Source organism: Podarcis cretensis, assembly GCF_951804945.1.
Source record: "Podarcis cretensis genome assembly, chromosome: 1".
In the NCBI taxonomy this organism is placed as follows: domain Eukaryota; kingdom Metazoa; phylum Chordata; class Lepidosauria; order Squamata; family Lacertidae; genus Podarcis; species Podarcis cretensis.
In genome coordinates this window covers 3,967,944-4,190,757 of record NC_137170.1, presented here as the reverse complement: position 1 = coordinate 4,190,757, position 222,814 = coordinate 3,967,944, and the positions used below count along the sequence as shown (strand labels likewise).

The following is a 222,814-nucleotide window of genomic DNA, read 5'->3' as shown; positions in this document are numbered from 1 at the left end:
CAGAGCTCAGGCGATGCTGGATTTCGGCATCAGTGTTGGCCCTTGTGGAAAGATAACTGCCCAGGTAGGAGAAGTGATCGACACTTTCCAACGTTACACCATTGAGTTGGATTTGTGGCGCTGCAGAGGGGTTATTTTGTACTTGTTGGGCAGCACTTTGGTTCTTTGGAGGTTGAGCGATAGGCCAACGGCAGTGGGTACAATGTGGTGGTTAGAGATAAGTACTGGAGATGCAAAGAGGTGGAAGGAAGTTCTTTCACATGTGGTGGACTTGTAAAAGGGTAAAAGAGTATTGGGAAATAATCCATAATGAATTGAAAAAAAATGTTTAAAAGTACATTTCCAAAAAACAACAACCCACAGAGTCATTTGAGTTGGGAATAATTCAGATGGAAATTCCCAGGTGTCAAAGAGGGTTATTTATGTATGCCACTACTGCTGCCCGTGTTTTGTTAGCTCAAAAATGGAAAACGAGTGAGGTCCCAACCAAAGAAGAACGGCAACTTAAACTGATGGAATATGCGCAGCTTGTGGACTTAACATATAGAATAAGAGAACAAGAAGAACATACGTTTAAAGAAGATTGGAAAATGTTTATTGAATATATGGAGGGAAATTGTGTAGACTTGAAAACATGGGCAGCATTAAGATAAATTCAACAGTGTGAATAAGTTTTGATGGATGTAATAATGGAATACTGAATGGTTTAGTTTATATAAACTAGGCAAGGATTTATGTTATGCAAAATGAACCACAGAAAGAGAAGAAAGGAAGCCTCTGATAGTTTAAGGTTGTTTAAATGAATATTCTAAAATGTAAAACAGAAAAATTAATAAAAATTATGGAGGGGGGAATGGGCTTTAGATCATAAGTTAAGGACAACTCTGGCTGGAAGCAAGATGACTGGTGTAGCACAATAGACAAGCAGGTGAGCCAGAGAACATAAGAACATAATTGGAGCATGCTGGATCAGGCCAAGGGGGGTCCATTTGGTCCAGCATCCTGTTCTCACAGGGGCCGACCAGAGCAACCTGCAAGCAGGACCCGGCATTCAGGAGCATCTCTGGCTCCAGCTGTATGGGGAACCAGGCAGAGGGCCTTCTCGTGGTGGCACCCGCCCTGTGGAATGCCCTCCCACCAGATGTCAAAGAGAAAAACAACTACCAGACTTTTAGAAGACATCTGAAGGCAGCCCTGTTTAGGGAAGCTTTTAATGTTTAACAGACTATTGTATTTTAATATTCTGTTGGAAGTCGCCCAGAGTGGCTGGGGAAATCCAGCCAGATGGGTGGGGTATAAATAACTGTTGTTGTTGTTTAGTCGACTCTTTGTGACCCCCTGGACCAGAGCACGCCAGGCCCTCCTGTCTTCCACTGCCTCCCGCAGTTTGGTCAGACTCATGCTGGTAGCTTCGAGAACACTGTCCGACCATCTCGTCCTCTGTCGTCCCCTTCTCCTTGTGCCCTCCATCTTTCCCAACATCAGGGTCTTTGCCAGGGAGTCTTCTCTTCTCATGAGGTGGCCAAAGTCTTGGAGCCTCAGCTTCAGGATCTGTCCTTCCAGTGAGCATTCAGGGCTGATTTCCTTAAGAATGGAGAGGTTTAATCTTCTTGCAGTTCATGGGACTCTCCAGAGTCTCCTCCAGCACCAGAATTCAAAAGCATCCATTCTTCTGCGATCAGTCTTCTTTATGGTCCAGCTCTCACTTCCATACATCACTACTGGGAAAACCATAGCTTGAACTATACAGACCTTTGTTGGCAAGGTGATGTCTCTGCTTTTTAAGATGCTGTCTAGGTTTGTCATTGCTATTATTATTATTATTATTATTATTATTATTATTATCAGGGCAGGGCAGAGCCATCCTGTATTGTAGCCATCAAAAAGTTTCTCCTCCATGAAGTCACTCAGAGGACCTCCATGTACATACCTCACATTCAAAGCACGTTCGGCCACCCCCTCCCTTTTCGCAGTTTAACTTCACCCCCAGAGGCACACTCCATTGCAACAACAGCACTGAGCAGGTGAGATTCCCAGCAAGCACTTCCAATTGCCACCCACAGGGGGCGGCATTGTATAACACCCTCTTCATTTATCTAACAACGGTGATTTTATTTTAGGAAGGATGCCTTCAGTTGTAGTAATTTGAAGGAGAAAACAGTGTTGTTGTTGTTTTTAAAGGATAAAACAGATGACAAAGCAGCACACAGAATGCAAAGCTAGACAACCACCCAAAATATATAGCACTCTCTGAATGCAGTTTGGGCAGCTGAAAACCCCTGGCTGATTTCTCACTGATTTAGAATCATAGAATCATAGAATCCTAGAGTTGGAAGAGACCACAAGGGCCATCGAGTCCAACCCCCTGCCAAGCAGGAAACACCATCAGAGCACTCCTGACATATGGTTGTCAAGCCTCTGCTTAAAGACCTCCAAAGAAGGAGACTCCACCACACTCCTTGGCAGCAAATTCCACTGTCAAACAGCTCTTACTGTCAGGAAGTTCTTCCTAATGTTTAGGTGGAATCTTCTTTCTTGTAGTTTGGAACCATTGCTCCGTGTCCGCTTCTCTGGAGCAGCAGAAAACAGCCTTTCTCCCTCCTCTATGTGACATCCTTTTATATATTTGAACATGGCTATCATATCACCCCTTAACCTCCTCTTCTCCAGGCTAAACATGCCCAGCTCCCTTAGCCGTTCCTCATAAGGCATCGTTTCCAGGCCTTTGACCATTTTGGTTGCCCTCCTCTGGACACGTTCCAGTTTGTCAGTGTCCTTCTTGAACTGTGGTGCCCAGAACTGGACACAGTACTCCAGGTGAGGTCTGACCAGAGCAGAATACAGTGGCACTATTACTTCCCTTGATCTCAATGATTTGAAAGCTGAAGATTGCAGTTGATGAAGGATAGATCCCAACACTGTGTGAGCAGACTTCCGCTTGTATTGGGGGGTTTTTTGTTGAGAAAAGTGTAAATCCCGGGAGATACCTTGAAGGCGGGCGGAGGAAGGAGTGGAAAAAGGCTTTGAACAGGGGTAAGCAACCTAAGGCTTGGGGGCCAGATCCGGCCCAATCATCTTCTCAATCTGGCCTGCGGATGGTCTGGGAATCAGCGTGTTTTTACATGAGTAGGATGTGTGCTTTTATTTAAAACACATATCTGGATTATTTGTGGGGCATAGGAATTCGTTCATTCCCCCCCCCCCAAAAATAGTCCGGCCCCCACATGGTCTGAGGGACGGTGGACTGATCATTAGGTCCAGTCGTGGCTGACTCTGGGGTTGTGGCACTCATCTCACTTTACTGGCCGAGGGAGCTGGAGTACAGCTTCTGGGTCATGTGGCCAGCATGACTAAGCCGCTTCTGGCGAACCAGAGCAGCGCACGGAAAAGCCGTTTACCTTCCCACCAGAGTGGTACCTATTTATCTACTTGCACTTTGACGTGCTTTCGAACTGCTAGGTGGACAGGAGCAGGGACTGAGCAACGGGAGCTCACCCTGTCGTGGGGATTCGAGCCGCCGATCTTCTGATCGGCAAGCCCTAGGTTCTGTGGTTTAACCCACAGTGCCACCCACGTCTCATCTATTTTTGTTAGGGTTGCCATATTTCAAAAAGTGAAAATCCGGGGACACAAAAGTTGTAGTTTTAGAACTACAGTGGTACCTCCCTTTAAGAACAGTCTTGTTTGTGAATGATTCGGTTTACGAATTCTGCAAAACCGGAGATAGTGTCTTGGTTTGCAAACTTTACCTCGGTCTACGAACGGAAGCCGAACGGTGGAAGGGCACCGGCAACAGGCCTCTTTAGGGAAAGCGTGCCTCAGTTTAAGAACGGTTTTGGTCAGTGGCGTAGCGTGGGGGGTGCAGGGGGGCCGGCCGCACCGGGCGCAACATCTGGGGGTTAGGGTTAGGGGGCGCAAATCCACGGGTTAGGGGGCGCAAATTACTTGCCTTGCCCCGGGTGCTGACAACCCACGCTACGCCACTGGTTTTGGTTTAAGAACGGACTTCCAGGACGGATTAAGTTCGTAAACTGAGGTACCACTGTATTTCGAAGTAGTTTTAGAACTTCCAACATGGGTTGCCATACATCCAGATTTCCCAGTACATTTCAATGGTAACCATAGTGTAGGGAGAAGAAATGTATCAACAGTGAAACTGTTGCTTAATTAAATAATTGTGGGAGGGAATCCAAATCTCTCTCTCTCTCTCTCTCTATATATATATATATTCTGGTTGTCAACTACAACTGAAGGCATTAACAATGCTTCTGGGATTTGTAAAACATCAGCCACACAGTAGAGTATAGATTTCAGCTATTCATATGGCGTAGCAGCTTGTATATTGATTGCAAAGACGTGGAAAATGCATAAGTCACCTTCAACCAACCAATGGAAGAGGAAAATTTGGGACTTAATGGTGCTGAACAAAGTAACATGATACAAATGATTACAGGGTGGAAGATTGAATTCAACAGAAAAAAATCAGGAAAGTGGATTTATTCTGTTCTTTACCGGACTTGACATCATACAAGGGAATCAGGTTTGTTGAATATCTCTAAGCAGAGCATGAATGTATTTTGTTATAAATAGAATCCTAGTCATTCAAATAAAACAATTCTAAAAGGACTCTATGCTATTTTTGCTGCAACAGACCAATGCCCAAGTCTTCAGAGCAAGTCAGAAGTGGTGGCCAAAGTATTGGAGCCTCAGCTTCAGGATCTGTCCTCCCAGTGAGCACTCAGGGCTGATTTCCTTAAGAATGGATAGGTTTGATCTTCTTGCAGTCCATGGGACTCTCAAGAGTCTCCTCCAGCACCAGAATTCAAAAGCATCCATTCTTCTGCGATCAGCCTTCTTGATGGTCCAGCTCTCACTTCCATACATCACTACTGGGAAAACCATAGCTTGAACTATATGGGCCTTTGTTGGCAAAGTGTCTTCATAGAGTCCAACAATCCACACGAAAGGTTGTTACAGTGCCACAGAATCCTTTCACAGAGTCTAAGACAAGGATTTCTAGAATATTAGCCTGTTACAGCAGCTAGTCCTTGAATTTCTTCCAGTCTTCCTCCACCAGTTCTTCTCCCAGGTCTCGGATTCTGCCCGTCATCTCCGCCAGTTCCATATAGTCTATCAGTTGCATCTGCCATTCTTCCAGTGTGGGTAGTTCTTGAGTTTTCCAGCTTTTAGCGATGAGTATCCTTGCTGCTGTTGTAGCGTACATAAAAAAGGTTCAATCCTTCTTTTGCACACTCTGACCAACAATGCCCAAGAGAAAGGCCTCTGGTTTCTTAAGGAATGTATACTTAAATACCTTTTTCAGTTCATTATAAATCATTTCCCAGAAAACCTTCACTCTAGGGCAAGTCCACCAGAGGTGAAAGAATGTTCCTTCAGCTTCTTTACACCTCCAACATTTATTATCAGACACATGGTATATCTTTGCAAGCTTGACTGGGGTCATGTACCACCTGTAAATCATTTTCATAATATTTTCTTTCAAGGCATTACATGCCGTAAATCTCAAACCTATGGTCCATAACTTTTCCCAGTCAGCAAACATGATGTTGTACCCTATGTCCTGTGCCCATTTTATCATGGCTGATTTGACCGTTTCATCCTGTGTATTCCATTTTAACAGCAAATTATACATTCTTGAAAGTATCTTAGAGCTGGGTTCTAACAGTTCAGTTTCTAACTTTGATTTTTCCACCTGGAATCCTACCTTTTTATCCAACTTAAAAACTTCTTTAATCTGAACATAATGTAGCCAATCTCGCATTTTATCTTTTATTTTGTCCATACTCTGCAACCTCCAGTTATCTCCATCTTTTTCTATTATTTCCCAATATTTCGGCCATTTGGCCTCCATATTGAGTTTTTTCACGGCCTTAGCCTCCATTGGTGATAACCACCTTGGGCTCTTGTTTTCCAATAAGTCTTTATATTTCAACCAGACATTAAATACTGCTTTTCTGACAACTTGGTTCTTGAAATTCTTATGTATTTTAGCCTTGTCATACCACAGATATGCATGCCACCCAAACGCATTGTTGAATCCTTCCAAATCTAAAACATCAGTGTTCTCAAGAAGTAGCCAGTCTTTCAACCAGCAGAAAGCTGCTGATTCATAATACAACTTTAGGTCTGGCAGGGCAAATCCCCCTCTTTCTTTAGCGTCAGTTAATATCTTAAACTTAATTCTGGGCTTTTTGCCCTGCCAGACAAATCTTGAAATATCTCTCTGCCACCTCCCAAAACACTCCATTTTGTCCACAATCTGCAAAGTTTGAAACAAAAATAACATTTTTGGCAATAGTAAAGGTAAAGGTAAAGGTACCCCTGCCCGTACAGGCCAGTCTTGACAGACTCTGGGGTTGTGCGCCCATCTCACTCAAGAGGCCGGGGGCCAGCGCTGTCCGGAGACACTTCCGGGTCACGTGGCCAGCGTGACATCGCTGCTCTGGCGAGCCAGAGCCGCACACGGAAACGCCGTTTACCTTCCCGCTGGTAAGCGGTCCCTATTTATCTACTTGCACCCGGAGGTGCTTTCGAACTGCTAGGTTGGCAGGCGCTGGGACCGAGCAGCGGGAGCGCACCCCGCCGCAGGGATTCGAACCGCTGACCTTTCGATCGGCAAGCCCTAGGCGCTGAGGCTTTAACCCACAGCGCCACCTGCGTCAATGTATTTTTGGCAATACATTCATCTTAATTGCAGCAATACGTCCTGTCAAAGAAAGTTTCAGTCTTGACCAAGCATCTAAATCCCTTTTAATTTCAGACCAACATTTTTCATAATTGTCTTTAAATAAGTTCCTGTTCTTCGCTGTTATATTTACCCCTAGGTATCTCACTTTTTTAACCACATTTAATTCTGTCTCTTTCTGAAACCTTTCTGATTCTAAAGAAGTCAATTTTTTTCCCAAAACCTTAGTTTTTTGCTTATTAAGTTTAAATCCCGCCACTCGACCAAACTCATAAATCAGTTGTAATACCCTTTTAGTACTGGGCTCTGGCTCCTGTAGGGTCAAAACTAGGTCATCTGCAAATGCTTTCAGGGTGTCACCCATCTTGTATTTGTGCCTCTCATTTTTTTTTGCCCAAGTGCAATACTTTACATTTCTCCCTAAAATTTAAGGAAGTAGCAAATTAAGATAAAGAAAAAATTTAAGGAAGTAGCAAATTTTCATATAAAGAACCAGAAGGGGAAGTTGAGGGAAGTCATGGGTTGTGGGAAGTTCTGTTTTATTTTATTCTCTTATATATGATAATGATAATAATAATAATAATAATAATAATAATAATAATAATAATAATTTTTATTTATATCCCGCCCTCCCCAGCCGAAGCCGTTGAAAGTTAAATTGTAAAATTCAATTAAAAATTATTGCGAAAAAAAAGAGAAAATACCTCTACCACAGTAAACCCATTCCTCCAAAACAAACTAAGGAAAATTCCCACAACACTAAACAGGTTCACACACACCATGCTCAAAGCATGGAAGGAAGAAGCAGGCAAACTGTCCTTAACCCCTTCCCCACTAAACCCCCTGGCTTACCACCCACTATTCCACCATGCAGCACAAAATCTCCAGATTAAAACCTGGCAAGCCAAAGGCCTACAAAAATAACAAACCTATATTGACACAAGAAATACAAAACAAACTTTACTGGCCAAGGGAGCTAGTGTTTGTCCGCAGACAGTTTTTCCGGGTCATGTGGCCAGCAGGACTAAGCCGCTTCTGGCAAAACCAGAGCAGCGCATGGAAACGACGTTTACCTTCCCTCCGGAGCGGTACCTATTTATCTACTTGCACTTTTTGGCATGCTTTCGAAATGCAGGTGGCCCTGCGGTCTAAACCATTGAGCCTCTTGGTCTTGCCAATCAGAAGGTCAGTGGTTCGAATCCCCGCGAAGAGGTGAGCTCCCGTTGCTTGGTCCCTGCTCCTGCCAACCTAGCAGTTCGAAAGCACGTCAAAGTGCAAGTAGATAAATAGGTACCACTCCGGCGGGAAGGTAAACGGCATTTCCGTGTGCTGCTCTGGTTTCAGTGTTCCATTGTGCCATATATATATATATATATATATATATATATATAGTGGTACCTCGGGTTACAGACGCTTCAGGTTACAGACTCTGCTAACCCAGAAATAGTACCTTGGGTTAAGAACTTTGCTTCAGAATGAGAACAGAAATTGCGCAGTGGCAGCAGGAGGCCCCATTAGCTAAAGTGGTGCTTCAGGTTAAGAACAGTTTCAGGTTAAGAACGGACCTCCAGAACGAAGTTCTTAACCCTAGGTACCACTGTATGGGACAGTTGCATGTTCCATCGTTGCCATGGGTTGGACTAGATGATCCTTGGGGTCCCTTCTAACTTTTCAATTCTATTATTATTATTATTATTATTATTATTATTATTATTATTCTAAAGCTCCATGTTTCAAGGCCCCTGCCTGGGTGGGCACGCCCCCAGAAAACGAGTGATATGCTTTTCAATAAGTAATTAAATTTGCATTTTTAATAGCCAAATACTAATTAAAAAATTGGGACGCAGGTGGCGCTGTGGGTTAAAGCCTCAGCGCCTAGGACTTGCCGATCGAAAGGTCGGCGGTTCGAATCCCTGCGGCGGGGTGCGCTCCCGCTGCTCGGTCCCAGCGCCTGCCAACCTAGCAGTTCGAAAGCACCTCCGGGTGCAAGTAGATAAATAGGGACCGCTTACCAGCGGGAAGGTAAACGGCGTTTCCGTGTGCGGCTCTGGCTCGCCAGAGCAGCGATGTCACGCTGGCCACGTGACCCGGAAGTGTCTCCGGACAGCGCTGGCCCCTGGCCTCTTAAGTGAGATGGGCGCACAACCCCAGAGTCTGTCAAGACTGGCCCGTACGGGCAGGGGTACCTTTACCTTTACCTTACTAATTAAAAATAAATAAATTTATTTTAATTAATTAATTAATTTTTAAAAAATTAATTTAAAAATACTGATTCAACCAAACCTAAAACCTATTCCGCCCCCGCCCCCCCCTAAAGATATAGAATTAAGTCGGTGGCAGCGGAGGATGGCGGCGCGTTGCTGCCGGCCGGGACCCTCCCCGAGCGGCCGCCTGAGGCCGCTGCCTCCCTCTGCCTGCCAGCAGGGCCGGCCCGCTGCTCTGCCGGCTCCGGGGTCGAGGGGGGCGGGCTCTCCTCCTCCTCCTCCTTCCCGGCCTGCTTCTGGCGCTCCGCCTCCTTCTCCCTGCGCCGTTGCTCGGCTCCGGCCATGGCGGGGGAACAGCGGCGGCGGCGGCGGCAGCAGCCGGGCTAAGCGATGCTCGGGACCTTGACGCAGGTAAGGCCGACTCCGGAACGCTGCGCTGCGCTGCCCGGCCGCTAGAGGGGGCTGGAGAGCAGGGGGGCAGAAGCGGGGCGCAAAGCGGGAGGGGGCGCTAGGGCTGGCGGGGCTCTTTTGAAGCCCCCCCATAGCCTGTCTTGTCTTTCAGGCAAAGTGGGGCGGGGATATTTGGAGAAGGGGGGGGGCTCTTGCTGTCGTGCATGCTCCGGGGGCGCTCCGGAGGGCAGGATCTACGGGGGTGGGGAGGCTGCTTGCTTGCAGAATAGTGGGATTCGGGGGGGGCACTAGCAAAACAGGGGTGCGTACCGGGGATGCTGAGATGCTCCGGGAGCCGGAGAGGGGAGGGGGTGCAGATCAGGAGAGCGGGGGGGGGGGTGTTTTCCACCCTGGAGGAAGCTGTTGTGGGGGGGGTGCTGATTTGGGGGGGGGGTGTCTTTCCAGAGATGGGGCTAGTCTGATGCAGTAGGGAGGGAAGGAAAGCCCTCCGGGTCAGTCGCGTTCTCACGGGCGGTATACACGTTTCATAAATCTCGCTGGGCATCAATGGGAGGGGGTTCCTCTGGGGGGGGGCTGTTTGAGGAGGGGGAAGTCCTTCCGAGGGGGAGGGGCTGGAGGCGGGGCCGGGGAGGGGGAGGGGCGGCCCCTCCGCCATGCAAACGCCGCGCGCGCTCCTCTTCCCCCCGCCGAAGACCCCGGAGCGCATCTGGGGTTGCTAACAAAAGCCGCTTTTGGGGGGCTTCGCTTGCAGGCTTGCAGAAAGCGGCGGCGGAAGAAGAGGGTGGCGAGCCGTGCCGTGCCGTGCCGTGCCGTGCCGTGCCGTGCCGTGCCGTGCCGAGCTATTCCCTGGGCAGGTGAGTTGCTGTCTATCTGTCTGTCTGATGGGTGGCTGGCGTGGCTGGTCTTCCTTTGCAGCCAGGTCATTTGGGGTCACCGCCCCCCCCCCTTGGGGGAAAACTCTGGCCGGGGGGAGCCCCTCTCTCTCTCTCTCCCCGGGAATGGGGGGCTCCTCCGGGGCTGGGAGCCACTTTCCCTTAGCGGCGGACTTTCGCTTTCTCCAGCCGGCTTTTGCATCCATCCCCCCCCCCGCAAGGACGTCTTCCCAGCACCTGCCTCCCACTTTCCCTTTCACGCGCTCCCCCGCCTGCCTTTCACTCGCCTTGGACAATGGAGAGAGGGAGGGAAGAGGGGGGGGGGTCTCGCCGGCTTCATTGTTTCTTGGCGAGCCAAAGGCTGCTCGCCTCCCCCCCCCCCCGGCCTTGAAGGCAGAGAGAGGGAAGAGCTGAGACCGGGAAATCCGTTCCCTTGCAAAGCCTGGTTTTCGTTTTGGGTCTGGTTTTTGCAGAAAAAAAAAAGTTTCTTGGCGCCCGGCGTTGGTTTGCATGCGCGGGGCTTAGAGGCGGTGCAGGATTCCTGGAAACTCGCGGATCCTGTCGCTGAGGAAGGGGTTTCAGGCGGGCAGGAGAATCTGGGATACTTCTCGCTTTAAGTAAGTCGGGAGGGAGCATCATCTGTTGTCTGGCAGTTCAGAAAAGGGGGGGGGGGGGGACTTGAATTCCTCCCAGGTTTAGAAGTGGCCAGGAAGACACTTGCTTCCAAGAGCTGAGGGGGGACTATTAAGGCAAAGGTGCTGGCTATTAAGGTTTATCTTCTTTTGCCTGGTGGTCCCCCAAAGTTTGAGCTACTGTGATTTATTTTAATTTTAACTGCCTGGAGCTGGAGTTGCTAAGAGGAGCGACTTAAAGGAGACCGACTGGCTGCAGAAATGTGTACTGGTGTGAATTTGCTTTTCCGGTATCCCAAGCTTCCTTGACAAACTAAATTTTTTAAAGGTTGCAACTTGAAGCAGATGTTTGCAGCTTCCTCATTCGATGGTCAATGTTTTCTCCATCTCTTCCGTGCTGGTAGGCTGGAGAACAAAAGATTTTTCAGAAGGTACACGGTGGCAGGCTCGCCAATTACGTAATTGCTGTCCCTGGACAAAAGTGGAGCTTGCAGGACAGCCGGGCTTGCTGTTTATTATGAACGGCCCCCTCACCGGCTGCTCCCTCCCCCCCCCCCAACCATGATGCTCACCTTCACAATTCAGGGACAGGGAGCCTTTATGAGGCCTTCCAGCCGGTGATTCGGTGAGTTATTGCCCCACGCAACCCATTTGTAATTTCCTTTCTCTTTTTGCAAAATAAAAACTGATGGGCACATTGTCTCTCCACCCCCACCCAGCTTCCTGATTAGCGGGAGGGCTTGTTATTGAAAGACCCCTATTACAATGCTGGAGTGCCTTGAATATTCAAGACACTCAGTTGTGTTTGGAGGCTATGACCATAAATTTCTGATGCTTTCCATGCAACTTTTTCCCCCAGTTTTTTTTTTGTTAGTTTTCCAAATTTATAACAAACAAATAGAAAAAGAACATCAAAAACAGACAAACAAACAAGCATTTATCTTGACTGTAATAATTCCACTTTTGTTAACATTCTGGCTGAGTTTCCATATAAATCATTGTAGCAGTTTTCCGAAACTATTTTCACATAAAATTTACTTAGTCCATTAACATCTTTCTTTCTTTTCATTTTAACTTTAAACATATTATTCTGCAACATCACATATTGAAATCCTAGGCCTATCTGATATTCGCAAGTATTTCTATTTAAATTATCTTAACATGTTGTGTTGACCTGATTTGCGTTTGTTTGTTTGTTTGTTTTCTATGTGTGTTGTTTTCGTTTCCTTTGTGTGTATTTTTTCCCCAATGTCTTTATGTTTTTTGTTTCAAAGAACTCAATAAAAGAACTCAGTTGTAAAAAAATAAATTAAATAAATTATCTTAACACGTTTAGCTAAATAGTATTTAAATTTCTTCCATTCCTCTTGGTACTCCTCCTCCTCCTTCTGGTTGCGGACTCTTCCGGTCAGGTCGGCCAGCTCCCCAAAGTCCATCATCTTCATCTGCCAATCCTCCACTGTTGGTACTTCTTGTGATTTCCAATTTTTGGCCAACAAAATTCAGTTGTGGCCTGCTTTCCACGCAACTTTGTCCTTGGCTAATCTTCGGAGGAGCCCAGCCTGCTTCACAAATTCCCTTTGCCAATGGGAAAGGGTTTTTTTTTAAGGCTGGGATCCTAAACCTTGCGTGTCTGGGAGTAAGACCCATTGAATTCAGCAGCGCTTAACTGGAAACTCCCCCTTGGAACTGGGGGAGGCCGGTGGAGGGGGGCAGTTGCCGGCTGCAAGACTGACTTCCTCAGTCCCCCTTGAAGAGAGAGAGGTTTGAGTGGGCTGCAGAGCAATGGCCGGTTGTCACGGGCGCCTTTTCCTTTTGTGTCCCGGTCTCCCATCAAGGGGCGTCCTCTGCCCCTCTTGCGATGAAGCGCTGTCTGCTCCACACTGCATTTGATTTATGAGACAAGAGGCTCAGCACACGGACCATTAAATTGACACCTCCTGGAAATGGATGGGAGCCAAAGTCAAGATTGCCCCCTCTTAGTCTTTATTTGTTTAGTGACCCCAGAGCCTAATGCTTTAAACTGCACAGAAATTTAGCCTCTGAGACTGTCCCCTTACCATCCAGATTGGGACTCTGATGCGCAACCAAGCCAGTCACTTGCGCTCAGCCTAACCTACCTCACAGGGTTGTTGTGACGTTAAAGGGGAGGAGAGCTTACGGAGAGCCCCACTTTTGGGCTCCTTAGAGCAGGGATTCCCAAACTTGAGTCTCCAGCTGTTTTTGGACTACAGTTCCCATCAGAGTCCTGACTCCTGGCCCTGCTAGCTAGGGATGATGGGATTTGTAGTCCAACAACAGCTGGAGGTCCACGTTTGGGGACGTTAGAGGAAAAGTGGGATGTGATTGTAATAGGACAGATTTCTAAAAAGAACCAAGGAGCATCTTCAGTGCTGCTATGTTCAAATCTGAGCACCAGTGGAAGGAAGTTTACATGTGCTGCCTATAGGACAAACAAGGTCTGCTGATGATTCCTACTTCAAAATGTTGTGTTTGATTACTATTTGGGGTCTTCAAGGTCTCCCCTTATGTGGGTGAAGCTGTTGTTGTTTAGTCGTGTCCGACTCTTCATGACCCCCTGGACCAGAGCACACCAGGCACTCCTGTCTTCCACTGCCTCCCGCAGTTTGGTCAAACTCATGCTGGTAGCTTCGAGAACACTGTCCAACCATCTCGTCCTCCGTCGTCCCCTTCTCCTTGTGCCCTCCATCTTTCCCAACATCAGGGTCTTTTCCAAGGAGTCTTCTCTTCTCATGAGGAGGCCAAAGTATTGGAGCCTCAGCTTCAGGATCTGTCCTTCCAGTGGGCACTTAGGGCTGATTTCCTTCAGAATGGAGAGGTTGGATCTTCTTGCAGTCCATGGGATTCTCAAGAGTCTCCTCCAGCACTATAATTCAAAAGCATCCATTCTTCGGCGATCAGCCTTCTTTATGGTCCAGCTCTCACTTCCATACATCACTACTGGGGAAACCATAGCTTGAACTATACAGACTTTTGTTGGGAAGGTGATGTCTCTAGGGGCATAGCAAGTCAGAGCAAGAGCCCATTTAGCTCAGTATAGCCCACCAGGCAAGTCCATCTACCAAGAGACTGCGATCTACTCCCACTATAAAAAAACTGGCAGTGATTTACCCCTTGTCATTGCCAAGAGTTGTTGATCTTTTGGGGAGGGTGACCCAGAGTTGTTGAGCTTTTCTGGGGGGTCGATCAGGAGCACCCTGGAGATCCAGCGATCTACCTGGAACACCCCCGCAATCTACTGGTAGATCACAATCTACCTGTTGTAAATGCCTGCACTAACTGGCAGCAGCTCTCCAAGGTTTCAGACAGAGGGTATTTCCCCTCCCCAGCCATTCCTACCTGGAAATGCTGGGAGTTCATTCTCTCCCCCCTCCCCCCCAGCTGTTTCCTCCCATGTGAGTAGGATGTAAGGTTATCAACTGACCGGAATAATCATAATAAAAAACCTTGGCCCAACTTGCCCCTGTGATTTTAACAGCAGCTTGATCTGTCGAGACTGACAGCTTTTCACAGCCCAGGAGAGGCAATCTAGCCGCTGCTTGTCGGACAGGTGTGGCAGTTCATAGAAGGGTGGCAGCTTTTGCAAGGCAGGTGAGGAGGTGTTTGGTTTCTGAACTGAGTCCTATGCCAAAAGAAGCGAGGGGACCTTTTCCTTATTCCAAGTAAGACCATGGCTCCATCTGGCTCAATATTGCCTACACTGGCTGGCAGAGGCTCTCCAGGGTTTCAGGCAGGGGGCCTTCCTAGCCCTTCTTGGAGATGCCAGGTAGATCTAACCACTGAACAACGTCCTTGTAGGGCAGGCATAGGCAAACTCGGCCCTCCAGATGTTTTGGGACTACAACTCCCATCATCCCTAGCTAACAGGACCAGTGGTCAGGCATGGTGGGAACTGTAGTCTCAAAAACATCTGGAGGGCCGATTTGCCTATGCCTGTGGTAGGGCATATAAAATTTATTTATCTGCCACCGTGCCATAAAATATATGAGCAGTTTACAGCAGTGAAACATAAAAACCATAAAGAAATTTTAAAAAATTCAATTAACAATTGTGGAAAGATTTATTCTCCCAATGGTCTGCGTAGGCCTGGTGGAATGGAAATGTTTTCAGCAAGTTTAGACCCGCTGACTGTCTAGTGCCAGAGTGTTATGGGCCAACGCAGAGCCTATGAACCTCGAAAGCTGCCATGGGGGCTCTGATCTGCCTCCCCAGTTGAAGGCAGCGATGCTTTTGAATACCAGTTGCTGGAAACCACAGGAAGGGCGTGTTGCTCTTGTGATCGGATCCTGGTTTCGTACAGGCATCTAGCTGGCCAGTGTGAGAACAGTATGCTGGACTAGATGGGCCACTGGCCTGATCCTGAAGGTTCTACTTAGGTTCTTATAGTCGGACCATAAGGGGCCCATATAGCTAAGTGTTGTTGTTGTTGAGTCGTTTAGTTGTGTCCGACCCCCTGGACCAGAGCACGCCAGGCACTCCTGTCTTCCACTGCCTCCCGCAGTTGGGTCAAACTCATGCTGGTAGCTTCGAGAACACTGTCCCACCATCTCGTCCTCTGTCGTCCCCTTCTCCTTGTGCCCTCCATCTTTCCCAACATCAGGGTCTTCTCCAGGGAGTCTTCTCTTCTCATGAGGTGGCCAAAGTCTTGGAGCCTCAGCTTCACGATCTGTCCTTCCAGTGAGCATTCAGGGCTGATTTCCTTCAGAATGGAGAGGTTGGATCTTCTTGCAGTCCATGGGACTCTCAAGAGTCTCCTCCAGCACCATAATTCAAAAGCATCAATTCTTCGGCAATCAGCCTTCTTGATGGTCCAGCTCTCACTTCCATACATCACTACTGGGAAAACCATGGCTTTAACTCTATGGACCTTTGTTGGCAAGGTGATGTCTCTGCTTTTTAAGATGCTGTCTAGGTTTATCATTGCTTTTCTCCCAAGAAGCAGGCGTCTTTTAATTTTGTGGCTGCTGTCACCATCTGCAGTGATCATGGAGCCCAAGAAGCTCTCTGTGGTAGCTTATCTTAAAGTTTTAAGTCTGTACACTTATCGCATTTATAAATTTCAAATTTATTGTTGTACATTGTTTTAAATGTTTGTTTTCCTTCTGGGATTGTACCCCCAAGTGTGTTTTATAAGCTGGTCTCCTACCGTAATAAATTATCTAGCCATCTATCTATCTACCTACTCTCACTGGCAGCAGCTGTTCAGGGTTTCAGATGGGGACATTCCCAGCCCTGCCTGGAGAAGGCAGGAATCGAATGCAGGACTTTCTAATAGAGCTGACACTGCTGTTAATTCTGTGTGACATTTGCATGTGTATCTTGGAAGGTTGGCAGAGTCTTGTCCAAATGCATGACTTCAGAGTAGACCTATATGCAAGCCAGCCCCGGAAGTGATTTGGGGTCCTCCCCTCCCCCCCAAAAAAAGCCATCGGCACAAAAGACTGCAGCCTTGATACCTGCTTCCTGAGAGGAGTGCTTCCTAGCTCTGATGTGGTGACACCCGACTGCTCAATTAAGAGGTTGTTAATTGCCTGACTACTTGACGATTAATCAATCCCTAACACCTGCAGCCTGGGAAGTAATTGAGAGCGGTGGGAAAGACGAGGGAGCTCCTTGTCTCCGTCTTCGCTCTGGGCTCCAGTTCCTTTGAAGAACTGCTCCCTTCCAGAGTCATCATTCAGTCCCAGCATGGCCTGGGCGCCCCGTAGAAAGAGTCTGCATTAAATAATGTTTAAATTTGTAGTCTGGGGACGTGGGCTTTGGGAAAGCCAAGCCACTGCTAAGTGCTGGATGGACGGAATGATTTGTTCCAAGTTCAGCGAAGGTGCTTTGGGGTGGCTTGCATGGAAGCATCCCTTTGTGATAATCCCCCTGCATGCGAAGAGCTAGCAAGTCAGGGATGGACCTGATGTTCTAGCTTTCTGCATGCAGGGATGTTCAGAAGCTGGAATGTGTGCAGAGGAGGGCAGCCAAGATGATCACAGGCAGTGTCAGATTTACGTATAAGCTAAACAAGCTATAGCTTAGGGCTCCACTCTCTTGCGGCCCCCCAAAAATATACTTCTTCTTAATTGTATTTCACTATTAATGTACATCTTCTTAATTGTATTTCAGTTCAACAATTACTTTGATAAAATACATATTTTGTTATGTGTAAATGGCTTTAGATACACATCAGGTCCATAAATTACCATATAGCATATATTCAACACAAAAAACAGCGACCATTTGTTGTTGACAAAGGACAGCTGGACATAGAAAGGGCCCCATCACTTTCAGGAGCTTAGGGCCTTGTTGTTGTTTAGTCGTGTCCGACTCTTCGTGACCCCCTGGACCAGAGCACGCCAGGCACTCCTGTCTTCCACTGCCTCCCGCAGTTTGGTCAAACTCATACTGGTAGCTTCAAGAGCACTGTCCCACCATCTCGTCCTCTGTCGTACCCTTCTCCTTGTGCCCTCCATCTTTCCCAACACCAGGGTCTTTTCCAGGGAGTTTTCTCTTCTCATGAGGTGGCCAAAGTCTTGGAGCCTCAGCTTCAGGATCTGTCCTTCCAGTGAGCACTCAGGGCTGATTTCCTTAAGAATGGAGAGGTTGGATCTTCATGCAGTCCATGGGACTCTCAAGAGTCTCCTCCAGCACCATAATTCAAAAGCATCCATTCTTCGACGATCAGCCTTCTTTATGCTCCAGCTCTCACTTCCATACATTACTACTGGGAAAACCATGGCTTGAACTATACGGATCTTTGTTGGCAAGGTGATGTCTCTGCTTTTTAAGATGCTGTCTAGGTTTGTCATTGCTTTTCGCTTAGGGCCTTATCAAACCTAAATCTGGCCCTGATCATGGGTCTGGAAACCAAGGAAGGGTTGAGGAAAAGAGCAGACTGAGACAGGATAGACATCTTCAAAAAAATCTGAAGGACTACTACATGGAAGGTGGAACAAGCTTGTATTCTGCGTCTCCAGAGGGTAGGACCCGAACCAGTGGGTCCAAATGAAAAGAAAAGAAATGCTGACCAAATATTAGGATGAACTTCCTGATAGTAAGAGTTCTGTACCTGTCTTGGTCACAAGCCCTGAAATGTTCTAGATCTAGAGGATGAAAGGGGAAGAGCCGTAACTCAGTGGTCCAGCTTTTGCTACGTATAAAGAAGGTCAGTCCAATATTGCATCTTCATATAGGGAATATCGCCTGGAGAGCTGCTGCCAGCCAGTGTTGGCCATACTGAGCTTGAGGGACGCCAGCGGTTCAGTGCTGCAAAAGGCAGCTTCCTGTGTTCCTATAAAAGCAGCACCAGGAGCCTGCATAGCTCAGCTGGTTGGAGCATGGTGCTGATCATGCCAAGGTTATAGGTTTGATCTCTGCGTATTCCTGCATTTCAGCGGTTTGGACTAGATGACCCTCGGGGTCCCTTCCAAGACTTCAGTTCTATGGTTCTGTGAACTGGGCCTGGAAGCAAGCCAGGTGAAATTTTCCAATCTAATCTCTTAGTATGCATTTCTTATTTTCCCTGTTACATTTAAAACTCATAACTAATATCTCTATTTTTTATCTACTTTGTAGCACTTCATATAGGGACGCAGGTGGCGCTGTGGGTTAAAGCCTCAGCGCCTAGGGCTTGCCGATCGAAAGGTCGGCGGTTCGAATCCCTGCGGCGGGGTGCGCTCCCGCTGCTCGGTCCCAGCGCCTGCCAACCTAGCAGTTCAAAAGCACCTCCGGGTGCAAGTAGATAAATAGGGACCGCTTACCAGCGGGAAGGTAAACGGCGTTTCCGTGTGCGGCTCTGGCTCGCCAGAGCAGCGATGTCACGCTGGCCACGTGACCCGGAAGTGTCTCCGGACAGCGCTGGCCCCTGGCCTCTTAAGTGAGATGGGCGCACAACCCCAGAGTCTGTCAAGACTGGCCCGTACGGGCAGGGGTACCTTTACCTTTACCTTTTAGCACTTCGTATATTTCTCCTTATGAAACTTCTTGTAGTCCTACTAGCGTAATTTGTTGATTACAGTTGCTCTTCAAATAATTCATATACTTCTTCCAATCTTCGGTAAATCTCTGGTCCCGCAGGTTTCGAATCCTTCCTGTCATTTTGTCCAATTCTGCATAGTCCATTATTTTCGTCTGCCATTCTTCTTTCGTCTGAATTTCTTCTTGTTTCCATTTCTGGGCTAACAATACTCTTGCCGCAGTTGTTGCATATAAAAACAATTTAACATCTTGCCTATTCATGTCCTGACCTATAATACCAAGTAAAAACGCTTCTTTTTTTAAAAAAAGAATGTATATATCAACATCTCTTTCATCTCATTATATATCATTTCCCAGAAGTTCTTTACTTTTTTACATTCCCATCTTCTGGGCATCTCAATCACTTATTTATGACTGAACAGACTAGAAATGCCTTCCTTGCTTTGCGTTTAACATTTTACCGCTCTTACCCCTATTTCACGTGAGTTTGTATTTACGATTCTGAGCCGCCGCAAGTCATAAAATAGCCACTTATTAATAATAGCTGCTATCGCTGGATCAAGCTCAACATCAGTGTTGTCGAATTAATTAAACTACATAGTCTCAATTGGATTTTGAAGAAATGTGCAGTAAATGGTGACTGTTTTCAATTTTGTTGTGCTATTATCTTCCGTAGTGGAGTGTGCAAAACACTATTCCGAATCACGCTTTTTATAGGGTAGACGCCCCATATCATCTAGGAAGTGGGGTGCCATTTTCTTTCTGAGTAAAACGCAGGGGGCCGTGTTCCAGAAGCTAGTCCTCATTAATAATAATAATGTAATAATAATTTATTACTTATACCCCGCCCATCTGGCTGGGTCTCCCCAGCCACTCTGGGCAGCTTCCAACAGGAGATTAAAAATACATTAAAACGTCAGTCATTAAAAAAACTTCCCTAAACATTAAGCTGTTTCTTCCTTGCTTCACCTGAATCTATGCCCACCCACTAACCCCTGTGCTCAGTTCCACATATGGGATGAATTGGGCTCTTGCCCAGGAAAATGTCCAATGTCAGTGCTGTTTTGTACCCTTGAAACTATCTGATAGTCCCTTGAACAAAAGCCGGCATGTCGGCCTCAGCTCTCTGTCCCTCTCCTCCTCCTCCTCCTCCTCCTCCTCCTCCTCTTCCCACCCGCTGCGATAACCATGTTTTGTTTGCAAGCGTCCTCTCTAAAGGATTGGTTTGTGATGAGCTAATGCCATTATTCTTAGGAGGCCTCATTAAGTTCACCTGTACATGGAGCTTGAGTCCGCGGCCCAAAGGTGCAAGAACTGTAGAACACGGGGTCCCTCGTCCAGTTTGAAACCAGACCAGACCCTGCTTAGCTTTGCAATGTGCTAGCAGTTCTATTGCTGCAAGAGGACATGTGCTTTGGAAGCTGCCTTCATCTCAGATCATTTACAGTCTCAAAGCACCAACACTGTATCATAACAGATAGTGTAGGCCAGGGGTCTGCATACTTTTCCAGCAGGGGGCCAGTCCACTGTCCCTCAGACTTTGTGGGTGGGCCAGACTTTATATATATTTTTTTAATGAACAAATTCCTATGCCTCACAAATAAGCCAGAGATGCATTTTAAATAAAAGCACATACAGTGGTACCTTGGGTTAAGTACTTAATTCATTCCAGAGGTCTGTTCTTAACCTGAAACTGTTCTTAACCTGAAGTACCACTTTAGCTAATGGGGTCTCCTGCTGCCGTTGTGCCGCCGGAGAACGATTTCTGTTCTCATCCTGAAGCAAAGTTCTTAACCTGAGGTAATATTTCTGGGTTAGCGGAGTCTGTAACCTGAAGCGTATGTAACCTGAAGTGTATGTAACCTGAGGTACCACTGTATTCCACTCATGTAAAAACACCAGGCAGGCCCCACAAATAACTCAGAGATGCATTTTAAATAAAAGGACACATTCTACTCATGTAAAAACATGCTGGTTCCCAGACTGTCCGCGGGCCGGATTGAGAAGGCGATTGGGCTGGATCCGGCCCCCAGGCCTTAGTTTGCCTACCCATGGTGTAGGCCTTGGAATATTAATTGTCATTGCCGTTGGACTCTATAGCCTACCATGGTATCTCAACTAGCAAACCAAGATTTGCAGCCCAAAGGCACTAAAGGCAGCCCTGTTTAGGGGAGCTTTTAATGTTTAATAGGTTATCGTATTTTAGTGTTTTGCTGGAAGCCGCCCGGAGTGGCTGGGGGGACCCAGCCAGATGGGCGTGGTTAAATTAATAATAATAATAATAATAATAATAATAATAATAATAATTTGGTGGGTTTCACAACTGGAGTGTTTCATTACACATCCGACACCTGTTACGTTTTTCCACCTCAAGTTAAGACTTGAGACAAACTTCATTCTCACCTGTCAAAACTATTCCTCCCCCCTCCCTGATCAGAGTTTATAAGAGAGGGAAGGAGCTTGGCCTCAGGTAGATTATTATTCTTATATTTATTTATATTCCACTTTCCCCCCCTGACAGATCAGCAAATAAGTAAATGATGAGAGCCAAACTAGGCAGTGATAGTCTGTGGTCCAGAAGTGCTCAAATGCTGGCTGCTGTGCCAGTTCAGGTTGGCCACTCATGCCCTAAGACATGGGTGGAGAACCTTGTGCCCAGGGCCCAAATGTGCCCCTCCATGCCTCTTTTCCTGGCCCTTGAGGCTCTCCTTAGGCAACATGTCTCGCCCATCTCGCTTCACATGTTGGGTGCTTTTGCCTGGTTCAGGAGTGTCCTTGAACTCTGCCTTATGATAGAGTTACAAGCTTGGTGGATCAGGGGAATGCTGTGGACATAGTGTATCTTGATTTCAGTAGGGCTTTTGACAAAGTCCCCCTTGAAACTATTGCAAGGAAGCTGGTAAAATGTGGGTTGGACGTGTGTGTGGTTTGGAAGCTGCACGGTCAGGGAAAAAACAATGCTGTCCAGGGTTGTAAAGACTGCGGAGAGAATAATTGGTTGCACTCTTCCCACCTTGGATCAAATCTACGCTTCCAGGTGTCATAAGAAAGCTGCAGAGATAGCGCAGGATAGTGCGCACCCCAGAAATGATCTCTTTCAGCTTCTGCCTTCTGGAAGAAGGTGCAGGGTTATAAAGGCTAGGATTAGCCGCCTGAGAAACAGTTTCTATCCAAATATGTTTTTGGTTTTAAACGCAGTGTAAGGTAGTCTCTATGGGAGTATATTGTATTTAATTATGGGATATCAGAGTTTTTAGGGGGCTAACCAGCCTGGGATAGTAGGCTTGTTGGTTTCTGAATGTCTGATGTAGATTTTTTCAATTTTGTTGTTCTGTATGGGACAATGACAATAAAGATTATTGTATCGTATCGTAACTGTAAGGTGGATTTGTAGCTGGTTGATTGACCGAACCCAAAGAGTACTCATTCATGGTTCTTCATCATCCTGGAAAAAAGCGACAAGTGGGGTGCCACAGGGTTCTGTCCTGGGCCCCTTGTTGTTCATTGTCTTTATAAATGTTGTCGTTGTTTAGTCGTTTAGTGGTGTCCGACTCTTCGTGACCCCCTGGACCAGAGCCCGCCAGGCCCTCCTGTCTTCCACTGCCTCCCGCAGTTTGGTCAGACTCATGTTTGTAGCTTCGAGAACACTGTCCCACCATCTCGTCCTCCGTCGTCCCCTTCTTCTTGTGCCCTCAATCTTTCCCAACATCCTTTATAAATGACAGATGAAGGAATTGAGGGGACGCTCATCCAATTTGCTGATGACACCAAATTGGGAGAGGTAGCCAGTGCTGCAGAAGACAGAATAGGGATTCAATATGACCTTAACAGATTTGAAAACTGGTCCCTTCCAACTCTCCAGGTCTAGGAATATGTTTGCTCCCTTTTCTTAATGAAGCAAAGCGCCGCATCTCGTTCTTCCGTCTCCTAGAAACCTGGTGTTTCCTTAATACCTTTCCACCGGAGCGTGGGAGTAAGAGGCAGTCTTAAAATAGCCATCAGCCTTACGGTCAAGCGAGCAGATCTTGCAAGGCTTTCCTTGCTGAGCCATCTGTTCCAACATTAAAAAAAAAAGAGACCAACTTGGGGAGAATTAAAGTCACGACACGGACACCCAGGTTGTGCATGAATGGAAGGGGGGTGGCACTGAGTTAGCGGGGTCTGGGAGGTCCGAACGAATTTCTCTCCCAGATATCCGTGACTCTCTTTTTGAAGATCCAGCAGTGCAGGCCAGCAGGAGCAAGCCTTGAAAGGGACCGGATCTGTGCAAGAGCACCTGGTGCAGATTTGACCGGACTCAGCTGCTCCCCGCTCTGCCAGCTGTGGCCGAGGGCTGGTCAAGCCTGGCCTATTATTGCATCTCTGGGTGGGGAGCAATTGAGCAAACGGCAAAGCAGTCCAGGCATTCCAGCCGCGCTCTCAGCTGCCCGGCCATCTGGAGGGGAGATGAAAAGGCCCACGTCGAAACGCTGCCTTTTGTTTTGGTGATTTGGAGCCCCCTCCCTTCCCCCCCCCCCCCGGCTCTTTGACATCTCTTCCTCAACCTCCTCCAAATCTCCCAGGTGCGTTTTTCAAAAGCTAAGTCGAAACGTGGTTTATATTATTATTGTGATTACAGAAGTCGCAGGTCCAGCTCAAGGGAAGTAACCAAGGGAGACGGAGGACTCGCCTTCTGTGGAGGATTTTAAGATGCTTGGATGGCCATCTGTCATGGATGCTTGAGCTGAGATGCCTGCATGGCAGGGGGTTGGACTAGATGACCCCCAGGGTTCCCTTCCAACTCTACAATTCTATGATTTGATAGTCCCACTCGATTCTGCCTTGGTCAGACCACACCTGGAGTCGTGTGTCCGGTTCTGGGTGCCGTAGTTTAGGAAGGATATTGACAAGTTGTAAGGTGTGCAGAGGAGGGCAACCAAGATGATCAAGGGTCTGGAAACCAAGCCTTATGTGGGAATGTTCAGGGATGCAGGAGAGGATATATTGTTTGATTATAGCCTTTCCAACTTGTGTTAACAAGTTCACAATTTTAGCAGAGTAACATTCTCCCTTTTTAAACTCACAGTGGATGCGTTTGCTTAGGCTCGCTAAAGCCTCTATGATAACTGTTCTGGTAAAGGTAAAGGGACCCCTGACCATTAGGTTCAGTCATGACCGACTCTGGGGTTGCGGTGCTCATCTTGCTTTACTGGCCGAGGGAGCCGGCGTACAGCTTCCGGGTCATGACTAAGCGCTTCTGGTGAACCAGAGCAGCACACGGAAACGCCGTTTACCTTCCCACCGGATCGGTACCTATTTATCTACTTGCACTTTGACGTGCTTTCAAACTGCTAGGTGGGCAGGAGCAGGGACCGAGCGACGGGAGCTCACCCCGTTGCGGGGATTCGAACCACTGACCTTCTGATTGGCAAGTCCTAGGCTCTGTGGTTTAACCCACAGCGCCACCTGCGTCCAACTGTTCTGGTATTTTCCCCTTATTCCCTCATAAAATATAAGACATGACACAGTCTTCTATAAAAGTATAAAAAAGAGTTTACTCAACTCACATTCTGTTCACAATCAGATCCCAGAAGGCAGACTTAGCTTAGAAAAGTTACATACACCTGGAAACTATCTCATAAGGAGACAGTCCCTTTGTCCTCTCTTGGCTGGAGGCCAAGAGAGCATCTTTGGCTAAGCAGATGTTGCTTCTTTGATGCAGGTAGTCAAAGAGAGAGAGATGGCTGCCCTGCCCTGTGCTTTTGTCGTTACCTGCACAGGTGAGGCCACACCCACCTCTAGTCACATGCTGAGATAGTCTGTCCCAGCCCAGAAGGAAACAGGAAGTTGACCTGCTGGCTGGACAAACATTCCTCCCCGTGTGTAAACATGTTCACTCTAGGAATGTTGTACTTGGCTGCTCTTGTGTTTCACATCCCACACCTTATGAGGAATGGTTGAAGGAGCTGGGCATGTTTAGCCTGGGAAAGAGGAGACTGAGAGGAGATAGGATAGCCATTTTCAAATACCTCAAGGGTTGCCCCATGGAAGAGGGAGCAAGCTTGTTTTTTCCTGCTCCAGAGGTGAGGACCCAAACCAACAGATTCAAATGGCAAGAAAGGAGGTTCTGACAAAACATTAGGAAGAGCTTTCTGGGGCGAGGGCTGTGCAACGGTGGAACAGATTCTTTTGCAAGGTGGTGGCCTCTCCTTCACTGGAGGTTATCGAACAAAGGTTCAATGGCCACCTGTCCGGGTTTCTTTAGCTGTGATTCCTGCGTTTCAGGGGGTTGGACTAGATGACCCTTGGGTCCCCTTCCAGCAATACCATTCTATGATTTCTTTCCTGATATCACTGCCTCTTTCCCCTCCTCCTCCAAATCATCCTTAAATACAACTAGGGATGTCTTTATCAAAACTAGCAAAGCTATATCAAACCATGGTTTAGGATTCCAGCTTGCAAATGGATTAGGACATTATACTAAGTTTGAGTGAAGCTTCCCGATCTTGTCCAAATTCACACAGAAGGAAGTGGCTAATAAAGTGAGGAACCTGCATTTAGTCAGAGGTCAACATAGTCTGTTAAATCTAAACTGTAAGTCATCTGGGGGGGGGATTTGGGTCAAAATGGCTCATAAATAACCTTATAAAACAAATTCACCATTCCAGGGTTTGCTGGATGAATCAGTGGGACTTGGGACAAGACCTTAAGCTGCAGAAGACCATCCTTTGTTGCTCAGGCAAAGGGGGAGGACCTGAGTCCTAGTATTTATCCCATTACTTGCAATCCAGAGGCTTCCTGATTGTGTTAATGCCCTGTATATCATTGCATCTCCAGGCGTGGCTGAGAATGATTCGTGTCCAACTTCCTGGAGAGCTGCTGCCAGTCTGTGTAAACTGAGCTAAGTGGACCTTTGGCCTGACTCTGTTCAAGGCAGGTTCCTGCATCCCTAATGTGAACGATGCAAAAACCGCAAGATAGGTCCCTGCCCCAGAGGCGCTTACAGTCTTATTGCAAGGAATGTGGCCTGGGGATTGTGCCAAAGGCTTTGTGGGAAATGGGAAGGGCTCCTTGAGGAGGGGTTTGAAGGAAAGCAGGGAGGTGGCATCACCTAGGTGTACATGGGGGGCAATGCAGACCCCCCTGCCTGTCAGCTATAGTGCTTTCTGTGGCACCTAGTTCAAAAACACAGCGGTCACTATGTTCCAATGAAGGCTTTACATGGCTCTAGTCCTGGTTGAGTAACAGACCAGTACCAGAAAGGCAGCAGGGATCATATCCCTTTGCACTCCTGCTTTGCTTAGAAATAATTAGCTTTGACAAATGCACCTCCTTTTTTCCCTTTTCCTTTCTAAAAATGTTGATCCTGAGCAGGTTTTCCTCCCACGCTCACTCCCCGCTGGTGAAAGTCCTTCTATCTCGTTTTACCTGTTCGTGGATAACCAGAGATTATCTGGGATTTAAAAGGGATAAAGCAAAATAGCATGTTTGGAGGAAGAAGGCAGCAGCAGCGTGGGGCAGGAATACCTACCGTCCCCTGCCTGTGGCATCATTTGCCCATGGTGTTCTTCTGCAAAAGTCTTGGTGCCCAGTGCGAAGGAGGCATTCCCTGCCTCACAGGGTTGGTGTGATGATTAAATGAGGACGGACAATGCCATGCAGGACACTCCCTGAGCTCCTTGGAAGAGAAGGGTGGGCTAAATTAAATGAAATTAAAAGAAAAAACATTGGGGAAAATTTGCACTATTATGATGAAGAATTATTATTTATAACCCGCCCATCTGGCTGGGTTTCCCAAGCCACTCTGGGCGGCTTCCAACAAAGTATTAAAATACAGTGGTCTGTTAAACATTAAAAGCTTCCCTGAACAGGGCTGCCTTCAGATGTCTTCTAAAAGTCTGGTAGTTGTTCTTCTCTTTGACATCTGGTGGGAGGCCGTTCCACAGGGCGGGCGCCACCACCGAGAAGGCCCTCCGCCTGGTTCCGTGTATCTTGGTTTCTTGCAGTGAGGGAACCGCCAGAAGGCCCTCAGCGTTGGACCTCAGTGTCTGGGCAGAATGTTGGGGGTGGAGACGCTCCTTCAGGTATACTGGACCGAGGCTGTTTAGGGCTTTAAAGGTCAGCACCAACACTTTGAATTGTACTCGGAAATGTACTGGGAGCCAGTGTAGGTCTTTCATGACTGGTGTTATGTGGTCTCGGCGGCTGCTCCCAGTCACCAATCTAGCTGCCGCATTCTGGATTAGTTGTAGTTTCCGGGTCATCTTCAAAGGTAGCCCCACATAGAGCACATTGCAGTAGTCCAAGCGGGAGATAACCAGAGCATGCACCACTCTGGCAAGACCGTGCGCAGGCAGGTAGGGTCTCAGCCTGTGTACCAGATAGAGCTGGTAAACAGCTGCCCTGGACACAGAATTGCCCTGTGCTTCCATGGACAGCTGTGAGTCCAAAATGACTCCCAGGCTGCACAACTGGTCCTTCAGGGGCACAGTGACCCCATTCAGGACCAGGGAATCCTCCACACCCGCCCGCCTCCTGTCCCCCCAAAACAGTACTTCTGTTTTGTCAGGATTCAGCCTCAATCTGTTCATGACGACATTACGAAAACAGCATCCTAAATGGATAAACTGAAATTATGATTTTTTTATCCGGGGGGGAGCAGGGGCGCCAACTTGAATAAAATATGGGCGGCGGGTAAGTCCTGCCCTGCATAATCGACTGCAAGACATGGCACGCACAAACCATTTAAATAGCAATGCCCATCATTTTAGGGGAGCCCCCGGCCCCCTCAAATATTTTATTCGGGATGCTGAAAGGACTTCGGCCCCTTAAGGTTGGCTCCTATGGTGGGGAGGAATGAGAAACGGAGAGAATCCGAAATGGACTGATGGTCCCCTCTTTACTCCAGTTGTTGCTGGAGCCATCTTCCTGGAGTAATGGTCCTCTTGGCTGGGCCTGATGGGAGCTGGAACACATCATCCTTTGGAGGACCACAGGCATCCCAAGCCTTGATGTGGTCCAGCATCTTCTTCCCATCCACGCAGATGCCCCAACAAAGCCCAGAAGCAGAGCGCAAAGGTGGCCACACGGTGGGTGCCTCTGCTCTCTTTGTCTCCTGAACCTGCTCTGCATCTGATGAGCTCAGGCTCCTCTCTCTCTCTCTCTCTCTCTCTCTCTCTCTCTCTGTCGTTCTCTCTTGGGGGGGGGGGCAGCAGCCTGGGAGAGCAAGAGTAGCAGCTGCCTTCCTGTGGGTCTGGAGAAAGCCGAGGCAGACAGGCGACTGCTGCTCTCCAAACTCCCGGGTGCTTTTCCTTGTCTTCGGAGTGGTACCTTGAATCCCAGGTGAGATCAGACAGTCCCCACCCCCCCACCCCGCTACTAAGAGGGCTATTCACGGCTACCAGCCAGGATGGGTAGCAATGCTTTTGAATCCCAGTTGCAGGAGGGGAGAGGGGTCTTGTGTTCGAATCCTGCTTGTGGGTTTCCCATCTGGTTGGTGAATATGAGAACAGGATACTGGACTAGATAGGCTACTGGCCTGATCTGCTAAAGACCTGCTTTTAATTCTGCATGCTTGCCCTCTCCCCAACCCTCGATCTTATGGTTAATTTTGACCAGTTTGTCTCCTTATTGTATCCTTTTCATCTTGTTGTGCACTGCTTAATAATAATAATAATATAATAATTATATTATTTATACCCCACCCATCTGGCTGAGATTCCCCAGCCACTCTGGGCGGCTCCCAACAAAATATTAAAAATAGAATGGAACATTAAAAACTTCCCTAAACAGGGCTACCTTCAAATGTGTTCTAAGCGTCAGGTAGTTGTTTATTTCTTTGACATCTGATGGTAGGGCGTTCCACAGGGCGGGCGCCACCACCGAGAAGGCCCTCTGCCTGGTTCCTTGTAACCTCACTTTTAGCAGGGAGGGAACCGCCAAGGTCCTCAGCGCTGGACCTCAGTGTCCAGGCTGAAGAATGGGCTTAGAGGCCAAGGGGTTAAGTGGTACATAAACTGTTGCAATAGGTAGAATGTATAACCTGCATTTTTCCATCCCGGAACCCAAAGCAGCAGTAATGTCCTCTGCAGGAGGAGCTTTCCCTTCCAGGCAGATGCAGACCACCTTAGCTTTAGCAAGAGAGCTGCATCATGAGCCTTTGGACCAGGGGTAGGCAACCTAAGGCCCGTGGGCCGGATGCGGCCCAATCGCCTTCCCAATCTGGCCCGTGGACCGTCCGGGAATCAGCATGTTTTTACATGACTAGTTACAGGTGGTAGCTGTGTTGGTCGAAACAAAATTTCTGGGCACCACAGTTCAAGAAGGACACTGACAAACTGGAACAGGTCCAGAGGAGGGCAACCAAAATGGTCAAAGGCCTGGAAACGATGCCTTATGAGGAACGGCTAAGGGAGCTGGGCATGTTTAGCCTGGAGAAGAGGAGGTTAAGGGGTGATATGATAGCCATCTTCAAATATATAAAAGGATGTCACATAGAGGAGGGAGAAAGGTTGTTTTCTGCTGCTCCAGAGAAGCGGATACGGAGCAATGGCTCCAAACTACAAGAAAGAAGATTCCACCTAAACATTAGGAAGAACTTCCTGACAGTAAGAGCTGTTTGACAGTGGAATTTGCTGCCAAGGAGTGTGGTGGAGTCTCCTTCTTTGGAGGTCTTTAAGCAGAGGCTTGACAACCATATGTCAGGAGTGCTCTGATGGTGTTTCCTGCTTGGCAGGGGGTTGGACTCGATGGCCCTTGTGGTCTCTTCCAACTCTATGATTCTATGAAAATAAAAAAATTCCTTCCAGTAGCACCTTAGGGACCAACTAAGTTTGTACTTGGTATGAGTTTTCGTGTCCATGCTGGGTTATTTGTGGGGCCTGCCTGGTGTTTTTACATGAGTAGAATGTTGTGCTTTTACAGTGGATTCTTGGGTCGCGAACATGATCCGTGCGGGATGCACGTTCGCAACCCGCAGCACCATGTCTGCACATGCGCAGGTCGCGATTCGGTGCTTCTGCGCATGTGCAAAGCGCAACTTAGCGCTTCTGCACATGTGCGAGCACTGAAACCCAGAAGTAACCCGTTCTGGTACTTCCGGGTTTGGTGCAGTTCACAACCCAAAAACGAGTACCTGAAGCGTCTGTAACCCGAGGTATGACTGTATTTAAAATGCATCTCTGAGTTATTTGTGGGGCACAGGAATTCGCTCATATCTTTTTTTCAAAATATAGTCCAGCCCCCCACAAGATCTGAGGGACAGTGGACCGGCCCATGGCTGAAAAAGGTTGCTGACCCCTGCTTTGGGCCACACCCTGATTATACCAGCGATACGGCAGCCACCAAGGACTTGCCATCCTGTTGTGATCCAGGGAATATCAGGGAATGCAGGTAGCTGCTGGTAGTTAGGAGGGGGCTGCTTCTGCTATTGTCGGAGCAGGTCAGGTGGAAAAAGTTTCCTGCCGCTACTCTCAAGCTCTTGCAAATGTAGAATGGGTATTAGGTGGAACCTGTGAGAGTGCCACTTCTTCAGATAGTGGGTAACTTTTGGAAGCAGCCCTGTAAGCATGTTCCTGTTAATTGTTTGAAGCATTTGTGCCTCACCCTTTCGCCCCAAAGGACTCCTAGGGTGCGGCTTGCAAAAGTCAGCAGTAAGACAGCCCCTGCCCTCAGATCTACAGTCGAAGAAGACATGACACAGGGATGCGGGTGGCGCTGTGGGTTAAACCACAGAGCCTTGGGCTTGCTGATCAGAAGGTCGGCGGTTCTAATCCCTGCGACGGGGTGAGCTCCCTTTGCTCGGTCCCTGCTCCTGCCAACCTAGCAGTTCAAAAACACGTCAAAGTGCAAGTAGATAAATAGGTACCACTCCAGTGGGAAGGTAAAAAGCGTTTCTGTGCGCTGCTCTGGTTCGCCAGAAGCAGCTTAGTCCTGCTGGCCACATGACCCGGAAGCTGTACGCTGGCTCCCTCGGCTGATAAAGCGAGATGAGCGCTGCAACCCCAGAGTCGGTCACGACTGGACCTAATGGTCCTTTGCCTTTAAGACATGACACACAAGGCAAAAGAGGTGGGAGGGAGAAGGAAGAAAAAGCACACTCAGTGACCATTCTCTAAGCAAAGATACATAGTTCCATATGTACAGATTTTGGCTGTCTAGAATAGCAACCTATCCACCCATCAGAAGAATCAGATCTGAGAGTGGGTGGCAATCTCTGCCATACATTTTTTTCCCCCAGACAACTGACTAAGAAATGGTGGAAATATACAGGGTAACAGAGCCTGGAACAGCTGGGCTCTTGATATGTTCTTAGTTTATCAGTTTCTTTCTGCTTTTGAGAAAACCATGCTTCTGATCCAGTAAGAAGCTAGGATCCTGGTGCTGGGGGGAAAGTTACTCTCTGGTAATCCATCCTGCCACAATTTCTGCAATACTGAAACGCTGGTGGGAATAGCTAAAGTTCTGGTGCCAACGCCAGTTGTGAGGTTCGGCTTCTCTGTCTCGTCTCTTTAAAAGCGTCTTTCTAAAACTGCCTGGAGCTTGTTTGTTCCTGCAAGTCTGGTTGTTTTTCTCCTTCCTAATACCCTTTGACAAAGCATTACCTCAAGCTCCCGGGGGTTTGGTGGGGCTCTGGGGAGCCTCGCACCTCGCCTGGGCCATTTGTCTGTAGTGAAACTAAGTCGAGCTGCTCCTTGATGAATGGAGGCGGTGTAAGCAAAGGGACTGTTTACGCTGAGGCACGGAAGGCTGGCTTGCATCTCTTCCCCAGTGGCCCCTGCGTGTGTTTGCTGAGCGCTGCTCTAAGAACATGCAAGGAGCTCTGCCGGGTCCAACCGGGGCCTGATCCAGTCTAGCAGCCTCTTCTCTCAACCAGATGCCCAAGGGGAAGCCTAGAAGTGGGACCTGGGCACAAGAGCAACCTTCTCTTCAAACCGGTTTTGGATGATATATCGAAATATCGCCCAGCTGCAAACTTCCTTCCAACTCTGCAGTTATATGATGCATTTGCTGTGTGTCTTGGAATCCTGAGAAGTTTACAGCAAAACAAGTTGCTAACTCTCATAATTGCAGATATTTTTAAAAAATCATTTGGGGAGGCCAGATCAGTGGCGTAGCGTGGGTTGTCAGCACCCGGGGCAAGGCAAGTAATTTGCGCCCCCTAACCCGTGGATTTGCGCCCCCTAACCCTAACCCCCAGATATTGCGCCCGGTGCAGCCGGCCCCCCCTGCACACACACCCCACGCTACGCCACTGGGCCAGATGCAAAGCTGTGGTGCTGATGAGGTTGAGTTTCTGTGCTCTGTAGACTGGCTTTCCTTTCTAGCCAGTTTTAACACATCCATCAGCTCTGCATCCTTTGTTGAATATGGGGGAAACTGAGCCTGGGATGGAAAGCAAAGCCTGGGCCTTTGAGGACCCCACCATCATTATTCCAACAGGTAGTTTAGAGAAATGCTCAAAGGAGGTGAACAGAGGAAGGGGAGGGAGCGGGCACAGAAAGAAAGCTGGAGGCGAGGGAGAGATAAGAGATTTCTTACTGGGCTGTGTGCTATCTGCGGTCCTGGCGCTTACTTTTGATCTGGAAGCTGCTGGGGGACATTATTTCTTCATGGAAACATTTCAGGTTTTGTTGTTGGCAATTAAGATTGTTTTTTTTCTGGAGCCAAACTGCACAATGGAGGGATCCCTTTGCCAGAGGAGGCCAGCCTTTCTGCAATTCAGATAAGCCTGGCAATAGATGGAGGCAGAGTCGGTGCCTGGCTGCAAGGCAATTAAAACTGGACCTGACGTTGAGTGCGGCACTGTAGAATCCTAGAGTTGGAAGGAATAAATGTATATCTGCCAAAACTGCCTCTGGAGGCTATGAGATGGTTTAGATATAATGTGAATCTGGGGTTTGCAAGGACAGTTCCTGGGAGTGGACCGGAAACCATAGTTTGCAAACCTGTTGTTTGGTGTCTCATCTGAACTGGCAAACTACGATCACTGTCAAGGATCTTGTTGTTTAGTCGTTTAGTCATGTCCAATTCTTTGTGACCCCCTGGACCAGAGCACGCCAGGCACTGCTGTCTTCCACTGCCTCCCGCAGTTTGGTCGAACTCATGCTGGTAGCTTCGAGAACACTGTCCCACCATCTCGTCCTCTGTCGTCCCCTTCTCCTTGTGCCCTCCATCTTTCCCAACACCAGGGTCTTTTCCAGGGAGTCTTCTCTTCTCATGAGGTGGCCAAAGTCTTGGAGCCTCAGCTTCAGGATCTGTCCTTCCAGTGAGCACTCAGGGCTGATTTCCTTCAGAATGGAGAGGTTTGATCTTCTTGCAGTCCATGGGACTCTCAAGAGTCTCCTCCAGCACCAGAATTCAAAAGCATCCATTCTTCGCCAGTTAGCCTTCTTTATGGTCCAGCAAGGATAGTTTGCTGGAATTCTTGGCTTCTACACCTGGAACACATGGCTGGGTGCACAAACCACAATTAGGGCAAACCATGGTTTGGTGTTAAAGGTAAAGGTAAAGGGACCCCTGACCATTAGGTCCAGTTGTGACTGACTCTGGGGTTGCGGTGCTCATCTCGCTTTACTGGCCGAGGGAGCCGGCGTACAGCTTCCAGGTCATGTGGCCAGCATGACTAAGCCGCTTCTGGCGAACCAGAGCAGCGCACGGAAACGCCATTTAGCTTTCCAGCTGAGCGATACCTATTTATCTATTTGCACTTTGACGTGCTTTTGAACTGCTAGGTTGGCAGGAGCAGGGACCGAACAATGGGAGCTCACTCCGTCGCAGGGATTCGAACCGCCAACCTTCTGATCGGCAAGTCCTAGGCTCTGTGGTTTAACCCACCGCACCACCTGCGTCCCATTGGTTTGGTGTTACGTCTCAACAAAACTATGGTTGCAAGAGAGAGAAATGCATTATCTTCAACATCTCTGGAGTCCTTGCAAGAGTAACTAACTATTTCTGTTGTTCTTCTCTCTGCCTTCGACAGTTGAGCGCAGTGGGCTATGGGATGGATGAAGCTGAGCAGGACCAGTCTGAAGCCCGCCTCAAAGAGCTCTTCGACAGCTTTGACGTCACCGGCACTGGCTCCCTGGGCCACGAGGAGCTGACCGAGCTCTGCCACGTCCTGCAACTGGAAACGGTGGCCCCGGGGGCGCTGCAGCAGACGCTTCTGCAGGGCGATCTCCTGAGCCGGGTAAGAGTGGCAGATGGTTTGGGTGCTGAGAGAACATGCTCAGGAACAGTGGCATAGCGTGGGGGTGCAGGGGGGGCCGGCCGCACCGGGCACAACATCTGGGGGTTAGGGTTAGGGATAGGGTTAGGGGGCGCAAATCCAGGGTTAGGGGGTGCAAATTACTTGCCTTGCCCCGGGTGCTGACAACCCACGCTACGCCACTGCTCAGGAAAAGGAAACCGTGGGGAGATCAGAAGAAAAGGGTACGGACAGGTGTGGAAGGGTGGGAGCAGGCCAGAGACGACCAGAGAAAGCTGAGGGAGAAGAATCCACGTGGGAGTAAAGAGAGACAGGCAGCTGAGCTATGTCTGAGGGCCCAGAGGACAAAGAAAATCCTAGAATTACAGTTAAGAACTTAATTCGTTCTGGAGCCTGTTCTTAACCTGAAACTGTTCTTAACCTGAGGTACCACTTCAGCTAATGGGGCCTTCTGTTGTCACTGTGCGATTTCTGTTCTCATCCTGAAGCAAAGTACTATTAACCCGATGTACTATTTGTGGGTTAGCGGAGTCTGTAACCTGAAGCATCTGTAACCTGAAGCGTCTGTAACCCGAGGTACCACTGTATAGAGTTAGAAGGGACCTGGGGGGTCATTTTTAAGCAGAGGGCCAGTCCATTGTCCCTCAGACCTTGTGGGGGGGGGGGGTCGGACTGTATTTTGGAAATAAAATGAATGAATTCCTATGCCCCACAAAGAACCCAGAGATGCATTTTAAATAAAAGGACACATTCTACTCATGTAAAAACACGCTGATTCCCAGACTGTCTGTGGGCCAGATTTAGAAGGTGATTGGGCCGGATCCAGCTCTCCAGGGCTTAGGTTGCCTACCCACGATCTATCACAACCCCGCTGCAATGCAATGCAGGAATCTCAACTGGATCATCCATGACAGGTGGCCATTCAACCTCTGCTTAAAAACCTCCAGAGACTTTCTGAGGCAGTCTGAAGGTTGAACAGCTCTTGCCCTCAGAAAGTTCTTCCTAAGGTTTATCCGGAATCTCCTTTCTTGTAACTTGAATCCACGGGTTCAGGTCCTTTTCTCCAGAGCAGGAGAAAACAAGCTCGCTCCATCTTTCACATGACAGTCCTTCGTCTATTCCAAGATGGACCAAAGCGATGAACACAGGTTGGGTTGGAGCTGTTGGACTCCAACTCCCATCAGCCCTGACAAGTGTGGCCAGTGGTCACGGATGGTGGAAGTTGGAGTTGAAGAACACTGGGGGGGGGGAGGAGCACAAGGTTAGCGGTTCCTTGCCTAGCCTGCTGTGGAAAAGGGATGCCTTAGTCAGGCAGGGCAAGAGGTCTCAAAGGTAATTATTACAGTGGTTTGCTACCTTCCTTGAGTCATGGAACAGAAGATTGTAGCATGCATGAGGTTCCCAGGTGGTCCCCTATCCAGACCCAGACCACCATAGTTGCAGCAAGTGCAGATATACCACTGCTCATCTTCCTAGGCCCTTGAGATACATACCCCTTCCATAAACTCCTCCCTTTTTCATTATCTGTATTTTAATAATTCTTTTTATATGTATAGTCTCCTAGTTACAGGTAGGTAGCCGTGTTGGTCTGCCTTAGTCGAAACAAGTAATAATAATTAAATTCCTTCCAGTAGCACCTTAGAGACCAACTAAGTTTGTTATTGGTATGAGCTTTCGTGTGCATGCACACTTCTTCAGATAGTATAGTCTCCTATTAGAGTTAAATTACTTTTAAATTTTAAATTGTTTTTGTTTTTTATTTTGTTTAGGGTTAGGGTTAGGGATAAGGTTTTGTTTAGTTTAATGTGTTTAGTTAGGTTGTGTATTGTATTGCTTTTTTTCCCCCTTTGTTTTTTTCTTCCTTTTGTTTTTCTCTCTCTCTCTCTCTTTTTTCCTATTTTGTAAGCTTTAAAAGTAATAAATATCTTTTTTTTAAAAAAAAAAATACTTTTAAATGATTCTCCTTTATATGTTCTTAGCTCTTCATATTTTATCTGCTTACTTTAGTTTGCATAAGCTGCCTTGAGTCCTGTTCTGGGAAAAAGGCGGGCTATAAATAGCAAATAATAATAATAATAATAATAATAATAATAATAATAATAATACAGTGGTTAAGTACTTAATTCGTTCCGGAGGTCTGTTCTTAACCTGAAACTGTTCTTAACCTGAAGCACCACTTTAGCTAATGGGGCCTCCTGCTGCTGCCGTGCCGCCGGAGTACGATTTCTGTTCTCATCCTGAAGCAAAGTTCTTAACCTGAAGCACTATTTCTGGGTTAGTGGAGTCTGTAACCTGAAGTGTATGTAACCCGAGGTACCACCATAATAATAATAATAAACCGTTACACAGGCACTTCATCCGTCCTAATGATGGTCACTTTTGCTGTCATTAGACGAAAACTATCTTAAAACCAATTCAGATCATGGCCCGTGGAACTTTTGTTATTTGTCCCTCAATATTCCGTGCAAGGTAATTTCTACCTAATACTGGAATTGCAAAAAATGCTCGTACGATTGCAAAGTGCCACAGTGGCAAGCCTATTATCCCCCCCCTCTTGCTATCAATGCAGAACCCCCCAACTTCCCCCAGAACCCCCTTTTCCATCTCTTCCACTGGAATTCTTTTGAAGGTAGCCTCTGCATCTGACACTGTGCGAAGCTCTCCTGGAAGCAGAAATGAGCTTTATTCTGCTTGAAGTGAAGAAAGCCTTCTCTCCCCGCCCCCCCCCCCCCAAACCCAAGGACAGGGAGGGAAGTGTTAGAAGCCAGCTCTTTCTCCCAAGAGAAGAAGATTCCCGCATCTTTAAGGGTGTGTGCTGACTTCCATTGTGCGGGGGGGGGGGGGGAACCTGGTGGAAAATAATGAGCGGCTTGAAACGGGACGCTTTATTGTGCTAATAAGAAGACTCGCTCGCAGAAAACCTTCCTTCTCAAACTGGGTACCTGAGTCTTCTCTGCACAGCATCAAACGGAGCCACCAACCAGAAGTTCAATTAGCCCCTGACTGCGGTGGGGGCAGAACAAGGCAAACTCGCTATGCAGAAGTTGTTCCATTCTGGCTGTGGCTCCTTTTGATTTGCATGTACGGCTGTTCTTTGACTTCTCCAATTATGGCTCCCGGGCTTGATGTTTTCCCAGCACCGCCACGTGACTGTAGCTTACCTACTCAGGTGGGGTGGAAAAGACCTTTTTTAAATAATATTTTTTATTAATTTTAACATATAAATTATAAAATGTACCACAAAACTTATCACTTATACAGTCTTTTTAGACTTCCGTCAGGACCTCGGATGAGCCACCATTTTAACCACTTCTTATGCATTTCTTAATTTTATATTGCCTTTACATCTCTTAACAAACCATCCTCCCCCTTGTCCATTTTTACAATACTTCTAATAATACTCTTCACAACACTTCTTGCAACCCTACAAACATCATCTGTTCTTCACAATTACTTTTCAAATAGCCTGTAAATTTACTCCAGTCTTCCATGAATTTCTGGTCTCGCCGGTTTCAAATCCTTCCTGTTAGTTTATCTAATTCTGCATAGTCTATTACCTTCATCCTCCATTCTTCAATTGTCAGTAACTCTTCTTGCTTCCATTTTTGGGCCGAAAAAAGGGGTGGAAAAGACCTTAATGTGGCTTTTCTTCCGTCTCTCTTATATGCCCCCTTGCCATGCAGCCCCATGGCTCTATAGGGAAGGGCCTTAGTTGGGTTGGGAGAGCAGGCGCTTTGCATGCCGAAGGCCCCTGGTTCAAATCCTGCTTCACCAAAGGCTGCTGCCAGTCAGCGCTGATGAAATAATAATAAAATAATAATAATAATAATAATAATAATAATAATAATAATTTTTTATTTACACCCTGCCTTTCCTGGTTCAGAAAACCAGGCTCAGGGCGGCTAACAACAAATTTAAAACACTTAATTGTAGAAGCAGCATAAAATACAGTATAAAAACATGAATAACAATAAAATTCAAAGTTCAGAAATCAATTTGGGGGAAATCCATCCAATAAGCATTAGATAATCCCCAGGGCTAGCTGGCTTGAATTGGTTCTACTTGTGCCAGGCAGGAGGCCAGGGGAGAATTAGCTGTGGGGTCTCAGAGCAGGTAAACTTCATAAAAGGGAAGGGGGAGGGAAGAAATGGCTGAATTCAAATTAAAGGCCAGGTGGAATAGTTCTGTCTTACAGGCCCTGCGGAAGGAAGTTAAATCCTGCAGGGCTCTGGTCTCATGGGACAGAGCATTCCACCAGGTCGGAGCCATCACTGAAAAGGCCCTGGCCCTGGTGGAGGATAGTCTGACTTCCTTAGGGCCCGGGACCTCTAAACTATGCTTATTCATGGACCTTAAGGTCCTCTGCGGGGCTTACCAGGAGAGGCGGTCCCGTAAATACGATGGCCCTGAGGAGAATTGCTCAGCTAAACATCACAATATTGTTATATCATGATGTCTGAAATGAGGATGTAACCCTGGAGAGGCAAACAGGGTAACGTCCTGGCAACTGTTACTACTTAGGGGTCGAAAACTTACACATTTTACTTACCTTTAACACATTGTTACAACTGTTATTTTATAGTACAGTGGTACCTTTGATTACGAACGGGATCTGTTCTGGAGGCCCAGCCGCGTCCCGCAAACCTCAAAACTGGAGGCGCCCTTCTGCACATGTGCGCAGAGCGCTTCTGAGCATGCATGCGCAGTGAAACCCAGAAGTATACACTTCCGGGTTTGCCGTGTTCACAACCCGAAGTTTACGTATCCAGAGGGATACGTAAGCAGAGGTACGACTGTACAGAGCATCAGGGGCTGCAGGAATAATGAGAAATGATGACCAGCTCCACAGTTTCTCCCATATCACAATTTTTTACATAACACACACAAACATACATTTTGATTCACAATATATTGCCCTGACAAATATTATGAAACATTATCACAGTGTGTGGACTTGGTGGAGGATAGTCTGGTGGAGTCCAAACCGATTTTGGACTATGGATCGATAGATCGCCCGGCCCTAGATCCTCATTATATTTACTCAGAGGTTGGTCTGCTGAATTCAGTGGGGCTTACTCCAAAGTAGGGGGTCAGCTACACTTCCAGCCTCTTTTCCCCAGGCGAAACCCACTTTTTTCCTCTGAATTGGAGCAAATGTCAATTGGGTTTTCTGCAGACTGGTGCTTGCTCTGATTCAGCGGTAAAAAGCAGGTTTCCCCAAGGATAGATTTGGGACAAACTGAAAACCTCTTGGCCCCATGCGTTCTAGGCACAGGACAGACAAGCCCTAAGTGGGTTTAGGATCGCAGCCTCTGTTGGGAGTAGATTGGGCACCCTTGAATTTACTTTCTCCTGCTTTGCAACCTAAACATCCCCTTCTGCGTTATCAATTTTTAAAAACCACGAGACTTGCAGAGTAGAGTTCTCTGTAGGTTCAGAAGCTGAGCGCGACATCAAAAGCACTTTGAAAAGAACATTAAAAATGTAACTTGACGAGGAGGGTTTCAGGTTTCTTCACTCTCATCTCGGTTTTCCCTACCACACAGCACCTGAAATCCTAATCCAGCCAGTGTGGTCTGCTGTTGACCGTCCTGCCCGGCCAAATCTGGCAGGCAGATAGTTGTTTACTCACTGGACATAGCAGACTGTTGTCTGGCGAGTGTCAGCTGACCTGTGGGTCACGTGACCTCCTTTGGTTGAAGCTTAGAGTTTAGACCACTAGAAGGTCCTCTAGTCCATGGGTAGGCAACCTAAGACCCGGAGGCTGGATCCTGCCCAATTGCCTTCTAAATCTATCCCGCGGACGGTCTGGGAATCAGCGTGTTTTTACATGAGTAGAATGTGTCCTTATATTTAAAATGCATCTCTGGATTATTTGTGGGGCATAGGAATTCGTTCATTTCTCCCCAAAAAATATAGTCCAGCCCCCCACAAGGTCTGAGGGACAGTAGACCGACCCCCTGCTGAAAAAGTTTGTTAGTCTAGTCTGTAGTCTACCATTCTCCAGTAAATCGCAGGTGCTTTACTGTTGGACTACAGTCTTTCCCGTTTGGAAGGACTTAAGAGCAGGAGTCAGCAACCTAAGGCCCGCAGAGGCTGTTTGACCGGTCCACAAGCCACCCCCAAACCGAGCTACCCGCTCACATGCTGCACTAAACTGGCACGGCACGGGGACTCACTTCCGCGGCGTCAGAAATCGCGTCTGCACAGACACAGACACCGAAAACCACAGACGTGCATGCTCACGCAAGCGATCCAGCCCAGGCAAGATAAACCTTTGCCAACCCATGACTTAAGAGTTGTTGTTGTTTAGTCGTTTAGTCGTGTCCGACTCTTCGTGACCCCCTGGACCAGAGCATGCCAGGCCCTCCTGTCTTTCACTGCCTCCCGCAGTTTGGTCAAACTCATGCTGGTAGCTTCGAGAACACTGTCCAACCATCTCGTCCTCTGTCGTCCCCTTCTCCTTGTGCCCTCCATCTTTCCCAACATCAGGGTCTTTTCCAGGGAGTCTTCTCTTCTCATGAGGTGGCCAAAGTCTTGGAGCCTCAGCTTCAGGATCTGTCCTTCCAGTGAGCACTCAGGGCTGATTTCCTTCAGAATGGAGAGGTTGGATCTTCTTGCAGTCCATGGGACTCTCAAGAGTCTCCTCCAGCACCATAATTCAAAAGCATCCATTCTTTGGCGATCAGCCTTCTTTATGGTCCAGCTCTCACTTCCATACATCACTACTGGGAAAACCAGACTTAAGAGTCTAGCTTTCCAAATAAACTTTTGGCGAGTATTGCTTCAGACTGACCACAAATGAGGGCGCTTTCATGCGGTACGGCCAAGCTAGCAGGCCGATCATATACATCCAAGTTGTGCCACTGAAGACAAACACAGAATCTTTTTGCATTTCTGAGCAGTGGATCCCAACAGCACATGTTTCCCCTGGGGAGTAGCGATGCTATTGCGCCATCGTTCATCCGACCTTGCCTTGCTGAATTGTGGCATTCATTCATTCTCTCTCTCTCTCTCTCTCTCTCTTTCCCTTTCCGAACTTGATTTAAACTCACTGCTCCTAATCTCCCTTTTCAGCGCCGGTCACGGTAAAATTGCTTTGTGCGACGCAAACCCTGGCCATCTGTTCTGGCTGCAGCTGCTGTTCCAAGACTGTAGTTAAAACCCTAAAGCAGAAATCATCACTTTCTCCACCTCCTCCTCCTTCCCATCGCCGCCTCCAAAATGAGGAACCTTCTGCATCCTCTTTCCGTTCTCTTTGTCAACACAACTTGTACAACTTCAGTCCGGGTTGCACAATCAACAGTGACTTGGCAAAAGTGGGGGCACTTATGGGGCAGGGAGGGGGGAGGAAATGAATCAACCTGCCTCCGAGGCTTCTGGGAGAAGGTTCCTGCTGCAGCCTCCTTTGAAGACAATGAGCGTTTTGTTGAATACAGATCTGAGCATTTCTCATTGATTGACAGGATGCAATGCTATTAGGATCTTAAGGTTCCCCTTGATGAATACTGGGGGAGTTAAATGCACGGCGCTTGTTTGCTTCCTGCCTTCGGTGGTCGATTAAATCAATCTCTTCTTGTTGATTAAAATGTTCCAGCAGATGAAAGGGGATCAGACCTCAATAGCAGAGCTCGCAATTCGCATCTAGAAGGCTCCATGGTCAATCATTGTCATCTTCAGTTGTTGTTGTTGTTTAAAGGGATTTTGGGGTAGCTGAGTTGGAAAGTTGTTGCCAGTCAAAGTGGGCATTCTAGGCTTGATGGGGCAGAGGTCAGACTCTGCAACAAGACAGCTTTGTATGGCTCATATGAACCTGGGGTTCTAACATCCCAAGCCTACAGGTGATGGAAGGGCAGTCCTGACCCAGGGCACTCTGGATGTTGTTGAATATCAATGGACAATGGCTAGGAATGATGCGAGTTTGTCTAGCAATGTGTTTAGGTGCTGCAGGCTATTGGTATTTTGTATTTTGATTAAAGGGGGAAATACTAGATGTTGTTGTTGTTATTATCTAGTCAATTAGTCGTGTCCGACTCTTCGTGACCCCCTGGACCAGAGCACGCCAGGCCCTCCTGTCTTCCACTGCCTCCCGCAGTTGGGTCAAACTCATGCTGGTAGCTTCCAGAACACTGTCGAACCATCTCGTCCTCTGTCGTCCCCTTCTTCTTGTGCCCTCCATCTTTCCCAACATCAGGGTCTTTTCCAGGGAGTCTTCTCTTCTCATGAGGTGGCCAAAGTCTTGGAGCCTCAGCTTCAGGATCTGTCCTTCCAGTGAGCACTCAGGGCTGATTTCCTTCAGAATGGAGAGGTTGGATCTTCTTGCAGTCCATGGGACTCTCAAGAGTCTCCTCCAGCACCACAATTCAAAAGCATCCATTCTTCGGCAATCAGCCTCCTTTATGGTCCAGCTCTCCCTTCCATACATCACTACTGGGAAAACCAGTAGTGTTTCCTTTACCGCCAATCCATTGGCATGTTAGCTGCGATTCCTGCTTTTCAGGGGGTTGGACTAGATGACCCTCAGGGTCCCTTGCAACTCTACCATTCTATGATTCTATGATCTTCCAAGCATAAGAAGCATGTCTGCTTATAGAGGGAGAGGGCCTCTCCCTAGTCAGCTCCTAAAACTGATCTGTGCCCCTGTGCTATCAAAATAAAGCAATAGTAGTAATGCTGGCCTACTTTGCAGGTTTGTTGTGATGGGTTAATAAGATAACCTGTTGAAGTTCTGTAGATCCCTGGTAGCGCTTTATGCCCGGAGTGCGCAGGCTGCATTCTTAAGTATTCGGTGTTTTATTAGCTGTGACAGTTGGTTTTATTGCTGATTGGATTTCTGAAATATTGTCGGCGCTCTGAGTGGGCCTTTTTGATTAAATGGCACGTAAATCGCAGAGCAGCTAAATCGCGGGTGTACCTGATTTCTGCCGTCAAACATTGGGTGGTGTGCTGCCGTGATATATTTTGAAGAGCCGGTGCATTGTGGGGGGGGGGATGGGGGGATGGATGGCCTCATGATAATTGCAATGCGCTCATCTCTCTCTCTCCCTCCTCTGCCAGTCGCACTCCTTTAGCTTAAATGTCAAGGCGTGTTTTTTTTAATCAGGGGGAAATTTCCTCCTCGCTGCAAACTGCCCTTTTTGTGGAGAGCGGGGAGCGCTTTGCAATATTTGTAGGATGAATGGCAGCAATTAATGTGCAAATGAGACCCTCTGTCTAAAGTTTCCTGGCTGAGCAGGTTTTCCGAGGCTGCTTTTAATTACTCCTTGTGATAACGGCCAGCGAGGTCTCTGTTGCTAGATGGCAACAGCCTGATACAGAAAAAACAATGATGGGCTCTGGGGTGGGGTGGGGAGCAAGAGCGAGTGAGCAAAGAAATGCTTAAGTACTTTCGGGGCTTTACCCCCCCCCTCCGTCCCCTGTGTAGGTGGGAAGACCACTAACAGAGGCAATGAGGTCACTTGCAACACCTTAAGAAAAAAAAATACTGTATTTTTCGCTCTATAAGACGCACGCTCTATAAGACGCATCAGACCATAAGACACACCTAGTTTTTGGAGGAGGAAAACAAGAAATAAAATATTCTGAATCCCAGAAGCCAGACCATAAGACACACCTAGTTTTTGGAGGAGGAAAACAAGAAAAAAAAATATTCTGAATCCCAGAAGCCAGAACAGCAAGAGGGATCGCTGCGCAGCGAAAGCAGCAATCCCTCTTGCTGTTCTGGCTTCTGGGATAGCTGCGCAGCCTGCATTCGCTCCATAAGACGCACACACATTTCCCCTTACTTTTTAGGAGGGAAAAAGTGAGTCTTATAGAGCAAAAAATACAGTAATTATTATGGCATAAGAGCTTCCACAAAGTAGAACCCACTTCCATCAGTTGAGTGCTGCTTGGAGCACCCCCCACCCCCCCTTGAGTTAATAGACTTTTCCCAGAGAATCTCTATATTCTAAAAAAGTCTCTCAAACCTTTCAATTAATAACTGGCTGCCACGTACCTATGGGACCGCCTCTCCTGGTATGCCCCGTTAAGGACCTTAAGGTCCACAAACGATAACACCTTGGAGGTCCCAAGTCACAAAGTGGTTAGATTGGGCTCAACTAGGGTCAGGGCCTTTTCAGTACTGGCCCCGATTTGGTGGAACACTCTGTCACAAGAGACCAGGGCCCTGCAGGACTGGACATCTTTCCGCAGGGCCTGCAAGACAGAGCTGTTCCACCTGGCCTTGGGTTTGGACTCAGTCTGACCCTTATCCCTCCCTCCCCTTATGGTCTTGATCCATGGGCTACTTTTAAAATGAGGCTGCATTTTAACTTGCATTTTAACCTGTATTTTAAATTGTTTTCTTTTTCTTTTTCTTTTTCCTCTATTATGTTTTTACTGTGATTTTATTGGTGTTAGCTGCCTCTGGCCGGGGAGGGCGGGGTATAAATAAAATTCATTATTATTATTATTATTATTATTATTATTATTACTGTATATAACTCACTGGAAGGACAGATTGTGAAGCTGAGGCTCCATGACTTTGGCCACCTCATGAGAAGAGAAGACTCCCTGGAAAAGACCCTGATGTTGGGAAAGATGGAGGGCACAAGGAGAAGGGGGCGACAGAGGACGAGATGGTTGGATAGTGTTTTCGAGGTTACCAGCATGAGTCTGACCAAGCTGCGGGGGGCAGTGGAGGACAGGAGTGCCTGGCGTTCTCTGGTCCAGGGGGTCATGAAGAGTCGGACACGACTAAACGACTAAACAACAACAACCTCCAAATGGGCTTTGATTGTGGGATTGGGGTTTTTCATGCATATGGGCTTTTCACAGCAACCACATGACCATTGTTAGCTTCAGGATGCCAGCCTGTATCATAGAATCATAGAATATTAGAGTTGGATGAGACCCCCAGTTGTATCTAGCCCACCCCTGCAAAGCAGGAATCTCAGCTATGGAATCCATGACAGATAGCCACCCAACTTCTGCTTAAAAACCTCCAAGGAAGAAGAGTCCCACTCTGCCTAATTTAATCCAGATTTATTCTTCCTGAGGAAATTTTTCATAAGTTTTTTTTTAAAAAAACCTGTTGCCATCAACCCATTTGTCAAAATGGCCTGTTTTGCAGCATTAAGCCCCCATCTTGAAGACCTATTGCACATCTTGTTGTTGTTTTTAAATTAAATTTAATTTAATTTAACATAATTATTACAAAATACAAGCAAAATACTACAAATACATGCATACGTATACATTTCAGATAAGCACACATATATAAAAAAGAACAAAAAAGAAAAAAAGCATCTGTAGAAAATCTGTAGAAAAAGAAAAAGAAAAATAAGAAGAAAAATTGGAAGAAGAAGAAATGTTGGAAGAATTTCTTCCAAATTTATTCTACAAATATCTCGATAATAAAATTTCATTGATTGACTTCCATCGCTTACACTGCACTTACTATTATACATTATATGTACGGAAAAACAGATACAATTTTGCTTAATCGGTTTGTCAGTTCACAATATCTTATATCAGCAAGGAGATTCCTTCCTGCCAGAATGAATGCAAAGACATAATAATAATAATAATAATAATAATAATAATAATAATAATAATAATAATTTATTATTTATACCCCGCCCATCTGGCTGGGTTCCCCCTCCCCACTCTGGGCGGCTCCCAGCAGAATATTAAAAGACGACAAAATATCAGACATTAAAAACATCAAACATCAAACATTTCCTAAAAAAGACTGCCTAGAGAAAGCTTGTACAGCTTTCTACAGGACTAAATCACTTCCAGCAGCCAAGCTGAGCTTTCTGGATAATTCCTAATTTCTGGGCGTCTCCAAAATCTAATCTAGGGGCTAATTTAATGTGACACTATTAGCAGACCTCTCCATCTCTATGAATTTTGTTTGACGCCACGGACAGAACTCATCCCCCTCCATCCCATAAACTTGTCCAGTCCCCTCTTAAAGCTGCCCAGGACCGTGACCTCCAGTGCTGCGAATTCCATAAATTAACTCTGCATTGTGTGTATAAGGGCTCCCTTTTGTCTGCCCTGAATAGGCTGTTAATCAATTTCATTTAGCCTCTCTATCTAGTATATGGAGCATAACAGAGCATAACAGTGTAGAATTCTGCTTCATTTTTAACAAGTTACAATGGAAGTGGAGCGAGATCTAATTATTTCAGGAGGAAAAGGGGAAAGTATGAACGGATTATTAGTAATTTATTTCAAGTATTTTTATTCCACGCTTCAGCCAAAAAAAGGGAGGGAAGGCTTCCAGAATGCATAACAGATATCAGTAATGAGACACTTGCTGCCATTGGGCGAATAATCTAAAAGACATGGCACCAAAGGAAAAGGTTTTAGGAGGGAGAAGGAAAACACAGGCACTTGCCCTTAATCTTGCAATCACCAGAAGGACTGGAAACAGCTCCAGGAGTGGAAGAGCCAAAGGTTGCTGGTTTCTCAGCAGAGCTGATGGAGAAACCCATCTCTCCATCTGCTATAAAAAGGTAAAGGGACCCCTGACCATTAGGTCCAGTCATGGCCGACTCTGGGGTTGCGTGCTCATCTCGCTTTACTGGCCGAGGGAGCCAGCATACAACTTTCGGGTCATGTGGCCAGTATGACTAAGCCGCTTCTGGCGAACCAGAGCAGCGCACGGAAACGCCGTTTACCTTCCCGCCGGAGCTGTACCTACCGTATTTTCCGCTCCATAAGATGCACTTTTTTCCTCCTAAAAAGTAAGGGGAAATATATGTGCGTCTTATGAAGCAAATGTGTGGTCCCTGGAGCCGAATTGCCCGGGGTGAAAAGCAGATAATGCTTTCTTTTCTTTTTTTTAGAAAGAGGGAAGGGGGTGTTGAAAGGAAGCTGCTGAGCAGCTGATCGGCAAGCGATCGGGAGGGAGATAAGGGACACTAGCAATAAAGGAGGCTGCCTGGAAAGGGGGGGTAAAAGCACATGGATCCTCAGGATTTTTGCATTGGGTCACCCCAAATTCACCATCAGATCACATAGCATGTCCATGGCTATAGCCTGCACCAAAAAAACATACATCCACTGTTTCGTGGGGCCGCAATGGCGCAAAGACGTGGTTACAAAGCACAGATCCACATGGATTCTCAGGATTTTTGCATTGGGCTACCCCAAATTCACCGCCAAATCACATATCATGTCTGCGGCCACAGAATGAACCACGCAAAAATCACACATCCACTGTTTCATTCAGAATATTTTTCTTGTTTTCCTCCTCTAAAAATTAGGTGCATCTTATGGTCAGGTGCGTCTTATGGAGCGAAAAATATGGTATTTATCTAATTGCACTTGACATGCTTTCAAACTGCTAGGTTGGCAGGAGGAGGGACCGAGCAACGGGAGCTCACCCCGTCGCAGGGATTCGAACCGCCGACCTTCTGATCAGCAAGTCCTAAGCTCTGTGGTTTAACCCCCATCTGCTATAGCCTATATGAAATAAATACAGCCGTACCTTGGATTCCGAAAACCTTGGTACTCTGATGCTTTGGCTCCCAAACGATGCAAACCCGGAAGTGAGTGTTCTGGTTAGCAAAAGTCCTTTGGTACCTGAACCTCCAACGGGGCTTCTGATTGGCTGCAGGAGCTTCCTGCAGTCTATCAGAAGCCATGCTTTGGTTTCCAGATGTTTTTGAAGTCGAACGGACTTCCGGAACGGATTCCGCTCAATTTCCAAGGTATGACTGTATAGTAAACGAACAGAGTAGTTCAGTCTTCTCTAAAGCGTGTGCCAGAAACAAGCCCCAGAGCATGTCGGAAGTCAGGACTGGATTTAGGTTTGATGAGGCCCTAAGCTATTGAAAGTAATGGAGCCCTTTATATGTCCAGCTGTCCTTTGTCAACCACAAATTGTTGCTGTTTTTTGTGTTGAATATATGCTATATGGTCATTTATGGACCTGATAGGTATCTAAAGCCATTTGAACATTTCCATGCAACCAGTCCATGCAGAATGTAAATTATTATTATTATTATTATTATTATTATTATTATTATTCATACCCCGCCCTCCCCAGAGATGGAGGGCTCAGGGGGGTAACACCCGATATAAAAACAAATTAATTGAAATACAACTTAAAAACAAGATTAAAATACAACATTAAAACATTAACACATTAAAATGCAGCCTCAGTGTGAGTTTCAGTGGAAACTCAAATCAAAAACTTTTTAGGGGATGAAAACGTCAAGTCTTCATCAAGGCTAACTATCCAGACTGGTCCTACGTGGGCCAGAAAAAAGCCAGGGAAGACCCCAAATAGGAGTTCCATCACAGGAGGAGAAAGGGAAAAAAGAAAGAGGCACCCTATATATAGATATATAGGCACCCTATATATAGATAGGAGCAAACCAGTGATATTTGAGGGAGCAGGCTAGCAGGCGGGGCCCATGACTTACATCACAGGAGCCTACACAACACAAAACACTGTTGCTGGATGTAGGTTTTATTTTGTTTTTTATCTTATATTTTGGAAATGTACATCCAGTTTTTTTCCTTTAAATTTTTTTGGGGGGAGCCCCAAGAGAGTGGGGGCCCTAAGCTATAGCTTGCTTAGCTTATACGTAAATCTGGCACTGGCACTTGTACTGGGTGCTAGACTTCACAGTCATGGTGGAGGCATCTTCCAGGTGACATCTTTGGCAACCCTTTTGTTTAGAAACAAAGTGGTGAATTTGAACATAAAAAGAGCTTGTTGGATCTGGCCTGTGGGCCGTCTAGTCTGGCATCTTGCCCTCACAGTGGCCAACCATGGAAACATATTAATAGAATTTTAAAAAATTCCTTCCGGTAGCACCGTAGAGACCAACTAAGTTTGTTATTGGTATGAGCTTTTGTGTACCTGAAGAAGTGTGCATGCACACGAAAGCTCATACCAGTAACAAACTTAGTTGGTCTCTAAGTTGCTACTGGAAGGAATTTTATTCTTATTATTATTTTGTTTCGACTAGGGCAGACCAACACGGCTACCTACCTGTAACTACTACTGAATTGTAGAGTTGGAAGGAATCGCCGGGATCATCAAATCTTTTGCCCAACTTGGGGCTCGAATAATAATAATAATAATCATCATCATCATCATCATCATAATTTATTATTTATACCCCGCCCATCTGGCTGGGTTTCCCCAGCCACTCTGGGCGGCTTCCAACAAAACACTAAAATACAATAACCTATTAAACAGTAAAAGCTTCCCTAAACAGGGCTGCCTTCAGATGTCTTCTAAAAGTTTGGTAGTTTTGTTTCTCTTTTACATCTTGTGGGAGGGCGTTCCACAGGGCGGGTGCCACCACCAAGAAAGCCCTCTGCCCGGTTCCCTGTAACTTGGCTTCTCGCAGTGAGGGAACTGCCAGAAGGCTCTCGGAGCTGGACCTCAGTGTCCAGGTAGAACGATGGGGGTGGAGGTGCTCCTTCAGATATACTGGACCGAGGCTGTTTAGGGCTTTAAAGGTCAGAACCAATACTTTGAATTGTGCTCGGAAACGTCCCGGAAGCCAGTGTAGGTCTTTCAAGACTGGTGTTATATGGTCTCAGCAGCCGCTTCCAGTCACCAGTCTGGCTGCCGCATTCTGGATTAGTTGTAGTTTCCAAGACAACTTCAAAGGTAGCCTCACGTAGAGCACATTGCAGTAATCCAAGCGAGAGATGACTAGAGTATGCACCACTCTGGCGAGACAGTCTGTGGGCAGGTAGGGTCTCAGCCTGCGTACCCATGACCCTGAGATCAAGAGTCTGCGGATCAGTATGCGGATGATACCCAGCTCTACCTCTCTTTCAAATCAGAACCAGTGAAGGCGGTGAAGGTCCTGTGTGAGTGTCTGGAGGCGGTTGGAGGATGGATGGCGGCTAACAGATTGAGATTGAATCCTGACAAGACAGAAGTACTGTTTCTGGGGGACAGGAGGCGGGCAGGTGTGGAGGACTCCCTGGTCCTGAATGGGGTAACTGTGCCCCTGAAGGACCAGGTGCGCAGCCTGGGAGTCATTTTGGACTCACAGCTGTCCATGGAGGCACAGGTTAAATCCGTGTCCAGGGCAGCTGTGTACCAGCTCCATCTGGTACGCAGGCTGAGACCCTATCTGCCTGTGGACTGCCTCGCCAGAGCGGTGCATGCTCTGGTTATCTCCCGCTTGGATTACTGCAATGCACTCTACGTGGGGCTACCTTTGAAGGTGACCCGGAAACTACAACTAATCCAGAACGCAGCAGCCAGACTGGTGACAGGGAGCGGCCACCGAGACCATATAACACCGGTCTTGAAAGACCTACATTGGCTCCCAGTACGTTTCCGAGCACAATTCAAAGTGTTGGTACTGACCTTTAAAGCCCTAAACGGCCTCGGTCCAGTATACCTGAAGGAGCATCTCCACCCCCATCGTTCTACCCGGACACTGAGGTCCAGCACCAAGGGCCTTCTGGCGGTTCCCTCACTGCGAGAAGCCAAGTTACAGGGAACCAGGCAGAGGGCCTTTTCGGTAGTGGCGCCCTCCTTGTGGAATGCCCTCCCACCAGATGTCAAAGTGAACAACAACTACCAGACTTTTAGAAGACATCTGAAGGCAGCCCTGTTCAGGGATGCTTTTAATGTTTGATGTATCATAGTATTTTAATATTCTTTTGGAAGCGGCCCAGAGTGGCTGGGGAGGCCCAGCCAGATGGGCGGGGTATAAATAATAATTATTATTATTATTATTATTATTATTATTATTATTATTATTATTATTATTATTATTACTATTATTATTATTATTATAGTCTCATTCTCTCCTGACCCAAGCCATCTCTTGGCCCACTATGAGCCCTCTCATAAGCTGAGTGCAACTCCCCCCACCTGCAATTCCCACCCAGTGGTATTCAGAAACCTAATGTGTAGGAAGAACATCAGCATCTGGATGAGTAGCAGGAGTATGCCCCGTGGAGGACCTTAAGGTCCACAAATGACACCACCTTGGAGGTCCCAAGTCGCAAGGTGGTTAGATTTGTCTCAACTAGGGCCAGGGCCTTTTCAGTACTGGCCCCAACTTGGTGGAACACTTTGTCACAAGAGACTAGGGCCCTGCGGGACTTGACATCTTTCTGCATGGCCTGCAAGACAGAGCTGTTCCTCCTGGCCTTTGGTTTGAAGTCAGTCTGACCCTTATGTCTTTCCTCCCCTTATGGTTTTGATCTGTGGGCTACTATAATAGGATGCGGGTGGCGCTGTGGGTTAAACCACAGAGCCTAGGACTTGCCGATCAGAAGGTTGGCGGTTCAAATCCCCGCGACGGGGTGAGCTCCTGTTGCTCAGTCCCTGCTCCTGCCAACCTAGCATTTCGAAAGCACGTCAAAGTGCAAGTAGATAAATAGGTATCGCTCCAGCGGGAAGGTAAACAGTGTTTCCGTGTGCTGCTCTGGTTCGCCAGAAGCAGCTTAGTCATGCTGGCCACATGACCCGGAAGCTGTACGCCGGCTCCCTCGGCCAATAAAGCGAGATAAACGCTGCAACCCCAGAGTCGGCCACGACTGGACCTAATGGCCAGGGGTCCCTTTACCTTTATAAATGAGGCTGCATTTTAACTTGTATTTTAACCTGTACAGTGGTGCCTCGCAAGACGAAAATAATCCGTTCCGCGAGTCTCTTCGTCTAGCGGTTTTTTCGTCTTGCGAAGCATCCCTATTAGCGGTTTAGCGGATTAGCGGTATTAGCGGCTAAGCGGCTATTAGCGGCTTAGAAAAGGGGGGGGAGGGAAAAAACTCGCAAGACTCGCAAGACGTTTTTGTCTTGCAAAGCAAGCCCATAGGGAAATTCGTCTTGCGAAGCGCCTCGAAAAATGCGAAACCCTTTCGTCTAGCAGGTTTTTCGTCTTGCGAGGCATTCGTCTTGCGGGGCACCACTGTATTTTAAATTGGTCCCCCCCCCCCTTTTCCTCCTATTATGTTTTTACTGTGATTTTATTGGTGTTAGCCGCCCTGAGCCCAGCTCTGGCCAGGGAGGGTGGGGTATAAATAATAATAATAATAATAATAATAATAATAATAATAATAATAAGTCTTGGTGACTGTGGGGCATTGCAAATTGCTCCAGCCAGAGGAATATAAGAGGACATCCGCTGGATCAGGCCAGTGTCCCTTCCAACTATAATATTCTATTATTTTATTACTGCAATGGTTGTTTCCATGTTGCTCATGGAGAGATTGCTAGGGCACCAGTCTCCATAGCGCCCCGGGGCTCAACAGGGCAGCAGAGCTTTCAGCTGCCGCTATGCTAGAGCTGGCAATCTCCAGCGAGCGAAGTGATTCATTCATTCGGAATAAACTTGGAGCTTGCCTGGGCAGAGCTTTTGATAACTCTTTGAAGAAGAAGAAGCGGAACTCAGGGAGGGGTGGGGAGGAAAGTGCTTGGGGAAAAGCACATAAAAAATGTAACCCGAGCAAGAGGATTTCAGGTTGCTTCAACCCCGTCTTGCTTTCCGCCCCTCCAGAACCTGAAATTCTAAGCTGGACAGCGTGGTTTGCAAAATAATAATAATGGTGTTAGTTAAAGCAGGGGAGGGAGAGAAGGTGAAGAAATTAGAGGTTTGGGAACGTGGGGTGCTGGAACTGTGAGAGCTAAACTACAGTTTCCGGAATTCTTTGGGGGGAAAATGTCCTTTAAAGGTTTGATGTGGAGGCAACCACACTTGTTTCAGCTGCAGGAGGCTATCATAGTTGCAAATCTGGAACAGAAGGAAACCATTGTTTTAGACAACTTAGTCAGTGTGCATCGTGCCGTACAGAGTACGAGAGAGCAAATCCCTGCCCCAATGAGGTTACAATTCAAAATTTGACGCAGATGAAACAGTGGAAGAAGGGGAGGCCGATGCAACCAGGGGAGCATGGTCTAGCAGTGGTTTAGTTGCATATGTTTAGGCCCCATCTGCTTGTTGCTGTTGTTTAGTCATTTAGTTGTCTCCAACTCTTCCTGACCCCGTGGACCAGAGCACGCCAGGCACTCCTGTCTTCCACTGTCTCCCTCAGTTTGAACACTGTCCAACCCTCTCATCCTCTGTCGTCCCCTTCTCTTTGTGCCTTCCATCTTTCCCAAAATCAGGGTCTTTTCTAGGGAGTCTTCTCTTCTCATGAGGTGGCCAAAGTCTTGGAGTCTCAGCTTCAGGATCTGTCCTTCCAGTGAGCACTCAGGGCTGATTTCCTTCAGAATGGAGAGGTTTGATCTTCTTGCAGTCCATGGGACTCTCAAGAGTCTCCTCCAGCACCAGAATTCAAAAGCATCCATTCTTCGGCGATCAGCCGCCTTTATGATCACTGCCTTGCCGTGGCGAAGGGGCTTGAATAACTCAGAGAAGCTATGAGCTATGCCGTGCAGGGCCACCCAAGATGGACAGGTCATAGTGGAGAGTTTTGACCAAACATGATCCACTGGAGCAGGAACCAGCAAGCCACTTGGCAGGGCATATCCCTGCCAAGAAAGCTCCATGGACAAAGACAACAGGCCCCATCTGCACTAGCCATTTAAAGCAGTATCATACCGCTTTGAGCATTCAGGACTTCTCCCAAAGAATCCTGGGACCTGTAGTTTGTTGCAGGTGCTGAGAGTTGCTAGGAGAGCCCTTTTCTCCCTGAAGTGCTTGAGCTCCATGACAGCGTGGCACAGTGGTGCCTTTGCAGTGGACATCCTTTGGCTGGCTCAGGGTGGTGGAGCTGGGAAGTATTGGGATATAAGCATGGGGAGGTAATGGGGGGGAAAGGCCACAGGATGCCTTGAAGGTCAGGCCAGGGCGCTTTTTGCTAGATCTGGGTGCACGTTGTTGTTTAGTCGTTTAGTCGTGTCCGACTCTTCATGACCCCCTGGACCAGAGCACGCCAGGCACTCCTCTCTTCCACTGCCTCCCGCAGTTTGGTCAAACTCATGCTGGTAGCTTCGAGAACACTGTCCCACCATCTCGTCCTCTGCCGTCCCCTTCTCCTTCTTCTCCTCTTTCCCAACATCAGGGTCTTTTCCAGGGAGTCTTCTCTTCTCATGAGGTAGCCAAAGTCTTGGAGCTTCAGCTTCAGGATCTGTCCTTCCAGTGAGCACTCAGGGCTGATTTCCTTCAGAATGGAGAGGTTTGATCTTCTTGCAGTCCATGGGACTCTCAAGCGTCTCCTCCAGCACCAGAATTCAAAAGCATCAATTCTTCAGCGATCAGCCTTCTTTATGGTCCAGCTCTCACTTCCATGCATCACTACTGGGAAAACCATAGCTTTTACTATACGGACCTTTGTTGGCAAGGTGATGTCTCTGCAAGGTGATGTCTTTGTTGGCAAGGTGATGTCTCTGGGTGCATATTGCACTTCAAAGGTTTGTCCAGACTGAGTTTGCTGAAAACATTGTGTGTTTTTCCTGTCTTTTTTTTTTTTAAGGTCCACTTTGACCAGTTTAAAGAAGCCCTCATCCTCATCTTGTCCAGGACATTAACGAATGAAGAGTCCTTCCAAGAACCAGGTAAGCCAGATCACGGATAGGCTTGGATTCTGGCAACAGTAAGGGAAGTGGATTGGGGGAAGCATGACAGAGCTCGGATCCATTTCTGAAGGTGTTCCAGAGCTTCTCGGTTTACACTGCTTTGCTCTGAATTCAGGGCCCTAGCTTTAGGCAGCTTCCTGCCCCAGCAGCAGTGCAGCTGGGCAATCTTTAACCCTGGCCTTGACAACCTGAGGAGATCCACCTTGAGCCGCAGCAAAGGTCCATCTAGTCCAGAATCCCATTCTCACAGGGGCTCACCAGGTTCCTGAATGGGAAGCCTGCAAACAGGATCTGAACATGACAGCCTGCTCTCCACATCTGATCCTCAGAAAACTGATATTCAGAGGCTTACCAATTCAGACTCTGGAGATAACACATCAGGAAAAGCAGCTGGTGGCCACTGATAATCTTCCAAGAATTTGTCTAACTCCCTTTAACTCCTGAAAGACCTACATTGGCTCCTAGTACAGTGGCGCCTCGCAAGACGAAATTAATTTGTTCCGCGAGTTTTTTCGTCTTGCGATTTTTTTTCGTCTTGCGAAGCACGGACTTTGGAAAAGCTTCAAAAATCACCAAAGTCTTCAAAAACCTCAAAAAAGGCTACCACACCGCGTGCTATGAGTTGCTCCTCGAAGTGAATGCACGGTTTTAAGAAAAAGGAAACAAACTTGCAAGACAAAGGAAACAAACTTGCAAGACGTTTTCGTCTTGCGAAGCAAGCCCATAGGGAAATCCGTCTTGCGAAGCAACTCAAAAAACAAAAAACTCTTTCGTTTTGCGAGTTTTTCGTCTTACGAGGCATTCGTCTTGCGAGGTACCACTGTACATTTCCAGGCACAATTCAAAATGTTGGTGCTGACCTTTAAAGCCCTAAACCAGGGACCAGCAACCTTTTTCAGCAGGGGGCCGGTCCACCGTCCCTTAGACCATGCGGTGGGCTGGACTATATTTTGGGAGAAAAAAAGGAACAATTTCCTATGCCCCACAAATAAACCAGTGATGCATTTTAAATAAAAGCACACATTCTACTCATGTAAAAACACCAGTCAGGCCCCACAAATGACCCAGAGATGCATTTTAAATAAAAGGATGCATTCTACTCATGGAAAAACATGCTGATTCCCAGACCATCCGCAGGCCGGATTGAGAAGGCAATTGGGCCGCATCCGGCCCACGGGCCTTAGGTTGCCAACCTCTGCCCTAAACAGGTTCAACCCTGTATACCTGAAGGAGCATCTCCACCTCCATCGTTCTGCCCAGACACTGAGATCCAGCTCCAAGGGCCTTCTGGTGGTTCCCTCACTGTGAGAAGCAAAGTTACAGGGAACCAGGCAGAGGGCCTTCTCGGTGGTGGCGCGCGCCCTGTGGAATGCCCTGCCATCAGATGTCAAAGAAATAAACAACTATCTGGCTTTTAGAAGACATCTGAAGGCAGCCCTGTTTAGGGAAGCTTTTAACATTTGGGGAATCATTGCATTTTAATATTCTGCTGGAAGCTGCCCAGAGTGGCTGGGGAAGCCCAGCCAGATGGGTGGGGTATAAATTATCTATCTATCTATCCATCCATCTATCTATCTATCTATCTATCTATCTATCTATCTATCTAATAGATATAAAGCATTTTTTTTATAAAAAAACAACAACAACCTCAAAGTTGGTGACCATCACTGCAACCACTGCCCACTTTCCAGTCAAATGATTGATCAGGTAGGGGGTGATTTGCATCCCTATAATTATTATTATTATTAGTAGTAGTAGTAGTAGTATTTTGGGGAGTCCATAAAAATGTGCTTTTGAGGCTGGATCAGGCACCCAAACTGTGGGTCAGCCCCCCCTGCCTGATCCAAAACACCCACCCACCTCACTCACGCACGAAAACAAAGATCACCACAGCCAACCACAAACAAACAATCACACCCTAGGACAACCCCAACCTCTCTCACCACCAAAGGAACACAAGTGAACAACACAAGTGACGCTGACACCAAACTCTACATACATTAAGCATAATAGAAACACCGCCACCCGACCCCACCCCCATCCATCTCCCCTCCCTCCACCCCCTTTCTTTTTTTCTTTTCTTTTTTTTTTCTTCTCCCCCTAATGCCTCAACAAATGAAACAGATTTGTAAAAATGTTACATGGAGGGGGGGGGGAATACGAGGCATTACACTCACACTGTAAAACAAGAAAACCCTAAATAAAATATTTTTTTAAAAAATTTTTTCAAGAAGAACCATAATTGGAAGAGGCCTTTAAAAGGGCTGCCCAGTCTCACACCTTTCACTCCAAAATCTGCACTGCAGGTCAACTACAGCATCCCTGACAGGTAGACCATCCAGCCACAAGTCAGATAACTCCAGTGGAGAAGGGCCCACCACTTCTCATGGCAGTCAGTTCCACTGTCACACAGTTCAGCTTACTTCTGAACAGACGTGAATGAGTTAGCACTGTGTAAAGATACAAAAACCGCTTGCCTTTCTTTGGGAACCAGATGAACCAGCCGGCTTGGCTGTTTGAGGCTCCCGAGCAGAGCTTCCTAAACTTGGGTCCCCAGCTGTTGTTGGACTACAACCCCCATCATCCCTAACTGGAAGGACCTGTGGTCAGGGATGATGGGAATTGTAGTCTGAAAACAGCTGGGAAATGCTGCTCTTGAGTTATTTTTGCAGCATAACAAAGGGCACATCTTGAGCTAGGCTCTCAATCCGTCTAGTTCAGGGTTACCTAACAGATTGAGGCTGAATCCTGACAAGACAGAAGTACTGTTTTGGGGGGACAGAAGGCGGGTGGGTGTGGAGGATTCCCTGGTCCTGAATGGGGTAACTGTTCCCCTGAAGGACCAGGTGTGCAGCCTGGGAGTCATTCTGGACTCACAGTTGTCCATGGAGGCACAGGTCCATTCTGTGTCCAGGGCAGCTGTTTACCAGCTCCATTTGGTACGAAGGCTGAGATCCTCCCTGCCCGCGGACTGTCTTGCCAGAGTGGTGCGTGCTCTGCTTATCTCCCGCTTGGACTACTGCAATGCGCTCTACGTGGGGCTACCTTTGAAGGTGAACCAGAAACTACAGCTAATCCAGAATGCGGCAGCTAGATTGGTGACTTGGAGTGGCCGCCGGGACCACATAACACCGGTCCTGAGAGATCTGCACTGGCTCCCAGTACGTTTCCGAGCACAATTCAAAGTGTTGGTGCTGACCTTTAAAGCCCTAAACGGCCTCGGCTCAGTATACCTGAAGGAGCATCTCCACCCCCATCGTTCTGCCCAGACACTGAGATCCAGCGCCTAGGGCCTTCTGGCGGTTCCCTCACTGCGAGAAGTAAGGTTACAGGGAACCAGACACAGGGCCTTCTCGGTAGTGGTGCCCACCCTGTGGAACGCCCTCCCTTCAGATGTGAAGGCAATAAGCAGCTATCCTATCTTTAAAAGACATCTGAAGGCAGCCCTGTTCAGGGAAGTTTTTAATATTTAACGTTGTATTGTTTTTAATACTTGATTGGGAGCTGCCCAGAGTGGCTGGGGAGACTCAGCCAGATGGGTAGGGTATAAATAATAATTAATAATAATAATAATAATAATAATAATAATAATATACCTACACTGGCAGGCAGCAGCTCTCCAGGGTTTCAGACCAAGCCCTACCTGGACATGCTACCAGGGATTGAATACTTCTGCATGCAAAGCAGGTGATTTACCTATTGAGCCCCGCCCTTCCTCCAAGCAGCATACCTGGGACAGTGCTCTCTTGCTACTAAAATAGCTACCCAGGTGTACCAGCCCTGGCCACGGCTCACCATGACAGGAATGTGCACAGAGGATTTTCTTCTGCCCAGTTCCCAGGCGCATGTCTGTGCTTGCAAAGCAAACATTTTTTAAAACCAACTTGGTTTAGTCACGCAAAACAAATACTTCACTGCAGGGTAACTAAAGGAGACAGTGCCGGTGAGAGCCACTGAGGCACAAAATGCAGAGCCTCTGCAGCTTCTGTTTCTCTTCTATTTTCCATCTAACTTGCTGATGCATTTAGGAAAAAAAGAGTTGGAACTTCTGCAACTTTAAGTGAATACATGCAGAGATGGGCAGCCTGTTTGGCAAGGCTTGGGGGGGGGGTGATGCCAAACTCTCGTGGTGAGTGATTTGTCTATCCATTGAGGTTCTGATCATACTACCAGTTAGAGCAGAGATCAGCAAACTTTTTCAGCAAGGGGCCAGTCCACTGTCCCTCAGACCTTGTGGGGGCCGGACTATCTTTAGGGGGGGGGGATGAACAAATTCCTATGCCCTCCAAATAACCCAGAGATGCATTTTAAATAAAAGCACACATTCTACTCATGTAAAAACACCAGGCAGGCCCCACAAATAGCCCAGAGATGCACTTTAAATAAAAGGACACATTGTACTCACGTAAAAAAACGCTGATTCCTGGAACGTCCGTGGGCCAGATTGAGAAGGCGATTGGGCCGGATCCAGGCCCTGGGCCTTAGTTTGCCTACCCATGAGCTAGAGCAACGATAGGAAGTCTCTGGCCCACGGTCCTAATTTGCATCTCAAGGTTGTTTTCTTCAAGGTGCACCCTCCTGCCCTACAATTGGTGACCCTATAAGATGTGAGCTGTGGGGCAGGTGTGGTGGCACCTACATAGCCCCAAGTCCTTTCCCTGAGTGGTTCGATTTCAGGGGGTGCGGTTGGCAGTTGGCCAATGTGCCTCTGGTTACCAGTATCTGGGTGATGGCTGTCTAAGGACATCTTGGCCACAGTGATCCATGCGATGGTCACCTCCAGGCTTGACTACTGTAATTCGCTCTACGCGGGGCTGCCCTTGAAGCTGTCCCAGAAACTCCAGCGGGTACAGAATGCTGCAGCGAGGCTCTTCACGGGGTCTCTGCCATGGGAGCATATTCACCCGGTGCTTTTTCAGTTGCACTGGCTCCCGGTGGAGTACAGGGTCAGATTTAAGGTGCTGCTTTTGACCTTTAAAGCCGTTCACGGCCTAGGACCCTCGTACCTACGGGACCGCCTCTCCTGGTATGCCCCACGGAGAGCCTCAAGGTCCATAAATAACAACACTCTAGTGGTCCCAGGCCCTAAGGAAGTTAGATTGGCTTCAACCAGAGCCCAGGGCCTTTTCAGCACTGGCCCCGGCCTGGTGGAACGCTCTGCCTCATGAGACCAGGGCCCTGCAGGATCTGATTTCTTTCCGCAGGGCCTGTAAGACAGAGTTGTTCCGCCTGGCCTTTGGCTTGGAGCCAATTTGATTCCCTCCCGCCCTCTCTCTTTTTTTTCTTTTCTTTTTTCTTTTCCTTCTCCTCCTGCGATGAGGCTACATTTTAATATTTTAATGTTCCATTATTTTAATGTTGTATTTTATTTTTGTTTTTAAGTTGTAATCATTCTTCTTGTTTTTATTATTGTTTGTAAGCCGCTCTGAGCCCGGCCTTGGCTGGGGAGGGCGGGGTATAAATAAAAAATTATTATTATTATTATTATTATTATTATTATTATTATTATTATCTTGGAGGCATTTGGTTGGTCACTATGGGAAATGGGTTGCCAGCCTAGAGACATGTTCCATGACTGTGGCAAATGATTTCCATCATTTTCCTGTCTTGTTGTTTTTTGACAATGTGATTTTATTTAAGGATTTAAGGCTGCAGTCCTAACTCCATTTACCCTGGCGCAAACCCCATTTAAGTCAATAGGGCTGACTCCCGAGTAGACGTGGTTCAGATTGCGCCGCAATTGTCTGTTTGTTTGTGTGCGTTTATGTGTTGCCCTGGGAGAAGCCATTACTGTGGTTTTTTGAATGAAACGATTGAAGAATAATGAAACACAAAGCTGGTCTCTGGCTTCCTGCCTTGGAACAAAAACCCCAGAATTGTTTACATCTTGCTGGTGTAATTGGTTCTTAAAAGTTTGTAAACCACTTGGAAGCCTATTTGGACATTAAATTGTGTATATTTATTTTATTGCTATCATTTAGTATTACGTTAATATCCCACCTCTTCTCAAAGTGAACCTTGCCCTCCCAGCTCCCAGTCCAGCACTTTAACCAATGCTGTTGTTGTTTAGTCGTGTCCGACTCTTCATGATCCCATGGACCAGAGCACGCCAGGCACTTCTGTCTTCCACTGCCTCCGGCAGTTTGGTCAAACTCATGCTGGTAGCTCCGAGAACACTGTCCAACCATCTCATCCTCTGTCGTCCCCTTCTCCTTGTGCCCTCCATCTTTCCCAACATCAGGGTCTTTTCCAGGGAGTCTTCTCTTCTCATGAGGTGGCCAAAGTCTTGGAGCCTCAGCTTCAGGATCTGTCCTTCCAGTGAGCACTCAGGGCTGATTTCCTTCAGAATGGAGAGGTTTGATCTTCTTGCAGTCCATGGGACTCTCAAGAGTCTCCTCCAGCACCAGAATTCAAAAGCATCAATTCTTTGGTGATCAGTCTTCTTTATGGTCCAGCTCTCACTTCCATACATCACGACTGGGAAAACCATAGCTTTAACTATACGGACCTTTGTCAGCATACACCACACTAATATTAGTATAATAAAATAAGTAATAACCGAAGCAAAGGCTTTGGTTCAATAAACAGCCTTCAGGACCTCTGTTATTGAATTTGTCTTGCCTTTCTCTACCTATCCCAGGCCCTTCTTTCTAAATACATACAGTGGTACCTCGGGTTAATTCGTTCTGGAGGTCCGTTCTTAACCTGAAACTGTTCTTAACCTGAAGCACCACTTTAGCTAATGGGGCCTCCTGCTGCCGCCGTGCCGCCGGAGAACAATTTCTGTTCTCATCCTGAAGCAAGGTTCTTAACCTGAGGTACTATTTCTGGGTTAGTGGAGTCTGTAACCTGCAGCAACTGTAACCTGAAGCGTATGTAACCTGAGGTACCACTGTAGTCACATTTTTTTTGTCATGTTTTGAATGATCAGGGCTGCTCCATCGCTTCTGTCTTGACCTGAGTTCCTAGTTTTGTTTGGTTTCTTACCTTTGTTCCTGCCCCCCGGGAATGGGCAAAGAGGCCTCAGTCCAGGCCTAGCTGCTGCCATCCCCGCCAAGGAGGGAAATTGAGCCCCTCTTTGTGATGGGACGCCAGACGCAACCACAGACCTCATGGTCCAAAAATAACCCAGATTGACTGGGGTTATCTCTTAACAGTGTGCATCCTGCCAAGCGATCGGTCAAATGGGATTATTTCTGGACCAAACTGAGAGGTGCTCTTATGCCGCTAGTGTGATGTTGTGTTAGCAATAACAATAACAATAATTTATTACAGTGGTGCCCCGCAAGACGAATGCCTCGCAAGACGGAAAACCCGCTAGACGAAAGGGTTTTCCGTTTTGGAGGTGCTTCGCAAAACGAATTTCCTATAGGCTTGCTTTGCAAGACGAAAATGTCTTGCGAGTTCCTGCGGGTTTTTTTCCCTCCCCCCCTTTTTCTAAGCCGCTAAGCCGCTTAACAGCTGATCCGCTAAGCCACTAAACAGCTGATCCGCTAAGCCGCTTATCAGCTGATCCGCTAAGCCCCTAAACTGCTAATAGCGCTAATCTGCTAAGCCGCTAATGGGCTTGCTTCGCAACGAAGAGACTCGCGGAATGGATTCTTTTCGTCTTGCGAGGCGCCACTGTATTTATACCCTCTCATCTGGCTGAGTTTCCCCAGCCACTCTGGGCAGCTCCCAAGCGAGTGTTAAAAACAATACAGGATTGAATATTAAAAACTTGGTATGCAGTTGTGATTCTGGGAGGAACCACGCCTAGGGCTTTTCACATTCCATGCAGTATTGAAGGCCCATCAGTTCCAAATTCTTCAGCGCCACTTGAGGGGCTGTTCTTGGCCTGACTCTGAAGAACAAACAGGAGTTGCATGAATTTCCTTCCAGTACGTTCTGCCCCATACTAGCAGGGTGCAAGCCTTGGGTCCTCAGTGAGCCGACACTCATTCCCCTTGATGGGCCACAGAGCCCTGCCCGGGGTGGGGAACCTGCTAGATTTGAGCGTTGTGCAGCAATCTTGGCAATCTGTTTATTTGTATACCTCTCGATTGTAAAAAAAAACCCACAAAAATTCAAAGAGTTGCTGGATCTGTCTAGCGGGCAAAGCCAGTGCCCAGTGGCGTAGCGTGGGTTGTCAGCACCTGGGGCAAGGCAAGTAATTTGCGCCCCCTAACCTGTGGATTTTAGCACGCCTGGCACCCACCCCCCTCCACAGTGGACGGCGACCCGGCGGCTCGGATCAGATTCGCACAGCCAGCACTGCAGTGAGAGAGAGTGAGTGAGCCAGGTAGGGACAGAGAGCTGCGAGTGCGATCACGCCCCCTCCCAAAATGTTGCGCCCGGTGCGGCCGACCCCCCCCTGCACCCCCCACACTACACCACTGCCAGTGCCAGATTTACATATAAACTAAACAAGCTCTAGCTTATGGCTTCACTCTCTTGGGGCTCCCCCAAAAAAATTTAAAGAGGAAAAAACCTGGCTGTACATTCCAAAATATAAGATAAGAAAACAAATAAAATAAAAACTACATCCAGCAACAGTGTTTTGTGTTGTGTAGGCTCCTATGATGTAAGTCATGGGCCCCACCTGCTAGCCTGCTCCCTGAAATATCACTGGTTTGCTCATTTCTATATACAGTGGTACCTCATGTTACGTCCGCTTCATGTTACATTCTTTCAGGATACATCCTGCAGCGACCTGGAAGTACCGGAAAGGGTTACTTCCAGGTTTCGCCACTCGTGCATGTGCAGAGGTGCAAAATGGCATCATGCACATGCGCAGAAGCGAGGAATCGCAACATGTGCATGCGCAGACGCACTGCTGCGGGTTGTGCTCTTTTCATGTTGCAAACAGGCCTCTGGAACAGATCCTGTTCACAGCCAGAGGTACCACTGTATGGGGTGCCTACATTCTGCATTGACTGTTATGTGCAAATGGCTTGAGATACCTATTAGGTCCATAAATTACCATATAGCATATATTCAACACAAAAAAACAGTGACAATTTGTTGTTGACAAAGGACAGCTGGGCAGATAAAGGGCCCCATAACCTTCAGGAGCTGAGGGCCTCATCAAACCTAAATCTGGCCCTGGGCAAAGCTACCATCTCCTCTTGCCCACAGGGGTCTCATAGAATCATAGAAGTGTAGAGCTGCAAGGGACCCCGAGGGTCATCTAGTCCAACCCAATGCGATGCGGGAATCTCAGCTGAAGCATCCATGACAGAGGGATGTCCAATCTCTGCTTTACAACTGCCAATGAAAGAGAGGCCACAACTTCCTGAGGGAAACTGTTCCACTGTTTAATAGCTTTTACTGTCAAAAAGTTTTTCCTGATATTTAGTCAGAATCCCCTTTCTTGTAACTTGAAGCCATGGGTTCGAGTCCTCCCCTCCAGAGCAGGAGAAAACAAGCTTGTTCCCTCTTCCATGTGACAGCCCTTGAGATATTTGAAGATGGCTCTCATATCTCCTCTCAGTCTCCTCTTTTCCAGGCTAAACATACCCAAGCTCCTTCAACCATTCCTCATCAGGCACACCTTCCAGCTTCTCAACATCCTTCTTAAACTGTGGAGACCAGAATTGGACCCAGTACTCCAGGTGTGGTCTGGCCAAGACAGAATCAAGCAGAACTATGACTTTCGTTGACACTAGACTTGTGTTGATGCAACCTAGAATGGCATTAGCTTTTTTTGCTGCAGCATCACACTCTTGGCTCATGTTAAGCTTGTGGTCCACTAAGTCCCCTAGATCCTTTTCACACGTACAGTGGTACTTCTGGATGCAAATGGGATCTGTTCCGGAGCCCTGTTTGCATCCTGAAGCGAACGTAAAACGTGCCTGTGTGGATCTTGTTTCGTGTTTTGCTGCTTCCACGCATGCACGTGACGTCATTTTGAGCGTCTGCACGAGCGGTGAAACCCGGAAGTAACGCGCAACCCGAAAATATTTAAGCTGAAGCGTATTCATCCCAAGGTATGACTGTACTGCTAGTAAGACAGATGTCCCCTATTCAATATTTGTGCATCTCATTCCTCCAGCCCAAGTGCAGAACCTGACATTTGTCCCTATTGAAATTCATTTTGTTAGCTTGCGCCCAGTTCTCCAAACTGTTAGGGCTGTGCTTTGCAAAAGGGTCTGCAAGGTAGCACTTTGAATGGGGCTTCTCAAATCAATTGGTTTCCAGGTTTTGCAGCGCCCCTTTCAAATTGCTGTCTTGTAGATCACATTGCATAAAGATTTGAAGGTGCTGCCAATCACCTGACCAGCAAGTGCCTCCAAAAAAAAAACATTTTGGCTGAGCCATGTCTTTACCTTTCCTGCACCAGACATTGTATCTGACATCAGGTGTCAGATAGGTCGGCATGACTTGACCAAAATGGCCTCGTGGGCCAACTGGGGAGGCCTGCAGGTCAGAATTTCCCCATTCTGGTTTTAATAGAAGGGGAAGAAATGGAGGCAGTGAGAGATTTTACCTTCTTGGGCTCCATGATCATTGCAGATGGTGACAGCAGTCACAAAAGTAAAAGACTCCTGCTTCTTGGGAGAAAAGCAATGACAAACCTAGACAGCATCTTAAAAAGCAGAGACATCACCTTGCCAACAAAGGTCCGTATGCTAAAAGCTATGGAGGAGACTCTTGAGAGTCCCATGGATTGCAAGAAGATCAAACCTCTCCATTCTTAAGGAAATCAGCCCTAAGTGCTCACTGGAAGGACAGATCCTGAAGCTGAGGCTCCAAGACTTTGGCCACCTCATGAGAAGAGAAGACTCCCTGGAAAAGACCCTGATGTTGGGAAAGATGGAGGGCACAAGGAGAAGGGGGTGACAGAGGACGAGATGGTGGGACAGTGTTCTCGAAGCTACCAGCATGAGTTTGACCAAGCTGTGGGAGGCAGTGGAAGACAGGAGGGCCTGGCGTGCTCTGGTCCAGGGGGTCACGAAGAGTCAGACATGTCTAAACGACAAAACAACAACAACAACAATGAAAGGATAACATGCTATGTTAAAAAAAAGAGAATGAAACACAAACTTGCCCCTTTGTGTCTTTTGACATTACAGTCGTGCCATTTATTTAAAAATAAAGGAAAAAACACCATAGCACCCTAAGGTGGGTGTGTATTTCAGAAGCACACGCTCACAGCCTTCAGAAATAGAGTCACTTTCAGGTTTTATTACAATCCGCCAGTCTACAGGTTTTGTTAAATAAATAATCAGAAATCAAGAGCGTCTCTATTCCACAGACACACATCCCCGCTCAAATCTGAGTTGTGTGTATATGTGCAAAGAAAGTCAATATGAGGTTTCTTTTCCCTCCTTGCAGAGAAGCCTTGCATCTGATGTCGATACATAACAAAGCATAGCCCCTGGCAATGGCTGGTGGGGGGGGGGGCAAGCAGTCGGGATGGCAAGGGGAGGGGGGCAGGTTACAGCTCTCCGCCTGCTGATTCCCTTCATTGAATGGAGTCAGCTGCAACATCTGCGGGATCCACAGCAGCTCAGGGCCTCCGATATCCAGAGCACTCCCCCCATTTTTTAATGGCTGCAGACTTTGGCTTGAACCATAAAAATTGATGCATAGCCAACGGCAAGGAGGTTGTCTTCAATGGACCTCTCTTCTCTTCCTTCCAGACTTGCTCAGGAGGCTGAAGAGGCAAGAGGTTTGTGTGTGTGCAGAAAATTATCTTATTTATTTATTTAGCTGTTCGGTTCCAATTACGCATTGCTTTCCGTAAAATATCTCGAAGCAATCTTGCAGCAAAAAGCAACAGCGAGCACCGTTCCGTACATCAACAAAACCAAAACCGCAATTTTGAAATCCACCCCAGATACAGACTGGAGGAGATAGTTGTTTGTATTTATTGATATCTTCCTAAGGTTTCGTGCCTGTCCCTCACCGACGGACTGCAGCAATTAAAATCGAGGAGAAGAATTCCAAACGAAAGCAGCTCAGTAGATTAAACAAAAGAGAAGAGCTGGGCCCCACAAAAACCCCTTAATAAGGTGTGGGCATGGCTACCAGCTTGGATATTTTTAAAAAAGGGGATCAGGCAAGTTCATGAAGGATAAGGATACTACCGTATTTTTTGCTCAATAAGACACACTTTTTTCCTCCTAAAATCTAAGGGGAAATGTCTGTGCGTCTTATGGAGCGAATGTGTGGGGCGGGGGGGGGGGAACCTCGGCCTCCCCTTCCAGCCCCGACCTGCTCCTTGGGGCTCGGGGTGGGGGAAAGCGCTTCCCCCACTGCCAGCCCCGGGGAGCAGCGGGAAGGCTGCGCACAGCTTTTCCGCTGCTCCCTGTGATGGCCTGGGAATCCGATTCAGAGGCTGAACCGGAGGAATCCCAGCCTGCACAGGAGTCCCCGCCTCCAGGGCCGGCTGAACTGGGGCAGGGCCTTGATTCTGAAGCGCCTGCACCTGTGCCGGATCCTCAGGAGCAGGAAGGAACCAGGTGAATCCACTCTGGCTCCAGAGGTGGTTGAGGACTCAGTGCCTGCAGGTGAGTCTCCCCCTGGGCCCAGTAACCCTTCAGCCTCTCCTGAACTGCAGAGGCGAAGGGCAGAGAGGCGAAGGGAACTGGTTTCTCCCAGGAGGAGTGCTCGCCTCCAGGCCAGGAGAGGCGGGTCTCCTGGGGGCCGGGACCACCCCTGGCCTCAGAGAAGATAAAGGCCAGTCAGCCCGGTCCCAGGTTGCGGGAGCAACGTCGTTGAAGAGCTGTTTCGGCCAGCATCCAGTCCTGTTTTCCCCAGAGTTCCTGTCCTTGCCCGGCTTCCCTCTGTGGACCCCGCTTCGCCCGAGGAGGACTGTCTGCCGACCCTCAACTCAGGTCCTGGACCTCGCCCCACGGTAACCTCTCCCCCTGGACCAGCACACTCCCCAACTGCTCTTTAGGGCTGGCGGTGGGGGACAGCCGGTCTTTCCCGACCTGCTTGCTCCGCGACCTGCTTTTTGGGGCTGGGGGAAACCCGGGCTTCCCCTGCTAGCCCCGACAAGCTCCTGAGCAGCTCTGGGGTAGCCCGCGAAGCCTCCGCAGGGCAGCGGGGAGCCTTCATCCGTCTGCCCTGGGGAGGCTTCGCGCGGCTATCCCTGGCTTGTGGGGGAAGGGACAGAGCGAGGCTCTCTCACTTCCCCCACCTCCTGCAAAAGCCCCCAAGAGCCGCATTTTTTTTTCTTGAATCCCTCCCCCCCCCAAAAAAAAAGTAGATGTGCCTTATGGTCAGGTGCGCCTTATGGAGCGAAAAATACGGTAGCTATAGTGTCTGTGTTAGGAAGCTGCCTCGCATTACGAGTCAGGACATTGGGCATATCTAGCTCAGGGCTGTCTGCACGGACTGGCAGCCTCTCCCAGTGGTACCTGGAGATGTCGGGGATTGAACCTGTGAACTTTTGTATAATAATAATAATAATAATAATAATAATAATTTATTTATTTATTTATTTACTTCCTCAACCTCGGCCCTCCAGATGTTTTGAGACTACAGTTCCCATCATCCCTGACCACTGGTCCTGCTTGCTAGGGATCATGGGAGTTGTAGGCCAAAAACATCTGGAAGGCCAAGGTTGAGGAAGCCTGATTTATACCCCGCCCATCTGGCTGGGTTTCCCCAGCCACTCCAACAAAAGATTAAAAATACATTAAAACACCAGTCATTAAAAACTTCCAAAAACAGGGCTGCCTTCAGATGCCTTCTGAACGTCAGATGGTTGTTTATTTCTTTGACATCTGGTGGGAGGGCGTTCCACAGGGCGGGCACCACCACCAAGAAGGCCCTCTGCCTGGTTCCCTGTAACTTGGCTTCTTGCAGTGAGGGAACCGCCAGAAGGCCCTCAGGACTGGACCTCAGTGTCCGGGCAGAACGATGGGGGTGGAGACACTCCTTCAGGTATCCTGGGCCGAGGCCATTTAGGGCTTTAAAGGTCAGCACCAACACTTTGAATTGTGCTCGGAAACATACTATAAAATATATACGGAAATGTATTAAAAGGGACTGCTCCACCTTTGAGCCACAGCACTTCCCCTGACTGTTCTGCCGCCACTGTCAACTCAAATGACATCATTCTTGCACTAGGTTCCTGTTTTCGGGTTTCACAGAGGTATCTGGCTGGCCACTGGGAGAGCAGGATGCTGGACTACACGGGTCATTGGTCTGATCCAGCGCAAGATTTCTCCTTTTGCAGTTGACCACTTCAAATTGTAGAGCGGGGCTTCTGTGAGTCAGTGCTCTTCTGTGGGGAGCGACAGAGATGAGTGAAAGGAAGCCAGCGTGTCAGGGAGAATATAAGACTAGCAGGATTTTTCTCCCTGATAGATAGATAGATAGGGACGCGGGTGGCGCTGTGGGTTAAACCACAGAGCCTAGGGCTTGCCGATCAGAAGGTCGGCGGTTTGAATCCCCGCGACGGGGTGAGCTCCCGTTGCTCGGTCCCTGCTCCTGCCAACCTAGCAGTTTGAAAGCACGTCAAAGTACAAGTAGATAAATAGGTACCGCTCCGGCGGGAAGGTAAACGGCGTTTCCGTGCGCTGCTCTGGTTCGCCAGAAGCGGCTTAGTCATGCTGGCCACATGACCCGGAAGCTGTATGCTGGCTCCCTCGGCCAATAAAGCGAGATGAGTGCCGCAACCCCAGAGTCTGTCACGACTGGACCTAATGGTCAGGGGTCCCTTTACCTTTACTTTAGATAGATAGATAATTTATTACGGTCGGAGACCAGCTTATAAAACAATCCCTGAAGGAAAACAAACATTTAAAACAATGTACAACAATAAATTTGAAATTTATAAATGTGATAAGCGTATAGACACTTAAACTTTAAGATGAGCTGCCGCAGAGAGATGACCCAGAGTCACCCATGGAAACGAGTTTGGGGATTTTCTTAACGAACTAGTTTGGGTTGGGGGATGGTCTGTGCCTACAAATCTGTACACAGAATCTGGCGACCATCCGGGTCGTCTTCTGATCTTTGCCTAACAGGAAAAGGTCGGATTTTTGCTTTTCCGGGAGGTCAGCGAGCCTCACCAGCAGGGGATCAATGGTCTCACTACGTGCCTCTTCATAAAAGGGACATCTAAAGAACAAGTGCTCTGGGCTTCCTAAATCCCCCAATGAACAGGCGCAAAGTCTCTGAGCACATGGGACTTTTTTAAAGGATCCTTCTAGGACCGGCGAGGGCAGATCCAAGCTTTCTCCCTGTCTTCTAGCGTTATCTGGAAAGGTGCGTGTACAGTGGTGCCCCGCAAGACGAACGCCTCGCAAGACGGAAAACCCGCTAGACGAAAGGGTTTTCTGTTTTGGAGGCGCTTCACAAAACGAATTTCCCTATGGGCTTGCTTCGCAAGACGAAATGTCTTGCGAGTTCCTGCAGGTTCCCCCCCCCTTTTTTCCCCTTTTCCTAAGCCGCTAAGCCGCTTATCAGGTGATCCGCTGATAAGCCGCTTAACAGCTGATTGCTAAAAGCCGCTAAACCGCTAATAGCGCTAATCCGCTAAGCTGTCAATGGGCTTGCTTCGCAAGACGAAAAAACCGCTAGACGAAGAGCCTCACGGAACGGATTAATTTCGTCTTGCGAGGTACCACTGTATGTGTGGACTTTATGGAAGAGCATTCAGTCACCTGGCTTGCTAGTCATATGTGTGGCTTGCTAGCAGTACATGGGTAAAGGGATCTAGGAGTCTTAGTGGATCACAAGCTTGACATGAGTCCACAGTATGATGCAGCAGCAAAAAAAGCTAATGCTATTCTAGGCTGCCTCAACAGAATTCTAGTGTCCAGATCAAGGGAAGTAACAGTCCCACTCTCTTCTGCCTTGGTCAGACCACACCTGGAGTCCTGTATCCAATTCTGGGCGCCACAATTTAAGAAGGATGTTGACAAGCTGGAAGGTGTGTAGAGGAGGGCAGTTAAGATGATCAAGGGTCTAGAAGCCAAGCCTGATGAGGAACAGTTGAAGGAGCTGGGTATGTTTAGCCTGGAGAAGAGAAGACTGAGAGGAGAGATGGTAGCCATCTTCAAATACAGTGGTACCTCAGGTTACATACGCTTCAGGTTACAGACTCCGCTAACCCAGAAATATTACCTCGGGTTAAGAACTTTGCTTCAGGATGAGAACAGAAATCATGCTCCAGCGGTGCGGCGGCAGCAGGAGCCCCTTTAGCTAAAGTGGTGCTTCAGGTTAAGAACAGTTTCAGGTTAAGAACGGACCTCCGGAACGAATTAAGTACTTAACCTGAGGTACCACTGTATCTAGAGGCTGTCACATGGAAGATGGCACAGGCTGGAGGGCAAGACTCGAACCCATGGCTTCAAATTACGAGAAAGGAGATTCCGACTATGACTCTATGTGGACCCCCACTTGTAATCTGAATAGGTGCAGGCAAACTCATTCCTTCAATAGTTTGAGTTGCAGTATCTTTAAAGTTGTTGTCCCAAGGGGATTCTGGCATAGCTGAGCAGCACTTCCTTTGTTGCTTTAGCTGAAGAAAACCTGGGCTAGGTCTCGCGAGGAGGTCTCTTGTCACAGTGCCCTGGCAATTCCCCCCAGATCTCTCCTGGCTCAGGACACACACACCATGTGGGTTAGCTTCTCTCTGCTTTGGAGAAATCCAATTGCGCTTTGCTGTAATGAAATAACCCCCCAGCCCCACCCCAATTTTTCAAGGCAAAGCAAGAAAATGAACGGGCCATAGAGAATCTACCAGAGCTAACATGGCAGAGAGAGTCTGTAGGCTAGCAACTGCCAGCAGCCCAGCTTTAATGGTGATGATAAGGTTTGCTTTTGTTCTTCTGGGTCTTATTTAATCAGCCTGTCTCGTTTCTGATTTTCCCTATCTGTGCTCTTCATCGTATGGCTTTCATGTCCAGGCTCCAGCTGCAGGAAATCTTGTTAAAATTGCCTTGTTCAAACACCCGCACGCCAGCGTGCCTTCCCCAGGGTTTGCAATATGCATGGATGAGGTGCAAGTCCGGGGAAGTCAGGGAGGGGGAGAGAGAAAGAGGATATCAAAGGGTTCCTGGTCCTGTGTATTTTATAATTCATTGCATAGCTAAGCTGCCGAATACATTTGCACTAACAAGCTCGGAGAGGGAATTTGTATAAATGGGATCGCCACGGCGACACTGGAGGGGCTCTCAGGCTGGGCTTCCAAAGGATTTCTCGGAGTATTCTAATATGTGCCCCGTCTTTCTGTCTCCTCATCTCATGCTGCTGAATCCTTGCAATTTTACGATCGGTTTATTTGTCGCCCTTTTGCTCTTTGAGGAGGCCCCAGAATAAAACCATTCTTAAAAACATCAGATTTCAACAAAAAGCCTAGCAGGGAGGAAAGCAGGTTGTAGCCACAACGGCATGAAAGGCCAATAACAGGGTCCAAGGCCTGGCTAAATAAAAACACCTTCGCTTGATGCCCAAAAGATGTTGGCTCTGGGGAGATGGTCACATTTCTCCCGCAGTTTCTTGCAAGTGAGGTCAGGCATAGGCTGGTGCAGAAAAGTAGCTTAGTTGGTCAAAGGGCTTGTTTGGTAAACAGGAAATCCTGGGTTCAGATCCCGGTGGGGTCTGTTGGTTGGTTTGGGCTCAGCTCAGCTCAGTTTGGAAGCACCTGCTTTGCATTGCAGTGTAGCCTTATTAGACTTTACCGATTGGTGGGCTCTGCGTTGCTCCCGGACGGGAGGAAGGAAGTCAAATGACACCAAGGTCTGGTTCAGAGAAAGAGTTTATTCCGCTCTCCGGATAGCAGAAGGCACTTGCATGGTGAGTCAACAGCAAGTCCAAAGAAATGAGAGATTCCATGCAGTATATATATCCTCCAGGCACCCTCTCCCCCCTTCCCCAGGAATCCAGCCACGTAATAATAATAATAATAATTAATAATAATAATAATTTATTATTTATACCCCGCCCATCTGGCTGGGCCTCCCCAGCCACTCTGGGCGGCTTCCATAGAAACCAAAAATACAGTAAGCTTATACACGTAAGTTGACATCACAGATGTTCCTGTCCCTGTGTTCTTGACCATAAAAGGGTGTTCCTGTTCCTGTATTGCTTATCTTGGGGTAAGAAGGTCACCAATTCTAAGAGGCCTCCTGGCGCCATTCCCGGGGGGCTGACAAGGTCTGTGCGTCAGTGTGGTCAGGATGTAAGATAAGACCCAGGTGTGTCATCCCTGCTCCACTTTGGAACTGACAAGGCCATTCATTAGGAGTCACGGACTGATAAAGGAGAGAGCTTTGTTTATACAGCTGGGTTCCTGTTATACATTTGCTCAAGAGCTCAAGTTAATGTTTTTTAGCTAATGCACCCTTGGAGAAGGAAAAATGGGATTTTGTGGCCCGTTTCAGACTGACTGCACAGTCAGATTTTAGATTTGGGAAACCCATTCCTTCAGCAGAAGTTGCACGATTCAGTTCCTGGCATCTTCAGGTACGACTGGGAATGTCTGCTGCCTGCAGCCCTGGAGAGCAACTGCCAGTCCGTGCCTGCAGTACTGAACTAAGTGGACCCAATGGCTTGACGCAGTATAGGGCAGCTTCCTCTGTTCCCAGAGGAATAAGAAAACTCTTGCATCCCTCCCAGGGCAGGGGCATCTCTTCTTGGAGAGATTACCTAACGTCTCGGATTCCGTTTCTTGCTTGCAGATTCTTCCCCAGAAGCCCAACCCAAATACATCAAAGGTGGGAAGCGCTATGGGAGGCGATCTCTGCCGGAGTTTCAGAAATCCGTGGAGGACTTTGCGGAGGTGACAGTGATCGAGCCTCTGAATGAGGAAGCCCAGCCATCGTGCATCTCCAACAATGACTGCGAGGAGGTAAAGGATTTTAAAAGCAACCTTGGTGGATAAAGAGAGTTGAGATGGGAGCTCAGACTGAAAGAGGGAGTGCGTGCGTGTGTGTGTGTCCGTGTCCCTGTGTGCATTTAAGGTAGTTTATGGTCTCCAATTGTTGTGTCAAGTTTATCACCCTGTTGACAGAACTGTATTTAAACCCCCTGGAGACCTACCTATTTATATGGTGGTTTGCTTGTTCATGACATGATTGGTCTTGAGCAAAAGCATATAGAAGAGGCTGCCTCACTAGGGGGATCATAGAATTGTAGTGTTGGGAGGGACCCTGAGGGCCATCTAGTCCACGCCCCTGTAATGCAGGGAGGACTGAGAATTACTCCTGACAAGCATGTGTGAAACCAGCTGTTTTTGTTCTTATTTATTTATTGAATTTATATACCGTCCTATACCTGGAAGTCTCAAGGCGGTTCACAAAAAAAAATCACAATATATAAAATCAGAATAAAAACAATAACCCAATAATACACCCACACACACCCCACAAAAAAGAGCCACATTTTAAAAGGGTGTAGGATGTACATCAGGTCAACCAAAGGCCTGGTTAAAAAGGAACATTTTTGCCTGACACCTAAAGCTGTATAATGAAGGCGCCAGGCGAACTTCCCTGGGAAGAGCATCCCACAGTTGGGGAGCCACTGCAGAGAAGGCCCCGTTCTCGTGTTGCCACCCTCCGGACCTCTTGAGGAGGAGGCACACGAAGAAGGGCCTCAGGAGATGATCTCAGGGTCCAGGTAGGTTCATATGGAAAGAGTCGGTCCTAGAGTTCCCAAGTTCTGCTTGCCCAGCCCTCTATCAGCAGAAAAATTCCAGTAGCCCTTTTCTGCACGCCAGATATCTGTGTTGGAGAACTGACCTTGCAAAAGTGCTGTCATATTTCAGTCAGTCCTCTCCCCCCCCCCCATTTGCCCCGGTGTTGGTCCTGTAAGGTAGGCTCAGAAATTTCAGAACCATGGAGAGCTCCGACTGAGCAAGTTGCTCCAACAAAGGCCTCTGCTTGTCCCACCTCCTGTCTGTCTGTCAGGCTCCGCGATCCTTGGCTCCAAGGCCTCCCACCCCTGTACTTCTTACGCTGCTACACCAGTGAGATGCTTTGGGAGGCATCTGCTTCCCCAAGATCGGAGGAAGGTGCCCACGAGAGTCCTGGTTCTCACCCTGGCAGTGTGGGAGATGGTTCTGTGGACTCCTGTCTGTCCGCTTCAGGCTCTGTGATCTCCTGATCTCCAAGAGCCTCAGCCTGATTCTTGGCCAGTGACTGCAGCCTCTGACTCTGTGTCCTGCTTGCTGCTGGACTCTGGACTCGCGACACCGTCCCATGTGCCCGCTGCGCCCTCTCTTGATGAGTGACAACCTTGGTTAGTGACTCCACAGCGGGAGGCATCTCTAGGGCAAAGGGGGCACCTTCAGCCCTGGCATGTGAGCAGAATGCTGCGTTCCCCAGAATTGTTACAATATCTCCTCACTGCCAGGAGATACCCTGTGCTCTCGGTTGCTGATTTTGCTTTCCACAGCACAGTCATTTCTGTGTGTGTTCCTTCTTACATGCTGATACCTCATTCCCTTTCCCACCGGTGTGTGGTCCCAAGTCCTTCACCTTGTTGCCATCTTCCAGTCTCCCACAACACAACTTGTGTTGCTCAACCGTTTTGAATCTTGTCTGCAGAGGTCCCTTTTTAACAAAGGGCAGAAATAATAATAATTTATTATTTGTACCCCGCCCATCTGGCTGGGTTTCCCCAGCCACTCTGGGCGGCTTCCATAGAAACCAAAAATACAGTAAAATATCACACGTTAAAAACTTCCCTGAACAGGGCTGCCTAAAGATGTCTTCTGAATGTCAGGTAGTTGTTTATTGCTTTGACATCTGCTGGAAGGGCGTTCCACAGGGCGGGTGCCACTACCAAGAAGGCCCTCTGTCTGGTTCCCTCTAGCTTTGCTTCTCGCAGTGAGGGAACTGCCAGAAGGCCCTCAGCACTGGACCTCAGCATCCGGGCAGAATGATGGGGTTGGGGATGCTCCTTCAGGAATACTGGGCCGAGGCCATTTAGGGCTTTCAAGGTCAACACAGAAAGGTCTGCTGTTGTTGTTGTTGTTTGCAACAAAGCTGGGTCTACCCCATCATGTTACAGTCAGTTTTTCTTCCTAACGCCCAAGTGAAATGCCAGCTGTCATCACAAGTGGCAGGAACACAAGAAAGGCCTGCTGGACCACGCCAATGGCCCACCAAGTCCAGCCTCCTGTTGCCAGGAGTGCCTGCAGGAGCCATGCCCTGTGACCAACAGGACTTTGCAGGAGTGGGGCCTTCTTAAGTTTGTTCAGAAGAGGCAAGGTGAAGCCACACAGGTGAGGCTGATTGGTAACTCACAGCACCTGGTGGCAAGAGCTGGAAGGGATATAAGGTCAGCATTTCCCTTTGGCTCTTTGCCACAGCAACATGCTTCCTGCCATGCGCATTCTGAGCTGAGCAGCAGAGCTACTGTGGGAAGAGCAGAAACGGCTTGAGGATCTGAGAAAGTAGAAATACATTCTCCAGTCTCTGGAGCATTCAGCAGGTATCTCTTCATCATAGCTGTCCATCTTTGGGGCCAGGGGGAACCTTTGCAAACCAGAGGAACTGTGGTGGATGCCACGTGTGAGCTGCAGCCACCCCCTCCACAGATCTAACCCGAACCTGAACCCCTGCCAAAAAATCTCCCCCCACTATGTGAGTAAAGTTGGCAAAAAGAGATTTCTCTTGGATAAAGTTGTTTACTGAGATGCTAGGACAAGAAAGGGGGTGTGATTGCGCCTGGGGGCTGGAGGGTGTTCCGAACAGATTGACACATTTAGACCATGTTGGCTGGGGCTGAGAGTCCCAGCTTCTGAATCAGTAAAAGCTGGTAATTGAGTTGTGGATGGGACTGGCCTTGGTGCCTGGTAAGGTGTCATTTGGATGAGGGGGAGATTTCTTCCAGCTCCCTCAGGATGACCTGATAAGCGCTGGTGCACGAGAGCAATCGCTGGAAATAAATGTGGTGTGAGATCACTGGCCTGGATAGCTTTGCTGGAAAGTGGGGCAGAGGACAGGTGTCCCACAAGCCATGTGCCTTGCTGATGAACATGTGAGCGGAATCGCATTTGCACATGCATGTAACTACTTGATGTTGCAGGCTCCAGGGGATTTGCTTGCAGGTGTGAGCAAGCCTTGAGGATTGCCTGACCTTGAGTTGACACCTCTTTATGACTTTCATTTCATTGGGCTAATTTCATTGGACTGTGAATGCCTCTGCACAAAGGGTGTTGAAGAAACAACACAATCCCTTTTAAAACGGGTGCAGCTGAAAATACAGGGCTGTTAGCATCATGGATGCTTCCAAGGCATTTTCCCTCTCTTTTATGGACTTAAATTCCTATACCACTTAATTGCAACCATCTCTAAGTGGTATAGTTTAGATTTAGGTCAGGGGTGTCCAATTTTTTTTCAAAGAGGGCCAGATTTGATGAAGTCAACATGTGTGTTGACCTTTTTTTAGGATTGAAGTTGTTCAGCTTTTTTAAGGATTTTACCCCAGGAAATAAACTGCCACAGGGGCTGGATCAAACCAACCGGCGGGCCGGATTAGGACCCCGAAACGGACTTTGGACATGCCTGATTTAGGTAGTGGCTTCTCTCCCTCCCTCCCTCTCTCTCCCCCCATCTATCTATCTATTGGGAGACATTCTGCACAGAAACATGTTTGTACCTTTAAGAACAGTTTTCTGTAACACCTGAGCTGATTGGGTACAGCTGGCCATGACTACAAAAGGAGAAAAGCTGCAGTTTGAACTCTGCCTGCAGGAAAAACACCCACAAGCTTTGTTGTGTGTTGTTTTGAAATAAAGTCCTTATTTAATTTGGTTTTACACCGGTCTCATGGTGTCAGTCTTCTGTCATCTGCCACCAGAGGAAAATCCCCCTCTAACACTATTATCTATCATCTATCAATCTCAACTCACCAAAATCCAGTCCTGAACACGGTTGGGTTGTGAGACCCCCATATCTCAGCTAGTCTTTGGGCCTTCAGATGAGAGATGAGTTGTGACCAAGTGGTCTTTGAGTCTTTCCACACTGGGGGGTCTCCATCGCACCCTTTCTGCTTCCATGAAGATTTGTTCTTGCCCAGTGCAAATCTCCCCCTGCATGCACACCCTCCTCAAATCTGACCTGGAAGATTTGGGGAACCCACAGAACAGATTTCAGAGTCGCGTGGGGAGAGGAGAAGGGGAGGAAGTTCTACTGCGCAAGTGTGAATCCTGGCATTGATGGCACGAGTTATTTAGCACTCCATCGGGCGCAGCCCACTGACTCCCCCTCTGCGCCCCTCCAGTTTGGCATATTCCTTCCCCTCCGAAGCTGATCTTGTGTAAGCGGCCTTTACCAACCAGCGGGGTCTCTGAACAAGCCCTTGTGAAACTGGGTGAACAAGCTGGTTCTTACAGCTGTGCCCTCGATAATGGATTTTCTTCCCAACACAGAGAGACTAATCCATCTCCCCGGCAGGCCCTGTGGACTGCGCTGACCTTGGAATTAATGGTGAGACGCCTCCCAGAGGGATGCTCAGGCCGGGAGCCTTGCGCTCTGAATTTTATTCCTCTCTATTAGTTGTAAAAATGGGTGTAAAAGGTTAGTCAATTAACAAGGCCAGTCAATTAAGGGAATTGGTTGGCGGCCCTGTTCCTTCCATAACCCCAGCAGGCTGGTGCCAAGCAATTCCCCCTTTCGCCCGGCGAGGATTTAATAAGTGCCTAATGAGATCTCATCAATACGTCGTCGAAAGGTCCCTCTGTTTCTTTCTCCCCAAATTTCATTTGGCAGTTTTTAGACAAAGCAGCTGAAAATGTGCTGATCCCCCTTCTGTGAGTGATGGAGGATTGACAAAGATAAGCACCCTTTGGAGGAGAGAGTTTGTTGTGAACTGCTTATTATTATTATTATTATTATTATTATTATTATTATTATTTGTACCCTGCCCATCTGAATAGGTTTCCCCAGCCACTCTAGGCAGCTTCCAACAAATATAAAAGCATAACAAAACACAGAACATTTAGAACATTCCTATACAGGGTTGCCTTCCAATGTCTTCTAAAAGTTGTATAGTTATTTATCTCCTTGTCATCTGATGGGAGAGCATTCCATGGGGTTCTAATAATCTATTTAGCAATATGCAGGTAGGTGCTGTCTCCAGAATTTGGGTGGGCAGGTCCTTGGGGAGAGATTTCATTGAGCAGGAAAGGGCCGTATCTCTGTGTTGAAGCTGCTGCTCTGCATGTAGAAGGATATAGACCATCCTTAGCATCTTCAGGTAGGACAGGGAGGGATACCTGCATGAAATCCTGGGAAACTTCTGCCAGTTGGTGTAGACAGTAGTAAGCTACATGGACCAATGATCTGACTTAGTGTGAGGCAACACCAGGGTTTCAAAAAGTGAAAAACTGGATTTTTTGCAAAATCTCAAAAAAAATAATTGACGTTTTTGAGCTATTTTTTAAGAAAATTCACACAAAAATCAACACTGGGTTGCCATATGGCTGAGTTTTCCCAAACATTTTTACTGATTTTTGAAAATTCTGCCCAGATGCTATTTCCGACGGATGAATCTCAGATATGTCCAGGAAATTCTGGACTTATGGCAGTCCTAGGCAACATCCATATTAAGGGACATCATGGACAGGCCAATGTCGATGTAGCTACTTCACAAACAAAGGTCTCCCTTGCCCAACTGGTGTGCAGAAAGAACCACATCACCCACCCTGCCTGTATAGATTCTTCAAACCCATAATGCCGCGCTACCAGGGCTGGCTCAACATATTTTGCTGCCTGAAGCAGAATCAGAAATAGCAGCCCTCGTTCCTCCATCCTGGGGATTAGGATCCAAGGCTGGCCAGGTTAATTTGGCCCCTGAGGCAGGAAATCCCACAAGAACATCTCCTTGTCCCTGAAAGTAAACATGGAATAGAAACAAGTAAGTGTTCGTTCATGACACCAGAAATCTTAGTCTAACGGTAGGGCCGCTCTGCCATGAAAGCAGATCTGACATTACTATGGGAGTTAAGGTTTACCCTAGCTGGAGTAAGTTGGCCTGGGGAGGCTGTCTGGAAAGGGTGCAAGTTGCGAAACTCCTCTACAGTAGGTGTGGGGGACCCTCAGACCATGGGGGGAATGACGATTTCATTCGTCATTCTGGGGCCCCCCAAACACTGCAGTTGTGTGGGGAATAGCCGAGAAGAAAAAAGACCTTGGCGTTGGTCAGTTGCGGGTCCTTCTTCCGTAAGAAGACCAAAGCAGAAAGGGAAGTCTCAGCAGAGAGGTAGAGTTGTATTCCTTGCAAATTGTATGCAGTTTTGAGGAGGCAATTGGACGTTGAAGCTTGAGGTCTAACATTGATGTTGGCCAGTTGGTAGCTTCTGTGAATGACTCCTTGCGAATCCTTCGCGAATGCGATGCTCTTTTGGATATTCACCAGCTATGAAAAATGACTTCATTCATAGGGTGTTTCCAAGTAGACAAGCCCAAAATGCCTTGGGGAATGGATTAATTAAGGAGGCAGGTTTTCCTTTCAGTTGGAAACTCTCCACTTGCCCATCCATTGTAGTATTGTTCAGTTTCTTTCTCAGCGTTTTACTACAGTAGTTGGGTGCCCTAGGAATGATTTAACCATTGGGTATACTCACATTGGGAACATCCCAATATTTCCCCTGTTTTGGGGGGTCTCCATGCTGGGACGTGGGTGGCGCTGTGGTCTATACCACAGAGCCTAGGGCTTGCCGATCAGAAGGTTGGCGGTTCAAATCCCCGCGACGGGGTGAGCCCCCGTTGTTCGGTCCCTACTCCTGCCCACCTAGCAGTTCGAAAGCACACCAGTGCAAGTAGATAAATACGTACCACTCCAGCAGGAAGGTAAATGGCGTTTCTGTTACAAATTAAATAGTTACATTGTTTCAAGTAATGACTTCCTATCTCCACCTTGATTTAAGAACAGCTTAGATTAAGAATGCTGCAAACCCGGAAGGAAGTGTTTTGGTTTGTGAACTTTGCCTTGGAAGCAGAACATGTTGAGTGTGTTCCATTTGTAAATTGAGTCCCCCGCTGCTATGGGAAAGCACGCCTTGGTTTAAGAACGGACTTCTGGGATGGATTAAGTTTGTAAACCAGGGTACCACCGTATTGTTATTATTTAATGTTAATTACTAAGTTAAATAAACTTATATATTTTTTTAAAAGCTAAAGTGGTGTGCAACATAGAATATATGAAACCTAACAAAGATCATAAATCAATATAAAGCCATAAAAAACAGGATACGAAACCCCCAAAGTATGGCACTGGTTCTGTTGCAGTGAAAGAATGTTGTAAGAAATCAATATTTTAGTGTGGCAACACCCAGATTTTGGAGCTCCTTACCTACTGACATAACTATACCCTTTTTCCTGTCTGCTTGAAACTTGCTGTTATTGCAAGCCTTCCACACTTACAGAATTCTGGCATGTCTTCCACTCACTTTTGCTCACTCCTGATTTCAGCTTTTTGCAATGTTTTTACATACTTGCTTTCAGCTTTCTCTTACCGGTCATTTTAACGTCGGCAGGTTTCTTTGTAAGCCACTTAGAGGTTTTATTGCATGCAAGCAGCATCTAAGCACTGCCATGAAAAAAGAAACAAACCAAAGCAAATTTGCACAGTTCAGCAAGAGGAACAGCCCAGCGCACGTGCCTTTGGGCCTGCCACTCGAACCCATAACCGGGCTCTTGATTTATCGCAGGGCCTCCACCCCCCCAAAAAAAATGTGTGTTTGTGCTGTGAGACAAAGCCCTCTGGGGGCAAGCTCCCCAGCCCCACCCCGGCCTCTTTTAATTGACAATATATATTCCTGGAGAGAAGAAAAGGTCCGTCTTCCGGCAGCAGATGGCTGGGTGGGAGCCGGGAGGGCGAGGAGATTTCTCTGGGCGAGAATGCAGATGCTTCCACGGGTCTTGAGCCTGGTCATTGTGCAACTTGGGGGCCATCTGTTCTTCCAGGCAGCGAGGGCTGGGCTGGGCGTCTATCAGAATAATGCGCTCCTGGAATCCAGGGCGGCTGAGCTAGTAATGCGCGTGACCTTCATCCAGCTGCAGAACAATGGCCATCTGGGCCAGGATACCTGGAGTGACAACGGAGCCCCTGGAAGCGCCCCCTTTTGTCTCTTGGCCGACGGCTTGCCTTCTGGGGCGCCATTTTGGGGGTGGCTTGACCTCTCGCCTCATTTGCCTCCTCTTCACAATGGGCTCTTGTCTTGAGCTTGGGCTATGGTAATGAGGAAGTGTGTGTGTGTGTGTGTGTGTGTGTGTGTGTGTGTGTGTGTGTGTTTGTGTGGAGCTAAGCCAGCCGAGGAGGTTGGTGTCTGGATACAATGGGGGGCCCTTAATCTGAGCGGGCTAAGAGGGGATGCTTGCAGAAGCAACTGGATTGCCACTGGGAAAGCTTTGACAGCCAGCTCTGCTCCCGGCAATTGGCCGTCAGAATTAAACCAAAGTTGGCAGGTGCTCACAGAATCTTCCTGCAAGTTCCGGATTTTCGGAATGTTTTTGCGGGGTTTTTTGAGAATGGCCTTTTTGTGGTAGGGGACGGAGAAACGTGCAAAAAGGCCTCACATTTTTTTTTGTATTTCTCCCCTGGTTTCCCCCCCCCCCTCCAATTCTCCTTAAAACTTTTGTGGCTGTTTGTAAGGTGTATTATTATTATTATTATTATTATTATTATTATTATTATTAGTCTCCGCTGTGTTCCCTTTCCCTAAACCTTCAACAGTTGCATCCTCCTAAGGTTAGAGGACAAAGAATCTTATCTAGGGAGGGAATTCTAAGAAACTGGGCTACACCCCACAGGGTTTATTTGGAAAGATACTATAGCATTTGTAATAAAAATGAGACATATACAGTCATACCTCGGGTTAAAGTAGCTTCAGGTTGAGCCTTTTCCGGTTGCACTCTGCGGAGACCCGGAAGTAACGGAACGTGGTACTTCTGGGTTTCGCCGCTCGCGCATGCGCAGATGCTCAAAATGATGTTGCACGCATGTGCAGACACAGCGAATCGCAACCCGCGCACACGCAGAGGCGGGTTGCGTTCGCTTCAGGAAGCGAACAGGGCTTCAGAACAGATCCTGTTCGCATCCAGAGGTACCACTGTATATATGCACACACTGTGATCATACATTTATATGCACACACTTTCAGAAATTGTTGCTTGTGAAACCATTTTAATTGGTTTGCTGAGAGGCACAGCATCTATTTTCCATGCAAAACGTCCCTGCTTCAATTCACATCATTCACAGTGTAGACAGTCCTGAGCTAGATGGACTCCGTGGTCTGACTCTGTGTACGGCAGCTTCCTAAGTTCCTTGTTATACATTGCTACTATTGAAAATCCATATAAACCATACCCAGCCATGTAGATACACATATATTTCAGAGCAGCACCTTAGAAGCAACTGCTGTAGGAGAAAACCAGCTGAATCATCTGCTCTCTTGAGAAGAAGAGGAGTTTGGATTTGATATCCCGCCTTTCACTCCCTTTAAGGAGTCTCAAAGCGGCTAACATTCTCATTTCCCTTCCACCCCCACAACAAACACTCTGTGAGGTGAGTGAGGCTGAAAGACTTCAGAGAAGTGTGACTGGCCTAAGGTCACCCAGCAGCTGCATGTGGAGGAGCGGGGAAGCGAACCCGGTTCACCAGATTACGAGTCTACCGCTCTTAACCACTACAGCACACTGGCTCTTGACACACCCACATATTTTGGCGCATTGTGCGCACCTGTGTGACTTCCAGCCCATACCCTTCGACTGTTCCCATGTGGGTAGATGCAACCATTGCCTGCCATCTCTCTATGCATGCAAGTTGCCATCGCAGGCAGAATTTGAACCTGGTGTCACAGCTCAGGGGCCCAGCTGTGCCGCCCAGGCAGTGCACATATTCTGCAGCTCTTTGCAAACATGCTGCTGCTGTGTTCTGTCTAGGCTGGATAAATGGATGGTTTAATCCAGAGGCCGCCAGTCCCTTTTGGGCTTGTGGAAACCTCTGGATTTTTGAGTGAGTGCTATGGATGCGACTCCACATCTGGCAGCTTCTTTCGCTTCTTTCATGAGCACAGCCAGGATTTTTTAAATTGGGAGATTTCCCCTCCCCCCAAAGAGGACATTACAGGGGGCAGGCTTCAGCTAGGGCAGCAGAACCTCAGTTAATTGAGTATTTTTAACGCTTTTCAATACTTCTTGAGGATTTGAGGGGCAGCTGCCCCCCCCCGGCTACTCCCATGCTCCTTCCCCAGTGAATTCTCCTCCCACCAGAAAAAGTATATACATGTAAGGTAAAGGTAAAGGGACCCTGACCGTTAGGTCCAGTCGTGGCCGACTCTGGGGTTGCGATGCTCATCTCGCTTTATTGGCCGAGGGAGCCGGTGTACAGCTTCCAGGTCATGTGGCCAGCATGACTAAGTCGCTTATGGCGAACCAGAGCAGCGCACGGAAACGCTGTTTACCTTCCTGCCAGAGCGGTACCTATTTATCTACATTCCACTTTGATATGCTTTCGAACTGCTAGGTTCGCAGGAGCAGGGACCGAGCAACGGAAGCTCACCCTGTCGCGGGGATTCGAACCGCCGACCTTCTGATCGGCAAGTCCTAGGCTCAGTGGTTTAACCCACAGCGCCACCCATGTCCCTATATACATGTACATCCCCCTTTTTAAAGCAATCTTGTGAAAGATGGAGCCAGCAGAATTAATTTGAGCCTTTTCCAAGGAGAAAAATGTATCCATGTTTACTGAAGGATGCTATGGGGTCCCAGATACCACGCTGGGCAACCCCATATTAAAGGATTTGTTTGTTCTGAACCACAGTGGACAAGGCCATACGCAAGCTTCTCTCTGTGTGTGATCATTTTTACTCCCAGTTTCACCTTGTTCGTGAAATGCAAAACAAATGTCCCTCTTTCCTTTTTGTCTGGTGCCAGAAAGAGTTGCCTGCATTCTTCCTTTCTGCATTTCTAGCCTTCTCTTTTTTTATCATCACAGGTCATTTGAGGGAAACGAGAAACCACTTCTCCCTAATTCCTTAATTCCGCTGCCTCTAAAGTAGAGCAGGCTGATCGACACAACGTTTAACAAATCTTTAGGCTGGTTAAAAAAATTATTATTAGGATTCTTTGTGAACTCGGTTGTCCAAATCAGCCCACAGTTTCTGCACTCAAATCTGTGACCTTGGAGAGAGCGTGTTTGGTTTTTTTGCAAAACCCTCTGTGCATTCAGGCGTCAGGCTGTCACATGTTGTGTTTACATTTTACTTCCTGGACAGATGAGGGGAGGCTGAGCTATCTCCTGGAAATACACACACACACACACACACACCCCCCGATTTGAAAGCAGTGGAATTTGGTAGGTTTGCTCTGTGTCAGGGCCCAGGTTCCATGCCAGGAATAAATTAATTTAAAAGTTCTGGAAGAACATGGTTAAAAATATACTGCTTCACGAACTGTAATCTTGGTGCATGTTTAAGCGTTTCCAAAATCAGCCCCTCGAGGCAAACCTCAAAGTCACTGGGAAATCATTGTGAAAACCTATTCCCTATGACCTGCCCTCTGGGATTTTCCCTGAGATGAAATCAGGACTGGACCTCAGTCAGGTGCACACCCTCCCTCGATGCAGGTGGGAGTTGGAGCCTGGAGAGCCAGCATTTTGGGAGGAAATTATGCCTGACGGGTTCCCATTGGGGAGTTTGTGGGCTGTGCTATAATCAATTATGGAGTTTTGCGTGTTTCAGGCATCCCTGGTGGTTGGACTGGGAATGTGCTGTCTGAAATGTGCTGCCAATCAGCACAGACAATACTGCTCTTAGAATCTAATAATAATAATAATAATAATAATTAATAATAATAATAAATTTTATTATTTATACCCCGCCCATCTGGCTGGGTTTCCCCAGCCACTCTGGGCGGCTTCCTTCAAATATATATATATATATATATATATATATAGCTTAAACATTAAAAACTTGCCTAAACAAGGCTACCTTCAGATGTCTTTTAAAAGTAAGATAGTTGTTTATTGCCTTGATATCTGATGGGAGGGTGTTGCACAGGGCGGGCGCCACCACCAAGAAGGCCCTCTGCCTGGTTCCCTGTAACTTGGCTTCTCGCAGTGAAGGAAGCGCCAGAAGGCACTCGGAGCTGGACCTCCATGTCTGGGCTGAATGATGGAGGTGGATCTCAGCCCAAGACCTGTGTACTTTCCTGCTTGAGTTTGGAGTCTCCCTCATCCCCCTTCCTAATCTGTCAGATTATGGAGCCCAAGCATGCAACAGGAGTTCTGAAAAGTAGAGTGACCTAATCCAGTTTCCATGGCTACTCCAGTAGATTAATGGCATTTTTAGCCGTAATCTGAATGAGAAGCATTATTATTTTCGTGACGCCAGAGCTTTTACCGGGTGCTCTGTGGCTCTTCTTCCAAATGCATCAGTCACATGAATGCAATTTTTTAAAAAAATGAGCATCTTTTAAACGGCAGAACGTTAACGGCCAATTCTGCCCTTTCAGAAGCTTGAGCCTGGGTTGTATGTGTGTGTGATTGTTTCGGGGGGGGGGGTTTGCAGCTTTGTATAAATAAGGAGTGAATTGTTCCGTGAGCGGCTGAGGGGGTGGTTCTCCCAGTGGAGGAAAGGGGATGTTGTATCATTTCAAAAACGCGTATGAACTGCTTTGATGCACGTTTTAAAAATAAACCAGCCATTATCGTTGCCTGGTGCTTGGAGAGAGGGGAGGAGCCGCCGCTGCCTGATTCCTACAGTAGCTAAAAGTGTTCTGCGTGGAAAGACAGATGTTTAGCCGGAGGAGAGAGACGCAAGCTGGTGTGTCCTTGGAATGACACCGATTCTGGCTTCCTAGATATTGGCAAGGGGTTCCTCCTCCTCCTCATCCCCCTAGAAGAATCATAGAATCATAGAGCTGCAAAGGGACCCCGAGGGTCATCTAGTCCAACCCCCTGCTGTCACAGCTGAGAAGAGGCTCCAAGTTGCTGCAAACAGTGTGTGATCATGTGGGGAGGGAAGGCTTGTCTCAAGCACTTGGAACTCTGTGATTTCAGTAAATGTTTCAACTCCCCCTGCAAGGTAGACTGGTACATTTGTTCTTTTCCATCATACGGGATGGCAGAGATGGGAAGCTGGTTATTCTGCTGCTTTTGTGTAACAAGGAACTGGGGATCCCTCGGGAACCCCCTCTTCATTGCTATAAATGGCCTCAAGAGTGGAGGGGGGCAATTGACACTGGAGAATAGTGGTTGGGGGGTGGACTTCGTTGGACTGGTCATGTGTGGATGCCCGATGATCGTCTTCGAAAGCAACGACTCTATTCCGAACTTAAAAATGGAAAGCGTAATGCTGGTGGTCAACAAAAGAGGTTCAAAGACTCTCTCAAGGCAAATCTTTTAAAAACGTAGTATAAACACCGACAACTGGGAAACACTGGCCTGCAAGCGCTCCAGTTGGAGAACAGCCTTTACCAAAGGTGTCATGGGCTTTGAAGACACTCGAACTCAGGACGCAAGGGAGAAATGTGCTAAGAGGAAGGCATGCTTGGCAAATCCACACCGTGATCAACTCCTGTCCAGAAACCAATGTCCCCACTGTGGAAGGATGTGTGGATCCAGAATTGGCCTCCTCAGTCACTTACAGACTCATCGCTAAAACTGTGTTTATGGAAGACAATCTTACTCGGCTACGAGGGATCGCCAAAGAAGAAGGCGGCATAATCCTTCCCCTGCCCGGACCACAAAAAAGGGTAGTCGCTCCCAGCACTGGGGTGGAATTTTTTTGTGGTCTGGAGCTGTCAAATACATGGAGTCAGTCACCTAAGCACATATTACCTGTCTGCAGGGCCAGATTTAGGTTTGATGCAGCCCTAAGCTACTGAAGGTAATAGGTAAAGGTAAAGGGACCCCTGAGTATTAGGTCCAGTCATGACCGGCTCTGGGGTTGCAGCGCTCATCTCGCTTTATTGGCCGAGGGAACCGGCATTTGTCCGCAGACAGCTTCCGGGTCATGTGGCCAGCATGACCAAGCTGCTTCTGGCGAACCAGAGCAGCGCACGGAAACGCCGTTTGCCTTCCCGCCGGAGTGGTACCTATTTATCTACTTGCACTTTGACATGCTTTCAAACTGCTAGGTTGGCAAGAGCAGGGACAGAGCAATAGAAGCTCATCCCGTCGTGGGGATTTGAACCGCCGACATTCTGATCGGCAAGTCCTAGGCTCTGTGGTTTAACCCACAGCGCCACCTGCGTCCCTACTGAAGGTAATGGGGCCCTTTATATGTCCAGCTGTCCTTTGTCAACAACAAATGGTCACTGTTTTTTGTGTTGAATATATGCTATATGGTAATTTATTTGCATTACTTTCTATGGGAAAGCGCACCTTGGTTTTGGAGCAGACTTCTGGAATGGATTAAGTTTGAGAACCAAGGTACCACTGTATATAGAAATGAGCAAACCAGTGATGTTTTAGGGAGCAGGCTAGCAGGCGGGGCCCATGACTTACATCATAGGAGCCTACACAACACAAAACACTGTTGCTGTATGTAGGTTTTATTTTATTTGTTTTTTATCTTATATTTTGGAAATGCACATCCAGTTATTTTTTCCTTTTAATTTTTTGGGGACCCCCAAGAGAGTGGGCCCCAAAGCTATAGCTTGTTTAGCTTATACATAAATCCGGCACTGCCTGTCTGGCTTCTAAAACATCTTCTGCAATAAAGCTACTAGTCCCTAAGGTGCCAAAATCAGACTCTTGATTGGTTTTGTTGTTCTGGGCTAACAATGGGGTTTCCCTGTCCTTCAGACTGTCCATACCTGCATTTGAAAGAGGAAGCTGATTTCTGTTTTTCTCTCTCTCTCTCTCTCTCTCTCTCTCTCTCTCTCTCTCTCAGCACTGGAGATCCCAAGACAGCGAAGAGTATGAGGCGGAAGGTAAGAGAGTAAGGCAGCAGCCCCTCTGTGGATCTTGTCTTAATTCATGGAGTTAGAGAGAAGGTGTTTCCCTCCTCCTAAGTTGATAAATACAAATAAATGTTTTAAGTATAATGGGCTCTAGCGAGGGCAGCTATAAAGTGAGAAATGAATGCTTTTTTTTTTTTTTTAGTGTTCTTGCGCTTTCAAATCAGAGTTGCAAAACGGGCAGCTAGCACACTCTCGCTGTTTCAAAATGTGGGGTTTCGGATGAGAATGCCAACGTTTCTGCTGGGTTTGCCATTTAAATTGGGTTCCAGCATTTCCACAGGGATAGGAACCAACCCAGAAGTCGCCCTGCCTTCAAATTGTATTTATTCATTCATGTGCCTTCTTTCTGCCCCCCCCCCTCTCTCTCTCTCTCACACACACACACACACGCATCATGCTTTATTTCCCAACATGCTCTTGGGTTGCTTCCACATACTAACGCTTGCTATATAGATTTTTATGGAGAGGTCTGATCTGTCCCAAGACATTAGCTGCCTTGAGCAGTTTCACCACGTGGTCTCCAGAATTTCTTTTGCAAACTCGCAAGGGAGGCTGGAGTGCAAAGCTCAGAATCAGGCTCCAGTGCACAGTTCAGCCCCAGGTTCCTCTCTCTGAGCAAGGGAGGGTGGAGAGAAATATATTAGAATCAATTCCGTTGTTGCTAGACAAACAGATATTTTCTTTTCTTTCATATCAAGGCAGTGATGTTAATCTCTTTGGGGAGGGGTGAAATTCACACTAAAACTATAAAACCGTACAGGCTGTGAGTGAGCTTTCACGTTCTCCAGAACTCTCCGAAAAGAAAGAAGAAAAATAAAGCATGTTTTTGGGAGAGGACACGACAGAGCTTCAGTCTGCACTTCATTATAGTCTCAGGGTGATGGCAGAAGTACCGTATTTTTCGCCCTATAGGACACACTTTTTACCCTCCAAAAATGAAGGGGAAATGTGTGTGCGTCCTATGGGGCGAATGCAGGCTTTCGCTGAAGCCTGGAGAGCGAGAGGCGTCGGTGCGCACCAACACCTCTCGATCTCCAGGCTCAAGGAAGCTATCCACAAGCCTTGCGTGCCCGGGGGAACTCCCCCCAGCGCACAGTGCTGGCAGGCGGCAGCGCGGAGCACGGGGCGCCCTTTGGAGGACGCCCCGTGATTCGCGCAGGTGTCCGCAAGCCTTGCGCACCCGGGGGGAACTCCCCCCGGGCACACACGGCTTGCGGGCGGCAGCCAGCAGCGCGGAGCACGGGGCGCCCTTTGGAGGATGCCCCCTGCTTCGCGCAGGTGTCTGCAGCCTGCCGCCCGGCGGGCGGGGCGCCCTGAACAGACATCCGCAGCGTGGGGAGCCCTGCAGGAGTTCCCCGCAGGGCTCCCCACCCTGCGGATAGCAGCCTGCCGCCCAGCGCGCATGGCGCCCTGAAGCAGAGCACCCCGCACGCCGGACAGACATCGGCCAGCCCCACAAGCTCGGGGGACAGCGGGAGGCGCAGCGCCGCCATCCCACTGTTCCCCGACCTGGTTTTGGGGGGGAAATAAAGGGAAATTTTTTTTCCTTTATTCCCCCCCCCCCCAAAAAAAAGTAGGTGCGTCCTATGGGACGAAAAATACGGTACTTTGCAAACTAATTAAATTAGTGCAAGCTTCTCCAACCTGGTCCAGATGTTTTGGACTACAAATCTCAGCTGGCTGGGGCTGATGGGATTTGTAGTCCAGGACATCTGGAGAGCACCAGATTTGCAAAACTGAGTTAGAGTAGACAGGAGTAAATGACCTCCGTTTGCAAGGAGGCCTACTGAGGGGAAAAAAGCAGCAGCCACGCTTCTGAAGATATAAAAATATTTGGATTAGTCAGAACTTGAACATCCTGCTTATGGGATGCCCTCCCCAAAGATGTTCTATGGGCACCAACGATGCTTTCATTTAGGCTCCCGACAAAACATGCTTTTCTTCATCCGGCAACGTTGATTTCAGTAGATCAAGCAGTTATAATAATAATAATAAATAGTAAATTTATATCCCGCCCTCCCCAGCCGAAGCCGGGCTCAGAGCGGCTAACAAGAGTAAAATAATACAACATTCTAAAATCAATTCATTATAAAATCAATTCAAATCAAATTGATGGCAACCATTGGGCTAGAGTTCTGTGAAGAATTACCAAAGGAGGGAGTCAGGCTGCGCCCTGGCCAAAGGCCTAGTGGAACAGCTCCGTCTTGCAGGTCCTGCAGAAAGATGTCAAGTCCCGCAGGGCCCTGGTCTCTTGTGTCAGAACATTCCACCAGAGTGGGGCCACGGCCGAAAAGGCCCTGGCTCTGGTTGAGGCCAGCCTAACCTCCCTGTGGCCTGGGACCTCCAAGATGTTTTTGTTGGAAGACCGTAACGTCCTCCATGGGACATACCGGGAGAGGCGGTCCTGTAGGTACAAGGGTCCTAGGCCGCATAGGGCTTTAAAGGTTAAAACCAGCACATTAAACCTGATCCTGTACTCCACCGGGAGCCGGTGCAGTTGGTAAAGCACTGGGTGAATGTGATCCTGTGGCGAAGACCCTGTAAGGAGTCTCGCCGCAGCATTCTGCACCCGCTGGAGTTTCTGGGTCAGTCTCAAAGGCAGCCCCACGTAGAGCAAGTTACAATAATCCAGCGAGTTATGAATCTCCCTCGTGGATTTGCCTTCTGCTTTGAGCGACTAGTGCTCTGCTTTTGGTCTCTTACCTTTCCCGCCCCGACCTGGCCACAGTGATCCATGTGACAGTCACCTCCAGGCTTGACTACTGTAATTTGCTCTACGTGGGGCTGCCCTTGAAGCTGTCCCAGAAACTCCAGCGGGTACAGAATGCTGCAGCGAGGCTCCTCACGGGGTCTCTGCCATGGGAGCATATTCACCCAGTGCTTTTCCAGCTGCACTGGCTCCCGGTGGAGTACAGGGTCAGATTTAAGGTGCTGGTTTTGACCTTTAAAGCCGTTCACAGCCTAGGACCATGGTACATACGGGACCGCCTCTCCTGGTATGCCCCACAGAGAGCCTCAAGGTCCATAAACAGCAACACCCTAGAGGTCCCAGGCCCTAAGGAAGTTAGATTGCCTTCAACCAGAGCCAGGGCCTTTTCAACACTGGCCCCGGCCTGGTGGAACGCTCTGCCTCATGAGACCAGGGCCCTGCAGGATCTGATTTCTTTCCATGGGGCTGTAAGACAGTGTTGTTCCGCCTGGCCTTTGGCTTGGAATCAACTTGATCCACTCCCCCTCTTTCCTTTTTTCTTTCTCCTTCTGTAATGGAACTCATATTTGGGGACTTCCCTGGCTTTTTTCTGGCCCACGTAGGACCAGTCTGGATAGCTGGCCTTGATGAAGATTTGACGTTTTCATCCCCAAAAAGTTTGAGTTTCTACTGAAATGAGGCTGCACTTTAATGTTGTATTTTAATCTTGTTTTTAAGTTGTATTTTAATCAGTTGTTTTTATATCAGTTGTTAGCTGCCCTAAGCCCGGTCTTGGCTGGGGAGGGTGGGGTATAAATAATTTATTATTGTTGTTGTTGTTGTTATATTGCAACAATTCTTCTTAAGATATGTTTTGAAAACTTCCCATTATTATTATTATTATTATTATTATTATTATTTTCTTCTTAACCTTGTTTCTTTTTCAAGGCAAGCTTATTCTTCTTTTCCCGCCTTTAAGGTCAGTTGAGATTCTGGAATCCCGACGACCTGAATGCCTCCCCGAACATCTCCCCCACTCAAGACTGGATAGAGGAGAAGCTACACGAGGTCTGCGAAAGCTTAGGCATCTCCAGAGACGGGCATCTCAGCAGGAAGAAGCTGGTCTCCATTTGCAAACAGTACGGCTTGCAGAATGTTGACATGCAGGTACCCATTCTGAGCACTTTCCCCTTCTTCTCAATTCAGGCTGGCTGCCATGGCTGCAGATATAATAGTAATAATAGTAATAATAGTAATTTATTTATACCCCAACCTCCCCGGCCAGAGCCGGGCTCAGGGCGGCTAACAGCAATAAAATCACAGTAAAAACATAATAGGAGGAAAGGGGGGGACAATTTAAAATACAGGTTAAAATGGAATTTAAAATGCAGCCTCATTTATAAAGCTAATGGGACCCCTGACCATTAGGTCCAGTCGTGACCGACTCTGGGGTTGTGGCGCTCATCTCGCTTTATTGGCCGAGGGAGCCAGCGTTACAGCTTCCAGGTCATGTGGCCAGCATGACTAAGCCGCTTCTGGCGAACCAGAGCAGCGCACGGAAACGCCGTTTACCTTCCCGCCAGAGCGGTACCTATTAATCTACTTGCACCTTGACATGCTTTCGAACTGCTAGGTTGGCAGGAGCAGGGACCGAGCAACGGGAGCTCACTCCGTTGCGGGGATTCGAACCGCCGACCTTCTGATCGGCAAGTCCTAGGCTCTGTGGTTTAACCCACAGCGCCACCTGCGTCCCATTATAGTAGCCGATAAATCAAGACCATAAGGGGAGGGAAACATAAGGGTCAGACTGAGTCCAAACCAAAGGCCAGGCGGAACAGCTCTGTCTTGCAGGCCCTGTGGAAAGATGTCCAGTCCTGCAGGGCCCTAGTCTCTTGGGACAAAGCGTTCCACCACGTTGGGGCCAGTTGTGGTTCTCCCCTTTTTCTGCTCTATCTGAGGGTGTATTTTGACCCTTCTCAGGTGGCAGAAGACGTCTTCCGCAACCTCGAGCACGACGGCACGATGAGCATCGAAGACTTTTTCTATGGCTTCTTCAAAATCGGGAAGCCTCTCCCACCTTCGGCTTCGACTCCCTACAGGCAACTCAAGCGCCATCTCTCCATGCAGGTGAGAAACCTCAGGTGTACTCCCCCCCCCTCCCCACCCCCATCTCAATTGTCTAAAATCAGTTGACTTTCACAAGGATGGAAGAAAGAGGAATTGCCAACGAAAGAACAATGGCAAGAAAAACTGATGAGCTATGCGGAGTTGGCAAAGTTAACGTATAAATTACGTGAGAAGTGTAGCTTTCCCAAAGCAAGGAAGGATTAGACTCTGATTAATAGAATACACGCGAGGCTTGACCAGCAAGACTCTGGGAGGAGTGCCAATAATAATTCCTCTCCACCTCTCGGCCCAGGTCGTTTTATTCACAAAAGAACTTTTTACACAGTGTTCGTAAGAACCAATCAGATTTTCTCTGAGCATTTCAAAACCACAACGTGGAACAAAGTCAGATCAGAAGAAATTATTTTAACCACAAAGAAACTATTTCTTACTTGAGCATGCATATGTGTTGTTGTTTAGTCGTTGAGTCGTGTCCGACTCTTCTTGACCCCCCGGACCAGAACACACCAGGCACTCCTGTCTTCCACTGCCTCCCGCAGTTTGGTCAAACTCATGCTGGTAGCTTCGAGAACACTGTCCCACCATCTCGTCCTCTGTCAGCCCCTTCTCCTTGTGCCCTCCATCTTTCCCAACATCAGGGTCTTTTCCAGGAAAGCTTCTCTTCTCATGAGGTGGCCAAAGTATTGGAGCCTCAGCTTCAGGATCTGTCCTTCCAGTGAGCACTCAGAGCCGATTTCCTTAAGAATGGATAGGTTTGATCTTCTTGCAGTCCATGGGACTCTCAAGAATCTCCTCCAGCACCATAATTCAAAAGCATCAATTCTTCGGCAATCAGCCTTCTTGATGGTCCAGCTCTCACTTCCATACATCACTACTGGGAAAACCATAGCTTGAACTATACAGACCTTTGTTGGCAAGGTCCAACTACAAAGAAACTATTTCCTACTTGAGCATGCATAGTAGTCCAGAGTAAATAAAATAGGAATATAATTGTTTGGAAATTGGAATAGGAAATAATTGTTTGGGGTTTTTTTTTAAAAAAAAAACACCCATAATATATGTACTGCTTGATTGCAGTAAAAAATCCAAGTGGTTGTCAGGAAATATTAAAGTTATACCTCTACTACGTCTCCTCCGTCAAAAACAATTCCTTTCATTGAGAAATCTAGCATGTTAGGAAGCAGAATTCCAGACCAGTCTTCTCCCTGACATGCCAGTTTTCTAGGTGGGATGGAATTTGGGGGGGCTGGAATTTCAGCACAGCCGATTATTGCAGGGGGCTGGACTAGATGACTAGAGATCCCTTCCAGCTCTACATTCCTGTGGTTCTCTTTCTCTCTCTCTCCCATTCTCAGTCCTTCGATGAATGCGGAAGGCGGACCACCACGCCTTCGGCTATGACAAGCACCATCGGCTTCCGCGTTTTCTCCAGCCTAGATGATGGAATGGGCTACGCGGACGTAGAGCAGATCCTTGACGCCTGGCATGAAGAAGGAATCGAGAACAGCCATGAGATCCTGAAGGTAAGCGCTTCGACTGCCTCTTGGCCACCGCGGCACGCTGTGCTGGTCCCAGGGGGTTACCGTGTGGCGAGGTCCGAGTCCAGTCCGAGGTCAAGGGTGTGGTATGGAGGCTTTCCATAAAAGTTGAAGCTGGATGCAGGGCAGGTAGTTGGGTGAGGTCAGGAGCTCTGGCAGAAAAGCAGGACAGGGTTCAGGCAGGAACTGACAACCAACTATGTTGCTCCCGCAACTTGGGACTGGGGCTGGCCGGCTTTTATCTGCCCCGAGGCATAGGGTGGCCCCAGTCCACAGGTGACTCTCCTCTCCTGGCCTGGAGGCGAGCACTCCTCCTGCGGGAACTTAGTTCCCTCCACCTCTCTGCCCTGAGCCTCTGCAACTCAGGAGAGGCTGGAGGGTTACTGGACCCAGAGGCAACCTCCTCTTCCCCTGATGGGGCTGAGAGTGGAGCACCTGCAGGCAATGGTTCCTCCATCACCTCAGGAGCCAGAGCAGATTCAGCTGGTGTCTGCTCCTGAGGATCCGGCACAGGTGAGGACCCTTCAGGTTCAAGCCCCAGCCCCAGCTGAGCCGGTCCTGGAGGCGGGGACTCCTGTGCAGGCTGGGATTCCTCAGCTTCAGCCTCTGAATCTGATTCCCAGGTCATCACACATGCCCAAAATGGTGAATTCAATGCAGTGACAGCTGCCTTGGCACTTATGCGTTTTATTGTAGATCACTATATAACACCCAAGATAACTGGGTGGAAACCTGAAAAGTACCGTATTTTTTGCTGTATAGAATCATAGAATCATAGAGTTGGAAGAGACCACAAGGGCCATCGAGTCCAACCCCCTGCCAAGCAGGAAACACCATCAGAGCACTCCTGACATATGGTTGTCAAGCCTCTGCTTAAAGACCTCCAAAGAAGGAGACTCCACCACACTCCTTGGCAGCAAATTCCACTGTCGAACAGCTCTTACTGTCAGGAAGTTCTTCCTAATGTTTAGGTGGAATCTTCTTTCTTGTAGTTTGGAGCCATTGCTCCGTGTCCGCTTCTCTGGAGCAGCAGAAAACAACCTTTCTCCCTCCTCTATGTGACATCCTTTTATATATTTGAACATGGCTATCATATCACCCCTTAACCTCCTCTTCTCCAGGCTAAACATGCCCAGCTCCCTTAGCCGTTCCTCATAAGGCATCGTTTCCAGGCCTTTGACCTTTTGGTTGCCCTCCTCTGGACACGTTCCAGTTTGTCAGTGTCCTTCTTGAACTGTGGTGCCCAGAACTGGACACAGTACTCCAGGTGAGGTCTGACCAGAGCAGAATACAGTGGCACTATTACTTCCCTTGATCTAGATGCTATACTCCTATTGATGCAGCCCAGAATTGCATTGGCTTTTTTAGCTGCCGCGTCACACTGTTGGCTCATGTCAAGTTTGTGGTCAACCAAGACTCCTAGATCCTTTTCACATGTACTGCTCTCAAGCCAGGTGTCACCCATCTTGTATTTGTGCCTCTCATTTTTTTTGCCCAAGTACAATACTTTACATTTCTCAAAAATCATCTTTTCTCAAAATTCATCATTTCTCAAAATTCTCAAAAATCATCATTTCTCAAAATTCTCAAAAATCATCATTTCTCAAAATTCTCAAAAATCATCATTTCTCAAAATTCATCTTGTTTGTTTTGGCCCAGTTGTCTAATCTGTCAAGGTCGTTTTGAAGTGTGATCCTGTCCTCTGGGGTGTTAGCCACCCCTCCCAGTTTGGTGTCATCTGCAAATTTGATCAGGATGCCCTTGAGTCCATCATCCAGTATAAGACACACTTTTCCCCTCCCAAAATGTAAGGGAAATGTCTGTGCGTCTGTGGAACGAATGCAGGCGGGAGGCTCTGCTCAGCGCTCCCTTTAAAGAGCCGTGTGGAGCGTGTGTGTGGCTCTTGGGGGCTTTTTCCCAAGGAGCTGCACCCACACTCCATGCGCTCTTGGGGGAGCCTTAGCCGCATGCAGCCTCTCCTGGGCAGGGGATGAAGGCTCCCCTTGCCTGGGAGAGGCTGTGCACGGCTATCCCAAAAGCCAGGACAGCAAGCGGGATCTCTGCGCAGCGATCCTGCTTGCTGTCCTGGCTTCTGGGATTCAGAATATTTTTTTTCTTGTTTTCCTCTTCCAAAAACTAGGTGCTTCTTATGGTCCGGTGCGTCTTATAGAGTGGAAAATACGGTAATCAGCCAAAAGAAGACACAACTTCTTAATTGATGGGGCATTCTTTCCTCTTGCATTCCGGCAGGCCTTGGACTTCAACCTGGATGGAAGAATTAACCTGACGGAGTTGACTCTTGCCCTGGAAAATGAACTTCTCATAACAAAGAACGGGATATACCAAGCTGTACTGGCCAGCTTCAAAACAGAGATCCGGCATTTAATGTAAGTTTGTAATTTTTGAAGAATATGTCCTTTTATGTTTCTGGACCCACCCAAATTTTCAGATAGAATCAAAGAATTGTAGAGTTGGAAGGGACCTTTTGGTCAATGCAGGAAAATTTTTGCCAAGTGTGGGGCTCAAACCCACAACCCCGCGATTAAGAGACTCACACTCTACTAACCAAGCTATCCAGCAAAGTTGTCCCGTTCATTCAAGGCTTTCCCCCTTGTGCAATGGAACCTATCCTTTCTTTCCTCCTCTCTGTGTCTCCCAAATCTGTCGGGGGTTCCCACAAGTCTCCAGAGCAAAATTTGGGTGGGGGCATATGGGGAGAGGACAAGCATGGGAATTTCTGCTGTGGAAGTGAGATCCCATATGCAAATGGCATGACTAATAATAATAATAATAATAATAATAAATTAATAATATGTTATTCTTTTTTCCATTTGTTACTCAACAACTATATTCCAATTCAACAAAACTAATGACTTCCTACTAGCCCAACGTCGAAATTTATAACTCAAATTACATACAAATTCGGTCCCGCCTTTTCTAACTTCATCCTCTCTAACATGTTTCTTAATATATTCCGCAATTTTCTTACACTTCAAACCCCACTGTGGTCTTTGCAGATGGGAAATAACTTTTTATGTAGACTAGAAATTGCTTCCAGTCTCCTTTAAAAGATTCCAAATTTGTATCTCTTATCAGTGCCGTCAGTTTTGCCATCTCTGCTTATTCCAAGATTTTCACAGCCCAGAGGGAGACTCTTAAAAAGCAAGTGCCTTCGCTCTAGACTGCCTGCACTCAAAGGCAACTTGAGCAAAAGTCTTTAAAAGTTTGCAGAAGCTGCAGTTCCCAGAACCCTTGGCCAACTACAATCCCCAGGTTCCTTTGGGGCAAGCCAGGTGTTCTCCTTTTATTGTGGCTGGGGCAACCCAGTCAGATGTGTGGGGTACAAATAATAAAGTTGTTGTTGTTGTTGTTGTTGTTGTTGTTGTTGTTGTTGTTGTTATACGTCTGTGACTCTTGTGAGTTTGTGAAAGAGACGAGGCTTGAACCCAGAGTTTCCTGATCCACAGCTCTGTCTCTTTGCCACTTTTTCTTTGGCGATCCCTCATAGCCGAGTAAGATTGTCTTCCATGAACATGGTTTTAACAATGAGTCCATAAGTGACTGTGGAGGCCAATTCTGGATCCACACGTCCTTCCACAGTGGGGACATAGATTTCCGGGCAGGAGTTGATCCCGGTGTGGATTTGCCAAGCCTGCCTTCCTCTCAGTATGTTTCTCCCTTGTGTCCTGAGTTCGAGTGTCTTCGAAGCCCATGACACCTTTGGTCAAGGCTGTTCTCCAACTGGAGCACTCGCAGGCCAGTGTTTCCCAATTGTTGGTGTTTATACAGTGGTACCTCGGGTTAAGTACTTAATTCGTTCCGGAGGTCTGTTCTTAACCTGAAACCGTTCTTAACCTGAAGCACCACTTTAGCTAATAGGACCTCCTGCTGCCGCCGCGCCGCCAGAGCACGATTTCTGTTCTCATCCTGAAGCAAAGTTTTTAATCTGAAGCAGTATTTCTGGGTTAACGGAGTCTGTAACCTGAAGCATATGTAACCTGAGGTACCACTGTACTACAATTTTTTAGATTTGCCAGTCTTTGAACTCTTCGCCACTAACGCAGGCCCGGCTGGGGTCAGGCAGGCCAGGATCCCAGTCTGATAATGCAGAACCTCTTTCCCTTTCCTAGGGAGCAAGCGGACCAAGAAGCCCGGGAGAAGGAGAAGCTCCGTTTGGACTTGGAGAAGGCGGAGAAATGGAAACTGTTCATGACCTCCGAGGTGGATGAGAGGCACTCTGCCATCGAGCGCCAAAACGAATACAACCTGAGGTAGCTTGCCCGCTTCTCAGGATTTCCCTTCTCCATTCACAGCATCTCAGTCACTTAAGGGTCCCTAAGACCTACTGGGAACATAGAAGCAGAAACTTCTATGTGTGCCAGTGTGGTGTAGTGGTTAAGAACGGTGGACTCGTAATCTGGTGAACTGGGTTCGCTTCCCCGCTCCTCCACATGTAGCTGCTGGGTGACCTTGGGCTAGTCACACTTCTCTAAAGTCTCTCAGCCTCACTCACCTCACAGAGTGTTTGTTGGGGGGGAGGAAGGGAAAGGAGATTGTGAGCCGCTTTGAGACTCTTTCGGGTAGTGATAAAGCGGGATATCAAAGCCAAACTCCTCCACTCCTCCTCCAAACTGGCCAGGCTGGGCAACTGGACGACCATCAATGGGCAGCTTCATTGAGCTGGTCCCGTTTCTGATCTGCTTTTTGCACATGCTCAGACTATCCATGGGAGTGGGTGGGAACTCGTTGTCTTTAGCCTGAAGAAGAGGAAACAGAGAGGTGACACGAGAGCCATCGTGTTGAATGGGAGGTGTGGAGAGAGCTTGTATCCCGCTGCTCCCGAGGAGTCAAGTGACAGTAAAGGAGATTCCAACTCAACTTCAGGAACCAGGCCACTGGTCCCTGGTGAGCCGAGGGCTTGATCCTGAGCAACCTCTCTCGATCTGTGTGTGCAGCAAGCTGGAAGAGGAGTACAAGGAGAGGGTGGCAGCGCTCAAGAGCGAACTGCAGAGAGAGCGGGAGCAGATCCAGCAGCAGGCCAGCAAGCAGCAGGCCGACCTGGAGGAGGAGATGGCGAAGCTGAGGACCGAGGAGAACGACTTGCGGGACTGCCTGGCTCTGACGCTGAAGGTGAGCGGGGAGGGCGTCAGAGGAGAGGCTTCGCAGGAGACACAGGTGCCTGGCCAACCCACGTTCCTCATTCTCAATAAAGCCAGTGGGTCCTGTGATCCAAGGGCTTTTTTTCAGCTGGGACTCACCAGAAAGCACCTTTGCCATTCTAAGAGAAAGAGGGAGGCATTCACGGTGAGTTCCGGCATATCTCTCTCTCTCTCTCTCTCTCTCTCTCTCTCTCTCTCTCTCTCTCTTTATATAGAAAAATAGCACTGACTATGCCACTCATGCATAGGGACGCGGGTGGCGCTGTGGGTTAAACCACAGAGCCTTGGACTTGCCGATCAGAAGGTCCCACGACGGGGTGAGCAGGTGACCCCTGCTCCTGCCAACCTAGCAGTTTGAAAGCACGTCAAAGTGCAAGTAGATCATAGCTGTCAACCTTCCCTTTTTTTGCGGGAAATTCCCTTATTTCAGCACCGTTTCCCGCTGCTATCCCGGATTGTTAGATATCCCATAGACTGTCTCCAGGACAGGTGAGGCTGCTGATCCCTTATTTTCAAATCTGAAAGTTGACAGCTATGAAGTAGATAAATAGGTACCGCTCCGGCGGGAAGTTAAACAGCGTTTCCGTGCACTGCTCTGGTTTGCCAGAAGCGGCTTAGTCATGCTGGCCACATGACCCGGAAGCTGTAGGCCGGCTCCCTTGGCCAATAAAGCGAGTTGAGCGCCGCAACCCCAGAGTCGGCCACGACTGGACCTAATGGTCAGGGGTCCCTTTACCCTTTACTTTTTATGTACCTCATGCGTTTTTTGCATCTGCATTTATAACCAAGAAGCTGCAAACCTACTCCCAAGACACTGGTTAAAAGTACTGTATTTTTTGCTGTATATAAGACTCACTTTTTCCCTCCTAAAAAGTAAGGGGAAATGTGTGTGCATCTTATGGATCAAATGCCGGCTGCGCAGCTTTCGCTGAAGCCAGCACAGCAAGAGCGAGAGCTGCGCAGTGCATCTGGGTTGCTGGCTTCCCAGTGAAGCGGGATGTGGGATGGAAAGGAGCTCGTATGGAGCCCCTTCCGTCCCTCATCCTTCTTCACTAGGAAGCCAGCAACCCAGAAGCACTGCACAGCTCTTTCTGTGCTGGCTTCAGCGAAAGCTGCACAGCTTGCTCTGGCTTTTCAGGGAGGTGGGAGAAGAGATGGAGGGCAGCCCGTCAGTCCCTTCTCCCATCTCCCAGAAAAGCTAGCAAGAGCCGCTCTATCTTTAAAGAGCCGCACCGAGCGAGTGTGTCTTGCTGGCTTTTCTTGTTTTCCTCCTCTAAAAACTAGGTGCGTCTTATGGTCGGGTGCGACTTACAGAGCGAAAAATACGGTAGGTTCCCAGAGTTAAAGGAGAGTTCAAGAGGTAGTTGGGTGGCAGAGTGTCTGCCGTTATAAGATAACAAGGGAGGCGTTCATGGTGAGTTCCGGCACCTCTTTTTCTAGAAAAATAGCATTAGGTGCAGCTGGGGCTCGTCCACCTGGGAAGGGAGCCCATCTAGGAGATCTCAACCTCTGCTGCCTTGTGGGACATCTTTGGGAGTTGAAAAAGTTAAGGAGTAATGCCCACACAAATCTGGATTGGAGTCCCTAAGACGGTTGGGATGGAGCCTTGCAGGTCTCCTTCCAACAATTCCTGCAGCCAAGCTGGGCCCAAACTTCTTGCTTTGCTTTCCTTTGGACCACATCAGTAAGGTCAAGATGGAGGTCTTGTCATCTGGGCGTCCCAGGACCTCCAGACACACTTGCCCAGGCTGGCACCCCAGGGAGGTCACTTCAGTGCTGCTAACACAGCGATTTAACTTCACCCCCTGGAGGCACATTGTCTCATGGGACAGACGGATGCCAATCATATTTGTTGTATCCTGAAAGACCGAAGTACTGTTTTGGGGGGACAGGGGGCAGGCAGGTTGGTGTGGGGGATGCCCTGGTCCTGAATGGGGTAACTGTGCCCCTGAAGGACCAGGTGCGCAGCCTGGGAGTCATTCTGGACTCACAGCTGTCTGTGGAGGCACAGGTCCATTATGTGTCCAGGGCGGATGTCTACCAGCTCCATCTGGTACGCAGGATGAGACCCTCCCTGCCCCCAGACTGTCTCGCCAGAGTGGTGCATGCTCTGCTTATCTCCTGCTTGGACTACTGCAATGCGCTCTATGTGGGGCTACATTTGAAGGTAACCCAGAAACTGCAATTAATCCAGAATGCGGCAGCTAGACTGGTGACTGGGAGTGGCCGCCGGGACCACATAACACCGGTTCTGAGAGATCTGCATTGGCTCCCAGTACATTTCCGAGCACAATTCAAAGTGTTGGTGTTGACCTTTAAAGCCCTAAACGGCCTCAGCCCAGTATACCTAAAGGAGCGTCTCCACCCCCATCGTTCTGCCCGGACACTGAGATCCAGCGCCAAGGGCCTTCTGGCGGTTCCCTCATTGCAAGAAGCAAAGCTACAGGGAACCAGGCAGAGGGCCTTCTCGGTAGTGGCGCCCGCCCTGTGGAACTTCCTCCCTTCCGATGTGAAGGAAATAAGCAGCTATCCTATCTTTAAAATACATCTGAAGGCAGCCCTGTTTAGGGACGTTTGTACTATTTAATGCTGTATTGTTTTTAACACTCGATTGGGAGCCGCCCAATCGAGTGGGGAAACTCAGCCAGATGGGTGGGATATAAATAATAAATAATAATTTATGATTATTGTTGTTATCCCACCTTTTTTCTCACCAAGGAGCTCACACGGTTCTCTCACACTCCTCATTTTAATCCCCACAACAGCCTCGCAAGGTAGGTTAGGTTGAGAGGCAGCTGCTCACCCAGTGAGCTCTCCTTGATTGATTGATTGATTGATTGATGAACTGCTTACTACCAAAATAACTTTCTAGGTAGTTTACAGGAATAAAAACCAGTTTCGCAAAAAAAAAAAGAACTATAAATGCCAGTAATTAAAACCCGCAACAAAATAATCCCATTTTAAATGGGCACAGTCATTGAATCAGGCGCTTTGGGTTGGTTGCCTTCACCACATATCTAGAAAACCTTCCCTGTTCTGTTTACCGTTTTGCAATACGGCTCTCAGCCTCTTTATTTCCTTTGGCTTTTCCTTAGGAGAACAGCCGCTTGGAGAACGAACTCCAGGAAACTGGAGAGAAGCTACTGAAATGCGAGGGCACCATCAGCAAACTGCAGAAGAACTGGGAGAATGTCCTAGCGGAGAAGGTAGGCTGGGCCTTGCCGACCCAATGGGGCGCTGGCCCGAAAAGGTTTGGGGAGCACTGTTACGGAGGAAGAGGGTGGTGACAAAGTGTTATTTGGCTCTAGTTTTTATTATTATTGATTTTAACATATGAATTATAAAATGTACAGTGGTGCCTCGCAAGACGAAATTAATTCGTTCCGCGAGTTTTTTCGTCTTGCGATTTTTTCGTCTTGCGAAGCACGGACTTTGGAAAAGCTTCAAAAATCACCAAAGTCTTCAAAAACCTCAAAAAAGGCTACTACACCACGTGCTATGAGTTGCTCCTCAAAGTGAATGCACGGTTTTAAGACAAAGGAAACAAACTTGCAAGACGTTTTCATCTTGCGAAGCAAGCCCATAGGGAAATCCGTCTTGCGAAGCAACTCAAAAAACAAAAAACTCTTTTGTTTTGCGAATTTTTCGTCTTACGAGGCATTCGTCTTGCGAGGTACCACTGTACCACAAAACTTATCACTTAAACAATCTTTTTAGACTTCCATCAGCACCTCTGATGATCCACCGGTTTAACCACTTCTTATGCATTTCTTAACTTTATATTGCCTTTACATCTCTTAATAAATCATCCTTCCCCTTCTCGAATTTTGCAATACTTCCAATAATACTCCTCACAAAACTTCTTGCAAACCTACAAACGTCGTCTGATCTTCACAAATACTTTTCAAGTAGTCCGTAAATTTACTCCAGTCTTCCATGAATTTCTGGTCCCACCAGTTTCGAATCCTTCCTGTTAGTTTATCTAATTCTGCATAGTCCATTAACTTCATTCTCCATTCTTCAATCGTCGGTAATTCTTCTTGCTTCCATTTTTGGGCCAGTAATATTCTTGCTGCTGTTATTGCATATAAAAAGAGCTTACATTCCTTTCTATTTATATCACTCCCAACAATGCCCAGTAAAAATGCTTCTGGTTTCTTTATGAATGTATATTTCAGCATTTTTTTCATCTCATTATATATCATCTCCCAGAAGCATTTCACCTTTTTACATTCCCACCACTTGTTCTTTGGCTCCAGTATGGGGATCTCGATCCTGGCAGCGCAGAGTTCTTCCTGCAGGAGGAGCGGCTGATGCAGATGAAGACTACGTACGAACAGCAGTGCAGGGTAAGTGAAGGAGGTCTGGCCCAGGGGGTCCATTGTCAACATGCAGAGGGCCGAGCGGCCAGCTGGTAAGCCCAGCTCAGACGTCTCTTTCCAGTATGTTTCCAAGCACAATTCAAAGTGTTGGTGCTGACCTTTAAAGCCCTAAACGGCCCAGTATACCTGAAGGAGCGTCTCCACCCCCATCGTTCAGCCCAGACACTGAGGTCCAGCACCGAGGGCCTTCTGGCGGTTCCCTCCCTGCAAGATGTGAGGTTGCGGTGGCGGCGCCCGCCCTGTGGAACGCCCTCCCTTCAGATGTGAAGGAAATAAGCAGCTACCTTCTTTTTAAAAGACATCTGAAGGCAGCCCTGTTTAGGGAAGTTTTTAATATTTAATTGCTGTATTGTTTTTAACACTCGATTGGAAGCCGCCCAGAGTGGCTAGGGAAACCCAGCCAGATGGGCGGGGTATAAATAATAAATTATTATTATTATTATTATTATTATTATTATTATTATTATTAATTATTAATTATTGGCCCGTGCTCCAACGTAAATCAGCAACCCAGACTTTAAAAGCCAAGGCATGCAATTAGCAGAGTGTGGTTCGCGCACAGAAGTAGGCGTGAGGCGTAAGTCATGCTACAGCTACAGAGTTATTAAACATAAATCAGAACAAAGAAACATGTCGTCTCTCTCATGTCGTCTCGGAGAGAACAGCGAAAGCAAACGCTATACACAAAGGGAAGTTCCCGGCATGCTGTGCTGGAATGTAAACAGACAGGTGACACACAACAGTCTCATGTCTGTTCCTTAAGGTGGAATGGAATTCTCAACATCCGTAAGTCTGGCTCAGAGGGGGTACATAAATGCCAAGAGATTGCCATTGAAGTCCTGCGTTTGTGTGCCCTGAGTTTGGCTGTAGTGCCACAACGTCTGTTTGCGTCTGTTCTTCTGTGCCCAGGAACTCCAGGACCAAATCGACGAGCTTCAGTCTCAGCTGGAAGAGTACCAGGGTCAAGGCAGAGTCGCCCGGACTCCTCTGAAAGCCTCTCTCTACGAGGAGCTGGACGATAGCGGGGCAGAGGGCGCTCAAGGTAAATCGATGATCAGCTCCAGCATGTGTTTGTGGGGAGAGGAGGAGGGGGGGGACTTTATTTAACTGCCCTCGGGGGCCTCGGAGCCGTCATTCCATAAATGTTCGCAGATGTTCCTTAGATATTCTGAATATTGAATGGTGTGTAAATGCCAGAGATAATCAAAAGCCAGCAAAATAGAAGCCTTGCTAGGAGGGAGAGCAATAAAGGTTGGCTCAGGTTGAGAGGAATCATTGCCCAATCAGAAGCAAGAGAAGAGCTTCCCCCAATGGGAGCCACGATGTGGCGAAGGGTCGTAAATCAGTTTCAGAGCATTGGTTTTGAATGCAGGTCCCAGATTTGATTCCATCATCTTCAGATGGGGCTGGGAATAGATTCTGCAAAAATGGAAAGCTGCTGGAAGTGAACTAGCGGCCTCACTTGTGGGGTGCCTCAGGGTTCTGTCCTCCCCCCCCCCATGCTTTTCAACATCTATATACAGCCGCTGGGAGAGATCGTCAGGGGGTTTGGGCTGGGTGTTCATCAGTATGCGGATGATACCCAGCTCTACCTCTCTTTTAAATCAGAACCAGTGAAGGTCCTGTGTGAGTGTCTGGAGGCGGTTGGAGGATGGATGGCGGCTAACAGAATCCTGACAAGACAGAAGTACTGTTCTTGGAGGACAGGGGGCGGGCGGGTGTGGAGGATTCCCTGGTCCTGAATGGTGTAACTGTCCCCTGAAGGACCAGGTGCGCAGCCTGGGAGTCATTTTGGACTCGCAGCTGTCCATGGAGGCACAGGTCAAATCTGTGTCCAGGGCAGCTGTTTACCAGCTCCATCTGGTACGCAGGATGAGACCCTCCCTGCCTGCAGACTGTCTCGCCAGAGTGGTGCATGCTCTGGTTATCTCCCGCTTGGACTACTGTAATGCGCTCTATGTGGGGCTACCTTTGAAGGTGACCCGGAAATTACAACTAATCCAGAACGCGGCAGCTAGACTGGTGAATGGGAGCGGCCGCCGAGACCATACAACACCGGTCTTGAAAGACCTACATTGGCTACCAGGGAAGTTTCTAATGTTTGATGTATTACAGTATTTTAATATTTTTTTGGAAGCCGCCCAGAGTGGCTGGGGAAGCCCAGACAGATGGGCGGGGTATAAATAATAAATAATAAATAATAAATAATAAATAATAAATAATAAATAATAAATAATAAATAATAAATAATAAAATTATTATTATTATTATTATTATTATTATTATTATTATTATTAAAGGCAAACGTTGCGTAGAAAACCAAGAAGGCCTGCATTTCTCTTGCTGATTTTGCATTTTAGCGCCTGGTTCTGAAGACTGCAACCCACTAAATATGAGCATAGAAGCCGAAATGGCTATCGAGCAATTGAAAGATCAGCACCAACAGGACCTCTGCAGCTTGCAGGAGGAGCTTCAGAACAGAGTAAGCTGACCTCTTCCCCCCCCGCCCCCCATTTGAAGAGCAGGGTCTCCATCAAAGGCCTTCACCGTGTTTGCTCGGGACACTTCTGAGGGGGTTGGTCCGGGTTCATTGTGGTGGGACCCTCGGCTCCCAGCCCTGGAGTGCTGTTTATAGCCATCCCACTTTCACTTTCATTCTGCTGCCTGTCACGATTTGTACAAAGCCTCTTTTTAATTGTCCGTTAACATGGAAACACGCGAGCCAGAACTGCAAACAGTATTCCAGGCTTCCCTCCAGATGAGATCTTTATTGAGCAGCCAACCTGATTTTCTTGCCCAAAGCTGGCCTGGAAATTTAATTTATCTCCTGATTTTGCAGGTTAGTTAAGTGACAATTGAGCAGGCATTTTATTATATCCCTTTGGCTCAATTGAGCCTAACGACTCCCCTCCCTCCCGCCTACCGGTTTACAAAATTAAATTTTGCATCTTTGCATTTCACTTCCGTTCCTGTACTTGTTACATCATAACCTAACGTATTAAATTTCTCATCCTGAATAGGTAGCAATTTCATCTTACAGGTCTTCAGATCACCCTGCTAATGATGTTAATTGCTTACAGTTGTCTTTCAAATATAATATAAATTTATTCCAGTCTTTTTGGAACACTTGATCTTGCTGGTTCCAAATTCTTCCCATCAGTTTTGCCAGTTCTACAAAGTCCGTCATTTTCATCTGCTACTTTTCTTTCGTTGGTACTTCATATTGTTTCCATTTTTGGACTAAGAAAATTCTTGCTGCAGTCATTGCATATAAGAACAATTTTTTATCTTGTCTCGGTAACTCTTTACCCACTATACCCTGTAAAAAAGCTTCTGGATTTTTTTATAGAAGTGTTTTTAAACATCTTTTACTCATTATATATCATTTCCCAGGAAGCTTTTACCTCTTTAAAAAAATTATTTTACTCATTATATTTCATTTCCCAGAAAGCTTTTACCTCTTTTAAAAAAATTCTTTTACTCATTATATATCATTTCCCAGGAAGCTTTTACCTCTTTTAAAAAATTTCTTTTACTCATTATATTTCATTTCCCAGAAAGCTTTTACCTCTTTTAAAAAATTTCTTTTACTCATTATATATCATTTCCCAGAAAGCTTTTATCTCTTTAAAAAAATTTCTTTAACTCATTATATATCATTTCCCAGAAAGCTTTTACCTCTTTGCATGTCCACCACATATGATGAAAAGTACCCTCCTTTTCTTTCAATTTCCAACATTCATTTTTTGATTACAGTGGTGCCTCGCAAGACGAAAAGAATCCGTTCCGCGAGTCTCTTCGTCTAGCGGTTTTTTCGTCTTGCGAAGCAACCCTATTAGCGGCTTAGCGGCTTTTAGCGGCTTAGCGGCTAAGAGGCTATTAGCGGCTTAGCGGCTTAGAAAAAGGGGGGGAGCGAAAAAAATCGCAAGACTCGCAAGACGTTTTCGTCTTGCGAAGCAAGCCCATAGGGAAATTCGTCTTGCGAAGCGCATCAAAAAACAGAAAACCCTTTCGTCTAGCGGGTTTTTCGTCTTGCGAGGCGTTCGTCTTGCGGGGCACCACTGTACGCTTTTTTCTCTCTCTTCTTCCCTCTCCCTTCCTCCAGCTGTGCCATTATCAGAAGCAGCTGGAGGAGAGCAAAACTCGCTGCGGCAAGGAGCAAGAGATTCTCCAGCAACATCATTCCCAGGAAAGGCAAGCCTTGGAAGAGCAGGTTGACCGGCTGCAAGCCCAGGTGTCTGAGCTCCGGGAGGAGCTGGAGAGGCTCAGGCAAGAGTGGCAGGAGGCTGAGTCACAGCAGAAGGTGGAGACTGGCAGCCTGCAGGCATCCCTGGAGGAGAAGGCCAGCCTGGTAGACCAGCTGAAACTCCAGCACCAGGAGGAGCTGCAGGCAGCCCGCGAGGGTTTCGGCCGCGAGCGAGAAGAGCTGGTCCAGGCCAGGGTCCGGCTGGAAGAGAAAATGAGAGCCATGGCACAGACTGTCCAGGAAGAGAAAGCAGAGATGGAGGGCTGTTTCCACGAGCAGCTGCGGAGGCTGGAGGAGAAGCTAGTCGTGGAGAAGGAGGCTCTGCAGCAAGAGCTGGCGCGGAAGTATCGGGAGGAGCTCGAGGAGGAAAGGTGAGGGGGCTGCGTTAGGGCTCTCGTATCTACGGGACCGCCTCTCCTGGTCTGCCCCGCAGAGGACCTTAAGGTCCATGAATAACCAAAATTTAAAGGTCCCGGGTCCTAAGGAAGTCAGACTATCCTCCACCAGGGCCTTCTCAGTGATGGCTCCGACCTGGTGGAGTGCTCTGTCCCATGAGACCAGGGCCCTGCAGGATTTAACTGCCTTCCGCAGGGCCTTTAAGACAGAGCTATTCCGCCTGACTTTTAATTTGAATTCAGCCTGATCTTTTATTTCCCTTTCCTTCCCTCCCCTTTTATGACGATCACCCGCTCTGAGACCCCACAGCTCATTATCCCCTGGCCTCCTCGCTGGCCCAAGTAGAACCAATTCAGCCAGCTAGCCTCGGGGATTATCTAATGCTTATTACCCCTAAATTGATTTCTGAATTTTGAATTTTATTGTTATTCATGTTTTTATACTGTATTTTATGCTGCTTTTATAATTAAGTGTTTTAAATTTGTTGTTAGCCCGGTTTTTGAACCGGGAAGGGCGAGGTATAAATAAATTATTATTATTATTATTATTATTATTATTATTATTATTATTTATTATCATGTGTTCTGCAGCAGCTGCCTGCCCCCCAAGGCTGGCCCAGGGCGGCAAGCTAACACAGGAACATAAGAAGATCCTGCTGGATCAGGCCAGGGGCTCCATCTGGTCCAACATCCCGTGACCAACCAGAAACCAGCAAGCAGCACCCAAAAACAGGAAGAGCTCTCCCTTCCTGTGGCTTTGAGCAACCGAGATTCAGAAGCATGGCAGAGCACGGCCATCCTGGCTAGTAGCCATTGATAGCCCTCTCCTCCATGAACTTGTCCAGTTTTTTTCTAAAGCCGTCTAGGTCGTTGGCCATCCTGTGGCCTCCTGTGGCAGTGAGTTCCATAGTTTAACTCTGCACTGTTTGAAGAAGTTGAACTATGGAACTCACGGCTGAAGGCCACCAACCTCTTAGATGGCTTTAGATGAGGGCTAGAGAAATTCATTGATGACAAGGCCATCAGTGGCCGCCAGCCATGTTGGCTCTGCTGTCTGCCTCCACAGCTGGAGCCAGCGATGCTTCTGAATTCCGGTTGTTGAAACCACAGGAGGGGAGAGTGTTCAAATGCTCCTTGTGGGTTTCCCACGAGCTTCTAGTTGGCCACTGTGAGAACAGGATGCTGGACTAGATGGGCCATTGCATGCATGCAGGACCCAGCAGACTTTTCTTGCAATCTTAAGTTAAATTGCCTCCACTATATTGGACTAAGCTGTAAACAAGTCCCCATCTTGTTACGTTCTTGGTCTTCAGATGTTGTGGGGTGGATTTAAAAGGAGGCGGGAGGGACAATATTCGAAAGGAGAGAGGATTAAAAATGAAGATCCGAGACAAATAAACTGCATTTGGACCTTCGTTGTGACTCCATCTTGGCCTGTGGTCTTCAAAGGCTGAGGCCTAGGGCAGTCATTGTTCTGCCGCCACCTGTCCCTCACTTGGCAGAGACTTCAGTAATGTGTTGTGTTGACCACATCCAGGGCAAAAATGGAAAATGAATTTAACGGAAGAGTTTCTCAGATGGAGGAGCAGTTTGCCGCGGACCGACAGGCGCTGGTGAGCAAGTATGGGGAGGCCCTGAAAGGCCTTGAGGAGCGCTACCAGCAGGAGTTGCGTGAGGCCTCTGAAGAGAAATCCCAGTGCGAGTTTGAGAAGGATGAAATGGCCCAGGAAGATGCCGAGACCCAGGAGAGGTGGAAGGAAATGCTGGCGCAGGAGAAAGAGGCTTTGTCGGCCCTCACGGAAGAGAAGCAGCTTCTGGAGAAGCATTTTGAGGAGTGTGTGAGCTCTCTGGTCCTGGAGAAGGAGCAGTTGCAGAAGCAGCTGGAGGATGTGACGAAAAGGGAGCACGAGCTCCACCAGAGACTCCTGCGAAGGCAAGAGGTCCACCAGCAGGAGTTCCAGAAGAGAGAAGACGAAGGAGAAATGTCCAGAGTCGAGGAAGATCAGGAGCTGCTCCTCCAAAAACTCAGGAGGCTCGAGGCTGAATTCAAGGAGGAGAAAGGCAAGCTGACTTTGAGGCTCACCACCGTGGAACGCCTGAAACAGGAGGCGCTCAGCAGAGCGGCTGAAGAGAAGGAGGAGTTGAGGGCCAAAGTCTTGACTCTTGAAGGCAACATTGAAGAGCTCCAGCAGGAGCTGCAACGTCTGTCCAAACTGCAAAGAAATTTAGCTTTTTTGAACAGAGAAACAGACACGCAGAGGGGCGGTTTCCCAGGGCCAGCGAAGCCCCAGGAGCCAAGAGAACTGACGGACTTTCTTTCAGACCAGAGAAAGGACCAAGAATCCGCAGCAGAAGGTGGCTCAGCAACTGTCTCCACAGAGAGGAAGCTGCTGAGAAGCCCAGCTCGCTCTCCTACTTTTATCACACTGGTTCCAGAATTGCTGGGGGACTCACGGTTGCTGAACGTAAGGGACCAAGACGATGCTCAAGTAAAAACGGACGATGGCGTCGGAGAGTCAGGCAGCCTGGCGATGGAAATTGAAGAGACGATACTGGAAGGACCCATGGAGACGACTCTTGTCTTGGAGAAGGCCTATGAGGAGATCTGGGTGGAGAACGATACTCTAAAGCGCCAGCAGCACCAGCTTCGAGAGCGAATCAGCCTCCTGGAGGCCGAATGTGACCAGGCCACTCTGGACCGGCAAGACATGGCATCCCAGGTGGAGAAGGAGCTGGAGGAGATTCTCAAGACCATCCCACAGCCGAACGCCTTGCCCTGCGGAAGCGAGGAGCACGGGGAAGGTCTCCGCCGGGGACAAGCCAGTGTCGCAAAACTGCATCCAGATTGCATCGGTGGGAACAAAAGGCCCTTGGCTGGGGCCCCAGAGGCTGAACTCCAAGCTGTGGAGATAGCAGACCACAGAGGAGCAATTGGGACTGAGAAGGCAGAGCTGGAAAACCAGGCACCGGAGCTTTGGGGTGCAGCTGCCGAGAGAGACGTGAGCTCCAGGGGGCAGAACAAAGATTTTCCCGCGCTGGAAGAACTTGAGCTGCAGAACCAGGCCTTGAAAGCTGAGGTGGGCAAGTTGCTTGAGCAGAACACCCGGCTGGAAGACCGCTTGCCCCAGCTGCTGAGTCTTCAGAGCAGGCTGGAGGAGAGCGACCGAGAGAGTCTCGCGCTGACGCAGGAGAAGGTGCGGCTGCAGGAGAGGGTGGTGGAGCTGGAAGAGGCCCACGGCCAGATGTCCATGGAGAACGCCGAGCTACTGAATGCCAACCTGGTCCTGCAGAGCCGGCTGGGCAAGATGGAAGCCTTTGTGGCCACCCTGAAGACCCCGAAATCAGGGCGGCGCCACGGCTGGGGCGAGAACGGAGCCCGGGACGTGGAGACAGAGGCGAAGGGGCTCCTTGAGCTGAACAGGAAGCTCAAGGAAAAGGTGTCAGCCCTGTTGAAGCAGAAGGGGAGCCACGCTCAGGAGAGGGAGGACTTGAACGCGGCGCTCTGGGGCTTGCGGAACACCTGCGGCGAGCAGCGGCAGGAGCTGGAGTTCATGAGGTAACCGGGGATCCCGGCCCCCCTCTGCTTTCTGAAACTAACCACCTCTCGCCTCCCTGATTGACCGCCTCCTTGCTGCTTCCACTGACTTCTCTGGGCTACTTGTATTAACCAGTAGATTAACTTTGGCTTAGAAGACCTTGTGTGCCTCCTGGGATTCTAACAGAAACCAATCACTTCTAATGCAGCTTTGAAAAGTGTGTGCATGTGTGTTTTAATGCATATGTCAAGTGGTACAGCCCGGAGTGTGGTTTACTACTTTCACCCATCAAAGGCTGCTCAAATTTTCCTGATGTCGATATCTGAGTCCCACTTAGTCTGATGCTTCTGTATTGTGCCTCTCTGAACACCGTACCTCTTTCCTGTCCTCTTCTTTTGGCTCGTTATCTCTTTTTAACGTGCCTTAATTGCAGTTGGAGGGACGCAGGTGGCGCTGTGGGTTAAAGCCTCAGCGCCTAGGGCTTGCCGATCGAAAGGTCGGCGTTTCGAATCCCTGCGGCGGGGTGCGCTCCCGCTGCTCGGTCCCAGCGCCTGCCAACCTAGCAGTTCGAAAGCACCTCCGGGTGCAAGTAGATAAATAGGGACCGCTTACCAGCGGGAAGGTAAACGGCGTTTCCGTGTGCGGCTCTGGCTCGCCAGAGCAGCGATGTCACGCTGGCCACGTGACCCGGAAGTGTCTCCGGACAGCGCTGGCCCCTGGCCTCTTAAGTGAGATGGGCGCACAACCCCAGAGTCTGTCAAGACTGGCCCGTACGGGCAGGGGTACCTTTACCTTTACCTTTTTTAATTGCAGTTGGTGGAATAATGGCATTTGTTTTATTTTTACCCAATGAGAGCTCACGCATCTAAATGCCAGTTACACTTAATGGATGAGTGAATGGCTCAAGGCTAGATCTATGGGGTTTCTTGTTTCTTCCCTGGGGAAAGCCTGAGCTGGTTGAGGTTTCTTCAAAAGGAAAAGGAAAGTCCACAATGGCATGCAGGCCTCGTTGGAAAGATGTCCTGACCACCATAACTGATCTTCTCCTGCAATCTGCAGGAGCAAAGACTCTTTTTTAAAAATCATTTTTATTGATTTTCCAGTAAAAACAGCCAATCATCATGTCCGCATCGTAATCCAATCCAATTAAAAACAATAAACTAAAATTTAAAAAGCGACCAAATTGTAATCCAAATTGTAATTATTAATTTTTCTGGGCTCCCCTCTGAAGCATATCTCCAAATCTTCGTTCCTGCCTCTTCTCGTTGTTTTCATATTTCCCACCTTCTGATCTTCACTTTAAAGTTCTCCGTCCCTGGCTATGCAATTCTCAGTCATGTCAAAAATCATATATCCTTTCATCCATCGAATACAGCTTTATTTGTAAATATATATTTTTTCAGCTGTCTTTTTTCCAGCGTAGCTTTTCCTGACTTCATTCCAATCTTCCAATCTGGGCTGTTGTCCAAGTTTATCCTTTGAAATTTAGCGACACAGCAACTCCCAAGCTGTTAAATCATTCCAATCCAGGCTGTAGGAGCAAAGACTCTTAGTCCAGATAAGACAGGGGAGACTTGTCAGTTCAAGGTCCACATGCCCTTGTGGGCAACCCTCCCAGCAACAGAGGCAAAAAGGGGGGTGCGCATGGCTGTGAGTCTTAGCCCTGCGCCAGGGCTGCCTTCCAGCCATGCAACAGTCATAGAATTGTACAATTGTAGCATTGGAAAGGACTTTGAGGAACATCTAGTACTGTGTTTCCCAAACTTGGGTCTTCAGCATGTTTGGGACTACAATTCCCATCATCCCTGACCACGGGTCTAGCTAGCTATGGATGCTGGGAATTGTAGTCCCAGAGAGGCTGGAGACGCAACTTTGGGGGACCCTGATCTAGTCCAATGCCCTGCAGTGCAGGAATATGCAGCTGTCCCACACGGGGATCGAACCTGCAGCCTTGGAATTATCGGCACTATGCTTTATCCAACTGAGCTAGTCAGAGGTTTCTTCACATTCACACACACCGCATTATCTCAGTCTGATGACACAGTCCAGCCAGGCGAGAGCAGTTGAGGAGGATGCAGCTTGGGGTGACGAGGAACACTACCTGGGGACAATCCCTGGGGCTGGATAGGACAATAGAGAGACACTTACCGTATTTTTCGCTCTATAAGACGCACCTAGCTTTAGAGGGGGAGAACAAGAAAAAAATATTCTCTCCCTCTCTGTGCAGGGCCCCTTCAGTGAAGCGGCAGGAGAAACGGAGCCCCTTCCATTTCTCCTCCCACTTCGCTGAAGGGGTGCTGCGCAGAGAGGGAAAGCTGCACAGCGCCTCTCCAGCGAAGCGAAGCCAGAAGAGCAAGAGGGATCGGTACGCACTGATCCCTCTTGCTCTCCTGGCTTCAGCGAAAGCAACGTGAAGCCTCTGGAGCGCAGCAGGAGCACTCCCGCTGCGCTACAGAGGCTTCGCGTTGCTTTTGCTGAAGCCATGGAGCCTGCATTCGCTCCATAAGACACACACACATTTCCCCTTACTTTTTAGGAGGGGAAAAGTGTGTCTTATAGAGCGAAAAATGTGGTAATTTTCTGTGGAAGGTACTCGGTTTCCTTGCTTAAGGCGAGTCAATCTGTCAAGAATTCCCCCAATGCAGTTAGGAAAATGCTGGGATGATGCTATAAGCAATGCACACTCCAGCACACAAATCCAGGCCAGAGCAACTCACAGGAACTTCTCTATTTTTGCACCCCAGGTGTGAGATGGATCGCCTCCGAGAGGAAAATGCTCTTTTGCGGAACAAAATCGCCTTTATGAACGAGGAAGGCAGCATTTGCGACCTGCGCTTGAGGGAGCTTAACGGCTCTCGAGAAGAACTCTGGTAAGTCTCTCCAAACTGGAAGCGAGGAACCAGCAGCAAGGGAGGCCATGTGCAGCCCCCAGCTTAATTTTGTGGGAGATGGTGGGGTAAATGGGAGGTGGCAGATGGCGAGAAGAGGGTGGCCCTGCGGTTTTGCCTCTGGCCCCACCTCCCGCCCACATCCAGCCCCAAAGGAGAACAGCCCTGAGGGGAGAAAAATGACCAGGAAGTGGAAGAATGGACTCTGAGCCCGAACAGGTGAAGCTTGCTATTTGTCTTTGGTCTTGTTTAGATGGGTTCTGCATCTTGTTGAATAAATGCAAAAGTGTTGATGGCCTCAGCCAGGAGTCAGCAAACTTACCACGCCTCAGGCCAGTGTCTCCAGCGCCGATCACGCAATGAGTCAGAGGACAGGGGAGCGAGTGCACACACACTGTTTCGGCACACTTCCGGGTCGGAGGAGCACCAGAAATAGCTTGTGCGCATGTGCACGGGCCTCCTCTGACCCAGGTGTGCACTGGAAATAATGCTTGTGCATGCGCAAATTGTTGGAATTCTGCCTCGGTCAGAGGGATGTGCCAGTCTCCAGGCACCGGCTGAATTCCTTTGACCTCCCTCCCACGACTCCCGGCAGGAAAAACAAATGAGGTCCGTATCGGCGATTTTTCCCAGGCTGTGAGAAAAACACACCACTGCTTCTCCTCCTCCCTGCATATCCCCAGGGAGGGGAATCAGACTCAGACAGAAATGTATCTACATGCTTTTATTCCTGTCTTTAGCAGCCATACAGTTAAAGATGTCTGCTCTCTTCGAACAACAGAGAGAAACTCCCAAACTCCACCCATGTACATCCTGTACAGATCATATGACACACACTGAGCTCACATCCTGTGCTCAATAAGGAGAATGGACTGCCCCTTTGTTTCCATGGCAACAGTCACAAACATCCTGTCTGGCTTTGCAGCCACAAGCAGCTGACTGAGCTGCTAGAGCCTTTGCTTGCTGCAGCATTGCTGCTTTATGGTAACACAAATAACACTTGCGCATGTACACAAGGACCTTCTGGCGGTTCCCTCATGGCAAGAAGCAAAGCTACAGGGAACCAGGCAGAGGGCCTTCTCGGTAGTGGCACCCGCCCTGTGGAACACCCTCCCACCAGATGTCAAAGAAAAGAACAACTACCAGACTTTTAGAAGACAACTGAAGGCAGCCCTGTTTAGAAAAGCTTTTAATGTGTGACATCTTAGTGTATTTTTGGTCTTTGTGGAAGCCACCCAGAGTGGCTGGGGAAACCCAACCAGATGGACAGGGTACAAATAAATTATTAGTATTATTATTATTATTATTATTATTATTATTATTAGCGCCGGTACGAGCAGGGGTCACCACGGGCAGAATAAACGAGTCCCTCGGGCCTTATCCAGCCCACGGACCTCAGTTTGGGGACCCCTGGCCTAAGCAGTCAGGATTCAGTTTAGCTGCTATGAGATGCTCCTGCTGTTTTCACTGTTATTCATGCTCCTGCCCAAGGTGACTTTGCATTCATGCTCCCTTGCACATGCATGCATGCTTATTTAAGGCAAATGATGATGTTGCTGCATACTAAGGAGAAACATTTCTGTTCACCTCAGGCAGCAAATGGAGTCTGTGCAGAAAGAAAAAGTTGCGGTGCAAAAAATGGCTGAGAACCTGAAAAAGCAGGTAAGCCCTTAAGCTGAGTTCGTTTTGTATCTTTGGGAGCCCAAAGAGGGTGGTTCCGACCCCCCGGGGAGACGCGCCAGACTATTGCTGGGTCAAGTTCATCAAGTTTGTTGAAACAGATTGAGGTTGAATCCTGACAAGACAGAAGTACTGTTTTGGGGGGACAGGAGGCGGGCGGGTGTGGAGGACTCCCTGGTCCTGAATGGGATCACTATGCCCCTGAAGGACCAGGTGCGCAGCCTGGGAGTCATTTTAGACTCACAGATGTCCATGGAGGCGCAGGTGAATTCTGTGTCCAGGGCGGCTGTCTACCAGCTCCACCTGGTACACAGGCTAAGACCCTCCCTGCCCATAGACTGTATCGCCAGAGTGGTGCATGCTCTGGTTATCTCCCGCTTGGACTACTGCAGTTCACTCTACGTGGGGCTACCTTTGAAGGTGACCCGGAAACTACAACTAATCCAGAATGCGGCAACTAGACTGGTGACTGGGGGCGGCCACCGAGACCACATAACACCTTGAAAGACCTACATTGGCTCCCAGTACGTTTCCGAGCACAATTCAAAGCGTTGGTGCTGACCTTTAAAGCCCCTTAAACAGCTTCGGTCCAGTATATCTGAAGGAGCGTCTCCACCGCCATCGTTCTACCTGGACACTGAGGTCCAGCTCCAAGGGCCTTCTGGCGGTTCCCTCCCTGTGAGAAGCAAAGCTACAGGGAACCAGGCAGAGGGCCTTCTCGGTGGTGGCGCCTGCCCTGTGGAATGCCCTCCCACCAGATGTCAAAGAGAAAAACAACTACCAGACTTTTAGAAGACATCTGAAGGCAGCCCTGTTTAGGGAAGCTTTTAATGTTTAATAGGTTATTGTATTTTGGTGTTCCGTTGGAAGCCGCCCAGAGTGGCTGGGGAAACCCAGCCAGATGGGCGGGGTATAAATAAATTATTATTGTTGTTGTTGCTGCTGTTGTTGTTACTAGTTTGGATTTGATTGAGTATCTTCCTTAGTGAATCATGCAAACAGCTGTTGTGTGTGATTTTTTTTTTTTTTTTTATGGAGTAGGGTTTCCTTAATGTTGATTTCTTTCCTGGGCTCCTGTTTTCTGTTCAGGCCTCTGAACTGAAAGCCCGGAATCAGCAGCTGGAGTTTCAGAACGCAGAGCTTGACCGAAAGACATCTCCCCAGCAGGTGGATGCTCAAGATCTTAACCAACGGCTGCGCAAGGTCCTTCGGCAGAAAGAGGTGGAGATGGGTGTGCCGGAGGAGAGGGAAGGCTCCTGGCTCCGGGAGGAACTGGAAAACTGGAAAATCCAGGTATTTTGGTGATTTATAATGAGGTCCTGCCAGAGGAAACAGCAAGGCAACCTTGTAGAGCTATTGATTGTGAAGCACTCATTTGTAAATTTTATTATCCCCTTCCTTCTTGGTAATCCTGCGGGTAATTCAGCAGGGATTTGATCTTCCAGACCTTTTTCTGTGTTCTCTATGGGATGTCGATTGCTGTTTGAGGAATCTCCTTTTTAGGAGTGATCCAAGGGAGCAGCAACTTTTAACAGTGGATCAGTAGGAGCAGTGAAGGCAGTGAATCCATCATCTCTCTCCGTGTTTTGCTTCATTTGGAACCCTGAAGTCGATAGGCTGCTACTTATTATTATTATTTTATTATTATTTTTAGTTATTAAACCTGTAGATCGCCCTTCATCTGTGGATCTCAGGGTGATTAGCAGTATAAAAACCCAAAATGAACTGGCTAAACTAACATACAAACTGTGAGATAAGGACAAGTGTGACTTCAAAGAAGAATGGGAACTTTTCACAAATTACTTAAAAAGACAACAAAATGAATTGGACTCCTTGGCAGGTTTTCAATAAACATACACAAATTTATTGATTGATAACATGGTAGACAGATAATGTAGGGATTTGTATGATATGTTTTGATATGTTGTTATGTTGAAATCGCTGATAAAAATATTTTAAAGAAAACACAAAATGAAAACACAAACTATGCAATATGAACAAGAGCAAACCAAACCAATAATAATAATAATAATAATAATAATAATAATAATTTTATTATTTATACCCCACCCGTCTGGCTGGGTTTCCCCAGCCACTCTGGGCGGCTTCCCAAAAAACATTAAAATACTATAATACCTATCACACAAACACATTTAAAAGGGCACAGAAAAGGTTATAGGATGTTAATCAGCCCAAGGCCTGGTTGAAGAGGAACGTTTTTTGTCTGGTGACTAAAAGTGTATAATGAAGGCACAAGCTGAACATTCCTGCAGAGAGCATTCCGCAAACAGGGAGCCACTACAGAAAAGGCCCTGTTATCGTGTTGCACCTTCCGGACCTCTCTTGGAGAGGACACACGAAGAAGGGCCTCAGGTGATGAGCGCAGGGTCTGGGGTAGTTCTTCTGGAGAGAGGCAATCCTTGAAGTATTGTGGTCCTTATGATCTGTTTAAGACTTGTGGGATGACACATCTCTCACTTCCTTCTGATTCCACTTCCAAAGCCATGCCTTAGACCCCATTTCCAGCTGGCGACCAAGCTTCAGTTACACATACTGCACATCTTCTTCCCCTGCCGACTCGCTGCTTCTGTCTTTCTTTTTTTAAAATAACTTTTATTAGATTTTACAATTCTATATTCATCACAATAACATTATTCCAAAAAAGGAAGGAAAAACAATTCTCTCCTTCCCCTCCCTTCGACTTCCCTCAACTTCTTTCTCTGGTTTTTTATACATTCGCTTCTCCTGCTTATTTTATTATACCTTAATATTTCAACCTTTAAATTAAATATTATTATATTTCCAGTTGTTTTTATACCATTATTATTTTCAAATTACCTCTTACATTTTAATACTTTCCTGTTATTACCTCTTTGTCTTTCTATTTTGATAATTGTAAGTGCTTAGTCAAACCCTGCTAGTGTCCACTTCTTCACAATCAGGAATCACAAGACAGAGAAACCAGTAGGCGAATGTTTCAATCTCCCAGGACATTCTGTATAAGATCTCAAAGTAGCTGTCATATTACAAAAGAATTTCAGAAATAGACTGGAAAGAGAAGTTGCTGAATTGCAACTTATTACCAAACTTAAAACCATGGAGAGACCTGGTCTGAATAGAGACGTTGGATTCTTATCTCATTATACATGATATAACTATTTTTAGCCATCTCATCCCTCGCTTTTTCCTGTAAGTGTCGGAAATCAAGCCTTTATCTGGAGAAACTGGCAACTCTCCCAGGCACCCGGCTGGTTCTCCTGTTGACCTCCCTGGCTGCATTCCCAGCAAGATCCGGGCTAGGTCACGATAGGCGATTCTTCCCAAACGTGGGAAGAACACACCCACTCCCTCCTGCTCTCCTGGCAGGGAAAGGAGATAGACAGAAATGTATTTGCATGCCTTTATTTCTGTCTTTGCAGCATTACAGAAAACATGTCTGTTCACTTCAGACTCCAGCAGTCAAGTGACAAAGACTTCCTGTACATAACCAAGAGTAAGAGCTCAAATTACACTCTGAGCAAATTCCGGTGCATCGCCCTGTGAACTGACTGTCCCTCTGTTTCCCACAGACAGTCCCAACATTCCCATCATGTTTTGTTTTCAAGCTACAGTGGTGCCCCGCAAGACGAATGCCTCGCAAGACGGAAAACTCGCTAGACGAAAGAGTTTTCCGTTTTGGAGGTGCTTCGGAAAACGAATTTCCTATGGGCTTGCTTCGCAAGACGAAAATGTCTTGCGAGTTCCTGCGGGGTTTTTTTCCTCCCCCCCCCTTTTTCTAAGCCGCTAAACCGCTAATAGCGCTAATCTGCTAAGCCGTCAATGGGCTTGCTTCGCAAGACGAAAAAACCACTAGACGAAGAGACTCGCGGAACGGATTCTTTTCGTCTTGCGAGGCACCACTGTCCAAGTTAGCAGCTGCATTGCATCCATGTTGTAACAGTAAGACCAATTGCAGTCTAACAGTCGTCAACAGGTTTACCACACCTATCAGCCAATTCTCACCACCCTTCTGAGTAATACCCCTCCCCACCCTCTCACTATATAGAAGGGTCTGGTGACTTCTGTTTCAGTGTATCTGAGGAAGTGTGCATGCACACAAAAGCTCATACCAATAACTAACTTAGTTGGTCTCTAAGGGGCTACTGGAAGGAATTTTTTTACAGTGGACGCTCGGGTTGCGAACGTGATCCGCGCGGGATGCACATTCGCAACCCGCAGCGGCGCGTCTGCGCAAGCACAGGTTGCAATTTAGCACTTCTGCGCATGCACAAAGTGCAATTTAGCACTTCTGCACATGCGCGACCGCCAAAACCCAGAAGTAACCCATTCCGGTACTTCCAGGTTTTGGCGGTCCGCAACCCCAAAAAAACACAACCTGAAGCATCTGTAACCCGAGGTATGACTGTATTTTGTTTCTTCACAATGTTTCTGTAAATACAGCATAAATGGTTCCCAGTGTTTTTAAAAGTCTCTATTGTCCTTATCTCAATTAGCTTTCCCATTTCAGCGTAGTCCATCTGTTTTTCTTGCCATTCTTCTTTCGTTGAACATTTTATACGTGTGTCTTTGTGCGCAATGTATATGTAAACGAGTCATGGGCAGGCTAGGACCATCCTAATTTTTCCTGCTGCTTTGCTCCCAGTCCTCGGCGCTGGAGACGGAGCTGTCTCAGCTCAGGGCTCAGGCCCTAGCTCTGGAGCAAGAGAACTATTTCCTCAAGGAAGAGCTGGAAAAGGGAAAGCAGGTAAGCCTTCTCAAGGGTGCGGGAGGGGCAATGGCAGGTGAGGGCATAGACAATAGCTATACACAAACGGAAGTTCCCAGCAAGCTGTGCTGGAGTGTAAAGAGGCATGTGACACACAACAGTCTCATGCCTGTATTTAAGATAGAATGGAATATCCTAACAGTGTCATGAGAAGCTGCACAAATATTTTGTTACCCAGGTAGGAATATTGAATAAAAGCCAAGACCCAGAAATATACAGGTGAAACTCGGAAAATTAGAATATTGTAGAAAAGTTCATTTATTTCAGTAATTCAACTTAAAAGGTGAAACTAATATATGAGATAGACTCATGACATGCAAAGTGAGATATGTCAAGCCTTTATTTGTTATAATTGTGATGATTATGGTGAAAACCCCAAATTAACAATCTCAGAAAATTAGAATATTAAATGAAATCAGCAAAACAAGGACTGCAAATAGAGCAATATGTTCTAATTTTCTGAGTTTCACCTGTAAAACAAAGTGCCCAACAGGAACCCTAGTTTGTTTTCTGCGGGACAGTGACCACAGAGCGAGTCCGAGTGTAGCTAATTTGCACTTCCTGAAACAGGCAGACCGAAACGCCTGAGGAACGGTTAAGGGAGCTGGGCATGTTTAGCCTGGAGAAGAGGAGGTTAAGGGGTGATATGATAGCCATGTTCAAATATATAAAAGGATGTCACATAGAGGAGGGAGAAAGGTTGTTTTCTGCTGCTCCAGAGAAGCGGACACGGAGCAATGGATCCAAACTACAAGAAAGAAGATTCCACCTAAACATTAGGAAGAACTTCCTGACAGTAAGAGCTGTTCGACAGTGGAATTTGCTGCCAAGGAGTGTGGTGGAGTCTCCTTCTTTGGAGGTCTTTAAGCAGAGGCTTGACAACCATATGTCAGGAGTGCTCTGATGGTGTTTCCTGCTTGGCAGGGGGTTGGACTCGATGGCCCTTGTGGTCTCTTCCAACTCTATGATTCCATGAAACACACACATCTTTCAAAATTTGCACTTTTCCAAACTTTGCAGTGCTGCCGAGTAATGTGTACAAAGATGGATATTCCAGGGTGAAGTGGACATAAGATTACATCTATGAGCGACCACAAAATGCAAAAAAATGTGTTTTATTAGGGGAAATTGCCTTGCCAAAATGTGTGTATTGCTCCAACTTGCGTTAAAAAAGTATGTATTGGAAATTCACACTAAAATGTTGTTGAATTTTCGTGAAATTTCTTTTTAACGCAATCCGACACTGAATTGTAGAGGACTAAATTTTAAGCTTGGGAAAATGAGAGACACCAAAACTGACATATTTGCCTGGCTCTAAGGGCAATACTATAAATCTAAGTGATGCAAATCCACCAAGGGATGCCCGTGGGTATACAAACCACCCCTGTGCGTTAGGAATATTTACAAGTATTTTTTTTAATGTATAGATTCCCTTGCTGACTATCCTAGTGGTCTGCCATGGCAGCCCAGCCTGGGGAGGGCACAGAAAAGAACCAGGTGCTCCCAGGTTGAAACATATCTGCTTTCCACAGATTCCCAGATGCCCGGACCTCTCTGACCTCCAGAATGAGATTTCCGGTGTCCTTGTGAAAAACGAGAAGCTTTTGAAAGAGAAGGAAGCCCTCAGTGAAGAGCTGAACAGATGTGCGCAGAAGGTGAGAGTTTACAGCATTGCTACATCAAGAGGCAGTGTTGTGTAGTGGTTAGAGTGCTGGGTTGGGGCCTAGGAGAACCAGGGTTCAAATCCCCGCAAAGCTCTGTGGGTGAGACCTCGGACCAGCTGCTCACTCTCAGCCTCACCTACCTGACAGGGTCGTTGCAGCGGAAACTCTGGAGAGGTGTTGCCAGTCAGTGTAAGACAGCTCTTTATGCTTCCCATGTGCTCTCTTCATATTCTCCTCATCATAACCTTTTATTGGCATCACATACAAACATCCATAGTAAATCAGTACAGAATTACCACCTCCCCAATGTCACAGAACATTTGTCAAATGAAAAGAGGCGAAAAAGTCTAACGTTACATTGTAGCCTTATTGGAGTTCACCGATTGGGTCTGCGTTGCTCCGGGACAGGAGGAAGGAAGTTAAATGACACTGAGGGTTGGTTCAAAGGAAGAGTTTATTCTGCTCTCCAGATAGCAGAAGGCACTTGCGTGGTCAGTCCACAGCAAGTCCCAAGAAATGAGAAATTTCATGCAGTATATATATCCTCCAGGCACCCTCTCCCCCCTTCCCCAGGAATCCAACCACGTCAGCCTATGTACGCAGGTTGACATCACATATGTTTCTGCTCTGGTATTCTTAACCATAAAGGGGTATTCCTTCCTGTACTTCTGACCATAAAAGGATTTTCCTGTTCCTACTCTTATCGTGGAGCAAGAAGTCATCATCTCCGAGAACACACTCTGGCGCTGTTCCCAGACTGGGTCTGTGCATCTTTTGTGGTCAGGACATAAGATAAGGCACAGACGTGTCTTCTCTGTTCTACTGGTACAGTGAAGGCCATACTTGCCGTCACAAACTGATAAAGGAGAGAGCTCCGAGCACAGCTTTATACAGCTGGGTTTTGGCTCAAGAGCTCAAGTTAAAGCATTTTAGCTAAGGAAAAATAGGGATTTGGGTGCAGTTTCAAACTGCCTGCACAGTCAGTTTTGGGGTTTGGGAAACCCATTCCTTCAACATCTCTAGGTCTCCAGGGAGATCAGACATCTGCAATGTGTTTCTGCGACAAAAAAAACCAAATGAAGATATTTAGCCACTAATTTGGTGAGCTCCTGATCATTCCCCAGTAATAGAAAATGTATGACCTCCAACTCTGGTTTCCATTTGGGGATACAGAGTTGATCTAGAAATTGCTGGCGGAGATCAGCATATAGTTTATATTTAAAGACCACATGAGTAAGAGTTTCCAGCAGGTGGTCTTGACATGGGCAAATTCTTTCTCCTTCCACCATTCCCAAGAACCTACCCCAAAGGATGTTTGATGGGTTTGAATGAAACCTGCCCTTCTTTCTTGAGGGATAAGCAGAAATTCAAGATAATTATAATTAGTTTCATGTGCCCAAGAAAGTTGAAAGTAAAGAGGGGAACCTGTTTTCTCTGCTGCTGCTGCTGTTAGTTCCTGGCATTTATATTACAGGTAGCCAAAGTGGCCTTTCTGGAGGATCTCGTCGCTTCCCTGAAGCAGGAGACGTCGTCTCTGGAGCACCAGAATCAGATTCTGAAAACTCAGAAGGCAGCGTCGCAAGACAAGGTGTGTGTTTTGTGGTGTTGGCTTCTCGCCTCTGAAGTCTCTGCACAGTGTTCCTATCGGCCTACACGTCAACAAGAACGCTTCAAAATCTTGAAATGGCTGAGCTGGAATTTACCGGCAAATTTGATTCTGTCCGGTTGGGACTTAATAGGAGTTGTGGGTTTCAGGGTTCCTCCAAACCTGCCCTGTTGTTTCTCCCTTGCTGGTTTGGAGATGCAGTAAGTGCTCTTGTTGACATCACTGTGATCTTCCACTCTGGCCTTCCCCCCCCCCCCCAGATGCAGAATTTTGATGACGCTGTGCAGAATGCCCAGGTATCCAGGCTCAAGTCTGACCTCAGGGTGTCCCAGCAGGAGAAGGAGGTTCTGAAGCAGGAAGTGATGTCCTTACACAAGCAGCTGCAGACCAGCAATGATAAGGTGGGCCCTGACTCAGCCCCAGACACACTGACCAGATGTTTGGAAGCTGTGGCTGGATGGTTACGTGGGAGCCGGTTGAAGCTAAATCCTTCAAAGACAGAGGTCCTGTGGCTGGGACGGGACGATATGGGATGGGGGGGGGCAACTCCCATCTCTTGCGGGGGCGCAATTAGTGCCAGCACCGTCCGTTAAGTGTTTGGGTGTAATCTTCGACACCTCCCTTGCCATGGAGGCGCAGATTGCAGCTATAACAAAGGCGGCATTTTTCCATCTCCGCCAAGCTAAGCAGTTGGCTCCTTACCTCTCTCGCCCTGACCTAGCCACTGTGATCCACGCGACAGTCACCACCAGACTGGATTATTGTAACTCGCTCTACGTGGGGCTGCCCTTGAGACTGACCCAGAAACTCCAGCGGGTGCAGAATGCTGCAGCGAGACTCCTTACGGGGTCTTCGCTGTGAGATCACATTCACCCGGTGCTATACCAGCTGCACTGGCTCCCAGTGGAGTACAGGATCAGGTTTAAGGTGCTGGTTTTAACCTTTAAAGCCCTATACGGCCTAGGACCCTCGTACCTACGGGACCGTCTCTCCTGGTATGCCCCACAGAGGAACTTACGGTCTTCAAATAAAAACATCTTGAAGGTCCCAGGCCACAGAGAAGTTAGGCTGGCCTCAACTAGAGCCAGGGCTTTTTCGGCTGTGGCTCCAACCTGGTGGAGCGCTCTGTCACAAGAGACTAGGGCCCTGCGGGACTTGACATCTTTCCGCAGGGCCTGCAAGACAGAGCTGTTCCACCAGGCCTTTGGTCAGGGCACAGCCTGATTCCCTCCCTTGGCAATCTTCGCGGAGCTCTGGCTGAATGGTGGCCAGGGGCTTGAATTTAATTAATTTTATAATAAATGATTTTAGAGTGTTGTTTGTGCTGTACTTTTGTACTGTTTTATTGTTGTTAGCCGCCCCGAGCCCGGCTTCCGCTGGGGAGGGCGGGATATAAATAAAATGTTTATTATTATTATTATTATTATTATTATTATTATTATTATTATTATTCCTCCTCAAATTCTTCTTTTGCTTGCTTTATTTCTAGCCTGCTTTTGCATTTGCGGAGGTCATTGGGTTTTCGTTCTTTCCTGGTCCTCGTTTGATCAAGGCTTCTGAGCCCAATAAATGTTAGATGGCTTTCAAAGAGGATTAGACAAATTCACGGAGGAGAAGGCTGCCTGGCTGTTGACTCGGGTCCTGTTTATGGGATTCCCAGAAGAGGCAGCTGGTTGCCATTGTGAGAACGCACAAGCAGAATAATAATAATAATAATAATTTATTTATACCCCGCCCATCTGGCTGGGCTTCCCCAGCCACTCTGGGTGGCTTCCAACCAAATATTAAAATACAGTAATACATCAACTACAACTAATCCAGAATGCGGCAGCTAGACTGGTGACTGGGAGCGGCCACCGAGCCCACATAACACCGGTCTTGAAAGACCTGCATTGGCTCCCAGTACGTTTCCAAACACAATTAAAAGTGTTGGTGCTGACCTTGAAAGTCCTAAACGGCCTCGGCCCAGTATACCTGAAGGAGCATCTCCACCCCCATCGTTCTGCCCGGACGCTGAGATCCAGCGCTGAGGGCCTTCTGGCGGTTCCCTCATTGCGAGAAGCAAAGCAGGCAGAGGGCCTTCTCGGTGGTGGCACCCGCCCTGTGGAACGCCCTCCCATCAGATGTCAAAGAGATAAACAACTACCTGACATTCAGAAGACATCTGAAGGCAGCCCTGTTCAGGGAAGTTTTTAACGTGTGACATCTTAGTGTATTTTTGGTCATTGTCGAAGCCACCCAGAGTGGCTGGGGAAACCCAGCCAGATGGGCGGGGTACAAATAATTTATTATTATTATTGTTGTTGTTGTTGTTGTTGTTGTTGTCCCTGGCTACAAGAATGAGCCAGTGCAGAACCCGGGCCCTGCCAGCCCTTCTCTCCCTAGCCGTGTGCCGCAGGCGCTCTGACCCTTTGCCATGTGTGCTCTTTGCCGTCAGAATCGGGCCCTTGAAGCAGCCGTGCATTTGGCGGGGCTGCAGAGCCAGCAGAAGCAGCTGTGCTGGGACGAAGTGGGTCTCCTGGCCAAGCAGGACCAGCAGCAATTGAGGCAGGACAACGAGCGGCTCCAGCAAGAGCTCCAGAGCGCCAGCTCGGATCTCGCTCGTTCCAGAGAGAAGGTAAATGGGGAATTCCTTCCAGGTGTGCATGTCGTGCCCCTCCGTCCTCGTATCTAGCTGGTAAATATCTTGCTCGTGGAGGAATAGAGAACCTTTCTCAGATCTTGTGGGAAACTTTCTGGGGCCGCATGCCAGAGGTGCGCAGGGCCGGAGGCAGAACCTTGATTGGAACCACATGCTGGGGAAACCTGGTGCATAAAGAGCCTTTAAGCTCTCCTGCTTTGCTTGCATTTAACTTGTGGAATTTCAACCAGCTGACCTTCGACCTTTGTACGGGTTGAGATTGTGTGTGTTAAATGTAAGATGCGATTGCTGTGTGTTGAAATTGTATGTGTTAAATGTAAGATGTGATTGTTGTGGGTTGAAATTGTGTGTGTTAAATGTAAGATGCGGTTGTTGTGGGTTGAAATTGTGGGTTGAAATTGTGTGTGTTAAATGTAGATGCGATTGTTGTGGGTTGAAATTGTGTGTGTTAAATGTAAGATGCGGTTGTGCTATGCATGTGGACACTCCCCATAAAGTCGGCTCATGAAAGCTGGCCATCAGACCAGCCTACAATGCTTTCCTGGTGGGTTTGTCTCTCTCTCTCTCTCTCTCTCTCTCACACACACACACACACACACACACACACACTCACACTTACTTCTCCCAACATCCTTATAAACAGAATGTGAATTGGCCTCTTCTCTTGCCAGATCCGTCAGCTGGAATCCACCATCCTGACCCAGAAGCACCTAAAACACCAAAGCCATTTGGGGGTCGTGAACGCCATTGAGCAGGAGAAAGGGAGTCTGAAGAGGGAATGCGAGAGGCTTCAGAAGGAGGTGGCCTCGGCCAACTGGAAGGTCAGTTCCAGGCAGTTCTAATAATAATCATCATAATAATAATTTTATTATTTGTACCCCAGCCCTCTGAGCAGCTTGCAACATATACAAAAAGTTCTGGGGTGGTGAATAAACCCTTACATTGTTCCCAAGGAACACTCAGTTAGTCCGGTCTTCAAATGTATTATCTTGTTCTTTTTTTTCTTCAAAATCTGTGCATGCTAAATCAAGTTTGTACTCTGCTGCTTATGTTAACACAGGCCTGTGGCATTTGGGCCACCTGGGTGACTTCAAAGAAAATAAGCACTCAAGCACACACCCCGTCAAAAACCTATGCATCTCTCTTCCAGTTTCCAATCGTTTTCTAGGCTGGTCACCTGGGGCCGGTCCTTGCTCACCTCAGGCAACTAGTTGCTGTTTACAGATTTGTAGGTAGATTTGCCTGGGATAAGGCCATTGACCCGGGTGGTTGAATGCCACCTGGGTGTTCTGCAGGTCTTAGTAGACCACGTATGTTCAAAGTCCATTTCAGGGGCCTAATCCGGCCCACCAGTCAGTTGAATCCAGCCCCTGTGGCAGTCAACAACTTTGGTCGGCCCTCATGCATGTTCACTTCATCAAATCTGGCCCTCTTTGAAAAAAGTTTGGGCACCCCTGTGTCAACATGCAGAGGGCCGGGAGGCCAGCTGGCTAGCCCCGGCTGGGCCGTCTCCTTCCAGCCGCCCCACTGCGAAGACCCATCGCCTCTGCTCCAACGTAAATCAGCGACTCCAAAAACTAGGTGTGCCTTATGGTCTGGTGCGTCTTATAGAGTGAAACAATACGGTATGTTTTATGAACACTGTTTTTATTGTGTTATGCGAGCTGGTCTTTGACCGTAATAAATTACCTACCTATCAGTCGGAAGCTGCTCCTTGGTTTGCGAACAGTTCTCGGAGTCGAACGGACTCACGGAACAGATTCTGTTTGAGAACCAAGGTACGACTGTACCTCACCCCCCCTCCATCAGATCCGTGCAGAGGATCCACAGTGGAGCAACCAGTTTGCTTCAATAACCTCTCCACTAGAGCACGTGTTGGCTCTTATGGCTGTCTGAATGCAGGGAAATAACCTCCTGTAGGCACTTTGGCTATTTTGACGTAAACCGGTGCTTGGCCACAGCGAAACGAGCTAACCGAACGAAATAATCCCGCTCTGTCCTCATCTTTCCTAAAACGAGCCTTAAATCCCCCGACAGATCAGCCAGATGAGTTCCCTCGAGCGCGAGCTGGAAGCCGTCAGTCTGGAAAACGAAGGCCTACGGAAGAAGCAGGTCAAACGGGACGAACAGGTGATGGAGGTCTGTTTCAGTAGATGGTGCGTTTCTGATGTCACTCCACAGAAAAGAAATGAACTGGGAATCGTTTTGCTTGAGGATTTAGGCCAGGGGTTTGTTTATTTATTTATTTGAGCTTGCAGATCTAAGGGGACTCCAGGGCTGTGTGAGATGACAGTCCTTATGAGATGGATTGTCCCACAACAGAATACATACGGCTAAAGAAGAGTCCTTTGGCTGAGTTTTCCAAAGAGGAATTAATGCACCAGCTTCACATAGACAGAATCAGGGAGGACAGATCTGTCCACAGCTACCAGTGATGATAAATATCTACATTGATTATTACAGTGGTACCTCGGTTGACAAACTTAATCCTTTCTGGAAGTCCATTCTTAAACCGAAACCGTTCTTAAACCGAGGCGTGCTTTCCCTAATGAGGCCTCCTGCCGCCAGTGCCCTTCCACCGTTCGGATTCCATTCTTAGACAAAGGTAAAGTTCGCTAACCGGAACACTACTTCTGGTTTTGCGGAGTTCGTAAACCGAATAGTTTGTAAACAGGACTGTTCTTAAACTGAGGTACCACTGTATTGTAATAACCTGCTGTTTTATAAGAGTATATATTTAAAGAAGATGAATAAATGAGCAAATTAAGTTAATTTGGATATGCAGAAGATATTCAAAACAAATTTAAGGAGCCGCAGAAAAAGAGGAAAGGAAGTAAAGTTTTGAAATGTTAAAATGATTGTAAAATTAGTGAAATAATAATAATAATAATAATAATAATAATAATAAACAATAATGATAATTTTATTATTTATATGCCACCCATCTGACTAGATTGTCCTAGCTGCTCCAGGTGGCTTCCAACAAAATATTAAAACACATAAAACTGCAAACATTAAAAAACTCCCCATACAGGGCTGCCTTTGGGAGTCTTCTAAAAGAAGTCAGATAGATGATTATTTCCTTGACATTGGAGGGGAGGGCATCCCACAGGGAGGGCGCCATCACCGAGAAGGCCCTGTGCCTGGTTCTCTGTGCCTTCATTTCTCAAAGTGGGGGAGCCGCCAGAAGGCCCCCAAAGCTGGATTTCCATGTCTGGGCTGGGTGATGGGGCTGGAGAAGCTCCTTCAGGTGCTACTCTTGATGGCTACACTCCGTCCCAACGTCAAGGCAAAATGCATCTGAATTCCAATTCCTGGAAACGGCAGGATCCGGCTCTGATCTGCGCTCTGCTTCAGCTTCCAGGGTTCCCACCGGCCTCTGGTTGGCTACTGGGCAAGCAGGATTCCACCACTAGGTGGTCCACTGGCCTGATCCTGCTCTTCTTACTTGAGCTGGTTGCCTTTATCTGGGGGAGATGGCAGAACAAGGAAGACACTGAAGTTTTGAAGAAGCCGGATTCTGAGCACAGCATTGCATGTGTAGAGCACAGCCATCGGTGTTGAGCGGTGACAGGGAGGCCTAACTTGTGGTTGCTGTTGGACTTGAGCTTCCACTGTGACCAGCTATTGACTCGAATATCCTTTATTAGGCATAGCAAACCACACATTATCAAACAGACACCGTATACAAATGGTGCAAAATACGAGCTCAACGTAACAAGGTCCTCCCTGGTCCTGAATGGGGTAACTGTGCCCCTGAAGGACCAGGTGCGCAGCCTGGGAGTCATTTTGGACTCACAGCTGTCCATGGAGGTGCAGGTCAATTCTGTGTCCAGGGCAGCTGTTTACCAGCTCCATCTGGTATGCAGGCTGAGACCCTACCTGCCTGCGGACTGTCTCACCAGAGTGGTGCATGCTCTAGTTATCTCCCGCTTGGACTACTGCAATGCGCTCTATGTGGGGCTACCTTTGAAGGTGACCCGGAAACTGCAACTAATCCAGAATGTGGCAGCTAGACTGGTGACTGGGAGCAGCCGTCAAGACCACATAACACCGGTCTTGAAAGACCTACATTGGCTCCCAGTACGTTTCCAAGCACAATTCAAAGTGTTGGTGTTGACCTTTAAAGCCCTAAACGGCCTCGGTACAGTATACCTGAAGGAACATCTCCACCTCCATCGTTTTGCCCAGATGCTGAGGTCCAGCACCAAGGGCCTTCTGGCTGTTCCCTCACTGCGAGAAGCAAAGCTACAGGGAGCCAGGCAGAGGGCCTTCTAGGTGGTGGCGCCCGCCCTGTGGAACGCCCTCCCATCAGATGTCAAAGAGATAAACAACTACCAGACATTCAGAAGACATCTTAAAGCAGCCCTGTTCAGGGAAGTTTTTAATGTGTGACATCTTAGTTTACTTTTGGTCTTTGTGAAAGCCACCCAGAGTGGCTGGGGAAACCCAGCTAGATGGGCAGGGTACAAATAATAAATTATTATTATTATTATTATTATTATTATTATTATTATTATGTTTGTCCCAGTCAGAACTTTAACTCCAGAGAAAATCAATTTGCATCAATAATACAATACAACGAACACCATCAGAGCACTCCTAAATCTCTTTATAATGGCCCAGCCTTTCTACATGGACAGCACTCAAAAATTCAGCCACTATTAAAGTAATTTGATCATTCCTGTCCCAGAGCAGGTCCTGAACCGTTGGTAGTGCAGAATTGAGCCTGTTGAGTTGTAAGGCCTCTAATAATTGTCTTCTGGCATAAATGCCAAAATCACAAGAAAAGAAAATATGCTGCAAAGTATCAGGTTCCTGTTTACTACATTTGCAGAGATGCTCTTGTGAACAGCTATCATGGGAGTTGTAGTTTATCAGGGCTCCTCCATTCCTGACCTGTATGCGATTCTGTTGTGGGCCGTGGACCTGAAAATGATGCTCCATTTGTGTCTCTTCCCCCACCTCAGCTCTTCTGATTTCTGTGCAATATTCCTTGTCCTTTGGTTCGTCTTCTTGTCCCCCCTGTGCAAACTTCTCCCTTGACTCCTCCTTACCTCGGAAGCCCCATAACCTTCTCTTCCCCCTTGTGCTTCTCCCCACTCCTGGCTAACCTGTGCCCAGACCTCGGTGGCTGGAGCTAGCAGAGAGGAGCGCAGTGCTCTGCCTGACGTGGCTGGCGAAGGTAGAGGAAACCTTTTCCCACTGCCATAAGCCCATATGCATGGAGAGAGAGAGAGAGAGAGAATGAGTGTGTGTGAGTGAGAGAAAGCTCTTCAGCACCATGCCTTTAATGCCCCTCCATTTACCGTATTTTTCGCTCTATAAGCCGCACCAGACCATAAGACGCACCTTGTTTTTGGAGGAGGAAAACAAGAAAAAAAATATTCTGAATCTCAGAAGCCGGAACAGCAAGAGGGATCGCTGCGCAGCGAAAGCAGCGGTCCCTCTTGCTGTTCTGGCTTCTGGGATAGCTGCGCAGCCTGCATTCGCTCCATAAGACGCACACATCATTTCCCCTTACTTTTTAGGAGGGGAAAAGTGTGTCTTATAGAGCGAAAAATACGGTATTTCTTTAAAAAATTAATATGAAAGACGATTGGCCTGCCTCTTGTGTGAAAGAGCCGCTCTTCATTTTAATGGGCAAAAAGGGGAAATGGAAGTATATTGGCTATCAGTGTTGATTCTTGTAGGCTCAGAAAGAAAAAGGTTAAGCCTTAGCTTTTAAGTTTGATCTTACAAGGAATACGGGTAAGCTCTCTTAAACTCGAAACCAGTTTTTTTGGGGCGGTGGGAATGAAGAGTGGCTCTGAGATCCCATTTTCTGTCCTTTCATCCTTGGAAATGCCATTTGTGGCAATTGCCGTTGGTCTTGTTTTTTGCATGCCTTTCTTGGAATGAGCACGTTGACGTTTGCATGTCTGGATTTTCTGAGGTCTCTGGGAAATGCAGTTCCCATGGGTTTCTGGGCTTCCACACAGAATGCCAGTGAATGTGTGCTTTCTAACGTTGCTGCGATGGAGAAATGCTTTGTGTTTTTAAGTGCAGCATTATTGCATCTTACCTGCAGGTTTGGTTCCAGGGGTTCTGCATAGGCACAAAAGCCAAACCCTTACAGCCACCCCTGTAGCTAGCAGCAGAAAGGAAATAGAGAGAATCCCCCATTCTTCCAGAGTCCATGCGAAGAGCCAGCCTTGCCCAGCCAGCAAGATGAAACGCTTAAAAGCAGACCAGGTGCAAAAAGAGATAGGACAGAGACAGACAGACAGACAGACACCTGGTCCAAAACCCTGCAGAGCTGCTGGACTCATCCAGACTTCCTTTGTTTCGTTTTTTGCAAAATTGGTTTTATCAATTTTTAACAAATCAACCACAAATTGAAGCAAATTTAATTTAAAAAATCCAAAAACTGCTTTCCCGCACTCCGTTTTTGATATGTCCATAGTTTCCTCTTGTTGCTGCATTATTTTCCCAGTTATTTCTACTTCACATTCCACTCCTTACAATTAGCCTTATATTGCAATAGTTTTTTGTTGTTTTTAACTTACAATCCTTAACCATCAACTATCCACTTGCCAATTCCTGCACGCTATTTTAACATTTCCAGTATGTACAAGGGAGATTACTCAACAAATTATCAATCCACAATAAATCAATAATTACGATTTCTAAAGTAAATTCTCCAGGCTTCCTTTTCTAGCCACAGGCCTGCGCTTTAAAACTTCGTGCCCAAACAGTTTCTTTGTTTTGTTTTTTGCCCTGGTGCTTTCTCTGCAAAAAAAACCAAAACCCGCTCTTTCCTGCTAAATCGGAGCAAACAGCCATCCATGGAATACTCGAATTGCTGTTTCAGCATTAGAAAGTTTTTTTCTGGGGAAAGTGGAGGGGACGGGGGACACAGAGCTTCAAAGAGCAGACCTGTGACCCTAAAGGCTTGGTTACTCGTTGTTGTCAAACCAGTCTCTCACCCAGCGCGAAGAACAGCCAGTGACGCTCCTGCAGATGATCTCGGCAATTGAGCAGGGATATTGGGGTTCTGGGCGATCTTCTGAGGCACTTTCCCTACCTTGGATCAAATCTATGCTTCCAGGTGCCATAAGAAAGCTGCAGAGATAGTACAGGATAGTGCACGCCCCGGAAATGATCTCTTTCAGCTTCTGCCTTCTGGACGAAAGTACAGGCTTATAAAGACTAGGACTAGCCGCCTGAGTAACAGTTTCTATTCAAATGCGATTTTGGCTTTAAACACGTTTAAGGTAGTCTCTATAGGGACGCGGGTGGCGCTGTGGGTTAAACCACAGAGCCTAGGACTTGCCGATCAGAAGGTCGGCGGTTCGAATCCCTGCGACGGGGTGATCTCCCGTTGCTCAGTCCCTGCTCCTGCCCACCTAGCAGTTTGAAAGCACGTCAAAGTGCAAGTAGATAAATAGGTACCGCTCCGGCAGGAAGGTAAACGGCGTTTCCGTGCGCTGCTCTGCTTCGCCAGAAGTGGCTTAGTCATGCTGGCCACATGACCCGGAAGCTGTATGCCGGCTCCCTCGGCCAGTAAAGCGAGATGAGTGCCAGAACCCCAGAGTCGGTCATGACTGGACCTAATGGTCAGGGGTCCCTTTACCTTTTTAAGGTAGTCTCTATGGGAGTATATTGTATTTATTTATGGGGTATCAGAGTTTCTGGGGGCTAACCAGGCTGGGATAGCAGGCTTGCTGGTTTCTGAATGTCTGATGTAGATTTTCGATTTCGTTGTTCCGTATGGGACAATGACAATAAAGATTATCGTATCGTGTCGTGTCCTTGCGAGGCGTCCTTTAACCCCCTCCCTCCTGGCCCTTTCCTCTCGCGCAGCAGCTGCTACACTCGGGCTCCAGCGTGATGCTTAGCCCGTCGCAGCATCCTCGCGACCTCCAGCAGCAAGGCTGCCCTGTGGTCCCCTGGGAAGAGTACCAGCAGCTCCAGCACCAGTTCCTGCAGGAGGAGAGGAGGTGCCAGCGCCTGCAGGAGGAGCTCGAAAACCGTCCCTTGGAGACGAACATGCCCCAGGTATGTCCTCCATGCACACACTCTTTCTCTTTCCCCTTCGTGGTCCTGGGGCATAGAGAGTCTTCACTTACAGTAGGCGCCTCTCCATTTCTCCTCTTCTCATCACGGTGACCCTTTTCTCTGTTTATGCCAGTTGCAAACCCCACCCCAGTCTTCCCTAAAATGCTCCGTAGATACTATCCTTCTCTTTGTTGCACCAAAGCATGACTCTCCTGCATTACTGTGATCAGTGTTTTGTTCGTTTGTTCAATTGCAATATCTGTAGCCGGCTCTGCATTGCCCAAAAGGCACCGCAGAGTCCCGGGCAATCTGCAGGATTTGTATTTCTGCAAAGTAGGGCAAAGTACTTCTTCACGCAGTGCATGGACTGTGGAACTCTCTCCCACATGAGGCAATGGGGGCCACCCACTTGGATGGCTTTAAAAGAGGCCTCCACATGTGGTGGACAACCACCATAGGACAACCACCATAGGAGAAATATGCAAAATAACTAAGCAAGTTTTAGAAGTTACCCTAGAATTGGCCCTACTAAACATCTTCCAAGACAATAATGCCCACTTACATCACAAAGAACTCATAACCCACCTACTTTCAGCAGCCAGAAACAACATAGCCAGACACTGGAGAGACCTGTCAGGAGTAAGCATGGATTAATGGTACCAAATAGTATGGGAAACTAGAAAATTAATCAATAAACTGAAACTGACATAGGGACAAATAGAAGAAGACGCCTTCACCCTGTTATGGCTCCCCTTTATCACACAGCCCAACAATAGTTCTGGTTACAGGTAGGTAGCCATGTCGGTCTGCCGTAGTCGAAACAAAATAAAAATAGAAAAAGTATGCATGCACACGAAAGCTCATACCAATAACAAACTTAGTTGCTCTCTATGGTGCTACTGGAAGGAATTTTTTTTGTTTGTTTCGACAGCCCAACACGACGACAACAAGAATCCACCAACAGCAGACAAATCAATATGGCTAACCTGATCCAAAACACTCACCCCACACACACACAAAAACAAAGTTCACCACAGCCAATCACAAATGAACAACCACACACATTAGCCAACCCTAATCTCTCACCACCAAAGGAACACAAGCAGAAAGCAAAGAGAACCCGCACAAGCGACACTGACACAAAACCCCACACATACATTAAGTAAAATAGAAACATTGCCCCCCGACTCCACCCCCACCCCAAGCCACCATGACCCCCTCCACCTCTTCCCCCCTTTTCTTCCTAATGTAACGCTCATGTCTCAACCAATGAAACTGATCTGTAGAAAATGCAACTTGGAAAAAGAGACATTGCACATACTTTTGTAAATCAAGAAATCTTTAATAAAAAATAGGGTGGGACATTCATGGAAGAAGAGAGGACTAGTCGGCAGAGCATGAGACTCTTGATCTCAGGGTCATGGGTCTGAGCTTTGTGTTGGACAAAGGATTCCTGCACTGCAGGGGGTTGGACTACAACTCCCATCATCCCTGACCACTGGTCCTGTTAGCTAGGGATGATGGGAATTGTAATCCCAAACATCTGGAGGGCTGGAGTTTGCCTATGCCTGGACTAGATGACCCTCGTGGTCCCTTCATGTGCTGGGCCCAGGGGTAACCTGAGTGACGCAGTCCAGGTCCAGTCTCGAATCCAAGGAGTCAGTCCGACAGGGCCAAGGTAGGACACGAGGCAGGCAGATTATGATGCGCAAAAGCGAGACTTTGCTTGAGAAGGGACGTCGGGGGGAGAGTTGGAGCCCACAACAAGAGCGCACAAGCCCAAGGCAGAGGCTCAGTGACCAAACTGGTCTAATGTGTGAATTGGGCATAAGAACCTGTAAATCTAAAGAGGGAAGTTTCTACCACATGTGGTGGAAATGTGAAGAAGTTAAAAAAAATTGGGAATCCATATACAATGAACTGAAAAAAATACTTAAATACACCTTTGTTAAAAAGCCCGAAGCCTTCCTTCTGGGAATGATCGGAGACGAGATTAAGAAAGAAGATCATATAATGTTTCAATACGCAACTGTAGCTGCCAGGATTCTGTTAGCACAAAATTGGAAAACCCCAAATATCCCAACCGTTAAAGATTGGCAAATTAAATTATTTGAATATATGGATTTGGCAAAAATGACACAGAACATCAGACAGCAAAAAGGTACAAAGCTTATTGACGATTGGACCAAATTCATAACATATATGGAAACAAATTCTAGAGATGTAAAAATCACAGTAGGTTTAATATGACCCTTGCGATGTGTAGACGATATAAAATGAAAAACTGCAGAATGGATTTAATATTTACATAACCCAAAACCGAGATGGAGGGAAGTCAACCGTTAGTTGTTGTTAATTAATGTTTGTCTTCTGGTTTGTTCATGTGTTTTGTATTGGTTGGTGTTTTCTGTTTTCTTTGGTGTGTGTTGTTTATTTTTGTTTTTCTTTTTTTGTGATTTGGTTATAGAAAATGAATAAAAAGATGTAAAAAAAAAAAAAAAGAACCTGCAAGCTCTCCAGAAGCATCGCGTAGCTGGCAGGTGTTGCGTGGCGAGTTCTTCCCCCCCCCCCCGGTGGAAATAATGACACGTGACACAATTATTAAGGTTAATAGGCTAAAAAAGGCCACAACTTTTATTGGTTACAGGTGATGAGCGGTATTGGCTTAGGCACTGGTCCTAACCAACTATATCCGACTCCAGCCCGTCCGCTTGAAGTCCGGGAAGGGTTAACCACCAGTAAGGGGAGTCCTGCTGATGCACATCAACTAGGAACTCCCCCGGGGTTACCGATAGGGGGCGTGGCTTAGGCCCCCACCTCCCTAGGCTTCAGACAGAGCCACACACCCCCGGAATCCTTTACTGGACTACCCTTCAATATGTGGGGCAGGTGATGGCATTACCTCCCCTCTTCCAATTACCGAACTATACCAATGCCTAACTGCCAATACCCAGAAAGTTGTGACGATTTGCTATGAGGTAGGCGAAAATCAAGTGGCTGGTGCCAGTTTGCCAAGTGGGGAAATTCCTACCAGGCCCCTCAATGGCGACCAACCGAGGTCCATAGAAAGGTCAAAGAACGGAAACCTTAAAGGGCGGGAGGGTGGGAAACCGGAACAGCTGATGAGCGGCAAAGAGGGAGATGCTTTAAATAGGGCAGGCCACGCCCCCAGAGTCAGCCGATTGGTGACGCAGCCGGGAATCCCCCCAATCCCGTGGGGCTGGGCTGTGAAACCCGCAACCCCACCTCCTCTGAAGTGCGGAAGTGGCTTTGCGTGGCGAGTTCCCCAAATGGAAATAATGGCACAGGTGTCTCCCTGCTTGCCCTTTCGCCACAGCTGAGACTAATCTTTAACCGAATGTTCTTTGCGATTCCGCTGCATGTTAAGCTTGCTATTCCCCAGGAGCTGGGCTTGCTCTTCCGTAAATGTTGGGCTTGCTGTCCTTTCCTCTTTATTCCCCAGCACTCGCTGATGTGTCTGTCTCGCTGTGATGGCTTAAGCGGCGCTGTTTGTCTGCATTACTAACTGTGACGTGCTGTTTTGCAAAAGGCTGTGTGTGAAGCGTGTCCTCCTTGCCTTCTCTCCCTAGGCCTTGCTTCCGGAGCAGAGATCGGTTCACGCAGATACGTACAGACGGATCGGTCACCTCTGACTTCCCTTGGCTGCTAAATCCACCTCATTCCTTACTCACACATACTGGCATAAGCGGAGAAACCCAGGGATCAAATTGCTTTTTCTTTTTCTTTTTCCTTTGTTTTTTTTTTTTTTTAAAGTTACTTTAATTTAAAACCTCTCCAGTATTATGTTTTCTTCCCCCTTATTTATTTTTCCTCATAATCTATTTTTGTTTCTTTTTCTGCGTGGGGAGAAAAAAGAGAATCACACATTGTTGTCTATTTTTTTTTCTTAAATTTCTTATGAATCATTTGTGTTTTTTTTAATTTATTTATGTTATTTAAAAATTGCTTATCCAGGGGAGTTTGGAAAGAGAAAGGTTATTTTTTTGCCCTCAAATTTTATGCTGTAACTATTTTTTGAACGAAAAGGTACAAATTTTTTATATATTGGATTTGAAGGAGAAAATTTGGGTTATTTATACAAAGTTTTGTACAAGATGTATCAATACTTTTTAAGCAGGGAAAGAGCTACACTTTTTTATTTTAATTGGACAAATAAAATACACATTTTAAATATGTGTGTGTCGTCTTCTCTTACTAAACCATGGGGGGGGGGAGGCGTGGGGACCTCCAGGGGCTCAATCTGGCCCTCCAGCGTAGCTGTCAACTTTTCCCTTTTCTTGCGAGGAATCCTATTCGGAATAAGGGGATTTCCCTTTAAAAAAGGGAAAAGTTGACAGCTACGCCCTCCAGGCCCTTGGAATTCTTCTCAGGCCTCCATTTCCAAAATATAAGATAAAAAACAAATAAAATAAAACTTACCGTACATGGAGCAACAGTGTTTTGTGTTGTGTAGGCTGCTCCCTAAAACGTCACTGGTTTGCTCCTTTCTATATACAGTGGTACCTTGGTTCTCAAACTTACCCCGTTCCGGAAGCCTGTTCCAAAACCAAAGCGTTCCAAAACCAAGGTACGCTTTCGCATAGAAAGTAATGCACAACGGATTAATCTGTTACAGACTTTTAAAAGCAACCCCTAAAACAGCAATTTAACATGAATTTTACTATCTTACCGGTAATTGTATTTTTGTGCAAATGGCTTTAGATACCTGTTAGCTCCTTTGTTGGCCAACAATTACTTTGATAAAATACATATTTTGTTATGTGCAAATGGCGTTAGATACCTATTATGTCCTTTGCTGGCCAACAAAGGAAGAATGGCAAGCTAGGCTTATGGACTATGCAGAACTGGCTAAACTGCCAGAGAGGATACATGAGAGAGACAACACTGATTTCATAAAAGAGTGGGAACCATTTATAAACTATATAAAAAGACAGTACAGTCATACTTCGAGTTGAATGTGCTTCAGGTTGAGCGCTTTTGGGTTGTGCTCTGTAGCAACCTGGAAGTAACGGAGTGCGTTACTTCCAGGTTTCACCTCTCGTGCATGCGCAGGTGCTCAAAATGACATGCGCAGAAGCGGCAAAACGCAACCCGCGTAGACGTGCCATCGAGTCTTACATTCCATTCAGAATGCGAATGGGGCTCCGGAACAGATCCCGTTCGCATCCCGAGGTACCACTGTATAAAGATTTTGACTTATTGGCAGATTTTGACTAAACTTTCACAACTGTGTAAGAGGCAAAATCAGCAGGGTACAGAATTTGTTTAATGAATCAGTACGGAAATACGGGGGAAGCCAAAGAGGGAGGAGGGGAGAAATATGGATATATAAATTATTTAATTAAGATTTATGGAAAATTTGTTGTTATAATTTGAAAATTCAATAAAAATTTTATGAAAATATACATATATACCTATTAAGTCCATAAATGACCATATGGCATATATTCAACACAAAAACGGGGACAATTTGTTGTTGACAAAGGACAGCTGGACATAGAAAGGGCCCCATTACCTTCAGTAGCTGAGGGCCGCATCAAACCTAAGTCCGGCCCTGCTCACATGGACAGACGAAATTCAGATATCTGTGGCCTATGAGGAAACGGATCTTGGGGTCGTGGTGGGGGATAACTCAATGGAAGCATCAGCCCCATCTGCTTCAGCTGTGAAAGGCAAATCCCACACCTGGGATTGTAGAAGCATAGAAGTGGGGAGTTGGAAGGGGACCCGGGGGTCATCTAGTCCACCCCACACAATGCAGGTCTCTCAACCGAAGCAACTGCCTTTATTGTAGCACTGTCTTGCTGGAAGCGCTGTGGCTCAGTGGTAAGAACATCTGCTTTGCGTGCAGTAGGTACCAGGATCAGTTCCTGGCAGGAACTGGAAACTCCCAGTTTCTGGAACCCTGGAGAGTCGCTGCCGGTCAGTGTAGGGAGTACTGAGTTAGATGGAGCAGTGCGCTGGCTCTGTATAAAGGCAGCTTCCTCTGTTCTTATGGTGCAACCACATCTGGAATACCGCATGTGGCTCTGATCACCTCAAAAAGGACATTATAGGTAAAGGTAAAGGTACCCCTGCCCGTACGGGCCAGTCTTGACAGACTCTGGGGTTGTGCGCCCATCTCACTTAAGAGGCCAGGGGCCAGCGCTGTCCGGAGACACTTCCGGGTCACGTGACCAGCGTGACATCGCTGCTCTGGCGAGCCAGAGCCGCACACGGAAACGCCGTTTACCTTCCCGCTGGTAAGCAGTCCCTATTTATCTACTTGCACCCGGAGGTGCTTTCGAACTGCTAGGTTGGCAGGCGCTGGGACCGAGCAGCGGGAGCGCACCCCGCCGCAGGGATTCGAACCGCCGACCTTTCGATTGGCAAGCCCTAGGCGCTGAGGCTTTAACCCACAGCGCCACCTGCGTCCCAACCACATCTGGAATACCGCATGCGGCTCTGATCACCTCAAAAAGGACATTATAGCTTTGGGGAAAGTACAGGAGAGAGCAGCTGAAATCATAGAATTGGAAGACGGACCCCCAAATGTCATCGAGTCCAACCCTCAGCAGTGCAGGAATCACAGTTAAAGAATCCCTTGACAAGCGGCCATCCAGCCTCGGGTTAGAAGCCTTCCATAAAGGGTGATGGGACACCGACAACAGCATGATAGAGGTTAATAATAATACAGTGGTGCCCCGCAAGACGAATGCCTCGCAAGACGGAAAACCCGCTAGACGAAAGGGTTTTCCGTTTTGGAGGTGCTTCGCAAAACGAATTACCTATGGGCTTGCTTCGCAAGACGAAAATGTCTTGCGAGTTCCTGAGGGTTTTTCCCCCTTTTTCTCCCCTTTTTCTAAGCCGCTTATCAGCTGATCCGCTAAGCCGCTTAACAGCTGATCCGCTAAGCCGCTTAACAGCTGATCCGCTAAGCCGCTTATCAGCTGACCCGCTAAGCCGCTTAACAGCTGATCCGCTAAGCCACTTATCAGCTGATCCGCTAAGCCACTTATCAGCTGATCCGCTAAGCCGCTTATCAGCTGATCCGCTAAGCCGCTTATCAGCTGATCCGCTAAGCCGCTTAACAGCTGATCCGCTAAGCCACTTATCAGGTGATCCGCTAAGCCGCTTATCAGCTGATCCGCTAAGCCGCTAATAACGCTAATCCGCTAAGCCGCTAATGGGCTTGCTGCGCAAGACGAAAAAACCGCAAGACGAAGAGACTCGCGGAACGGATTCTTTTCGTCTTGCGAGGCACCACTGTAATACTGTCATAATAATTTTTATTTATACCCCACCCTCCATGGCCAGAGCCGGGCTCAGGGCTGCTAACAGCAATAAAATCACAGTAAAAACATAATGCCGGGGAACCAATTTAAAATACAGGTTAAAATACAATTTAAAATGCAGCCTTATTTTAAAAGTAGCCGATAGATCAAGACCATAAGGGGAGGGAAACATAAGGGTCAGACTGAGTCCAAACAAAAGGCCAGGCAGAACAGCTCTGTCTTGCAGGCACTGCGGAAAGATGTCAAGTCCCGCAGGGCCCTTGTCTCTTGGGACAGAGCGTTCCACCAAGTCGGGGCCAGTACTGAAAAGGCCCTGGCCCTAGTTGAGACTTGGGACCTCCAAAGTGTTGTCATTTGTGGACCTTAATGTCCTCCGCGGGGCATACCAGGAGAGGCGGTCCCGTAGCTACGTGGGTCCTAGGCCGCATAGGGCTTTAAAGGTCAAAACCAGCACCTTAAACCTGATCCTGTCCTCCACCGGGAGCCAGTGCAGCTGGTATAGCACCGGGTGAATGTGATCCTGAGGCGAGGACCCTGTAAGGAGCCTCGCCGTGGCATTCTGCACCTGCTGGAGTTTTTGGGTCAGCTTCAAGGGCAGCCCTGTGTAGAGCGAATTACAATAATCAAGCCTGGAGGTGACCGTCGCATGGATCGCTGTGGCCAGAATTATGCATGGTGGTGTTGTTTAGTCGTTTAGTCGTGTCCGACTCTTCGTGACCCCCTGGACCAGAGCACGCCAGGCACTCCTGTCTTCCACTGCCTCCCGCAGTTTGGTCAGACTCATGTTTGTAGCTTCGAGAACACTGTCCAACCATCTCGTCCTCTGTCGTCCCCTTCTCCTTGTGCCCTCCATCTTTCCCAGCATCAGGGTCTTTTCCAGGGAGTCTTCTCTTCTCATGAGGTGGCCAAAGTCTTGGAGCCTCAGCTTCACGATCTGTCCTTCCAGTGAAAACTCAGGGCTGATTTCCTTCAGAATGGAGAGGTTTGATCTTCTTGCAGTCCATGGGACTCTCAAGAGTCTCCTCCAGCACCAGAATTCGAATTCACCTGGAGCAGGAACCGGCAAGCCACTCCAGTATCCCTGCCAAGAAAACTCCCTGGACAAAGACAACAGGCATATGAAAATACTTACTGTAACTAAATGACCAGTCGCATTGCAAGAGCTCAGTTTTGCCCCCCCCCATGCCTGTCCGCCCCCTAAATTCTGGCTACACCCATGGAATGGGGTTTTAACTTGGGTGGGTGATGTTTATTTGGGGTGTGTGTTTTAAATTGCTCTTTTCCTTGTTATTTGTTTTGCAACACAAGAAAATCTTTAATAAAAACTAATTTTGAAAAAAGACCAGTTAATTGCCCTGCAGCCTAGCAGGACTGAGTCTTCATATTGCGCCCTTATGTTCCATTTTAGGGTGGACAAGAGCATCTGCTCAAAACCATGGAAAAGCGCATGATGGATGTTGAACAGCAGCTGAGGCTGGTGAAGAGGCTGCTCCAAGACAAAGTCAATCAGCTGAAAGAACAGGTGAGCCTTTGCCCTCGATCTGGAGCAGCTAACCTGTGGTTGCAGGATTCTAATTCCCATCATCCCTGACCACTGGTCATGCTGGCTTCTGGGGCTGATGGGAGTTGGAGTCCAGCAACAAATGGAACGCAAATGGTTCCCGCTCCTGTTTCAGTCATCGAGCGATGGTTCCTCAACAGCTCAAGGAATCACCAATATGTGGGATAAATATCAGCTGCAAATAACCAGTATGCTTAGTTCTAGTTAATGCATGAAGGGGTTAAGACCACAGAGTAAGCCATCCTCCCAGGCTTTGCTAGGTCACCCACCACCCCTCACTTTGGGAGAAAATTTTGGCAAAACTGGGTGAATTGTCTGGGCTGATTGATCTAAGGCCAGACCATGTGGCTTTACCAAATCGTCTTTGTGTTTCTATACAAATAATTTAGAAACATTTATCAATTTTGAAACTAAGTTTTGCTGATTGTGTTGTCTTGCTGCTGTATGGAAAAGCATATGAATCTGACCTTTGAAGAGTTAGTAAGTAAAGCATTTTTAACTTACCAAACAGGTGGTCTCTTTCAATGCTAAGGGAAGAAAGGGGAACTTTGGAAAGAAACTTAGGAGGGGAGATTATAAAGTCTAACAAATTATATTTGCACACTTTTCTTTGCTTGCCTCTCATCAAGAGAGTATTTGTCCCCAACCTGGATCTAGAAATGTGAGGAATTTCCCTTTTTTTCTTTTAAGCCAATTACAACCAAACATTTGACAACCATATGTCAGGAGTGCTCTGATGGTGTTTCCTGCTTGGCAGGGGGTTGGACTCGATGGCCCTTGTGGTCTCTTCCAACTCTATGATTCTATGATTCTATGATTTAAAAAGCACACAACATGAATATTTCGGGTTGAGTTGGGATGAGCACCTTGTTGGAATTCATGGCCGGTCAGAGGTATGTGCCTATCTCTCCAGGCACCGGCTGAATTCTTTTGACCTCCCTCCGGCGACTCCCGGCAGGAAATACACACGAGGTCCGTTCCGGCGATTTTCCTCAGGCTGTGAGAAAAACACACCAACTGCTTCTCCTCCTCCTCCCTGCTCTCCAGCATATCCCCAGGGAGGGGAATCAGACTCAGACAGAAATGAATCTACATTGCTTTTATTCCTGTCTTTCACTTCAGTACAGAGAAAAATGTCTGCTCTCACCAACAAACAGAGAGAAACCTCCAAACTCCACCCATGTACATCCTGTACAAGTCATATGACACACACTGAGCTCACATCCTGTGCTCAATAAGGAGAATGGACTGCCCCTTTGTTTCCATGGCAACAGTCACATACATCCTGTCTGGCTTTCCAGCCACAAGCAGCTGACTTGGCTGCTAGAGCCTTTGCTTGCTGCTGCATTGCTGCTTTAGAATAACATACTCCCCCTAAAGTATCAATGCGTGCAGCGAGCAAAGCGTCATCCAGAGAAGAAAACAAACAGTTGTTATATGTATAACACTCCCCTGTTGTTTCAGTTCCACCCTTGGAACTACCCGCCACTGGTTTTACCAATGTACCTCTCTGGTTGTGTGACTTCCAAGGAATGAGTGCTTCTGCATTACCTTGGTTAGCAACTCTCTGTTGTGCCTTTGTCTCTGACTCAGACACAGCTTCAATTTGACCTTGGTCGTTTACAACAGCAACACATGCAATGGCTTGGTTGGCAAACTCTTTTGAATACCTCTTGCGTGGTACACCCTTCGTTGCTCTCTCAGACCTACGTAAGAGGTGCTGCTCTTCCTTGCTTTCTGGTTCAGCCTCTGAACTCTCTGAAGAACCAGTACTAAGCTTAATCAGTGGTTCATCCTCCTCTTCTGAGGGTCTAGTCATTATGTGAGATGTCCTCTCAATGACTGTGACAACTGAGCTGTCTGAGCTATCGCTGTCATCATCAGTACTACTGAACTCAATAAGATCAAACTCATCATCATCATCATCAGAATCATCATCATCTCCTGTGGGAAATGTGTGAACAATCACTCGCTCCTGTTCAGGAGCACTCTCTAGAAAATTTGTGAGAATCACCTTACCAGATTCAGACAAAATTACTCTGTAGAGACCCTTTTCATAACCCACAAAAATGCCTCTGGCATTCTTTACTCCACCTGGAGCTTCTGTCCTCACATGAGACCCAAAAACCTTGAAATGGGCAATCGAAGGTTTTCTGTGGAACAGTTTCTCAAAAGGAGAACTTCCCAATTCTTTTGAAACCTTTCTCAACCACGTGTAACAAAATGACATTAGCGACTCAGCCCAGTACTCATGTGGCAGATGTGAACTAAGCAATTGCGCATGCATTCCCTTTTGCAATTCTTTGTTCACCCTAACACAAACACATCTGTTCCAAGCTTCTTCGGAACTAGCAATTTTGTGTCTTATCCCTTTCTTCTTCAGGAACCTCTGGAAATCCTGTAAAAGAAAAATTGGCTTCTCATCTGTGCAAAGACAATCTATGTCAGCATCATGCATATTTTTAACCTTGTCACAAAACTCTTTAAACCTTTCTAAGGCTTCTTTCGGTCTCTCCAAAAGATAAATCCAGACAAAACCTGTAAAAGAATCAACACATATTAGGTAATACTTTGCATTGCCTCTAGATGGTGCTAAAGGACCAATCACATCAGCATACACCCGCTGAAATGCCCTGTCGACCCTTGAGGTGACCTGCTTGGCGTTCTTCTTGGCTACACCTGCAAAAGAAATCATGTTAGAATCACAAGAATTACATTCCATGTAATCACTTTGATTAAAAGTCAACAAATACAGTCCATCTTTCTCTTTGGCAGAAAGATACAACTCTCCATCTTTGTAGATCTCGCAGTGTTGATCATCATAGGACAGTTTTAGTCCCTTCTTGGCAATCTGCGAAACGCTGAGCAGATTGTACCTCAACTCTGGAACCAAATAAACATTGTTTATAGTCAAGTTCAGACTTTTAAGATACACAGTCCCAATTCCGGTGGCTTCCAGCTCTTGACCGTTGGCTTGTTGTACAACGAAGCTTTGCTTCTTAAACGACGAAAACAAATCCCTGCGATGGGTCATGTGAACCGTCGCTCCCGTGTCTAAAACGAAGGAATTCCCCACTTGTGGTGTGGCTTTTAGGGACATCAAAGCCTTTGCAGGCTTCGCCTGTGACTTGGCATGACTTCTGTCTGATGCCTCAGACTTCGTGGAGCTTCCCTTGGCTCCTTTGTTCTGACGTGGCTTCCTGCAGTTCCGCTGAAGATGCCCAGTCTGTTCACAATTGTGGCATCGGACAACGTTCAAAGCTACGGCATTTTCTCCAGTAGCAACAGCAGTGGGGGTGTTAGAACTCCGTTCTTCCCTCCCCCTGTCCTTGACTTCCAGGGCGGCAAGTCTGTCATGTTCGTTCAGAACCACGGCAAAGACCCTGTCCGAAGTCAAGTCTTGCGCTGGGAGAGACCCCAGCTGACTGGCAACCGTTTTGTAAGTCCGATTCAGGCTGTTGATCACCATGAAGCAAAACACTTCCTCCTGCAGACGGAAATTGCGTTCCACCATCTGCTGACGCAGAAATTTCATTTCCGTCAGGTGCGCTTGAACATCTCCATCAGGCGCAAGCCTCAGGTTAGTCAGCTTTTCAAAATACAGCAACGCTGAAGAACCTGCATCTCTCTGATGTGTCCTTCTCAGCGTGTCCCAAACATCTTTCGCGTGCTCTAAATCTTGTATATGAATAAGCTGAGAGTCTGACACGCACAGAATTATAGCGGTTCTGGCCTTTACATTCTGTGACTCCCAAGGACGCGTTGGTGCTGCAGGGATGGGGTTCTCAATCACCCCAAACAGTCTCTGATTCTGCAGCAAGGCCTTCATCTTAATAGACCAAGATGCATAATTGTCACTGGTCAAAAGGGGTGGAGAAGGCAGGCCTCCCCCTTTCTTGGCATCCATTTTGAGTCCTTGCATTGACTCTCAAACACAAGCCTCTAAAATCCAATAGCTGGCTTGTTTACACTCTGTGCACCTGGCAGCTCTAACACTGGCTGCTTGGAAAGTCCCTTTCACAGTTCCTTTGTAAGGGCCTAGTCAAAACACGAGCTGTTTGTGCCTCTCTGGGCATAGCCTGACTTCCAGCCCTTATCTTGAAACTGGCCTGCGTTGCTAAGCAACCACATTCCTTTCCTTGGACAGGAAAAACCACAGGAATGTTTGGAATGCAGACTCTTCTCTCTCGGAGCTGTTTTTCCCAAACGTTGCTCCCATGAAGCAGAGAATTAATCCATCTGCATTCACACTCTTAAGCCCGAAAATCTCATACCTGGGCTCCGTGGCTTGGCTTTCAGCTTCTTCTGGTCAGCTTCTAGCTGCAGAGAATCAGCCTCCATCTCAGGCTTCCATGGAGAGGGATGAATACAGTCTCCTTGATGCAGACTCCCATGGATCGAAGCAACCGTCAACTGCTACCATTGTTGGAATTCATGGCCGGTCAGAGGTATGTGCCTATCTCTCCAGGCACCGGCTGAATTCTTTTGACCTCCCTCCGGCGACTCCCGGCAGGAAATACACACGAGGTCCGTTCCGGCGATTTTCCTCAGGCTGTGAGAAAAACACACCAACTGCTTCTCCTCCTCCTCCCTGCTCTCCAGCATATCCCCAGGGAGGGGAATCAGACTCAGACAGAAATGAATCTACATTGCTTTTATTCCTGTCTTTCACTTCAGTACAGAGAAAACATGTCTGCTCTCACCAACAAACAGAGAGAAACCTCCAAACTCCACCCATGTACATCCTGTACAAGTCATATGACACACACTGAGCTCACATCCTGTGCTCAATAAGGAGAATGGACTGCCCCTTTGTTTCCATGGCAACAGTCACATACATCCTGTCTGGCTTTCCAGCCACAAGCAGCTGACTTGGCTGCTAGAGCCTTTGCTTGCTGCTGCATTGCTGCTTTAGAATAACACACCTGGGGTTGTGGGGTCAGGGTAGAGCATTATGGAACACAGATCTTGTTTTTGCACCCTTGGGGAGCAAGCCCACATTTGCTGCCTGTGTTTTCCAGCTTGCCAAGAACACGAAAGCCGACGAGATGGTGAAGGACCTCTTTGTGGAGAACGCCCAGCTCCTGAAGGCCCTGGAGATGACCGAGCGGAGGCAGAAGACCGTGGAGAAGAAGAACTACTTGCTGGAAGAAAAGATTGCCAACCTTGGCAGGATCGTCAAGAACCTGACCTCGCCCACCTTGGGCTCCGCGGCTCAGCTGGGGTCTTAGCAAAGCCATAATCGCCTGTCTCTGCACAGCTGGGGACGCACTTTACTTAAAGCTGCCTTTTCAATGCTGCCTTTTTAACATTAGTGACAACAGCTGCCCTTTGGGCTGTTCCTTCTCTGCCCCAAAGAAACCCTGATTCTGTTCTTAGGTGCACATTATCCCCACATGCGTTGTGGCGCAATGTTGCTCTGCCAGCCCTAGAAGGTGGCCAGATCGAGGTTTATCTTCTCATCAGGGGGTTCAGGAAAACCCAGAGCTCTTAGAGCATCTCGTTTCCTGATCTGATGGGGCAGCGGAGGTGAGAAAACAGATGGGACGCTGCCAGAGCAGAGAGGACCAGCTGAGGACAAGGGAGATTTCAACCTCAGGCTCTTGGGGATTGAGGGGAAGTCTGGAGATGGATCTCTTCAGGGAATCTCAGGGCCAGGATCCAAACGTGGACCTCAGGGTGCCCCATAGCCCACAAGCATCACTGCCCACAGGGCCACGTTGCTCAGAAAGGTGAACCAAGCCTGGAGAACGTTCAATAAAGGGTGGAGAGCCACAGGCCGGGGAACCAATTGCACCCCATCCTTGCCTCTCTAGATGCCCCTCTGGCCACAGCCCCTCTCCAGCCCTGCTTCACACACCGGTGGTCTGATTCAGTTTAAGGCTGTGAGGTGCCTGTGTGCATCTCAGAGCGAGAGAGAGAGAATATATCTGGCTTTCATGTGCCTGGAATGTACCTACAGTTGTTGTTGTTGTTTAGTTGTTTAGTTGTGTCCGACTCTTTGTGACCCCCTGGACAGAGCACGCCAGGCACTCCTGTCTTCCACTGCCTCCCGCAGTTTGGTCAAACTCATGCTGGTAGCTTCGAGAATACTGTCCAACCATCTCGCCCTCTGTCGTCTCCTTCTCCTTGTGCCCTCCATCTTTCCCAACATCAGGGTCTTTTCCAGGGAGTCTTATCTTCTCATGAGGTGGCCAGAGTCTAGGAGCCTCAGCTTCAGGATTTGTCCTTCCAATGAGCACTCAGGGCTGATTTCCTTCAGAATGGAGAGGTTTGATCTTCTTGCAGTCTATGGGACTCTCAAGAGTCTCCTCCAGCACCACAGTTCAAAAGCATCAATTCTTCGGCGATCAGCCTTCTTTATGGTCCAGCTCTCACTTCCACACATCACTACTGGGAGTACCTACTTTACATAAGTGTAATGGCTGCATCCAGTGCTCTGCTCTGCCTCTGAGAGCCCTGCCCAAATTGCCCTGCAACCTTTGGGTTGAAAAAGGTTCCCCACTCTTGCCTTTTGGGATTAAGGGGAGCCTGCAGGTGGGTCTCTTCGCCTCAGACCACCTCCCCAACCCCAACGTCAGCGTGGCAGAAAGAGGAGAAGCACATCATGGGGTTGTGGGGTGGTTGTGTGGGCAAGGGGAGATGGTTGCCCACCACAAATGGAAGCCAAGGAGAAGTCCTAAGGCCCTCCTTTCTGCAGGTGGCACCCACAGAATTCTGCAAACTGTTCGGACGGGGGGGGAATAATTGACTTTCAGATCGGAAGGGGCATCGTTGGGTGGTCAAAGGCACTTGGTGCATGCAGCCGGTTCCTGCCTCAACCTCAGGAATCTCAGGGAGCCATAGTCTGTATATCGCAGTATCATATCAAATGGCCACTCATGAACAGTAGTAGCTCCCGCTTCACAAATAAAGGCTTTATTGAGCCTGTCTGGTTTTTAAGGCATATCTGGCCATTTTTATTCATCTGCCCCAAAGTGAATTGCAATCCCTGCATTTCAGGGGATTGGACTAAATGATTTTCAAGGGTCCCCTCCCAACTCTTCAATTCTGCGAATACCAAAATTCTCAATAACCCAAATTCCATGCACATATTCAGATGAACAGCTGTGAATGCTGTCTCAGGATAGGTGCTTCAGTTAATGTGGTCTGGGTGTTTTAAATGTGTGGTGCGCACATTCTCAGCCTTGCTTTCAGTTCCTGATTTTCCATGGGTGTCTTCTGCAACATGCCATTGACGCAATAATAGTGCTTTCGTAGTGGATTAACATTGGACCACCCACCCTCCCTCCTGTGTTATTATTTTGCAATGTTTCGCCAGTGATTTATTGCTGTCTGGGGGGGCACTCTGAAAAGTTACAGGACTGGAGGTAAATAAGTATGTCTACCTCCAAAACTTATGCAGGCACAAACAATATTGAAAGCGGGGTTGTGTATAACCGCCCCACTATGGCATCATAAGGGCAAATAAAAATTATGCCTGCATTCTGGGTAGTTGCTGAGAGTCACAGCTGACCATTGCAGGCCAGGTTAAACAGTTCCATGATGCAATCAGGAACCATGAGTCCTGTGGGTTTTCTGGGAAATTTTCTGTGCAAATTAGGGGTCAGTTGCATCCAAAAGTTTTCAGATGACCTAAGTGATCTCACTCAGCCGGTTCATTTCACACATTTTATTTTACGAACAAAACGGACCACTTCGTAAAACGCCAAGTTTGCCCGATACTTTTTTGCAGCTGGCGCCTGGTTGTCGTTACTGCCAGGTAAAGGTAAAGGTAAAGGTACCCCTGCCCGTACGGGCCAGTCTTGACAGACTCTGGGGTTGTGCGCCCATCTCACTTAAGAGGCCGAGAGCCAGCGCTGTCCAGAGACACTTCCGGGTCACGTGGCCAGCGTGACATCGCTGCTCTGGCCAGAGCCAGAGCCGCACACGGAAACGCCGTTTACCTTCCCGCTGGTAAGCGGTCCCTATTTATCTACTTGCACCCGGAGGTGCTTTCGAACTGCTAGGTTGGCAGGCGCTGGGACCGAGCAGCGGGAGCGCACCCCGCCGCAGGGATTTGAACCGCCGACCTTTCGATCGGCAAGCCCTAGGCGCTGAGGCTTTAACCCACAGCGCCACCTGCGTCCCGTCGTTACTGCCAAAGGTATGGCAATTTTCCGTGGGAAAACGGAGCTCTAAGAGAAGCCTTCCCACCCTCAGGTTGCAAAGAGTCGTTGGCCACCCTGCCGTGGACAGCAGCTTAGAGACAATGAAACTTGAACATGCCTTAACTCGTGCATTTAGCTGTGGCCTCACCTCTGCCGTGTCAACGCCAGAGGGGAATGCTCAGGGAACAGCACACAGATCCTATAGCCATGTAGCTTTGCGTGAGTCCTTTCTTCTGACTTTACGTGAACACCAAACCCTCTACTGAGTTGCTGCTAGGAGACCCATCGCCAGCCAGCCAGAACAGGGAGCCCTCTGGCCCATGTCCAAGGCTTGTTAGTCTATTACCACACAAGGCAGCTCCACATATTCCCTCTTGTTACCGGAAAAATCCGAGGGCTCCCTTGGACAAAAAGTAAAGACACCAACCAGAGTAAATTGGAGCAAATCAGCAGCCTGTAGGCTTGGCCTTTATTGAACTGTTGCAACAGGGTGTTCCCCTCACTTGCAGGTGAGAGAAAAGACACAGGAAAATGGTGTGCAAGACCTTATAAAAACTTTTGAAATTCCCCTCCTCTAGGTCAAGCCCACCCCTAGAAACATCATGCATACATTACAGAAAGGAGGGGTTGAGGGAGGAGTTGTGGTGTTAACCTGAGTGTCCTGTCACCTGGCTGGTTCCCTTCTCTCCCCCTCCCCATGAGTCACTTCCAGGAGACAAAGGGGAGTTTGCAATTTCCTGCCCCCAGAGGGAAGATCTGATCAGTGTCCTTTGTTTCAGTCCATGCTGAATCCACTCCCATATGCAAGTTCTTTGTGATCTTGATTGTCTTCTGTCTAGGACCATCAGGGTTGGCATAGCAACTGGGCAGGGCTCCTGTGGATGTGCTGGGATGCTTAAGGGATTATGGCTGACCAGAACCAAGCCACCCCCTTTTGATAGTCCTTGTCATATGGAGTAAAATAAAAATGGAACAGTGCAAATCCGATGTATGGTTGATTTTCTATGAATTTGTAACAGAAGTGTGGCGTATGGAGTGTGTGAGTGTGAGTGTGTGTGAAGTTTGTACAAACAGAATGATTGGGGTGGGGGGTGGGGTTCCTGCTACACTCTATACCCTGGAGGATGTGAATGCTGAAACCCACCAGTTGCCTTAATACAGAGACCAGGCACCAGCTGAGATTGCAGAGGGTTGGACCAGACGATTCATGGGGTCCCTCCACAATTCTATTATTCCTCTTCCTGCAATTGAGCTGGTGCATTCCCCTAACCTGTTCAGAGGGGCAAGTCCCACACACTCCTTGGGGATGCCAGTTTTAGGGGAATCAAGCCATTCACCATCTATGGTTCCCATGACGTGATTGAAACTCTAGGGGCCTGAGAAACAGCCTCGTGGTGAAAAAATGCTCCATAGAGGCTCAGCAAAGTCCTAGCCTGAGTCTCTTTTGAAAGCACTGCAAACCTAGTTTTCGTTCACATGGACTCTCTTGGGCAGTTTTACCTCTGTGTATTTGGCCTTGCTACGTCCGCTGGGACTAATTTTAATGGTAACTCTCATGCATTTTCGTTGCCTTGTCATCCCATCCTGAGCCCTTCGGGCAGGCAATAAATAGAAATCAATAAAATAAAATGAGGCAAGTGTTGTCATTTTTTGAAAGTGCAGATTCTTTCCGTTTTCAATCACGGCTGCGTTTCGTTCCATAAAAGTTTGCAAAGCATGTAAAACACCTTGAGGCTTTAACAAACGAACAAAAAAAGTTCAAAATGAAAAACGGAAAGCATTTTGCAAAGAAGTGTTGCTGTTTGTAAAACTGCTCGTGCGAAAGGGGAAAGTGATCAAAGAAAGAGGAAGGAGGTCCCAGCCTCTGGCTCAGGGCTATTTCTCAGTCTGAGACTTCCTCTGAGCAAACTTGAAAGCCTCTTTATCACCGTCAGAGCAAGGCCACCAGTTGCCCCAGTGCTCCAGCAGATGATGGTATAGCTCCTGCTCAGTGGGGCAGGGGGATGTCCCAGAGTTGCATTCCTCCAAATCCCTTTGTTATAAGAAAAAACGGCTCCTTTACCCTTATGGGGTGTCCAAGAGCCCCTATAGAGTCCTCCTGTAGGTTCTCTATCGGTAGGAGAAAATAAAACAAAAAAATTCCTTCCAGTAGCACCTTAAAGACCAACTAAGTTAGTACTTGGTATGAGCTTTCGTGTGCATGCACACTTCTTCAGATACACACACAGATACATGTGTATCTGAAGAAGTGTGCATGCACACGAAAGCTCATACCAAGAACTAACTTAGTTGGTCTTTAAGGTGCTACTGGAAGGAATTTTTTAATTTTGTTTTGACTATGGCAGACCAACACGGCTACCTATCTGTAACTGATAGGAGAAAATAACAGAGACCAACCAGAGAATGTTGAGAAGCAAAGCAGCTCATAAGCCTGATCTTTATTAAACTGTTGCAACAGGGTGCTCACTCACCACACGCAGGAGGGAGGAGGAACCCAGAACATTGGCATGCAAGATCTTACATAGACCTTTGAAATTGCCACCCTGTAGCTCAAAACCACCCCCCAAAACATAATACATACATCACAGAAGGAGGCGTATTATAGCAGAAGAGGTGGTCTACAGCAGAAATCCTGTTTGCCAGGATACCCGATAACGGTCACTGATTGCTTTACCTGGGCAGCCTGGCTATTCTTTTATAATGGTCAATACTTTAGTTCCTGAATCCAGGTCACAGGCTCACTCTATTCATGCACAAATACCCCCTTAAGACAGGATTTGTGAGTAAAGAGACAATGGAGACAGTGGCGGTGCTTCAAGCTTTGGCAGGGGGGGAGGCAGAGAGCAGATGGGGGCATGGCTGGTGTGCGTCCTGGGGGCGTGGCACGTGTCCTGGAGGCGTGGTGCACCACCTGCAGGGATGTGACGCCCAGCGGGGGGGCAGCCATGGTACGCTCCCCCCGCACCCCTGTTCCTCCGCCAGTGAGTGGGGAGGCTTTTCCCATTTCCTTCCTCACTGCAGAGAATTATTTGAGGTCACTGGAGGAGTCAAAATGGTTTCAGGATTGCTCTCCTGTACTATTTCAGACATGTGCTTCAAGCTTTGGCAGGGGGGGAGGCAGAGAGCAGATGGGGGCATGGCTGGTGTGCGTCCTGGGGGCGTGGCACGTGTCCTGGAGGCTCTCCTGTACTATTTACATACTGATGTATGTATTTGCCTTGAACATTTATGAACATATGATTTATATATACTGTGGTACCTCTGGCTGCGAACAGGATCCGTTCCAGAGCCCCGTTCGCAACCTGAAGAGAAAGCAACCCGTGTCTGCGCATGCGCGGGTCGCGATTCACCGCTTCTGCACATGCGTGTGACGTCATTTTGTGTGTCTGCACATGCTCGAGCGGCGAAACCCGGAAGTATAGCTGTCAACTTTTCCCTTTTCTTGCGAGGAATCCTATTCGGAATAAGGGAATTTCCCTTAAAAAACATTGACAGCTATGCCCGGAAGTAACCCTTTCCGGTACTTCTGGGTCGCCGCGGGACACAACCTGAAAAGACATAACCTGAAGCGAACGTAACAAGAGGTATGACTGTATAAGTGATATGGAAGGGGGGGGGCATGTCTTCTTCACCTTCTTTGCTACAATATATCCATTTATTTCCAATTGTCAATGTCAAAAGGGACTAAAATCTATAAAATTCATAGAAAATCAACGAGCCAATTTGCTCAATTTCTCTAGGACTCCATGACACCTCCCCTGTCCTCCATAATCCCTCAAGCAAGGTGTCAAGACCCTAATCCTGTCAAATCACTCTGCCAAGCCTTTCCTCCGGGCAATGCCAGTACATGGACCATTGTCTTCTCATCACCGGCACTCAGGATGTGCTTATCTGCGCATATCTCCAGCTCTGCATATTCCCCCCTCCCTCCTCCATATGTTAATCCTGTGTAACCCAACCTCTTCTTAATGTATTCATATTGCAACTGGGATGTATTTTGCACTGTATTCTGCGACATGGAGGGAAGTTTCAAAAGTTCATGTCACCCCTTTCTCGCTGTTCAATCTCGCCTTGAACCTGTTGCGCAATAAACTTGGATCTTCTGCTGTTTGCTCCTGTCTCCGGCTGAGCTCATTTTCCTCCGCAGGGACCCGCGGACGTAGTCCGACGAGCTGGGTGGCAGAGCAGCCTTGCACCCAGATTTTACAATAAGATATATATATCTCAGAGACCTTAGAATTCCTACAACACCTTCCACTACAGAAAAGGAATCACATTGCTCAGAAAAGGAATCACATTGTGCTCGGAGACATGAAAAGCCTCCAAAAGAGAGAGGCTGGGTCTTGCTTTCTTGCCCAGGCTAGACTGAGGGTGCTACTCAGAGGTGCAATCCCACCACTGCTCAGCACGGGAGCTTTGGCCTGCTCTGTCGCCAGCCTGGGCCGGTTCGCCCCTCCTTAGGCAACCTGGTAGCCCCTGGCTCCCCGGAGAGCCCCCATGTTGATGCTGACCTTGGCCAGGACACCTGCTCCACGTAGCCACCGCAGCCTAGAACTCCTGGACTCAAGCAATCCTCCAGCCTCAACCTCCCAAGGAGCTGGGATCACAGGCAGCAGCCACCATGCCCGGCTGGCGCTCTGCAGCGGGATTACAAAACCCAGATTGCCCATCAGCCAGGAGATGGCAGCAGAAGAACGCTGTACTAAATCGATATTCGCATTATTTACAGTGCTAAGAAAAACAGCAACAATGGTCTAGTTGTTCAAGCCAGGGTAAGGAGTGTAGCTCAGAGGCAAAGCTTTGAATGCAGAAGGTCCGGATTCAAGTCCCACCATCTCCAGGTAGCAGCTGCAATATGACCTGACTTTTTCCCAGGTCCACGTGAATCTCCACCAGGGCAATTGTCTTGCTTGTGTCGTGTTGCATCGTGCGAAGCAGACCCTCTGCGGCTTTGAAAATAGCTCGTGCCCTAAGAAGCGAAGGCCAAACTTCCTGGCTTCAGAAACAGCAAAGGGCAGGTATGGATAATGGACCTGCAATAAGGAAGAACACAAAATGGATAGTTAGCTGCCTCTCTGGAGGTGTGTCATCTTCTCCAAGGCAAGTTGGTGTGCATTTTAACCTGTTTGGGTATTTAAAAAAAAAACAACCTTTTTGTGTTTTCTTGTAGCATTCTAAAGAATGTTTTTCTTGATTTTTGCTGTCTTTGTTGTTTAGTCGTTTAGTCATGTCTGACTCTTCATGACCCCCTGGACCAGAGCATACCAGGCACTCCTGTCTTCCACTGCCTCCTGCAGTTTGGTCAAACTCATGCTGGTAGCTTCGAGAACACTGTCCAACCATCTCATCCTCTGTCATCCCCTTCTCCTTGTGCCCTCCATCTTTCCCAACATCAGGGGCTTTTCCAGGGAGTCTTCTCTTCTCATGAGGTGGCCAAAGTCTTGGAGTCTCAGCTTCAGGATCTGTCCTTCCAGTGAGCACTCAGGGCTGATTTCCTTCAGAATGGAGGTTTGATCTTCTTGCAGTCCATGGGACTCTCAAGAATCTCCTCCAGCACCAGAATTCAAAAGCATCAATTCTTCGGCCTTCTTTATGGTCCAGCTCTCACTTCCATAAATCACTACTGGGAAAACCATAGTTTTAACTATACGGACCTTTGTTGGCAAGGTGATGTCTCTGCTTTTTAAGATGCTGTCTAGGTTTGTCATTGCTTTTCTCCCAAGAAGCAGGCGTCTTTTAATTTCGTAACTGCTGTCACCATCTGCAGTGATCATGGAGCTCAAGAAAGTAAAATATCTCACTGCCTCCATTTCTTCCCCTTCTATTTGCCAGGAGGTGATGGGCCCAGTGGCCATGATCTTCGGGTTTTTTTTGATGCTGAGCTTCAAACCATATTTTGCACTCTCCTCTTTCACCCTCATTAAAAGGTTCTATACGTACCATAATATAATAATAATAATAATAATAATAATAATAATAATAATAATAATAGACTTCCGGGTTAGCGCGATCGGCTAATGGCGGATTCCCTCCGAGCTCCGGAGGGAATCGGCTCCGCTGCAGACGGGTCTCATCGCGACGGCGACGCGGGGACCCTCAGAAACCGCAGGCGCGGAAGCCTGCGGACTTGGTGACTCAGTGGGCACCTCAAGCGCCCCCCGACCCACGAAGAGCCTTTTTAAAGGCTACGGAGAGGGTACGGAGAGTGGCGTGGTGCTGTGAGTAGACCGCTACTGCAGTGGAGCGAAGCCGCGAGCCATGGCCGGAGAGCGCTGACTTTTTTCCCTGAAATTTGGACTTGAAATAACCCATGAGTAGAATGGAATTTGGACTTTAAAATTTTTATCTTTAAATTCGGTACGACCGGGGGATGTGCTAAAGGGAAGTCCGCACCCCCTCTATTTACAAAAGATTTAAAGCAAGGATCGGAGAACTAAGGTGGAGAGATTTTTTTTTTTTTGGTACGAGTTAAAAGACATTAATTCCACGAATTTGACAGAAGAAGATTTGTGCTGGAGAGTAAGAGTTGAACTTTAGAAGCTTTTGTCTAACCCCCCCCCCGACCCGGGAGTGCCCCTGTGTGTGTCAAAGGAGCTGTCAAACCGGCAGTTAAAGTTAAAAATTTCCATTGTTTAACATCTCTCTGGACTAAATTTGCTATATTTGAATTAAAGTGCTTGGGAACAAAGTAGTTACAAATAACAAAGTAACAGATTGTTGGGAAAGGACTATTAAGTAACTAGAATCCCCCTAGGGGAAACTTTGAAACATTACAATGGCTACAGATGGAAAATTACAGGCAGAGATAGAAAGAATGTTTTTTCTCGTGGGAATACTGCAAGAGCAAAGTATGGCTATGAACAAACAACTTACAACCTTGAACTCTAAAATAAGCAACTCTGCTGAATGCATAAAAGGATCTGACTGAAACAAAATCTGCAGCTGAACCAGAGGAGACTTTCTTGGAACTGGAGGGGGAAGGAGGAGATAAGAAACTACAGGAGAGTATCAATCTGAAGCCTACACTGCTAGAACATAAAGAAGAAGATCTTGGGATTACCAATCTGCGAAAGATACGAAAGTGGAAAGTGGAAAGAGGAAGCCCATGGAACACTTGGAATACTGGAACTTAAAAGAAACAAGAAATATGATTGGGGCTTCCTCTTTGAGTATGGGAGATCAGTTGGCTTGTTGCAGCAGCTGTTACCAAGTATTTTGGATGGAAGAAAATTTGATGAGACTGTGCCAGAGCTCCTTCGAGAACTGAGGACCAACAAAGAGGGCTACCAACAAAACCGGCAGAGAGAGACTGACAGAGATCTGAGGGCCTCTGATGTGAGGAATCCAGGCTAAGAACTGTTTTGTGGACATTTATTTGGGAAGGGACAGAAACCGGGGTAGGGAGGGAGGGGAGAACAGAATTTTAAAACTTTTATGACTTTTGTGTTTGGCTATTATGACCTAGGTAAAGGTAAAGGTACCCCTGCCCGTACGGGCCAGTCTTGACAGACTCTGGGGTTGTGCGCCCATCTCACTTAAGAGGCCAGGGGCCAGCGCTGTCCGGAGACACTTCCGGGTCACATGGCCAGCGTGACATCGCTGCTCTGGCGAGCCAGAGCCGCACACGGAAACGCCGTTTACCTTCCCGCTGGTCCCTATTTATCTACTTGCACCCGGAGGTGCTTTCGAACTGCTAGGTTGGCAGGCGCTGGGACCGAGCAGCGGGAGCGCACCCCGCCGCAGGGATTCGAACCGCCGACCTTTCAATCGGCAAGTCCTAGGCGCTGAGGCTTTAACCCACAGCGCCACCTGCGTCCCATTATGACCTACATTCAATATAAAAAGGGGGAAATTCGTGGAAGGGAATTTGGGTCGATCTTAGAAAAGGACTTAATATTTATAAGAAAATTGGACAAGTAAAATTTGGCCAAGTAATAAGAATTAACTTTAAAAATAACAATAATATGTTAAAGAAGAGAGATAAGAACTTGCTGAGCTAATTATTGGATCTGGGATGTATGAAGGGGGGGTGGGGGGAAGTCAGGGAGTGGGGTTAAGAAAGTAAGGTTATGAAATTATATATGTTTTGTTTTTGTTTTCATTTGTGTGTTTTTAAAATGTGAAAACCCAATAAAATTATTTTTTTAAAAAAATATAATAATAATAATAATAATAATAATAATAATAATAATGCCAACAAAGGTCCGTATAGTTCAAGCTATGGTTTTCCCAGTAGTGATGTATGGAAGTGAGAGCTGGACCATAAAGAAAGCTGATTGCCGAAGAATTGATGCTTTTGGATTCTGGTGCTGGAGGAGACTCTTGAGAGTCCCATGGACTGAAAGAAGATCAAATCTCTCCATTCTGAAGGAAATCAGCCCTGAGTGCTCCCTGGAAGGACAGATCCTGAAGCTGAGGCTCCAAGACTTTGGCCACCTCATGAGAAGAGAAGACTCCCTGGAAAAGACCCTGATGTTGGGAAAGATGGAGGGCACAAGGAGAAGGGGACGACAGAGGATGAGATGGTTGGACAGTGTTCTCGAAGCTACCAGCATGAGTTTGACCAAACTGCGGGAGGCAGTGGAAGACAGGAGTGCCTGGCGTGCTCTGGTCCAGGGGGTCATGAAGAGTCGGACACCACTAAACGACTAAACAACAACATGCACCCAGATCTAGCAAAAAGCGCCCTGGCCTGACCTTCAAAGCATCTGTGGCCTTTCCCCGCCATTACCTCCCCATGCTTATATCCCAATACTTCCCAGCTCCACCACCCTGAGCCACCCAAAGGATGTCCACTGCAAAGGCACCACTGTGCCACGCTGTCACGGAGCTCAAGCACTTCAGGGAGAAAAGGGCTCTCCTAGCAACTCTCAGCACCTGTAACAAACTACAGGTCCCAGGATTCTTTGGGAGAAGTCCTGAATGCTCAAAGCGGTATGATACTGCTTTAAATGGCTAGTGCAGATGGGGCCTGTTGTCTTTGTCCATAGAGCTTTCTTGGCAGGGATACTGGAGTGGTTTGCCGGTTCCTGCTCCAGGTGGATCATGTTTGGTCAAAACTCTCCACTATGACCTGTCCATCTTGGGTGGCCCTGCACGGCATAGCTCATAGCTTCTCTGAGTTATTCAAGCCCCTTCGCCACGGCAAGGCAGTGATCATAAAGGCGGCTGATCGCTGAAGAATGGATGCTTTTGAATTCTGGTGCTGGAGGAGACTCTTGAGAGTCCCATGGACTGCAAGAAGATCAAACCTCTCCATTCTGAAGGAAATCAGCCCTGAGTGCTCACTGGAAGGACAGATCCTGAATCTTTGGCCTCCTCATGAGAAGAGAAGACTCCCTGGAAAAGACCCTGATGTTGGGAAAGATGGAGGGCACAAGGAGAAGGGGGCGACAGAGGACGAGATGGTTGGATAGTGTTCTCGAAGCTACCAGCATGAGTTGGACCAAACTTCGGGAGGCAGTGGAAGACAGGAGTGCCTGGCGTGCTCTGGTCCAGGGGGTCACGAAGAGGCGGACACGACGAAACAACAACATAATACCAGTTACAGATAGGTAGCCGTGTTGGTCTGCCATAGTCAAAACAAAATAAAAGAAAAAAATTCCTTCCAGTAGCACCTTAAAGACCAACTAAGTTAGTTCTAGGTATGAGCTTTCGTGTGTATCTGAAGAAGTGTGCATGCACACGAAAGCTCATACCTAGAACTAACTTAGTTGGTCTTTAAGGTGCTACTGGAAGGAATTTTTTTCTTTTATTTTGTTTTAACAACATAATAGTACAGTATAGCCCAGCAGCAGCAGCAGCAGCTGGGCGCAGAGCAGTCCCCCTCCCTGCCACGGGGGGCGCTGTTCCTCGGAGCCCGCCGTCCTCTCTCTCCGTCCTCTTCCTCCTCCTCCTCCTCCTGGGGGCCCCTTTTCGGCGCTCGCCTTCCCAGCGGCCCCCGCGCGGGCCAGCCAATCGGGCGGCGCCGGGGCGGTGGGCGTGGCCAGCAAGTTTCCTCGGCTGCCTGAGGGGCTGCGTGAGGCGCTGAGGGGAGAGAAGCGAGAAAGGGAGCCGCCGGGAGGGCGGCGGGCGGGCGTGTCTGTCGGCGCCCCCTCCCCGAAAGGCCCCCACCCGGCCTCTGGACCCCCATGGCGCCCCTCCGGGAGGGGCCCGGGGGCGGCGGCGGCGCGGCGGGCTGAGGGAGGGGGGGAGGGGCGGCGGCGGCGGCGGCGTCGCCTGCGGGGGGTGGGGGAGGGGATGCTGTCCCGGAAGAAAACGCGCGCCGAGCTCTCCAAACCGGGCGAGGTGCAGGGCAAGTACGTGATCAAGGAGACCAGCCCTTTGCTCCGCAGTGAGTGCACAAGCCCTTCCTTCCTCCTTCCTCCCCGGGTGGTTTGGGCTGGGGGGGTTGTAAATAAAAAATCTGCCCGTTTATCCCCTTATGGGGCATCCAAGAGCCCATATGGAGTCCTTGCATAGGTTCCCTATTGGTAGGAGAAAATAACAGAGGCCAACCAGAGAATATTGAGAAGCAAAGTAGCTAGTAAGCCTGATCTGTATTTTTATTTTTTTTAAATAATTTTTATTAACTGGCCAATCACATCAAATTAAATCACATCATATAAATTCCGAATTACAAAGCCAAATTTTTAAATTTTGTTGGGGGAACCCATACTTCAAGAGTAAGTTTGATCTTTATTGATCTGTTGCAACAGGGTGCTCCCCTCACACGCAGGAAAGGAGGAGGACCCACAAAAATGCTGTGCAAGGGCTTATAAAGACTTTTGGAATTCCCATCCTGTAGATCAAGACCACCCCCAGAAACATTATGCCTGCATCACAGAAGGGGTGTAACCTAAGACCACCCCTCAGATACATCCCACCTGCATCACAGAAATTTAAATGTTGTTTTTCTCCTGTCACAGGGACGCAGGTGGCGCTGTGGGTTAAAGCCTCAGCGCCTAGGGCTTGCCGATCGAAAGGTCGGCGGTTCGAATCCCTGCGGCGGGGTGCGCTCCCGCTGCTCGGTCCCAGCGCCTGCCAACCTAGCAGTTCGAAAGCACCTCCGGGTGCAAGTAGATAAATAGGGACCGCTTACCAGCGGGAAGGTAAACGGCGTTTCCGTGTGCGGCTCTGGCTCGCCAGAGCAACGATGTCACGCTGGCCACGTGACCCGGAAGTGTCTCCGGACAGCGCTGGCCCCCGGCCTCTTAAGTGAGATGGGCGCACGACCCCAGAGTCTGTCAAGACTGGCCCGTGCGGGCAGGGGTACCTTTACCTTTACCTAGATCAATACCACCCCCCAGAAACATCATACCTACTTCACAGAAGGGGTGTAACCTAAGACCACCCCTCAGATACATCCCACCTGCATCACAGAAATTTAAATGTTGTTTTTCTCCTGTCACAGTTTATCTCCTGTCTGGCAAGTTACTTGATTGGATTGCCTGGGGAGCCTGGCCATTCTTTTGTAGTGGTAAAATACTTATTTCCTGGGCCAGGTCACAGGCTCACCCCTTATTCAAACAGACATATCCTCAGACAAGGATTTATGAGGAAAGAGACAATGGGGAGGCTTTTCCATTTTGACCATGCAGAGAAACATTTGCTCAGTTTAGGAATCAAAATGGTTCCAGGTTGGCTTTCCTGTGCTGATCTATGTACGTGTGGTTATGAACGTTGCCGTATATCTAAGACCATAAAATTCCTATCACGGGGGGGGGGGGTCAGATGAACCCGGGGGGGGGGCGGCAATTCAGTACCGACATCACCTGGTCTCTTGTGGGGAGAGGCTGGGTGGTAACTTGATTCAAATACAGTGGTACCTCGGGTTACACACGCTTCAGGTTACATATGCTTCAGGTTACAGACTCCTCTAACCCAGAAATAGTACCTTGGGTTAAGAACTTTGCTTCAGGATGAGAACAGAAATCGTGCGGCGGCAGCAGGAGGCCCCATTAGCTAAAGTGGTGCATCAGGTTAAGAACAGTTTCAGATTAAGAACGGACCTCCAGAACGAATTAAGTATGTAACCAGAGGTACCACTGTATTGGGGGGGGTGGAGAGACAGGTAAGCCCCACCCAGGGCCAGATTTAGGTATGATGAGGCCGCCCCTGGACCTAACGGTCAAGGGTCCCTTGACTTCTAAGCTACTGGAGGTAATGGGGCCCTTTATATGCCCAGCTGTCCTTTGCCAACAACAAATTGTGGCTGTTTTTTGTGTGTTGAATATATGCTATATGTCTAGTTACAGGTAGGTAACCGTGTTGGTCTGTCGTAGTGGAAACAAAACAATAATAATAAAAAGTTCCTTCCAGTAGCACCTTAGAGACCAACTAAGTTTGTTATTGGTATGAGTTCTTGTGTGCATGCACACGAAAGCTCATACCAATAACAAATTTAGTTGGTCCCTAAGGTGCTACTGGAAGGAATATTTTTTTATTATTTATTTTGTATATGCTATACAGTGGTACCTTGGGTTACATACACTTCAGGTTACAGACTCCTCTAACCCAGAAATATTACCTTGGATTAAGAACTTTGCTTCAGGATGAGAACAGAAATTGTGCTTTGGCGGCGCAGCGGCAGTAGGAGGCCCCATTAGCTAAAGTGGTGCTTCAGGTTAAGAACATTTTCAGGTTAAGAACGGACCTCCGGAACGAATTAAGTTCTTAACCAGAGGTAACCCTGTATGGTATTTTATGGACCTAATAGGTATCTAAAGCCATTTGCACATAACAAGTAGGAGCCTACACAACACAAAACACTGTTGCTGTATGTAGGTTTCACTTTATTTGTTTTTTATCTTAAATTTTGGAAATGTACATCCAGGTTTTTTCCCTTTATTTTTTTTGGGGGGGGGGCCAAGGGAGTGAGGCCCTAATCTATAGCTTGTTTAGCTTATACGTAAATCCGGCACTGACCCCATTCCCACATAATCGGTCTCAAAGATGCACCCCATTTAAATGGTCATGTGCTTTGGGGAGGGCTGGCCCTCCCTCACATATTTTATTTGGGGGTGAAGGGACCTCGGCCCCTAGGAGTCGGCTGCTATAGCTCGGGAGTGTTCTCCCCTCTTCCCCATAATAATAATAATAATAATAATAATAATAATTTATTATTTATACCCCGCCCATCTGGCTGGGCCTCCCCAGCCACTCTGGGCGGCTTCCATAAAAACCAAAAATACAGTAAAATATCACACGTTAAAAACTTCCCTAAACAGGGCTGCCTTAAGATGTCTTCTGAATGTCAGGTAGTTGTTTATCACTTTGACATCTGCTGGAAGGGCGTTCCACAGGGTGGGCGCCACTACTGAGAAGGCCCTCTGCCTGGTTCCCTGTAGCTTTGCTTCTCGCAATGAGGGAACCACCAGAAGGCCCTCGGCGCTGGACCTCAGCGTCCGGACAGAACAATGGGGGTAGAGACGCTCCTTCAGGTATACTGGACCGAGGCCGTTTAGGGCTTTCAAGGTCAGCACCAACACTTTGAATTGTGCTCGGAAACGTACTGGGAGCCAATCATTTTTATTATTGCATTTACATCCCGCTTTTTCCTCGAAGGAGCTCAAGGCGGCATATACATGGTTCTTTCCTCCCCCTCATTTAATCCCCACAACAACCCTGTGAGGTAGGTGAGGTTAGATGGAAAGGGGGACTTCCCCAGCAGCGGCAGCACCAAGGGGCCATTTGGCCCTAACAGCCCCCCCCCCCCGGCAGTGCAGGAATGAATGGCAGGTGGCCACCCAACGCCTGTGGTTCATAAACCTCCAACAGAGGAGAGCTCACCCCCTTCCCATCCTAGGAAACTGTGGACGCCCAAGGGCTCATTAGCCCCCTCCCCCAGTCCAAAGAAAGCATTCATGGCAGGTGAAAGCGTCCAGCCCCTCAGCACAAAAAACTCCCATGAAGGGGTGTGTGCATGAATGACTTCAATCTATGGTGGTGGGTGGGTTTATTGTTGGGGGCAGTATGGAGACCAGGGTTTGCACTGGCACTCGGAAGATTCAGGTTGCAGTCGTAGCCCTGCTAAATTCAGTGGGGTTGGTTCCCAGGTTAAAGGAGGGTTCTGGTTATCTGCAGCGTTCAGCACCTGTTTTGAATGTGTTGCAACGGTTAAAAGGAGTTGGGAATTCTGAACGAGGAAGGGAATTGAAGGTGCACGCACATGTAAATGGAGACACAGCCTTGTGGCACTTTACGCCCCACCACACGTATTTATGGTGTGAGCATCTTGTGGATAGACCCTGTGCTTTGTGCCTGAAGTGCAATCCTAAGTTGGCACACATGGGTGCAGGGCAGGCAGTGGGGGACAGAGAAGAGGGAAACCAGAGGGGAGCAAGGTGCAGAAGGGCAGTTTTCCTTCCCTAAAAGCCGAATAGTGAGCATGGTAACATGCATCCTGCTGCTGGAAAGCAGAGCCACCTCACCTGTCACTATGTTGCTTTTTTGTACTTTTCACCGTTGGTTTGTTTTGCATTTGATTTCCCTCTGTATTTATTCCATTATTCATTTACATACATACATACAACCCCAGTGTAATTTACACCATAAGGCAGGGTTAGCCACATAATGTGGTGTCCTCCAGATGTTTCAGACAACAGTGACCATCATTCCTGGCTATTGGCCTTGCTGCCTTAGGCTGATGGGACTTGTAGTTTCCAGCATCTGGAGATCACCACATTGGTAACTAATGGAATGGGGTGAAGGAGGTTCCAGGGGGCGGGGATTTTGACAGGGCTGGGAGATCTTTTTTGGGCCAAGGACTTGCCTTACCCTAGTGGAAAGCTATTGAGGACCACATTCTAGTTGTATCCTGAAAATTGCTTGACTACTTTTTGCATATTTTCACGAAGAGATTTCTGCAGAGATACTTCCCCTCTGCTTTGAAGCTGTTTATTTACAGAACTTACTAACCAATTTGTAGATCAAATGCCTCGCAAAGTCAGTGTACAATAAAATCCTGTAAAGAGAATTGTTTCTACCATGTTTCAATTCTGTCTCCCCCACAAATGTAGTAGTTTTAAAAATTTAATGAAATAATGTGCCTACTTTGACCATGTTGAGACTTTTCAATTTTTACTGCAATGCTCTGTTGCAGATCTGATGCCTTCATTCATCCGTCATGGTCCAACCATTCCAAGACGAACAGATCTCTGCCTTCTGGACCCGGGTTCTTCTGCCTACGCTGCGGGTGGGGATGGAGCAGTTTCCAGAAACCAGAGCTTCCTTCGGACTCCAGTGCAGAGGCCTCCTCACGAGATAGTGAGGCGGGAAAGCAACAGACTCTCTGCCCCTTCCTACCTTGCCAGGAGCCTGGCCGACGTCCCGCGGGAATATGGCGTATCTTCCCAGTCCTTTTTAACAGAGGCAAACTCTGTAACTGAAAACGGCGATGCCGGATCCCGTCACTATTATGACCACCACTTTTATAATGGTCAGAGGCGGCACCAGCTGGGGGATCATGTGCAGGAGGAATATAGATACTATGAACATAACAATGACCTTGCCCAAAGGATGTCACAGAATCAGGGAAGGCATAGTTCAGGCAAGTATCTGAGCTTATTTTCCAGAATTTGCCATTCCGAAGTACAGCTTTTGTGTCTACATGTGTCATAAAGGTAAAGGTACCCCTGCCCGTACGGGCCAGTCGTGACCGACTCTGGGGTTGCGCGCCCATTTCGCTTAAGAGGCCAGCGCTGTCCGGAGACACTTCCGGGTCACGTGGCCAGCGTGACGAAGCTGCTCTTGCGAGCCAACACCAGAGCAGCGCACGGAAACGCCGTTTACCTTCCCGCTATAAAGCGGTACCTATTTATCTACTTGCACTTAGGAGTGCTTTCGAACTGCTAGGTGGGCAGGAGCTGGGACCGAACGACGGGAGCTCACCCCGCCACGGGGATTCAAACCCCCGACCATACGATCGGCAAGTCCTAGGCGCTGAGGTTTTACCCACAGCGCCACCCGCGTCCCTAAGACATGTGTCATACTGGTGGCAGTAAACAAGGATCTACTTGTGCATAAATACCTTTCAGCATCTCAAGCTGCCTTGAAGGGAGTGGGACTATTGGTCCATATAGGTCATTATTGTAAGGTGTGGGGGATTTTTCTTCCAAGCAAGTTCCAGAAAGCTCCTCCTGAGAGAGAAACCAAGTTGTCTGCTGACTTCTGCGGCGAGGCCATGGGAGCATTCACAAATGCCTGGTGACCTGTGTGTGTTTCTGTGTTGTCTTCTCGAGGGGTAATTCTGTGAACGGTTTTTAAATACAGCCAGGGCAATGTTTGCAAACTTGCAATTTGCAGGAAAAGGAACGTGGGCGAGAGAGATGGGAAAACACAGGCCTTTTTTATATGCAGTTGAAATGTTGAGTGTTATCTTAGTTTCCTCAGAAAACTGGTGATTTTGTTCTTGAATTGAAGAGTGAGGGGGCATTTGGCCTTTGAAGTCGAGTGAGAAGACATCAGATGTTTGCCTTGGAATGTGACTCTTCCTGGGCGCGACAGCATTCCGGATCACATTTTTCATGTGGTTTACTTGTGTTTACTGAAGGAAGCTCATCAGACAAAGTGAAATTCTTGAGTAGCGCTTGTGGAATCACAGTACTGGGCACAGCATAAAGACTCTCAAGCTCTAAAATGTGGTATTTATGTTGTAAACATAAACAGATTGATATGTAAGGATGTGATACTTTCCCCCAGTTTCCTTGGTTATGAAACACATTGCATTCAAGTTGACCATCTTGTGCAGATTGCAGAGGGGGAAATAAATCTGCAGGCAAGAATGTCAAAACTTTAGGGTTACTGACCTCAAATATGAAACTCCGCTTTTGAGAAATAGATGCTTTTCTCTCAGAAGGCTTTTTATTATTAGAAGAAGAGAGGCTGAGCTCCAAAGAGTTAGAGACTGGTTCTGTGTTGTGGAAAATGAAATGCCTGTGCATTTGACTGTTCTATAATGTTTAATTTTGGTTTGTTTTAGGAATGATACTTGGTGTATATGGGTTATTCAGATTAGCAGGAGGGAATGTCGAGTTTGCAAACCAAATAACCCCTATCTGTTTCCCGTGGCCTCCATTAATCTGCCACCCCACCAAACTCCTGCTGATTGGCAGGAGAGAAGTTTTTGAAGAACATGAGCTCATAGGCGTCTGCTGGTGGGAGTGGCTTGGTTGTGGGAATGGAGTTGGAAGCTGCTGGGCTGCCTGGCTGCCAGCCACCATGGAGTGTACATGATGGCAGAGAGGGGGAAAGCCAAGCCACAGATGACGCAGCTTCTTGAAGGCCTTCACTTAAAGCAGTTTGTTGGCATGAGAGACAGTAATATGCTCTAGTGAGGTAGCAGGAGGCTGTGCTGGGTGGGAGATTTGGGATGCAAACCCCACATTTAAGGAAAGGAAACATGCGTCCTTTAGAGGAAGGAGGTGGGTTGTTGTGTTTTAGCATTGGCTGAAGCAATTGTGTATGAGCGGGCAACAATTTGGCTTTGACGGCAGCTGAAAAATTATAGGTCTACTCCAAAGAAACACAGAACAGGTTAGAAGTCGATGAGGAAGCAAAGGGAAAGGGCTGCAGCTGGAGCTTGCTGGAGACAGACTGGGGGGGGGTGTGGTGATCCCATTAAAGACATACTTGGAAAAGTGTCTTATCTGGACCCATTGCAATCAGATGCAGCCCCAAAACTGCCTTCCTCACCTTGGTTGGTGACCTTTGTTCAGAGACGGGCAGGGAGAGTGCAACCCTTTTGGCTCTTATTGATCACAACTTCCAATACTGTTGACCAAGTCATGCTCCTGGAGCAGCTCCCGAGTCTGGGAACTTGTGGGCACTTTGTTAAAATGGCTCCATTCCGGCCTCTGAATCTGGTTTCAGAGTGTAACAGTTGGGGATTACCCCTTGGTGCCTCAGGAGCTTGTTTTTACAGTTCCCCAAAGGTTTATCTTGCCCCTCTGCATGGAGCCACTGGGAGGTGTCATCAGGGTATTTGGAGTGACATGTCAGCTACTATACTGATGATACCCATCGCTGTCTCTTGGTGCATCTGAATCAGGAGAGGCAGTGGTAGTGGAGGTGGGAATGGGCTGGTTGTGGACCAATAAATTGAAGCTGAATCCAGCCAAGAAATTGAAGCACAGTCTCTTGCAGGTTCTTGAGCCTAGGAATTTGGGAGATGGCTAGTTCCCTTCAGGGTTGCAGTGCTCTGGATGGAAAAGGCTATTTCAAGCTACAGTTGGTTCACCATCTCAGAAGCTGCAACTCGTGCAAGATGCGGCAGCAAGGCTGCTGGCAAATATTCCTAGCTGGGTACGTACCATACCGGTTTTGGAAGAGAAACCTTAGGAAGAACTTTCTGACAGTAAGAACTGTTCGATAGTCGACTACCTGGGAAGGTGGTGGACTCTCCTTCCATGGAGGTTTTTAAGCTAGAGGTCCAGGATGCTTGAGCCGTGATTCCTGCATTACAGGGGGTTGAACTAGATGGCTCTTACGGTCCCTTCCAACTCTACAGTTCTACGAATCTGTGATCTCCGTTGGTTGCCAAGTCACTACTGAGCCCGGTTTAAAGGTGCTAATATTGAAATATGAAGCCCCCAATACAGTGGACCCTCTGGATACGAAATTAATTCATTCTGGGGGTCCGTGCGCACCCTGAAAAATCCATATCCAGGGGTGCCACTTCTGCGCACACATGCAGCAAGATAGAGCGCTTCTGCGCATGTGCGAGCGGCAAAACCCGGAAAAATACTTCCTGGTTTACCGCTTTCAAAACGTTACTCAAGAGTAACGTAACCCGAGGGTGTACTGTATCTGAAAGAGTGCCTTCTCCCAAATGAAGCTGCTTGCCTGTTAAGGTCAGCAGGGGAAGCTCTGTTGGTAGCACTGCTACTCTCTGTCGTTTGAGGGGCAGTAGCACTTGAGAGGGAATGACCCACCCCTCTTATGCCCATCACTCTATGCTTTCCAACAGTTGATCAAGATGCACCTCTTTACCCAGGCCTCTCCCCCCCCCCCATTGCTGTGCACTGTATTCACACGAACCATTCAGGCCTCCTGCTTGTTCACATCAGGGGTGTGGAATGCCAGCTCTGCAAGCCAAATAGTTTTCATCTGCTTCCTCTGGGCCCCTTTATCTTTCTCTCCTCCCCACCATTGAGGGATCATAGCTGAAAAGCAGAGCACATGCTTTGCATGCCAAAAGTCACAGGTTCAGTCCCTGGCATCTCCAGCTGGAAGGACCTGGTAGGAAGTGATGTGCAAGGCATCTGCCAGCATTGAGAGCTGGAAGGTTGCTGCCTGCCAGAGTAGGTGAAGCCAGTGGTCTTGAGTCAGTGTAAGACAGCTTGCCGTGTTCCCTGGCAGCCTTGCCTCTTAAGCAGGGCTTAATTCATATCTAGAGAACGCCCTCCCACTTCCATAATCTGTCTCTTGGTTTATTGGGAGGCTGGGGCTGAAAACTTGAGGCTTTCATTCCAACATTTGCTCTTGGATGTCCTGGGAAACAGATTACACAATCAAGAACCATCTTTTTTGTGATAAGCAGCCATGTTATGCAATAGCTATGGGTCAAGTGTCTGTGTTTTGTCAGTCTTGAAAACATGGAATACTTCCCAATTTGAACTTCTTTGAATACTTCTCTTTCAACTGCTTATCCCCTTATCTGGCTTAGTATGTCTGTTATGTTTTGGGGTATGTTTTGATAGTTGCTATCTTCACTCGGCCTTCCATGATACCAAGTCTTCCCATTTTAAAAAGTTCTCTTTGGAGAATAGCCTTCTGTTCTGGGAGGCTGGGTCTTATGTGCTGAGGTGAGCTGGGATTTAGCAGCCATGTGGCACGGAGGCAGCTACCCAACTACTTCTGACTTTACTAACTAATGAACGTCTGCAAGCAAAAGGAGCATGTTGCATAGAAAGCACCAATGCTCTCAAGGCAGGAATGTCTGTGAGAGGAAACGATAAATCTAGGCACTGAGAAGGGGGTGTATTGTGGAATTGATGACAATCTTTTGCTGCTTTTCTGAGGAAAAGAAGTTGTGTAACTTTGCAAGAAACCCGTTAAATGAGTGTCTGCTTTACTGATGCTGTTGTGGGGTTGTTTTTTTCCCTCCAGGCATCGGGCGAGTGGCTGCTACATCGCTGGGAAACTTAACAAACCACAGTTCGGAAGATTTACCTCTCCCTCCTGGCTGGTCTGTGGACTGGACTCTTAGAGGAAGGAAATACTACATAGACCATAACACCAACACAACACACTGGAGTCATCCACTTGAGAGAGAAGGGCTGCCTCCAGGGTGGGAGCGTGTGGAATCAGCTGAGTTTGGTGTGTACTACGTCGACCACATCAATAAAAGAGCACAGTACAAACACCCTTGTGCCCCCAGGTAAGTCGTCTGTGGGCTTCCCTTGGGAGTTTCAACCAATGCCTTAGGCTGCAATTCTGTGACCACTTACCTGTGACTTATCCCCATTAAACTCTGTGAGACCTCTGAAAAACCCTGTGTAGGATCGCACTGTAAGAGAATGAACCTCAAATGCCTTACTGCTAGCATGCATGAAGGACTTTCACTGGTTTCCAGCTCCTAAGGAAGAGTGGAAAAGAACCCAACATCACATCACCAATCTCAGAACTTTGAGCCTCCATTAGCAAAGTCTGCCAAGGGTAGATGACAGAGCACACAACACATTGGTGGTACTCGGCACTTGCTCTCTACTTCCATGACAGGCAGCGCAGAGCCATTGTCTGCTTAAATCCTTAGTTTTTCTGGCTTCTCACCTGTTGAAACACACCCTAGAGACATGGCTAATCCCAGACTTGCAGTGCGACTTCCCTCCTCTCTCCCCCCCTGCACCCTCCCCAGATCAGCCCTGGAGAGCTGGGGGAACTCCAATACAACCTTTTGTATCAAAGTATGGGTTGATCCCTGGGCTGGCATTTCCTAAATCAAAAAACAAACAAACTGCAATGGGAATTTGCTCACTCCAAGTTTCTGCACCCCAGCCTAAGAGAGTTGCTGCTGCCATTTTTGGTGTTGAAGTGACTTGAGTTTGATCTTTGCTGTATCTCTGTGCAGCGTTCCCCGTTACGATCAGCCACCTCCGATGACGTATCAGCCACAGCCAGCCGAGAGGAGCCAGCCTATCCTTGTGCCTGCAAATCCCTACCACACTGCGGAGATCCCAGATTGGCTGCAGGTTTATGCCAGGGCTCCTGTAAAGTGAGCATTACGCACTTGTCTTATGAACTTCGATTTTTATTTCTGCCCAGTGGTGGGCAATTCATTGACTATAAGCCTGTATTTAAAAAAAAAATGGAGGCATTTTGTTTGGGACATCTTGAATGTATCCAGAACGTTAAGTTTGTGTAGCATCTTAAAAAGAAATGATATGCTCTTAATATAATCAGTATTGGCTGATTATCCAAAGTAGCATAAGAACATAAGACCTCTGGAGTAGACCAGAGGTTCATCTTGTCCAGAATCGTGTTCTCACAGTGGCCTGCTTTAAGGTCATGTCCAGAAGATTCCTAGTTATTGTTGGCTACTGGCCAGGAGGGCTGTTCGCCTCCACCGTCAGAGGCAGCAGTGCTTCTTAATACCAGTTGCTGGAATCCACAGGAAGGGAAGGAGAATGTCCTCGTGCTCCAATCCTGCTTCCATGTTTTCCTCGTGACAGGAGGCTGGATTAGACGGGCCATTGGCTTGATCCAACAGGCTCTTATTTATTTATGAAATTTGTGCACCGCCCTTCACCCAAAAATCTCAGGGCGGTTTGCAGCCTAAAGCTCTCCTTATCTTTATCCAGTGCTCTTCCAGTCGGTTACGTTGTTCTCTTGTCTCTTGCAACAGATACGACCACATCTTGAAGTGGGAGCTCTTCCAGTTGGCTGACCTGGATACATACCAGGGGATGCTGAAGCTGCTTTTCATGAAGGAACTGGAGCGGATAGTGAAGCTGTACGAAGCCTACCGCCAGGCTCTGCTCACCGAGCTGGAAAACCGCAAGCAGAGGCAGCAGTGGTATGCCCAGCAGCAGCAGCACGGCAAGAACTTCTGAGCTCCTTCCCTTTCGCAGCGGACTCTGAGGGAAAAAGGAAAAACCGTGAACAAGTGCTTTGGTTAAAAAGGCAGCTTCTCTCTCGTTGACCTTGCACCTTTTGTAATTACCTTCTTGTGTATCATGTTTATTGAATACAAAAGATGTTTGTTATATTGTATAAAGAAAGTTAGTTTCTTATTCTGAGAGCCAGTGTGGTGGGAAAATTCAAGAAAAGCCACGTTTTATATTATTATTATTATTATTTTGTCTGATAACCTTTTTTTCTAGCAACGGTTGAACCTTGGAGAAGAAATTTTATTTTCGAATGATGTCAGTGCGAGAAACGCCCTGAAAGTTAGATGAAGCCTGTTTGCTGCCTTCCGGCTGCTGATCTTGTGGGCTGCCTTGCCTCCAGGGGAAAAGGAGGTTCTGTTTTTCTGCTGCAGCTCTGTGGCTGTGGACACAGCTTTAATATGCAAAAGGTCCACATGATCTTCCATTATAAAAACATTGCAGAAATACGGTTCTGTTGGACCCAAGCAATGAATAAGCGACTGCCTTATTTTGACTGTTGAACTCATCCTTCTAGTTTGCTGCGGATCCTCTCAGGAGCGTTTTGCCATATTCAGGCTGGCGCAAGTGGGCTGCGTTGAAAAGCAACTGGAGAACCGAGCCGCCTGCCTTAGCCATTTGGAGCAAGTCTCACCCTAATCAAACCAGCAAGGAACGATTTTGTGAAAACTTCCATCCAGTGGTAAAGTTGCCTTTGTATCTCATTTCACATTTTGATCTGTCATCCTGCAATGTGTATGAAAGTTCTGTAACATCTGTGTCCTGTAAATCTCAGCAATCAAATAAACTTGTTTTTGTTTATGTGGCTGGAACAAATTTCTCTCTGGTTTCCACATGACACTAAGCTGCGGTTGAATGCTGCCTGGTGGCCTAGCAATGGTTTAAGTAAAGGTAAAGGTCCCCCTGCCCGTACGGGCCAGTCTTGACAGACTCTGGGGTTGTGCGCCCATCTCACTTAAGAGGCCAGGGGCCAGCGCTGTCCGGAGACACTTCCGGGTCACGTGGCCAGCGTGACATCGCTGCTCTTTACCTTCCCGCTGGTAAGCGGTCCCTATTTATCTACTTGCACCCGGGGGTGCTTTCGAACTGCTAGGTTGGCAGGCGCTGGGACCGAGCAGCGGGAGCGCACCCCGCCGTGGGGATTCGAACCGCCGACCTTTCGATCGGCAAGCCCTAGGCGCTGAGGCTTTTACCCACAGCGCCACCCGCGTCCCTTCCGCCACCCGCGTCCCTTCCAATGGTTTAAGTAGCTGCTAACAAACCAAAGGCTGAAGTCATGGCTTGTTGCTGGCTGATGGACCTTGGCTTGTTTTAAGCGTGGCTTGGCATTATGTGGAAACCCAGTAGCACCCTTACTTAACCATGGTTTGTTGTCCTTGCTCAGATTGCTTGTTGTTGTTGTTGTTTAGTCGTGTCCGACTCTTCGTGACCCCCTGGACCAGAGCACGCCAGGCACTCCTGCCTTCCAGTGCCTCCCGCAGTTTGGTCAAACTGATGCTGGTAGCTTCGAGAACACTGTCCCACCATCTCGTCCTCTGTCGCCCCCTTCTCCTTGTGCCCTCCATCTTTCCCAACATCAGGGTCTTTTCCAGGGAGTCTTCTCTTCTCATGAGGTGGCCAAAGTCTTGGAGCCTCAGCTTCACGATCTGTCCTTCCAGTGAGCACTCAGGGCTGATTTCCTTCAGAACGGAGAGGTTTGATCTTCTTGCAGTCCATGGGACTCTCAAGAGTCTCCTCCAGCACCATAATTCAAAAGCATCCATTCTTCGGCGATCAGCCTTCTTTATGGTCCAGCTCTCACTTCCATACATCACTACTGGGAAAACCAGAGCTTTTACTATACGGACTTTTGTTGGCAAGGTGATGTCTCTACTTTTTAAGATGCTGTCTAGGTTTGTCATTGCTTTTCTCCCAAGAAGCAGGCGTCTTTTAATTTCGTGGCTGCTGTCATCATCTCAGATTGCTTACCAAGTTACTAAGGCTCAAGCCAAAAGCAGTTTGAAAACAAACCATGGGTTAGCATTGGGAACAAATGAGGCCACTGTTTTGTTACCTACTAGAGTGGCTAGAGGGGGACGCAGGTGGCGCTGTGGGTTAAAGCCTCAGCGCCTAGGGCTTGCCGATCGAAAGGTCGGCAGTTCGAATCCCTGCGGCGGGGTGCGCTCCCGCTGCTCGGTCCCAGCGCCTGCCAACCTAGCAGTTCGAAAGCACCTCCGGGTGCAAGTAGATAAATAGGGACCGCTTACCAGCGGGAAGGTAAACGGCGTTTCCGTGTGCGGCTCTGGCTCGCCAGATGCGGCTTTGTCACGCTGGCCACGTGACCCGGAAGTGTCTCCGGACAGCGCTGGCCCCTGGCCTCTTAAGTGAGATGGGCGCACAACCCCAGAGTCTGTCAAGACTGGCCCGTACGGGCAGGGGTACCTTTACCTTTACCTTTAGAGTGGCTAGAGCCTGTTAAGAGCAAACAGGCAGAATCGTGGGATTGTTTGGCCAGAACACACATTCTGATCCCATGCTTGGGTGAAGTAATTTGCTTTCTAGCCCTTAAAGTTGGAAGGTTTTAGGACAGAACCTGACCGTGTTCTGGCACAATGAAGCCTATCTTATAAACTTCCCCTTGAAGGCGTACCATGTAATTCCCTGTTGAAGCTAAATGTGCAGGCACTTTACTTTCCAAAAGTAATTTGAGCAGAGGCCTGCCACCTTCCAATGAGAATAATATTTGAGTTGTATAAGGACAAGCACCTTTAATTGCAATTGGCGTTTAGCAGTGTGTGCACTGAAGAATTGAGGACCCTGATCCAAGTACAGTCGTACCTCGGGTTAAGAACTTAATTCATTCCGGAGGTCCGTTCTTAACTGTTCTTAACCTGAGGTACCACTTTAGCTAATGGGGCCTCCCGCTGTCGCCATGCCACAATTTCTGTTCTCATCCTGAAGCAAAGTTCTTAACCCGAGGTACTGTTTCTGGGTTAGCGGAGTCTGTAACCCTGAAGCATCTGAAACTGTATGTCAAGCGGATTTTAGGCTTCCTTTTCTTAAAACTCTGGACTCCAAAACAGCTTTTAAAAACCAGCTTGTCATATGTAATAGCTATTCAAAGCTAGAACCTGTTTGTTTTAGTACAGGTGGTTCAAAATACTTTTTACTCCGGTTGAAGGGTCTATTGCATATAAGTACAGGTGCTTTCTCCTGATGCTGAAGGAAGAGCTGAAAGATGCAAAAGGTGGCAGGATCATGTCCATCCAGTGCTTAGCATGTAACGGGAAGCAGGTGGGGTTCAGTTGGGATTAGGTGATAATGAATTAGGAACAAATGAGGTAATTGTCTTAGGAACCAAACTTTTAATTGACAATTAAATAATAAAAACTTGATACACTCTTTATGCACTAAACAAAAATATATACAGTGAAACTCTCAAATACATGTACAGAAAAAAAATACTTCCCATCTCTTTTAACATACCATAGCAAAAGAAATATTCTTTGTAGCTTCTGAGAAGGCAGTCTTAAAGTGAATAAATTATCATTCACAGCTGCATGAAGGGAATGGTGTTAAATAAAAACCTCTTGAGTACAAATTTAAATATGTTAATGTGACGTGGTGCCTCCTGAAAATGAGCCACATTCCGTTTCAGAATACTGGCCGTTGGATTAATGGCATAGGAGCTTGGATCCAGAGGAGGCTATGAATGCGTACTCAGGGATGGCAGGCTGCCACCATTGCAAAAGGAAGGTAGAAACCACTGCCTTCTCTGGCTCCAAACCTCAGTCTTGAAAAGTCCTGGGCCAGGGCCAAGTGTTCTGCAGAACCGAACCAGTAATGTATCTGCAGCAAAATTAAGTTTTAAGAAAATGAAAGTCATGCTGACTCATTCCCCCTTCAAGCAGGGCGTTGTCCAAATTAAAGCAGCCACACTTAAGCCATTGGTACAAGTGAATGAGTTATCTGTTTTCCTCTGTCGTCGTTTCAAGGAGTGGCAGAGTCTCATACATGGATGCAAAATGATTAACATGTTTTAACGATGTGTTTTCATGCACCTCTGTGGAAAACAGCCGGGTTTACATTGTCTTCTTTTCCGTGCCTTCGGTGGACTCAGCCTTCTGCGCCGTGGGGAAAGCGTGGTGATACAAATGTCTGTGTGTGGCAGCTGCACTGTAAAGTTTGTACAAAGCCTGCACACAAAAGCACAGAAAGGTTAGTGGAAAGGAGGGGGGTATGTTTTAAAAGATACATTCAGGGCTCTGGAGGTGCACTTCAATTCTGCAAAAGTTCCAAAAAGTCCTACACTCTTGGCACTGGTGGCAGAATTCAGCTCTCCTTTTTAAAAAAATATAGTTTCAAGTCTGCATATATATGCTTTAGTGTTTGGCCAGATAATATTGCCAATGGCCAAGGATTCCAGTTTGCTTGGTCCCTGCAACCTTGCTCTTCCTATTGCTGGCAGAAGCAAAATAATTAATGCAAAATATGAAAAGGTAAAGGGACCCCTGACTGTTAGGTCCAGTCGCGGACGACTCATCTCGCTTATTGGCCGAGGGAGCCGGCGTACAGCTTCTGGGTCATGTGGCCAGCATGACTAAGCCGCTTCTGGCGAACCAGAGCAGCGCACGGAAACGCCGTTTACCTTCCCGCCGGAGCGGTACCTATTTATCTACTTTCACTTTGACGTGCTTTCGAACTGTTAGGTTGGCAGGAGCAGGGACCGAGCAACGGGAGCTCACCCCTTTACGGGGATTCAAACCGCCAACCTTCTGATTGGCAAGTCCTAGGCTCTGTGGTTTAACCCACAGTGCCACCTGCGTCCCTATAAAAACATGGAAAAGTGCAACATAAATAGGGCAAAGCGAGCCAATCCATTATATAATCTGCGTAACTTCTAGTAGCTGCAGAATTCTGTCCTTGTTTGAGTTTGGGTTATAACTCACTTAATATTTTCAGCTACGGCGTGGAACCTGTTAGTTTGGAGCTCCAGCATCCTGCTGCCTATTTGCATGAGGCAGACCATCACAGTGGGCTAGGTTTAAGCTGCTAGAGTTTATTCCTGCCTCTGCATAGTCTCCCAGCTGTCACTATAATTCTAGGTGCGCTTCTCCTCTTCTCAACAGCTTTGGCAGAATGCGCCAAGGAAGACAGCGGTTTCCCTTCAGCTGAAGGCAGGCACAGAACATGCCAGCCTAACACCACTGGTGTGGTAGAAGGGAGAGAGAACCTGCCGCAGTTTAGGATCGAGGCCAAGTCTATGGATCAGACATCTGATACTCTGCGCCACGATTCTCATTTCTGTGAAAATAGAAATGCTGTTTTTGCCCGGCAAGCTTCTCCAGATGCACCGAGGGTTCAGTCCCGCAAAAAGCCACCATCTCACACAAAGCAGCACACTCAGCAAGCGTGGATTTCAACTCCAGTGCAACAGCCCTGAAATCAGGCAGTGCGAACCTGGTTGTGCTCGTGGCTGAGCCTAGGCTAAGAAAGGAACAATTTCACCCTGCCTGAAGCGACATGGCCCACTGCCGTCGGGGTTAGCAAACAAGCAGCCTCTTAACTGTGGTGCATAAGCATCTATCAGCGAATCCCAAAGGCAGAAAAAAGAGCTCGAGTGTCCTTAATCTGAACTTTTATTCTTAAAAGTTGTTCCTCGGTCCTCCTGCAATGTCACCGGTTGTCACATTTTTCTGGGGTTTTCTGCAACAGCGTCTAAATGATTGCTAGAAACTTACCATGGCACTTGCCAAGCGAACTAGCAGGAGCAACTAGAGTAGCCTTGCCCAACCTGGTCCCCTCCTAATAATTTAGACTACATCTCCCATCAGTCCCAGCCAGCACAGTTCCAGCGGCTACTACTAGAAGGCACCATGCACACTTATGGTTAACATGGGAAGGGCCTGCTGGGTTAGGCCGATGGTCCACCTAGTCCAGCATCTTTTACCCATAGTGGCCAGTCAAAGGCCTCTTCTGGCAAGCAGTTCTCCCCTCCTGTGGCTTCCAACATTCATAAGCATTGCTGCCTCCAATACACAATTTCAGCTTGGTTTCAGCTACTACTACCTGGGAACATCAGTTCCCACTCAACGTTGAGCCCACCAGAGAACTTGAGCCCTCCAGGATCAGGCCAGCCAGAAGCTTGTTCAATGCTGCTGAAGGATCATAGGACGCTTTCTTATATACAGAGTCAGAGCACTGTCAAAGTGGCTCTCCAGGCTTTGAGACGGGAGCCAAACCCCAGCTTTACCTGGGAACTGACCCTGGGGCCTTTTGCATGCAAGCAGAGCCTCCACCACCAAGCTATGGCCCTTACCCAAGGCCTCCTGCCTAGAATTGCGAGGAGGGAGGCTGAAAAGCCCTGGACAGGTCGCAGGAGATGCACGATGGGGCTGTGCAATCAACGCCCTGGGCCAAAAATTGTGCAGGAGGCGCGTCTTGCAAGCCAGGAAGTCATGAAGCAAAGCAAGCCTGCCTGCCTCTCCTTCCCCACTTGGACAAAGGAGGCAGGAAGTTGAAGCATTTAAGCACCCCAAATATAGCACAGTTTGCACACACAGACGGACACTGAGAGAAGGGCAGCTGCTGCTGCTACATAAAGAGTAATGGGCTTACCTCATTCGTATTTCCCTGCAGGTAAGGCAGTTGAAGGGGGGAAAAACACAAGGTGAGAGAAAGAAGACATGTGCACTCTCCTCTAGACCTCTGTCCACTTAAGGGCATCCTGGCGGAAAATTTTGACACTCCTTCCTCCATCCCCTCCCTGCTATCTGAACCCTTGTAAAGCGTCATGCCATCAGCCCAGGTTGCACAGCCTTCATCCAGCCCTGTGCCTTCCAGGCAGGGTTCGGACTACAACTCCCATCAGTCACAGCCAGCACAGCCATATGATGCTCTTAACTGTGGAAGCACAGCTGTGCTGCCAGGGGGTGATGGGAGTTGTAGTCCAAAGCATGCAGAAGGGCACCAGGGTTGGGGAATGGCTGACTGTGCTGAAAACAGGCCTCCTGGCACAAATTCTGCCACCTTTTTCACTGGAGGTTTACTTTTATTTATTCTTGTTTTGGATATTTTTTTGTGGTCGCTATAGACTGTCATGGTGATTCCGCTTTCGGACATCTGATGCTTCAACTGTCAGGAAAGTCGAGAGACAACAATGTCAAATATACACAGATGTTATAAATATATTAGTTCTGGGCAAAGTTTTGTTGGCATTAATTTTGCAGCAGGTGTTGGTAGTCAGGCTTCTTTTTAAAAGTTCATTTTATCGTAGGCATAAATACAATGTGGTTGAGAACTACTTTTTTTAATGAGGAGAGGGATAACCCTCCCACACACAATATAAATAATAACCCCGGGGTTTCTCCAGGAACACAGACAGAGTTGGTGTGGCTTTTAAAAGGGGGCAAAGAATCTCTTGGCCACCTCTGACTTAAGCCTAAGATGAAAATACTTAGAAATTTGCTCCCCACCCTCCAAAATTTCAAAATATCTCCCCACCAACTTTCATGGGAGTAGAATGGTCCTGTGGAAATGGGAAGTGGTGGGCAGGCATTTATTCCAGTTCTAATTTATACCCCACCTTTTCAGGAGTCATGACCAAAACCACATGAGCAACTGAACTGCTCTTGGTGTCTGAACTGAAAAGTGTTTTAAAGGTAAAGGTAAAGGTACCCCTGCCCGTACGGGCCAGTCTTGACAGACTCTGGGGTTGTGCACCCATCTCACTTAAGAGGCCAGGGGCCAGCGCTGTCCGGAGACACTTCTGGGTCATGTGGCCAGCGTGACATCGCTGCTCTGGCCAGAGCCAGAGCCGCACACGGAAACGCCGTTTACCTTCCCGCTGGTAAGCGGTCCCTATTTATCTACTTGCACCCGGGGGTGCTTTCGAACTGCTAGGTTGGCAGGCGCTGGGACCGAGCAGCGGGAGCGCACCCCGCCGCAGGGATTCGAACCGCCGACCTTTCGATCGGCAAGCCCTAGGCGCTGAGGCTTTAACCCACAGCGCCACCTGCGTCCCCGAAAAGTGTTTTAGAAGCCTTTAATAAACATGAGACTTCCAGATGCAAAGGATGTACCCCTGACCTTTAGCAGCTCCAACCTTTCAGACTGGAGTTTCACCCAACCCCACATGGAGATGCCAGGAACCCAACCAGGGCCTTCTGCATTCAGAGCAGGTACCCAGCGCTGAGCTACGGTCCTTCTGTTGGCGAGGCAGGCAGCTCCTCCATGGACTTGCCTGGTCCTTTTTTAAAGCCATGCTGCTGGCAGCCATCCCAGCCTCCCATGCAGATAAACTGATTCCCCATTGTAGAAGTGCAACCTCCTTGTGGACATCCTAGTAAATAAGGTTCACTGGATGACTCCGAGGCTCTAAAATTTCTCTGTCCTCTCACTCCTCACCATTCATACTTTTGTCGGCCTCTGCCCTCACCTGTCAAAGCTGAGTTTTCTCCTTGTACTTAATCCTGTCTCCCTCCCTTCCTTCTTCTTCTTCCTCCTCCTCCTAATCCCATGGGGGGCTTCCAGATGAACCATTTATTGAGCAGGGAGATTAGACAACGTCGGCTATTCAACAAGCAATTATTCTGATCTGTTTGCAGGGAGGTTAGACAGCGTTTCATCAAAGCAAGCATTACCCCAATGCATTCCAGAGTATTTCCCCATCACCTTCCTTCCTGCAAAAAAAATCCAATCTTTTGGGGGAAGCGGGCTTGTTACACAAGACTCCCCCCAGTCTACTATTTATATTATTGCCTGTCTGTCCAGCTGTCCTCTATGCATTCGCACACCTCTTGGGACACCGTTGCCCAACGTGGCATGGCAGCACGAGGCTTTTGTCTACGTTTGAATGCCCTTAAGATGCCATTCTGAAGGTAGATGGCGGACCAAGCCTCTGAAGATACCGTCGCCCCATTTGGTGGCACAATCGCCAAGATGAAGGAGAGAGTCTCGGCCTATATTTGGATACCATCAGGTGCCATTTGGAATAAAGATGGCGGATGGAACCATGTAAAACTGCGCTGATTTTTAAAATGCACTGACTTATTATGGTTTTTTAGACTTCCCATGCAACGCTGGGCACTTCTCTCTAGCCAGCTATAAATGTGGAAGCTGAATTTGTTGGTGTGCGACTGAATCCCCCCCCCCGGAAACAGAGGCAGCCTGGAAGTGCCCAAGGCTGCCAGTTGCTGGCCAGGGGCAGCTTGTTCTGCTGTCAGGGACTGGGCAAGGAGGAATGGTGGAAATCGCCTCCCCAGCCTGAACCTTCCAGAGAAGAAGGAGACAGTTCGGAACCACAACAGGGGTTTGAGGGAGGTTACAGCTCAGAGGCAGATGAGGGGGGACAGGAGGAAGACCAAGAAGCACCAGGGGAGAGACAGCTGACGGACTCAGTGTCTTTAGAAAGCATTCCAGTCCCCCTACTCTCCCAGAACACGGCATGCCTTGAAAGTAGGAGAGCAGAGGGCTCAGAGGCCAAAGGTGCTTTTCAGCACCGTAGAGATGACTCGTGGGAAGTGGGAGGGATGCAGGGAGTGGGGCTTCACTCGGAGGCTGCATTCCTAAGCCTCTCTCTGTGACTATTGAATAAAAAGCAATTGGCAAGACCTCTCCTGTCTTGTCCACTCCTGGCAACCTACCGTGGGGGGGTTTGGATACTCTGACACCTGACATCTGCTCACCTGGTCCCAGAGCGCTGCGGCCACTTGGTCTATGACGGCGCCCAGCTCCCTGTACTCCCCTGAGTATCTAATGTAGGCCCAGGTGCAGAGGGTGATCAGGGTCAGGCCCATGATCATATTGCACAGGCTGGCTATGATGTCCAAGCCGATGAAGCCAGTAACCCCGGCAATGACGTAGGTGATGAAGATGACCACAAAGAGCGTGGCGGGCGTGCGGGCGGCGTGGAAGATGTTCTTGCTGTCGTTGTGCTTGATGTACTGGACGTAGAGCTCGTCAATCTCGGCTTCCAGCTGCTGGAGGTAGCGGCGGCTGAACTCCTCGCCCCCCATCTTCTTCACGGACCGGAACTGCCGCACCGCCTCCTCCTTTAGCTCCAGGTGTTTGCTCTGGAGGTCGCTGGGCGCCAGGAAGGGCTTGTCGCCTCCACACACCTGCAGGTTCACAGTTTCTGCATTAATTCACAAGGCCCTGAGCTACATGGGCCCCAAATATCTAAAGCAGCCTTTCTCAACCTGTGGGTCGCCAGATGTTGTTGAACTACAACTCCCATCACCCCTAGCTAGCAAGGCCAGAGCTCGGGAGTGATGGGAGTTGTAGTCCAATAACATCTGGGGACCCACAGTTGAGAACCGCTGATCTAAAGGATTGCCCGGTTGCTTATGCTGCACCCCAATAATAATATAACATACCCTGCCCATCTAGCTGGGTTTCCCCAGCCACTCTGGGCAGCTCCCAACAGAATATTAAAAAACATGATAAAACATCAAACATTCAAAACTTCCCTAAACAGGGCAGCCTTCAGATGTCTTCTAAAAGTCAGATAGTTGTTTTATTTTCTTGACATCTGTTCCACAGGGAGGGTGCCACTACCTAGAGCCCCTCTGCCTGGTTCCCTGCAACCTCACTTCTTGCAGGTAGGGAACCACAAAAAGGCCCTTGGAGCTGGACCTCAGTGTCCGGGCTGGATGATGGGGGTGGAGGCGCTCCTTCAGGTATACTGCGCTGAGGCCGTTTAGGGCTTTAAAGGTAATACCAACACTTTGAATTGTGCTTGGAAACATACTGGGAGCCAATGTAGGTGTTATATGGTCTTGGTGGCCACTCCCAATCATGGATCTAGCTGCCACATTCTGGATTAGTTGTAGTTTCCGAGTCAAAGGTAGCTCCACGTAGAGCGCATTGCAGTAGTCCAAGCGGGAGATAACCAGAGCATGCACCACTCTGGCAAGACAGTCCGCGGGCAGGTAGGGTCTCAGCCTGCGTACCAGATGGAGCTGGTAGACAGCCGCCCTGAACACAGAATGGACCTGTGCCTCCATGGACAGCTGTGAGTCCAAAATGACTCCCAGGCTGTGCACCTGGTCCTTCAGGGGCACAGTTGCCCCATTCAGGATCTTCTCATGGGGCGCTTCTAGAACCTCCCCCACCTGCCTCTGAGCAGAGGCGGATTTAGGGCAGTGCAATCGGTTCTGCCGCGCTGGGCACTGAGCCTAGGGGTGCCCCAGGGCCTAGTTCAATGGTCCCCAATTAGCTAAGTACTGCAGCCTCCCTATTTTTGAAATGCCAAGCCATAGACCCCCATATTTGAAAATTTTGATATGGTGAATGGTGGCACAAATGCCGGGACCACCAGTTAGGAACCACTGATGTAGTGAATTGAGCAGAACAGAAGGCGAGATGCAGGGGCACACACTGAACTTTGGCCTCGCATGGGGCGCTGCTGAAATTTGAAAGACCCAAGTCCACCTGTGCCTTGAGGTTCAGTTGGCCTTTATCAGGGACCTAGCTTGCAGCATAGCAGGCATTCTGCAGTCGTTGCAGCATCCGGGCTATGAAAAGAGGGCATCCCCACATAAGGGGCATTGCAGTAATCAAGGCTCAGGGTTACCCATGCACGGATCACTGTGGTCAGGTTGCCCCCATCTAGAAATTGCTGCAGCACTCCAAAGAAATCTCACTTGGGTCTCTAGTGGGTCTCTGAGAATCCTCCGGAAAAATAATCTCTCAAAGGACCTGTTGATGGCATTTTACCATTGTACTGTTGAGAGTGTATTAACTTATGATCTCTGTGTGTGGTTTGGGAGCTGCACGGTCAGGGGAAAAACAACACTGTCCAGGGTTGTAAAGACTGCGGAGAGAATAATAGGGTGCACACTTCCCACCTTGGATCAAATCTATGCTTCCAGGTGCCATGAGAAAGCTGCAGAGATAGCGCAGGATAGTGCACACCCCGGAAATGATCTCTTTCAGCTTCTGCCTTCTGGAAGAAGGTACAGGGTTATAAAGACTAGGACTAGCCGCCTGAGAAACAGTTTCTATCCAAACATGATTTTGGTTTTAAACGCAGCGTAAGGTAGTCTCTGTGGGAGTATATTGTATTTAATTATGGGGTATCAGAGTTTTTAGGGGGCTAACCAGGCAGGGATAGCAGGCTTGTTGGTTTTTGAATGTCTGATGCAGATTTTTTTCAGTTTCGTTGTTCTGTATGGGACAATGACAATAAAGATTATCGTATCGTACTGGAAAGAAAGGAGCAAGGAGTGCTCTCAAGTTGAGGACCTTAAAAGCTGGGGTAAGAGCTGCTGGACAGTGGAACGGACTCCTTCAGACTCTCCCTCCTTGGAGGCTTTTAAGCAGAGGCAGAGGCTGTCTGTCATGGATGCTTTAGCTGAGATTTCTGCATTGCAAGGCCTGGACTAGATGAACCCCCCGGAACCCCTTCCAGCTCTGTGATTTTGTGACTCCTGCTCCTTCCATGGAGTCAAACCCCACCCAGAACGGGGTTGGGCCATCCTGTCGCGCAATTCAGACTCTCTGCCAGTTGAATCTTGCCCAGTTCTTGCACACAGAGGGCTTTCCCACGGCCCCTTAGAAGGCATCCACTGCAGCCCAAAGGGGGCCGAGTGGAATCATGGAGGAGCCACGCTCGTTAATGGAGGACGCAGTATCAGGCTTACCTCTTCCATTCTTTTGTTGTAAGTGTCTTTAGCCGTGGCTACAGCTGCAAGGTTGTTTGCTTCTGCTGTGGCCTGCAAGGGATCAGGAGGAAAGGTCAGAAGAGGGAACCAGAAGAATAAGAGAAGAGTTTGGATTTGATATCCCTCTTTATCAAAACCCGAAGGAGTTTCAAAGCGGCTAACATTCTCCTTTCCCTTCCTCCCCAACAACAAACACTCTGTGAGGTGAGTGGGGCTGAGAGACTTCAGAGAAGTGTGCCTGGCCCAAGGTCACCCAGCAGCTGCATGTGGAGGAGCGGGGAAGCGAACCCGGTTCACCAGATTACGAGTCCACCGCTCTTAACCACTACACCACACTGACACCACCAGGAGGAGGGAAAAGGGTCACTGGGCCCAAGGAAAAAAACGCACCAAGGAGAGGGAGTGGAGAGGAGCATCTTTAAGGGCTCCTCCAAACACCTTTTCCATTGCGCAGCCACAATCAGTTGTGCTCACGACGGCATCAGGGCAGTTACAACACTGTGCCTTCCAATCCGTGCACATCTTGTAGCTTCCTGCTGAAATCCTATAACTTGGCATACCTCAAATGTCCCAGTTTATTTCTTGTTCCACTTTTGTTTTGGTTTTCGGTTTTTGTTGCACTGCTGCAGCACTCTAGTGCGTGCACACACACACACACACACACACACACACACACCCCAGAGCAATGAAGCCCGGGGAAGCATTGCAAAACAATGAAGAAAGTGGGATTGTGGTAGTGGCCCAAAGGGCCATAATGAATGTGATAGTGTGAACCCCTATAAATCCTTGAATCTGCTTCTAATAGAGAAGTTATGGTAACCTATTGCTTTAAGAAACTGGTGATTTTGCAAGTCGCAGTCCCCCACTGGGACAGAAGGACAGTTAATACGTAAATCATGAAAATACAGTTCATAAACATGGTGCAAATGGCTACACGTAACACGGGTTCCCAACATGCATACTAACACAACGTAACTGATCACAGTGAATATCAAAGCTTAGTCAGCAATGCTTATTGCACATGTGTGTTAAACATGAAATTTATAAATACACCTGCCCGGCCCCTTGGGTGGGGCTGCAGTTTTGCTAAAAGATTTGACTGTAACCTATTGCTTTGCAATAAACAACAATGGACTCCTAACTCCTCTTGTCTCTGAGTTTTATTGGCGTAAACTCAGAAGATAAGCCGTTTTTGGCTTACAACAGGATGTCATGTGGACCATTCAGAACAAATGCATCTCTTTGTTGTTGTTGTTTAGTCGTTTAGTCGTGTCCGCTTCTTCGTGACCCCCTGGACCAGAGCACGCCAGGCACTCCTGTCTTCCAGTGCCTCCCACAGTTTGGTCAAACTCATGCTGGTAGCTTCGAGAACACTGTCCCACCATCTCGTCCTCTGTCGTCCCCTTCTCCTTCTGCCCTCCATCTTTCCCAACATCAGGGTCTTTTCCAGGGAGTCTTCTCTTCTCATGAAGTGGCCAAAGTCTTGGAGCCTCAGCTTCACGATCTGTCCTTCCAGTGAGCACTCAGGGCTGATTTCCTTCAGAATGGATAGGTTGGATCTTCTTGCAGTCCATGGGACTCTCAAGAGTCTCCTCCAGCACCAGAATCCAAGAGCATCAATTCTTCGGCGATCAGCCTTCTTGATGGTCCAGCTCTCACTTCCATACATCACTACTGGGAAAACCATAGCTTGAACTATATGGACCTTTGTTGGCAAGGAAATGCATCTCTAGTGCACAGCTATTGCATCAGTTTTGTTGCAGATGGCACCTGTAAAAAAACCCAACCAACCCCACCAGTCAGGAGGACCCTAACCCACCGTGGAGAGAACAATCCAAGTCATGTAATGTGAGTAAAAATAAATACACCTCAGTTTGTTTAATAACTGTAATCAGTGCCGTGCGACTTACCTGCAGCATCGATTTGGGGTGAGGCAACTCCTCTCCTTGGTAGATCTTTATATAGGCCTGGGAAGAAAACAAGACAAGAAGACAGGACAGGCTGAGTTTATGCATGCACAGAAAAGTCCACAAAGGTCTGTAAAAACTCAGGAAAACAGGAAGCTCCAACTGGTTGACCTGCAAGGCTACCAGTTTGTGAGGACCAAGAGGGTCACATGACTGCAGTCCTGGCTTGTTGGCTGCAGTGCCTTCCTGTATGCTTCTGGACTCACAGCTGTCCATGGAGGCACAGGTCAGTTCAGTGTCCAGGGCAGCTGTTTACCAGCTCCATCTGGTACGCAGGCTGAGACCCTCCCTGCCCACAGACTGTCTCACCAGAGTGGCGCATGCTCTGCTTATCTCCTGCTTGGACTACTGCAATGCGCTCTACGTGGGACTACCTTTGAAGGTGACCCGGAAACTACAACTAATCCAGAATGCGGCAGCTAGACTGGTGACTGGGAGCGGCCGCCGAGACCCTATAATACCGGTCTTGAAAGACCTCCATTGGCTCCCAGTATGTTTCCGAGCACAATTCAAAGTGTTGGTGTTGACCTTTAAAGCCATAAACGGCCTCGGTCCTGTATACCTGAAGGAGCATCTCCACCTCCATCATTCTGCCTGGACACTGAGGTCCAGTGCCGAGGGCCTTCTGGCGGTTCCCTCTCTGCAAGAAGCAAAGTTACAGGGAACCAGGCAGAGGGCCTTCTCGGTAGTGGCACCCGTCATGTGGAATGCCCTCCCACCAGGTGTCAAAGAGAAGAACAACTACCAGACTTTTAGAAGACATCTGAAGGCAGCCCTGTTTAGGGAAGCTTTTAATGTTTAATAGAGTACTGTATTTTAATATTCTGTTGAAAGCCACCCAGAATGGCTGGGGAAACCCAGCCAGATGGGCAGGGTATAAATAAATATTACTATTATTATTATTATTATTATTATTATTATTATTATTATTAGTTCACCTTCAGGTGCTGGCTTTGACATTTAAGCTCTTCTAAGCCACCAAGGTCCAGGGGTGCTAGACTACAACTCCCATCATCCCTGACAACTGGCCATGCTGGCAGGGGCAGATGGGAGTTGGAGTCCAACTCCCATCGGAGGGCAGAAGGTTCCCCACCCACTGCTGTATGACCTCCCAACACAGGTGCTACGAAGAAAAAGGCCCTGCCCTCAAGCTTTTTACAAAGGACGCCCTCTTCTTGAGGCTGAGGAGGAAGGAGGCGTTCTGCCCAAGGCGGCCCAGCAAGAATGGGGTTCCTGAGTCAGCCTCCTGACACCTTGAGGCTCACCTTGAAATATTCCACCAGGCCTCGGCAGGTGATCTGGTTGCCGTTGATCTCCTTGACGTCCAGGCTCTTGGGGCTGAGCAGCCAAGGGATCAGCACCTTCAGGTTCTTGATGAAGTCCTCGTCTATTTCTGTGGGGGGAAGGTGAGTCAGTGGAAAAAGCAGTCCTTGCAAGCAGGTGAGTGACGTCAAACTCTTTGGAGAATGACGTCAATCCTTCGGCTCATAAAGAATCTAGTGCTTATGTTAACACCAGCAGCCAGGTGGATAATAGCCTGCTGGTCCTGGAAATCGCCATGTGGAAGACATGGTTCGCTAATATAGGAAACATTGATTTACCGTATTTTTTGCTCTATAAAACTCACTTTTTCCCTCCTAAAAAGTAAAGGGAAATGTGTGTGCACCTTATGGAGCAAATGCAGGCTGCGCAGATATCCCAGAAGCCAGAACAGCAAGAGGAATTGCTGCTTTCACTGCGCAGCGATCCCTCTTGCTGTTCTGGCTTCTGAGATTCAGAATATTTCTTTTCTTGTTTTCCTCCTCCAAAAACTAGGTGCGTCTTGTGGTCTGGTGTGTCTTATAGAGCGAAAAATACAGTATTTATTGGATTGTCTAGTTAGAAATGTAGTCTGGAGCGAAGCCAAATCAGGCAGTTTTGATGGAGCCGGAGATGGACTGGTCTCCATTTTTTATTTTAACGACGACAACAATTTTATGATTTGAACCGTGTGAATCTTGGGTTGCCCCAGCCGCTAGGGGAGCCATGCAAGTACTCTTCCCATTTTCTGCTTTTATTCTGTATTTTTATGTTGTGAACTGCCCTGAGATCTTCGGATGAAGGGTGGGATACAAATTTAATGACTATTTTTAATATAGAATGATGGTGCACGCCTGGTTGTGGTTGTGCTATATGAACTCATCTTAACAACTTGGCTATATGTAAGTGCATCTCTGTGATTTGTTTTTTTACACTGAGTATGTGCCATTTATGGTTTTCTTATTGTTTCTAAGATTATGCATTAGTTTGTCCATCTATTTGTGATAAAATAATAATAATAATAACAACAGCAGCAGCAGCAGCAACTGGCAGGCGCATGTCTGGTTTTGATGCTTTCATCATTTCAGCACCAGGCAGAGAACTACCATAGATGAGAGGTTAAAGGTACAGGTAAAGGGACCCCTGACTGTTAAGTCCAGTCACAGACGACTCTGGGGTTGTGGCGCTCATCTCGCTTTACTGGCTGAGGGAGCCGGCGTACAGCTTCCGGGTCATGTGACCAGCATGACTAAGCTGCTTCTGGCCAACCAGAGCAGTGCACGGAAACGCCGTTTACCTTCCCGCCGGAGTGGTACCAATTTATCTACTTGCACTGACGTGCTTTCGAACTGCTAGGCTGGCAGGAGCAGGGACCGAGCAACGGGAGCTCACCCCGTCGCAGGGATTCGAACCGCCGACCTTCTGATCAGCAAGCTCAAGAGTCTCTGTGGTTTAGACCCTTGCAGATGAGAGGTTGGTTGCTGCTAAAAAATGTAGGATTTGATTTGATTATGTTTTAGCTTTTCTCGTCGGTTCTGGAACTGTTGCTTCGATTGTGTTTGAGATGCAGCTTGGGATCTTACAGTGAAGGGAGGGATACAAATACATTTCAATAAAACAAATCACGGATGAGAAAACGGATCAGGCCAGCAGGTCGGAGCCTCATGGCCTTGTAGGCCAAAACACCTGGGGGCACGAGGTTGGGAAAGGCCAGATTACAGCATAAGCTTGCAGGTGCCCTGATGGGAAGAGAGGAGTTTGCAAGAGCTACCGGGAGTCAAAGTGCAAGGGACCCATATCTGGTGTGTGTGTGTGTGGCTGTGGCTGTGTGTGTGTGTGTGTGTGTGTGTGTGTAAGAGAGAGAGAGAGAGAGAGACCTGGCACACAGGAGGCAATTGGAGAAATGAAACTTGCAAACGAACCTACCTTTGAGTTTCCCGTCGAAGTTTGGGTTGGTGGCCACTTTCAAGCCCGGGTGAGGTAAGAGGAAGCAGGAGATGTTGGTGAAGCAAGAATGGATGTGTTTCCGGACGTTCTGCAGTTCTTCATGCTGGTTCCCCGAGACCTGAGAGCAAGAGGGTGGGCGGATTAGCAAGGCCACTCTTTAGAGGGGGACCAACGGCTTGGGAAGTCATAGAATCGTAGAGCTGGAAAAGGACCCCCAAGGGCCATCTGCAAGCAGGAATCACAGCTAAAGAAGTCCTGGCTGGTGGCCATCCAGCCTCTGTGGAAACACCTCCAGAGGGAGCCTGTTCCACAGTCGACAACCTTGCTCCTTTGGAGTCGGGGAGCTCTGCCAGATAGAAAGGTTCCCCACCCCGGCCTAAAGGCAGGGCCGTCTTACGCATAGACCTAAGTGGCGCTGGGTGCCAGGGTGCCAGATTTTGGAGGGCACCACAGGCTGAGTGTCCGGAAAGGAGAGTCAGGGTGCGCTCCCTTCCTCGCTCTGGGGCAGCCCACTCCCCTCCTCTCAGCCACCCACCGGAGCGTGCTGCGTCTGGCTCAGGGAAGCCCCTTTGCACCCCCTCCTGCCAGGGCTGCCTGGGTGCCTGATGGGTGCGATCGGGGGCAGGGACAGGGCACCCCTCTCTGGCCACGTCGCTGCCTGCGTGCCTCCCTGTGGAGTCTGCGAGCGGAGCAGGGAAGCTCCCTGTGCGATCCCGGTGCCCAGCGAGGATGGCACAGCTAATGAGGCACCTGATCTGCTTGCTGGCCCTCCTGTTGTTGCAGGAATCTGTGTATAGGTTGGGGGGGGTTGCCCCTCCAGCAGATATCATGCACATGCAGCCCACTACCAAAATCAGCACAATCGCTTTTGTGATTTGTCCCCACAAAACACTTCACCACAGTTTCTTCCTATCTATTCAAAGGGCCTTTGCTGCACGATACCAAATGTAAGAATTCACTGATAAATGTATCTATGTACTGGCTCACTGGGAAAACTTCAGAAATTCATATAGACGTGTGAGCTCAGCTACTCAGCAGCCCCTCTGCCCGAGTGATAATCCCTGGCATCCTGATACCTGAGTGCCAGACAGGTAGCCATTCCAGAAATAACAAACCCAGATGAAGACAAAAGGGTGTAATTAACTTGGCTGGGAAACAGGGAAATGTAAAGATCTCTTTTGTTCCACTTGATGGGTGTTTGGTGGAGGGCAAAGAGAACCATGGGGCAGGGTCCAGGATGCTCAGATTACTGCCACCAGACCTCCCCTTTCATGATGTAACCATGATGTATGAGTGATGTAGTTTGGGGAGGGTGTAACATGGGGGTTAGCAGCTAATAAAAGTTTGGGGGCTCTTTTGTTGGGGGCTTCCATCTTGTTCCACCTTGTGGCAGGTGGGAGTCTTGTCGCGACAGTCTTCAATAAAGACCAAACCTACTGGCTGCTGTTTTGCTCTGGTATTCCTGGCTGGTGTCCTTGTTTTTTGTCCAAGGGAGCCCTCAGATTTCTCCACTGTGGCGCAGACTTCCCCAGACGGGGACAGGTAAGGGGCACCAGGCATTTAGAGGGAGGCTTCGCGGGAGGCCATTTGGGCTGCAATCCAGGTGCCTCTTACTTACGTGCAGCGCCGAGTTCGTGCGTCGGACCATGCGATGTAAATGAGCCGGACCGAAGTGTCTCCCCCCCTTAAAAAATGGTTGACAACTCTGGGAAATGGGGGGGTGGGGTGGGCGCTGGAGAGATATTTACACCATGGCACCAGTTATGCTTAAGATGGCCCTGCCTAAAGGCACAAGGAAATGCTGCCACCTCCTTCTCCAAACTGGCTGAGAATGCAGGTTTCAAAAGGGGGGGGGGTGTCCCCTTGTCGTATCTCTTATCCAAGCCCCGCCCCACCCACATCCAAAGGCTCCCACACAAGGATGCTCCATTCATCGTCACCTGACTGCCCAACTGAGTCACATGACACACCTGCAATTGACCAGGTGCTGCCTTTTAGCAACAGTTAGTCGCAAGTGTGGTTTGTTCCACTTCCCATTTTAATTTGCTCATTTTTATTTTTTACTACTTGATGGGATTTAAATTGTTGGGAGTTTTGAACATTTTTTCTAAAAAAAAGCAGGAGAAAACAAAAGCGTTAAGACCAACCTTGAGGCGCTTTTCCAAAAACCTGGCTCCACCATCTGCCCCGTAGGAAAACTCGTAGGGAAAGCTCCAGTCGCGAACAAGGAAAATGAGAGACTGCAAAAGGGACAAAGAGAATTACTCGTGTGCAAAGTGAAATAAGTTGCCCCAATTACACAGCCAAGCTCTGGAAGGACTCTGGGGGGTTCCATGTGCTCCCCCAGGTTTGGTTTCCTTGGAATGAGGGTCAGTGGAGACTGTGCTGTCTTTTGGATATATGGCTTTATTTACACACATATAAAGGTAAAGGTAAAGGTAAAGGTAAAGGTAAAGGTAAAGGTAAAGCGGGTGGCGCTGTGGGTTAAACCACAGAGCCTAGGACTTGCCGATCAGAAGGTCGGCGGTTCGAATCCCCACGACGGGGTGAGCTCCCGTTGCTCGGCCCCTGCTCCTGCCAACCTAGTAGTTCGAAAGCACGTCAAAGTTCAAGTAGATAAATAGGTACCGCTCCGGCGGGAAGGTAAACAGCGTTTCTGTGCGCTGCTCTGGTTCGCCAGAAGTGGCTTAGTCATGCTGGCCACATGACCCAGAAGCTGTACGCCGGCACCCTCGGCCAGTAAAGCGAAATGAGCGCCGCAACCCCAGAGTCGGCCGCGACTGGACCTAATGGTCAGGGGTCCCTTTACGTTTACCTTTAAGAAGGTAAAGCACCCCTGAATGGTTAAGTCCAGTCAAAGGCGACTATGGAGTTACAGTGCTCATCTCGCTTTCAGGTCGAGGGAGCCGGCGTTTGTCCACAGACAGCTTTCCGGGTCATGTGGCCAGCAGAACTATACCGCTTTTGGTCCAACTGGAAACCAAGACGGAAACCAGAGCACACAGAAATGCCAATTACCTTCCTGCCACAATGGTACCTATTTATCTGCTTGCACTGGTGTGCTTTAAAACTGCCAGGTTGGCAGGAGCTGGGACAGAGCAACGGGAGCTCACCCTGTCACGGGGATTCGAGCCGCCGGCCTTCCGATCGGCAACCCCAAGAGGCTCAGTGGTTTAGACCACAGCGCCACCCTGAGCATAAGATGGAAGGGCTCACAGAATCAACACCCCAGCACATCTTGCTTCTCTATTAGCTTTGGATCCAGCACAGAGCAAGCAGGTCTCTCTGTCTCCAGCTTCCAGCCTGTTCCAGCTCAGCTCTCTCTCACACACTCTCTCTCTTGTTCTCCTGGCTAGGTGAAGCGGGGTCGAGGGAATACCTACCCATTTGTTCTATAGCACAGAGCAACTTATTTGGTTATGCTAATTGTGGTTGGACTGGATGACCCACAGGGCCCCTTCCAACTTGACAAGTATATGAACTAAAGTCCTTGCCAAAACAAAGGGACTAGTTGGGAAGCTTGTTCTCATACCTTGTTCTCCCATTCCCTGGTCCTGAATGGGGTAACTGTGCCCCTGAAGGACCAGGTGCGCAGCCTGGGAGTCATTTTGGACTCACAGCTGTCCATGGAGGCACAGGTTAATTCTGTGTCCAGGGCAGCTGTTTACCAGCTCCATCTGGTACGCAGGATGAGACCCTACCTGCCCGCAGACTGTCTCGCCAGAGTGGTGCATGCTCTAGTTATCTCCCGCTTGGACTACTGCAATGCGCTCTACGTGGGGCTAATTTGAAGGTGACCCAGAAACTGCAACTAATCCAGAATGCGGCAGCTAGACTGGTGACTGGAAGCAGCCGGCGAGACCACATAACACCGGTCTTGAAAGACCTACACTGGCTCCCAGTACGTTTCCGAGCACAATTCAAAGTGTTGGTGTTGACCTTTAAAGCCCTAAACGGCCTCGGTCCAGTATATCTGAAGGAGCGTCTCCACCCCCATCGTTTTGCCTGGACGCTGAGGTCCAGCACCAAGGGCCTTCTGGCGGTTCCCTCACTGCGAGAAGTGAGGTTACAGGGAACCAGGCAGAGGGCCTTCTCAGTAGTGGCGCCCACCCTGTGGAATACCCTCCCTTCAGATGTGAAGGAAAGCAGCTATCACATCTTTAAAAGACATCTGAAGGCAGCCCTGTTTAGGGAAGTTTTTAATATTTAACGCTGTACTGTTTTAACACTTGATTGGGAGCCGCCCTGAGTGGTTGGGGAAACTCAGCCAGATGGGCGGGGTATAAATAATAAATTATTATTGTTGTTGTTGTTGTATTATTAGTCTACCCCCACAGATACAGGATCCCAAGAGCTGGAAGGAACTCAGGGCATCATCCAGACTGACTCCCCCCCTCCAAATTTATAACCACACAAAGACGCCCCTCTCTACCCCACAGTGCAAGGGGGGTGGGTAGTCATTCTGCAGAACAGAGCTGAGAATACACAGATACTGTGGGATGTGATACATAAGTAGCAGTCAAGTACAACATTCCTGGACATGCAGGGGAATGTTTGGTCCAGCCAGTCGAAAACTTCCTGTTTCCTCCTGACTGGGACATACTTCCTTTTGCGTGTGACCAGAGGTGGGCGTGACCTTACCTGTCCAGGTAACAAAAGGGACAAGGCATGCTACCATCTCTCTCTCTTTGACTTCCTCCGTCGTTGGAGCAGCTTTTTAGCTAGAGATGCTCCACTGGGATTATCCCCATATGGGATAGATCCACATGTATATACTATGTAACTATGTCTGCCTTCAGGGATCCAACTGTGAACTGATGATTTGTGAGTAAACTTTCTTCTTGTTACTTATGAATAAGATTGTGGCGCCTTTATTCTTTTAAGAGGGATAAAAGGGAACTTACCAGGAATCTAACAGCGAGAGGCATAAACAAGCCTGCAACCAGCTATTTGCTGTGCATTTAAAAGGGGAATGTAAACTCTGCTAAGTAAAGGAACTTGCTCCCCTTTATCAAATACACAGCCCAACAAGACAATGACAAAAATCCACCAACAGCATACAAATCAATATGGCTAACCTGATCCAAAACACCCACCCACCCCACTCACACACGAAAACAAAGACCACCACAGCCAACCACAAATGAACAACCACACCCTAGGCCAACCCCAACCTCTCTCACCACCAAATGAACACAAGTGAACAGTACAGAACCTTCACAAGCAACGCTGACACAAACCCCCACATATATTAAGTAAAATAGAAACATCGCCAGCCGACCCCACCCCCACCCCCACCCATCTTCCACCCCCCCCTTTCCCCTTTTTCTTCCTAATGTCTCAACAAATGAAACTGATCTGTAAAAAATGTTACTTGGGAGAGAGAGAGAGAGAGAGAGAGACATTGCACATACCATATTTTTTGCTCTATAAGACTCACTTTTTCCCTCCTAAAAGGTAGGGGGAAATGTGTGTGCGTCTTATGGAGCGAATGCAGGCTGTGCAGCTATCCCAGAAGCCAGAACAGCAAGAGGGATTGCTGCTTTCGCTGCGCAGCGATCCCTCTTGCTGTTCTGGCTTCTGGGATTCAGAGTATTTTTTTCCTTGTTTTCCTCCTCCAAAAACTAGGAGCGTCTTGTGGTCTGGTGCGTCTTATAGAGCGAAAAATACGGTGCTTTCGTAAACTAAGAAAATCTTTAATAAAAATACATATAATGTAAGTAAAGGAACTTGCTAGTGCAAGTCAGAAAGGATATTAATAAACAATATATCCTCCCCTGCCTCCCTGAACATTCCCACAGATACTGCCCATTGCACCATCAAGGTCTTCTCCAACCTGTGGCCCTCCAGAGGTTTTGGGTACGGCTCCCATATTCCCTGGCAATCGGCCAGAAAAACTGGGGCTGCTGGGAGCTGGAGCCTGGCTTTTGGATCATCTGCCACCCAGCAACACAGATGAACTGGGGTGCTCCCTCCATGCCCCCCCCCCTTACCTGAAAGGGCTTCAGGAACGTCTCCTCCATGGCCAGCCTCCCATATTCTGTGAAGAGCTGAAACAAGAAGCAGACCAGGGCAGAAAAGATGAGCTTTTCTTTTGGGAATTATAGGGACAGAACTACCTAAATTGTGTAGAAATTTATTGATGTATGCTACTATAGCAGCAAGAATGCTACCAGTATAGAAGCAGAAGTCCCAGTAAAGGAAGAATGGATACATAAACTTATGGAATATGAGGAAATGGCGAAACTTACTGGAAGAATAAGAAATCAAGATAACAAACTTTTTTTATATAAAAGAATAAAAATGGTTTATTGAATATTTACAGATAAATTGTAAGCAGATAAAGACATTAGCACGATTATTGTAATAACCTGCAGTTTTATAAGCAAATATATTTACAGTAGATAATTAAATGAGCAAGTAAGCGAACTTAGATATGCAGAAGGTATCCAAAGATATTTAAGGAACCACTGAAAGAGGGGAAAGGATCTCAAATTTTGAAATGTTAAATGGATTGTAAAACTAATGAAATGTATAAATTTGAAAGGTATACGTATATAAAAAATTTGAGTGAGATGAATGTGTCAGAGAAGGGGCTGTGTTGAAAGGGGGTAGAATTCAACATAGACCAAAGTGGGGAAAGCGTGGGGGGATGAGATCTGCTCAGGCCATGTGTCATGCCCCAGAGCAGATTTAAAAGGTGTGCAGGAGGCACACAGAAGGGAAGTCCAGTTGCGCTGCCAGACCTTGTTCTGTTGTTGTTGTTGTTTAGTCGTGTCCAACTCTTTGTGACCCCCTGGACCAGAGCATGCCAGGCATTTCTGTCTTCCACTGCCTCCCGCAGTTTGGTCAAACTCATGCTAGTAGCTTCAAGAACACTGTCCAATCATCTAGTCCTCTGCCGTCCCCTTCTCCTTGTGCCCTCCATCTTTCCCAACATCAGGGTCTCTTGAGAGTCCCATGGACTGCAAGAAGATCAAACCTATCCATTCTGAAGGAAATCAGCCCTGAGTGCTCACTGGAAGGGCAGATCCTGAAGCTGAGGCTCCAAGACTCTGGCCACCTCATGAGAAGAGAAGACTCCCTGGAAAAGACCCTGATGTTGGGAAAGATGGAGGGCAGAAGGAGAAGGGGACGACAGAGGGCGAGATGGTGGGACAGTGTTCTCGAAGCTACCAGCATGAGTTTGACCAAACTGCGGGAGGCAGTGGAAGACAGGAGTGCCTGGCGTGCTCTGGTCCAGGGGGGTCACGAAGAGTCAGACACGACTAAACAACAACAACAACAATTTTAATCTTTAAAGGTAAAGGACCCCTGGACAGTTAAGTCCAGTTGAAATCAACTATGGGGTGTGGCGCTCATCTCCACTTTCAGGCCGAGGGAGCTTTCCAGGTCATGTGGCCAGCAGGACTAAACCGCTTCTGCCACAATGAGACACCGTGACGGAAACCAGAGCTCACGGAAACGCCGTTTACTTTACCTTTACCTTTTTAATCTGTAAAAACAAGGAGTCTTGTGACATCTTATTATAGAGGTTTCTGAAATCATACATGGCATGGAGAAAGTGGGTGGAGTGAACTGCTAAAAGCAATAGAAGAAGCATATCTAAGCAATATATAAAACACATTTAAAAGAGCAGAACCAATAAAACAAAGCAGTAGCGGAATAAAACCAATTTGAGCGTTATTTTAAAGGAGCCTGGAAACCAAGCAAGGACCAGAAACCTCTTTTCCTACAGACAAATGAGAGAGATTCCCAGTGAGGTTCATTCAGTGCCCATTCTGTGCTACTTCTGCCCAAACCGAAACACCATAAATGGGGGAGGGAGGGAGGGAGGGAGGGAGGGAGAGAGAGAGAGAGAGAGAGAGAGAGAGAGAAGAGAAGAGGGTGATATTACCTGCAAGTGCTGGAGGTCGTCTTCTTGAACATTCTGGGACAAATTGTACACCTGGGTGCAAAAAAAACCCACAAGCATGTAAAAATAACTGAAAGCAACCCTGGCTTCTCTTTCGTTGCCAGAATTCCACCCCACTATGGCAAGTGGGTGGGTGTCTCCCCCCTGCATGTGATCTTGTGCCTCTTTGCCCAGAATCAGCGATTTTTCAGAAGGGGTGAGGAGAGGCACCCCAACTCAGCTCTATCCACTGAACTACAAACCTTCCCCTAGAAATCAATTTACTAGACAATATAGTGTGCCATTAATTATGCTAACCAGCCAGGTCTAGAGATGTTGAAGAACTCTGTTGGAAACGGGAAGAGGAGCGGAAACTGTCACAATTCACAAATTCAGCAAAGGTCAGGAAGGGAAATCACACGAGCAAATATGAGCGGTACCCGCCAGCATTGTTTAAGTCCGCAAACATTACGTAAAGAGTTACGTTATTTTCTGCATTCTTTTGGGCACAGATTCCCTTCCACTGAAATAGGTAAAGGTAAAGGGACCCCTGACCATTAGGTCCAGTCGTGACCAACTCTGAGGTTGCGGCGCTCATCTCACTTTATTGGCCGAGGGAGCCGGTGTACAGCTTCCGGGTCATGTGGCCAGCATGACTAAGCCGCTTCTGGCGAACCAGAGCAGCGCACGGAAACGCCGTTTACCTTCCTGCCAGAGTGGTACCTATTTATCTACTTGCACTTTGACATGTTTTTGAACTGTTAGGTAGGCAGGAGCAGGGACCGAGCAACGGGAGCTCACCCCGTCGCAGGGATTCGAACCGCCGACCTTCTGACCGGCAAGCCCTAGGCTCTGTGTTTTAACCCACAGTGCCACCCGCATCCCTTCCACTGAAATGCGCTGGAGTTAATTATGTGATTGCATAACAAATGACGTTCATTCCAGCCACAGTGGATTGGAAGACCAAACAGGCAGGTTTTAGCAGAAACCAAACTGCAGCCGAGCAGAAACAGCTCTGGTTGCAAGAAACGCAGGACGGAGCAGAAATCAACACCCCCTTGCGTCCTTTGCTGGGGCTTAGGGAGGCTGGCAGCTGTTTGCATCCTGCTTACTAAGGTCAGGTGGTCGAACACAGAGCACTGCCCATCCTCTGCTCATGCCATCTTCACACACAAATCCCCTCCAACCCCCAGTCCCAACATCGCAGTTACCTGGATGGAGCTGATCATGGTACTAAGAGCAAAGACGGTGGCTGAATCTCGGAGGGTTGACTGGCTGTCAAAGGTCCCCTGAGTGTCCATCAGCAGCACAGCCACCTGCAGGAGACAGAAATTATTATTATTATTATTACTGTTACTTATTATTTGTACCCTGCCCATCTGGCTGGGTTTCCCCAGCCACTCTGGGCGGCTTCCATTGAGACCAAAAATACACTAATATGTCATACATTAAAAACTTCCCTGAACAGGACTGCCTTAAGATGCCTTCTGAATGTCAGGTAGTTGTTTATCACTTTGACATCTGCTGGAAGGGCGTTCCACAGGGCGGGCGCCACTACCGAGAAGGCTCTCTGCCTGGTTCCCTGTAGCTTTGCTTCTCGCAACGAGGGAACCGCCAGAAGGCTCTCGGCGCTGGACTCAGCGTCCGGGCTGAACGATGGGGGTGGAGACGCTCCTTCAGGTATACTGGGCCGAGGCTGTTTAGGGCTTTAAATTTGAATTGTGCTCAGAAACGTACTGGGAGCCAATGTAGGTCCTTCAAGACCGGTGTTATGTAATCTTGGCGGCCGCCCCCAGTCACCAGTCTAGCTGCCGCATTCTGTCTAATTGTAGTTTCCTGGTCACCTTCAAAGGTAGCCCCACATAGAGCGCATTGCAGTAGTCCAAGCGGGAGATAACTAAAGCATGCACCACTCTGGCGAGACAGTCCGCGGGCAGGGAGGGTCCCAGTACGTTTGGGAAAAGGGTTTCCAGGATTGTCCTTTATTTATTTAGAGCAGCAGTTCCCAAACTTTTCCAGGCCACTGCCTCCTTGTTTCCATGATCTCATCCCCACTGCCCCTTGCCACCCTACTCTATAAAAAGCATTATACACTGCCGACCTATTCAACAATTTTGGAATGAAATATATGAAGAAATCAAAAAGATGTTTAAAATATCTTTTAGTAAAAAACCAGAAGCATTCCTTTTAGGTATAATCACAAATTATATTCCTGGCAATCAAAGGAAAGTATTCCTCTATGCAACAACAGCTGCCAGGATGCTCATTGCAAAAAATTGGAAAGGGGGAAAAATCCCATCAATAAAAGAATGGCAAATCAAATTTTGTGAATATATATATATATCTGGCAAGATTCACAGCATTCTTAAGGGGACAATCGGACCAAAAATTAGTAAAAGAATGGGATTGTGTTAAAGAATATATGAAAAAACCTTGTTCTGGAGTAAGGGTTAAAGAAATTGAAATAATTGGAATAAAAGAAATTGGAATAAAAGATAGAGGTAATCTACACTAGACACAGCAATATAGAAAGATTAAAAACTATGAGGTCTCAGAACAAAGGAAGGAAGTCAATATGTGTACTGTATATGTACGTAACGATTAGTATGACGATATGGTTTTCTTTGTAGGTGTGATTTTTCTTTTTGTTTTTTGTTTTGTTTTGTTTTTATCTTTGTTTTGCTTTATCTTGTTTGTTCTGCTTTGTTTTAGACTTTATGCTTGTAATCTATTTTTAAAAATAATAGTAATGATAATAATAATAATAATAATAATAATAATAATAATAATAATAAAGCATTATGCAGAATATCAGTTTGCATTACCCACTAAGGAAGATAATAACACAATAAAATCCAAACCAATAACAATTAATTGCACATTTCTTCAAAATCCAAAACTATGTGGTTTACTTGATTAAACAAAATAGATGAACTTGGTCCAGTGATACCAGCTTTCCAAAGTCTGAGTCATTTGCATGGGAGAGTACAGTCAAACAAAGCTATGCACGACTGCTAGTTAGTGCATGAAGGGGTTAAGAACCACAGAGTTGTATTACTAGATAGACTCAGTTAGGTCATGCCCCCTCTCCTCTGGAAAGGAAGCAAAGTTTCTTTCTACTTCCTCTCTCTCTCTCTCTCTCTGCAGCATGTAATGAAGAAGAGCATTTGTAAGCTTGCTCCCAAGCTTATAGCACATGTTTGAAACTATATTCTGTATTTTCTGCCCAAAAGTATTTTGCCTGTGCTTCCCTTGCTGCTGCAAGGAACAATGCATGACAGACCTTGAATCTGTAAGTAAAGCATTTTAAACTTACTTAACAGTGTGTACTCTGCACATTGCAAGAGGGGTAGAAAGAGTCAGCTGCTGTGTTCAGCTGACAGGATAAAAAGATTTAACAATCTATGTTCCCAATGCTATACTACTGCTTAACTTTTATTAGTTTAAGACTCTGCTACAGGGGGATCTCTGTATGCTAGCCCTGCATTTTGAATCCAGGCAGCCAGCCATTTCGTTTGTTGTTCACCCACACATGCAGATCCACAGGGATAGATATATTTTAATTCCCCCACAATTTACAATTTTATTCCTCCACAAGAGGTGGTACCACCCACTTTAGGAACCACTGAGGTAGACCAACCGGATCAGCCGAAATGACTGCACGGCGATAGCTGTAATAATAATGATAAATAATATTTTTTTATTTATAGCCCACCCTTCCCGGTTCAAAAAACCAGGCTCAGAGTGGCTAACAACAAATTTAAAACACTTAATTGATGCAACACAAAACAGCATAAAATACAGTATAAAACGTGAATAACAATAAATTCAGAATTCAAAAATCAATTTAGGGGGGCAACCCATCCAATAAATATTAGATGATCACCAGGGCTAGCTGGCTAAGTTAGTCCTGTTTGGGACAGCGAGGAGACCGGGGAAAATTAGCTGTGGGTGAAGGTGATGGAATACATGGAACTGGCTGAGATGACTGGCAGAATCTGGGACCAAGGAGAAGAGTTGGTGGAAGAAGATTGGAAAAAAATTAAAGTTTATCTTCAAAAATATTGTAAAATTAAGGATTGTTAGAAAGATGTTGGAAAAAGAAAATTATGTGGTTTTGGCAGAAAGGACATAAAGGATTAAGTAAATATGAATTGGTGAAAGAGAGAATGTAAAATTATAGTATATAAAGACAAATTATTAAGATAAAAACAAGGTTGGAAGGATTTGCTGAAACAATAATTTGAATAGAATACAAAAATGGGAGGTGTGAGGAGGTCAAGGAAATAAGTAAAGGAAAGAAAGCTATGTAAAGGTTTGAATTGTTCTTTTTTTTTTACTGATTGTATTTTTTCTGTCTTTTTTACTTTTCTTTTTTTCTTTTTCTTTTTGTAACCTTTAAAATTTGAATAAATATTATTTTAAAAAAAAGAAAATTAGCTGTGGGATCCCAGAGCGGGTAATCTTCATGAAAAGGGGAGGGGGAGGGAGGGAAGGAAGGGGAATGAAAGACCAGGCTAAGTTCAAATTGAAAGCAAGGCGGAATAGCTCTGTCTTACAGGCTCTGCGGAAGGAAGTTAATGTCAGAATTCAGGGCCGGTCAGAGGTATGTGCCTATCTCTCCAGGCACCGGCTGAATTCTTTTGACCTCCCTCCGGCGACTCCCGGCAGGCGAAATACACGAGGTCCGTTCCGGCGATTTTCCTCAGGCTGTGAGAAAAACACACCAAACTGCTTTCCTCCTCCCTGCTCTCCAGCATGTCCCCAGGGAGGGGAATCAGACTCAGACAGAAATGTATCTACATTGCATTTATTCCTGTCTTTCACTTCAGTACAGAGAAAACATGTCTGCTCTGTTCAACAAACAGAGAGAAAACTCCAAACTCCACCCATGTACATCCTGTACAGGTCATAAGACACACACACTGAGCTAACATCCGGTGCTCAGTACAGAATGGACTGCCCCTTTGTTTCCATGGCAACAGTCACATACTTCCTGTTTGGCTTTCCAGCCACAAGCAGCAGACTTGGCTGCTGGTGCCTTTGCTTGCTGCAGCATTGCTGCTTTAGAATAACATACTCCCCCTAAAGTATCAATGCGTGCTGCGAGCAAAGCGTCATCCAGAGAAGAAAACAAACAGTTGTTATATGTATAACACTCCCCTGTTGTTTCAGTTCCACCCTTGGAACTACCCGCCACTGGTTTTACCAATGTACCTCTCTGGTTGTGTGACTTCCAAGGAATGAGTGCTTCTGCATTACCTTGGTTAGCAACTCTCTGTTGTGCCTTTGTCTCTGACTCAGACACAGCTTCAATTTGACCTTGGTCGTTTACAACAGCAACACATGCAATAGCTAGGTTTGCAAACTCCTTTGAATACCTTTTGGGTGGTACACCCTTCGTTGCTCTCTCAGACCTACGCAAGAGGTGCTGCTCTCCCTTGCTTTCTGGTTCAGCCTCTGAACTCTCTGAAGAACCAGTACTAAGCTTAATCAGTGGTTCATCCTCCTCTTCTGAGGGTCTAGTCATTGTGTGAGATTTCTTCTCAATGACTGTGACAACTGAGCTGTCTGAGCTATCGCTGTCATCATCAGTACTACTGAACTCAATAAGATCAAACTCATCATCATCATCATCAGAATCATCATCATCTCCTGTGGGAAATGTGTGAACAATCACTCTCTCCTGTTCAGGAGCACTCTCTAGGAATTTTGTGAGAATCACCTTACCAGATTCAGACAAAATTACTCTGTAGAGACCCTTTTCATAACCCACAAAAATGCCTCTGGCATTCTTTACTCCACCTGGAGCTTCTGTCCTCACATGAGACCCAAAAACCTTGAAATGGGCAACTGAAGGTTTTCTGTGGAACAGTTTCTCAAAAGGAGAACTTCCCAACTCTTTTGAAAACTTTCTCAACCACGTGTAACAATATGACATTAGTGACTCAGCCCAGTACTCATGTGGCAGATGTGAACTAAGCAATTGCGCTTCCATTCCCTTTTGCAATTCTTTGTTCACCCTAACACAGACACATCTGTTCCAAGCTTCTTCGGAAGCTGCAATTTTGTGTCTTATCCCTTTCTTCTTCAGGAACCTCTGGAAATCCTGTAAGAGAAAAATTGGCTTCTCATCTGTGCAAAGACAATCTATGTCAGCATCATGCATATTTTTAACCTTGTCACAAAACTCTTTAAACCTTTCTAAGGCTTCTTTCGGTCTCTCCAAAAGATAAATCCAGACAAAACCTGTAAAAGAATCAACACATATTAGGTAATACTTTGCATTGCCTCTAGATGGTGCTAAAGGACCAATCACATCAGCATACACCCGCTGAAATGCCTTGTCAACCCTCGAGGTGACCTGCTTGGTGTTCTTCTTGGCTACACCTGCAAAAGAAATCATGTTAGAATCACAAGAATTACATTCCATGTAATCACTTTGATCAAAAGTCAACAAATACAGTCCATCTTTCTCTTTGGCAGAAAGATACAACTCTCCATCTTTGTAGATCTCGCAGTGTTGATCATCATAGGACAGTTTTAGTCCCTTCTTGGCAATCTGCGAAACGCTGAGCAGATTGTACTTCAACTCTGGAACCAAATAAACATTGTTTATAGTCAAGTTCAGACTTTTAAGATACACAGTCCCTACTCCGGTGGCTTCCAGCTCTTGACCGTTGGCTTGTTGTACAACGAAGCTTTGCTTCTTAAACGACGAAAATAGTCCTCTGTGTCGACACATATGCTGCATACACCCGGTGTCTAGGGCAAAGAAATTCCCCGCTTCCGGTGTGGCTTTTAGGGACATCAAAGCCTTTGCAGGCTTCGCCTGTGACTTGGCATGACTTCTGCCTGACGCCTCAGACTTCGTGGAGCTTCCCTTGGCTCCTTTGTTCTGACGTGGCTTCTTGCAGTACCGCTGAAGATGCCCAGTCTGTCCACAATTGTGGCATTGGACAACGTTCAAAGCTACGGCGTCTCCTCCAGTAGCTACAGCAGTGGGGGTGTCTGAACTCCGTTCTTCCCTCCCCCTGTCCTTGACCTCCAGTGCGGCAAGTCTGTCATGTTCGTTCAGGACAACGGCAAAGACCCTGTCCGACGTTAGATCTTGCGCTGGGAGAGACCCCAGCTGACTGGCAACAATTTTGTAAGTCCGATTCAGGCTGTTGATCACCATGAAGCAAAACACTTCCTCCTGCAGACGGAAATTGCGTTCCACCATCTGCTGACGCAGAAATTTCATTTCCGTCAGGTGCGCTTGAACATCTCCATCAGGCGCAAGCCTCAGGTTAGTCAGCTTTTCAAAATACAGCAACGCTGAAGAACCTGCATCTCTCTGATGTGTCCTTCTCAGCGTGTCCCAAACATCTTTCGCGTGCTCTAAATCTTGTATATGAACAAGCTGAGAGTCTGACACGCACAGAATTATAGCAGTTCTGGCCTTCACATCCTGTGACTCCCAAACAGGCGTTGGTGCTGCAGGGATGGGGTTCTCAATCACCCTAAACAGTCTCTGATTCTGCAGCAAAGCCTTCATCTTAATAGACCAAGATGCATAATTGTCACTGGTCAAAAGGGGTGGAGAAGGCAGGCCTTCCCCCTTCTTGGCATCCATTTGGAGTCCTTGCATTGACTCTCAAACACAAGCCTCTAAAATCCAATAGCTGGCTTGTTTACACTCTGTGCACCTGGCAGCAATAACACTGGCTGCTTGGAAAGTCCCTTTCCAACAGTTCCTTTGTAAGGGCCTAGTCTAAACACGAGCTGTTTTTGCCACTCTGGGCATAGCCTGACTTCCAGCCCTTATCTGCGTTGCTAAGCAACCACATTCCTTTCCTTGGACAGGAAAAACCACAGGAATGTTTGGAATGCAGACTCTTCTCTCTCGGAGCTGTTTTTCCCAAACGTTGCTCCCATGAAGCAGAGAATTAATCCATCTGCATTCACACTCTTAAGCCCGAAAATCTCATACCTGGGCTCCGTAGCTTGGCTTTCAGCTTCTTCTGGTCAGCTTCTAGCTGCAGAGAAGCAGCCTCCATCTCAGGCTTCCATGGAGAGGGATGAATACAGTCTCCTTGATGCAGACTCCCATGGATCGTAGCAACCATCCTCTGCTACCACTGTCAGAATTCAGGGCCGGTCAGAGGTATGTGCCTATCTCTCCAGGCACCGGCTGAATTCTTTTGACCTCCCTCCGGCGACTCCCGGCAGGCGAAATACACGAGGTCCGTTCCGGCGATTTTCCTCAGGCTGTGAGAAAAACACACCAAACTGCTTTCCTCCTCCCTGCTCTCCAGCATGTCCCCAGGGAGGGGAATCAGACTCAGACAGAAATGTATCTACATTGCATTTATTCCTGTCTTTCACTTCAGTACAGAGAAAACATGTCTGCTCTGTTCAACAAACAGAGAGAAAACTCCAAACTCCACCCATGTACATCCTGTACAGGTCATAAGACACACACACTGAGCTAACATCCGGTGCTCAGTACAGAATGGACTGCCCCTTTGTTTCCATGGCAACAGTCACATACTTCCTGTTTGGCTTTCCAGCCACAAGCAGCAGACTTGGCTGCTGGTGCCTTTGCTTGCTGCAGCATTGCTGCTTTAGAATAACAGTTAAACCCTGCAGGGCCCTGGTCTCATGGGACAGAATAGCACCAAGGAGCTGCCCACCTTGTTCCCGTCGGGCTTGTCCACGAGGAAGACTTCACTCCAGATTTGGATACCTGTCGTCTCCCGCTCTGAGCCGCCTCTCCAGGAAAAGCCCGTCAGAGGCTCATTGTAGTCGCCAACCCAGTCTGCCAACTCCTGCAAGGTGGAGAGATGGCAAGCGGTAGTTGATTCTGTTAGTTCCCGTAACTGGCGGGCCAAATCAGGCCGAGATTAGTATCCTACCTAGAGGCTAAACCAATCTCCCATTTTTGCTACCTGTCAAGAATCTGGCACAGGCCACAAAGCATGGCTGGAGAGTCGCTTTGGTCCAGGGTGTGTGTGTGTGTCACTAGATATGCAAGCCTGCATGTAGGGGTGAGGGAGAGGGACTGCAGGGTATGTGTCATCATACGGGCCGTTATTCCATGAAATATTAGCACTCGGAAAAGGATTAGTGTTCGTGCAATGGGATCTCTCCTCCCCATGAACCAAGCCCAGATCTGCTCTGGGGGGTGGAGGCTCCCCCAGAATAGATTTAGAGGGAGCAATGGGGATAATGTCCCACTGCTCAAGGAGAAATAAGAAATGCCTTCCTTAAAAGTTAAAGGGACCCCTGACCATTAGGTCCAGTCACGGACGACTCTGGGATTGTGGTGCTCATCTCGCTTTATTGGCCGAGGCAGCCGGCGTACAGCTTCCGGGTCATGCGGCCAGCATGACTAAGCCGCTTCTGGCGAACCAGAGCAGCGCACGGAAACGCTGTTTACCTTCCCGCCAGAGCGGTACCTATTTATCTACTTGCACTTTGATGTGCTTTCGAACTGCTAGGGTGGCAGGAGCAGGGACCGAGCAACGGGAGCTCACCCCGTCATTGCGGGGATTTGAACCGCCGACCTTCTGATCGGCAAGTCCTAGACTCTGTGGTTTAACCCACAGCGCCACCTGCGTCCCCCCACATTAGTGCTGTCCCAAGTACAATCCAAAGGGCTTACTTCGGAGGCTTTTCCAGTGGAAAAGTTGCCCAGGCTAAAAAATAATGGGAAAAGCAGGAAGCATACCAGATCCACCGTGTTCTTTTAATTGGATGTAATATTTCATCTTTACAGTGCTGTAACATGTCCTGGGACCATACGGTAAAAAGATCCTGGCTGGCGTCTCTGTTGCATTTGAATGGCTTTTAGACGTGTGTTCCTGTTCTTTTTGCTTTAAATTGTTTTTATAGTTACCTATAATGGCTTAAATAGATGCAAATGTTCCAGCAGCCTCGCTTCAAGTGCACAATTGTTCTGAGCATGCTTTTATTGCACCGTAAATTGTTCCGGGATGCCATGTGGATATTGATGGGTAAAGGAAATAAATCAATGACAATGAAAACACACACTACTATTATGGCTGGGAAGCTGGGGCTACACGCAGATCAATAGCTCTCAAGATCTTGGCAATGTGTCTGCTTAGGGTGCCAAATGTCTGGGGCGTCCCCGGAGCTGTCAGAACAGCCCGCTGTGTTGCATTCTGGACGCTGGACAGATCCCCTCAACATTAGGACTGGCCAGACATTTAGGTGAGTTCTGGGACAAGGAGCTGGCCCCTAGCCCACACCCCCTAGCCCAAAGAGGGGAGCCAGCCATTGCTCCTTACAGCACCTTCCCTGCTTAACCCCCAAGTGGCAAGGGCATGGTGTTAGAATTCCTGCTCCATGACTGCAGTCATGGGATTGTTGTCTTTCACATGACGGTGTATGTTTTGACTCCACAGAGTGGGAAGTGACGGGGACAAGATGTTTGTGTTCCTGTGTTCCATGAAGTGGGACTATTGTCCTTTGTCCTTTCTCTTTGCTGTCTGATGCTAGAGAGAGAGGGAGCCATGTTGCAGTGCTCCGTGTGTGTTGATATGTAAATAAAGTAGATTAGCCAAAATGCTGAGTTGCTGAGGTCTGTCACGTGTATGATGTGCAAACTCTGCGGATCCCTAAGTGTGCCGGTGTCGGTTGGCATCAGTCGCTGTGATGTTCGGGCACAAGAAAGCTTTTGAAGCTCCTGAACGATCGACCAGGAGGGAGAGAACATGCCAGTCAGGCATGTGTCTCTGCCAGGGTCCTACTCGAGTGTAGGCTGAACTCCTGACACACAGCTCACGCTTCACCACCACCCCAGCAGGAGAAAGCCTGCGGGAACCATCAGGAGCAAGCCAGTTCACTGCCCCCCCCATCCCCACCCTCCATTGCCTGGGACCCTTAAAAAGAAGAGTTGTTGTTTTGGTACTTATTCTTGCTCTCTCTTAAATGTTTTTATGTGGAATAGTAATCCTGCTGTCTTTTTGGCAGGAAAACAAATGCATTTTATTGCTTCTGAAATGTTCAGATTTAGCATTACTTGTATTGTATTGTTGCTTATTAAATTTTTAAATTATTTTTTTAAATTATTAAATTTAATAATTTTAATTTTATTTAAATTTAATAATTTTAAATTATTAAATTTATATGCCACTCTTCATCCAAAGATTGCGGGGTAGTTTACAATATACAGTGGTACCTTGGGATGCGAACGGGATCCGTTCCAGAGCTCCGTTCGCATCCTGAATGGAACGTAAGACGCGACAGTGCGTCTGCGCATGCACGGGTCGTGATTTGCCGCTTCCGCACATGTGTATGACGTCATTTTGACCGTCTGCGCATGCGTGAGTGGCGAAACCTGGAAGTAACGCGCTTCGTTACTTCAGGGTTGCCGCTGAACGCAACCCAAAAGCCCTCAACCTGAAGCACATTCAACCCGAGGTATGACTGTAAAAGAAATTCAAAATTAAAAGCCTAACAAAACAAACCAACCCCCCACCAAAATATTATTACTTATTACATTTATTTCATAGCAGCACAGAATCGTAGCGTTAGAAGGGATCCCAAGGATCATCTAACCTCCTGCAAGGCAGGAATGTCAACTAAGGCATCTATGACATCCATCAAACCTTTGCATTGGTTTATTTCTATTTGCATTTTTCATTTCATTTCATTTATTAGTCGCTTTTCCCTGCCAGCCTGACTCAGAGTGGCTTACACACATACACAAACACATACCACACCCTAACAAACAAAATCCCACATACGTTCATAAATAAAATCAAGAATTCATTTTAACACATTCAAGATAAAGGCCAACGGTCTGGTGAAAGAGGAATGTTTTTGCCTGGTGCCTGCCTAAAGGTGTGTAGTGAGTGACGGTGCCAGGCAAGCCTCCCTGGGGGGATCATTCCACAAGCAGGGAGCCAGCACAGAAAAGGCCCTCCAGACGGACACAAATTTGCATTTGCACTGTTTGTGAGCTGCCTTGGGGTGCTTTTTTTTCTGCCGAAAGGAGGAGTATGAATGAATAAGAACAGAACATCTGCCCAACCTCACCTATTGAAATTGAAATTCTTTATTGTCACTTGTACAACTTGTATACAGTGAGATTACACGAGCACCCATAGCTGTCAACCTTCCCTTTTTTTGCAGGAAATCCCCTTATTCCAGCACCGTTTCCTGCTGCTTCCCGCATTGTTAGATATCCCGTAGACTGTCCCCAGGACAGGTGAGGCTGCTGATCCCTTATTTTCAAATCTGAAAGTTGACAGCTATGCAAGCACCCCTCACTCAGCTCTCTTTGTCTTAATTCCCCTCATTTACTGACGCACACCCACCAAACCCGAAAGCCAGTTGCCCTGTTGTTATCTTTTCATTCAGCAGCCTAACAGCCCACGGATAGAAGCTGTTCTTTACCTTGTTGGCACAACTAATAAAAAAAAAGTGCCGGCCAGGGTGTGAATCATCCCTGAGAATTTTCCTCACTCTCCTGAGGCAACGTTCTTCCGCTATTTCATCCAACAGATTCACAGGACAGCCCATGATATAATATTGCAAGGGCAGTGGATGGATCCCAAAAGCTAATTTGGTCCTGCCCTTGTGGGGAGGCCCTGAAGATGCCATGTGAGGCCCACCTACCATGTTGTACATGTATCTCAACATGAAGTCCATCAGGAATGACTTGCCCTTCCGGAAAGCCCCCGCCACGGAGACGGCCACCACCTCGCGGTCTCGGACGGCTTCCGAAAGCAAGATGCGGTTGAGGGCCTCTTCGTCCAGCTCAAAGGAGTGGTCATCCTTCACAATGAGTACCTGCACAGGGCGGGCCTTCCCGTCGGACTCCTCCTCCTCCGAGCTCCACTCATAATTCTTTTCAGAGAACCCGCCTGTGTCGGGAGAGAGCAGCCCCCAGGGTCAGGTCCCAGCAACAGAGGGTAGAGCTGAATCAGCCGCTTCAACCACCGCCCTCCAGCTCCCATCAGCCTCAGCCATCATGCCCAATGGCCAGGAATCATAGAATCGTACAGTTGGGAGGGACCCGCAAGAATCATCTAGTCCAACCCTCTGCAATTGTCATACACTGGAGGATGGATGGCAGAGGATGGAGGATGGTTGAAGGATGGATGGCGGCTAACAGATTGAGGTTGAATCCTGACAAGACAGAAGTACTGTTTTGGGGGGACAGGGGTTGGGCAGGTGTGGAGGACTCCCTGGTCCTGAATGGAGTAACTGTGCCCCTGAAGGACCAGGTGTGCAGCCTGGGAGTCATTTTAGACTCACAGCTGTCCATGGAGGCTCAGGTTAATTATGTGCCCAGGGCGGCTGTTTACCAGCTCCATCTGGTACGCAGGCTGAGACTCTATCTGCCTGCGGACTGTCTCGCCAGAGTGGTGCATGCTCTGGTTATCTCCCGCTTGGACTACTGCACTGCGCTCTACGTGGGGCTGCCTTTGAAGGTGACCCAGAAACTACAGCTAATCCAGAATGTGGCAGCTAGACTGGTGACTGGGAGCGGCCGCAGAGACCACATAACACTGGTCCTGAAAGACCTACATTGGCTCCCAGTACGTTTCTGAGCACAATTCAAAGTGTTGGTGCTGACCTTGAAAGCCCTAAACGGCCTTGGCCCAGTATATCTGGAAGAGCGTCTCCATCCCCATCATTCTGCCCAGACACTGAGGTCCAGCTCTGAGGGCCTTCTGGCAGTTCCCTCACTACGAGAAGTGAGGTTACAGGGAACCAGGCAGAGGGCCTTCTCGGTAATGGCGCCTGCCCTGTGGAACGCCCTCCCATCAGATGTCAAGGTAATAAACAACTATTTTACTTTTAAAAGACAACTGAAGGCCAATGTCTAATGCTGTATTGTTTTTAATATTCGGTTAGAAGTCGCCCAGAAACCCAGCCAGATGGGTGGGGTATAAATTATTATTGTTGTTGTTGTTGTTGTTGTTGTTGTTGTTGTTGTTGTTGTTGACACAATGCAGGAATCTCAACTAGAACATCCTTGACAGATGGCCACCCAGCCTCTACTTAGAAACCTGCAAGGAAAGAGCGTCCACCACCTTTCATGGGAGTCTGTTCCACTGTCTAACAACTCTTACTGTCAGAAAGTTATTCCTGATGTTTAGCCTGATTCTCTCGTGTTGGGATTTGTAGCCCAGAACACCTGGGGGAAGGTTCTACATTCAGGTACATAGCCGTGTTGGTCTGACGCAGTTGAAATATTAGAAAAAAAATAAAAAATTGTCCAGTAGCACTTTAGAGACCAACAATGTTTGCCTTGTAGAAACCACCTAGGGACGCAGATGGCACTGTGGTCTAAACCACTGAGCCTCTTGGGCTTGCCGATCACAAGGTCAGTGGTTCGAATCTCCGTGATGGGGTGAGCTCCCGTTGCTCGGTCCCAGCTTCTGCCAACCTAGCAGTTCGAAAGCACATCAGTGCGAGTAGATAAATAGGTACCACTGTGGCGGGAAGGTAAATGGCGCTTCTGTGTGCTCCGATTTCCATCACGGTTTTCCGTTACACCAGGAGCGGTTTAGTCCTGCTGGCCACATGACCCGGAAAGCTGTCTGCGGACAAACACTGGCTCCCTTGGCCTGAAAGCAAGATGAGCGCCGCAGCCCATAGTCTCCTTTGACTGGACTTAACCACCCAGGGGTCCTTTACCTTTACCTTTAGAAACCACCTAACCCAGGAGGAGACTCTTGAGAGTCCCACGGACTGCAAGAAGATCCAACCTCTCCATTCTGAAGGAAATCAGCCCTGAGTGCTCACTGGAAGGACAGATCGTGAAGCTGAGGCTCCAATACTTTGGGCACCTCATGAGAAGAGAAGACTCCCTGGAAAAGACCCTGATGTTGGGAAAGATGGAGGGCACAAGGAGAAGGGGACGACAGAGGACGAGATGGTTGGATAGTGTTCTCCAAGATACAAACATGAGTCTGACCAAACTGTGGGAGGCAGTGGAAGACAGGAGTGCCTGGTGTGCTCTGGTCCATGGAGTCACGAAGAGTCGGACACGACTAAACGACTAAACAACAACAAACCCAGGTAGTCTTCCTGTACCAGAAGTGGCTCTCTTCGATCTCAGACAAAGGTCTTTTGCACCAGCTGCTACCTGAACCTTCTTTTAAGGAGAGACAAAAGACTGAGCCCTGGCTATTCTGCATGCAAAGTACATACACACTCTTTTACTGAGCTATGGGCCCCTCCATCCTTGCCATTCAATCTGGTTGCAAACTCACTGTCAATTATTGGTGAATTTGGCAGCATTTTAAAGCTGCTTTTGCACTGCGAGAAACCAGCCCCCGCCCTGGCATGAGCCAGCACAGAAAGTGACTTCCAAGAAAGCTATTTCTGGCCCCAACTGATTCTCATTTGCCTGGAAATAAAGGGACTTGGTCTATCACACAACCCAAGATGTGCTTTCAAGCCAATCGGGTCTTCCTTTGCTTTGGCAATGTCACCTCTCCAATTACTGTATATCGCCCATTAAGCTGTTTGGTTTTAAAAGTCACCAGGGAAGTTTTCCTTAAATAATTTAAACAACGTGTCCAGAGGGCAACCAAAATGGTCCAAGGCCTGGAAACGATGCCTTATGAGGAACGGCTAAGGGAGCTGGGCATGTTTAGCCTGGAGAAGAGGAGGTTAAGGGGTGATATGATAGCCATGTTCAAATATATAAAAGGATGTCACATAGAGGAGGGAGAAAGGTTGTTTTCTGCTGCTCCAGAGAAGCGGACACGGAGCAATGGATCCAAACTACAAGAAAGAAGATTCCACCTAAACATTAGGAAGAACTTCCTGACAGTAAGAGCTGTTGGACAGTGGAATTTGCTGCCAAGGAGTGTGGTGGAGTCTCCTTCTTTGGAGGTCTTTAAGCAGAGGCTTGACAACCATATGTCAGGAGTGCTCTGATGGTGTTTCCTGCTTGGCAGGGGGTTGGACTCGATGGCCCTTGTGGTCTCTTCCAACTCTAGGATTCTATGATTCTATACACCAAACCTGTATTTATCACATGTGCAATTTGCCACAAAGCTGAACAGAAACTTCAACCATAATAGTTGGGCATCTTTGACTTATTCCATTTATATCCCACCATTTTGTGGCACACAAAGAATCACAGCGTTGGAAGGGACAACAACCCTGTGAGGGAGGTTAGGCCAAGAGGCAACGGAGCTGGCAAAACATTTCCAGTTGATGCCAGCTTCCAGGCAGGAAGGAAATACTGTTTAATCTAAGCTGTCTTCTGGGAATATTGACATTCCATTTTAGCTGCAGCTGCTGCCAAAAGGAAATTAGCTTTGGTGAGATCTTAGCTAGCGTCCGTGGTCAGTGACAGTGAACTCCATCATTAAGTCATGTCATCATACAGTTGTAGAGTCGGAAGGGACCCCGAGGGTCATCTAGTCCAACCCCCTTAAATGCAGGAATCACAGCTAGACAAAATTAATGGACTACGCAGAATTGGATAAAATGAAAGGAAGGATTCGAAACCTGCGGGACCAGAGATTTACAGAATATTGGAAGCAGTATATGAACTATCTGAAGAGCAATTGTAATCAACAAATTACGCTTAGTAGGACTGCAAGAAGTTCTGTAAGGAGAAATATATGAAGTGCTACAAAGTAGATAAAGAAGAGAGATATTAGTTATGAGATTTAAATGTAATAGAGAAAGTAAGAAATGTACACTAAGAGATTAGACTGGAAAATTTTCAGATGAGATTGATGAAAGTAAAGAAAAATGTATAAGATGTAAAAGTATGTTTAATTACTGTTGAAAATGATATGTTAAAAAACTAATAAAAATATATATAAAAAAATAAAAATAAAGCGGGATATCAAATCCAAAACTCTTCTTCTCCAAGGAAGAACAGCTCACCACTTTGTTCTACTTCTCTGTAGTATTTAAAGGAAAAGCCTGCAACTCAACAGACCCTTCTCCCCATCGCAGCTGCGTGGCTAAGGCAGGGAGGGAGGGAGAGCAGTATGGGAAGAGCTCTGTCAATCTTCACAGCTGCTCCAGAGGAATTAGCATCCGAGGACTTGCTGCAAAGACAAAATTTGCTACTCGGGGTTTGCAGTTGCTTGCAAAGTAGAAGAACGTGAGTGAGGCAGGGCTGGGGAAATGGGCGATGGAGGAGTCACTCTAGCTAGCATAAAGGCTATTTTGTTTTTTTAGGAGGAAATCATTTTCTGACATTAAAAAAAGATGCACATGACACTCGGCAGCCATATTCAGAAACACGGTTGGTTACAAATAAATCATAACCCCTTACACGGCGCATTTTTTCCATCTTTGAAGGCACTTCACATACTTGATCTCAGCACTCTCTACAAAAACAGCAGGCCGGCATTACTATTTGTAGGTTGCAGATCATAGAAAATAATAATAATTATTATTATTATTATTATTATTTATACTCCGCCCATCTGGCTGGGTTTCCCTAGCCACTCTGGGCGGCTTCCAACAAAGTATTAAAATACAGTGGTCTGTTAAACATTAAAATCTTCCCTAAACAGGGTTGCCTGTCAGATGTCTTCTAAAAGTCAGATAGTTGTTTATTTCCTTGACATCTGGTGGGAGGGCGTTCCACAGGGCGGGTGCCACTACCGAGAAGGCCCTCTGCCTGGTTCCCTGTAACTTGACTTCTCGCAGGGATGGAACTGCCAGAAGACCCTCGGAGCTGGACCTCAGTGTCTGGGCTGAACGATGGGGGTGGAGATGCTCCTTCAGGTATACTGGACCGAGGCCTTTTAGGGCTTTCAAGGTCAGCACCAACACTTTGAATTGTGCTGTAGAGTTGGAAGGGATCCCCAAAGGGCATCTAGCTCAAGCCCATGCACTGAAGGAATCGCAGCTAAAGCACCCCTGGTAAGCCAACCTCTATTGAAAAACATCCACCCACTTCCGAGGGTGTCCTTTCCACAGTTAAACTACTCTTGCCGTTAGAAAGTTCTTCTTAATGTTTAGTCGAGATCTTTCTTGTAATTTCAATCCATTGGTTGGGATCCTACCCTCTGGAGAAGCAGAAAACAAGTTTGCTCCATCTTCTTGACAGCCCTTCAGATGTTTGCAGCTGGCTATCATGTCACCTCTCAGTCCACTCTTCTTCAGACTGAACATACCCAACTCCTTCAGCTGTTCCTCACAGTGATGAGTGGAGTCTACAAACTGTGCTCCAGGACCTCTCTTGGGGGGAAGGCGGATCTGTTGCCTTTGAAAGCAGCTGGCTCTCCACAACCCAGCCACATGCAGCCTTTGTGGAACATACTAAGGGTGTTCCAGGGTCCATTTTCACTTTGGAGGAGGCTGGAACAGGGAAGACTAACCGATCTGGCCAGCGTTTCACATGATCCAGGCCATAAGGTCGTAGCCAGTGGTGGCTGGTGGTGGTTTGAGCTGGTAGGACAGAAGGCAGGGAGACCTACAATATGCAGGCAGTGACCGCCAGAACTACCCCGTGAAAAGGCAGGCAGGCCAGACTGAGATTGATGGGGCAGTGCCAAAGGCTGTATGTTCCATCTTAAAAAAATAAAAGTTCTTGTGGCTGCTTCTGACACAGTTAATGTGAACCACCCTGGTCTAGGACAGCAGCTGCATTTTAAAAAATATAATACCAAAGCTATTTTCCCAGTGCCTGTTTATGGAAATGTACAGAAATGAGTAATGGTTTCATGTGCATTTTTATAAATTGCAAATAGATTTTTTTTTTTTGAAAAAATATATATTTTAAAATTAATAAGGGTCTTTGCCAATTCTGGATGCAGTGAACTAGACTGGTGAACCGTATGCAACACTTTAGAATTTCCTTCAGCAACCCACCCCATCAGCCCTGGGGATTTGCTGTCTGATATTCTTCCCTAGCTGGTAAATCCTGGTGAGGGGCAGAAGAGGGGGGGGGGGGGACTGTTCCAACTGGAAAACACCACAATCGCCTTTCCCCTTCTTCCTTCTGCTTCCCCTCCTCTCACCTGGACAGCTCCTCCTCCTTCAAATGCAACACTGCACAGTCACGATGAGTCGCTTAAACTCAACTCACCTTCCCCACTTCGTACTTTGTTCTGCAAGCACAACCAGATAATGTATCTGGAAAGCTATGGGGTGGAAAGGGAGGGGAATCCCCAATAAAGCATTCCAATAACTGGGTGTGTGGCCCCTTTTTAAGGCAAACCCCCAGTTCCAAACCCACAATCCCACACAGTGGATCTATTCCACGTAAACCACCTCCCTTGTGCACAGTCCACCACCACCATTTTAATCAGGATTAATTAATGTGGCATTTAGAACAAGCTCCCAGTTCAATGGTCACCACTATTGATATGGTTTGGAATCTTACCTACAACAGGTATGTGTCATAAGTGTGCATGGGATAAGGGTGTTGTGTTGTTGTTGTTTTAAATGACTGGGTAGCTAAGGAAGCGCTAGAAGATGGCACTGAGTTCCCTAGAAGAAGAGACCTCTTTTTTTGTTCCAGCTGCACTGACTACCAATTCATTCCTGGGCTCAGTTGTCTCAGTCCTGGACTTTACATTTAAAGCTCTGAACCACGGCTGGGGAAAGTGGTAACCTCTAGATGCAGCTGGACTCCCACATCCATCATCCCTGCCAGGTGGGGCTGCTGGGAGTTGGAGTCCAAGAGCATCAGGTGGGCCACAGGTTCTCCACCCCGATCAATATCCTCCTTACAGCGCAGCACCCAGAACAGGAAACAGCACTCCAGAAATGGTCCGACTAGTGCAGAATTAAGTCAAACTCTTGTTCCTCGTGACTCAGAAACAAAGCTTCTCTTAATGCAGCCTTAAAACTGTGTTAGCTGACTCATGTTTGACCTGTGATCAAGTGCAACCTCCAATACACCCTTCACATGAACACATCAGGGATCCCTCGTCATGTTTGTTGCTTCCTCCCCAAACTTTGCATTGGTCTCTGTTGGACCTCTGTTTTCTACTCCTTTCTATCAAGGTCTGTTTTGAGCTTTATCCCAGACTCCTGCGGTGTCAGGTGCTCCTCCCAGTTCTGTGTCATCCGCTAATTTCACAAGGGTTATGCGATGCCCAGAATTTCTACATAATGCTACCTTATTCCGTTAGCTGCCTGGAGCATCTCTGGGTGGGAAGGCTGCCCACAAAATGCAGTAAATATGCACGTGCATTAAAATTCACCCCCCTTTCCTGCTGATTCAACCTCCTAGCAAACACACTCGGCACCACACCTTTTTGGCTTCCGAGAGGTCCATCAGTTCACACATTATCACAACACGCAGACACCCTGCACAAAACTCCCAAGCCTGGGGAAGGGGGCTTAGAATCCGGTGCCTCCTTGTGCAGGGAGATCACGCCTAAAATTCATGATTTAAAAAGCGTCGGGATGCACCCACTCCTGCAAAAGCAACCATCACACATTATTTTAAACACAGAGAAACACTGGCCACCAAGGAGTGCTAACGGGCTACTAAAATGCATCTAACTGCCAGACACCCCTTTTTTTGGCAAGGCCACCCTGTCTCGACCACCGTCTTCCAATTCAGGGTTTGTTTACTTCTGACAAGGGCGAGGAGGAGAAACAATGACTCCCCACTCCCCACCCCTTGCATCTCTTTGGCCCCATTGTTCATCCTCTCACTCTCCCCCCCCCCCCGCCCCACTCCCAGCCCCACAATCTGCCGGCTGGCGGGGCTGCATCCATCCATCCATCCATCCATGCATCCTCCCTGCGCCCTGGGCGATGCGCCCCCGGGGTGGAGCCACAGCCGGGGCCGCCTGGTGGAGCAACCTTGGGGATGGGCGCAGGGACGGGCGGCTCCTCCTGGCCTTCCTACCGCGGGCCCCGCTCCAGGATCTCCGGGGAGAAGCGGGGAAGGCCGCAGGCAACGCGGCCGGGCCAGACCTACCCCAGCTGTTCCTCTCCTTGCGCTGCTTGGCCATGATCGCCGCGCCCGGTGGCGGCGGCTGCGGCTGCGGCTGCCGCGTCGCAGGAAGGCGGTGGGGAGCCTGGGCCGGGCCTGGGGATGCGGCGGCGGCGAGGCGAGGACGAGCGCTGCTGCCTGGCCGAGGGAAGCGGCGCTCAGCTGCGCATCTCCGGCGGGAGGGCGCAGGGAGTGGCGGCGCAATCCGGCTGGGGCGCAACGGCGGCTGGGCGGGGACGGGGCGCCCCCTCCGCCGGCGTCAGCCTCCGCCTGCATCGGGCGCGCGCGCGCGCGCTTGTCGGGGATCGCGGGGAGGCCGCAGCGCGGGAGCACCTGCAGGCGGCGGAGGCGGCCGCGGCCACGCGCGCGCGCGCGGCGGAGGCGCCGCTCCCGGCACTGCAAATGCGCCCAAGAAGCAGCCTCGCAGCCGGGCGCGCGGGACCCCTCGAGCTTGGGTCCCGGGGGGGGGGACGCCCCTTGGGTTGTCCCAAGAGCCGGGTGCACCTCGGCTTGGCTTTTTGTTGGGACAAGCCCCTGCCCCGGGCAGCCTTCAATCTGCGGTGCGCTGCCCTGCCGGAGAGGGAGGCTGGGGTCAACAGGAAAGGGCGCGCGCGCACGTGTGAACGGCACACGCGTGTTTCTGGGAGTGGGGTCTTCTGCAACAGGCGTTGCCCAGACGACAGCCGTCTCCGCATCTCTGCAGGTGTGTTAAAGTGCAACAGGAGGGGCGGAGGATGCCAAGGCCGGTTTTGGGTACCGGAAAAACAGAGGATGCAGCATCTCTTAAGGCCGGGCATCTCGGTAGCTGTACCCAAAACTTCACGACCAAGGCAGGCAGGCATGCATTTATGTTGTATACCGCGCTTCATCCGAAGATCCAGGCCGGTTCACAACAGAAAAAACACACTTAATGAGAATACAAAATACAGTACGCAATAAAACAAAAACACAAACTGGTGAATGCCACACTTACAACCAGTTCCTTGTCGGGATGCAGTGTTGTTGTTGTTGAGTTGTTTAGTCATGTCCGACTCTTCGTGCCCCCCTGGACTAGAGCACGCCAGGCCCTCCTGTCTTCCACTGCCTCCCCCAGTTTGGTCAGACTCATGCTGGTAGCTTCGAGAACACTGTCCAACCATCTCGTCCTCTGTCATCCCCTTCTCCTTGTGCCCTCCATCTTTCCCAACATCAGAGTCTTTTCCAGGGAGTCTTCTCTTCTCATGAGGTGGCCAAAGTATCAGAGCCTCAGCTTCAGGATCTGTCCTTCCAGTGAGCACTCAGGGCTGATTTCCTTCAGAATGGAGAGGTTGGATCTTCTTGCAGTCCATGGGACTCTCCAGAGTCTCC

The 222,814-nt window shown here is 47.9% G+C and overlaps 3 protein-coding genes and 1 long non-coding RNA gene across 17 annotated transcripts; 2 read left to right on the top strand and 2 right to left on the bottom strand.

Annotated features, from left to right (window-relative positions):
• The first annotated feature begins 10,009 nt into the window (after positions 1-10,009).
• Positions 10,010-154,355, top strand: NIN (ninein). 11 transcript variants are annotated; one of them, XR_013839628.1, is made up of 31 exons: positions 10,012-10,175; positions 33,771-33,977; positions 54,399-54,480; positions 73,128-73,297; positions 88,295-88,334; positions 92,033-92,220; positions 93,034-93,180; positions 94,536-94,703; positions 96,969-97,105; positions 98,849-98,989; positions 99,674-99,848; positions 102,973-103,083; positions 104,137-104,226; positions 105,169-105,301; positions 106,620-106,741; positions 108,365-108,876; positions 110,438-112,456; positions 115,181-115,306; positions 116,917-116,986; positions 118,094-118,297; positions 121,647-121,748; positions 123,302-123,424; positions 124,908-125,021; positions 125,300-125,440; positions 127,477-127,656; positions 128,352-128,501; positions 129,718-129,819; positions 135,526-135,720; positions 144,424-144,537; positions 149,598-152,321; positions 152,752-154,355. XR_013839628.1 is itself a non-coding variant. In XM_079979024.1 (30 exons), the coding sequence occupies exons 2-30, from the start codon at positions 33,792-33,794 to the stop codon at positions 149,805-149,807; spliced, it is 6,246 nt and encodes a 2,081-aa protein (XP_079835150.1). In that variant the 5' UTR covers positions 10,012-10,175; positions 33,771-33,791; the 3' UTR covers positions 149,808-150,548. The 11 variants fall into 11 exon arrangements, 10 of the variants coding, with proteins under 10 accessions (XP_079835147.1, XP_079835156.1, XP_079835155.1 ...); XM_079979024.1 differs by lacking the exon at positions 152,752-154,355 and having other exon boundaries at positions 125,306-125,440; positions 149,598-150,548; XM_079979026.1 differs by lacking the exon at positions 152,752-154,355 and having other exon boundaries at positions 129,718-129,810; positions 135,529-135,720; positions 149,598-150,548.
• An 8,597-nt stretch (positions 154,356-162,952) lies between these two features.
• Positions 162,953-175,612, top strand: SAV1 (salvador family WW domain containing protein 1). The gene is made up of 5 exons (XM_079956051.1): positions 162,953-163,059; positions 167,809-168,255; positions 172,815-173,085; positions 173,776-173,919; positions 174,550-175,612. The coding sequence occupies exons 1-5, from the start codon at positions 162,966-162,968 to the stop codon at positions 174,755-174,757; spliced, it is 1,164 nt and encodes a 387-aa protein (XP_079812177.1). The 5' UTR covers positions 162,953-162,965; the 3' UTR covers positions 174,758-175,612.
• LOC307209060 lies at positions 175,269-176,211 on the bottom strand. Its single transcript, XR_013835298.1, has 2 exons — positions 176,035-176,211; positions 175,269-175,673 (listed from the first exon to the last, which is right to left on the bottom strand). It is a non-coding gene; the product is annotated as an uncharacterized lncRNA (long non-coding RNA).
• A 1,921-nt stretch (positions 176,212-178,132) lies between these two features.
• On the bottom strand, positions 178,133-221,599 carry ATL1 (atlastin GTPase 1). Of its 4 annotated transcripts, none has more exons than XM_079946868.1 (14): positions 221,453-221,599; positions 213,193-213,440; positions 209,241-209,375; positions 201,774-201,878; positions 200,566-200,616; positions 198,662-198,718; positions 194,816-194,908; positions 192,648-192,786; positions 190,688-190,815; positions 189,366-189,422; positions 187,435-187,506; positions 184,435-184,908; positions 181,409-181,423; positions 178,133-178,986 (listed from the first exon to the last, which is right to left on the bottom strand). In XM_079946868.1, exons 1-14 carry the CDS (start codon positions 221,484-221,486, stop codon positions 178,873-178,875), a joined length of 1,722 nt encoding a protein of 573 aa, XP_079802994.1. In that variant the 5' UTR covers positions 221,487-221,599; the 3' UTR covers positions 178,133-178,872. The 4 variants fall into 4 exon arrangements, with proteins under 4 accessions (XP_079802994.1, XP_079802995.1, XP_079802996.1 ...); XM_079946869.1 differs by having other exon boundaries at positions 184,477-184,908; XM_079946870.1 differs by lacking the exon at positions 181,409-181,423 and having other exon boundaries at positions 184,462-184,908.
• Between the last annotated feature and the right edge of the window lie 1,215 nt (positions 221,600-222,814).

What these genes read in the sequence shown, in the direction of transcription:
- NIN (XM_079979023.1), top strand. Translation starts at nt 33,792, where the DNA reads ATGGATGAAGCTGAGCAGGACCAGTCTGAAGCCCGCCTCAAAGAGCTC. An exon ending in CGTACGAACAGCAGTGCAGG is followed by an intron (nt 104,227 to 105,168) that starts GTAAGTGAAGGA and finishes TTCTGTGCCCAG; the next exon opens with GAACTCCAGGACCAAATCGA. An exon ending in TGGCCTCGGCCAACTGGAAG is followed by an intron (nt 128,502 to 129,717) that starts GTCAGTTCCAGG and finishes ATCCCCCGACAG; the next exon opens with ATCAGCCAGATGAGTTCCCT.
- SAV1 (XM_079956051.1), top strand. Translation starts at nt 162,966, where the DNA reads ATGCTGTCCCGGAAGAAAACGCGCGCCGAGCTCTCCAAACCGGGCGAG. An exon ending in TCAGGGAAGGCATAGTTCAG is followed by an intron (nt 168,256 to 172,814) that starts GCAAGTATCTGA and finishes TTTTCCCTCCAG; the next exon opens with GCATCGGGCGAGTGGCTGCT. An exon ending in TATGCCAGGGCTCCTGTAAA is followed by an intron (nt 173,920 to 174,549) that starts GTGAGCATTACG and finishes CTCTTGCAACAG; the next exon opens with ATACGACCACATCTTGAAGT.
- ATL1 (XM_079946868.1), bottom strand. Translation starts at nt 221,486, where the DNA reads ATGGCCAAGCAGCGCAAGGAGAGGAACAGCTGGG. An exon ending in CAAGGAGAGGAACAGCTGGG is followed by an intron (nt 213,441 to 221,452) that starts GTAGGTCTGGCC and finishes CTCCCGACACAG; the next exon opens with GCGGGTTCTCTGAAAAGAAT. An exon ending in GCCTGGTGGAATATTTCAAG is followed by an intron (nt 189,423 to 190,687) that starts GTGAGCCTCAAG and finishes TTTTCTTCCCAG; the next exon opens with GCCTATATAAAGATCTACCA.